This window comes from Apostichopus japonicus, chromosome 1 (assembly GCF_037975245.1).
Source record: "Apostichopus japonicus isolate 1M-3 chromosome 1, ASM3797524v1, whole genome shotgun sequence".
Lineage (NCBI taxonomy): Eukaryota > Metazoa > Echinodermata > Holothuroidea > Aspidochirotida > Stichopodidae > Apostichopus > Apostichopus japonicus.
Window position 1 is genome coordinate 6,650,885 of NC_092561.1, and position 288,358 is coordinate 6,939,242.

Here is a 288,358-nt window from a genome sequence, read left to right on the forward strand (position 1 = left end):
ATATCTGTCATACCACTTGCTACACATTCTTTTCATAAATGCAGCTTGGCTTGCCTCTTAAATTATGTAATGATGTTTGCAATGTCAGATTGTCAAGCACCAGACGTGAACTCAGTACAATCTTAACATTTGCGTACTACGTGGTGCGTAATACGCTCTCATTGACAGTTATAGGCCTACACATTCACACCAATAACATTATTGTGGCGTAGTGATGCGTACTTAGCACAGTGACACGAAGGTCTGGGGTTCGATTCATACCTTCGACTGAAGAGTCTTAGAAGGACGAAACCGGTCGTGAAGTGGAATTTCTTTGGTATTATATAATTATAATAATTTATATATCTGTAATACCACTTGCTGCACCTCCATCATATGCCTATATATATATATATATAAATATATATATATATATATATATATGTATATATATATATATATATATATATATATATATAAATATATATATATATATATATGTGTGTGTGTGTATATATATAAATATATATATATATAGGCCTATATATATATATATATATATATATATAATTGAAATTGTAGTGAGTTGGAAACTATATAGGTTAATTTATTGACCTATATGGTAACTTTGAACTTTTTTCGAAATAGAAAGAATATGCTAAATGTAACAGGTAGGCTACGTGACTCGAAACACGTGGCTAGAAGCCATAGTAAATAGCATAAGATTTATAGAAGAATCAGACTAGAAGAGAAAATAATACAAATTAACTGCTACACCATCCTTCCATAATATGCTAGAGAAATCAAAGACTAGTCACTTTTGTTAAGATCCTTAACTCATATATGCCATGCTGGATGGGAATATGTCTTTGAAGACCCTCCCGCGTCAACCACTGTGTACTTAGAAAAATTGTTACAATTTTATAAATCGTCTTCTTAAAAGACGAAAAACGTTACCGAGCAACGTGTATTATTGTAATTGTATGCGTGTTCCTATCTCGTTGAAATACTACACTACCGTGGTTTATAAGTGCCATGTACCGTCATTTAACACACACACACCCACCATGTGTAATTTCGTTACTGCACGAGTCACTGTCCCACTCCGCATTAGCTATTACCAGGTGTTTCTTTATAAGCTGTAAGTATCTACTTAACAGTCTTCCTCGCTCGTAAATCACTTTAAACATATTTTTTCCCTTATTTCTTTTTTTTTTTTCATTTCATTTCTTCTTCTGGTTAAACAAATTTTGTTGGCATTCATACAATACCTCTAAATTAGATTGACTAGTAAATAATTAAATACGATGAGTTATGTTGACTAATTGCTCTGGTTAGTTATCCGGCGTATGTGAAAACCAAAACGATTTCTCCCCTGAGCGATGCGAAAGAAAACGGCTTGAAGCACATGAAGAAAGGTAATTGAATATCGCAACGAAAGACTTTGCTAGCTTCAACTCGTGCCCAACATTAACAACGGTGGCGTTGGCCAACCATTAATTAAATAAGGCAGGCTTTTGTTATAATTTTTTTTTTCTTAATCAAATAGAAGGAGAGTAAGAAAACATAAACATGAGTAAGAAAAATGTTGTAGTTAACAGATATTTTTTCCTCTTTCGTTTCGTGTAATATAGAAGCTTAACGTAATTTTGAGAAAATTTGTTGTAATCAAATCAAATTTTAGACACTGTGTACGTTAATAATATACAAGAATGCAAAATGATCCTATACTTGAAGGATAAAATTTACAATCTCTCAAAACCAACTAACCTTTCGAAAATGGTGAAAAATACATCATTCACTTTATTTATAGTATTAATATGTTAATTGGGAATGAAATTTCCTGTAACCTTTTACACCAACGTGTTGCTAAGTTAATTTCCATTTTTGATTTCCATTTTGATTCCTTGTTTTTTTTTTTACTTTTTCGTTACTTTTGTCTTATTAAATAAACAGTGTCTGTTTAACTCTTCTGTGTTCGAAGATGACGTCATTAGCTCACAAAAAACGTAAATGAGGGCACTCTCTTCTTTTATTTACACCTTGAATATGACGAGCTAACATATAGATACTTTGTTCGGGACTTCCACGACCGAGAAAGTTTGAAACTTTATGATTATTATTCTATTTTTTTAAAGATTTTGAATTTAAGTAATTATCTACAAATTCAATTTTCTTTAATGTATGATTTAATACGTCTGAAACGACAACAATTCAAGGATTTCTTCTATAAATTTAAGTTTACAATAAGTGTAAAAAGTACACACAACATCGATATCGTAGTAAAAGTAAGGTTAACTTTATGCAGCTTAAACAAGCCTTTAGGACATGTGATTCTCTTTTCCATTAATCTCGTTCGATTAATTGTGCTGTTTATTAGAACAACTGTTATTTTGTTATGACGTTTATTTAATCTGAAGCATCTATAGTATGAAAATATGAAGTCTGTTAATTTGACTGAAGTTATCAATAAATGGAGGAAAAAAAAAAAGACAACAATTCAATTGCAATTGTAGTGAGTTGGAAAATCCAGAACAGTGTAAAAACTTCCAGCCTATACCAAGATTCGAACATATATATATATATATATATATATATATATATGTATATATATACATGTATATATTTGTCATTAAAGGTTAAGAAAATGAAATTTGCAAAAAGGAGGAATATTTTAATAAGTTTCTATCGAAGAACATTTTATTGCTTCAATCAATAAATTAGTTGAGTATAGTAAAAATAAACTAAAAAAGTACAAAAAATACGTTCAATTAATTCGATTCTCTTTGTTACTAAATTAAGGCATAAAGGTATGGTCCAATGGTTATAGGCAATGCAGGTTTTCGGTAATTTTAATAATTTAGCAAACTAAATTACAAATCAAAGTTAAGAGAAAAACACAACTTTCCTCTTTTTTCTTTTTTTCTTTAGATTTAAAGTTGTTTATCCAAGACTTCAGAAAACTCACAAATAAATGTTTCTTATTTGCTTAATTTGTATAACTTGCCATATTAATTACTTTTCCTTAGAAAGTTACGTATTGTGGAAGACTTTGTAATTACGTACAACAGCAGATACAAATTATCAGAAATACTGTTTACCTAATTTTATGAATTAATTATCTATTTCAGCTTTTTCGAATTTCGTTTGAACCTGTTATTCTCTATATGCATAAGTCCTGAATATATCTGTTCCAAGTTACAAATGTTTGGAAAACAAACATCCGTACAACATAGTAAACTCACACTCGGGATCATAAACATCCACGCATTATAAAATAGACCCATATCAACACACTTCAGCAGCAATACAGATCATGTTTTTTTAATATTTTATCATCATTCTTTATAATTGCTTTATGTTTTTTCAATTATTATTCGTTTCGTTTGTTTTATTCTACTTTTTTGTCACATCGTAATGGAACCAGCTTGTACATACCGTCTGCGATGGCTCCGTTGCTATGGATACCAATTCCAATAGATTTTTGGGTGTACAGCGTTACCAGCATTTTATTCAAAACTCTTCTGTTGCTTAAAAAACTGTCCACTCTCGTATCTCATAAGGCATATATACTAGCCCCTGTTCCACCACACGCGTTTTCTAAAAAATAATAATAATATAAAATAATAATTATAAAAAAAACGGTCCATTCTTACTACAATTAATAGATTAAAAAATCAATGTTTAAGTCATATCATCTGGGCTTTTCTTTTTTCGAAAATATTGAGTCACCATCAATATATCATAAGGCTCCTTACATTATTTACTACCTTCTATACCTTCGCAAATGCTTATAATTTATCTCACTTTTGAACATCGATACACGATTATGATCGATGGGGAATCGAGGAGGGAGAAAATGGGGGAGGGGAGGGGGAGACCAAAATTATTACCAAGAGAAAGCTTTCGCATCAATACTCCGCATAATGGATCATTCCAAAAAGTAAATTAACACTTTATTCGACAAAATGATCCTTTTAATATACTTATTGAAACATTACCTCACCACTCCCCCCCCCCCCCTCACCGTCTTAAAATTATACGTTTACCATGCCAGTGCCGAAGAAATAATGCGAACATGAATTTATGAAATGTTTCGCTTCGAAGGCTTTGAACAAAATGAGGAAGAAGATATGTCTGTATATCGTCATTGCACGTACACAGTGTACATTTTGACCTTTTGTGCTCAATGTGTGACCTTCTTGGGATGACGTCACACCTACACATCCCAGTCCTCTTATATCGGAACTGTGGTCACGTGTTAATTACGATGCCGTGTCTAGCACAATAGTAAATGTTTCCATTGAAAAAAAAACCAGATAGTTCGCACGATTTTAGTTCAATACACGAGACCCCTTCTTAAAGCTCTTCACCCAAGAGAGAGGCTGTGACTGTACGAAACCCAAACAACTTGACCCACTCTCAACCCCTATCGGTCCCCTTAACAGGTAAACCCGTATCATCATGACTATGTTATATGTGTGAGTGTCACGAATCCCTTGAAGATGTGTGCTACTCATTCACGATAACATTCGTATTGGAATGCCGTCGACTTCGTTCTCTTGGTGATCAAATAGAAATCTCAGATGCATTCTTGAAGAAAGAGGGCTCCAGACCTAAATGGTGTAGTGGTAGTGAGTTGAAAAGCTCGATGCTGCGTTGGTATGTGAGTCTGCAGGACGGTGAAAGAAAAAAGAAATGAAGTGAAATTGCGCCCTCTTTATGACTCCACGATTTTTAAGAACAGACGCAGCGGTGTAATTACTTATAACAGGTTTTAAAGGGGAAATACATTAATTTCAGCTTAAAACAAAAGACACATACAAAGGAAGTGCAAATAAAAATAATACTAGAATGTTACATTAAATGCTTACATCAAAAGTATCATACTTTCTTCGAAAATATGACAACAGCCAACACCGTATTTTAATAAGGTCACGTAAGGCAAATACCATCACTGACTTATGTTTTACTTTCATCATTAAAATTATTCTTTGACAGAAAGTTAATCAATCAGTAGCAATATAATTATGCAAACGCAAAACATAAAATATTTATGATCCATAAAACATTAGTATTTTTTCTATAAATATTTGATGTTTCTTTAATTTATTTTGGGCTGAACAAATTTAACATCAAACACTACACCGTTATTTTAAATAGATTTTATGATTTGTTCAGGAGAATAAATTGAATTATAAGTGAAATTGACTAATAATTAATTTTACATTTTGCAGCTTTCAGTGGTCAATCTATCCCTATGATGTAAAAAAATCTAAAGAATCTTGAATTCGTTGCATTTTTTTTATCATAAAATAAATTTTCTAAGATGTTGATTAGGGGAATAGTATTAAGGATATAATATTAAAAGGCACCTTACCTTAGTGTCTCCGTAATCATTAGCTTCAAATAGTTCATTTTTTACATAATATAGCTTTCATTACACTGTTGCAATGAACATGAGTTGTTTTGATAAGCTTTGCTGTTGTTACAGTATTTTTCCCTCCTCTCCTCCCCCCCCCCCCTCCCCCCATTTCAATTTGGGATATTGTTTAAATGGAACTATCCGTTTTCATATTTCCAAGAAACAAGTGAATACCGACAAAGTTATTAATATAATAATTAAATAATATTAATTTCTGTCAGGTTTTTGTTGCTTTTAAACTTAGAAATATAATTCGTCAACTTGTACCACGTGCTCAATATTGGCAGAGGATAGAAAAACAAGCCAACCATGAATTATACGTGGTTTTATCGGTAAACTCGTTATTCCAAATAAATATATTTCTAACTAGTAAAAAATGTGTTTTATTTGCTTATCCATAAGATGCAACTGTCGTTGAACACAGTACATGAATGGCATATATATAAACATGTTCTTCTCTTGACATTTTCTGGAATTATATCATTTTTTTTACATTTCAATTCTTCAAGGTTTATATATATTTTATATAAGTAATATCAGGTCGATGTTTGCTAAGGGCGTAAACGTTGCGTATGCGATACAATTATAAGTTTAGATCATTTACTTACACACTTTAACAATTCTTATGTGTTTTATATAGATGTAATGTATCGCTTGATTATTCATCAGTGAATTGGAAACAATTCCAGCATGCACCACTGCATCTTTAATGCTTGAATGTGAGATTAAATTAGTGATTCATACAGCACAGACGAGTTTAATTACTACTTGCTCATAACGTCTGTGTGTATAGACTTCGTCTATGCTCGTGTATAGTTACAGACTACCGTGCGTGTGTATCAGGCCTATATCCATTTCAGTTTACATATATATATATATATATATATATATATATATATATATATATATATATATATATATATATACAAACCTAAAACATTAAGTTAGCAGCGTTTTGTAGTTTCTTCTGAAGTATAGCTTTGAATTCTGATTCTAAACGTTTCTGTTTAATTAAACTCATGGGATCTTTAACCTGTTATGAATTAAATTGCACCGGATATGAGAAAAATGAGAAGGCAAAAACCAGACGATTTACTAAAACTTTAGTTAAAATTAGACGTACTCGTAATCTATAGCTGTTTTCCGAATTTGGAATTTCCTAACGCCTTTTCTAAATGATTAAATCATATTTCTTGAGACTTACCGTGTCAATATTTCGTGTAGTTTAATATGATGCAACAATTATTGTATGTTTTTTATTCTAACAGTTTGCTATCTGGCTTAAAAGGCGGTTAAATGAGTCAATTCCGATAAATTACCGTGCAGAGTGTCTCATTACAATAACACAGACAAATGACAGGTTTGGCGAAGTTATTAAACATAGGAATTAATGGTTATAAAATAATTTGCATTAATTTCTTTGTTAATAAGTTACTTTAATAAATTTCCTAAGACTAACCTTGTTAAACTCTTATGTGTTTGTAATAGTACAACAATCTATTTAGCTTTTGTTAAGACTTTAAACTGATTAGAGTTTCAATATACAACCATGCGGTGTTTATCGATACAAAATCAAAGGTAAAGTACCGGTTGCGCGAATTAACTCAAGGCAAAACTAGGCCTAATGGTATAACCATCCTGTAGTTTATGTCACTTTCTTTGCAAAAGGAGTTACTTTAAGTTGAAATCACATTAGGGATAAAACGAAAATTAAATTCATCTGACAAGGGGTCTGTATTCGTTCAACTTTTTAAATTTATTCTGACCTAATTTTGAGTTTCCTTCGTCTTATAAAACATGTTTTCTGATACGCTGTATAGTGTTCCTGTTTTCACCTGTTGATTAAAATTGACCAATCACATTTCATTTTCTAACGGCGTCAGATTATGATCCCTCGGGCTAGTCATAGGCAAAAACTTATTTTGACAATTTGTCTTCAAGGGGGTGTAAATATGTTCATGGAAATGTAAAACCCTTTATTTTTATACTCTTCGAAGATGTAATCGAGGTTTCAACAAGAGGCTAGAACTATAGCTCTTCTTTTTTTCAGAAGATAGGTCGATGACCCAAGTTGCTATGGTAGATACAGGCTTAGAAAATTCCAATAGATGATCTCATCTCATGCATATTCAGTTAAGCGGTTTTCTACTTATCTTTTCTTCGAAGATATCATTGTTTGATATAATTGTTATTATTTGTTATTGTTTGAATTGTTATTATCGCCTGACGTTAAACTTACCGTACTTTGTTTTAGGCGCATGTTATGTGATTTCAAACCTTTCTTTGTGTATTGTGTTTTGCTTCTTCTTTTATATACAATATCATAACTTATCAATTCAGACCCAATTACCTCATTAGTTTTGCATCAAAGATCTAACTAAATTAGAGCCCTTGACACAAATTTATGAAGTGGATCCTGGTAAAGAGAAACTCGGTTAAGTTTTAACCAAAGTAAAAAACAATTTCTTTCTTTCCTTTTAAGATCTTCCAATTTTCTGGCTAATTTGAGTAAAATTTTAATTTAAGCTGTGCCCAAATATTTGTTGATGTCGTTCTTTGATTTTCTTGCCTCATACATACATGATGGCTGAAAATTATCCATGTATATTAATATTATGAATATTATCTTATACTTATATCTATTGTTCCTTGTCCTTTTAATTTAGTACACACCAATAAACTTCTATCATCGACAACGAAACTTTAAATTTGAATAAAAGTAAGATTTGTACTTGAAGAATAACAGATCATGAAATACATGTTAGAAACAAAATGTATAAACCTTCTAAACAAATAAATTAGAAATAAGGAAGAAATTGAATTATTGAAAAACAATACTTAATCAGTTTATACCATTCCACATACCAGGCGACGGACTTAACTTGGTTTATTAGTATAATGTCACGGAAATTTTTGAATTAATTCTGGGTTTTCTACTAGTCAACGCGTGAGAATCTTTTCATTCAAACCACAGATATCGAATTTGGTTATTTATCTGGTGATTCTGACAATTTTAACCACTTTAACTACTTACCCACTAGGTTTTGTCTAATTTATGGAAAGTATATGTCTTCTGCTTCCAGTTCTAGAATGAACTTGAGCGAATGGATGAAAACAAAATTCGTGTGTTTAATTTTTCATTTTCAAATTTATATATATGTTGAATACGCTACTTGGTGTGAAACATCTATTTTTGTTAATACAATTGAAGTTGTCACATAGATTATAATGATAGTTTTATGATTAATTTCAATTTTTTTAGATGTTTTGATAAAGAAACGTCTGTCTTACGTTAGCATATTGAAAACAAATGATAATATATGACTGTTACTCTTATAGCGGAGCAAAAACTTGAAAGATTATGTCATTTGAATTGTAGTTAATTGTCTTGTTTTCCAAATTACCACTGAAAAGCAGGCTTTAAATGAGGTAAATACATAATTTTTTTCATATTTCAACAGAAGCTTTTATTTTTGCTCTTTTCTTTCTGTTGCATATTTATTCCATTCCAAAATTTACATAATTATATGACACATTTGTCTACCTCGATATATTCTTATTCATGTTCTGATTTTTTTCGTCTTTTGTTCCTTCTTCTATTTATTATATTTTAATTTACTTCATTCTTTTATATCGCAAATTTCCTTTCTTTATTTCACCTAACTTTAACTTTCTATTCATTTAAACCACTTGATTATCCACTCTGCTAAGAAAATTGAAGCTGTTTGAAGTAAAATAAAAAATAGCTTATATCAGTTTCTTTCAAGTTCTTTCTTTTCCCTCAGCAGATTAATTTTTTCGTTTGCTCATTTACATTCACCTAACATTTCCATAACTTTGTGACATATTTTTTTTCTCGCGATATGATTGCTTTCGTTATATTTTTATCATTTTTTTCTCCTTCCTCCTTGTTCCGTTTTCACTTTTATCAGTTATTTCATTTTTTTAAATTTATTGTTACAAAGGTCATTCTTCATGCCACCTAACTATCAACATGATAATATTTCAAACCACTCTATAATAACTTATATATTGTTCTTAAATATGACTGTTTGAAAATAAAAAAATGACTGACAATTGTATTAAACAGATGAATCTTTTGTTCATTGCAACGAGTCATCATTCGACAATTTTACATATCAATAAATAAACTCTGAATGTTGTTATTCGATATTTTATCAATCAATAAACAGCTGAAACTGCATGTCAAGGCAATGAGTGGGCTCTCAGATCCTACCGGGAATGGACGGCTTAGTTTTCAACCTCTCCAGGAGATCTCAGTTGTTTTTAGTTGATCCACAGCTGAAAGTAGGTTTGATTTTGTTATAGACTGTAAGTTGAGTTGAGGTCATGTCATAGAGACAATTGCTGTCTTCAACAATTTCTTTGAATCACTCGATGTTTGTGTTTTGGTTTACTCATCGAGTTTATTATGCCAATGCATGAAGACCACATCAGCATTCATTTTACTTGGGTAAAAACTTTAAGATTTACAGTAGTAACTGTGTCAGTCTCCGTGTGTACCGGATGCATAATCAAGTTTACACAAAGCATATTGCGTATATTGCACGGAAATCTTATAATAGTCATTTTGACAATTCTTAATTCATTTGATATCTGTGGATATAATTTATTCGGTCGTTAATTACATGTATACATTCATTCATTCGTTCATTCAATTAATTAATTCTTCCATCCATCAATAAGTTAGTCATCCATTAATCCACACTCGCTTATCCATTCAGCCATTATCTATTCATTTATTCATCCATTTATCCAGTCATCCATTCACTCACTCACTCAAACGTCTGCGTTAAACTATAATCAAAACTAAATAGTTGATTGACAATATTTGTTTAAAATATTTCATGGTTTTCTTTAAAGCGAGTAAATTTGAATTCGCCCGTATTAAACTGTATATTTAGTGTGTTTAAAATTGTGTTAAACCGAGGCATTTTAATATTTGATCATTCTAATTAAGCTTGTTTATACACTGTAACAAAAATGTCCAGTTTTACATTCATATTTAAGTATTGGCAAAATGTATACTATAAACTTAGAGATGGAAAGTTAATACGTGTTAGTTAAATAACCATATTTTACAGTCCAACAACGTATGTACTAAATATTACAAAATATGTATATAAGTCAGTATATTATATGTGAAACCTGCATTAAAATATTTATACAAAACCAAATATATGATTATTAGTTATCTATTTATTATTTTATTTCCATTAGTTATTATTACAGAGTTAAATTATTCTGATTTTTTGCATTCTCTATTTAGTCATATTTTATGAAAACTGTTAAACCTAACCAGAAGGTTTTGTTCCATTGAATTTTTTAAATTATTTTCTTCAAATATTATGTTTTCATCCTGTTTTGTTTTGAAGTTAAAACTGTTAGCCACAGCCGTGTATAAAGTCTGCACAGTATTTAACAAAAGAGGTAACTTCCCGTGTTTATTAAAAATTTGCTGCAATTTTGTTGGACTAAATATTAACTGGTTATATTTCCGGCTACTTTACCTCTCCTTGGACATTTGAATATACATATACCATCATATTTTGCCTAGTTTATAGCATAATGCATATTTGAAGAAAGTAAAATATTCCTGGGCAGCATTCGTATAGACATATCATACGCTTAATCTTGGTATTAATATTTCATTTTAAAAATAAACAGATTTGTTTTTTTACAAAATATAACGTCTATTGTGACTTGGAAAGCAACAAAATAATCACTCTATTTGACACTCAATTTAGGTTTTACTTCCAAAATTTTACGTTTTTAAAGTAGACTTCTGATATATTCCAGTTGCAGATATTGTTTGTTTCAGCGTTTACAACTTCTGTAAAATTTTCGTCGCATCTTTAATTGGTTAAAAAATGCATCCCGATATCCTTTTTTAATGGCGAAGGCATAACGGGATATTAGCCAAATATTATGAATGTTTACAGCTATATGCAGAAGAGGCTGTGACATCTTTATGACAAAGGAAGGGAAAAAGTGTCTTTGATTTTCTTAATAATTTTCAAATCATTTTATCTTCAGAGAAAGATATCCTTTCAAAAATACAAATGCAATTTAACGAAAGTCTTGACGTGGGGTGAAATTTGACAGTTTAGCGCAAACTTGAAATGTGTAATATTTTGCCAAGGAATCAACAATAATACTATAAAAGGAGAGTTAAGTTTCGGAAGAAATTGATTCATGATAACACGATAGAACACACAATGTGATTCACTTACTGAAATGATAAATAATTGGCTGGGGACAATAGGTTACAATAAAAGAGCAAGAGTTAAGAGCAAGTTATTGAAATGAGGAAATATAAATATCTTCCCTATAAAGGGACAAATTGTCTGCCAACGGAATATTATCAAACCTACTATAAACAATAAACCATATCTAAAAGTTAGAAACAATTATACCGAAGAACTATTTACAATTTGGAATAGAATTTTATTCCAAAATGATAATTGTAAACATTAGTTCAATATATTGCTGATATATTTTCAGATGTAGTTTTCCCTAGAATGAGACACATTGTATGTCACCAAAATATTCTTTTAGATAAGTTTGTGTCATTTATCAAACTTTCTAAAAACCTTATCTGAAGTTAAGAACAATATAATTTAAAATATATAATGTCTAATGTAATGTGTAAGGAATATTAATATATAACGTATAATGTATGATGTAAAATATCATATATAACGTATAATGTATAATATAATATATAAACTATCATGTATAGTGCATAATGTATCATATATAAATATTATAGTTATTCCAAACTGATAATTGTTTGCATTTATTTCCAAAATTTTGCCTTATAACTTCAGATATGGTCTTACTTAGAAAGATTCACTGTGTTTGTCCCCGGAAAATCCCTTTAAGATAGAACTCTCTCATTTATCAAACTGATCGTAAGAGGCATCGCAATCAATTTGCTTCAATGATTGAAATCATTACTCATATATCATATTTAACGTTTTATATATATATATATAAAACATCAAACATTCAAACATGACCTCTGTAATACAAACCACGTTTTCCGTACAATGCGTCATTAACTGTACTCCTAGGTGTTGACCTCATTTTTGTAACAAAAAAAATGAGAAAAAAAGTTCATGGAATGATTGTGTAATAAAGTTGTTGTCCTGTGACAGACATCATATCCAATAAACTAGAAGGGGTCTGTTTTTTTGCGAACGGTGTCATGATATGAACTCCACATTTAGACATTGTTACTTAACTACAAAATCACTTTTAATTTGTCAGTCCCAGTATCCCCTACCTGTGTCCAACAACTGCTTCTCATTCGTCAAACAGTTCGAACACCCCAAAGAATGCGTCAACTAAATTCCAAGAAGCATTAACAAAAAATCATGCACTATTTTCAACTGGTTAGTGACCGCCAGTTGGGGTTAAGGCACCATTTTATTTTCTGTAAACCCCATCAAAATGAGATATATAAAGTATACTGGTGATTATATAGTTGTAATTTCAATACAGTACCGCTTGGAGCAAATTAAATTAAAATGAACTTGTTTACCCCGCAGTGTTCATAAATTATCGCATATCTATAATACATACGCAAACATATCGATTAGATGCCGTTGGATATCCAGCCATCTTCAACATTAAAGAACAGTATGTTTTGTAATGATAAGGGTTTCATTTGACTATTATTGTCACTAATCTTTATCCTACTCGTTTATATACACCGAAAGAGTGTCAGTATACAAACAAAGATGTTTAATCTCCTTTTATAACTAATCCTAAAGGAAAAAATTAATTATAAGCATATTTTCTAATGACGTCACAGTCTGACCTTAGGACAAAAAAATATTCACAACAAAATTATCGCTTTTATAGTTGTCACTTTTTTTCTTTCTCTTAACCAAGGAGTGATCTTTCTCAATACAATAAATATCAACATAATCTTTTTTCCCGTTAATTTAATCGAAATCTGCTTTCTGTAACAGAATGACAATAGAACATAACGTAATTGTCCAGAACAAGTTTTTCCCCAGCATTTCTGTTATTAAGATAATTCAAATCTATTTATTAGGAAGATGGAACTCAATTTAAATACTTTAACCCAACAGGGGAGGGGAAACGGGGAGGGGAAGGGGAGGGTGACCCTTTGGTTGATCTTATTCTTGTTTGAAAAAGTTCTACATTATTTGCTGCTTTATTAGCGTTTTCTTTTCTTTTTTAATATCTTCACAGCATTCGATAGTTTTCGGGAATGAAAACAGTTTGGACTTAAAACAAACATTTCCTTTAATTACTGAACAAATATTTAAACAAACTAAAGGAATCACTTAAATTCTCAGATTGGAATTTACTTACTTCTAGCTAAATCATTTTTCGCCCTTCTATACAGTTTTAATACCATCCACGTTTTTAAGAAAAATTGTACAAATTATTTGTAGTTATTATAAGAGAGAAGTTAATCAAATATAGTATCATTTTATTGACAAATTAATTTTATTGAGGATCTTGTAATTAATATTCGAATGTATGATTATATATCCTACCTTGAAATACTATCGAAGTGACTGCCTATCACTCACCTGTCAATGATATCTTTGTAGGGTGATGTTCCTATACCTACTGTTCCTATAGCTCTAGGAACTTGGGCGTTATATTTGATTTCACAGTTGAATATGAATAAGCATTATTGCTAATGTTTGTAAATCTGTTTATGAGGGTATATTCGCTTAATCAGTAGAATTCATTATAACTCCTGTCACGGTCTGATACTGACAAATTAATGCATGCTTTTATTCCATCCCGTTTTGATTCTAGTAATTACTTGTTAATTGGTTTGCCAGATTCTACTTCTAAATCCTTTGAACGGGTTCAGAAGGTCACAGCAAGAATTGTCTCTAGGTGTAAAGTAAATTTGATTCAAACTCTCTGATCAACTTCAGAGCTTGCATTAGCTTCCTATTAAGCAGAGAGTTCAATATTATTTAGTACTATTAACTCTCAGATGTATGTATGGACTTGCCCCCATCATACATATCTGAGCTGGTTCGCTGGCAAACACTCCGGGCGTAATCTCCGTTCGGCAAATAACTTTGAAGCCGGATTCAGTATATTAATAATCTGTGTGACACTAAATCTATATTTGGCAAGACTGTATATTTTGATCAGTGCTTTCAATCCACCGCTCCAACACTTTGGAATAAATTGCCGGTTGGTGTTCGATCCTACACATCTTTTATTGGTTGTAAATCACATCTTAAGACACACCTTTCGGAGCAACCTTTTATTGTGTAACTTTACTGTTTTTATCATCTTAACTGATTCGTTCTTTTACTTTTTAGCATCTCTTCTAGCTACTTTAGTCCTGATTCTGGTCTTTGATTACCTTTAACTTTAACCTTTTTTATTTTGCTAGCTTTTGTTTTGATTAATTTACTGTGTTTTGATTTCTTTTTACTCCTGGGCGTTCTTTTTTTGTGGTCATTGTCCTTTTCAAGTCGTTTTTCTAGGCTGATTTCATATTTTTCTTTCCTTTTCTGTGACTTATTGGTTTGTATTATAACGCATGTGAACACTTTTATGTTGGTATTGTGCACTTTAAATTAATTTAATAATAATAATAATCAAAATAAAAAATATTAAAAAAATAAAATAATAATAGTAATAATAATTATAGTAATAATAATTATAGTAATAATAAAAATAATGATGATGATGATGGTGGTAATGGTGGTGATGGTGATGGTGATGATGATGATGATGATGATGATGATGATGATGATGATGATGATGATGATGATGATGATGATGATGATGATGATGATGATGATGATGATGATGATGATGATGATGATGATGATGATGATGATGATGATGATGATGATGATGATGATGATGATGATGATGATCATGATCATGATGATCATGATGATCATGATGATAAGAATATATGAAACGTGTTTTGTTAACATCAAGGAGGATGACATATTGTAAAACCATATTCCTAAAACTTACTTTATAATGTAAGCTTGTCGCGAGTTGAGCCTGTGCAATGTCTCCATAGGAAGGCATTGTTGGTATTCTATTGCAGTGGATAACATACGGAGCCTGACGCTGCAAGCCACGAACATCGAAAGACATAGACGAGATAGCGCCATCAGCCAGAGGTAACATGTATGGAAAGAGGGCAATCTTTGACTTCATACCTATAGAAAATAAAAACAGAGAGATGTGAGCCACAAATGAATTAGTTTTAATACTTAAAAGGAGATATATCTTATCAATAGATGACGTGACACACCGGTCAGCTATATGGCACTTATCATTCATGTCAATAAATTGAGATATGTTGAACATTTAAAAAGCCACATTTGATTCATAAAATGACACATTGTAATTTAACCATACAGTTTGGGTTGTCATTTCAATGTGGTGCCCGTTGGTCAAATCCGGAACGGCGACAGTTTTCAATCCGGGCCTGCGAACCGAAAAACATTGGTCCAAAATTGTCCTGGCACTAGTCGGGTATGCAGACCGTAAAGGCCGTAGCATTGTGCCCCCTACCACTCTATCCTTCCCCCTACCACTCTACCCTGCCCCTACCACCCTTCCCTGCCCCACTCTACCCTACCCCTACCACTCTACCCTACCACTCTTCCTTGCCCAATACCACTCTACCCTAACACATTGCTACATCTATATAGGCACAGTGGGATTTAGGTTCTCTGGCCCTCTCCCTCCAACCATTGTACGTCTCTAGTCCTCGTTCTAAAGTACTTTAGAAGCCCCGTTCTAAATTTATCCATCTTATGGATTTTTGTTACCGTATATGTTTCACAATTTTTAAGTAATTTCATTTTATATTCCACTTTATTTTTTCACACTTTGAAGTAAATATGTTTTATACTTTATTAAAAAAAAATCATCTCAATTTATTCAACAGTAGAATTAATCCGGAGTGTGACAAGTCAATTGTAGAAATGAAGACAAAGTGATTACAACAAATGCGTGAAGCTAATTCGATTGGAAAGAAAGTTACAGATTTTAAATCCCTTAGATAACATATCAAATGGAATTTTTCGACCCCTCTGATTATTTATACTTTTTTTTTCAATTTGAAGAATGGACTTAAATTTGTTTAAAAAATTCGTTTACAAGTGGAAGCTCATTGTTATAAGTTTTGCTAAAAACAAATATTTTAAGTGCGAAAATAAGAAAACTGTAATACTGTCTTTAAGAGTATTTTATAGCCAAAGAATTGACTTGCTTCGTCAAAACGAACTGCCTCCCCAGAATATATGTATTGTTCGATATTTAATCAAAAAATCTATTAAGCCATACTTTTAACTGTTTATTGTAACTCCGTTTTTCACGGCCTCCATTTATCATTTTAAGAACCATAGCTTCATATTTCTCTATGTAATTTGTCTTCATAATGTACAAAACATTATTATTTTATTTCATCAATGTATTTGTTAATTTTGGTATTGTTATTTTGGTTTTCAAAATAGCCTTTAAACCCATTTTGCCTTCATCGGGGATTTCTGTCAGGTAAGTATTAAAATTAACATGATTAGTTTTAATTCTTGATTTGTATTCTGGTCCTCCTGCTGATTCAAATTTAAACTTTAATCAATTGAGAAAACATTACTCGAGGTTATATATGACCCAATGGACATATGTTTATATCATAGAAAGTTACGTCACTTTAAAACTAACCTATACTTATTGTCATCTTGGTACCCATTAGGAACCCCCCTCTTGACCCCTGATGGGGTCATTAAGTTGACAAGGTAAGCCCCTTTCTCCAATAATTAACCAGTAGAGCCAAAAGTCACGAAATGGTTATTAATGGAGAATTGACCAAGGACAAAACTGATGATTAAGACCTCTTTGGAAAGCTGGAGTGGCACCAATGTATTTAAAAAGTAGGCGGGGAGTTGTCACCATGGCAACAAAGTTAAAGGTCAAATATACTACATTCAAAGTTTGCTTTAAGTAAAAGCTAACTCCTTGTTAAATCAAATTGCTCTTCTATTCAAAGTGAAGTCGCCGCCATGTTTAGGTTCGCCATAAACCACTGGAGGGTCGCCAGAAATTCGTAGAAAGAAATTGCCGAAAAGTTTCAGTCAACAAATGGTGGGAAAATCTGGAACATAATGGTTTACTTCAAAGTTGATAAAATGTGACACGATTTTGCAACCATAAGTAACCTAAATCATATTTTAAAAGAAAGATACTAACATCCCCCAAACGGGAGGCACAATGCCCACCCAGTACACCCAAAACCAAAGACCACAACATTCGTAACAAGTTTTGCAACAAGTTTTGCAACAAGTTTGAAACAAGTTTGTAACAAGTTGTAATAATTTGTAACAAGTTTCAATGTCCTCAAAGAAGTTTCTCCATGCACAAAAAGAGCAAATGTTTGGTTAATGTTCGAAATCATTAATATCCTTATTTTTATGAAGTATTTTCTTTACATTATTTTTCCACGACGCTTCCTTTATTTGCCTGTTTTTGTATCTTTTTTGTGACATTTTTGGGAATGAAACAACTCATTTTATTAAGCGGCGTTAAATCTTTCCCTGCTATGATTTGAAAATTCGTCATGAGTTTTGACTATATCCTTGAAGTTTTAAAATCTAATTAAGTTCGCTTCCAGATTTAGTAGATACTATAGATAATGTACTTTTCATTATGAAACTTTTCCTTTTTGACAGCTGCCTAAGAACTGGACATATCTCCGATCTCTTTATAAAACAAATTTTTAGCCTCGAAACCAATTAAATTGAAAGAAAGATTTAATCCATTTCATGTGATTTCCAAAGCAAACACACCCGCAAAATTCGTGATGTAGCTAAGACAACTGTACGATGTCTCGCCGTGAACTACGGGTGGGGGCGGCTAGTTGATCGCCAGAGGGATACGAACAACTTTCCAATGCGATACAATAGGTAGAAGTTCATAAAATCATGCCGTACACATCTCCGAAACATGACAAAACTGTTGTAAACCTGCAGTTGCGTTTGGAAGTTTACATAGAGCCCCTATAGCATTGTATTTCAAAAGTGTAGCCTATATAAGATACATAAGAGCAGAAAGTTTCTTCACCTGATAGTGCAAGAAAAAATTAGAAAATTATTATCATATTTTTTTTTTTTTTTAAAGTACACTTCCTGAAAGGACTTCTCACGACTTTTAGGAAAATGATTATTTACGGTGATAAAAAATATTTGATAGTCATAATTGGGACCTGGTGAGTGGTTTGTCAATATTTTCCGGAGTCGAAATTTATAGATTTATGAGGAATGACAAGTTTTGTGAACTTTTCTTGTCAAGTTCAGTAAAGGGCAAAAAATAGTCTGGTATTATGTCATAATTTTGTATGGTGAAGTTTTCCCGCCATTTTGGCTAAACTCATGTTTATATAGTATACCGTGATACTACACTATAGGACACGCGGGACTGGGTCGGAGAGAGTAAGTTCCATAGGCGGTGCCTGGGGCACAAGGGATAGTCACCCCCCTTCCCCCTTCAACACACACACCAAGTTGTTTGAATAAAAAGTAAGAAGTAAATTTATAGATAAGATTTGCACCTTCTTGAGTAAGTAACAGGTGACCATTTGTTGGAAAATTAAGAAAGGCTTGTTATTATAAAGTCCGCTGTTACAGTGATGTGACAGTTTTCTCTCAGATTTATACATTGAAAATTTCAATCTTATATTGATTATATATATGATTAATTATTTGAACGTCCATATTTCTGAAGTATAGGAACTATATCGAAAGTTTTAGCTAAAACATTAGTGCGTTTGTTTTACCTTCTAGAAAAGGAAACGGAGTACCGTTACGTTAAAAGTACAATTATCGTGAAATTTCCGCGGAGTACCCAAGAACTGACAATTCCTTTTTCACACTGAAAGTTTAATCCCTCAATCCCTCAGTCTGTTGTCAAACGAAATGTTCCTTCCAAGTTTGGGCAAAGTATTTAATGAAGCGACGGGCTAAAGAAAAGTGGTATTTTTTCCCGAATAATTTATAAATTTATCAAATATTTGGGCTTGTAAATGAGTTTACAATTCTGGACATTTCTCTCTATAACTCTCAACCCCTGACCGTCGAACCCACCCCCTCACCCCTCCCCCACCCCCCCCCGCACACATACAAACACGCACCCCTCTTCACTGTCGTTTCGGTTACACCATCTGATGTTTTGTCAAGATATCTATCAACAAAAGAATTAAGCAGAAATCCCGAAACTGAAACTTTTCTTCAATATTATAGAAATATTTGTGGTCTATTATGAATAAGACTATCATAGTGTGATGAAGTTTGTTCCCCCAAAAATTACTTTTAGTTTCCTCTTTTTAGCTTCAAATAAGTTCATACTTTGGAAGTGCGCATGCCCAAACTTAGTCGTGGATTAGATTAATCAAAATTTTGTCTTCATCTTTAATAAGCTGAATATATTTACTCCAAAAGGCTAAAATAGTCACAATTAATCAACAACTTATAAAATACCTAAAAAGGTGTTTTTGATGATCTGTTTTCGTCTTGTTTGGTTGTTTGTATGTTTGTTTTAGGTTGTTTTTATTTTTTTTCTTTAGTTGCATTTTATTTATGAACATTACAGTGGAAGCTAAGCCATTTTTAACCCATCGATAATGAAAATGGCTTGAAAATTCATTTATATATATATATATATATATATATATATTCTTGATGAACACTATACTCGAAGCATTCTTAATCTACAGTGTGATGCCATCGGAAAGATTGTAGTTTAAAGAAAAAAATATATGAGCATTCGTTCACAGCATTTATTCTTGGTGTAAAACTTTGCCTTCGTCTCAAGTGACCTTTGACATTTCCAACGTCACCATAATATTATTCCTTCATCATTACTCGTTGTTGAGTAAAAAAAATCTTCTGGGTCGGATTAACTATTGGGTCTAGATAGGCCCGGGCCCAGATCTACAGGCCCTCAAAAATTAGAAGACAAATGAGAGGTGTAAATAAAAATGGATAGTAGAAACAGTTCACCGAAAATCTTTTAATAGACGATTTCGTTTTGTCACCCCTTCGTATTACTTTAATAATTACAAATTAAAACAATATATACGCCCATCAATTGTTGTCACAGAAACCTATATACAAACGCAGATATTGTACATATACACACATCATGCACTTGGTAGCCCTATGACCAGTTAGGGGAAGGGGGTAAGCTTTATGTTTGGCCCTGGACCATTCAAAATTTGAAATCCGCTGGGCCCTACACGTCTCTCTTACTTGGATCAAATACAGTCATGTTTGGATGAAAACTCTGCAGTGCTTTACGCATGGCAGTGTGCAAGGTATATACTCTCATACTACAAGACAGAGACGTTACGAGTTATACTTTGTTTAAATCGGTTCCGAGTCGAGTCACTGCCAGTGACTTCATGACTCGAGGAGACTGGATCTTTGGCTCGAGTCACTGTCTTATATTTACGGATAAAAGCTTTACGAATTTGTTCTAAATTCACGTCACTTTTGAAATTAAACTGACACCGGCAGAACTGTATGTATTTTAGATCCTCCTGCAAGCAGGAACTCGCGAAGAAGCCAAAATTGGCTTATCTAAGCCGCAAGCTGACCGAAGTCAGTCTCTTAGATTCATATTTAACGTCCATGATTAGGAATTGTCAATTGTCAACAACTCTGTAACTGGACGACATACATTAATCTTGGAGTGACTCGAACTTGGGACCTTATAATTAAAAGGCACCGGCGTTAAACACTGAGCTAGGTAAAATTTAGGTAAAATTGCTGCAAATTAAAGACACGTACAGTTCCCTACAGTTCACCCAGCCATGGAAATAGTACAATATACTTCCATGGACTCCGCTGAACACATCATTACATATTATGACGTACCTCCTGAAAATAGTACTGAGAAAGGCCTTATATAAAAGTGTAAAAGTGACTGTACTATGTTGTTACCTTCGTCGACACCTGTATATGATGTTAAACGTGACATGCAGACAATTACCCAATGTATCCTCGGGATAAAATCGGTTACAACACCGGGAATGAAGGAGTTAGCGCTTGATAAAAATAATAATGTATGTATGTATGTATGCGTGTATGTATGTATGTATGTATGTATGTATGTATGTATGTATGTATGTATGTATGTATGTATGTATGTATGTATGTATGTATGTATGTATGTAGGTAGGTAGGTATGTATGTATGTATGTATGTATGTGTGTGTGTGTATGTATGTATGTATGTATGTATGTATGTATGTATGTATGTATGTATGTATGTATGTGTGTATGTATGTATGTATGTATGTATGTATGTATGTATGTATGTATGTATGTATGTATGTATGTATGTATGTATGTATATCTAAGGTATCTAAGGTATATATATATCTAAGGTATCATCTAAGCGTTTATATATATATATATATATATATATACATTCTGTTATAATAGGATATGGGGCTTAAAATTAGGGTAAGTTGGCGATTGTGAGGACCGTCAAGAGTGCTTACTCTTTGCGCTAAGGTACTTTCCTATGTAAACATATGACACTAAAAATTTTTCCTTCCATACAACTCATTTCCATACTTTCATGGGCTATACGGGCCTCGCTATAAAGAGTCTCTTCTATGTATTAAAGTCATGTTTCATTTGTACGGAAACCCTCATCGCGTCGTATCGCAAGTTCCATTTCCCAAATGTAGCTTTCCATATGATATTACATTGATAGTACATGGCATTAGCTCCCCCCCCCCCCCCCGCCCGTATGGAAAGCCATTTTAACAATTAATCGGGAATTTCAGATATCTTAAATTATTTCTTATTTTAGATATCTAAAATTCTATTTCAGATATCTAAAATTTTATTCGAGATATCTGAAATTGAATCTGAAATTGAATTCGAGATATCTAAAATAGATTTCGAGATATCTGAAATTCTAATTCAGATATCTGAAATTGAATTCGAGATATCTGAAATTGAATTCGAGATATCTGAAATTGAATTCGAGATATCTGAAATTCTATTTCAGATATCTGAAATTGAATTCGAGATATCTGAAATTGAATTCGAGATATCTGAAATTGAATTCGAGATATCTGAAAATGAATTCGAGATATCTCGAATTCAATTTCAGATATCTGAAATTCCCTGGTATTTCGAGATATCTAAAATTGATTTTAAGATATCTGCAATTATTTGTAGATATCTTAAATAAATTGGAGATATCTGTAATTTAATTTGAGATATCTGAAATTATTTCGAGATATCTGAAATTCCTTATTAAATGTTAAAACGGCTTTCCATACGCCCGCAAATGATCTTTAGTACACGACAATAACCCCCCCCCCCCCCCCACTCCATTCCTCAAAATAAATTGTCCTGTAAAAAACGGTATTCAAGAGCAGGCACGGATTTAATTTCAAAGATAAAACATGATATTTTTAACATGTACTTATATATATTTTGGGGTTTCCTCAAACCCATACCCACACACACACACACTTTGTGGCTATGGGAATGAATATGGGTATATTGGTGCATGGGTGTATATGGGGGTATATGGGTATGGGAATGATTATGGGTATATGTGTATGTGGGTATATGGCTACGTGGGTATATTGGTGCATTTGTATAAGGGTATAGGGAATCGGAATGGGTATATGGGTCTGCTGTTATACAGAGAATTTCGGTTACACGATAATCTTATCCCATTTTTAATGTTCAAAAGAAAGAAAAATAAACAGTTTCTGAATTCGAGGTCAAATTTAAAAAGATCACGGGACAAAATAATATAACTTTTCGTATTTTCTAAATATTTATCACTTCTGTGACGAGTCTTTGACATTAAGTTTGTAACAAGAAAATAATCTAGGAAGAAAAATGAACACGCAATAACAAATGTCGTGTATATAAAACGAAAAACATGTGAAATTACTTTATCGACTTTTTCAAAGATAAAATTGACAAAAAGTTTAATTTGTTACGTCAGAGGAAAAACAAAACATTCCTGAAAAAAAAAGACTTCGTCTTATAATCATAAAAATGAAGATAATATCTTCTTTTTTTTCAGACATATTTCCATGTTACTAAACCATAGGCCTATATTGACATCATCATAATAATGTACCGTGGTCAACTTCATAAATATTCATAATTTCCATACAATATACTTCACAAGATCTTCTGATCACAGAAAACGTTTAAAAATGATGCAAAATACAACTGCATGATTTGACGAAAACTCTTGTTTCATAAGACCAACAAAAAATCGCATTAAGATAGCCTAAATATACAACAACTAGTAAATTTAATTTCACGTTATATATAGGAAAAATGGAGTAAACATTTCTCAACGAAAACACAACAAATATATTCATTTTTAGTTTTTCCCGTCACATAGGGGATTGGGTGGGATGGGAAAGGGGGAGGGTGATCGCCCCCCCCCCCCATTGATGACGTTTAGCCTATTTACATACAGTACATCAAGCTATCCAACAATATATACCACTAAACTGACAGTGCCGTTTTCCCCATACTTTGAGTCATCTCAAAACTGTTCGCATAAATTATCTCAATTATGGATGTAATTATGTCGAACTTGAGTATTGCTTGGTCATTTTTGTCTTTTATATTCACAGTTGCCGACTCTCCCCCCTTCCCCCCCCCCCCATCCTATATATACGGGTCTAGATTTGGTTAACTGTTAGAACGATAACACGGAATTTTAAAATGTTCAAAATTTAAATGTTTCATTTTTTGCGCATCTTTACAATCTGTAATGATACCTCTGTTTATTTCAGAAGCCCAGATTTCTCAGGGTATAAGAAGTTTTCTTGTATTTTTCGTATCCACTTTATTAAGGAAATTTACTCGTTGGTATATAAATAAAACGGTTGATTTGAAAAATATGATAAATTCCTTTAGCCCTTTCTGCCTGATTTGGGTTTCTGTCGTTAAGAAAAAGTATAAATTTTTAATTTTTTTTTGAAGTATTGTAAGGTTAATTTTCAGAAAGGATATTTATATGCTGATAGTCAAAATCGTAGCATTTATTTGAAGAAAAAAAATCAGTAATTTTAATGACTTTATACTTCTTAAAAAGATGCGTCGAAGTTTTAAAAAAAAATGTTATCTCAAAATGATGAAATGAATCCCATGTATAGAATTTTTTTCCAGCAAACTTCAAAGCCGGTTTCACGGCCAAACATTAACAATATAACATGGCTGATAACTTCAATTGCTTGGCATTCTTTTTAACTTTAAAAACCTCATATGATTCATATACTAAAAGAAATTTGAAAATATTAGATGAAAAACTATTCCCTCTTATTCGTTCACTGAAAATCAATAACAACAATTTTTTGTTATATTTTTAATCAGGACCAAAATGACTGATAAATTGATGTGATTAATACTTGTTACATATATATCATATTGTTTTTTCATGTTAAATATTTACACTTGCAATGAAATGAAGCTTGAACTGAAAGACATAATTTTATATTATAAGAATAATCATGTATAAGGATTGACCGCAGACGATAATAGTTTAATAGTCACCAATGTCAGGGGCTTAGAAACTACAGAGCCAGTCATTTATCTCCCACTCAACCCACCCCCCCCCCCCTTCCTAACTCTTTCGCTTATCTCACACTATACTTAGCTAAAAATTACATTAGAGAGAAGTTTCCGAGTAAACCAATCTTTCTGAAATGTCATGTTTTCTGTAGCTTGGAAATCGCTACGACATCACGAGAAATTTTTTCAAAATGCAGCAAACTCAAGGAGCAACGTCTCTGTTCCCTTGGCGTCCCCTTCACCCCTCCCCTCCCCCGCCCGTTCAAAACAAAATTAAATATAGCATGACAATTGTGTTGAATTTTGTTTTAAGGATATTATAGAGCTGGGATTATTTTAGCAATTTTTTTCTATTTTATTTGCTACTTAAATCCCAACTTTTAGCAAGTGTAGTTCTTCAGCTTTACTGCTCAAGTTGTATTTCAAATATCAAAATAGAAATATTGACAATTTTGGAGATTCATATGTGTGATTTTATATGGGATTACACAAAGATATATCAAAGAAAGTGTCTAGAGAAAATATTTGGAATCGAATCATAATGTAAATTACTTTCATTTACCCGAAGTTAGTGATACCAAAATCTATGCAGGTGTCTTATGTTCATCAATTATTAAGCTATTTTGAGTAATAATTGGTGCAGGTTTGGTAAAATTGTCGTCCAAACACAAATTATGATGTAGATAAATGGGTTTCCATTTTGCTTTTGCAAGGAAGACAATGACCATAAAAACAAAAATGATTTTGCTACAGCGGGTTATAGGTTCAATGCATGCAGGTTGACTACCATGTAAAAGGTGATAAAGTACAGCCTAAGGTTATGAGCATGCATAGTTTCAAGGTTTTACATACCGGAATAGACGGGACGAAACGCAGTGACATCTTCGGTCTCTTCCAGTAATCTTTGCAGAAAATCAATATACGATATCGCTCCACGTAAAGTGTCTACCTTACTAACACGTCTACCAATTTTGGTGGACCATGGTAGAACTCTTCTGAGACAATCGAATCCATTATTGAGAAGGCTTACCCTTTCTCTTTCCCTAGCGTTCAGATCAACTCTATTTCGTCCCTGTGGATCCTCGCTAAGGTCGCCATTTTGAATACCATCATCGTCCAATTGGGAACTATCTTTCAATTCGTCTGATGAGGAAGGACATTTTACACTTTGTCTTCTTCTTGCTTTCTGTACGGCTGATTTTCTTCCTCTAATAAATCGAGTTCTAACAGCCGGAAAACGAGACTCTTGTGTGGGCAACCTAGAAGGAAGAAGGGGCACAGAAGGGGGTACGAAGCGGACTGGTGCTCTAAAGACCGATAGAGGTGGTAAAGACACGGATAAAGCCGGTTGTATCGGGTAGACGGTCGCTGTTCTACCGTTTGTCCCGAGGTTAGTACTGTTACTACCTGCACTGACTGATATATACTGACCGGCGAAGCCTAACACTGGTTTCGGACGAACTGGCATCGGTAAGTTTCTCTGTTTAGTTTCATCGTTTTTACTAGTTATGTTCACAATTGAATGCGAAATCACTTTCGAAGAAGAATCGGATAATGTTTGCAAAATTCTCGTACCAATATCGCTGACTTCTGTTTCCGTGACGGACGAACTCGATGGCGTTGCTGCAGTGCTCCCTATGGACGAAATGCTCTGTAAACAAGATAAGTTTATTCGTCGCGTCACTGACGGGGGCTCGCGAACTATTGGCGTTTTTGCGCCTGCACTGGTAGACATTAGTCTTATCTTGGAAAAATCTTCGTTTTCTCCCAACTCAATCTCTATTTTGTCTTGTTTTTCCTGCTCTTTGCTCAAAACTTCGGTCGAATTTCCCGAGCAGACAATTGAGTTATTGGTATAGTTAATCCCACTGTCTGTTCCCTCCGTCAAGTTTTCGACATCTGTATCAGTACACATAACAGATACCGGTATGTTGTTATTATTACCGTCTGACAAATGACAATTGGTCTGAATGAACGACTCTTGGATGATACCTTGTTCGTTGGCACAATTAGGGACCACCTCGGTATTTATAACCGCCGACGACGATGATGGGCCCCTTATCGTATCGGCTTGGTCCACGGCGAATCTAGCAAACTCTCGGAGATGGGTACCGTAATCCGACGCTGCAGTGATGTTGGGTTGTGTCGGTTGGTTAGTTGTGGTAGACAAATTTAAAGGCAACTCCTGAAAAGTTTGACTTTGATTCACCCCGATACCGTTAATGTTATAAGCTAAACTTCCACCGACCGTAGATTCACCTCCTTTCAAAATAGTTGCATTTGTATCAGCAGCTGATGTGACACACTGTATTGTATCTGTGTCACACACTGTGGCATACTGAACATTTTGAACAGTTGCCGCCTGCAGACCACTAGAGTTCAAGTTGGTATGAGTCTGCGCACTACCGACTAGATAAAAAGTATTCCCACCTTGGACTGGGTTCCATTGAATCACCGAAATGGGATATGCAGCTACAGTGATGCCCCCAGGATTTTCGTTCGCACAGGTTGGTACCGCTATAACTGTGACGTCATTGCTCGGTCCTTCCTGATTCAGAGCACCACCACTGGTAGGACAATGATCTTCGGGATAAACGTTGGAATCGGATAATCGAATGGTACGGTTATTATTTGAAGAGTCCCCAAGATAGGTAGCACTGCCAGCTGCACCCGATCCATTTGCCATGACGAAGAAATTATTGGTTTGACTTGAATCAGGCGCGTCTTCTGTAGTACCATCCATCCCTTCCATTACCGTAACTTTTACATTTACTAGTTCAAAACCATAAAATCAAGAAGTGCTCTTCGCCTTGTTTTATTGTTGTTGTCTGTGGCACTAATTATCGATCAGTGCAAGAGCGTCCAAATATGATGTGTTGTAGCATAGCCGCCGAACATACACCAAATGAAGTAAGATCGTATTAAAATGCAGTTTACTTGTATACTGACGAGAAGGATTCTGTTATTTTATGAAGACAGGGAAGTCATTTGGAAAATACGTTATATATCTTTCCCGCGTAACTATCATTCCATCGCATATTTTAACCCTTTGTCGGAACGTCACGTGACAATTGTTGCTGTTCAACAAGTTGAGGAATACAAAAGAGCTTGGGAAAAAATTTAAATCTAAATGCAGGTGGTGATTACGGATGCCTTGTACATACATTTTGCTTAAATTTTTCGCGTCACGCGTCAACGACCGTAACCGATTCGTAAAAAAAAGACGGAGCGCTCGCACTACAGAATAGTCAGAATGCATTTAACTACACCCTTCCCTCTGTCACTCATTCCTCCCCAATCATAAAAGCATTCTCCTGCCATTCTTATTTCATTCTTTCATTTCAATAATTTTAGTTATATTCGACTGTTGATCACAACACCGTTTTTTGAGGGTTTCAACCTACAATGTCCTGGTAGCATTTAGTTTATACTCTGATTTAAAAACCTATACCGTATGGTTATATATATATATATATATATATATATATATATATATATAGATGATGATGATGATGATGATGATGATGATGATGATGATGATGATGATGATGATGATGATGATGATGATGATGATGATGATGATGATGATGATGATGATGATGATGATGATGATGATGAAAGTGATGATGATATATCCCCTGGTGCAAATTTGCCTAAAACAGGTTCTTGACCAATCCCCCTTCCTCTCTCTTTCTTCCCCACCAAGCATTTTGTACTACATATTTGTAACTAAGTGATAAAAGATAACTACCACATATGTGTTGGGGAAATTTTACCCTTCCCCAAGCCCCCCCCCCCCACAACACCCTCATGATAGTGATATTCTCCTAGTGGATCTACTGAAACCACCCATCATACCACCCTTAACATTAGTACCCATCCAGTCCGTGAAACCATTCTTTGTGACACAAATTTAAAAAAGCCTCCAGCTTTCCACCCACATTTATTATTAATCACACCAAAGAATAAACTTAGAAAAGCATAACAAATATTATGTAGAATGACAAGGGTGAAAGTAGGGCAATATGTCGGTCGTTCATCTTTTACATATTTTTAGATCGATGAACTTCCTTTTGAAGTTTTTTTTATAGGCCAAATGGAATATTCCATATGGACATTAGTTCTCACCTCTTTTTTTTTTTCTTTTCCCCCGTTTCTTATTCTTTTTGGTCAAAAAAACAAATTTGCAAAAATTCGGAAATAGGACACTTAAATCTGTCACGCCCAATCCTTATTGACACGAGACAATTGCCTCTCGACGTACCCTAAAACAATGTCACTAATTTCTACGGGAAGCGGTTTCAATACCCGGACGGCTGTTTACCCCTAAAATCATTCGTTATATTGATTGAAGAAACATTTTAAGAAAGCAAAAAGTTGAAAAAGGCCCCCCTAAAATAAAAAATAAAAAATTTCCCAACAACCTTGAGGGGTTTTAGTACGAGAGACTAATAAGAAGGGACTATCATATGTAGACAATGAATAAGTTAACGGGCATATAATGAGTTCTTAATAATAAAGGGAAGTTAAATGCTATGGGGTTAAAATATTTTGACATAAATAGGTCTATAAAAGTTACGTATAATATGAAATAAATTAAGGCCAAACTAACAAAGTTTGTATTTCGCTTTAAAGTGACGTACCCCTTGAATTGGTCATATTCTCGTTACACATATACAAACCTAGAAGGAAATAAAATTCCTCTCCAGGAGCGGCGGGGAGTGGGGGGGGGGGTGGGCAGATGAGCACATCCATCCTAGCTATTGTGCTCCCCTTCATTAATTGGAAGTGTCTCTTTTGGGTAAAGAGTTCTAATTTTATTTCTTGTAATTCATTAATATACCGTTTATGTATTTAGAAAGTGTAATGAATTGTGATAAAAAATTGAATTGGTCATATTCTCCTGACACCATATACAAACCTACAAGGAAAGAAAATGCCTCTCGAGGGGCGGCGGAGAGTGTGGGGGAGGGGGTGAGCAGAGGGCACATCCATCCTAGCTATTGTGCTCCCCCTTCATTAATTGGAAGTATCTAATTTGGGTAAAGAGTACTAATTTGCTTTTTTATAATTCATTTTTGTATTTAGAAAGTGTAATGAATTGTAATACAAAATATTGTATTTTGTCGCAAAATTAAGAAATAATTTAATTTAAAAAGTGTCCATTTGTTGATCAAATACTAAAACTTGCGGTACGATTTTTAGGTGAATTCTTAGTGGTTTGCCTCTTATTATTATTACTTTTTTAAAATTATAACCATCTTTTTTTCGTGCTTGGATGTTAAAAGGTAGCATATCAGTTAAACTACTGGCGTTGTTAAAGTCAGGAGCATTGTAAAGGGTGATTTAAGGCATTTTAGAAATTCGTTGGAGATTCATCAGCGAGAGCTGTTACACAAACCTGACTAGATTAAATCGTTTTTATTCTGTTTTCCTTTGTTTCTCTTTTGGTACCAAATATCTTTTTTTAAATTTCATGTGCTTGTTATTCGTACAAATTTGATGTCACTAATGGAGAAAGTATTGATAAACAGCTTATTACAGACACATTTAAAGACGCTTTAAAGAATTAATGAGATCAGATTATAATGAGGTATACATGTTCGCCATCGACCTAGCATCTTGCATAACTTTGAAGAGATCTGAAGAAAACAAAACTTGCAACCTCTCCTTCAAAGCATCACTGGTTGTCTTCATGTCGACATGTGGAAACAAGAGAAACGGGGCCACACGGAAGGCAAGATATATCTTCCCTCTTATTATATGCTGCTAAGTTTAAAACAAAGGAATTTGATTGCGGTACACCAGCTTGCTAAGGGAGCTATTTCGGTACAGTTGCCTGGAAGGTTATTCCGGTCGTTGTCCTACTAACCGGTATTTTAGAGAGCCCTAGTTGTTAAAGTGTTCCTCGGTCTTTTGCTTGATTTGTTTTCTTTGGTCAGAGGTGGAGAAAGAGAGAGACGGTGATGGACAAGAGGCATAGGCGTAGAAGGCGGGGGCTGGGGGGGGGGGGGGGGGGGCTGCAGCCCCCAACCAAAAAAAAATGTGAAAAATTCGGCAATATGCTGAGAATTTTTCGGGCAGCTACTGAAAGAAAAATACTTTGCAATATGTTTTTCAATGGTTAAACTGATATTATTATTATTATAATTGTAACGACTTCCCCAATAATTTTAACCAATATGGAAGGGTAATAAGACGAAAAATGATTGTATGTTATTGGCATGTGTTGTAGTAACCGATGAATGCCTATATGATATGCTCATGGGCGCGCGAAAAATTTTGGTTATATTTATCGGGCAAGTCGTTACAGCCCCCCCCCCCCCCTCCCCCAAATGAAATTAGGCTCATACGCCTATGACAAAAGGTGCGCATTTACTTTAATGTATAGTTGTTGTTGTTGTTGTTGTTGTTGCGTGCAAATACATGCCATGACCAATCTGGAGTGATAATATCTCAACTGATATATCAGAAAGGAAAATTAATATGCATAGTAACTAGTTCTTTTTTCTCAAACAAATTTATCGTATTAAACGGTGGAGGGAAAAATTAATAACAATTTTATTGTTTATATTCCTCTGTATATTTTGAGGTTTCTTCTCCTATAACCATTTCACCTCTTTTCATCTCATTGTTCATTTTTTCGTCTAATTATACTCTGTGTTTAATAGGTCGTGGTTCCTAATTAACATGTCCTGTCCTATTTTGTTAATTTGACCTATTTTTCTATGCATTCATCTCAGTTTCTCTCAGATACGATTCTGCAATAGATTCAAATGCATCGGTCTCTCTATTTAACTTTGATATATTTTCCTGCTCATGTTTTTTCGTAATAGATTAACAATTTGTTGACATTTTTTCTGCCTCTCACAGTTTTCGTCTCTTTGAATTCAATCGCTGTCCATTAGTACAATGTAGAACGATAGGAAAGGCAATTTTTCTAAATTAAAAATGTTCTTCTGCTGGCCAACCTAAAAACATAAATATCGGACAGACTAAGCCCGAAAATTCTTGAACATAAAGTTACTTCACGTTGCAAAATATAGCACCAGATTGCATCTTAAGACCCTTAATTAATAACAAATGTTCTCAAAAGGGGGGAGGGAGGGCACCCCTAAGAACCCCTCCCACAGGACAGCATTCACAAATAAACCTAATTAAGTGTTGTGCCCCCCTCCCAAGATTGAAATGTCTGGCGAAGCCACAGGAGCAGCGAGGGATGTATGGTTACGTTTGCATAAAGGAGGCTTGGATTCCAGTGATTAAGAAAGCCAGGGCTTTGTTGTTGCTAAAAATCTACATAGTCATTGTATATACGGACAGTTACCTTGCAGATACGTTTGGCATTATATTATTGAGCTAATTGCATTTATAAATAAGAAAAACTGAAAAAATGTATTTAATTGTTAGCCTTGTTTTGGTTCGAAAACTACGGAGTCACTCTTACATACCTTGCAAAATTGCCAGGGGCACCGCGGATAGCAAAGTCTGTAATGAATATAACGCGGATCACAAAGTCAATAATTACTATTACGGTTAGATTCGTTCAACGCGGCAGCATACAGAAACGTTGTACTCAAAGCCGATGGCCAAAGTGAATAATTAATCAGGTCACACATCCGAAGTTTATGTATCCAAGTTCTTCAATACCGCCCTCGTCTCCTTTCGGGAGACATTTCATACTGTGGTATTGATTCATTAATACATCGTAAATACGTCATTCATCGACAATTTCGTTTATGGGGTCCACTTGCTGGAACTGTTCTGTATCTTTTTGTTAACTTCTGATATTTTTTCTTTTTCATTTCATCTATTTGTTATCAAATACTCGGTCTTAAAGAACTTTGGATTGGTTTGAATCTATCGCAGTCTTCCCCTTCCCACACCCATTCATCCCCCCGGCCCTCCCACACCCATTCACCCCCCGGCCCTTCCCCACCCAAGGAGCTTAATGATAGAAGAATTGTTCCTGTTTCCTTGTTTGTTGTCGGTTTGATATCTTTGTTTGTTTTATTCTTTTCTTTTTCTTTCAATTTTGTTCTGTACATCTTGGTACATCATTCTGTACAATTTACCCGAACTCATCAAAAATGCACAGTTCATAGAATTAACACATTACATAGGTTGTGGCCAAGATAAATATATATATATACACCAGATACATACTTCAGATAACCGGGGGGGGGGGGGCAAGACATGCTCATTTGGTGCTTAAATTGCGTGCTGTACCGTGCGAAAATCATTGCTGTGAAAATGATTACGGTAGTGAAAGAGGGCAGACTTTTGGGGAGAGAGGGGGGAAGGGACTGTAGTCTAGAGACGAAACGAGGACGGCAAGAAATGTGCACAATTTTTCAAGAAATCAACAACCCCCCCCCCCCCCCCCCACAATATTATTATTATCCGTAACAGAGGGTAGAACCTATATGGTGTCATGAAAAGTCATATCAATGTGCAGGCGCGGCGGAACGGAAAAATTATTGGGGGGGCTAATGTGTGGAGACTATCTTAGCGGAGCGCCACCATCGGTTGGCGCGGAGCGTACAAGAAAATTTTGGGTTTTTTCAAACCCCCAGATGGCCGGAAACGGCACTTCCCGAGTGTTTTATGCTGCGAATACCTGGCCCTAAAATATGGGTCTCAAGCCTGCAATTTCTCAGATTGCACGTAAAGTCTGTAAAAACATTGTAATTTGTATATTCGATGGTGTTTTAAGAGAGTAGCTATTACTCGTAGTGTACTCGCAACGACGTTTTTGAGTGTAGTAAGGGCAGTGGCGGGGCTAGGGGTATTGGTCGGGGGGCAAGAATGGTCTGTAGGGGCGCTTTCGACACTATCTAAGCGGAGCGCCACCACAGGTTGGCGCGGAGCGTACAGAAAATTTTTGAGTAAAGATACTCCCGAGATTGCAGGAAATGACCCTTTCCGGGGCTTTGCTAATCTACAGATAAACGGAGAATAAATAGGTGTCGTCGCCATTTTGTCGGAAAATACACCGACAGAATATGACAAATGTCAATAGGTATATGAGAGTGCAATAAAATAGTCAAAAATCGCGAATAAGTAAAAAGTAGTGAAAAGCTGAAAAAGGCGCCAGCAGTCCATTTGAGTCCGTCGGGGGGGGGGGGGGCATCCGCCCCTGACTGTATATATGGACGCTCGATCCGCCACTAAGTAAGGGGATGTTGGAGAACTGGCTGAAATAAGGCAAGTCATTGGCCTAAGACGAAGTTGTGTTACGCTTACCGGTACTCACACTCACTGCTTCCACTTTTCACGGGGCGTGAAGACGCGGTTGGGGTGACAATGTGGTCTATAGCCAAGGGACGGGCCGAGGGTCCCCCAGCAATTACTAAAAATATTACACCTATAGAGTATACGTGTGCATCGGACAGATCGACAAGTATGCATTGAAAAATGGGCAGATGTACGTTTCGGAGCCTTGGTAAATATTGGGGGGCTTATCATGCATTTGCCCCCTCAACTTTTTTATTGGGGGGGCTGAGCCCCCCCAAGCCCCCCCGGTTCCGCCGCCACTGTCAATGTGTCAAATCATATCAATGTGTACGGGTTAGCGAAACTTAAATTCTCTGTTCTCTGTTCCCTATACAATGGAGACAACAATTTGTTTTTCCTCTGAAACGACGACGGCTGCCAATACGCGCCTGTGTTTAGTCAGCCGCAATCTTTTGTGGGGTACTATTTCGGCACTCTCGGTAAAGTTGGAACAGGAACAAAAACTCTTTTCTATTTAACGGTATAAATAATCACAAGGAGGACAAAATGAAAACGAGTAAAAATGAGAAATCATTTTTAAAGCAAATATCGCCTTATATTTTAATTGTAATTTACCAATACAATTGTTTGTATTTATAATTTTTATTTTTTATATACGATAGGACTCTTCCATAACTTAAAGCTGTATAAATATGTACCATGTGAGAAAATAGTCTTTTTTATGACAGAAGAGAGAGAAAAAAACGTGATGATTTAAAGCATCATTTTTAAAAGAAACAATAAATTTAAGAATTAAATTTCAAATATCAATTTTTTTTTAATTTACAAAATACCTTATTGACTAGTACTGCTTACCAAGTAATAGTAACAAGGAAAACACAATCAAAAATTATAAGCAAGAGAGAGATGAGTTAAGGGAAGGCAACAATGTTGATCTAATTTCTGATTGGTTAACAAATATTAATGACTTAGACCTAGCCCCGCCCACTTTCACAAATTTGAATAATCAATTATGATGAATGAAACAAATCTGTTTCTTTCATGGACTTAAAGACTTGTCCAATTTCTCTCTGAAGTAAAGAAAATTAATTATATATCCTATCTCTGAACTGCTAATATAGCAAATATTATAGCCCTTGTTTAGCATACTTTCCAATTCAAAATACAAAAATTCATTGTCGATGAATGAAATAACCGTATCAATAGGTCAAGTCCATTTCCTTTTCTTGATTTTTAAAGAATTCCAAACCTCTCTTCCACAAGTATAAAGTTCACAAAGGCAAACTATTCATCCATTTTTCTGATTGGCTAATATTACAATAATATAGGCTGCACTCAGCCCAATATCACTTCAAACAATAAATAACAAATTTTGACGGATTTAATCACTCTGCCAAAACTGCCAACCACCTAGTTAAGCTCATTCCTATCACTGAACGACAAAATTTAACATTTTTAAAAATAAGGAAAGGTGATTATTTTTAACATATTCTCTGACCGGCTCTACCCCAGCTGGTAATTCTTTATATACTGTACGTTCATGACATGCTTCAGCACTCGTACTGCCAGTATGAGCAGTATGGATATTCATGTCTAGGTTAAGAACTGTTCATACTGTCAGTACGAGTGCTTTGAAGAATGAATAATGAGTACATAATAGAGTGGTATTAGCTAGCATTCGAAAATTTGTCACAACTGGCTGAAAACTCCCATTATTACATGTCCTCTAGATCCGCCCACTTTAATGTCTGTCAATACTAAACTTCAATGTACGATATGAAATGATTTTTGTCAATCGGCTAAAATTCGATACCAAATTGACTTTTAGTGATCAAACATAGTTCAGCTTTCCAAACTTTATCCAGTAATGTTTTCCTCCCATTTTGCTTTCCAAATTTTTATTTTGGGTCGATAACATTTTTCTATCCGTTTTTAAGCCCAACAAGAACTGTCAATGACACTACAAAACATTTCTACACATTTTTCATGTTAACAAAATGGAAGTCAGATGTTTGCAGAGTATTCTTCTTCTGTCTCCTTTCTGCATAAAATTAAAATAAATACATAAATTAAATAATCATGGATGTTAAATAGGAATCTAAGAGACTGACTTCCGTCAGCTTGCGGCTTTGATAAGCCAATGATGGCTTCTTCGCGAAATCCTGCTTGCAGGAGGATCTAAAATACATACATACATGAATATCCAGATGTTACATATGATGGTTCCAAATTTGGCAGTATGCATGTAGCATGAACTGCATGGTAAGCAATACTGCAGAATTTACTTGGAGTAGACATAAATGGGCAAGCTGTTGTAAATGCAATACGCCGTTGCTATGGTTCAACATACTCTAAGAATAGTAATAGTAATAGATATAATAATCATAATAAAAATAATAAGTACATTTCTAAAGTGTCAACATCCAGAACATCTTGGCATGGATCAATCAAGATTAAAGAGCTGAAAAGATGAGTCTACAAGTCGTAAGAAGAATTTCCATTACTATCGGTATTGATAGACGATGCTATGGTAAAGCATTCCAGAGAGTGGGACCTGCACATGCAAACATGCCCCCCGTCTCCAAAATATGATCTTGTGCCAGGGTGTGCACAATTTTTTGAGAATGACATAAGTAACATCAAGTGTTGTATCCTTTGATAATATTACAGAGATAATCTAGGAAAGCTTAAGCGAACTGAGGGATTTTGGCAAAATAAACGCATTGTTTAGTTTACAAGCCAACGCAGATCTTAAAGAATTGGTGTTATATGGCTCCCTACGCCTGGAATTAGCGATCGAGCCGGCTTCCCAATCCTCAATAATCTGAAGTTTGTGGACAAGGTATGAAGCACATTCATAGAGGAGTGCATTGCAAACTTGACATATGCATAGACAACCATTATATGAATATTCAGGGACCATTATATGCATATTCAGAGCAACCATTATATGCATATTCAGAGCCAACCAATTCATGAATATACAGATACAATCAATTCATGAATATACAGATACAACCAATACATGCATATTCAGAGACAACCACTACATGCGAGTACAGTTAACTTTATAACATGTTTACTGCAGTAAAAGTGAATCTTATATAAATATACCAATCAAAGACCAAAAGTTTAAATGTATTCGGGTACAGAAAAGTTTGGCATTAACTCGATGTTAAGAAACTTAAAACATGATCAAAGATTGCTGCGACAAAATCGTGACCGAACGGGACCTGTCATTTATGATACTGTCCGATTGTATCAAATTATAACAGAATATACAGTAATTGTACTTCTGATAACAAAAGGATGTGAGACATGTTTAAGATGTTTAAGAACATTATGAAACGGTAAAATCTGTCCATATGAACCAAAATAATCAAAAGAACAATAGACATTAAAGAGTGAGCTAGACTTTATGAGGCTACTTCATTTGATGGTGTTCAAAGATCTGGTTTCAAAATGCATTGTAACAAAAAATAATCCACACCAGCTTACTTTTAGCATAAAGTAATTAATTTAATTTTAACAGGGGTTAGTACCACATTATAAACACTGTTTCCAGCAAATATATTTTGTATAAACTCTCTTCAAAATATCACAAAGAAAAAAAAAGAAGTTGAAAGTTGGCAAAAAAAGATGACTTCAAAACAAAATTGATCCACTATTTCAATTAATAATATCACTTACTGTAACCTCCTTGGAGCAATCACTTCACATCTTGCCAGACCCACCCCCACACTCTCCCTACCCAAGCCCCACATAAAATTATGCATATAGTTATAAACAAAGGAGAATAAGGGGAAGGTTAAAAAATAACTTTGTGCTTGAAGTACAAATGGGAGGAAAAATATTTGTAGAAACTGAAAGAAAAAAGTATGCAAGGTGCTCTTATTAAAAAAGAAAAAAAGAAAAAGAAAAAAGGAAGGTTTTATGTATCCAAATGAGACAATATTATTTAACATGGAAGCCCCAGAAATCTCTGATACAAGACAAACATTCTTTCCATACCACAAACAAGTATTTTCCCCCAAAACAATTTTTAGTGATAACTTTGGGATGTTTCCAAGTTAGTGAGAGCTTGAGTACCCTTTGAGTACCCCTCTCCTTCCCCCCTCCCCAGCCCTGACCTCCTTCCCCTCACCACCTTCTATAGTACCTTTATACTTATTTGGTTCATCACATATTTGATGTCAAGTTCTTTGTTAACTGTGTTTTATACATTAATCAAACTCTACAGCTTGAAATATTCCAGCCTGAGCTGATCATCAATCACGCAAGATGAATGGGCTCTAAATGAACCAGCGTTGAACATCCTACCTTGAGGGTGCACTGAACTAAACGACCATCAGTAAAACCTGATCAGTCTGACAACATAAACAGGTCATACACAAATCCACCATGTTTGACACAGACTTACAGTACAACTTCTGTTCAAGGCTTTGACCAGACTTGAGTACAACAGGATGAGTACGAGTACAGCAGGATGAGTACGAGTACAACAGCATGAGTACGAGTACAACAACATGAGTACGAGTACAACAGCATAGTAACAATACAACAGCATAGTAACAGTACAACAGCATGAGTAGGAGTACACCAGCATGAGTACGAGTACATCAGCATGAGCACAAGTACAACAGCATGAGTACGAGTACAACAGCATGAGTACGAGTACAACAGCAGGAGTACGAGTACAACAGTATGAGTACGAGTACAACAGCATGAGTATGAGAACATCAGCATGAGTACGAGTACAACAGTATGAGTAACAGTACAACAGCATGAGTACGAGTACAACAGCATGAGTGAGTACGAGTAAAACAGCATGAGTAACAGTACAACAGCATGAGTATGAGTACAACAGCATGAGTACGAGTACAACAGCATGGGTACAAGAACACCAGTATGGGTTCATTACAACAGCATGAGTACTAGTACAACAGCTTGAGTACGAGTACAGGTAGAATGCCCCTGTGGTGTATGAGGGGTACCAGTACTAGGTTCTGAATACTAATACCAAGACTTAAATACAGAAAAGCTGTACTAGTTTCAGATCTGAATCAGGAAGATTTATGATAACATGACAGCAAAACGGCAAACAATTCCATATCACTTGTATGTGACCACATTCATCTTTGTTTTGTATATACCAACATCATTGTTTGACTTGTATTTATTTTCATATTTTGGAATTGTTATAGATTTCAAAATACCAAACCCTGTGCGTTTTTAAACAGTAAGAATGTCTTTTGAAAGAGAATTATCAATGGAAGAATGCAGGCAGCTACCAGGCAGTGCCAATGGAATTTTTACTGAGAAGTACCAAATGTACATCATCGAACTGTCCGTGACTTTGAAAAAGTCAATTTTGAAAATCATCGGAATAAATGAAATGATTTTTTTATACCCTGCTAATGAGAGGGAAGATATTAAAGTGAACCAGTTCCACCCACCAACTGCACAGTGCCAGTAATATATAATAAATATATAAATAAAAGGAGGCACAAACCAAAGGAGGCACCAACCCAAACCATCAAGTTTATCTATATAAATGACAGAGATCTTTGCGACTCCCCCCAAAAAACAGCTGATAACAATCTTGCTCCATTTGGGAGATATCCCTAGTTTAGAAAGTCGTTTCTGAGAGCAATAATTTTTTTAAATTTTTGCAAAGACATTGTGTCATCAGAATCTGAAACCATTAACTTCCTCTTTCTTTCTGTTCCGATTGCCAGATTAAATAATTAACAGTGTTGACATTAAATCCAAATGCCATCATGAAGTCATGTTAAGGGCCTTGACATTTTAGGTTCAGCATTTGCAAAACCAATTTCCATAAAATTACAGAAAATTTAATATTGCAAGAAATTAAGAAAAGCGTTTTGTAAGCATAATGAAGCGCATGTGACTCGATGATGTCATAATTAGACTTGATCAAGTCTCCAGCCTTGTGTGTGAAGGAATGTTAAATCTGCGATATCTCCCAAAATGAAATCAGTTGTTTCTAGTTGTTTGATTGAGGTTGTTCACAACATTTATTTCTATCACAAAGACCAATAATTGTGCGTTGGGTTTGAGTTCTCTTGAACACACAAGTTAATCAAACTAAGAGAATACCTTCTTTTATCAAAATTAAAATTTGTTAGAGATTGCTTGTATTCTTACACTGTTGTCCCCCCCTTTTCTCTGACACTTTCTTTTAAATTTCATGGGGAAAAAAATAGAAAATTCATTAAATTTTCCACTTTCTTTTCTCATTTGAAATGAAATTCAGCTGTGTATTCAACTATCAAAATCAACTACATTGCTTATGAGATTTCATTATTGAAGATTTATCGAAGATTTACTCAATTCAAAGCCAAAACACACTGCTCTCTGTTACAGCAATTGACCATAATTACTGTGACCATTTTTCAATTTGTGCTACTGCTAGAATATGAAACTGTACTTAAATATTACAATGCCCTTAGATATTCAAAATTTGATTTATGCCATTCTACCGCAGAATCATACTTAAACTATCATTTTTTAATTTGATTTTCTTCTTTTATGACTCAGTGATATTTAAGCAATATTTTAGACTCTATGAATATGAATGAATGATGCACAGGAAAATAATAATTTAATACCCTGAGCCCAGTAATAGGAAACAAAAGTCTGATTTTTTCCAGGAAGATACCAAACAGAGAGAGAGGCCCTTTAAGTTCAAGTCAACTGTTCAATATTATGTTTACAAGCCATCCCAGCAATTTGTTCCACTTATGTTAGGCTATGTATGATTCATCCAAAAATCAACCAATCACCTGCTTTCTTTAATTCCATCCACAAGACATGCTATAAAGCTTAGGAACAAGAGAGTGCAATTCTGCCTTTATCCAGGTAAAAATATTTGATTTTAACCTTTTTTCTTTCTATCTATCTCTCTCCTGAAGATATCCACACAATATTCTCATGATAACCAGGGGAAGAGATGGCCTTCCCTCACTCCATGAACGTCCATCCGAGAGACAGAAAACTGGAAGCTCTGGTATGTAAATACTAGATTGTCGCCCTCTACTCCCTTCTCATTGTACCGCTGTCAGGATACCTTTCTGTAACATCATACTCTCAATATCTTGGTCTTCGTTTTTCTCTCTGGGAAAAAAAAAAGGGGATGCAAGAAAAAGAAGAAGAAAAATATGAGTCAAATGATGTTATAACTTGTTCCTGTTTCTAAAGGCTACCTGGTCTTCTTTCTGGACGGTGAAAATACCTTTTTATGATATGTGCTGATATTTACAATGAAACCATATACTCAATATAACTGTCTATGATTGAACTATGGGATGATCGTTAGTAAGATTATCATTTTTCAATTATTTTATTCTTTTATATTTTTTTATTTATTTATTTAATTTATTTCCAGTATAAATATAAATATTTATAAACAGGACATCAAAAGTGAATATGTAACAAGAAAACAAAAATTTTAAAATGTTAGTGTACCAAAAAATATATATATATATATACAAAATGTACAAGTGCAGCTGTCTACAATAAATTATCCAGATAACCATTTTGTAAATAAATAGCAGCACGATAAATAAAACTATTTCTATACACATTAATTCTGAATTTTGGTGTTATTGCTTTATTTCTCAAATTATACCTAGTAGTTTCTCGAAGCAGAGCTCATGCTCATCCAAACTGGGGTTTGTTGACAGGAAAGGGGGGGGGGAGGGGGAGACCTACCACCTCAATCTGCAAATTGTTCAAATCAAAGTATTGTGATATTTTAGTTCTCTAGTACTAAGCTCAAACCAATGTTTCTCTCTGACTCTTAAAGATAAATTGAATTGAGAGTCCCTCGCTCTTAAACACTCTCTCACCAGAGGGAGGGGTGGGGGTGGTGGAGGGGGTGGGGTTGATCTATCAGAACTTGAATATACAAAATTTACAAATCTTGCTTCAGATCTGCTTTGAAAATGATCAACTCAATTATTAAAAAATATAAAAAAGAGAGGAATGAAACCAAAACTGAAAGAATACTTTTTTTTGTCTCATATCGCAGAGCTGTCTATTTAGAGGTGCAAAGAACACAGGAAGGCATACACTGTAACCATGAATTTGGTATATATAGGTGATTATAATGAAGAGGAGAATGTGAAAATTAAACACAACAATCACTTCCTTTAATAGCTTAAAGGCATTGAAGACTCGCCCAAAACCTTGTGCTGCCATCTCAAAAAGTTAACATTCTGTTGCTTGCAAGTGAAGGTTTATTCTTGTTATCTTTTATCTGGACCTGAGATGTCCATCGCTTCTATGTACACTGTGTTGTGGGTATTGACCGTAGCTGCATGTATTGACTGTACACTAGTGTCTAATTACCGACGGTAGCAAGCTGTGTGTGTATTTTCTGGGATCGATGGTGGTGTCTAACACCTGTTACACCTCATTCGAAACTAGGCCAGATTACCGGCATGAGACGTTTCTTTGTGTGCAAGTCTTCAACGCCTTTAAAACAAGAATGAGTTTTATGCCGAGGACTGATAGTTTTGATTGCTTATAGGTTAAAGAAATGTTTTTTTTATTGAATGGTGGCGGTGCGTTGCTTTTCATGCCAGTATTATAAATCAAGTATGGTGCAGTGAGGCCGCTTTAAATGTGTCACTGAATTTTCATGCAGACAACTTTCGTCTGCTAATACCACTCTATACTGTCCTCTCATATCATGCTTCATAGCACTCGTACTGACAGTACGAACAGTTCCTAACCTTACTCTGGTTCTAATGCTAATAGCACTCTATACTGTCCTCTCATATCATGCTACATAGCACTTGTACTGGCAGTATGAACAGTTCCTAACCTTTCTTCCATAGAAAAACAAGATACTCATACTCATACTGTCCGGACAACAGTTTTGAAGCATGGTATGAAAGAACCGTATGGTATTACATTGCCCCTACTTGGTGCTTTAGAACAACATCTGACTCATACGCAGGGGTGCAACCAAGTGTACTTCTGGTCGGATGAACGCCCTCCCCCCACCCCCCCCCCCCAGAATAAAGTCAGTAGGCTTTAGCCCTTGCACTCCGCACCACTGGCAGACATACTATTACAAAAATTTGAGGGTCCTAAGGCAACTTGACGAAACACGGACTTGAGTATGATAGGAAGGCATGAAGCCAGAAGTTTGTACTGTAGTGTAGGGGCCTAGGCCTACTGTAGCTAGGCCTAATTAAGCCTAAACGTTAGGACCTAACTTGCAGAAGTAGTGGAATCTTCTAAGGCAGCTTTTTTAGTTTTGCTCAGTTAATTTTCAAAATCCCCATGTAGACCTACATTTCAGATTGAATTTAACATCAAGTAAATTCAGTTGCCAGCTAGTCCAGCACACTATACTGTATATGGTGTGCCTGACAACAAGTGCAGTAACACGCATGCGCTGGTATATGAGGATGTATGAGAATGTGAACATGTGCCGTTCCCATAGGTTAGTGCCTTCCTGTTTGCACATGTCCGTTAGGAGAGTGCCGGCTTTCAAACGTCTTGCAAATGTACGTATCTGGTGATATCTCACAAGACCTCAAGTTTTTTCCATCTCTCAAGAAAAGTTATAATGTGGCAAGTTGCATTGCCTCAAGAAGTGCGGTACAGTATGATACTACATGTGATGCAGTATTTTTCGGGTTAGGGTTAACCCTAGGGGTTAACCCTAACCATAGGGTTTACCCGGTCCACAAGATACTTCATTCATTGGGCTGTATCATGCATGATGACATTGCTTGACATATTAAACTGTGTACAAAATGGTTCTCTTGAGAAATACTGTCACGTGACGATTGGCTGTGATATCTATATATATATATATATGAATATGAATGAATGAGCAGAAAGGAATAAATATAGTTTCTGTATATATATGGCATAGCAGGGATATAATTGCTATAGGTAGTTTTATATGTGTACCTTTGCGATCTGCAGCACAGTGATTATGAATAGATAAAATTCTATAAAGTGTACATAAGTCTAACATGAAATCGAAAAGAATCAAAGAAAAACAGATAAAGTATTCAATAAAATATGATTCTCAAAGGAAAAACTTGTAATATTTGGAGAAAAAGTCTGATGCTGTAAATGAAGAGAAATTATCATCTAAAAGGATCTGCATTCCCATAAACAAAATCATTCAAATATGAAATTAATGTGCAACAGAGCTTTCCAGATTTGCAGTTTTAGCAAGAATAGATGGCAATCTACTAGACTAGGCTCGTGATGAATGATGCATGACAAACTAATGTTTATTCATATTACCCTCTCATGCAAGAGAATCCCTTTTCTGAATTTGAAGGATATGTTCACTCTCATATGGACTGAAATTTAAAGAAGAATGGTACCTACTACTATGGTCTAAAGCAAAGAGTAGCATAAAAAATATTTGAAAAATTCAGCTGTAATTGTCCCCCTTTTTTACAGGGAATTATTTTGTCTTCAAATTTTTTGTAGCAGTTTGGAACATTCTAAACGATTGTCTCGTATACTTAATATGGTTCCTTTGTGCAAATTATTCCCCTGATTTCAGATTTCTTTAAAATAAAAACAACTACACACAGGGGCATGGAGAGCCATGTCAATCCAATTATGTCATCAAGACCCATTTCTCAAAACTTCCTTTTTCCTTAAAGGTCAAGGGACATATAGAGTTGGCTTTCAATAATGTAAAACTTAACAATTCTAATGTTAAGAAAAACCAAACTCTGCATCCATTTTCCATCTCCAAAGGGGTAGAAATTGTTTTTGTGACGTCACGGGGGGGAGGCGCAGAAGAGGGCGAACATGTAACTGTTCTGCGCAGTGTATTGAGAAAATCTTTAACTAGCGAAAATGACTTTTTTTCAAAAATTCCTCGCATTTTCCTCCTTTTCAAGCAACGAAAACTCTGCAAAAATCTGCTAAATTGACTCGGTTAGGAAAAGTAGAAAACAAATGACGTCATTTGTTTACCAAGTCGAAACTGTATGATATCGTTGCGGGGAACTGCTTACTGCTACCACATACAGTTGGTGTACATGCACTATTAATACGCATACACAGCATGTATAGCTAGCTCATACATATTGCAAAATGGCGGCCGGTGGCATTGACCGTAAATTTAATGATTGAAGCTTTCGGATTCAGATAGCGATAACGAAGAAGGCCAAGAAATGGAGGACATGTTTGACAATCGTGGGGAAGTTGTCCCCTATGTAGGAGGCCGGATCGGACATCGATGTCGAAACTGCTTGTCTTGACGGAACACAATAGTAATGTTTGGCCTAGTGTACTATATATAGGCTAGTAGTGTGACTAGTTATGCCTAGATCCGATTTTGTTACCTTACTTTCCCCATGATAGAAATAACTCGGAAATAAATCTTGGTCTTAGGCAGCTAGGCTAGCTGAGTGCAGTGTTACTGAGCTATGAGTGTTAGACAAACACGAAACTTGCGCAAATCTCGGTACTGTTGTGCACCCATTTTCAAATATACATGTGACATATTATTTACGTCTTGGATCTTGGTTAGCACATTTTGCCTATGTCGTTTTGGCCACCGTGGTAGGTCCCCCCATGACGTCTATCATATCTTACAGGATGAGCTTGGTAATTAACTTAATTAAAACAGCAAAGAAACAATCGTGGAACTCCAAATTTGGAGTATAGGGTTTTGATATATAGCTTCTCAATCTGTGCAAGTTTGAAGGGAATCTGCTACGTGTATCTTGACATTTAAGTACATCACGAAACTGAGAATCCATTATTCTTAAAATACTATTTTACGCCAGGCACTCTAAAATTACCACCCAGAGAGACAGCTAGGGATGTAGCTCGACTGACTCCACGACTACTTTAGTAGTTTCAAATGGATACGCCAGAAAACTTTCAATATTTCATATTCATGACTAGGTCAATCCAGATTTATGGTTTGGATATATCATTTTAAAGCAAATTTCGAGCCTAATTGCATATCAACAGATGTTGCCGACAAAGCTTTCAGTCGAACATTACGTTTACGATTTTGGAATTAAAATGATTTTACACTAGTCTGTTAGTCCTACTCCAACCCCCCACCCCCCCCCTCCCGCCAGGAGGTACAAACTACCATCGGAGTAAAACAAATCATAATCGGACTTACTTGAGTCTCTCGTCCTCCAACCAAGCCACAATTGCATCTCGTTGTTCCACCACCTCCAGCATCTCCTCCAGGAGGAGGGCTTCCACCTTCCTGTCCTCTTCACTCTTCTTGGAATCTGAATCAGAAGCAAGCAGAAAAGCAAAATATGTGATTTAATGAGAGGGTGTGGTGCAGGGATGGGCCTGGGGTAAAAAAAAAATCACGGAACTTTGCAAACATTGCGGTATAGGCTCCAGTTTGCGTATGCTACAGTGTGTTAGGATAATAGTTTTTGTCACGAGGTAGAAAAGAAATCACAGATATTCCGTGAACTCGTGGAAAAAGGTCATGCCTGGTGGTATCAAAGTCAAATAATTCATTGCTTTATTTGTGCAAAGAAAGAGAATTGATACTATTGGGGGAAACAAAATCTTGAAATTTCTCTAAGCTCTGAAACATTCTCATCCTCCTGGGTACACTTTCTCAAGTCATATTTTCATTTTTTTGGGGGGAGGAGGGGGTGTGGGGGGGGGAACCTATTCAAAAATTAATTTCAAAAGATGTGAGGAGCATGGTGTGCCAGAAAAAGCACCTAGTATAAATGGTTTATCATAGGCACAGATTTAAAAACAAAAATATGATTCAAAAAAATTGGGATGTAATTTAAATTTCTGCATCTTATCTTCTCCTCCACACTCATCTCTGATTCCATCGATTCTTTGATGCCTTAAAAGAAGTACAATCGGGTCAAAGTTGTGCAAGGGGGTGAAAATAAACTTATTTAATCCCGACATATTTGGCAACTGACAGAATCTGTAATTACAAAGAAACCTACAAAAAAAAACTTGAAATTATAAAAAAAAATTCTGCTTTTGTCCTGAGAAAACTCACCATCCACAGCCAGTCTTGTCCTGATTTCTTGTTCCAGATGACTATGCCTGTCTTCTAATTCAAGTTCCCAGGCCTGGGCCATCAATTCCGACTCGAACCTGACCAGAGCATTCTTTTCATTCACTAGACTAAACCACTGGGCCATCAAGTCTTGCTCAGGGACAGCCTCTTCACCTACAGAGTTGAAGAAGGAGAACACAAAGTTTTAAATAAACAGTTTTTTTAAGAAAATGGATGAAAAGAGTTAGAACTTTAGTTTCTCCAACGAAACTAATCTTAAAGAGATAACACCTGACAAGCAATTCATACATGCAAGCAATTCATACATGCAAGCAATTCATACAAGCAATTCATACAAGCATTCATACAAGCATTCATACAAGCAATTCATACAAGCAATTCATACCACAAAATGTCCTCAGATGAAATTCTGTTACCAACCTCTACGATTTAATTTTTTAATTTTTTTGCAATATAATTTTTTTTAATGATTTTAATTTTTGTTTTTTTAATGATTTAAATTTTTTTTTTGGGTGATCTAATTATTTTATTTGGCACTAATAGGTAGTAAACAATAAGAAAGAAGTACAAAGAGCTATTTACTAAACAGCTGCTGGATACATAACTAATCTAGACTGTGGTTTAACGAGCAATCTCATCATTCCTGTCTTTTTCTCATGTCTGAAGTTTTTTCTCTCACTTTAGACTTAATGCCTTGGTCACCTTCCAAATATTCTTCAATTTTGCCATCGGTGCCCTTTAAAAAGCTGAAAAACGTCTGTGATGCCACGTCCAGTTGCCATCTTCCATCAAAACCCAAAGAAATTTTGAACCTGTCCAAAATAACAATGCCTTGCACCTCCCAATTCTTAAATTGGGGCCTGATACCACATATGAGGTGGGGGGGGGGGAGACGAGTGGGTCATCAATAAACATGCCACACTCTGGACCGAGATGAACCCTTTGAACCTACCACCTTCTCGTCTGAGAGCCTTCTCGACCTCCACACCCCTCGCTTCCAGCTCCCTCTGTTTGACCTCAGCCTCTTGTAGTTGGCGCTGGATCTCCTGCGCCATGCGGTGCCTCTTGAGTTGTTGCTGCCTGTGCTGTTTCCTCGCCTCCCTCTGAACTCTTCTCGTCAACTTGGCGTTCAGTTCCTCTTCTTCCATCTTGCGTTTTTCCTGTTTTAATTTGGATCAAAATCAAAGAGAGATATTTGAATGACGAAGAGAAAGAAGAATGGTTTTGAAGCAACTATAATATATGTCTCTTTCATGTGACATCGGGTAGCTGGAGATACAAACAACGTGGATAGAATATTGAAGAACAGCCACAGAGATATTTCACTATGTATACCATTTCAAAACATTGAGGTAATCCATTTGGGCTTTGATCCTTATAAATTTGCTTAATCCACCTCAAAACTCAATTCTTACATATTTGTAACTTATAATACATAAATAATGAAAAGAAGAACTTAATATTAAATTTTACTTAATTGTAGATAATTCAGTCAAGAAAAGGCAAATACTCCATAAATTTAATGCCACCTTTGTAAAATAATTAAAATTAGAAAAAAATCCCATTTTTCCTTTTTACAGCATGCTCTTTTCGTCCTTTTAATAGTCCATGTTCTTTCAAAACGAGAAGTATAATTTGCTGTCTCTTACAAAACGTTCACACCTTATTTTAACTACGTAGGGTAGCTCTTTCTGGTATTCTAAACAGCCCATAAAATGTTCATTCAGGCTCAAATTTAATCCAGGCTATTCACACGAGCCAAAGTTGGCAACGGAAACAAAATATTAAAATGTGCAACAAAAGGAATTGACCATTGTTGGAAAAGGAAGGAAATATTCGGAATACAAGTGACCAGTTTTGGTGATTCTAGCAAATTTGGTTTGGAAACTTTTCAACTGCTGTGTGATTGTGTATCCTTAATCACAACAAAGAACGATTTCTTTCTTTTTTTGTGCAAAAAAAACAAATTTGAGAAAAAATTTACAATTTTTCAATGCACAAAATTGAGATGCCAGGACCAAACAGGATGCATTTGTGGTTATTATCAGAATAAACACTCAGTTTAAATCATCGCTAGAAGCTCTGACCATATGTCCCACATTAACAATTTATGAATGACAGGTGGGAGAAATAGATTGGGAATTTTGGTTGATTGTGAACTGGAAATACGGAACAATTATATTCCTCACCCACTTCATCCCACTTGTGCATAATTCCACATACATATGGGTCAGGTTGGGAGAAAGGGGAGGAGGTCAAGATTTCCATTGATTTCACATTAACTGATTACGAGAACAATTCCGCCACCCCGTCCACCACCTTTCTCACCCTCTACATGAGATTTTCATGCAGTCCACATTAATACATAAAAAAAATATCTCAATATTATAATCATAGAAGACACAGATACACATTTCCAGACACAGATTTTGTGCAATACAAATATTTGTGCATATATATATCGAAAATGAAATCAATATAAAAAAGACGGACATACATGCATGACATCCTCGAAAATAAATTTCTCAACTGAACACCTATGTTGTCTTTCATAGAGACCTTGGGTGCTAAACCTAACGCCCACCCGATACCTTTAAACAAACTTTTATATCCATTCACATTGTACAAAGCAAAATACCAAAAGACTAAGAAATCGTCACCATGGGATGATCGTCATGGAAACAATTTTTAAAGTACAACCCAAACTGCTGCAAGATATTTAAGTTTTCATCTCTAAGGCTTGTGTTACGTGACTTCGTAGTCGTATGTTAAGTAAGTCGTGAAGCTTTGGCCAGCCACAAGGAATTACAATATTCACTCATGTGCAATTCCTTGCTCCTCCCCTTCCCCCCCCCCCCCCCCGCCCACCCTCCTCCAAAAAAGACCTAAAACTGTTGTTAACTACATTGCAATTCAAATTTCTTTCCACAAATATTGGGGAAAAAGTTAAAAGGCCCATTCTGGTGATGCTACTACACACAGTCATTGTTTCCATTTAAATAATTCAACCAATGGTTTCTCATTATACAGATCACATGACCTAGATACATGGAAGCTGTACAGCTGGATGCAGACTTGTGCACACTACACAAGAGAGTAACCGTGGTAACAATTAAAACAAATCAATGCTCATTAAAAAAAAAAAAAAAAAAATCATTTTTCATTTTTTTTTTAAGCCTTTGAAGAAGATCCTGCTAGGATCGAACGTCAGGCCAAATTACTTTTAAACAGTATGTTTAATAACAGACAATATTTAATCCCTAAAAGGCTTTGTTAGTATAAAACAGCACGGGCATTCAACGATTAGTTTTTTTGCTTAAGAGCCTTCGTTTGTCACTATTGGGGCAAGACTTTTAGACCAGTCATATCTTGTTAGCTTGGCCCTGCACGAGAATCAATCAGCCAGGCTTTTAAGAAAGACCTCATTCAGAGCATCGGCAAAACTTGAAAGCAAGAAAAAGTAGTGCTACTACATCTTCTACATGTTGTATGGACTTGACTGATAGTTTCATGGGACATCACAAGAAAGTTGTGTGATGATCATGGAACAGGTACTGGGAAGGACAGCTGCCGAATGGCTTGGAAAAAGGGCGTCCGTGTGGATCTGGTAAGAGGGAGTGTGAGCTATCCATACCCTCCTCCCACCTCTTCTCTTAACCCCACCCCCTCCCCCACCCCCCAAGACTTGTGTGTTTTTAATTCAGTGATCTGAAATCATTTTGAAAGTTACAAGAGTTGCCAGCTAAGTAATCACAGCAATGGTTACTTTGCAATCTGATCATATCAAGTTTATTTTAAGTCTCCTGAACTTCCACCCAATTCCTCCCACCCCCCCAAATCATGCTTCCCCCCCCCTCCATCTCGGTTTTAATTACTGCAGACACCCTTGATCGTGAGCTAAAAGTGGATATCTATTTCATGCATGCATTTAATGGTTAAGTTGTTTTCTACTCTAGCTTTTACACATCTGTTGACACAAAACATGATCATCCCACCCAACCCCCCCCCCCTCCTCCACCCTTCAAAGGAGAAACAATTCTCACATATTGACTCATAAACAAAACACTGTTTAACACAAAGCTGAGCGAAGCAAAACGACACATCACAGGCAAAAACAAGAACTGTTAGTAGCGGTTAAAATTGCAGAACACAATCATGATTTCAGGAGCATATTTCTTCTTTTTTTTTTCTTTCTTTACGTCCAGACTAGAAACATAAGTAAGGGTAGGTAGGGTGTTACAGAGAAGCGTAAAAGAGGATAGTGTTAATAGCATTACAAACTAGTTCAGGCTTTTTAGGGGGGAGGGGGGAAGGGGGTTGGGGCAAGATCCAAAACTTTATAATGAACATTAGTGCGAAATCTTACTGATTATTTTCATCGACACTAAACATGCTTGTATCCATTAGTTACATAGCAACAGGTATCTTTATGCCCTGCCCTGTGTTAGGGGAATATTATTTTGGAATTTTGATATTTATTTTATCTGTATTAACAAACAAAGGACACTTCAGCATGGACATCAGAGACACCGTAGGTTTTCAAACATTTTGCAGAAGTAACTGAAGAAGAACATGGCAATTAATACTTCATCAGAATTGAGTCCAACTTTGTGGATTGCAAAATCACTAATCTTCTGCATAACCCTTCTTTTACATGACATTTCTGTTTGTAAGATATAGGAATTCTGTGGCTAGTACATAAGTATTTAAGCAATGAATCTATTTAATATATATTCTCTTTTTTTTGGAGGGAGGGGGGTGGGATGGGGTGTTCGGATGAGAGAGGGAGAAGGGAAGATTTGTGGAATTAAGACTACAAAAGACATGTTTTTTATTTTTGCTTATCAGGGAGTGTGTCGTCCTGTGTACTTGGCTGGACACATTTGCAAATGTGTGTGCCTTATTTTTAGATGTAATGGAATTAGCTCTAAATATTTCTTGATATGGAAGCATTCCATGGCATTGAGTTACTCTTTTAAGTTTATCATCCCTGCATGTATTTTATTTTGTCAGACTGAAGCTAAAGAAAATACTTCCATCTAACACTAAAATGTTTATACTACGCATTTCTTTTGATTAGATTAATAGTGAAACCAAATTTGACAGTAATTATGTGTTACTGTTATAAAGAAGAAAAAAACTAGCATTTTCATGTTTCCATTTTGCAAAATTGGCTCTTTTTAAAACGAACTCCAAACAAAAAGGTACTATTTTTTTAGTTTCTCTCACGGCAGAACACAGCAACTAACTACCGACCAATCGATCCATCCATCAATCAATCGATCAATCAAGCAAGGAATTTCACGCACCAAAACACAGTTTTGTTGAGAAAATGTATTTCAGTATTAAAGAAAGACACTTGAGGAAAACATATCTTTTCTTGCTCTTAAGAAAGGAAGGCATTGCAAAAACAAATAAAAAGGAAAGGAATAAAAACAAGGAAAACAATAGGTGTTCTACTACAGAGAAAAGGGGTAAATGAAAGACAACAGAACAAAGGCTGTTTGGTATTAAGAGTTGACTGCATTCTTCACAATTGTTGCATTGAGGTAGAGTGAGACCACTACACGACCTGTTAGCACAAAAAGGGTCGTTGTCACGACAAAACAAGTATTTGCATACGGAAAAGAATGGGATAGTACCTTTTCTTCACGAGCTGCTTTGGTATTAAAAGCCTGTAAAATTGAGGGAGGTATAGGTACAGAGTTGAAGGTATATAGACAACGATAGACCATAAAACATGTTGGTCGAGAGGTATCCTAGGAAACAGACTTAAGACAAAACCTATATCATATGTAAAATTTATTCAGATTATTAAGACAATTAGAGATCTCTCTTTCTCATCCTTGCTGCGTCGTTCCCGCAAATTCTCTGTCAATTTTTGGGGGGGAAACCGTTGTGAAGTTCCTTTCTGTACATCACACCGGTATTGGAACCTGTGACGTATTCAAATAGGGTATTCTTCTGTTTGTGTGCATGAATATACTTCCTCGGGTATCGGTGGAGTCGCTATTATGGACTAAAGCGATATACCCTCTCAGAGAAAATTTATCAGATGATTGTTGCCAGGTAGCAAACTTGACCAACACTTCAAATTATTCGGTTTAAGCTACCAATTAAAATTACATTTCATGAGATTCTTGCAACTTGGTGTAAGAGGAGAGAACTGCTTTTGAACTAAAGAATTTGAGACGAGGAACGATATTTATTCGTCCAGTCCATTCATCCTATTGTTACTAAGAATGAGTGAGTGTTTCTCCACTGGAGTGCTACAGTATATTGACAACAACCAGAGAACAACTATCCCATTTTAGCTGTATCTATGCCACATTCCATTCTAATTATCATAATTCATGCAACACTGTGCAATGCGCCACCTTTTCTTCCATTTGGTACGTTGTCTGCTGTTTAAACGAGGACCACAGTGAAATTGTGACCTTTTCTTACTGGTGTCCAAACACTGATCCACACACTGAATATGCATAGCCAGTAGAGTGGAACGTTCATATACAGAACATATGGGAAGGGTTCTTTGTTACAAAGATATATTTGATAGAAATGAGATAAATATTAAAGCAAGTTTATGGAAACTATAACTAATATGCATAATATGTTACTTTTATACTTTTTTCCATATAATTCATAACATAAATGGGTATAAGCAAGTTTACATTTGGTATTACATATAATAGGTATAAAGTTATATTTCAGAAATTGGACTTGTAAAACTCATCAAAATATACAAAACAACTTAAACAAGACACCAGAAAATATATATACAAAATTGTTTAAGTCTCTTCTGACAAAATAAAAACAGTCATGCTCAGATGGATGTTTCAAATTTAAATTATATAAGTAAAAATGTTGGTTGAAAACAAAAGGTGCTTTGTGCTTGAGATCGAAAGCAAAATTGGGGAGGTAGTACGTGTGCAGAATAATTAACAAAACAATTAAATTAAGTAAATTATTGTAAATATAGCTCACATCAGAAACATTATCATGAGCATTGTGGCATCAAGGTGATAACATCAAATGTTTTGTTTTTTTTTTGGCAAAAATCAGTTCATTTTACTGTGTAAATTATGTTTTTTATTTCCTTTTATAGAGTTCAAAGTAAGCAAGCTCACATAACAACAAAAAGCTGCAAACATAAGAACAAAATAACCTTGCATGATGTTCACAAAATCTCTCCTATTTAGCAATATTCAAAGGAATATTTTTAAATAGGTTTCACAAATATTCAAAATATTGAAATCTTGTGTTTAAATCATTTTTTATGAAAACTCATCTTGGTTTGTGGCACTTCCATAATGGTTGGAGGCCAAAAAAGGGGAGAAGGGAAAGAGGGGGTGTGGTCCTATACTGAATACAAAATTGGTGTGTAAGGCTTGTAACGATATTGATACAAAACTATTTGTTAGGATAAATTCAGGCTAGTAAGAAATTCAATGCGAAACTATGTTTTAGGCTCATTGGTTAATATTACACATGAACCGGATGCATATCTAGCATGCATATTCATCAATATTTAATATGCATGCATATTAATCACCATTTCATGATACGAAAATTTTAAATTGATAATAATCTCCAATAAACTATGAAACAAAAAAAAACAATACAAGAAAACGATACTAAGTCCTATTGGTGAACAAAATCGCATAAAAACTGGCAAAAATGATTCACAAGAACATGCTTTAAATTAGTCGTGGCTTCGGAATCGTAGTGGCGATGAAGGGGAGGAGTCTTGCAAGTTGTCTCTGGTGTCTCATTATGTGCCGGATGGATGCTTTCATCTTTTCATTGACTACACGAAAAATATTCTCTTATTTCGTTATTCAATAACCTTTGGTTTAGCTCAAATTTTATTCCCATAATTTCTATAAATATTATTTGATCTGTTTTGAAACTATTCTGATTTTATCGTTTCACACCATCCAGCAATCAGTTGGTGACGTCCAATACCCTGTTAACTATTTCTCTGTTGCAGGTGCACGAGTCAGGAACCATGAAGCCCTTACAAGCTGGGTAATTGAGGACCATTGTCTCAATTGACAGGGATTTAGATATTGATACTGTTCTTCGGGGCTGATCATGAGGATTATCCCCCAGTCCAAGATGGGTAACTTACAGTGCAGACAACCAAAAAGTTTTTCTAAGTTTTGCCGATGGGAGAATAAGTTGGACATCCAAATTTTCTCTTTTGAGGATATAAACAAAATGTCAAGATGGTCCAAAGGAAAACTACCAAAATGTTCTAAACATAGTACCTGATTTTTAATAGTTAAGCTAGTTATAAGGACAACTTTCATTAATATAACATCAAACAACAGTCATTCCTATCACCAACTTTTCATCCCATATTTTGCGTTTAGTATTAGTTTTCGACAAACCTATAACCATGAGAATTTGAAGGTAAATACCTTTTTTTAAATTTTATGTATATATGTATGTATGTATGTAAAAAAAAAAAAAAAATCCTTTCAAAGGTTTTTTTTTCGCTAAGAAGCCCCACAAAAAATGATTATGTCTAATATATATGGTTTGAACATTTAAATGCACTTTCTCCATGTATTGATTGTACTCTGTCCAAACACTGGTACTCTGAAGCATGCTATTTGGAACGGATGGTCATAAATATCAGTTCGTCAAAACTTAAAACATATCCAGCTCCATTTTCACGGTCCTAAGTCTTTCCATAAACATGAAGTTAGGAACCATGCATGCATGGGGTGGGGGGGGGGGGGACGAACACGTCATAAAGTAACAGAAAAACCGAAAAAGAAAAGTGAAATGAAAGGTGTTCTCTACCTTACTCAGCCGCTAACGAAACGTTGGAGGGTATGAGAAGTTGTCGGAAATGCATGAGTTAGAGAGATATGTGGAACATGGCCAAAAAAATCAATTAATTCATAATATTAATTAAAAATAAACAAATAATAAATATCATACAAAAATAACTTTTCTTTTGCACTGTTAGTAGATACCATTAAAAAAACAAAATTTATGGGGAAAAAATGGTAAAATAACAGTAAAAATAATATAGAAAACGACGAATGGAGGAACTATCTGCTTCATAATTTCCTCCTATTCAATTTTTTTTTTTTTTCCCCCATTTCAGTTGCAGTGTTTTCAATTCAGAATGGAATGTTTGTAAGTGATGGAAGCCGGCGCAATAATTTTCAAATTCTTCTAAAATTCTTATTAAACAATCAAATTCCCAAGACTAGAAGTAAAACAGCACCTTTTTTTTGGGCAATATGTATATTATCAGCCTCTACAGAAGAAAACAAAGGAAGAAAAATCTTGCAATATTATGGAAAGTGGAGACCGTACAGATCTTTCAAAAAATCCCTACAATCTACTAAAGTACTTGTTTTTCTAGTGAATGTGTTGATAAGGACACTATCAACAAAAACAACACTTGTTTAAGGAAAACAATTTGTCATAATGACTTGTTTATCAAAGCAATATTATAACAGAGGATTTGAATTTTGTTGGAAGAATTTTGTACTTTTTATCTCAAGGATGTCATTCACACTGCGTCCCTTCGTATCAATCTATCCTCTCTCTTTCTGCTCACCAAGAACGGTATATTAAAACTGTTCATTACTACATAGCCATAACATCAAATAACTTCAGCCCAGATTTTCGTATATGCAAATTAGGCTAGACCTAGGTACACCTAAATCCATTGTCAGCCTAGACTAGCATAAATATTTGTTTCCAAAATATTACTCTTTTCTGGTTTTGGCTTAAATTTGTTTCTCAGGTTCTAAACATATGTTCCTGCAGTTATGTAACCAACTGACAAATGATATTTTATGCTATGTACTTAAAGCAGACCTTTGAGTACTTTTCGGCAATCCCTCCACCCCCATTTCTAAGCTATTGACCAAAAAAAATTATCACCTTTATTTAAAATAATGAAGCAAAATTTGCAAATGTCATCTTTGACCTGAGATTGATACAAATATTACAAAATGTTTGGGTGTCAAAATCTTGAGGAATGAATGGAGTCACTTAGTACTTAACCCTTCCTTAATCTGGTGAAAAGATCTCAGGATATCGTAGTCTGAAATTAAATTAAATCTTATTTTTGATCAATACCCTATCATTTTGATAAAATTGCCAATCTAACGAACAAACAGCTGCCTTAATACATGGAGGGATAACTTCAAATAACTAAAATAATTATTTCAAAATAATGTCTCTTGTTGCTCTTACACCTGTCAACAGCACAGAGTAATGTGGCAAAAATATTGCTATTGGGTTTTTTGGGGCTTCTAAATTCCCTGATCAAATTTAATCAGCTGGCAAAATCTCCAATTTCTGACTAAAAAATCCAAAACTTTCTTTGTTTTTGAATGACTTAGATATTTGTGCTACCTATTTCTTTTCCACAATGCAAATGGATGAATATTTATCGAGCAACAAATACAAAAATAATTTGACTAATTTCACTCCTCGCACATGAGGAAGTTATGATTCCCATCGACTTCTGCGTCGACGAGGTCGTGACCTCTCACCTTAAACTTCTTGCCCCACATTCTTCGACCTTTGCCCTTTCTCTGTTTGAGTTCACCCTCCTCCTCTGCCTGTTGGAAGGCAGCATCTTCCTCATCTTCGTCTGAGCTGGATTCGTCCAGGTCAAATGTGGCCGTTAGGTCCGGGTCCACCGTAAGCTTGCGGACTATACAGCAAAAGAGAGTCGATCAAGTACATGTGGCACTGTGGTGTAATTTGCAAGTATTTGCACTGGCCCCAAAATTGTAACCTGCTTAACTCATTAGGGGGGATTATTAATACTTTCTAACTTGTCATTTACAGGTTTTCTCATTACCGATAGTGTTTTCAAAGTCAGTATCAGTAAAATATTTGATTTTTTTATCTTTCTTTTTCATTTTCATTTTTGAATTGAAAAGAGCAAAGAAGTTTGTTGGCAACATAAATTACTTTTTCACTTTTTCCGAGTGGAGTTTATAATTTCCCAGTCAGTTTTCTGTTGTTTATTTTTAACTTTTACAAATTTCTCTTCCTTTTTCATTGGCAGTCAATCTTGCTCAAAAGCTTTGCTTTTGTATTCTTCAAGCAATCCCTTCATGTATATCAAAATTAATTTTGCAACTATAACTCCTGTAAAAGTTTCCTTCCAGTAATTTGGAAAGACCACGCAAAAATCTGTTTCCAACAGCCCCAAAACCACCACTTGGTCCGATAGGTAATATCAGTAATTTTTTGCGATCACGATACCACAATCGACCCAAATTTCAATAATACTTTCACATTCTTTGATCGTCTCGTAAGTTTTACTCCATATCATGCAAAAAAAAGGCATCTGGCAGTTTGCCTTTCTCTTTATGAATCAATTTCAAATCAGGAAAAAAAACGGGCAATTTCAAAGTATCCAAAGGTAATTTTCAAGTGAGATTGCAACTTACTCATTCGAGGGAGTTGCTTCTCCGTGCCGTCGCTGTTTCCTTTGATGAGTTCGTCGATGTCCGGGACCTTTGACCTCCTCTTCTCTCTATCCTCCCTGGGCGTAGTACTTTTCTCTTCCTCCCTGTCCCCCACCTCTCCATCCAGGACAGCGTAATCGTTCACTCTATTCCTCTGCTTGCTCGTCTTCCTGTTCTTCTTCTTCTTGTTGCTCTTTTTCTTTTCGGACCCGGCGACCTCTCCACTCTGCAGGTTCGGACTTTCCTCGCCGTCCATGACCGAGTAACCTTTACTCTTCCGGACTCCTTTGCGGTTTTTCTTGTCCCTCCGGATGAGACTGATTCGAGACTTCTTCTCCTTCGAATGCGACTCCGACTTTGGAATGCCGTTCTCGTACTGGAATGTGGGAACCTCGCTGCTGGCCGAATGCCAGGCCTGGTCGCTGCCGTCGGGCGAGAAACAACCCTCGCTCAAGTTAGTACTGGCGTCGTGGAAGACCGGATCGGTACTCGATTCACTGAGAGGGGAGAGATACACCCCTGGTTTACCTACTAGACCACCCACTACCTCCCCTTCAAAGTTCTTCGGAATACCCTCTGCAGTATCCTCTGCTTCTTTGTCCGAGACTCTCCTAGGAGGCATTCCGTCAGTCAGTTCTCTCAGTTGATCCGTTCGAACCCTTGACGAAGGGACCTCTCGATCCTTCTGCAACGACGTTAGAGTATCGGCCTTCACAGAAGACGGCTGCAGGGTTTGAGAAGGAGCTATAAACTCGATTGGGGAGTCTGGGCGAACCTTGACAGGAGAAACATTGGGAGCATTGTTTGTGTTTTGATTCTGAAGCGGCGATGTCGCTTCTTCCATGCCAGGAATTTTACTGAAAGAAGATGAAAAATTGTTTCCCGCCGCGAGCATAGGAGAACGAACTCCTCGATTCTTCCTGGAGTAGCAGCTCTCGTAAGGTTTCTTCACCGGAAGCCCCCCGACCACCGGTGGCTCTTTCGATGTAAAATCAGCCCCACTCTGAGGTCTGGGAGAGGGTTTCGGGGAAGGACCCCTTGGCACCACCGGTTGGGGCAACTTTCTTCGGGGGGAGGGTAACGGGGAAGGACTTCTCGGAGACGGAACTGGAGGAGACTGGGGCGCCTCCTCAATGGCATCGTCTGGGGAAAACACGTCCGTGCTGGATTCGAATGCATTGCCACCATCTTCGGGCTCTAAATTTATCCCCAGTCGGGGTGGTGGACTGGGTTCTTCCGAGAGATTCTCTGCCCTTCTCGGTAGCGATAATTGCTTTGTGGGGGAAGAGGAATCGCGTCCATCGGACAGGGCATGCACGGACGATTTTGGAGAGGGGACGTCCGAGACGGAACCCTCGGGGGTGGATATCGTGAAACTTGAGTTGTTCGAGAGCTTGGAGTCTGTTCTGACTCTGTCCTTGGGGATTTCGATCTCTAATGTCTTGTCTTCTCCGGTTCCGCCGTCCCTACTCGACGGAGGAGACCTAGTTCCTCTTTTATCGCTTTCGACGTCGGCGGCATCGTCCTCCATCACCCCTCGGCCGTTCCTCTCGGCCTCCGAACTCGTCTGTCTCTTCATGTACGGGAGATCGTCTTCGAAGCTGGCGTAGTTCTGGGCCATTCTGCTCCGCCAGTGTTTGTTCTCTTCCTTCCTGGGGGTGGTGATGTTCCTCTCCAGAGTCGAGAGACCAAAGTTGCTATCGACGGAGATCTTCCTCAGGGCCGGTTTATCCCCTTCTTCCTCCTTCAGGGTCACCGCCGCAGTCGCGGGCTGGACCGGCTGGGGGGAGATGTCGTTCAACCACGCCATCTTCCGGTCTCCCATGCGGCTGATCCGGTCGTTGTGGTACGACACCTGTTTGCTCTCTCCCGTTTCTTCTTCTTCTTCATCCTCTTCCTCGCTCTCGTATTCGTCCGAATCGTAGCTCTCGTCCTCATCTGGGATGAATGAGAAATGCTATCTCATCACAACACCATTAAAACTAAAACATTTTTCAGGGATGAGCGTGGGGTAATAAAAAACTCAAAACTTTGCAAAAAATGTGGTAAAGGCTCCAGTTTGCGTATGCTACAGTGTGTTAGGATAATAGTTTTTGTCCCCGAGGTAGAAAAGAAATCACAGATATTCCCCAAATTTGCGAAAAAAGCTCATGCCTGATTTATATTAAACATGAAATATTAAACGAGCTCAAACAAACTTTCATCCAGTCAGCTTCTACTTCCAAAAAGAAAAAAGTTCACACCCAAAGAGGTGTGATATGATATATCGAAAAATAATCTGACTTGTCTAGTTTTAGCACCTTACCTAGATTATCTTAGAATTAAAACCTATTACAGCATCCCTTCTTTTCAGTTTAATTTACCTTTTTTTCGGTGGGGGGGGGCAGGGATGGGGGGAGTATGTACCACGACTGTAAAGTGACCATTGTAATGAGCATGTTGGACCAAATGCATGGGAGAGTTGGGGGAGGGGTGCAGAGAGGTAATATTACAAACATTGCTATCATAAATACTGCATTGATATCTGTAATTAACATAAAGCGACAATAGGGACCAATGTAAGATAGCTCTGTTTAGTTAGTGAATAACATTCCAAGGCTTTCAGAGTCAAAATTTTGACTTATGAGGCCAACAAAAATTCAACATTTTGAGATTTGGGGACACTAATTTTTTGTTCCCCTATATCCCTATAAAGCTTATTTTTTTTGTTTACCTATGTCCCTATAAAGCCACCGTAGATACACATTCTCTACTGAATGAAAGAAACAGGGCCACACAAAATGACCAAGGGCCCATTTACAAACACAAAGCATCTACCTAAATATTAAGAGGAAGGAAGGAAGGGGGAGGAGGAGGAGGAATTTGCATCATCAGGTCCTTAAAAATAGACACATATTTATCCCAGTTTCTACTTGCAAATTAATTATCAATGATTTATGAAGTTGTACACATAAAGCAGCCAGAGATTTCCATTAAGGGAAATAACGTCACTGGGGAATATTTTACCTGACTCCATCTCTTCGTCGGTCATCTCTTCTCCTTCTTCATTCAAGGTCAAACGCCTCTGAACTAGTCGAGCAACCTGCTGCCTCTCTTCCTCGTTGAATTCTTCGCTGTCTGTGGACCTACGTGAGAAACATGCTAGAGATTTTGATGTGCATTCGAATGTGACAGGTTTACAAATCGAAACCCTACATGCCCCCCCCCCCAAAAAAAAGCACCGCCGCAGGCTTGTTGCCATGGTATCAGCATGTCTCATTTTATACCTCAGAGAAAACTCCAGCTTACTTTTATTAGAAAGATCCCCCATATTGACCAAAACAAAATCTCAATGTTACTGGGATGAGCCTGGGGTAAAAAAAAAAAAAAAAGTTTTTTTGCAAAAATTGCAGTATAGGCTCCAGTTTGCATATGCTACAGTGTGTTAGGATAATAGTTATTGTCCCTTGGTAGAAAAGAAATCACAGGTATTCCACGAATTCGCGGAAAAAGCTGTTGTTACAACTCATTCAACAGAAATTCTTTGCGATAAATGATTCAAGAACGTGACAAGTATTATGGTTCAGGGCATTCACACAAAAAAAAGCACAGATCCAGTCACGTGAAAGTATAGCCTGTAAAAGATGTGAAGATCTTGGCAAGAAAAACTTGTAAAGTGATGGAGCGAGCTTCCACTCATCTCAATTCTACCAGAAAAATGAGAAATATTTGAGATGATATTTTGCTTACTCATCCTCTTCCTCCTCATACTCTTCTTCTTCATCTTCGCCGTCGCCTCCAAAATTGTACTTGGCTTGTTCTTCCTCCGTAAGCCGATGGATCTCGTCTTGCATGTTCTGGAGAACTATAAAAAAAGTGTAAATATATATAAATATATACATAATAAATAAATAAATACTTCATTTGTATCAAAGTATCAAAGAGCTTCACAAAAAAAAACAGGAAGTTAAAAGATTCACTCCATTATAATTATACTGGTGCTGTGGCCGAGTGGATAAAGGCGGTGGCAATTTGAAGCAATGAGGCTTAGCAATTGGGAGGTTCCGGGTTTCGATACCCATTCGGGTCAAATTAAGGTGGGTTTTTCATCCAAGAGCAATGTACCATTTTTCCCATCTGAAATGACTTTCTAAATTGAAAAGATTCCAAATTTGAGTTAAAATGTTGAACTGGAAGCCACCTGATGTTTAAGTTGTCCAGAAGCCCTTGCGGGTGACAAAGTCAGTGTTATTAAATTGCTACTTCCTGTTTTGTCTCGTCGTATCTTACCTATTCTTTCCGGGGTGGCCTTGTACCTCTTGTTCATGGGTACCGACAGATTATCCCCGCCGGACGGAGAGACGGGTGGGGGTGACCTGGGGGTGCTGATTGGTGTCAGGAGGTCCTCTGGAATGGTATGGATGACTTTCCTCTCTTCTTCTCGTTTCCTCTCCTCTTCCTCTCTCTGCCTCTCTTCTTCGGCTTTCTTCCGTTTCTCGTTCTCTTCTTTCCTCTGGGTCTCGGAGAAGTGCAGCCGACAGTAAAACTTGCCTGAGATTGCAGAGTAAAAACGGCACCGGTTGTTAAAACTTCAAATTTCAAAGTACAGGTTTGCTTTCATGCAAAAGATTAAAAAGGTCATCAGAAAACAGTGACAGTTTTACTGTCACCCTCAAATTACTTTCCCCAACCCTCAAATTACTTTTCCCCAACCCTCAAACTACTTTCCTCACCCGCAAATTACTTTCTCCCCACCCTCAAATTACTTTCCCCCACCCTTAAATTACTTTCCCCTACCCTCAAATTACTTTCCCCTACCCTCAAATTACTTTCCCCTACCCTCAAATTACTTTCCCCCTACCCTCAAATTACTTTCCCCCTACCCTCAAATTACTTTCCCCCTACCCTCAAATTACTTCCCCCCACCCTAAAATTACTTTCCCCCACCCTAAAATTACTTTCCCCCACCTCAAATTACTTTCCCCACTCACATATTACTTTCTCCCACACTCAAATTATTTGCCCACCCTCAAAATACTTTCCCCAACCCTCAAATTACTTTTCTCCACCCTCAAATTACATTGCCCCACCCTCAAATTCCTTTCCCCCTCAAATAACTCTCCCTCACCTCAAATTACTTTCCCTGACCCTCAAATTACTTTCCCCCACCCTCAAATTACATTCCCCCACCCTAAAATTACTTTTCCCCTCACTGACTTAGGCATGATATTGTCTTTCATAACCCATTCCTATGTCAATATGACAGGGAACGTACCTGCAGCTTTAGAAGGGTGTTCATAATAGTACTACGATATGCTACAATGGTGTCTGCCTCGAATAATTTGGTACCGTACACCGGCAAACTTTTCTTTAAACTATCTCACGACAGAACGTACCTGTTCCACCATCTCCTGTGTCCGGGGCGAAGCAGTAAGTCCCGACCTTGAGGTTTATGTCACAATGCTGGCAGCGGAAACAATCTCGGTGGAAGAAGAGCCCCTCTGCGCTAAGCCTTTCCATGACGTAGACGTGTTTGGCACAGAAGAAACAGGTATTGCTGCGATGGGAACCTACAGATCCATTCTGCTTCTAAAAAATGAAAAGGAAAGACCAAAAAACAGATAAAAGAAGAGAAATCCTACTGTTTAATCTGTAGAGGTTTTTAAACACATTCAAAACAACAGATTGTTGACTGATAGAGCATACTGTTTCTTGATTACATTTGGAATATATTTTCCCGATATGTGTAGAGGAATGACGTATCCTACACTTGTATGACAGGTCAGAAAAACATCTTTAATAGGTCAGAAAAAACATCTTCAATTATCTTTCTACTTTAAAAGCATCCATTGTTGGGGCTTTGTTCTTTCGGTGATGAGAATCAGGCGATCGGAGATATACCGAACATTGGCGGTATCGTACGAGAAAAACATTTGCATTTAAATCAGAGAAATCTTGTAACTTCAGTTAATATCATGTGTTATGATTTTATCATGGAGGGGAAAAACAAAATGTTAACAAACTGTGTACAAAAAAATGGGCTTGTATGTGTTAATGTATAAAATGTTACAGAAACTGACATGTCGTTCTTAGGCGACCATTCCTCTGAAGTTGATTCTGCTAGGTTTACAACATCAAGCTATCTATAACCTTTCACACAAGCATTTCACACAATTGATCATTCATTACAGACACCCCTCCCGACCCTCCCCCCAAAGAGGTCAACAGTCAAATGGCTTTTTTTTCTAAACATTTCTAATTAAAAAAAAACATTTCAAAAGAAATTAGAGACAAGAAGGATGTATTATTTTATTTTTGGAATATTTTCAGGATTGCAAAAACTACTGCCACATTTTTTTTTCTGAAAAGAAAAACCCAAATCCTGGGAACTACTTTCAAGTTTCAAAACATAATTGGATTAAGCCTCCTTTCACTCACATTGCCGACGGCATGACCGTCCATCTCAGTAAGTCCTGCGATGGTCCTGAACTGAGCGGTCAGCTGTTCTGCCAGTCCGCTGACCTTATTTTGACCTCTTATTCCAATCTCCGGCCGCTCTTTATCTAATTCGGAATTGCTCCCTTGAGAACCTTGCATTAGAATCTGTTTCTTTCTTTGGAAGTCGGCATCCTGGAAAAAAAAATATCAGAACGAGAAGGATAAGTTAGTGATCCTGCAGATTTTGACCAGACGCTCTTTTCTATCTCAGTTTTAATAACATACATAATATTTTTTTTTAAAAATTCAAAATTTTTTAATTTTCCATCACGCTTAGGAAACAAAAGCTCGATAGTAAAAAACTGTAAAAGGCTGATCAATACATTGTTATGAAATTTAAAGTGTCGATGTGGAATCAAAGAATTAGTTGATGTAAAGGGCGTGGGTGTGGTGGCCAATTGGCTAAGGCATCGGACTCGTGATCCAAGGATTGCTGGTTCGATTCCTGCCTAGTTCATTGCATTGTGTCCTTGGGCGAGATGCTTTATCTCACTTGCCTCTTTCCACCTAGGGGTTCAATGTGTACCTGTGAGGTTACTTGTCATTGGGCACAGTATATAACTGCTGCCGACTGGAGGGATTGTCTCTGGGACAGGTTATCATTGACCAGGGGTAATATAACGTCTGTAAAGCGCTTTGAGACCTATCGCTGGTATAAAGCGCTATATAAAAAGCAAAAAAATATTATATATTATTTATTTAGACCTACTTTTCTGTCCTGAGACTTCCTCTTCATAGCAATTGGACTGAGAGGGGGTCCTCTGTCCTTCTTCTCATTCTCTTCCAGTATTCTATCTGCATCCTGCGAGAGTTTGCGACCCGATTTCTTCATCCTCTTGGTTAACCTGGACAGGAACGAACGTTTGGAATTGGCAGAGGAGCTGGCCAGTTGTATATCTTCCTCGATGGCATTAGTGGCTGTGATCAGAAAATCAAAACAGGAATATGTGTATTCTGAGAATAAAAAACTGAAGGCTTTATTTTATTTCTGATGAACAAAACTTAAAATAGGCTATTTGAGGAGGGTACAGATTGGAGTTGAGAAAACTACTTCAATTTATGCATCCATGTCAAAAAGTCAGCCTCTGAAGGGACTGCAACAAACCTAGCAGCCAGGCTGTCGAGGACATTTTGTTTCTATTTTTCAGCAGTTATTTTGATGATGATTTAAGCGACCACAAATGTGGAAGAAACCAGAAAGGGCTTACGGATTACAACTTACATGTCGGGTGGCTTCCAATTTAACATTTTAACTCATATTTGGAATCAATTTAGAAAGTCATTTCATATGGGAAAACCGTACATTGCTCTCGGATGAAAAACCCACGTTACTATGACCCGGCCGGGTATCGAACCGGGAACCTACCGAATGCTAAGCCTCATTGCTTAGCTGCATTTTACAGAAAAAGCACTGTTGGTTTGGAGAGATTATCTCTACCGTTTTATATATCAATCCAGTCACGCTATAGAGGATTAAGCTGCTGTTTACCTTTTTGATATGGTGCCTTTTAAACCAACTATAAAACAAAAGTTTGGAGCGGGGAAAAATATCAGGACAAATACATTATACTTAACAAACACAAAGACATACAAAATGAGCAACCCCGTATGATGTGTAGGTGACTGATTGATAATTAAAAAAAAAAAAATTAAAAGGGCACAGAGTGAACTTACGAACAATGCTAGCTTCAGGGACTTCGTCTTTGAATAAATCGTATATTCTGGAGATATAAGCGACCATGGACAATTTATCGGGACCATCGAAGGATGCCATGTCCTTTGCAGTCATGGCTGGAGGGATCCCTAGATGCTGTTCAGCTGTTTCAAGTGCCAGCTGATTGTTTTCAATCATGTCTTTGGCTTTTAATGAATCAAAATCTCTGAAGGGACACAAAAACAAAAAACACATCATGGATGACAAAACTGTAAATTAACGTTACAAAAATAAGAAAGGAGTCTCTTGGGGAAGGGCAAAAAAGGTCAAAGGAAAGAAAGTTTGCTAGTTATAGCTGGATCATCAAAGCGATCTAAATGACTCTTGCTCGAAGTTTTACGACCATCAGATTTAAAATATGGAATTTGTGCCCAGGATTCCATTTTTCTGAGAGAAAAAATTCCTGTCAAAGAATGTTAGTCCAAAAAAAGGTTCAAGAATTAAGATTACACTTCAAAATTTGTTTGTTGTAATTATTTAGGATGTCGGTAAACATTTCATCGCCTCAACAGTTCTCATGGATATATTAAACACAATATAAAGCATAATTATATGAGTTTCAAAAATACATTCCTGTCCTATCACCGTAACTTCAAATGAACTTTGTGTAAAGTCAAGCTTACGATCAAAAGCACCACAATATTTTTCTTTTATCTTGTCAATTTATCAACTGGAGAAAACATAATCATAAAAAATAATAGAAAACATTCTAGAAATCTTTCAAAAACTCAGAGCACTGCATGAGACCATAATTCTGGAGGCCCCTACAATATGGTATAACTGATGACATGACCCTAGTATAGAACTGGTAAAATATCTTACATTAACTGAGGTCTGTATCTATGAATAATTGCACACATGGCTAGTCCATTCCTCCAAGATGAAGTCATGTTCTCTATCTTGACATCTTGGTAAGTTTCCGTCACTCTTTGGCACCAGAGTAGGAGTTTGCCACCCCTCGTTATGGACCCTAAGATGATAGAAGGAAAGGAGAGGAAAAAACTAAAATTCCTTGAGGATATAATCTGAATTTTAAACTTCAGAACGATAGATTTCAAAGGGAGAGGAAGTGGGCATTTGACTCTTAAGGAGGTCAGTGGTCACGTACAGTGCTAAAATGTAACCAACTTCTGTAGGCTAGGTAGGTAAGATGGGAGTGGAATAACTCTCACTAAATCAGAAAAAAAAATTCCTTTCTAATCAAAACTTTCCTACATTGTTTGTAATAAAAATCTTACTCAACTAAAAACATGCAGTGATGTTCTTTCACTTAATTCTTAAGAGGTAATTTTGATAAAAAAAATATGAAAACATAACTTTTTAATTTTTGCATGGGGTTGAATCCCCACCCCCACCCCTCCAACTTGGTAACCCTGGATTAGGGCCTAAACTATAAAACCATGAGGGCTATGAATGCTGAAATAGTAGTACAAGAACAGACACACTATAAGTCTGGTGACCCCTGAATTATTATATTTTTTTGATAATGTTGTTTCTTAAACTTGGTTCCAACCTTGATTTCTGGTCAAAAAATTCTACAGTATCAATTACTACCAATGTTCATTTTTTTTCCTTCAAGAAACAGATACTGACGCCATAGCAAGCGATAGAAACAAACTCTCGAGAAATACGGATCGAAATCTATTATTTTGTATAGAGTCAAATTTTATTCGGACCTGTTCTCTGGACCTTCGGAGTCGCCTTCCTCTCGAGGATTTCAAACTGCTTCTTGAGATCTTCGTCTTTGGTGTCGTACAGGTGGAGTACCTCCGTGGGTGCCACACCTTTCAGACGTAGGACGGGGTAACGGGACGAAGGATTGATACCGTATCCGTCATAATTCTTGTGTAGATTCTCTGGAGTTGTCTGAGCGAGTATTCTGTAGATGGCCTCACGCTCTGCTAGACACTGGAGGGGAGTGGAGTTCCCCGAGGCCCAAGACTTCACCATCCAGGCGGCGTCGAAAGCGGAAAGGAAACCTCTTGCGCATCCCGAACCGGTAGGCCAGAAAGGCTGTGGAAAAAATGTGAGCGATAAAACTGCATCTAATTCTCTTCGTCAAAGCTTGCGAAGCCGAAATGATGACAGACGACAGAATGTCTTAAAATGTTTGATCAAGAAACGCAAACAATAACAGTATATCTCCCACTTTTAAATGTTTAAGTTTAGGACACACCTGAACTTCCCCCACCTACCCCCACCCCCCCAAGAAAAAGACACACCTTTCTTTAATACATACTGCGATCTAAATACGAAGCGCTTTTACGTGCATACCTCTGTGATGCAATATCCCAGCTGAGTTCTGCACGGGCCAAGAAAAATTAACCCCAAAATGAACTATGTTTCTTTGACTTGACATGAGCATGGTTTGCTTCAAAATCCATTTAGTTCATGGTTAAAATAACTGCAATCCAGGCTGATTAAAATCCACAAAATTTCAAAGATAACTGTATTTATTAATAACAGACAAACCTTACCTGACTCAGCACAGCCGCAGTACTCTCGTTCTGCCACTTCTGATGACCATTTAGTAACTGATTCCCACCTCATCCCCCTTCCAAACCCTCTACTCACCCCTATACCTCAGGTTAACCAGTACCAATCATCTGATATCATATATCAACATATCCTATCGACATATTCACTGTAAGGAAAACCCTCCCCCGAATCCACTCCCTCCACCTAACCTCTTCTCCCCCCCCCCCTCCCTCCCCCAGTTCCAGTCTACTGATAACCTCACTACCTAGCTGCTGCAGGTCAAGAAAACAAATACAATTCCTCCCTTTCCCCATTATCCATCCCCTACACAACTGCCCTCCCCTCCCCCCTTCCTCCCCATGCAGGGCACAAATGACAGGACCATAAACCTTGTTACCCCTTACCTCTAACAGACTGTCCCCAACGAGGGATATGAGCAATTTGTGTCCGTGCCTTTCTCGGACACAGGCGGCGTGTTTGGCAGCGAAGATGGATGTGAAATCGAACATAGCAATATCTGGAAGTCCATAGTGGTTGAGGGCGAAGTCGAGGGTCGGTAATTGTCCGTTTGTGGAGAAATCGGCCGCCTGTCTGGCGTAGATTTGCAGTTTGTCATGGTTGACGTTTTCATGACCGAGAAGCCTTGCAGTCTCCGGCAAGTCCTAGAGCGAGACGAGAAGAAAAACGAACCGGAAGAATTGGTAAACACAGAGGTAAAAGAGGGGGGAAAGGAGTAGCCTAACAACAGCTTGACATTGCAAATTTTTGGTTGCTTAAGCGTCGTAAAAAATAATTGCTTCTTATATTATTATTATTATTATTATAATTATTATAACATTGCAAATTTCCTTTCATTTCTTTGTACTTTTATTAAAAATCTGGCAATTATTGGTTGTTTTTGGGGGTATTTTTTATTTTACAGAAGAAATGGGAAATTTTTTATTGCAGATTGGCATCATCTCTTCTTAAACCATTATTCCTTAGAAAAAAATAGGACTAACAATTTCCACAAAACACTGGTCAGAATTTACAGGAAGAATCAGTATAATTCTCGCTTTTATTCTTTATGAAAGAGACAAAGGAAAAGAACAATGGTACCAGTGGAGAAGAGACAATAGAAAGGAAACAACACAGAATTCCAACTACTCTACTTTGTTACTAAGACAATGGGTGAAGAAAACTTGAGGGAAGGGGAACAAAAGGTTTGGGACGAGATGTTTTGTCGTCTTACTTTAAATATGACTCCCGTTTGAACGGAGGATCAGATATGTGGCAAACAAGAGAATAAATTTTGGTTTGAAGAGAAATCAAGGAAGAAAAACAGACTTGATGATCGTGACATTTTGGTAAAACAAAAAGTTAAAGTTTAAAGGAGGCAGAATGGGTTGCAGAGGAGATGAAGAACAAAGGAGGAACAAATAAAATGGTTCAAATATTCTCGTAACTATGACAACTTTTGAAACAAATGTATTTGTATGTATGTATGTATTTTAAATCCTCCTGCAAGCAGGAATGCGCGAAGAAGCCACCATTGGCTTATCAAAGCTGCAAGCTGACCGAAGTCAGTCTCTTAGATTCATAATTAACGTCCATGATTAGGAATTGTCAACAACTTTGTAACTGGACGACAACATTTAAATTGGAGTGACTCAAACTCGGGACCTTATGATTGAAAGGAACCGTAGAAATGGATAAAGAACAGAGAATTCTGTAGACAAAGAAAACAAGTGAGCAGGGCAAACAATATTTCAAAATTCTTACTTCTAATATGACTCCCTTTTGAAGCAGACTCTGTTTCTTGGCGGTCATGACGAAATAATGGGTCTCGTCTTTGTAATATACAATGTTTTCCAGATCGATCCCTGTATCTTTTTTTAAATCCTGAAAGAACTGTTGGTTGAAGATGAAAGCGACTCCACTGATCTCCTCTACTCTCGCATCCTGCTGCGTGTGTCTGTTGATGAAGTTAGCCGTGATGGCTATGGCAAGTTTCCCCCGAAATTCTTTCCTCGCGAACCCTGTGAGACGAGATCGAGAAAAGAGAGAGAGACGTTTGTTGAAAGAGGAGACTCAGGTTCTCAGTTGTACCGTCAAAAATCATGATAGAAAATCATGAAAATCATAAAAAATCATGAAAATCATAAAAAATCATGAAAATCATAAAAAATCAAAAATCAAATTAATAAAATCAAAATCATAAAATCAAAAATCATAAAAATTATGATGAGGTCAGGTTCTTCTTGAAACGGCAGAGACAGAGTGTGGGAAATACGAAGAGACATGTAAGTCGGGAAGCGGAGATAATTTCAGGTTTAAATTCAGCTTTACAACACAGAATTAAAGAGCAGAAAAAAACTTGTTATACATTACAACAAAAACACTAATAATAGATTTGTGCAGGTGGCTGACATGCCAGGTGGGGATTTTGAATGCTAACATTGGTAGTCTGATTCAGTAAGAGGAGTATTTCGTGCCTTGACACACGGATCGGTACATTCATGGATGTGAAAAAGAAAAAAATGCCAGAATCATAAATACCAATTAAAACCATGTGGGAAAGAAGAGAAGGTATACTGAGGGCAGTATTTCAGTAGAGAAAATAAGGAAAGACAATGAGGGCAGAAATTTCTACTCAACCTGGTAAAGTGTTCCTTCTTCCGTCCGCTCCGATTATGACGTCGAATTCAAACTCCGACACGGGGTGGTCTAGAGGTTGCAGACGGGCCCGCCATCCAATCTCTGAAAAACGAAAGGAAGGAGTATTTAACCGTTATCTGAAAACAGCTGTCAAATTCTACTTTCTAGATGTAGTGTAACATTTCCTCAGATCAACATTTATCATTTCTCTCTGGTGAAAAGATTACTTGAAATCCCTTCCCAGCCGCTTTCTGGGAACTTGCATCGAATGAAATTGGGGGGTTTAATCCTCGGTGAATAAAAGTTTGCAATGTGCTGTCTCTTCTGACTTGCATCTCCCTACCCCCCCCCCCTCCCCCAGCAAAGGAATGGCTATTTACAGGGAACCACACCCAAATGAAGACTCAGGGTTCGCTGAGCTCAGGACTTGTAAATACTGAGGTATCCCGGTCTGAATCCCGTTTCTAGCCAAATTTTCTTTCCTCTATTCAAATCTGATTATTATTTCCTAGTTAGTATATGGTACAAGGCCATTTACTCATGGAAGAGATCCTTTACATCAACTATTCCTGTTTCTCTCTCTCTATTTCTCCATGACTACTTCACGGTCTTCTTTAAATCCACGACTACACATTTCTTTAAAATGAAATGAGTTACAAGCATCGATGTCAACACGATGACCGGATAGAGTGGAATGTTTAAAGTTCTAGATATAAACTTCAGGGTTTCAAATAGTGGACAAAGTTGGAAATTTAAATAAAAATTAGTCAATTTTTGAGAGTATGAAAGTGAACACCACTCACTCTCGGGACCCTCTTGTTGCTCCGGTGGTTCTTCCAAACCTTCAAACATGACGTCGTAGTGAATTTCGACACCGAGTAATAGGGCAACCTTCATGAGTATCACCTGAAGTTGTCTGATACCTGAAAAAAAAATTACATAATTACATTAATTAAATAAAATATTGCAAAAAAAAATGACATCTTCTGATGAGGTCAATTGAGAGATGATTTTACAAAGTTATTTTTCATCCGATATGAAGTAAATGCTTAAAACAAGCTGTTTCCTCCAGAATTGTAGATATCCTTGTTGAAAGTGGGTGGTAACCCAGATGAAGGATTGTGGAGTGGGAGGGGGAAGGGGCATGAAGTGCTAAAAAGTTACCACTTTTGTAGGTTAGGGTAGTTGGGAATGTGCATCAGTAGACCAGAGACAGGTGAGTTTGGAGCAAGAATAATCACATTTTACAGATACTTGAGCTGAGAGAGATAAATGGCTTAAAATCTGTAGATCAGGGAATTTGCAAATTATAGATAATTTAAAGGGGGAACAAACCTACGATTATCTTTAGCTAATATAACAACCATCATTACGTTTAGCTAATATGACAACCATCTTTGTGAAGAACGATCCCTTTATTTATTATTTCTAAGTTTCATGATAATTATTTCTTTTATCACACAGACTAAAAATTACAGTTGGGCTTGTGACCCAACCATCAAAACCGCAACCAAAGAACCATTCAGTAGTATGATCTCAGAACTGACAATATGTGGGTGTCATTCAATTCATCATTATTCCACACATTAGTGTGCAGTGTCCATGGAAACAGCCACAGTCATTCTTGTCTTTTCGTGAGTTTGCTTAATAAACAGTCCCCAATGAAGTTGATGATTTTTATGTCAAGCTTTTTCGTGTTGACTTTATCACGATCAGAATTAATAAATCCATGTCTGTAGATTCAACGGAGCCGTTTGTGTGCTTTGGAAGACATTAAATGTGCCTTCTCGAGTGCCTTGAATTGCTCTTGTTCCAATTAACAGTTGACTTTAGGAGTTCTAGTCAAATATAATTGACATCTTTCCGGCAATTCCATCTTTTTTATCTGTGGCTGTGCTTGTCAAAAACATTTTTAAAATTTGACTCGACTTCGGGCTTGTTGAACGTAGGGAAAAGTAGGCATGAACATAATTATGTTGATGATATAAATGTCTTTTATTACGATAGCTATCATGTCTGTGACCTTTGACATCTCGCAGCGTACTGCACGATGTACCATGCTCATGCTGCCATGGTTACCATTAAGGCCCGGTCACACTACAGCGATATTTTATCGGAATACAGTCTGATTTTTCCGATTTAAGGCCAAAGAGTGAGGTTTGTGGTAGTGAAAGTAATGAATGCAGTGGAATATTCGAATAACTACTCCAAATCTGAGGGGTTCTGGAACGGACTACATTCTAGAAGTGACGTCACATCGAAAAACGATAAAAATCGGAAGATAAATCGGATAACTATCCGATAAAAGGAAACGGAATCAATATCAAAAGTTAGGAGAGGGCTATTCCACATCGGAATGGCTCAACAGATAGCAAATCAGGTCCTTTATCACTGTGGCTAGAAGACCCGAACGAAAAACTGGCTGTTTCGATTCCTCCGGGAAAATCGGATAGTATTCCGATAAAAAATCGGTAAAGTGTGACCGGGCCTTAAGACCAAGGCTGCCAGGTGCAGGTGTTTGCCAGGTGTAGGAAGGTTTCCATGTAATCTCTTTGCCTAGCACCATTATGTAACGTCGGGCCAAGACCTCACTGACTCCCACTCTCTCAAATAATGTTTCCGTAGCAGAGTGAGCCGTTCGAAGGAAAGAATCAGCTAATACCCTCGAGTCATTAATTGCATTTACCCAGAGGCCGAGACATTTGCTCGCGTATCATCAAGTGCCAGATTCAAGTGTCGGTCCACAAAGTACGGATGTTTTTGTTTTTGAACTTTTCCATTTGATTGATCTCTACGCTAGGGCCAAAATTTTGGGAAGAAAAGTGGAGTTTGATCATTTACCTCACAACAGTACCCAAAAAACAAAAAGGTTGTTTATACCATCGAGATCGAATGTTAAACTTGGTATGACTATAACAAAGTTAGGTAACATTTGTAGCAACTTTTTGTAGCACATAGGTAACAACTTACAAAAGTTCATTGCACTGAATAAACAGAACTAATATCTCAAAACTTACTTGGTTTGGATATTTATGAATGACGAGCTTACCTGTCTCCCTACAACCTTAGCAGCCTCATTCTACCGTGCCTATAATGTCCTGGTAACCTTTCTAACACTGTGTGCCCTCTATGACCTGCCCCTCCGGTCTATGCCCTTCCTTCTCATTCTACCATCCAAAGTGCCTGTTCACATGTTTTTCGAGTGGAATTTTTTTCCTTCGGATTTCGTCCGTGACGGTAACCTAGGATTTGAGAGTTTTCCATCTTCTGGATTTTAGAGAGCTCAGAAGTCAAGAACTAATACAACTCACACCAGCTGCTTCTGGATCTTCTGGATTTTAGAGAGCTCAGAAGTCAAGAACTAATACAACTCACACCAGCTGCTTTGTACTATACCAGAGATACTTACGCCTTCTTAGAAAATTTCTAGACGGACAAAAACTTACTGATGTGATCGATGGCCCCGGCGCAAAACTTCCCAAAGAACTTTTTAGCTCCCAAGTTTCGGAGATCATTGATCAGGAATGGCCAGAGATGAAGGACATTGTTTCTGGAAAAACTGTTTCTCTTCTCGACGATGACTACCTTCGCACCGAGCATGGCAAGTTCTATGGCTGTTCGGAGGCCGCAGGGCCCGGCCCCTATGACGAGAACCTGAGGGCGGATATATATCGTTATCGTAATTCTGGAATGACCCAGTTAAAATACACGAAATGTGACAAACAGACGGGCTGACAAGAGCATTACAATAGGGATAAGGAAACACAGTTTACACAATAAATATTGTAAACTAACCAACAATTGTGCCTGTCAAAATTGTTAGCACCGAATGCCCGACACCTACCCATGTCAAGCATGAGAAAATTGTTAATCCAGTTCTGGGTCACTACTTGATTTCCTCACCCCTTGCGATTTCTACAGAAGCCATTCGGAAAACCTGCAAAACATTTTGTTTTTCTAGTTGAATGTATAAAAATTCCAAAGCTTTGACTAGTATTAATGAGAAGCTGTATCACAATGCTACAGTTATGTATGTTATGTATATGTATATGTGTGTATATATATATATATATATATATATATAAATATATATATATATATATAGATATATACACATATATATATATATATATAAATATATATATATATATATATTTTTTACTGTATAAAGCAGTTAGCAAAAATAATGTGGCACACTCAAATATAATTTTGTGAAACACTTATTTCAAAGGTCACAGATCCTCTTCCCTATCAACAACATTCAGGCTCAAATATGGATTTGTAGGCCAAAACAAAAATTGGAAAAAAATCTATCAATTGAATTGTCATTAAACTTCTCTGTGGGATGCCCTTTCCGACAAATTTAATTATCTTACATGCAGACTATCAAAACAGCAAAAATTGATCATCCCCCCCCCCCCTGAAAAATCAATGAATGATTTTTAATGCAAGTATATTGGTTATCCAAAGGGCAACCTCATGGTGTGGGATAGAGGTTTTCCTACCTCGGCTACTCAAAGAATCATCAAAGAGCTCTGTTTTTGAATAGCTGTAAAGAACATCGATTGCTTAAGAGGATACACCAGTGAAACATTATTTATTTTGGACTGTTGAAAGAAGACCGCATTTAACCTATAAAAGTATCCTGGTGAAATTTTCCTGTTTAAAATCATCTTTGAGATATTGGTGATTGCAAAATAAACTGCTTATAAATGTAAGTGAACTTGAAGCAAACAGGTGTGATGTCGTCGTTGCACATTGACAGCAAACTGTTTTATTTTGCTTTTTGCTAATTTGTTCCAATTTCTTCTTTTCGACTGTGGATCGGCTAGGGTCCCCAGTTTGGCTAAAGGGGATGTGAGGTTATCAATTCCTCAATGACTGTAGTGTATTCATATTCATAAATATGCCAATTTGAAAGAAGGAAAATTGGATCTATTATTTTGCAGAAAAATTTGAAAGTGTACCTCCATGACATCACACAGCTGTATGGAGGCATCAGTCCTATACTAAAGTATCAGCTTACATTTGTATGGAGGCATCAGTCCTAAACTACAGTAAAGTATCGGCTTACATTTGTATGAAGGCATCAGTCCTAAACTAAAGTATCAGCTTACATTTGTATGGGGACAAGCCTTCCCTTGAAGGTACTCCTTTCGGTTGGCCCTCTTGTCCAATTTGGTCCATAACGACTTGGCCTTCCACGAAATCACCTTGGACTTTAACGAGGTGTAAAACGTCTGGTGGTTGACGAAAGGTTTCACCTCGGTGTGCTCGCAGAGGGCCAGGAATGACGAGTAGATACCCTTGAAGGTCTTCGCAGCCACAAATTCGTCGAAGAGCTTTGAAGTGGCATCTTGGGAGCTTTTGTCTGGCATGTTGGAGAGATGCCTGTAAACTGGTCACCCTGCCATTACAAAATCTGCCAAGAAATCAGAGAAAAAAATTGTTACTCCACGAGTTTGTGACAGAAGGCTAGGGTGTTTGCATTGAGCTTTGTTTCAATGAACCACACAGTGCCCTGTAGAAAGGAAACAGTCCCATCTAGACAAAATTTCCAATAATGAAAAAAAAATGTGGATATTTTGTGTCAGTTTTTGTCTAATCTGAATGAGATTTATTAACAGTTCTAATGGAAGAAAGTCATTAGGCAACAAAGGTGTCAGAATGGGGTGAAAATTATAAATGTTACTGAATTTACCTATTACATTTGATGATCATGTTTGAATGCACAAAACCTTGGTGTGTCTTAGTCTAACACTATAAACTTAAATACCCTACAGTAGGTATGTTTGGTAAACTTCCTGCAAATTACAGTAACAATGAAACAAGTTATTGAGCATTTAGCCATTGCACTTTTTGCACATTATTTAAAATATAAGTACTGTTTCCAAGTGGGGGTAGGCCAAAATGGACTCTGTAACATTCAATTTATGTTAGAGAGTTTATTTGTGTACTTGAGACATATGCAGGGAATAATTTATCCGGTATTTGCATTGCAAAATTATATACAAAATGTTCAAAGTGATACACAAGTGCAACTTAGGTGCATAGCAGTTTTTCAATTGTACACAGAAACCATAATATTTTAAAAGAGATCAAATTTACAACTTTCAAAACTACGACACTAGAGTTTATTCTGTTATGTATTTTTGCTCCATCACCAGTAACTCTCCAACCCTGACCAAGTGACCTTCCCTTCTCCCCTCCCCCCCCCACAACAATCACATCCCATCCATCCACAACACCATCCCAAAAGGACAAAATCTCACAATAAAAAACTTCCACTTTACTTTGCATATACAGTAGCTACTGTGTACAGATACACCAAGTTGATTTAATGCAATTTCATAAAAGGCAAACACCTATGAAAAGAAGCAACTTTCAAAAAACTGCAATAAATTCCTTTCGCAAGGTAATAAAAGCATTAATCCAAACAACACCAGCTGTTATTGAATGTAAAATTGATTTGACTAGCTGCACTGTAAATATCACCCGATATAGATAGGGCTATGCAAATGCCTGCAATATAAAATATCAACTAACTGAACTGTTATGCACATGAACTTGACGATAAGGCCAACTACTGTACTGGTCTCGTACTACGTTCATTATATATAATAATCCTTTGACGAAAGAAAAAGAACAGTCACAGCTGATACACTGTATAATACACGTGTGCAGAAAGAAGAAAAAAAGTTAAAAAACCATAGAAAATACTATTAAACCGCATCTAGAGGGAAGAATCACTTGGATGTACACTACAGTAGTAATACTATGCATCGCTGCACATCTTTTATTGACAGTTCGGGTTTTACAGGCCTGTCACTGTCAGTTAGGTAAGGGGCTTAAAACAAGTCTCTGGAAATCCTTGCCACAGAATCCCATTAAAAACTCATTTACAACAATCTTTAAAAGCCGGCCGATTTGTAAGTTTGGCATGATCATACCATACACTCGTACAGCGAGTTGTAGGTAGGTTTTGGGAGTCATCGTTCGAGTGAATTTATTCCAACTGTGAACAGAGCATTTCGACAATTTACTGAAGCAGGCTTGGATAGAGTCGAGATTATGCTATGTTTACCGGCTAAAATTATGCTAACTGGATAGAGGCAATATCAGGCTATATTTACTGGCTAAATTATGCTAACTGGATAGAGGCAAGATCAGGCTATATTTATTGGCTAAATTATGCTCACTGGATAGAGTCCAAATTCGCTATATACTGGTTAATTAAGATATGCTAACTGGATAAGGGCAAGATCAGGTTATATTTACTGGCTAAATTATGCTAACTGGATTCCTCCATTTGCTAGTAGTAAAGAAAAGTCTGCCCTGTATATTTTCTGCCAGTGCAAAACAAATGTTCCTTTTATATTAATCCAACAGAAAAAAAATGCAAGTGGGACTTGATTTTAACCAATAAGATCTATTAAGCACGTGACATTTTTGAGCCAAGTGCAGGGCTAAAAATTCTAACTTCTAGGCCTGCTGAAGATAATATGCTACAAAGTGCTGCCGATAGTGGTTAAAAATGGTTATTAATTATTATTTTAGGTAACACAGCTTCATGGGGAGGGGACAATATGTTGGGGTTTGGTAATTAAGAATGTACAGTATATTAAATAGATATGTTGCTAGCAATCAAAGCCATCTCCTTTCTATTTCTCTATTCATTTTTTTTAAAAAGAAAACACAATCTTAACAAATTCTGCACTTTATGTATACACAACTGTTTTTTTTTTTCAGAATCGTTCTGTTTCAGACTGATTTACAGAGCTTAAGCTGTCATCTGTGTGAAATTTGGCAACTGAATCCCATAAAAAGTCATAAATGCCAATCCTTGAAAGGCCATCGTTAATTTGGCTTTATAGACCCTGTACTCTAGGAAGTTGCAAGCAGGAGTTGCCATTCAAATATAGATTATTTATAAGTACTGTGGAACAGACTACATAACTGGCAGTATACTGAAACTACAGTAGTACTGATACAATACAAAATACAGCGTAAGAGCTATCATGGTCAAAAATTATAATTTGTAATGATATTACTCATGTATGCAACACGGTCGAGGGAACGGGAAAAACCAAAAATTCAATGCAATTGTAAATATATGGGGGTGCAGGGGGTGACGTTCAGTACTATAAAGCATATATAAATTATGTAGCTAGCACCCTTTTCTTAGTACTTTTTTGTGTGTATAAAAGTGATAAAAGAAAGTACTACCAGTTAACAAATTTATGCTGCAAAGGAGTTTTCGAATCTTTCTGTTTCAAAACTACAGTAATTAACAGAGCCAGGTCTATTTTAACTTAACCCTAGAGTCTCAGATTTCACAGAATAGTTTACCCAAGATAGCATATAAAAGATACCAGCCAACTTGCTATATTACAAAGTTGCATATATACATATGTATGCATATATATATATATATATCCATACCAGTTTTTGTACACAGAAACCAAAAAGTATTTTATAAGAGGATAAAAAATGCAATGCATAATTTAAAACTTAAAACTATTCCAAGGAATTGTTGCCAAAATCTTTCTACAGAGTATAAATTTTACCAGCTTACCTTTAGTCTGAAGATGGAAAAAAAAGAGTTTAAAAAAAAATAGGTCTTCTTTAAGTTCAGCTGTGTACCTCTGTTAACGACATGTACAAACTGCCCGACTTGAATACAGAATGAAAAAGTCAAGATCTCGATGTTTCGTTAAAACCTTAAAAACGGTTGGCAATTTTCAACTTCTAGGATCAGAGTACTGTACTTTGAAAGCTTTCTTCACGTTGTCAACCGGTCTGCTGCTTCTGACAGGAGACTAATCTTGATTCTCTTTTTATATCAAAGATTTCTAAACTCTAACCAAAGATCATAAAATTAATACCATTCAATAGGTACTTTTTTTGTTTCACTTGCATGTACCTCATTTCCTGTAAAGGGTACTTTTGTGGTAGGACCCGGTTTCCTGGGAAAAGTCTGTGACATCATTCAGATTTCAGATCTGAGTCACTCCAGCAGTGCAGTAAGGATATTTGTATACACTATGAACCCTCCTAACAAACAGGAGACACACACTTGTTTACATAAATAATCTTGACCTTTGCCCTCAAATACAGTTTTTTTTTTTTTTAGCCTTCTATTTGAATCATTTTGTGAGTTGGTATGTACATATGTGTTTACAGTAATGAGCATGGACGATTACTTGTATTAATCTGGACACTGTTGCAAAGTTCAAACATCAGCCCAATAAAACTTGTCCAGAGTTTAAATATTTGATTTTCAAACGATGCCGCTACAATTTTCAAAGTGGTAAAACGACAATAAAAACAACTTGTTCGCATGTCAGTAAAGTGATAACGATTTTTTAAACTCATGATTCCAATTAGTAAAATTTTACCAGTGTTAAAATTAAGGGATTCCATCCTTTCAAAAGTGAAAGAATTAATTCAAAATGTTTCTCCATTTCACAACAGTTTCAAAATTTATGTGCAAGCAGTATGAAGGAGAAGTTGAGAGAATCCTGTTTAATTAACTAATACTCTATAATTAATATTGACGATAACAAACGTCTGCAAACATGTCACCTGTGAGTTTTAATGACTCAAAGTACGAAGATTGTTTAAGTTCCTCAGATAACGGAACACATGCTGCGGCGTTGACGTCAATGGTTTACATAGATCTGCGATTACAGCACGTAAGCTACACACTACACATTAAAAACATTAATGTTCACAGTTGAGCCTATTACCAACAGGCCTCGAAATTTGGAATATTTACTGGCTAAGTGCCAGTGAGTTTTGCCTTAATTTGCAAGTAGAAAAAAAGGTGCAGGCAGTTTTTGCCAGCTTAAAATTACTCTTGGTATTTATGTCAGGCAAATGAATGAGCATGATTTCATTGCCTAACATAAGCACTATATTGTTGCTTATCATTACTAAAATATTGTTACTGTTGAACTATTATTGGGCTGTTCTCAAAACTCAAGAGTCTGTACAGTAACCTGATGTGCTATAATTCAGGGTAATGTCAGGGAGCAGTGACATTTTTTTGTTTCCTGAAAGGGAAAATATGGAGTCACTCTTACCGATCTTGCAAACTTGTAAGGGAACCGCAGATTGCAAAGTCAGGTAATTACTATAACGCTGATCGCAAAGTGGGCAATTACAAAATCAATTAGATTCCTCCATCACCACATCATGCAGAAACGTTGTACTCAAAGCCGAAGCCAAATTAATCAGGTCACACATCAGGAGTCTATTCATGCTAAGTTCTTTAATCCCTATTTCCTTTCAGGAGACATTTCATAATGTAGGTTTGATTTAAGCAAGTGGTTAAAACCATGTAAAATTCTCTTCTAACAAAAAAATTAAACACCCATAATTGACATAAATTAATTAACATAACATAATAAGATAATTGAAAGGTGGTCAATTGATGTTCCAATCTTAGCAGGTTTTATGGGACTCAAAGGAATATTCTGGTAGCTGAAATCGATTGCATAACAAATTGGAGGAATTTTTCTCGGTCAACACCACACCCATATTGTATGTATTTGTATGTATGTATTTTAGATCCTCCTACCAGCAGGAACTCGCGAAGAAGCCTCATTGGCTTATCAAAGCCGCAAGTTGACCGAAGTCAGCCTCTTAGATTCATATTTAACGTCAATGATTATGAATTGTCAACAACTCTGTAACTGGACGACATACAATAATCTTCGAGTGACTCGAACTCGGGACCATATAATTGAAAGGCACCGGCGTTAACCACTGAGCTAACACTCCTGAGAGTGCATATAATGTAAGGCAAAGATATTTTCAAGACCTCACGATATTCTGCGAATGCGTCTGGCAACAGCTCGGTGTGACTGACGTCATCACAGCCATTAAGCAGAACTTTACAGAATTCTTTACTTTCTCTATAATATAATTAAATGAATTAAATGATAACTCAATTATCCACAGAGGAAAGTATCATTTTTGAGTGACAGTTCAATTACAGAGAACATTGACAGCTAGGCCAAAATTGTAAATTGTATCACATTACAAAGTTAACTTCAGAAGATGAATAGAATAAGGCGGGAAAACTATTAAAGAATATCTCTAAAATGACATCATCATCAAGCATATGCTATGATCCACTTTTTCAATTAACCATATCTTAGAGTTTAGGGACAAGAAATTAAGGATGGGCTTCCAACTACTGATTCGGAAAGAGGTGTAAGTGGGCAGTGCCCAGGGAGCGAGGGCGCAATGCTTAAACATTTCCAGTATGTACAGTAGTTAGGTACTTGGGAAAGCGCAGATGTGGAGTGGGAGACAGACTAGGTGCAAAGTAAATTACTCTGTAAACGTTATGAAATAAATCACTGTGTAAAGGTTTCTCTGTATGTAAGAAAAGTGTTACGTTGTCTGCCAATGGATTTATCGTTTTTTGGTGTTTTTTTTCCATTCATTTATTTATTTCCAATAATAACATATTGTACAGAATTATCATAGACCAAAGAACAGTGAGCATATATTAATACTGTACAAAAAATATTTACATGCGTGCGTACTGTGTTATCTTTAATTACAGTAGGTCTACACTATTGTAGGTTTTTTGTATGGGAAAAGGAGAAAAACAGCAAAAGTGCAATACTTAATAAGTTCTTCTCAAGAATATCTTCTGGAAAGAACTATAATTATACATACCTGTACACACATGTAAAGAAATTGTACACTGATAACAAATATTACAACATTTGAGGGTGGGATGAAAAAGAAAGGGCGGGGGGGGGGGGGAAGAAAAAGAGAAAGAATAAGGCAATTAAACACTTATAGTAAATATCAATAACTGTATAGTTTCTTAGGGAATGCAAAAAAAATTTGTTTGAAGTTTAATTTTTTTTTCAAAATAGGTATACAGTTATAATTTTTAATATAATCATCAAATGAATTCTATAGTTTGATACCTGAAGTATAGAACAGGAAATTTAGTTGTATTTTTGTCCTTGTTCTTACATATGTTTAGTATAATTTTTTTTATTATTATAATATAATTTGAATTACTAAAGAGAAAATATTTGCAAGGAAGGTTGAATTATTCCCTTTAATGGACTTCAAAAGAAGATATTATTTCACTTTTTTTCCCCCTTTTATACTTAAAACTAATCTTTTTTTTTACTTTCAGATTTTAACCCACACATTTTGTGCCGTTATATAAGATCTGGACGGTCACATCATGTGTGTGTAATAGGTACAGTTACAAACCAATATGCTATTGACTGGCAGTTTATATAATTTAACCAGACCCAGGATCTGGTGATTCATCTCTGAGTTCTAACTGAATAATTTACTCTGAGTGGCGAACAAACAAGTGTTGCTAATAAAATTATTAGAGCCTATATAAAGCTAGACTGCTACTTCACTTTCAATAAACCTCTAACATTTCAGTAAATTCTGTTTATGATATAACAATAAAATGAGTAATACTTTTACTGGCAGCCAGGTTTAATATGACCATGAGGTCACTGCTAAGTCTCCCAGGGATACAAGGGAGGGGTGTGTATGGGAGAGGGGTGTGTATGGGAGAGGGGTGTAAGGGGGAGGAAGTGAAGGAGGAATCAACAACTGCTATGTACTTTGTCAGTACTATATGTTTTCTCAGTTAGTGTTTTCTGCTCAATAAAAAAATTAAAAAACTGACAAGGGCTTTTAGGTGCAAGGCTTCCTCTCCTCCTCCCATGTACCCGGCCTGATTCACCTAAATTCAATTGCCAGGGCCAAGTGGCATTCAAACCACATCTAGATGCCAGTGCTACCCAAAAGACCCACCCACTCTACAACCAGTAACACCCACCACTTATAATGTAACATATATGCTTCGGATTGTCCTAAGGCTAAAAGCATTACTCAACAGTCTCCACCCTCCCCACCCATTGCCCCATCTCCCACCCATCCCCCTCCCCCACCACCATTCTTCTGAATGCTTAGACACTTGGTTTTAAACAAGCCAAGAGGTACTGTAGATTGAAGCAGTGACTGGTGAAAACTAACTCCCTCATGGATGACATATATATTTTGTACAGTAGCTGGATCACATTCTCGTAATGTGCTGTCGTAGGCGATACGAAACAGTGTACAAGACTGCATAAACAAAAAAATAATTCAGATGTTTCAAATGAATGATTGAGAATTATTGTTTACTATAAAATGGTCCAAAACTTGAGTCATCGAATGGTGACTAACTCTTCTAGAAACACTTCTTCTGAGAAGCTGCAACCAATGAAACTGTTTTTAATTCACAGTTGTCAGTGATCCAAAGTTTACTAAAAAATTCCTTGGAAGTTAATGTATACATGTTTTTGGGAGAATAACGGATATTTAATTAACGTCTTTTAAATACAATGTGGTCACAGGTTGTCAAAGCACGGGCTTCCCTAGAACTTCTATTCTTGTTTAATAATTTCTACAAAAAAAAAGAGTACACACATTTACTGTGTTACCTAGAACTCCCATGTATACATACACACTGTCCTACACAGGGCAAATGCTTTTAGGCTTTCCATCAAAGTTGGGAACTATACCCTATTCAGTATTGTGGCAAAAACCACACAGGTGTGGGTTTTCTTCTCAAAAAATCAATAAATTTCTCCATCATGATGAAAAGAGTCATAAAACAAACCAGAATCAACAAAAACACTAGTTTATCAAAACAATAACTTTTCCTGTTATTTGCAGGTTTCTTAAAAGTTTGTGGACCTGTGACTCATATTTTTTTTGCAGAATAATTCAAACCTACAGTATATGGGACATTACTCCTGTCCGTCCACGAAACATGTGACTAAAAATAAATAAAACCTTGGAGGAGAAAGAAGACAAGGGGGAGGGAAAGGGAAAGGGTAGAGGAAGGGGGGGTGATGGGAGGGGGTGATGTGAGTGAGGTAATGTGAGGTGAAGTAATGAAAGGTGAGATAATGTGAGGTGAGATGATGAGAGATATGTGAGGTAATGTGCAATAATGTGAGGTGAAGTAATGTGAGGTGAGGTTATGTGAGGTGATGTGAGATAATGTGAGGTAATGTAAGATAATGTGAAGTGAAGTAATTTTAGGTGAGGTTATGTGAGGTAATGTGAGATGATGTGAGGTGAGGTAATGTGAAGTAATGTGAGGTGATATGAGGTGAAGTAATGTTAGGTGAGGTAATGTGATGTGAGGTAATGTGAGATGATGTGATGTGAGGTGATGGGGGAGAGAGGCAGATGGGGGGTAGTACAGTAGGAAGTAGTTTAGGCAGGGTAGGTAGGAGGAGATATAAAGTCACTGTAGCAGATCTGTGAGTACAATGATGATTGTTAGGACTATAATGGACAGCGACCGGTCCCTGCTTGATGCAACATCGCAAATGAGGAACTATACAATACTTAAGGTATTGTTCCCTGATAGGACTGAACAATACATCAGCATGCATGCAGTGAATCTCCATTTCCTTACTGGCTTGGAAATGTACGTATTTGGAATATATATACCATGCTTGCTCAAGTCACTTCATGAAAATGTATTCTCTCAACACCATTGTAACTCCAAAAATCCACAAGAAAAAAGTAACTAGAAACCAGATACAGTAGCGTACCAAAAACTGGAAAACTTAAATAGTAATGGAGACATGTCCAAACTAATAGTCTGGTAAAGAAGGATTGAAGATCAATTGGTGGGGGAGGGGGGAGTGGGGAGTTCCCCCTGTGCCAGATTTGCCAGATAGTAATTACTGGCAATTAGGGAAATACATATGTAATTTTAATTGTTTGGTAATTCTGTAGTGCACCATCAGACACATATGACTCATATTTTGATGACTAACTAAATTTCATTGAATATATTTTGGACAACTTGATCTACTGAATATGTAATTATGATATATGTGCAGGTAAGAAAGAAAGCAAAGTAACATTCCCAATTATATGAACCTATTTATAAATCTGAAAACTTTGAATGATTTTACGTTTTCGAGGAATGTCTCCAAAAAGTATCACAAAAACACGGGCGTCATCCAGGAATTACACCATTCCTGCCTTTCTACTACTAACAATAAAGACTTCCTGAGGGCAATTAACCTGGGCTGACTGTCCGAAACTTCTAGTGAGGTCACTGAAATAGAGCTGTACCCTTGACCTACTATCTCTTTTGCTGACTTTAAGAGACATTTGTTTGGAGAGAAATTGTTATGTTTTTATTACTGGAAAAGTCATCAGAGTCATATTCCAAAGTTGAACTTTTTACAAAAAGTAAGATTGAATTGTGTGAAAATTCTGCCCGTTCCCATTGACCAATCATATATACTGGACATGCCAATGGAGGAAGCTTGAAGGACTATACATGCGCCTAAGTTACATTATGATGGAAATATCCTTAATATCCATGGTTAATTTTTCTGCAACATAATTATATGTGCACAGATTGAAAACGCTTTGTAACCTCGCTTGACATAATATTGTTTACGAAAGAAACTTGAAATACCTCTCAAACAAGTCATTCTATGTTTATTGTGCTTATGTGTGTTAATTGCTTTAAGAAAATTATCAACTGTTTTAGCATCATAGGCCTCCAATATTTTCACTATATGAATCTCATTTCAAGCTAATTAGCATATCTTTATTGTTATCATGATTTGAACTGATAAGGTCAGCTGATTGTGCACACAAAATATGGAGTACTGACACACTATAGCTACTATGGCATAAAAGAATAAAAATTAAACACACCGTGAAGTTCAATGTCTGGAGCTAGAGGATATTGAACTGTGACAGCTAGTACTGTCACATACTGCTGTCACAGCTGATGTCAAAATCTCCCAGAATAGACTTCTTATTAGCTTAAAAAGTTTTGACTGTAAGTTTATACTGTACTTCAATACAGCAAGCATTGTTTTAAGGGCAACATATATGCTAAAGGTTAGGTAAACCGAACAAACTATACAGACTGTTAGTGAATCTAATTAAATTCATTCACTCTCACTGTTCTGTAACAGAATACTTGCTTTGACTGATGTTATACATATGATGTCATCTAGACCTAGTTGATTTAGTCCACAGATATGCATCGGAAGAAAATAAGAAAAAATTCAAAATAACCTCAAAAGATTTACAATCTATAGTGATGTGCATCTGCATATCTACCAGTGATTACCTTCAAAATGCAATCCAGAGGTTCATAGGTCTGACGATGCAGGATCAACAGAAATTATATGCAAAAACAGAGTCTGTTTCTCTCTCCCAGTGTGTAATAAATCAGGGCTGATTGGAGAGAGAGAGAGACAGTGAAGTTTACACAGTATGCATGTACAGTATGTACTTAGTACTACCATGGAGCTATATATCTGTTTATAGCTCCATGGTACTACATATGCTGCAGTACCTTTGCCTGTATAATAGCCATGTACATACAGTACATGTATGCTGCCTCTACGGTTGGCTAAATGTGGCAAGAGTGGATGATGATCAGTGAATAAGATATTACAAACTCTGTACAGCTTGGAACGAATCACCAAAGAGGGGGAGGGTAAGGGGGGGGTAGGGAGAGCAAGGAAGGGAAGGAAAAGTGGGGCATAGATGGTCCTACTATTGAAATAAAGGCAGCTTTACTTTAAATACACACTAAAGATTATTTAAGATAGATACATTGAGCAGTGTATGTATATCTTACTCTGCATGAGCAGAAAAGAAGTACTCAAAAGCAAATGATGAGTACTGCATGGAATCGAAAAATCAAGTTAGTTAAGCTAATTTAGCCAGTATTTCTTAGCAAGGAGTAGGGCGAGGGTCAGGCAGGGCTGTAGAGGACAGAGGCAGGAACATTTAGGTATTAGGGATCAATAAGGGGGATAGGAGATATGATTGCAAGGGTAAAGAAGGACATTACCAAGTGTTTGCAAGATAAGTAGATTGGGATGCATATGCAAGAGACATTTAAGAGAGTAGTACCAATCCCCCTTCCACCCCCCACCCCCAACCACCTAGTTTGTCAAGTTAAATCAGCTTTTCCAGCAATATCACAATCTACTATATATAATATACATGGATATGAACTAAATATTGGTTACTCTTGCCATGACTGAGCAAATACAGTAAATTACTGAAACAATAGCCAGAAATAGAACCTTTCCCCAAGGTTTCAGTACAGTACAAACTGCCAGTCTTTTATAATTTCTCCTTTTACATCATCTGAAAAACAAATTTAGCTTTGTAAAAAACAAATTTTGTTCAATTCTACATCTAGATATAAAGCAAACTTGTGACAGTACAGCTTAAAATAAATATATCAATGGCTTAAAATAAATCATATAAACGTTGCAAAAATTAGTCTATTTATAAGACAAAGGTCAAGGTAAGATGTAAAAGAGAATACCTTTTGAAATGGGTATTCTACAAAATTCCTTTCTGTCAACAAACTAGTGGAATTTGGTTGTTTTCTTTCTCTGTGGGAGGAAAAAGGTAAGGGTGAGAATGGAAAAGGACAGGAGGAGGAAGAGAGGGAAAGGGAGGGATAGAAATAGAATGAAGGGGAGAGGATGAGATCAGCATAAGGGGGGGGGGTGTGGAGGGGGATGAGAAGGGTAATGAGAAAGGTGGAGGGGACAACCTGTTAGAATGTCATAAAGTATTGCACTAAGAACTCTGATAAATTAGCCTTAATCTTCAAACACTTTCAAACATAAACCATTTCTTACAATTTTTGCAAAAATGAAACATTCAGCAATTGGTTCCTAACTCGATAACGATTAAGGGGGCATCCGAATTGGGCTCTACCGCATGCATAACTTAGTCTTAGGGTATTATATTAAAAATGGCAAAGTTAAACCTTTATTGTTATTTTAATATTCATTAAATGTGTTTAAATATTAAATTTTCTATACTTACATTCATATTTTAATTTTATGTTTAAATGAACTTTTTACTAATTTATCTTCAATTTTCATATTAATGTACTTTTTGAATTTTTGATGTCCTTTTTATAAATATTTATATTTATACTGGAAATAGATAAATGAAACTGAAACTTATTGGAGATTACAATTCATAATATACATTTATAATATATGACAACTTATACATTTACCCTGCATACTGCATGCAGTGACACCATCCATTGATCACAAGATTACATATTCAAGGAGAACACCGTCATGGCGCGAGGGTTTACGGTAAAACAGACCGGTCTATTAATGGATTGAACAACTTGCATCGTGAAGTCAGAGCAAAGGAGCATTAATCATAAAATGTCCACTATAGTACAACAACCGACTCGGCCAATCTTAGGTTATTACAAACAACTCTTGACTATTTATATCTTATTGACACTACAGACAAAATGGCTGGTAGGTAGACTAATAATAACATGGAATAAACACTGGTGGTCACCTTATAGTCTAGATATTAAAGCAATATTCCTTTCTCTTTTTATAAAGTATTAATTATTTTCTCTCCTCAAAATAAGAGGAGGATTATTATTAAAAACGACATCTACTGTATCATAGCCTCTAAGACTATTTCCATCACATGATTAAATTATTACAATTCATGATTTAATGATTAAAGTTATTAGCAAACTTATTCATTAATAATTGGTTCTACTAAAAAGTGATGATGTCATATTGGTTATGTAATTACAATTTTACAGTATGTGCAACTTCCACAGGTTCCCTGAAGTTTAGTATAGCCATGAGCACCTTCGGGCGGCAACCGGCGATATACAAAATGTCTACTATTATTATTGTTGTTATTGTTATTATTGTTGTTGTTATTGTTGTTGTTATTATTATTATTACTATTATTATTATTATATATGATTGCTATGTATGTGTAATTATATCGCTGAGAATAATCCTTGATGAAACTGAGAATAATCCCGTAAAAAAAGTGATGTACCCATCAGAAGGGTGATTATAGATCAGCAAATATCTGTCACAACGTATACATACTAATAGCTAGGTCAACACTGGAGTCAAAATCAGGAAAAAAAAACAGTTTCTATTATCAGCAAGCTTTATATCACAAAATCAATAGGACGGTTATTTCTGATAAGATTTCACTCTACCTGTACCAATCAGCCTTTCACTGAACCAATTAAGATGAACAGTTACAGGAAGCTGTTTTGTTCGCAAGGACACAATGAGATGGCCAAAATAACTGTCTATAATTTCCTTCCAACTGACCTCCATTTAAGTAACACAAAGCATCTTTATTATTCAATCAAAAGCTACTGTTTCATCCATGGCCATTGTAGATTGGTTTTTTTTTAATAACCAGCGAGAATATGAAATAAGGTGATGATAAACTAGGTCATCAATATGCTAGAAAAGTCATATAAACTGGTCACACAAATTGAACCAAATTTGATCTTGATTTGATCTCTTTAATTTGTCATGACAAGGATGTGTATGATATACCGTGGCAGAGATTAATAAAGCCGGCTCGGCCAGCTACAGTATTTTCTACATTCTATGTTAATATTCTATGTTATTATTCTAAGTTATTCCATACATGTATATTCTGTGTTATTCTATATTATACTACATTATTCTATGTTAATTATCTATGTTATTTATTAAAATACATCCAAATAATTTCTTTTCCAAATTACTATACATACAGGCATATTGAATTTCATGTGACGCTGCACTCACTAAAAAAAAAACGGCCTGGATTAATTGTCCACAGCTGTTTGAAAATTTCTGCAAGGTCATGGTTTAGATGGAACGATGTATCTTCTTCCTCTGTCAGGCTTTTAATATCTAGGTCTTGATGTGGATTCAAACTTTACACAAAAATCAATTGTGTCACACACACACTCCATGACATCAGAATGTTGGGAGTTGCTATGGAAACATAAACCTACTTTTAACCAATACATGAGTAAACACACACTATACCTTCAGGGCAAGATGTAATCACCATATCATTATGAGCTCTATTTCTAATCACAATGTAGGGTTAAGACTACAAAATAGACTATCGTAGCCAGTGAAGTATTTCCAGAGACCATCGCTACCAGCAGTTTGGCAAATCTCTTTCTCATTCTTTTCATACAGTATCATGTGTTCTAAAACAGAGGGGGATAGTTTATAAACAAGTCCATGAACTAATTAATAAAACGCAATGACACGGTATACATAGTCCCTGACTGTTTATTAATTTTTTAAGTTCCTCTCTTATTGTTGGATTCTGACTGAAGTATTTTTTATAAGAAATGAGAATCCAACATCATGTTAAACAGAACTAGTTTCAACTGAATGATTGAAATGGTTGATTTTAGTGTGCCAGAAACAGGATGCTTCTTAATACAAAAGTGTACCAAAAATAGAAATTGCTGAAAAAAAATGAACAGTGAACATGAACAGTAGAGAAGCAAAAGACAAATGATATTAATAATAAACTTGTACACTCTTAAGTGCTGAGTACTCAGTAGTAACCTGAACTCTCAGCTACCAGTATGTCCTTACAGTATGTCAGTATAATTTTGTATGTAGAACCAGGGAGTTATTCCATAACAACTCCCTGGTAGAACTCATATTGTGTAATATACTCTAGCTTTAAATTACTTGATTCCATCAGCAGCAGAGACAACCTTGGATAGTGATGGGAGAGTGAGGCAACTAATTTTAGCTGAGGTGTGGAGAGAAATGTCAACAGGTTTAGGTACAAATAAATTTCACTGATGGTGAAGTGACAAATAACAGCAGGCAGAGAGGATCAGAGTTCTGGATCATATTGATATTCGAAATTGAGGACTGAAATGGACAAATTAATTTTCTGCTAAATTTTTATACACTATAGGTATACATTGTTGTATATCAAACATTTGATATCTATTTAGATGACGTTTATGAAGCCTGGACAGGGATAAGCATGCAATTAGGTGGGAGCGAGGAAGCACAGTGTGCTACAGTATAAATTTAGGAAACATAATCCTGGTATATTGCCCACCAAGTAGTCTCCAACTCAAAAGTAAAGTCAGCAGTAACCTACCGTCAATGAAAACGCCCCCCAAAATTTTGTAATTACTGCATTGGATATCATTTATGCGTGACGATACAGTATTTACCACAGGTCTCTATTCAACTTTTGTAAAGTTCTAATTTCCTATCTACCTTTAAAGCAAACAAATCGGTCACATTTCACAAGTGCGTCCCCTAATACCCACATATGTGACACCCTATCCACTTTTCCCCTCCTTCCAAATCTAACTTTTCAGAAGAACAGTCACTTTTCTTAATTCCCTGTAGATATAATCTATCACAGCCAGAGTGCACTTGTCTTGAGAAGACAGGTAAATGAGGAGTGATTTAAGTAGACTGTCAGGGTTAACCATGACTAGGTTAGGCCCTGTTTTAACAAAAGAAAAAAATGTTACTACAACCTCCCCCCTCCCCACCCCCAACCCCAAAAATTGTATTTTACATGCAACAGGTGCCAGTATGAAATACTGTCAATATTATGCAACTTATCTGACCAAACTTGTATTTCACTATGATGAAGGGCCAAGAGACATATTGGGATATCTACGTAGACTGAAAAAATGGTCACTATTACTGTTATTTTGTTTGTGTAATATATCCCGTTCAATCATTCAACGACTGCACTTAAACCAATTGAGAGGACAAGTTTTACCGTTGTTGTCACTATTGATCAATAGAGAACAGCATAGATCTGCCAAATTATTACCCAAAGGCTACAATCTCATTTTCAACTCTCTGTTGTGCTTCTAGAATCCCCAAACCTTAACCGGTTTGTGAATAAACGAGCGACGTTATATGAGGTGAGGGAGTACGCGCTGTGAATTAGAAGAATCCTGTTCAAAAGTACAAACTGATACATACAGTAGTAATCATATACATACGGAAGAATCCCAGTTTGCATGTTAGTTTGCCAAATCTAACTTCCTCTTAGTTTTGATATTCAAATTTCTAGCCTAGTGTATTAAAGTTACTTTCTTGAACTCCCCTACCCCTTCTTCTCTGTCTCAGCTAAATTTGCAGCAAAAATTTCTGGATGAAGTTTAATTGCACGTATTTATTTTTTCTCTGGCAGAAATGTTATCTGCTTCCTGACATAAAGTAGCCCTTAACCATAATTTGCGTAAATTTTTGATACCGGATTATTGAATTCCTAAGTCAAGCTCAAATCCAAAGCAGCAATTGATGTTAGGCTGCCCAATAAACTTAAAAGCAGCAACGATTTCACACGGCTTTATGCAACTGCAAGGTCTCTGTTTAGATCGCAGATAAAACCATCTCCATCAGTGTGGTTAAAATTTAAACCCCATCCCCAAGTGACGCTGGATCTTGAGATGAAAAAACCTCTTTGGGGGACACGGTGTTAAACGGAAATATCCGTTGGCTAGACTATTTGACACTTACATGGAAAAGAAAAATATTCCACAGTTTTGTTGAAAATGCGATCTCAATATCTTGTATTTAACTCAAGATATGGTTGACTGGATGGAATATATATTTTGACTCAGGGCTAAACCCTCAAATCTTTCCTGGAGTAGAACACAGGAAGTGGTCTGTGACGTCATAATGGCAAATGTTCTTCGAAAAGCTTTACTTATAGACCATGTTAACCTTTTTGTTGATTTATCTTTGAAACCTGAGACATTTGGAATGCTTGCTTCCCCTGTCAAGATCCTCTTTGTTTATAATTTATCAAAATGCGACTTTTGGTAGAATTTTTTTATATTTCTCTCTCTGTGAATTAGTTTAAATATTATAAAAGGAAGACCAAAAGACACTTTCAGCAGAATTGCAATGATGCCATCATTCACCCAGCTTGTTGCCAGAAGCATTAATAAAATACCACAATATCTGAAAAAAAAATTTAATTTCTTCAAACAAACTATTATGAGGATGTGGTTTGAACCCATAGATGCAGAAATGTTCCACCATTTTTATTATGCAATTAACTTTTGCTACCTGAACATCAACTGAAACAATATGATGACATCATTCACTCTGTTGTTGCCAGGTGAATTAACAAATTATCACAAAATCTGACAAATAAATCGCATATCTTCACCATACAAACTACTATGAGGATGTGGTTTGGACCCATAGATGCAAATATGTTCCAGCATTTTTATGATGTGATGACATCATTCACACTGCTGTTGCCAGGTGCATTAACAAAATACCACCAGATTTGAATCATTTATAACTTCAACGTACAAAATGCTACAAGAATGTGGTTTGGACAGGTCTAAAGATGCTGAAATGTTCTGACATTCTTATCAAGCAACCAACTTTACCCACCAAAATATCCCTTTAATGTTGTACTGTACTTGCTCCCCCCCCCCCCCCCCCCACCATAACCTAGTAAAGCTCCTGACAGCTCACTTTAGATTATTATAGCAGGTCTACACTTTGAAGTATGCAAGGCATTTATCATGTACTCCAGACAGCCTTGAATGATGCATGGAGAGGGAAACAGAGCGAGTGAGAGAGAAGAGGATGCTGAGGAGGATCAATTTAACCCTTGTACAGTTGGACAACTGTCAACAAGTTTGCCAAAAATAGACTGTATCATGACAGATCTGTGAAATGTGTGTAACCGTTGAAGTGTTAAGTATTTTCTCAACTTTGCTTAATTGTCGTAAACAACAGCGGCTGGTTGTTAATATTCTAGCGTCCGTCTACTCATCTAGCAGACCATGGTGATGAGTACAACTGAATGGGAGTAAAATTAGAATTCCCCTAGATATGAGTACAAGAAGTCTCTGAGTACATATGAGTACCCATAAGAGTACCTATGAGTACAAGGCCCTAAGCGTGAGTAAAAGTAGTCTCTGAGTGCGTACGAGTACCTGTAAGAGTACCTATGAGTACAAGGCCCTAAGTGTGATTAAAAGTTGTCTCTGAGTACATGTATACGAGTACCCATAAGAGTACCTATGAGTGCAAGGCCCTAAGTGTGATTAAAAGTTGTCTCTGAGTACATGTATACGAGTACCCATAAGAGTACCTATGAGTGCAAGGCCCTAAGCGTGAGTAAAAGTAGTCTCTGAGTGCGTACGAGTACCTGTAAGAGTACCTATGAGTACAAGGCCCTAAGTGTGATTAAAAGTTGTCTCTGAGTACATGTATACGAGTACCCATAAGAGTACAGGTCTACGAGTACAAGGCCCTAAGCGTGAGTACAAGTAGTCTCTGAGTGTGTACGAGTACCTGTAAGAAAACCTATGAGTACAAGGCCCTAAGCAAGAGTACAACTAGTCTCTGAGTGTGTACGAGTACCTGTAAGAGTACCTATGAGTAAACAGCTCTAAAAGTGAGTACAAGTACTGTAATTAATTAATTACACAATTACTGTACATTTTTATAAATTTGCCCTTTAGAATGACTGCCATTCATTTCTGGCCACTGCCCTCTTCTTCACCTTCAAGGAGGTGATTAGTCTGGAACGTTAGCCTGTGTGTTATATTTTTAAAACCAATTCACCAAGTCTAGCAAAGGAAAACGAGCGTGAAAAGTCACTGGCACGGCTTAAATTTCCCTCAATCTACCGCCAGAGCCTATTAAAATACCCTAGGCAGGTAAACTGTTATGGCATTGGTATTAGAGGGTGTATTTTCAAATGATCCATGCCAGATTTTCAAAATACCTCAGTGTTAGGGTGTGTAATATAGTACAACAGGAAACTATAGTACGAATATGATCATCTACCCAAGTCTGATGCACAGTGTCTGACCAATTGTACCTCTGTCGATCATAAACAAATCTATTTCGGTCACGACTGTTCTGCACTTGGTATTGGCAGAAAACACATCTACATACGTAAGGCAGATCTCAAAAGTGATTATCAAATTTGCTACATCGATCTGCTCTGAATGGTGATGTAAATGCTAAAATTAGAAATTGTTTGAAATAATGAAAATTGAGAATAAAAAATTATCTGCCTTCCTGGCAGTATCAACCATGAACCTCGTTGAAACAAATTATCCTCTAAACTTTCTGCAGATCTAGGGAAAGAATCTTACCTCAAAAAATAAAGAAATAAACAAAACACTTCAGACAAAGCTTACAATTTAAAGCATATATTAAATTGCAAAAGAAGTGACCACTGCTCCCTTTAAAATTAGCACCATAAGGATCTTCGTGAGGACTCTCTGGTTTAAAACAATGGTAACTACCCTTAAATTGGGTTATTAAAAAAAAAAAAAAAAAAAAAATTAAAAACACCAAGACAACAAGTTCAAGTGACAAGCCAACTGTCTTAACATCTCACTCATTTCGTCAGCTACAAACAGCTACCTCAAGTGATACCCTGGCCTATCAAACTATTTCTACTATGTACATGATCACCAAGGGGTACCATCAGTGAGTATATATATATACAGTATATTTAAACCTGTACAACCCAACAAGAAAGGGTAGAAAAACAATCACGCTGTAATGGAGAGCTACTTCCCTTGATGAGTTTTGGAGTCACATGATAACAGACTGCAAAAACTTGTTTGTAATTGATAAGAGTATTGTCATATTGTCATAATGGTCATAATAAGTCTGGAACAAATGCTGGTAACCATATCTTCGTTTTCAGATTTAAAAATGAAAATTGCTGGCAAATTGATTAGTATGTTGATTTGCACAGCAGAATGGTGAAATTAACTGTACAATTGAATGTATATAGTTGACTTGTCATAAATTTAGCCTTTTGGCATTTAGTCATTTAGCCAGATTTAGTCATTTAGCCATTGAAGAAGACCTGCTAGGATCGAAACATCAGGCCTACTTACTTTTACACATGCTCTTTCATAGGCTCTCTAGTGGATAAGCAGTTTGCTAACAGTTTTATTTTATTTTGAATGTATAGTTAGTTACAAGTAGTCTTTACACAGTTTGTAGCACGTACTGGTTCTGAGAAACTGTTTGATTGACTGCGGGCGTTCCACATGAGCGGCATTTCTTACAGGGTTCTCATTGAATGTGCAATGCCAACTACATATTTGGCAGGAACAATAGTACATATGGCAAAGATTTATGAAAACAGATTCTACTCAAAATTTGTGTCTTAGTTCCAAAAGACATCGACATATATGCCAATAGAACTGGGCAAGTTTAAATTGTCCAATTTCCTACGACCAAATGTTTTGACCAAAAAATGCCCAAAACTTACCAGTTGGTTTAATCGTATAGTGATTCAACACTCTGATCAGCCCTACCTTCAAAACTGCTAACATTCTTGCACTGCGCCCCAATAAACCCTCTGTGAGGTCACCACCATTTCTGAATCTACCATTCAAGAAGCTGGACAAAACAATACACAGTTTTGAACAAAAACCCAGTGACAATGAGCCTGACATAATTAACGCCCAATCAAGTTCGGCCTGTCCGTCTTTGTGGCTGCTAGCGTAACTCTGAGAAATAGTTACAACGGCCAGAGAGCTAAAGTCCTTTGGTAGAACAAAAGCTACACAAAACTGTCACAAGTTCCTCAGATTCCTGTTTTAACCGGTACTTACCAGCCTCTAGAAAAACCACAAACCAGTCACCTAAGATGAGATATTATTACTCGCACATGGACAATTGATCAGATACAGTCCTGTACAACAGGAGGGTGTTTGGGGAAAAGTTGTCCAAGCGAGGAAAAATTACGTCCATTTCTTGTTGTCACTGTACTATACACAAATCAACCCTGCATCTATGATACTTTTACACCCATCTTGAAAAATTACCAAACAGACCAAAAAAGTTAGGCGGCCTGCAAGCGTTATGATAATGATTTAATCATGGTCAGATGTGCACGTACTGATTATAAGCACATGTATATATTAATGAATCGACGACAATCATTAACTAACGACATGTTCCAGTATGTGCCCCAATTGACACAAGCATTCCATCACATCCTCCTGGCCAGACTGTTGATGATGGAGATGTGGTTGATACCTAAAACCTCTCTTTGCTGGTGTGACACTGAGTCATACTGCTAGCTTGATTACTTTACCTGTCATGTCAAATTGACCTCATTGCTAAGCCTTGACTCATCTACAGTATCATGCTATTCTGACTGAACCATAAACCTACAGTACTACCACGACTACTATACTAACGATACCACAGACCTATTAATATTCGATGGTTCTATGCAGATCAGAGTCTCTCCATCTTTAAGACAAAGGAAATGTACACTGGCAACATAACTTTATAATTAATTAACTAACCTCAATTTGTCTAGATGAATTAACGTCTTCTGAATACGTTTAGGTCAAGGGATACGAAAAAGCCAAATTTTTGTGCTTCTTGTGTTTTCAGTTTAGTATAAAGTCACTCTTTCCCTGTTCCTATTAAAGTTAGTTTCCTGTATCCCTGATCTGCATTACAGTTAGCAATAATGAAAGGCTATTCTTTCCTGCGCCACGTTATTTCAATGTGTTGAGCTGTTCTTAAGTTAATCAGTAACCTATGTTGTGGTTTGGATGTTCGAAAAAAACTCGAGGTCACATGCACTGTGGGTTTTCACACAACAATTCATCCAGTATATCACCGCAAAACGATATGCAAACCGGTCGAATTACTTCAAAAATCCAAAGATTTAGCAGTTTTCGCACACGGGAACCACAGTATTCCTTAACTTATAACTGAAAATCGGATCCTTCCAAACAGCTACACAATTTTATTAATTTATTTTTTATAATTATTATTTTTATTTATTTATCTTTTTTATCGAGTGGGGATTCCCCCCTTTCTGAAAGCATTACCCACACAACACTGTATATCTTTAGTGTTGTTGAGTGCAGTGTTTACAAATCTATGCATTCAAAACACAGACCACTGTCATTTACCTTTGTAGCCTTCCAAAGGAATCAGTCAATGAATGAAAATACAATGCATTTTAAGGAAGAAGGCACATGTTATAGCAACTTAGCAAGGAAGTGTACTCCTGATTTGAAAGGTTGCTAAGTGAGCCATGTTTGTTTTTCAAGAGCAGGAAAAGGGAAGTCAGTCTAAGGTCTTGACAAAATAGGGTTTGGTTATTTCCTGGCATCCATTTGTTGCTGTTCTGATCCATGTGCAGCTGCCAGCTAAGTACTGGTCATACGTGATGTGCTTTATTCACGAGCTAAATTACCTTGTTAGTTAGCTGTTTCTAAGTCACAAATCACACCATGGGACTTCCTCACTTTTACCTACAGTTAGTATGTAATTCCAGGCAGTGGCGGAGCGTCCATACAGTCCCTTCAGACCACTCGCCCCCCCCCTGACCAATACCCCTAGCTCCGCCACTGACTCCAGGCACGGTTAAAATTGCTACCCTCTTTCTAAAGTGTTTCGCTGATGCAATCTGTTTCTCGGTAGCTCCATGCGCTGATTGTCGGAATTATTCCCTGACAATAGTGTGAAATATAAATATTTTTGCACTATTAAAATTAAAAGTTTTCAGATAGTTTACATAGGAAAAATTTCCATTTTTGGGGAGAGGGGGCGGGGGGGGGGGGGGAATGGGGCTAGTATGTTGCACATGGGTGACCATTATCTGACTTCCTAGCATATCTGAGGAAAATACTAAGGTCACAGACATCATATGATCAGACTGGCTTTAGAAAACAAAAATTGTAAATATGGCAATGGGGGATAATTTACTCCTCAGTTTTTTTGTAGCACTTTGCAAGTTTATGAATTGTGGTTAATAGCCTACATAAAGATGTATATACATTGAAAATACACATTGTTTTGTGTATATACAATAGTTAGTTGCACCATAATATTTACAATCCATTAATGTAACAATTTTGCCCATTTATTCTTCAACATATATTTGGACTACTTAGTCTACTTGCAATACCCACTTAACTTTTCCATCTCACTGAGTAATACAATACTGTATTCTAGATTTATTACAATCATTACTTTGCACTAGTCATGAAAACATCACATGTATGAATGAATACTGTTCTACATCCATGACTGAGACTATACCACATGTCCACACTAAGAATACACAGTAGGTCTACCTTTCATTGTGTACACCATATAGTTACTATATATTCTACATCATAAATTTAAACTCAAAATCTAGCAACCAATCTGGCATATTTTCATTGTGTACACCATATAGTTACTACTGTACAGTATATACTACATCATAAATTTAAACTAAAAATCTAGCAACCAATCTGGCATATTTCAATGTGTACACCATACTACATCATAAATTTAAACTAAAAATCTAGCAACCAATCTGGCATATTTGAGCACTCTGAATTGAATCAACTGACATAGATTTAGTTAAAACTGTTGTGTAAATAAAGCACACAGCTGCATGGTCAGACTGTTCTGTTGTTACCCTTGGCAGTTGTCTGTGAATGTTGGAATAGGGAGCTGGTTTCTATTGTTACCGGAACAAAAGGTCATTATCTTCGAGAGCTTGCCTTTATTGAAACCTGCTCTAATTCAATTGTATTGAAGGAGAGATCTTTTATCTCGAGAGGAAGAGCTTTCATCCCTTTGTCTGCTTTAATGGTCACTTATTCGGTAGCTATCACTTTCGCTTCACGGTCGTTAAGTATGTGTCACCCAAAGAGACAATTAGTTATCTCAGGGAGTTCCATAACAACTCCCTGGTTATCTACAGTATGATATCTTCACATAGGTAACTTGGGTATGCCTACTGTGGAAGGAACAGTTTCACTGGTAAATTTTATAAACAAATTTATTTTCATGCCGCTTGTAAAACGGGAACTTAATCGAAAGATCCTGGAGAATATTTTCATACAGTTCCTCAGTCCCTACTTGCCTTTTCACAGACACGAATGACCCTGGCTATTATACTCATTGTGAGATCTTTTAACGAACAATCAGACTAAAAAAAGGACTAAACTTCCACCAGTTTTACCTAAACACAAGTATAGTGTCAAACGGAAGAAAAATGACCAAAATATCTTAATAAAATGCCCATTTTAATTTATAGGCTTACATAAAACTATCTAGACTTAACCCAATTTAAGTTGTCCCTAAAACAGCTGTCCTGAGAGGGACATTTTCAAACAGTCCAGTGAGTGCACAGGCCAATTACCACATAGTTCACAATTCCCCCCCCCCCCTTCTTTCTTATCCATTTTGAACACTATCGATGTACAAATTCATCACCAGACTATATTCCCTTTTCCATGATGTAAAAACAAAGACAGGCCGGTTGCTATGGCAAAGACCTCTATTACAAATATTCATATACTGTAAGAAAATGGTGTTAGTTTTAACTGCAGATATATATGTCAAATCGATTCGATACGACAAAAAAAAAACAATTACATGAAAATGGTAGCCTGGAGCTTTTATTATGTTTTGATTTATGGAGTTCTCCCTATACAGTAGGGACTACGATTTGTTACATTTAAGAGCACATACATGTTTGTATATTTTATCTGCACAGGGTCGATTATATCACAACACAGATCAATTTGAACTAAAAGCTCTGTTGGACGACGCAGCTATTTTTAGCATGTACTGTACATAGATTTGAGATAACAAAATGACAATTTATTTTTTCATTTCTAAAGTGAAATTGCAGTATGGATGGTGGGCACATTTTTTTTTCTTTTTTTTCTTTCTACCGTTTGGCTTCATTTGTGAGAAGAAAGAAATGGGTTGGGGAGGTGGAGGAAGGGGGGGAGACAGAACTTTGAGATAATGCAGATTGTAGGATGGTGGGAGAAAAAAAAGAATAGGTACAAATTATTTATCTATGAAAAGTCTCTCTGTTAAATAAATACTTCACAACACAGAGTTCTTTACACAAAACTTTTTAAATTACTTTTGTCATACTTCTAACACAAGTTTGATTTCCAAACTTAGTTGGCATAAATTGAAAATTTACACTTTCATATAAATCAAAACAATGTTGTATTACTAAACAGTTAAATCCAACTTCATTTAAAATTGCAAGCCATTAACCGACACTTATTAGAAATATAGTTAAAAAGTATTTGATTTGATCAATTTGGCTCCGTAATATCAGGGGAGCCAGCCTAATGAGCCTATATTAATTTGCATCGTTAGTTCGTTACCCTACTTCATATACTCCACATCAGAAGTTCAATTAGTTTAATATTTTATTCAAATCCCATAATTACATTTTCAGAGGGAGACTGAACGCCATGAACGGCATTAAATATCCAATTTGTAACGATTTCCTTTCCTGATTTCTCACAGACGTCTGCCCCAAATCTTTTATTGGGTGCCGTTTAACGGCCAGTACTTTTCAGAACAAAGTGTCACCCCTATCATGTTAGCCGTAACTACCAACCGTCCTTTGTGTACATAATACTTCCCGTTGTGAGACAGTCATCAGTCCAACTATCCACTTCTGCAGTTTAAGATATCTACTTCAATCGGCTCAAAATTTTCACTGGAACAAAGAACTTTCCTGGCAGTTCTGACCATAACCAATTTATTTTCCAACACATTTGGACAGTGGCTGGGGGAGATGAGGGCAGGAAGAAGAGGGCAGGGGAAAGAGGGCAGGGGGAGAATAGGGCCAGGGAAGAGAGTGGGGTGAGGTGAGATGAGGGCAGGGGAAGATGAGGTCAGGGGGGGAAGAGGGCAGCGATATATGTTGTACAACGAAGGCAATCTTTCAATGCTCAATATTGACAACAATCACTTCATAAATTTAGCAGAACGTTGGATTGAAACAATTGGAAATATATCTTATTGTTCTTATCATCATTAATTATACTACGCTACGTTAATCATGAAATCAGACTTACAGAATACAGATTCAGAGTCGTATTTCTGATATTACAATATAGATTACAGAGAGTTACCTCACAGACGGTTTTAACGAATTATCAACCCAGAAATGAATCGAGGCATAAATATCTCAGTCTGGCAGGAAGTTATACATTAATACCACCGGATACTACTTGGCTTTGCTTTAACATTAAAAAACCTGAACAAATTAAGCTTTTCCTCTTTGGTAAATTAACTACATGGTAGCTCATCTAACTAACAACCAATTGAGCAATTTCCTGGTGCCATTTTTTTTCATGACCGTCCAGGTATAAAGTGTTTTGAAAAGGTACAGTATATCATGAGACAATTATTATTGTATATCCTACAGATACAGACCTAAATATTAATTAATGTAACACATAAATATTCATGTTGCCTAGGTTCCTGTATACTGTAGATGTGAAAAAGTTGCCTGTAAAAATTCTTCTAATAACTAAAACTATCACCGTAAAAGCCCTGTCAAATTACTAATATCGTATTATAGTGCATGACTACATGTTTTTTAAGCAAAACTTATTTCTCCCCTCCCCCCCCCCAACTTACTAGTTTTGTTAAGTTTACGAGAGATGATGCTTACTGTAGGTACTTTGTACCTGTCTCTAAAATCTACATCATTACTTTCGCACCTGCCTAAATACAGTCGATGTTTTTAGCACCGAACACCTTTACCCCTTTCTCTCCCTTTATACCATGTTCAGGCCACCACCCACTTTCTCCTCTTTCTGGATCTACGGCTAAATTTATATGCACTGAGCTAGCTTCAACTTCATGTAGCTCTATAGTGTACATGTCATGTATATGCTGCATGTAACCCCATTCTGAAAGTACACAAGTTTGTTTTTTTTTGTATAAATAACCTATTTATGACATTTATTGATGAAGTGAATTATCCCTTCAAAATTGGGTGAGAAACTGAGAACTCCCTGTTCAATTAAAACTTACCTTAGCACACACACACACATATTCACGAGATCAATGTAATCATTATGTACAATGCCATTTGTGTTAGGTCAAACAGTCCTTGAACTGTACTCTGAATGTATATGTCTGCAGTGTACATATTGATCACGTAACACCTACTCTCCATACAAATGAGCTATCAATTGGGTGAGGATATTCCGAGGAGTGAAATTTTCATAGTTCTGATCACAACAATCTGGAATATTATAGTCTAAAGTTCAAAGTTGAAGGTTTACAGTCTTGTTCAAGGTCAAGGCCATCTCACACTACTTTACAATGTCACTAAAACCCTGGTCATTGGTAACGTGTCACACCCACACACCAAAGTTTGCACAATCCAAACAATCCCTCCTGGGGCACCACAGTGCACCCCATCTACGTGTCTCCTGGGGGACTTCCCATAGGGTGCAGCCACAAACCGTTTGATAGTTGTTACCCTGGCAAGTCCCCATTCATACACCTGGGTGAAGAGAGGCAATGGAGATTAACTGCCTTACCCAAGGAAACATGGTAATGCTCTGGCCAGGAATTGAACCTGCAAACCTTAGATCACAAGTTCACTTAACCACTTGAGCCTTAACCACTTGAAGGAAATGCTGTCTAGTCTAAGGGTTTATAGACTGTTGGCTTCATGCCATAGTATCCCATGGTCTGATGCAGGTATTGATGGGGATGAAAGCAAGTTCATTGTGTATTTAAACTGTAGTTTGACAATGGAATGAAAGTTTTAAAAATCGCTCCAAAAGTAAAATTCTTCCTGATCAAAATCATACTAGTGTATACAATGAGCTGTCAAATGTGGAACAACAAATGAAAGATTTCTAAAAAAAAATATGCATATTCACACTCTTTTGGCAATTAATTCTGATGCAGGGTTAGATATTTTTTTGGTAAGTAGCTGGGTCAATCCATGCCAAATCAACAGTGGCCTCCACGTCGACCCTCTCAGAATCGCCTGAAATTGATATGGTGTCTTGCCATATGTCTCAAAGGATGAAATTGGGCAAAAAAAAAATTTTTTAAATTTTCGTTGCTAGGATACGGCCCCGCCTAGCAACCAAATCCAGATTGCATTTTAAGAGCCCTTAATTTGTGTCAAGTTTGGAGGCATTTTTTGCATAAATGTTAAGTATTTTATGTCTAATATTGCAGATATTGTGGAAGACATGTGGCCAGTCTTCGAATTTAGCTAAGTTTGAGGAAAATTTACGGTCTCAATTTTTCGTAACAAGTAATTAAAATGGCAGAAAATGAGATAGGGGTCTTTTCTGGCCCTACTTTGAGTGTGCTCTATATTCACAAGCAGAGGCATGTTTGAGTTTTAATTTCCATAGGATCCTTGTCCAGTGGTAGTTGTACGGGAAAAGTGCAATAAAAGTCAAGCGGGTCGTACGTTTTACGAACAGCGCCCTCAAACTTAAGAAATCTCACTTCTGGCCCTAATTGGGGGTCCATTTTGGGCCTGTGGGTATTTTTTATTTTTTTTTTAAATAGCATTTTTCAGGAGCGTATTGACCCTATTTTTAAAAACTCAAGTCAAAAAGTTGTGTATTTTGTGTTATCTACTCAAATTTACGACTCAAAAATTGCGAAAATCACTTCATTCATATGTATGAAAATGCTTGCACAAGCCGATTTGAGTAATTCAAATGACAACAACTTCTTAGCATTAGCATACAGGTGCTTAACAATTAGGAAGGTGGTCCACTAGCATAAGGACTACAAATAAACTGCATTTTCAGGGTCATATGCCCAACGATGCCTGTGAACAGCGCCCTCAAACATTACATTTTACCAATATTTTGGGCTATTTTGGGCATTTCAAGGTCAAATTTGGTCACAATTAAAAGTTTTATTTTCGGTTTTTAATACAAAATTAGTAAGATATGTATAGTTATGATGCACAGAATGAGCTAAAACAACTTTTATATTAGTTATTAATGCTCTGATGAGCAGCTTAAAGTGGCGTATATGAGAGTTACATCAGCTCTACAGAAACATGCTTGCGAGGGCAAACAGTGGTAACATTGTATCTTCATTCAAGGAGATGTTAAACAACATTAGAAACTTTTGAAATGTATTTATTAAAAGTGTTCTGTCTAATACTCTTGGACTCCCTCTCACCCCCACCCCCCCCAGCACCCTCCCCATAGTGCACTATGCAGATTTGTATACACACAGTATGTGACTGACTTTTACTGCATAGAGACTGCATAAACATATATACTGAATGTTTTGGTATGGTAATCTTCTGCTTAAAATTGTCTGTATGCATGTAACCCACCCCTCCCACCCACATCCTCAACCCAAACCTATATCAGAATAGAAAATGAATGTGAACCAGTGCGTACAGTGTGCACTATATATGTGTGTACATGTTCTGTACAGTGTTATTTTACACCAAGTACTATTTAAATACACACTGTCCAAAATCATGTACAGTATACACACTGTACATGTATGTACTGGTTAAACATTCCTTTTGAAATATTAAAAGTCTTTTAATTTAGTGAATCAGCGGACAGTGTGTATTTATTTGCTTGATGTAAAATAACACTGTACTGAACATGTACACACTTATATAGTGCACACTGTATGCACTGGTTCACAATTTTCTATTCTGATATAGGGTTGGGTTGAGGATGTGGGTGGGAGGGGTGGGTTACATGCATACAGACAATTTGAAGCAGAAGATTACCATAACAAATAATTCAGTATACCTTGAATGCATGTTTATGCAGTCTCTATGCAGTAAAAGTCAGTCACATACTGTGTGTATACGAATCTGCATAGTGCACTATGGGGAGGGTGCTGGGGGGGGGTGGGGGTGAGAGGGAGTCAAAGAGTATTAGACAGAACACTTTTAATAAATACATTTCAATAGTTTCTAATGTTGTTTAACATCTCCTTGAATGAAGATACAATGTTACCACTGTTTGCCCTCGCAAGCATGTTTCTGTAGAGCTGATGTAACTCTCATACGCCACTTTAAGCTGCTCATCAGAGCATTAATAACTAATATAAAAGATGTTTTAGCTCATTCTTTGCATCATAACTATACATATCTTACTAGTTTTGTATTAAAAACCGAAAAAAAAACTTTCAATTGTGACCAAATTTGACCTTGAAATGCCCAAAATAGCCCAAAATATTGGTAAAATGTAATGTTTGAGGGCGCTGTTCACAGGCATCGTTGGGCATATGACCCTGAAAATGCAGTTTATTTGTAGTCCTTATGCTAGTGGACCACCTTCCTAATTGTTAAGCACCTGTATGCTAATGCTAAGAAGTTGTTGTCATTTGAATTACTCAAATCGGCTTGTGCAAGCATTTTCATACATATGAATGAAGTGATTTTCGCAATTTTTGAGTCGTAAATTTGAGTAGATAACACAAAATACACAACTTTTTGACTTGAGTTTTTAAAAATAGGGTCAATACGCTCCTGAAAAATGCTATTTAAAAAAAAAATAAAAAATACCCACAGGCCCAAAATGGACCCCCAATTAGGGCCAGAAGTGAGATTTCTTAAGTTTGAGGGCGCTGTTCGTAAAACGTACGACCCGCTTGACTTTTTTTTTGCACTTTTCCCGTACAACTACCACTGGACAAGGATCCTATGGAAATTAAAACTCAAACATGCCTCTGCTTGTGAATATAGAGCACACTCAAAGTAGGGCCAGAAAAGACCCCTATCTCATTTTCTGCCATTTTAATTACTTGTTACGAAAAATTGAGACCGTAAATTTTCCTCACACTTAGCTAAATTCGAAGACTGACCACATGTCTTCCACAATATCTGCAATATCAGACATAAAATACTTTACATTTATGCAAAAAATGCCTCCAAACTTGACACAAATTAAGTGCTCTTAAAATGCAATCTGGATTTGGTTGCTAGGCGGGGCCGTATCCTAGCAACGAAAATTTAAAAAAAAAATTTTTTGCCCAATTTCATCCTTTGAGACATATGGCAAGACACCATATCAATTTCAGGCGATTCTGAGAGGGTCGACGTGGAATCGCCCCAAAAATCTGTTGATTTGGCATGGATTGACCCAGCTATATATATAAAAGGAATATTGCGAACAAGGCAGGGGTCATCAGGTAGTGATGTTATTTTTCTAGCAGTTACTTTTACGACCCTTTAGCGACCACAGACGTGAGAGAAGCCCACAAAGGCTTATGCATTACAACTTTACATGTCAGCTGGCTTCCAATTCAACAATTAAAGATCTTTTCAATTTAGAAAGTCATTCCAGATGGGAAACCAATAGATTGCTCTTGGATGAAAAACCCACCTTATTATGACCCGGCCGGGGATCGAACCCCAAACCTCCAGATCGCTAAGCCTCATTGCCTCAAATGCCAATGCCTTTACCCACTCAGCCACAGACCGGTATATATAGTTAACTGTACTGTAGGTGCATAGCACATAAGACCTGTCCAAAACTTAATACAAAGTTAAACAGCATGAGATATTTAACACAAGAAACAAAAAAGGCTACATATTTGATTACTTTTCATGGGTGTAACGTTTCTTCTGTTAGGAAAGACTAAAAGAGCCTAGGTCTATTTAAACTGATCTGAAAAAAATTTGAGCATTTACCACTCTGTGTGGTTAAACTACAGTAAACAAGAAACAATGCCATCATTATAACCTGATTAACAGTAAATCTCTGTGTAAATATAACTTGCGATTGACCAAATACACTTTCTCTAAATCAATACTGTAGAAAGTAATTTACTTTTAAGAACAATGCCTTTCAAACAAACTTAAGTCCAATTTCTATGACCTCAATTCTAAAAGAGGGTTTGATTGTGTAACCACCATGCATGGTTTGGTGTTATCTGTTTTTTTTTTTTTTTTTTTTTTTATAATATCCGAATTTTAACACTAAGATCGAATGGAATAATTTAGTGTTAACATCTTGCTGAGAGGCTCATGAATTTTTTTTCCGCATAAAATACCGTACTGCAGATTGATAATGTTAAATGATTCCCGGTGTCAACAGTAACGATAGATAATGTTCAGTAGGATGTTTGGTCATTTTATGCTTCATGTGAGGACACTATGACACTTATGCACAATACTGTATGTGCACATATTATACAGTATGAGGACACTCTGTGCACACTGCATTGGGACACGATATGACACTGTGCACAAGTAGCTACAGAATATGCACATTATGCACATTATTATGAGGACACTATGACACTCTCTGCACATTATATGAGGACACTTTGCACATTGTACAGTAGGAGGACGCAATATGATACTCTATGCACAAGAATGCACATTATATGAGGACCCTATGACACTCTATGCACAATATATGAGGACACTATGCACACTATATGAGGACACTATGCACATTGTACAGTAGGAGGAGACAATATGATACTATATGCACAAGTACTGTAGCTACAGAATAGATGCACATTACATGAGGACACTATGACACTCTATGCACACTATATGAGGACATGATATGACACTCTATGCACAAGTGCTACAGTATATATGCACATTACGTATATGAGGACACTATAAGCACACTACACTATATATGAGGTTCATAGCAAGTCAGTTCACAATGTCACTGATCAAAAGGGAGGACGACAGCAGGTATTATTGTACAAACAGACGTTTCCATTCAACCAGACAGACAGTCTGGAAGAGAATCAAGTTTTTTCTAGCACTTACAAGTCTAACTGGAAAAATGAAAGAGCTGCACCCCCCCCCCCCCACCCATAATGTAGCTCAAGCACAGTATGTGGTGTGATACATGTATCGAATGCTATGAAATTCACAAGACCGAAAAAATATTAAACTCGGTGAAGACAAAATTGAAAGTTCTAGTGCTAAAGCTGACAAAATAACAGGGGATAACCCACTGAGTGATATCCCCCTGAACATGCAGGAAAACAAATTCCTGACAGTTACAGAAGAGTACATGTGCATAAGACCCCTAGCATGAGCTCTGGAGAGAATAACCACGGCGACGATGACAATGGATTGTTAAATAGAGACAGGGAAGTGATCACTATTGTGAGTCACCATCTGCGTCTCATGTTGCACTCGTTCAGACAGGACTGAGGAACGACGTCCAAGTGTGTTCACAGTACGGTATCACAAGAATCGCCGTAGTGACAGTTAAAGCTAAGATACTGAGAACTGTTTTCAAGGTAGTAGTACACATACAGACTTATAGACCATAGGTCTATGAGTAATTATTCTATTTCAGAAAATAAATTAGTGTTCAAATTTTTGTTACAGCAGTACTATTGAAGGCTACGAATTTTGTCTGTTACAAAAATACTATGGTGTGTGTTTTAAAAATAAAAAAAATAAAGAAATTGCTTTTTACATGTTTGGACATGTTAAACAATTTCTGGATAATTTTATTCCCTTTACTAACCTGTACACTGTACATGGAAATTTGACAGCTGCAGTAAGCCTACTGACTGATGTTCTCAAAAAGTTAACGCAATATGTATTTTTTCATTCTTCATCTATGGCTTGCACAGCGCCTAGAGCAGATTTTTTTTCTGGATCAGGCGCTATATAAATCATCATTATTATATATTAAATATCCAATACGAATATGTAGGAGCTGGCATTTAATCTTAGTAGCATTTCGTTTTGAGTTTGGTCAATTAAAGCCTAGAAGTAGAAATTTAAAATTTGAACACCTTGCTAAAAAATTTACATGCAGCTGCCCAGCCCACAAAAAAATCTACTGGCAACAATCAAATAACCTACTGTATATAGCCGGATTTCCTTGAATGAAATAAACATGAAAGTAACATTTCATTTGCACTGGCCGAAAAATATCAACTACATTTGTTTTCTACTTAAGCCAAAACGATATATTCTGACTGGCATTTAGCCAGTAAATATCCTGAATTTCGAAGCTTGCAATTGTCTGTATTTGACTATGTACACTAAAATCAATATAAGCAAAGAATGCAGTTAACTACTGTAGTTTGACAAACAATTGAATTTTAATTAGTGAAGGGAAAAACCCTAAATTTTTGAAAAATTACTGTATGGTGAATGCTATATTTAAATGTGAGTCATATCAATTAATATGCAAAAACAAGATCCTGTAGAAACAGAGTACTTAATAGAGCCATATTAAGTAACGTTTGTTTAATGAACTCACAGTTCAGTGTCTATAGACATACCCTGTATTTGTGGGACACATAGCTTAATTAAAAAAATTAGCGATTAATCAACGATTATCTCTAGAGCTTCCTGAAAATTGTTCAGCTTATGACCTGCAAAGTTTCTGGTTTTGTTTAATTAAATCTCAGTTAATCGTGAGTTTTCTTATCATTTTCTGTGATGCGTGTGTCTTTTTTCCGCTAGCAACGATGCATTAAAGGTACTGTGTCAAAAGTAGAAAGCTGAGGGGCTGCAGCATTCTGCAGCCAGGCTGCACAGCACATAATCTGAATTGTTGCTATGCAGTTTTACAAAATAGGCACTGTTGGTCTGCCAAGATAATCCCCCTTAAGTTAGCTGTTGATTCAGCCTTGCTGCAGGGGATCTTGCAGCTACTGCAGCCTTTCAGTTCTACACAGTGCCTAAGTAGTAAAGTGTTTCAAATACCGTATCAAGATTTTAAACTGTATGGTACAGTTCAAAATCTTGATACAGTATTTGAAACACACCTTAATTAGCTGGTGAACATTGATGGGAAAAATATTTACCTTAGCTCTGTGCTAGAGAAATAATTTGCATATATTTACTAAACTCATGATTCCCCATTACTAGTGTACAATATTGATGAAAGGAACAGCCTAATTGGCCTTGTATTACATATGGGTCAGATCCAAAACCTGTCAACCTCAGGGCTAAAATTTAGATGATCATAGTTATCAATTTTGATAGTTTTGTCCAAAAGAAGAACAATTTAAGCTTGCTTGGCAAAAAAATTAAATTTGTATGTTTCTTTGTTAACGAGTACTGCTTAATTATATCAACAATGCACTTAAACCAGCGTTATGGACGGAAACAGCAATTTGTGCCACTGAACTGCAAGGAATGATGGAATTCACAGGAATCTGCACCTGAATAATTGTTTATGGTACTGATCTCTCCAAAATAGTTTTTGAAAAAATTAAGTAGGGCATCCCTAATTAAGATGCTAATCGAGAAGAAAATCATTAATTCCGTCCATAACGCTACCTGATGTCATTAATCTCCTGGCAATTTTAAAGTTCACTTCAGTGATAAAATTTGCATGTAATCTTCTGAAGGTTATCAATGCCATTAAGGATGAAGTGAAAAATTACCAGATTCCTGCATATTGATAAGCTGGGGTTCAATGAAACATCTGTGTTATGGATGGAATTAGGAAAACGTTATGGACGGAATGTGAATGTTATGGATGGAAATTACTTTCTTTGGAAAAACTATGCAGAATGTTTTTTATTAAGTTAAATCAAAGCAATCAAATGTGAATGAATGTTATTTAGGATGGAAAACCTTTTTTTACATGTACATTACAGTATTTTTCTAGGCTTTCAGGTGATGTTTTCCCCAATTTAAAAAAAAAAAAGAAAAGAAGAAATTTCTGTAAAAATCCCAAACTTTGAGGATTTTTCATTTCAAAATAAGGCAAAACACCCTCCTGAAATTTTTTGTACAAACAGGGTGGTACTATATCTCTTCCAGAAAAAATTATCAGATTTTTTCAACATTACGCATTTTGAGTTATTGGCCGTCAAAGATGACCTCTTTTGTACATCGGAGCAGCTTAACAACTTCTTAAATTATTATTGAGAACAGCTAGAACCCTGAAATTTGTTTAGGGGTAAGAACTTTATACTTATAGTTGAAGTATAAAACCCTGACAGCTCTAACATGGTTACTTTGGTAAAAAATTGGCATCAAAACTCCTACCTCATGCTGAATCGCAGCATGAAATAGCAACTTTGGAGTTGCACAACTTGCAAACATATCATAGGAAAGCATTGTAATCATTATTTTGTAATGTTTGTACCAGACATAATAACCTCTGAAAGAATCAAGTACCCTGAAGCAATGGTTTAGGAGCAATTCATCACTAAAAATAGCACATTTTTTAGTGAAAAGTACAAAAATCGTATATTTTGACACTTTTAAGTGGACCTAGCTCCACAAGACAATATTTTTGTAGCCTAATTTTTTATTTTCCTATTCTATGGGATAGACTCTATAGGCGTCTGTAATAGAAAGGTAGTAGAATGGTTAATTGCTGAGAAATGAGACCTCAAAAGTCAAGAAAATGCCATGGTGGCGACAAATTGCGGAATTTCAAAGTGTGATAAATCGGCTGGAAAGCAATGCAACTGAAATTTTCAGAATATGCTTATTTCATGATGGTCCAATCATACAAAAAATTTGGGAATTTTTGGAGAGGGTGCAGCAACAGCCATTCTTGATTTGACACGGAATGACCCTTATAAATCCAAGTTGTCATCCTTATGCAACGTGGTTTTTGTGTATGAAGGAGACTGGTGGTTGGAAAAGGTGGACCAAATATCAGTTGACAGTAATGATGTCTATGTCTCCTTCCTACACCCTAAGGGCACTACCAATACTTTCTTCTGGCCATCACCTGAGACAAATATCCCACTAGGAATGATCATGGGGAAACTAGAACAGCCTGTCCTCCTAATTTCAAGTAGCAAAGTGGGAATTGCAACAAAGGTGGTTGAATATATTAGGGACAAGTTTCAAAGAGATTGTGAGCCGTGATGGTGACGAAAAATTTTGACAAATATGAATCGATGTATTTTGTTGAGATTGAAAAGTCTATTTCAAATTTTCATGACTGTTCAACCATACAGGCCTCCCATGTCCACAGTTTTATTTGCATGTGTTGTTTTCTTTCATACAAGCTTTGCAGACTGGTGAAACTTTGATTGCATTGGCATTGTTTGAAGGAGGTGAAGCCACAAAAGTGAAAAAAACAAATGGGAAAAGTACTGACAGCCTCTGCTTATAGTGCTGAAAGCCACCTGATGAGTACCTTCAGCAAGAGTGAAACTTTTCATGTGCTGTAGCAATTCATTTCAGGCTAATTCAATACTTTCCGTCCATAACATTCCGTCCATAACAATTCCTATTTCAGGACTAGCTCTTTCCCTTCTTATAATAAATTCAATTTTATTTGATATTATTACACATATTGGCCATAAGTATTAACTTATAACACACACTTCACAATTCAAGAGTTGATCCTAAATCAGGACAAAACCTTCCGTCCATAACGTTGTACATTCCGTCCATAACACAGAATTTTGGTTTGGGGTAGTGGGTTAATAGAGGTACAGTACATTGAAGATTATGAGTGGGAGTATGATAAAGCTAAGGTACCAGGCCTGTGATGAAAAGTACCTGATACTTTGAAATCCTGAACACTTCACAGAGTTTTGACCCACTATGAAGGTTGGTGGATATCGATCATTTTTCTGATTCCGTCCATAACGAACACCTAATTTGCATATTCAGACTAATATTGCACTACCCAATTAATTTTTTTCCGTTATATGGTAGAGGTATCCCAACTTAGATCAATCATGCATACCTTACCAAATACTAACTCTCACACTATTTTTGATGGGACTTTATCTCTGTGAATTCCGTCCATAACATTGGCAGAGGTTTTGGATCTGACCCATATATATTTATATATATAGGCCTATTTTATTAATTAATATCATGCATTCCTCAATCCTAATTCCCATAACTACTCTAAAATATGTTGAAAACAAAAGAAAAAAGAATAACAACTGATTTCTGATTCCCCATTACTAGTGTACAATATGTTAAAACTTAATATATATATACTGTAGGAACAGCCAAATTGGTCATAATATATTCAAATATAGGCCTATTTTATTCATATCATGCTTTTCTCAAATCCTAATTCCCCATTACTAGTGTACAATATGCTGAAAACAAAAGAAATGAGAATAATAACTGGTCTCACTCTCAGATACCAATAAATACCACACATAACATATCAACAAGAACAGCTTTCCTAATTGGCCTCAAATTTTGAAAAAGTCAGTTGCTAAGGTACAGGTATAGGTGGACAAAGTCTGCACCCTACCGGCATGTTTTTGTGCTGCCGGTTCTGCATGGCTACTCAAACACTAAATGCCTCACCTCTGAGGGGGTGAAATATATATTGACACATAAACCACATGACTGTTCATATTCCTTAGAGTATGAAAAATTTTAAGAATGTCTGACACTGAACCCTAATGGACATCTATATACTGATAAGTACTTAATCAACAACAGTCTTCATTGTTTAAATAGTACTACTGGTGAACAGTAATAACAACAAATTTATCTCAGAACCGAAAGAGGAGAAAGTTAATGACTGGTGCAAATTTATCATTGATCAGCACTCTCAGATCACTGTGTAATTTACTTAAATTTAAGAAAAATTTATAAATTTTGTAAAAGTTTGAAAATCTTGAAGTACGGTACGACCAGAGCTGAAGGCTAAACAGATAGGAATCTGTTTCTTTTAAAACAGAAAATACTAAAAGCAACTTGTAAATTCATATGATGGGTATTAGTACTGTATCATGCAACAGCTTTCACTACCTCTGTGCATTTTTTTCTTTTTGTTTTCAAATTCAGGTGACTACATATCTGTACTGGCTGAATGCCAGAGGATATTACATTTTGCCAGTAAAAAGACAAAAAGAGGCACTTGGAATCTTTCACCAGCAGACATTAAAAACAATTAAGTAACACATGACAAGTTGGTAAACAAGTTCTGTAAGTCAATATTCAGGTCTAAAATTAGCCATGCAATTACTGCTTGTTACCAGCAAGTATTATTGCCAGACTGCTTCCAAAAGCCTGTATACATGTGTACAGTGACAAGCTGTATTGCAAATCAGCAAATCAGATTTGTTATGCACACGTTTGCATTAGACTTAAATGATTGGATAGAACTGTAAAATGTTTCTAGGCCTACAAATCACAGTTTTCTATAAATAACAGAGATGATAAATTATAAACTGAACACTGAATGCTATACAGTAGTATATATTTTCAGTATTTTATGGCCGACAAAATTCACAAATTTGCTAAAACTTGAGGCAAAAATCCAAATACTGAACACTTTTCTGTACACTTCTGAACTCTATGGACTAATATTACAACAACAAGTGCACAGTCTTTAATTAAAATGTTTCTAACCAATTCTTAGGTTCTTCCCTTGACTTACAATTTATTATATCCATGGCAAGTATCAAAAGCATCCTTGGATGTTGCCTGTGAAACAAGTTTCCTTTTCCCTCCAGAGTATTACCTTTTAGTATATAAATTTATCCTTGAGATCTTCCAATAATCTGCTACTGTAATTAGATTCCCTAATGTTCCATCTAACATATATATATTGCAAAGATCATACTTTAAATAACCTTGAGAAAGTAACAAGGTCAACAGAATGGAGATAATGAAAAGACTGCATCCCGCCACCTGCTTTTTCACTTGATAGAAATCTTCAGACTGTCTTTCTGGATAATGGTATTACATGATCTATTGCATTTAATACTTCTAAAAGTTTAGAGACTGTCAACTTTGTCGAGAGAGGTGCCCCCTTATCATTAATAAGAGCATATAAACTAGCGTTACATTGACTGGTTGGATAAATGGATCTTCAGGCAGAAACCAAAATTAGAGGGAAAATTGATGTATATAATTTTTTTTTAAATTTCTAATCGTGACATACCATTGATCTATTCCACGATGTATAAGTCGTTTCTTTGAAGTAACATAATTTTTAACTTTCTCATTATTAATCACTTTGATTGCTGCTTTCATTGTCTAACATTTCCAAAGGCTAAACTAGGATTTTTATAAGGCTGAACATTCAGTGTAGAGTGATATGCTTTGCATACTTGATACTAAATGGTCAATTAAAGGTGCTCTTAGGATCTTAATACATAGACCCTACAACTATCTGTCCGAGGGACCACGGCCCTGACAAAGTTAACCATTTACGGTAATTAACTTTCTTGAAACCAACAGGGTTTGAAGAATACAGTAGTTCATGTGAAATCCTGCAAATGTGAGGGTCGTGGATGAGAACATGCCAAGTAATATTAAGCCTACCCTTTAACAATCCAATGCAAACAAGTAATGATTTGGGACATCATAATATATATGCATTGCCAACTTAACTTGGCTATCTTTTATAGCTTTTGCCAAAATATACCAAACAGTACTCACATCACTGGTGTGCACTAGTTTATTTAAAAAGAATAATTTCAACTTAATGTTTACAACAATTGTGGAAAATGAAGTAAGCCTTATAATCATGGGCATATGATAAAGGCTAGGCCTACAGTAGTACTAGTAGTATTACCATTAGCAGACAAGTTGAATTACACAACTGTAGCGTAAGTTCCAATGGCTTATGTTTGTGCCACTTAACACCAGCATTTTTTAACTTGAATATCAAGGAGGCCCTAACATTTAGACTAGAGTTAACTTGCACTGTGATGTGAGTGCAGACTATGTTCGTTCCTGGCCCATACCAGTAATAATTAAAATGCCAAGGAGAAAACCTACAGCCTATCAAAGGTTATAAATATTTAGGTTCCCAAAAATTTATTAATTCTTATTTTTTAAATTAAATTGCAGCATAGCTATTAAAGTTAGACCTAAATTAAGCTACGGACTACGCTATATAATCAGAATAAAATTGGCCAAAATTTAGGCTATTGATCACATTCTTACTTAATAATATGGCCACTGCAGTATACAGTTTTATCCGTCTATCTTGTGAAACCCTTAATCTCCAATTCAATATTCCACTGTTCTACTTAACTCGGTCAATGTTAAGGGTAATGTCAGGGTCTACTTTGATTATGTCATACTCAAACTTTGTCATAGGCAAACGTTAGGGGCAACAGGCGTTAAAGTTTAGCCTACATCAGTTCGAAACCGGCTAGACCTAAATCGAATGGAGAGGATGATGCCTGTTTTATATCATTAACAGCAATCCCACACACATGTTAGACAAACGCATGACAACTTACCAGCGGTCTTCGAAGTTGAAATAAGTGGCTTTAATATAATCCAAACTTTGTTCCAAACCAAAGTCGTTGATCACTGAATTAGGGTTCGTAACATGGACGATCGGTATATATGGTATATTACAGATCGAGTGAAGAAACCTAACGGTAGGCTATATTTGTACACACTACACAGCATGCAACTGGCATACACAAATGTACACTACCAGACACCAACAGATGTTGATATTGTGCAACCAATTTCAAAAGAGATGGTCTTGTGTAAAACCGCAGAATTGGTAACCGTTATACAAAAAGGAGGGCGTTTTTTAGAATTCGTCTTGCAACAAAAGCTTTACTCAGCCCCTTCGTCATTTACGTTACCATGTTTGTCCGGATGTTCCTCGCATGACGTGTCATGCGTTCGGTTGAATTTAGAGACTTAAAAGGGTGTGAAGACTCGCGCAAAAAGAAACGTCTAATGCCGGTAATTTGACCTAGTTTCGAATGAGGTGTAACAGAAGTGTTAAACACCACCATCGATCCCAGAAAATACACACAGCTTACTACCGTCGGTATTTAGACCAGGGAGTTGTTAACTCCCCGATAAGACACTAGTGTACAGTCAGTACATACTGCTGCGGTCAATACCCACAGCACAGTATACAAATGCGATACAAAATACAAAATACGATGGACATCTCAGGTCCAGCTAAAGATAACAATTAAGGTATCACGTTTCATTACTGTCTGCATTTTGTAGCGACATGAACAAAACGCCACTTGCAAGCAACAGAAACAGGCCTTTCTTCAGATAATTGTAGTAACCCCACCCAATGTGCAAGATGGGGTCAAAAGTATATTACAACTGAGGAGTATCATAGAAAATAAATGTTTGCAAACTGCTTATCTACTGCAAACAGCATGTATGGGTTAAAGCTAAGAGGGCCTGCAGCCTTTCTCATTTTGCTATCCACAGTCATAGGTTTACCTTCCTAATCCCCTTTTCTTCTTTTTCACCTCTTTTGTTACACCCCTCAGAGATAATCTTCACAGTCCTTAATCCTCTTATCACTCTTCCCATCTATAATACCTCTACTTTGTTGTGTCCAGCTATTTTTGCTCTATTAAATTGCTCATTTGTCCTATTTAACTGTCTTTCCATCAGTCTCTTAACGTGTCCTTAGTTTTTTTTTTCGTTTCAGTTAGCCTCCCAATGAAGATCCTGCTAGGACTGAAACATCAGGCAGTGCATTAAAAATATTACATGATTACACACACAACAGCTAGGTTAATAGGGATGTGGCATTCACTTTAACGGGTACCCTTATATTTCTTTACATTCCTTTGCCATTAATTGTGCATGATCATGGTCACAGTAACTCTACAGGTCCAACGTAAAATGGTCATTCAATTTCTTGTAAAGAAATGGGGCTTTTGACAGTTGTTTTCTTTAGGCTTGTTGATTATTATATTGACAATGCTGGATTTGCATTGTCTTTATTTAGTTCTACTGCTATACATGTGACCAAGCTGGCTAATGAAGCTCATACCCATGAGTGTGGGTGGGGAGAGGAGGGGAGAGGAGAGGAGTGAAGGGGAGAGGAATATTTCAGATTACTGACTGGTGGCCTCCACCCACTTTCTAATAGCAAGTGTAATTATACATACAACCATCATAAGTAACTCATTGATCAGAGAAGATGTCAAAAAAAAAAAAAAAAAATGTGAGCAAGGTTTTTTTATATAATGGCAATTTATTAATTCATCTCTTTACTAATTTCTTAATATTCTTAAACTTCATCTTAAAAGTCAAAATCCTTTAAAACTGAAAGAAATGAGAGGAACAAACAACACATGCATTTATTTACACCAAAGGACACACAACCATTCTCCGACAAAGATTTCACGGTCCCCGAGAACTTCTACCAGTGGAAACCATTAGCTATTTCTTTAGTTTATACCTATAAGCTATTTTTTAGAGAAAGAAATTTTTTGTCAAAGCACTGTTTTACAGAGAAAAAAAAAGAAAAAAGAACAAAATGAAACCTACCAACAATTTTGACTCCATCCAGCAAAAGGTTTATAAGATTAGTTTAAAAATTTACTGGCCCTTGTCAAAAATAGTAACATTTCATTCATTGAATTAAAAATAAAAACCATTTTCCCTCCAAGTATCATCAACTCCGGAGTGTAGGAAAGAAACTATTCCCATGACAGTGTAACAATACAGGTAGCAAATTTACTCCGATATACGAATGCTTGGGAAAATAGTTTTGCCTCTCAGAAGACCAGAAAAAACATGAGGTCAAACTGGATAAGATGAAGTTTACACTGTTCATCGTTCTCTTTATATCATAAAATATTTTAATTTCACTCTAAGATACTTTCCTACCTCTGCAAGACTACTTTCATGGGAAATTAATTTTGTTCTTGTTTGGTATTCTCCAAATGTGATGTGTTATACCAATTAGTCCAAGGCCTTATTAGCTATTTATGAAAAACTTGGATGATGTTGTAAGGAAGCTTAGTATAAGCATTCCTGCTTGACATGATCAATGCTGTGTATTCCATTTCACATGATCACTGAACTTAAGTTAAAAACATGAATGCCACACAAAGAATACCTTACCAGACCACGAATAGAGGGAAAACTTTTCAAAAGTGATAAGAAAAAAATTGGTTCCACTATATTGAAGATGAGGATAAAATATCTCTCTCTCCTAAACCTCCATATTCATTTCGATTCTTGATGCTGTGAAGGTCACTTTAAAAACCTGCATCATTTGCAACCCAATTCCATCAATACAGGACCATACCTTGTGTTCTTATGGTTTTTTAATTCTAAACATATAACAAAAACATAGTTATTTTTCTGATAGATACTACAAAGTATTCACCTTATAAGATGAAGCAATAATGTCACAGACTAATTAATTTATGTTCTAATTCCATTTTTCACAAGGAAGGTTCACAAAGGATTTCAAGGGAGCAAGAAACCCTTTCATATGCTTTTTTGGGATCAAATTTTGAAAACTTGTTATGATGAAACTTTACTAGCCTCTGATACATTCAATTTTCTATAACCGATTCAAAGATTAATAGGTAGTGCATTATACAATGATGTACAGTAAGGTAGGATACATTACAGTGCAGAATGACATACTTTACTATATACTACGGTACAGTATGGTAAAGTATGGTACTTACTGTAATATACCGTACGATATAGTACAGTACTGTGCAGTACTTAAAGTACAATACAATATCATGCAGCACAGTACAGTAGGATACATTACAGTGCATTATGACATACTTTACTATACACTACGGTACAGTATGGTAAAGTATGGTACTTACTGTAACATACTGCATGATATACATACTGTACTAGTACTACACACTACAATACAATACACAGTACAGTATGGTAGAGTATGGTACTTAACGTAACATACTGCACAATATACATACTATACTACTCACTACAATACACACTATGGTAAAGTATGGTACTTACTGTAATATACCGTACAATATAGTACAGTACTGTGCAGACTTAGATAAAGTACAATACAATATAATGCAGTACAATGCAGTACAGTACAGCATAGTAGAGTACACTACAGTACAATACAGCAGAGTGAGTGTACTGTCCTATACAGAACAGTATAGGACAGTACAGTATAGGACAGTACATGGAAGTATAGTATCATACAGCACAGTAGAGTATAGAAAAGTACAATACAACATAATATAGTATAACTGTAGCAGAAAACAGTAAAGAACAGGATAGTAGAGTGCACTACAGCACAGAACAATACAATACCATACGGTACAGTGCAGTACAATACAATACAATACAGTACAAACCAATAGTGCAGTACAATTCAATATACTACCATACAGTACAGTAAAGTGCTGGTATTCAAACTATTTTGCTTGGTGACCCCAAGTTTCACCTTGATCGTATTGGAGGACCCTCCAGTGGCCGATGTTATGGCCTGTAGAAGGGGTCTACGGGGGGAGGCGCGGTATCGCCCTCCCCTTTTTGAGAATCTTTATATCATTAAGGGTGAGTACTTGTATAATGGTGTAATAATTTGCAACTTTTGAAAGTAATTTATATTCCAAGATTTTTCCACATTTCTTTGTGTCACCAATTTCTTTTTACCTGAATATTTTTGGACACCCGAAAAAAGGGTCGTTACCCACACCTTGAATACCAGGGCAGTAAAAGTACACTATGGTACCATATACTTTAGGATACAGTTACCCTACAGTATAGAAGACTAGGCCTACAGAACATTAAGAGTTCTGTACCATATCCTACCATGCAATTTAACATACCTTTCCATACCATGGACTGTAAAGTTACAGAGGATTAAAGCATACTATACGGTCTACACTGCCAGAATTCTTTGATATTCTCTGTATTGGAACTACAGTTAAACTGAACATATCACCAGGCTAATATTCATATGTAAAGATGGAATGTGTTGGTAAAGTAATCCTACATCTTAAAAAAAAATAACATGCTGATATAGGTCAAATTTTAATTTGCCAGTCCCTTTTTCAAATTTTAGATTTATTAACATGCAAAACCTGTTACCGGACACTATACAAACAAAAGCAACCTCATTAAAACCACCATTTTGATTTTTAAGCTTGAACTAATTTTTTTTAGCTTCTTATTAATGTCAATACTAATACATAACTTAAACAAATCCTTCTTCAATATCAATTTTAAGGTTTTGAACTAGAATTGTTTCATACATTCATAATTCAGGTTAATATGGAATATATTAGATAAAGGATTATTTCACAAAGAAAATATTCTCTCATAACTGATGGAGGAGTAAAACATCTTTCAAAAAGACCCAAATTTTAATACATCATTTGTTTCGTCAAGTTATCACTTTTACCTATACCTGGGTGTGTGTGTTAACTGAGGTCTCCATTTCGAAATTCTTACTCAGAATTTGCCTCAAAGTCTAACAAATGTAATTATTATTTTCCTTCTTTTCTAGGGCAAGGTAAGGGGGTAAGGTGGGGGGGGGGAGTTGGCTTTGCTTTCTTTGTTATGTCTAGATTTTTATGGGCTTTTTTGTTCTAGTTAATACTTTAAACAGATACTGGAATATGTGGGAAAAAGAAGGCTTATGTGAAGTTTTTAATTTTGAGTAAAATCATTGACATGCCTAGTATTTGATGCAGGTAATAAACAAATTCATTACATTTTTGTGTTAATATACTGAGCTCTCTACCCCTAATGACATACCTGGTCATCTTCAGACTACCATTTTTTCAGGGGTTTTTTGCCAGCGGCACACGAGACATTTGTAACGAATCGACGACTTAAATATCCTTTACTTTAATTCAATCCACAACATCTAAACCAACTACATCCTCTATGTTACAGCTTCCATTCGTCACCATAGCGACAAGGCACATGGCTCAAGGCTGACGACAGATCTGATTACAATTGAGAGGAAATTTAAACTAATTAAAATTGTCTGAGCTGTCGGAGAATTTAATGAGAGCGAGGAGAACGATATGTGAAGGTTCACGAAACTAAATTCTAAGCAAAAATGGTGGAGATCCGTAAGAGGCCGATCACAGATAATTTTTCCTTAACCCATCTTGAAAAAAAAAAAAAATTGGTTGGAAATTTTTATGCAAGGTTATTGTCCATGTTTACTTTCAAAATTAAGGTGACTATGTACAAAGACAAAAATCCAAGTCGACTTAAAATGTTCCCTTTTTCTTCATTTTGCATCGAAGCAATTCATAAGTCACTTAATAGTTTGTCAAGGCAGTGTGGAGAGTTGTTTGGATTGAGTAATTGAGCCCAACTGATCTGGGCAAGAAATTGTGGATACAATTTTGGATCAACATTTTCAACAGATCAATACATCCACAGATTTAGCCACAACAATCTACTGTAATTCTGATTAAACCACGAGTTTAATGTTGACCAGTGAGGAAAATACTTCCACCTCGGAGAACGACCGAAAGAAAAATGCAGAATCTGAACCTAATTAAATATACGATTCATAATGTAAGGACACTTCTTATGAAAAGTTTTAAATTTGACAGTGCCAGTCAGTAGATAAATCCAAATCCAAAACAGAGTTTATGAACTACCCTGTCTCCCACTATATTGAACCCCCCCCCTCCACTCACTGCCCCATCATCCATTTTTTCACAAACCACCAGTCTTATTTTCACAGATATGACTGGCTCTATTTGCCATTAAAACTATATTTAGTGTTTGTGTCAGGTGGAAGTGTCAGTTTTTTGTTGTTGCCATATTCCCCCAAATTTTAGATACCAAAATTGGTGACAGGCCCTAGAAGAAATCTCCTCCAATTTGTTTCCAGACATCAAGGGGAAGGAAACCAAGTTAATTTCTTGACTATAGACTTTTAGATAAGTAATACAAAAGAAAGTTAAAAGATTGACAAATAGTGACATGTAATAGATCTGTAGTCCTAAAGCACCACATTAGGTTTAAATGATTACATTTGGTAGTTGGTTGTTGAGGATATAGGCAGATATTCTACTCAATCAAGATTAAAAAATTAGATAAACAATGCTGTTTCGGAGCAACAATACTACATTGTGAAGTGTTCAGAAAAACAATGATGTATTGTGAAGATGTCAGAAAACAATGATGTATTGTAGTTACTGTCAGTCACATAATGATGTATTGTAGTAGCCATAAGTAAAAACCCTGCTGTATTGTTATAAATGCCAGTAGAACAATGCTGTATTGTAATAAGCTGAACAAACAAACAATAAAGAATTGTAATATACTGCCAGGACAGAGACAATGCTGTATTGTAATATGCTGTCTGGACAAAAAGAACAATGCTGTATTGTAATATGTCTGGACAAAAACAATGCTGTATTGTGATATGCTGTCAGAAAGACAAATGCTGTAGTGTCGTATCTGCTGGTACTCCACTAGAGCAGATGTAGTGATTAACAAAACCGGTGATAAACTTGGCCACAAATTTTACAAACAAGTTTACGGGCAAGAACAGAAAGATGACACCTCTTTCTTGCTGCTAAGTAAGCAACAGTGTGCACAATTTCTTCATCTGAGTCAACTTTCACAAATATAATATCTGGAAATATGATCGTGACACTTTTGAAGATTGTCAAATATGTTTGGTTGAAAGAACTGAAACATTATGGAACCGTATCAATAAAGAAAACAGGCTGCAGAAGCAGCAAAATCCCCTGCAGCAAGGCTGAATCAATATCAAACAATAGAGATTACATCCCCCAGACCAGTAGTGCCTATTGTGTCAAAACAAAGGCAGTGCCTATTGCGTGAAACTGCACAGTACAAACATCTTTCATCCTATGCAGCCTAGCTGCAGGAGGCTGCAGCCCCCACAGCATTCTTTTTACGACACAATGCCTCGGAAGAGATAACGAATCATCCGTGAGAAGTAATTCCCATTAGATGAAATAGATGGAACCAAACCAAGGAGTAGGTGATCATATCGTGAGATCAATAATTCCGATGACAGGATCCCACGGGTGGATCAAATAATCAGATGGGATCATAAAAACAAAAAGACGTCGTCGTCCAATCCGGGAATAACACCATCAGAATGTTGAAATGTTGGAAAATATTTTCTCTGCTGAGGAGGGCGGTTTAATATCCACTGTAACGATCCTGAAAGATAAAAGGATGATAATATGAGTCGGGAAGAAGATGATGAGTCATCTCGGAAGAGAACCACACTTGATAAACTTCCGATGCCAGAGCAAGAAGTTTGGTGATAGCACCAGGGGGTAGGAGCCGGTGGGGACACGAGCCCCCCCCCCACTTTTCCCCAAAATAGCAAATGTGCCCAACTGGCGAATAAAATGTGCCCCTTTGATGAAGAACCGTCTTTTGGATATCTTAAGCCTTTGTTAATTTAAATATCATATTTTCATTATTTATTTTTAGTCTGTACATGCTATTCTTAAAATGGCATCCCATATCTTTTTGTAGCATGGTTACATGATGATAAACAATCTCAATAATTAGTATTGATAGCATACTAACACATCATATATATTCAAGTGATATGGCCGGTGTGTATCAGTTTATAGCATAACAAGTGGTGGTTGTGGAATGAGAAAATGCCCCTCTAAAGTTGTGCCCCCCCCCACTTTTGGAAGCTTCCCACCCCCCTGGATAGACCAGTTAGGATTTCTTATCATAAGCAGACATATAGCAGCAGACCTTACACTTTGAGCTATTTAATAGTGTTAAATGTCACATCACTGGTTACTAAGAGCTAACGTTTTTGAGCTGCTCTCAAGAGCAAAGGACAGTAGCCGCTGATGCACATTATCTGGCAATACAGGAATATGCCAGTGAAGGCTTGATTTAGCTGGTAGATTTAAAAAAAAAAGGAATTGCCATTTTGAACAGGTGGCTAAAATTGTGAAATTCTTGGCTTGTAGAAGGTGCTTTGTGTTAACAACATAATTACACCTCACCTACACAAATCAGTGACCGGTCACTGAATAAACTCATTGGACTTAAACAAGTTTGTGAATTTGTTTCTGATGTAAGAACCTACAGTTTGATCTAGACACACACAAAAAGTATGATCTTTTATCGCCAAAAGATTATAAATCTTCCCACAGAAATATTCTTGTTCTTTCTTGAAGAGAAGACTGACAACCGAATTCATGAGCGAAAAGAGTGGAAAGTTGCTCCTACGACTTCTTCCTCTACTCGATAATGGCTTAGTTCTTTCACAATTTAGAAACAGGCATGAGCTTTTCCCGCGAATTCCCATGATTTCTTTTCTACCTTCGAGATTGACACCTCTCAATTTCTGTTAATTTCTAACAGCATTGTATCGTTTAATCCGTCATTCACATGTTTTTCATTACCTATGGATATCCAACCTGCAGGGGGACAAAAACTATTATCCTAACACACGGTAGCATACACAAACTGGAGCCTATACCGCAAGTTTTGCGAAGTTCCGCAATAGTTTTTTTACCCCAGGCTCATCCCTGTAGAAATGTCCTGTCACGTCACTAATTTCACTTGTATTGTTTTTTTTGTTGGTTTTCATCCGTCCTAAAAACAACGACAGCTTTAACTACAGATTTACGACAAACAACGTACCTGTATAGAGCTCATGATGCCAGACACTTTGCCTGCCACTGCAGAGACTCCCTCTCGCATCCCATCGCGGATCGCAGAATAATCGGATCCGCCATAATTCTGACTTTTGGATGAGTCATCGCCGAACAGATCCGCACTTGATATACTGCCGCTGCCAGAGAAATTCTCCAATTTACTTTTAGTTTCATACTGTCCAAGAAAAAGGGGAAAAAAAGAAATCAAATGTTTTATGACAAACACAAATCTTTCCAAGTTTTTCTCAAAAGATTGAACAGGAAGTGATGGTAGAGCAAAGAAAAAAGACCCTCTGGAAGGAGTAATCTAAAGTTATTTCTTAATTATCTAAAGTTACTACTTTAATGACCAAAAAAGGAATATATCACATCCGATACTTTTATATGCGAAAACATGGCTAGACCTTACAGTGTATTTGCTGTAGCAGTGCTGAAACGGACTGGGTAGCAGTGTTCGATTTAAACGGTGAAAAGAAACTGGTTTTGGGGAATCTTGGTCATCTCATGGAACAGCTGACTCGATTCCCTTATTTCACTTTACAGGGGTGTGGGGTATGGAAGGGGCCGGGGTTGGGGGACTAACGGATATCTAAACATGTGTGAACTACACATGTCATGATCAGAATGAACCAAGGTGGCATTCCAGATGCAAAAAGACAAGCTTGCTGATTTTTTATATTGTTTTAAAACCAAAAACATAGATAGGAAACTCTTTATTGCTGACATTGGAACTTACATCCAGACTCTCGTTTCCAAAAAACTGGGCAGAAGATATGGACTTGGCGCCGCTGAACCGCTTGGAGGCTTCATCGGACGGCTGAGAGTTCTCTGTGCTCTTCTTACTACGAGAGCTGCCCGGATGAAAGATTAATAAAATAAAATATAAATTAAAAACAAACGGTGACGGACATTGGATACATTGAAGAGAATCATAGGCTTAAACAAACAAGATTACTAGATTTACAGGTCAACACACTGTCCTTAGGCCCTCAATTTCTAATCTCACAGAAAAGAAAAAAGAAAGAGAAAAGTGGGTTGAAGTGTCATTTCTTTCCTGGAGATTTAAAAAAACTATGAGTTTTGATTCATTTTATTTGCAAAAAGCATACTTTGAAATGATCTGTTGGTATATTCCCAAACTTCTCTCTGTTGCCTTTTGTTTTGTTTTGTTTCTGGTTAATTACGGAACAGGGTTTTTACGTAAAAATGTTTAACCTAAAAGCGAAAGTGAAGGGAGTCAGTCAGTATTGTAATATGCTGTCTGGACAAAAAAAAATCCTATATTGTAATATGCTGTCAGAAAAACAATACTATATTGTGATATGCTCTCTGGACAACAAAACAATGCTGTATTATAATATGTTGTCAGGACAACAAAACATTGCTGTATTGTAATGTGCTATCAGAAAAACAATACTGCATTGTAATATGCTGTCAGGACAACAAAACATTGCTGTATTGTAATATGCTGTCTGGACAAAAACAATGCTGTATTGTAATATTCTGTCGAGACATACAAACAATGCTGTATTGTAATATGCTGTCAGGATAACAAAACAATGCTGTATTTTAATATGCTGTCAGGACAACAAAACAATGCTGTATTGTAATATGCTTTCAGGAAAACAAAAAAATGCTGTATTGTAATATACTGTCTGAAAAACAATACTGCATTGTGATATGCTATCAGGACAACAAAATATTGCTGTATTGTGATATGCTATTAGGACAACAAAATATTGCTGTATTGTAATATGCTATCAGAAAAAAACAATACTGTCTTGTGATATGCTGTCAGGACAACAAAACATTGCTGTATTGTGATATGCTGTCAGAAAAACAATACTGTATTGTGATATGCTGTCTGGACAACAAAACAATGCTGTATTGTAATATGCTCTCAGGACAACAAAACAATGCTGTATTGTTATATGCTGTCTGTACAAAAGAAACAATGCTGTATTGTAAAATGCTGTCTGTGAAAAAAACAATGCTGTATTGTAATATGTTGTCTGGACAAAAGAAACAAGGCTGTATTGTAATATGCTGTCTGTCCAAAAAAAAACAACAAACTGTATTGTAATATGCTGTCAGGATAAGGGAACAGGGTTTTTACGGAAATAATTTTAACTTAAATATGGGAGTACAGGGAGCAAGTAAGTGTTACCGTGAGTCACCGCCCATGGGCTTGATACTGTCATAGCTGCTCTGTCTTGATGATTGGCTAGGTTTGTCCAGGAACTCCCAATCGTTGGAGGTATTCTTGTAGCCGTCATCTTCATCATCATCGTTAGCATCTTCGATTATAAAACTATCCTTATACCTTGTAGAAGAAATGACGGGGGAAAAAAAAGAGAACAATAATCATAAAATAGAAAGATAAAAGAAGAATGATATAAACAGAGGTGTAAAAAGATTTAAGTAATCTTCTGAATTTGGTCATCAATATCCAAAGCCTCAGAATAAAATAACCCTTGATAGATAATTCTCTAGATTTTTAAATTTTTATATAGATGATGGTTTAATTTCTAATTCAAGACATACACCATATTGTATTTGTAAAAATTTTCTTAAGGGTTAGCGCCTTATTTGTTGTGCTCAAACAACACACGTTTTTGCCTTTTTACTCTGTAAATAAATGGAATGTTAACAAAGTGTTTCTCTATTGCACGAAGCCTGTGTCAGTAAATATATAACAGTTACAGGACATGATATTCTTATCCAAACAGGATCTTCATCAGTACCCCACCCCCAATCCCACAACCCAACACCTGAATGCTTAATTATTCCCTGCCCCCTACAAGATCCTGCTGGTAATCAGAAAGTCAGACCCATGAGACAAATGGCAATATAATCACACACACGCGTCTTGTTTTAATTAACTGTGTAACAGGGACACCAACCAGTTCACACATTGTACACTGAAAGTACATGCAAAGACCTCCATGTCAAACTCAAAAGATGCTCACCCCCCCACCCCCCTCCCCCAACCCTCCACCAGCCAGCCCCTCCTAGCCCTCATATCTTCAAGCTACTATATACACAATACCATTAGATCCAAAAGTCGACGTAGAACATTTATTTTACCTCGATGAACTTCTGCTGGAATATTTTGGTTCGTAGTCATCAAAGAAATCCTGATTTCTTGCTTTCCTTCCCTTGGACTTCACCGGATTGACTTGTTCGATGGTCTGCATGTCGCTGATGGCAGAGTGTGATATTCCCCTGTAGGGGATGGGGCCAAAAAACAAAACAAACAGAGTTTAATGACCATAATTTAATTAAGTGCGAACTATAAAAACTGGGAAATATTGATAAATAATAATTCTGAAATTTTGCAGCTAACTGCTGAAATGCTTAAAACAAGTAACAAATTCATCAATATTTTTGAAAACATTTTATAAGAACAACAAATTGATCAATTTTGAGGAAAGTTTCTCACTGTTGAACAGACAGATGTTAACATTTTAACAGCACCCTAAACCATTTCCATCCCCCTGTAGAAATAATGCAATTAATATCCTGAGCAATACTCTTTATATCTCCATGGTGACGGAATTCTTACCCTCTTGATCCAAAACCCATTCCTAGTCTCTCCATCTGTTTGGCTTTGTTTGGATCTTCCTTCTTCAGTGTTTCCTCCCTCTTCTTCATTTCAATATCCATGTCCTTATATGCCAGCCTCATAGATGCTCTTTGGTACAATAAGAGAGGGAGTAAGTTAAGTCAGTATAAGTACTTCAAGTCATTTGGGTTTAAAATTTGACCTGGCTGCTCTTTACTCTTCTTCGACGAATAACCTACTACAACTAATGACCTGACCAATGCAAGCTTTAAGGCACAGGATTATTTTATGGTTAGAAACAGAAAAAAAAGAAGGAAAGACCCTTAAGACCCACACAGGAAGCAACTCCCCCCCCCCCCCATTAACCAATTAAGGAAGAGCTGTGCATTGTAAGAGAGAAGAGGAGAAGTATCATTTTATACATGACAGAAATCACTATTCTTTGTTCCTTCCTCAACTCACCTCCAACCACACTCATCCCTCCCCTTTGCCCCTCCCCCCTGCTTCTCCACCTCCCACTCTGCATTTTCAAAGGACATCACAATACGTTTCCTTGGATGACCTTATCCCACAATAATTCTCCAGACTAAAGCATATTTTAATATTATTTTCTTGGTTGACAAACTATGGAGGGAGTAAACCATTCAAATCCAGAGCGAGTTTTTAACCGGGAGCTCGGATTCGTCCGTAAATCCGATCTTCCTTGGACGTCCTTTAAATAAACCCGTTTTTATTCAGGCGAACGTTACCCACAGGTTTATTTGCTCTCTCTGGCTTATCTTCGACAGATGCAGCCCACGACGAGGGTGTCACTCGTCCGATTGATTTTATAACAGAGAGCTTGACGGGGGTGTTTTTTGTCGGTTTAAGTTAGATTACGGAGAGAGAGAGTCTTTCGTATAACTTACAATTTTGCTTCCTCTTCCTCCTTAGACTGCACCTTCTGCTTCTGCTCGTGAAACACTTTTTCTTCTCGCATCTTGTCTGCTTGCTGAGCTGCTGATTCTATCTCATCAAAGTTTGTCTTCACCTTTTGAGCCTTCAGGCCTTTCTTGACCCCAAGCTTTAAGATAAGTAGGGAGGGGGTAAAAAAAGTGTTGTTACTATCATCATCATAGCTGCTGAAAGTAATACTATTAATCACTCAGGTCCCTTTCAGAGTGTGTGTTTGTGAGTGGGTGGGGGGGGGGGGGTTGGGGGTGCAAAGTAGTGTAAACGCACACTTTGAATTCACTTTCATATTATGTCTCATTATAAAAGTTTACCAAACGAGATTCTTCACTCTTAATAGTTGAATTGCGACAGAAAACATGAAATCCACATCTCTGCTTCCATTTTAGTACTTTGGAAATCTACAGCAACAAAAACACAGAAATCTACAGGATTTGACACATTTTTAATCTGGAACCAGATAAATATATTTTCGTTTCAAAATTTTAGCATCGAGTACTTTGATTCCACTAAACATGTTCTTTTCATGGATGCTCCTTAGGCAGGGAATAAATTTAACGAAGAAATTCTGTGTTAGTAAGCTTTTGTCTCTTATAATGTACTACGATTCCTGTGTAAACCAATAAACAAAAAAAGAGAGCAATTTCGACCATTTTGCATTGCATTTTCACTTTATATTGGCTCCCCATTGAGCAACGCATTACATTCAAGGTTCTTTGTTTGATTTATAAATGTATTCATAAACAGGCCCCTGATTATTTGTGTAAGATGTTTACTAGGCGTGTTACGTCACACCGCATAAGAAGCATATCTGCTACTACTTTAAACGTTCCCACCACCAGCACAAAACAGTTTGGCAACCATGTATTTTCTGTAACTGGGGCCAGGCTGTGGAACGACTTGCCGTCTTCCGTTGCTAATCAATCCACATTTCTCTCTTTCAAAAAAGCTCTGAAGACAGTTCTCTTTAATAAGGCCTTTAAGTAATCCTCTTTTTTCTGTCTTGTTGCTATGTTTGTTCAATTGTATGTTTTGTTTTTTCCTTGTAAAGCGCCATAGAATATTGTTTTAGTTATGGCGCTATATAAATGCCTTTATATATATATATATATAGATATATATTTATTCTTTGCATAGCAGTTAACATAGCATTTTGCATAGTATTTTGCGATGCGACAATTGATAAATGATTCCCTGTTTATGGGTTGCTCACCCCTTTCTTAGCACTCTGTGGCTTTCTCTGTCCTATAGTAGACTTTCTCGGTGTCTGTTTGGCCACCACCTGAGTTGGAGAGACGCTCAAAGCTGGTTCCACATTTGGGGCACCCTCTGCTTCAGGTGCTGTGACAGAAAAAAGCAGAAAGGAAAAGATGGATATCGCACAAACAGGAAACTTTGGTCGAACGAAGAAGTATTTTATGCCCATTTTGCATTCCTTTCACATTTCAAAAACTTTTGTAGTAGGAAAAAAAAAAGTCTTAACGGCTCAAAATAGACATGGGGCATGGGTAAATGATCATTGATAAGGAGAGTGGGGTCTGAAAAAGGGGACTCAAATTTTGCTTAGGGTGTTTGACAAGGTCCTCCCATCTCCTCGTTAATATTTGCTTCTGTTTTGTTGTGAAGGCAGGGTTGGAGGGGGAGGGCATCGAAAAAGCCCAAAACTATTATCAGCTTAGGCTATCATTCTGATGGGCATTGTGTGAAATACTCACCTTTGTTCTTTTCAATAGGGAGGGGTTTACTAGAGTTCACCTTCGAAGAATCTACCGTCGACCGAGGGGCGGCGGTGCTGGGACCCTGAAATAACGACTGTCGCTCTGTGACTTCTTCGTGCTCTTCGAAAAAGTCCACCACTTTCTCTTTCGGAGACTGGACAGCTCCGTACAACTCTAATTTCAACTGGTGAAAAAGATCAAATATGTTTACATGAGTTTGTGGATTAGTCTTCAATCATGTTTGTGGTTGGATTCTCTAATACGTATACTTGAAGTTAGAAACCACAGCTTATTAGTGGTGATGTTGTCATTGAAAGGCATTGAAGACTCGCCCCAAACCACGTGCCACCCTCTGAAAAAGTCAACTTTCTGTTGCTTGCAAGTGAAGTTTTTTTCTTGTCGCTACAAAATGCAGATGTCCAGTAATGAAATGTGATACCTTGTTATATATTATCTAGACCTGAGATGTCCATCGCTGCAATGTACACTGTGTTGTGGGTATTGACCGTAGCTGCATGTATTGACTGTACACTAGTGTCTAATTACCAATGGTAGCAAGCTGTGTGTGTATTTTCTGGGATCGATGGTGGTGTCTAACACTTCTGTTACACCTCATTCGAAACTAGCTCAGATAACCGGCATGATTTGTGCGTGAGAATTCACAATCTTTAAAGGAGCATCATTATTCCCATAAATGGCAAAAAACCTGGTGAGCTTTCTAAACTACTCCTTTGTTTTATCTTTACCTCTGTGCCGTAGGTCCTCATGGCCTGAGCTGCCAGGGATTTGATCTTGTCCTTGTACGTAGACGCTGCCCTACTGTGGTATTTGGCATTGGCGTCCTTTGTCGAGGCACCGTGTTGTCTGAAGAATGCCGTCTGTAAGACAATTCATTTGAAAAGACTAAGCATGTTGATAGCTAGGCTACCTAACCTTCCATAAAGGCTTAAGGGTAATTTGATCAAAGGGATACAAATGGCTCGTTTGGACAAAAAGGTCAACATTTTCTATCGATATATACCAACCAGTCCTACGGTATGTAAGAATTTTATGCTTAATGAGCAGAGCATTACATTACAGATATGTGGGCCTTTGTCGACATTTCAGAGACGGGTTACTTCCATGTTAACATTGTGATGTTGAAACTGTCCTTACTAAAGGACGTTAGAGGGAGGCTGGTGTTGAACATCTTACAGAGATCAAAGGTTCATACTTTAAGTTCAGAAGACTTGAAAACAACTGTTGACAACTTAATGGATATTAAAAGCATTCAAATTGAATTACAGTTGGCTGATCAGATAATTGGAGAGAATAACCATGGTAACATTCATATTAAGGTACAAAGATACCCCCTGGGAAAGCACTACATTTGCGGACAAGCTTACAAAGTTTTGTGACCAGTGTCTCGAGCGATCAGAAGGAAAATGATTAACACTTAAAACCTTATCTACGATCAGGCTCAGTGACATTACACCTGCTGACCCCTTCCCCATCCATTACCCCTCCTGGTATCCCATCCCCTGCCCCTCCTTTCCTCCAAAGAGAGAAGGCATAAAATAGGCTATTCAGAATACTTACGGCATTCGCATTCCCACCCACTTGCATTGCCCGTAATTGAGGCCATGTCCAGGATGTATCAAGTTCAGTTGACCTGCATAAAAAACACAAAAAAATTCTTAGATGACATTTTATTAAAATAAAAATAAAAATAAAATATAACTGTTAGCAAACTGCTTATCTACTAGAGAGCCTGTGTAGGAAAATGTGTAAAAGTAAGTTGGCCTGACGTTTTGATCCTAGCAGGATCTTCATCAAAGGCTAAATGACAAGTAACAGTAACAGAAGGGACAAAAACACGCACAGAATACAGACAGGTTAATGAGCATGGTGAACACAAAGAGATAGATGTAAGGGGATTAGTAGACAAGGGATGGAGAGAAGAAAGAGACCAACAGGGGAAGAGGAGAGGTAGGAGATAAACATTTTACAAGCATTTTATTAGCAATAACAACATGGAAAATTGGAAAGTCATTCATGGGATAACTATCGGATGCGCTTGAATCGTAAAACCATGAGAAGATAAAAAAAAAAAAATCTCACACAGAAAATAACAAACCAGTTGGGTTTGCCTTCCACAAAAACATTCCACTCTTCATCACATTTCACTCAAAGTTTTAAGGATGTTCGAATCATGGATGCAAAATTATCAAGTAGCTTGGACTTCAACAGTTAGCTTAAGCCCTGATGACAACATGCAAAGTAAGCTATTTATCTGAACTATGCAAGAGCAAAGGAATACTTAATGTTCACATTTGGTGTACATAGTAGTAGATATTGAGTTTTGACAATCTTGTTGAAATAAAATAAAAATCTTGTCCATTTTACTTACCTTATAAATGTTAGATGAACTCCAAGAGATCTGTGAACAGCAGAACAGTCTATACACAAAAATACTCCATACGTTACACTAGCCCAGGTAGGGTTCTTGGTATTACAATCAAAACATGTCTGTGGGAAAACAAAAAGCAAACAAATATTTAGCATGGGGTTCTTTTTTTCACATTATGCTAGACCCTTGACACCTAACTAACTGACACAAGGACTACAATTTGATCTATAAATTGCTCTATTTATGTTGTCATAAATTACTAAAATTCTAAATTCTAATTTACAGCAAACAATTACTGATTGAATACATTACTGGCCCAAAGCGGTCCAATTCTGTGTAAAGTTGAGGCAACAAAGGGAGTAACTATAGAATACCTCCCTCTCCCCCGACCCCTCTCAAACCCCCGAATATGCACCTGTGGGAACACACATATCCTAAAACAAGGAGGGTCAGTTGCAGTGAACCAAATAATCTTTGCTTAATTTAAATTATTAGCTATATCAAAATTTTCAGAAAGTTGACCCAGTCGAATGGATCTCTCTTCTTGATTGGAGGCACAATCAAAGTGGGATATCCAACCTTCATAATGATGATCAGTTAATGGTGAAGTGTACAGATATTATCGGATTTTATTATCGGATCGGATATTATCGGATCGGATATTGGCGGAGTGTATAGCCTAGTGGTTAACGCCAGCGTCTCCCAGTCATGAGATCCCCGGTTCGATTCCCCGCCGACAGCAATGTGTGTCGTCTGGCAAGGGTGTTGTTCAATAACAACTTCCCGACATGGACGTTAAATGGATGTGTGCCGAGAGATTGGCTTCGGTCAGCTTGCGAGTCTACAAGCCTCCATGGCTTCTTTCGCGAGTTCTTGCTTGCGGGAAGATCACATATACATACATTATTTTAGACGTAAGGCATAGTCATAATAAAAGCCTACATCGAAGCCTACATTTATGGAGATTATTTCATAAAAAAATGTTTAAGTCTACTGAGCCTGAATTCTGGGTTGGGGGTGAATTCACAATCAATATTGTGATTGATTGCAGGTAGGCCCTGTCCTATGGAGATTATTTCATGAAAAATGTTTACGTAGACTGAGCCGCCATCCTGGTGTGGAGGCTCAGTCATAATGCTGATAGAGCATGTTTTTTTTTGATAAATGTGGTTTCAAATCAGCACGTAATATCACTAGTAAGAGAGGGGGTGTTTTGCATTTGTGTAGAATCTGAAACAGTCGTTGTACTAAACATTGTCGTCAGGTGGTAAGAACAACATTAAACCATAACACGTGGAATAAAGGTAATAGTATGGTAATGGTAGTAGTTCCTTACTTTTTTTCCTTCTCTTTTTAGACTAATATAAGAAATAGTAATTTCTCTCTTTCTTTTCTTTCCTCATTTTGGCTTCGGACATAAGAGTATTGGGACTATTGGTTTCGTCATGGTAATTTGGGTGGGGGGGGGAAGGGGTATGGACATGGAATTGACTACTTAGTTGCAGCACATTATTTGCCCTGGCAAGCAATCCTCTCCCCCCTCCCAACCCCCTTAACATGGATTTATAATATGTTGATGGTTTACCATATTGATAAATGTTTGCTTCAACACATACAACATGAAAGAAGGAAAAGGACCAGGCTCATGCTTTTTTATCAAATTTTTAATGGCCTAGTTGCAGTCCCAAACGAGACTAATCCCTTCTTGAAACCAGGGAGATGTGGCCGCTGTACTCAAATTCCACATAATCATGGTGCTTTTCAGTATAGTTTCTATCCTAGGATTATAAAAGACTGGAATACGCAATCCTTGGCCGTTAAGGAGAGCCCCAGTCTTCAGGTGTTTAAAATTTGCCCACGCATTGTTACTAGCACTGCTGCGCTTCATAGTACCAACATCCTCGTTGTGATACCCGAGAGGGGTTTTTAACGAGTATATACCAAGCAGAAACATATATAGTTTGTCTAAATGTAAATCACAAATACTAAGCTTTAATGAATATCATGTCGGTACTTCACAAACTAATTACTATGCCTAGTCTTTGTGTACGTTGGAATTCTTGTTAAAACACAGCCTAGGCTATGCCTAGCCTAGTACTAATAAGTAATATTATTAGTTACAGTTGGCTACGCTTGGTAGCAAAGTTACAGCTGGCACGTACAACCATAACATAACGTGTCGTTACTGTAACGTTAGGCTTCGTCATTACAATGTCGTTCTTAAAAACGTAAAGCAAATCACTATAAAACAAACTGAAGATTAAAAAACACGAACTTATGTCATAACTGAATATAACACGCTTCAATTTGACTCACTTTATTAGTTTGAACAGAACGTAGCCTTTTGAAGATAGTCTTGATGTCTTGTGCGCCGGGCGCAGCCATCTTGTTAGATACGAATAAATATACTGATGTGTCACATATGATGTCATGTGGTGGCGCTAGGTCATAATCTACTACGACATGAGCTGTAGTTTTGACAGTTCATACACTTATGACACGATTATGTCTTTTTAATTATGTAGGTGTCAATGTGAGCTGGATCGTACCTTATATTAGTCCGGGGAGAGAAATAGGGAAGGGGGTCTGTGGGGTTGGGGAGGGGGTGTCAGAGGAGGGGGAATGAAGAAGGAAGGACGCATGTATTAATAACACGCTAAAATGGAAACTGGTAGCATAGACTAAACATTGTTTTGCTCAAAATATGGTATACAACATTTGACCAAGAAATTCTGGGATCCCTGGCGTACGTAGCCTGCAACGACCTCAATACCACACACCCTGTCTTTTTTATATCCTGGATTGACCCATGATTGGCTATATGGGCGTATACTACTGAAACGAAATAAACAAAATCAAACTGATTTCACATGTGTGCAATCAGGATCTGGCTTCTTTGCTTCCTTTCTTTTTGCTTGGATGTTAATGAGCACGTATGGAAGTACAAGTGGTGCAAAAACTGGTCTAGTTGAGGCAAGTTTAGACCTCCCAGGAGCAGCGTACGAAAGTTGTTTACTACAGAGTAAAGAGATTTGTTTACAACTATAAACGTCACTTAGTCACGAAAACTTCAAATCTCATAGTAAAAATGTTCACGGTCATGATACGGAAAATTGAGGGTGTCATGCATGTCAAACTTGTAAGCTATCCAGCAATAGGTAACATTTAACTAGTGAGAACTTGTGTATAGATTTAGGGACCACATTACTTTTTTACGATTTAGTGTGTAAGTCAATGGGTGTATGCTACAATTGCACATGTCTGCAACTGCAGTGTTACCCTCAACTAAAGACAAGCACGTAGGATGGGTCAGGGTGACACATGTCAACTTCAGAATCTGTGGCTGTTTTCAAGGTCTTCGCTAACCAAAGCCATTCTGAAATACGTGGTTGGAAAAATGTAGGAAAAGGAAGGAAATAATATATATCCTATTAGGGGTTTGCAAGAGACTGGGGGGTGTCAATTTCAATCATATTTCTTGATCTTTCATATTCATGGAGTCAACTCGCGACCCCAATTGGAATAAAAATTCAGTTACAGACTTCATTGAAAAGAAAACAATTAAGGCAAAACCATTGTAGTAAGGACATCTTTATTTATTTTAACCTCAAAATTAACAACAGATTTTTTATTTTATTTTATTAAATACTTAGTATTTTGAACTTCAAAAGTCTGGTAAATTCCCTATAGGAAGCACAAACTTTCAGTACCTTTGAAATAATTTCTATAGATAAGGTATTAAAGATCAATTGATTCCTGAAATGAGTATTAAGTAAGGCACTGGGTAATACAAATTATGAATGTTCATAAAGAACTAATAAATAAATTAAATTTGAATTGTAATAGCAAGAAAATTAGCAATTGATCTAGCTCATAATTTTAACCTATAAATGGTTACATGGAAGACAGTCAGTACACACACGCACACAAAGAAAAAAGGGGGAACACGATGAGAAATTGAGAAGTAATAGAAAAGTCAATTATGAAAATAAAGTCATCATTGTGATTTTCTTTTAAACTTTTTAGGGAAAAACAATCGGACCGGCGATGCTTTGTGACATTTCTTTCAATACAAACTTTTAAGTACACAATTATGACAACAGGAATCAAACCAGTTTAATGCTCAATTCATCCTAAAAAATGGACACCTAGCCCCCCCCCCCCCACACCAAAAAACCCGAAACAAACCAGGTACAGGTAGATGACTTACGTCTTGTGTTATACCCTTTCTGGTAGGTTTACAGTTGAGTTCGACAAAAAAGTTTCATAGTCTGTAAATTCATTATCCACTGCATCATTGAGAGACTTTGGAGTAAGTAACAATCACAGGAAGATTTGTAGATATGAAAATATTACTTTTAGATAATAAAATGTCTGCTTGAAGATATACTGTACATGAAAACACCATATGGCATAAACAAAATAAATATATAATTTAAGTAAAACCATTAATTATACTTCACAAATAATAGAAGCCAACATAAAGAACATACCACAGAGTTGAACATTAGTAGCAGTATCCCAAATCATAAATAAATACCACCATTTTTAATAAAGGAATTTTATTTTAAGTATTTCCACAGATAATCTCTTGCAGTGCTTAAGAAGTTAAATAATATAAAAAGTAATTTTTAGCTAATAGATTCTTCTCATATTTAGTGTAATGAATAAAAAGCGTTTGCTTACAAAATGTTGTGACCATTATTATGTGACCAAATATTGATTACTTTAACATACATAAATACAATACAACTTCCATACTCGACAGAAGAGAGTCCAGAGAAATGTGCCCATGCAAGCCTCAACACCCTTTTGAACCTTTTTTGGGTAATAAAGATTTAGTTCCAGCATAGTTTTATTTTTCAAACCAAAATGGAAAAATGGAAAAGTTCAGCAACCAGTTGGTGCGGGCGTGGGTGCAGCCCATTCTGTACATTTGTAGCGACTCTCTCTTCGCACTACCATTTCGGTAGAAAACTGCTGTACTTATCTACTGGTACCAGCTTGCAGGCCCATTCTATTGAGTAAATTCCTAAATTCAAAACTGCCCAAATACTTAAGACAAAATGGCTCTATCAAAAGTACACCCTGCCAATTTGATACGAGAGGGGGGGAGGGGGTGATATTGGGGGGCCAAAGAATCCACCAAAGTTGACAAAATTCAGTGACGATTTTGTACAGTTATTTTGCTGACCCCCTTCCCCACTTCATACCATTATCATATCATGATATACAGTTTTTTTTATAAACTTTCAAGGATTCAACTCTTTGCGGTTTACAATTTGATATCTTCCCTTTCTAGTATCTGCTTACCTCTAATAATTCTCCCAAAAAATGTCAAAGCTAATTGTTACGATAGTCTTTCTCAACTTTGGGGTCTCACTTTTCATTCCTTTTAAGTGTAAAAAATACTATCAGTGTAAAAATACTGCCAGGTCGTAAAATTATAGCTCTAAAAAAAAAAAAAAAAAAAAAAAAAAATAGCAATGTAAATGTAAATGGTGCCAAATGCTATGAAACAAGATGACCAATGTAAAGCAAGGAAAAAAAATGAAATATTTAAAAGTGACGACAGAGTTGAAAAAGAATGGACTGAAATTCAGATGAAGAAGAATGGTACAATGCTCATCTATTATCTGTGATAATGTTCTTTGTCTAGCAAACTGTGGACTAAAATACTACTTAATGAATATTCATGTTTCACAAGCATTATTGCACTACTACTTTTATAAACGATTAGATTTTGAGATTCTTTTTTATTTATTACTTGATCAATTTTCATATTAATAGGATATTTACAAATCTTATAATTTAATTCTGATATTATTGCCAATTATTGCACGATATTATTACGAAAATTTTTGTAAATTAACTTGAATTTAAATGATCGAATTTTTAATTATTGAATTATCGGAAGCCCATAAAACAAATGGCCGACTGTGGTAGAGCCTTTGTTTCAATGTCTCTATTCTTCTCACTGTGCCTTCCTCTCCCCTTCCAAACCCCAAGACCCCCTCCTGAGACCTTTAAATGCATCTGACATATGGGGCCAGTCCCGAGGTCACAACAAAAATAATGGATTTTTGCTCTTAATTTTGACACTTTCGGTTTTATTATATAATAGGGATCACTGCTCACCAATTGCTACCAACACACCAAGTTTAAAGTTCAAGCAACTTTTACTTCTTGAGATATCGTGTTTACAAGCTTTTCAGCCTTTGACCTCTGGTGACCTCAAATGACCTTTGACCTCAATGAAAAGAGATACAGAACAATATTTAACCGAAACAATATTACTGAAGTATATCACTTTCTTGAATGGGAGAAAAATAAAAGGATGAAATTGAAAACTTTCAGTGCAAAAGCAAAGTAGCGGAAAGGAACTTTGGTACATGCTCTTAAAAATTAAGTAAATTCAGAGGGCAGTATCCTACCATTAATGTTTAATTACAAAATTGATTATAAAAAGAAACAAATTTGGCAACTGACAAAAACAAATTTGAACTGTGTCAAGTTTTGGCTCGGTGTGACCTTGGGTTACTGATACACTTGTTACTAAAATTTTGGTATTTTCGTTTTGGAAGAAAGACTCATGAAAATATCAGATTAGCAATTCAAAAAATATGCAACATTTTAGTAATCACACTGAAGAAGTGATATTATGAAATGCTGTTTAACTTAAGGCAGGGAATTACTTTTCACATTTCTAAATGTTTGAAGTACAAATGCAGATATTTTGGCAGGGAGTATGTAAGTTGCAGGTCTTGTTTTTCAACGGATGAATAACTTCAAAGAAAAAAAAAATTGAATTCCCAAAATATTTTATCATCTAAGAAGAGACAAAAATGAGATGAAAAATTCAGAAAAACCCAGGCTGTGAAAGTGTGAAAGGCAGGAAGAAGGATCTAAAGAGAAAAATAACAACTGATGCTGTTAAAGAATAGAATAAATTATTGCCAAATGGCACTTTTAGACAGAATACCATGTTCGTTTACCATTGTCTTTCTGCAGTTCGAATTTGTTTTCAAGATATCAATCTCTACTTTTTCTTTTTTGTGGAGTCATTTTCAATTTCAGGATTACATCATCTCCTATATCCTGCCCTGTTTCATGTTAATCCATTTAACTTTGAAGTTTCAGGTCATAACACTTTGAAGTTTGAAAGGTTTTTTTCCTGAAAAATTTTACAAAAAAAAAAAAAACACTAACAAGAAAAATGTCTAAATTAATGCTATAAAAGAAATCACCATCACCAAGAAAAAGTTGAGAAATATTTGAGTTTCATGACGTTAGTTTCTTTAAAATTCAACTGATTTCAACCATACAAACTTCTAGTTAATTCAACTAACAATTAAGAAATAATTTTTCTTTTTTAATAATCTACCTTCTTTTTTAGATGTCAATGGTTCAATTGTGACCATTAATCAGGGGACCTACGTTCTTCAGCCTCAGAATTTGAAGATCAGAATCAGATTTTGAGATCAGAAAAGAAAAACACATGAAATTAATGTGTTTGGTAAACAAATGCTGGAAGAAATAATCCAAGCTGAAATGAAGAGATTTAATTTCCCTTGAAGTGATACAAAAAGAAAAGTTGTTCATGCTCAAAACCATTTTTTTTTTGTGGGGGGGGGGGGTGGGGTAGCTCACCGCACTTTTTAATGGAGATGGCGATCTGCAAAATAAATTGTAAAATTCTGTCAATGACATTTTTATTTCAAAAATAAATGATTCTGTAGATGAAAATTTCCCAAACCAGAGATGAAAAATTTGTACTTTGATGAGTTTTAATGAGAGTTGTCCACAAGCTTTTAAATTTTGATAAATTAGACCTATACATCGATCCTACATTTGTCTAAGCCCCTGTCAAAGTTGGGTTCAGAATTTTAAAGAATATTTCTTGCAGTTGTTTTTTTATTTATTTTCATATGACTGAAATATGATAAACCAAACTACTTGTGTGAGAGAGAGAGAGGGGGAGAAAAAAGTGATATGTTTGAGACTTGTGTAGTTATGAGGAAATGATGTCAGTGAATTGTGTGATCCATTCATCATATGACACTTTAAAGAATGTAAAAGCTAAAGGAAATTTAAAAAAAAAACAGGATTTTTTACTTCTTTGATTGTAAACCAAAAAAAATAGATTCAACCAATCTTGTTCTTTCTTGTACCATCTCTTATGATCCTGTAACGAGAAAAAACAACAGGAACGAAACGTTACACGGCTAACGAGATGGAGCCAAGTTGGGGTATTCATGTGCTAAGACTGACTATATCTTCAACCGATGTCTGTTAATAGGAAGCATCAGCCTAAATTTTTGTGTCTGGATTTATGGCCAAGATGTGATTTTGACCTTAATATTCAACAAATGCCTGTTCTTACTTTTTTGGTAGCCTACTGCACTTTTTATACCAGGTTGGAATCTCCAAGTTTGTAAGATAACCTCAGCACTTTTTTTTCCAAAAAAATTCTGGTTATTATTAATAGTCTCATAATGGTAAATCGTACCAAGCCTAAGGCAGATGCGTTTTCACCTTCTAAGTTCAAATATTGATGTAACCATAGAAATTTCTTCCACTACGAACAAAAACATTCAAACTTAACACCTGCACCATTATATCAAACAAAGGTGTGCTGATTGCACATTTAAACGACATTTTTGAGAATATAAAATTTTGCAAAAGTCTAATGCTCTTGTCAAACTTACTATTCCAGGAACAATTTCAGTTGAATTCAGAGAGAGAAAAAAGACACTATTTTCAGAAATAAGGTGGATCTCCCTTTCCTGCATCTGAAATTTACGTCTTGGACGACATTTCACATCAAGAGACACGTTTATATTAACAAAACTTTTTGGTGATTTCCCAATTACAAGTTATCAGAAGGAGCACTGCCAGCATCCCAATTCTAATAATAACAGCAGAGAAATTGTGTACTTTGCTCTGTAAGGTTTGGCAGATTTAGCCGCTGGCTACGAAAGATCCAGACACAGGTACATTCTGGTAACCATGGCAACGTATCTAAATTTATTTCTCTGAATGAAATCCTATTGGGAGGTTTCAGTATCCTAACATGCTGCTATAAGGTAACCAATGCAAGGTTTTTACATTCTGTTAACCTAGCTTTGTTCAGCTTTAACATACCGTTAGGTAGGCAGGACCCACCTATTATTTACACCCTTCATTTCAAGTAGCTTAAAGTTGTTATAACCTGGCATTGGTTATTGTTAATAACTACTGTCGTGTCAAAGAACTTTCCAGAAAATCAGCTCACAGTTTCAAGTGTCAAGCTGCAGAAATGTTGGTTGAGCCAAAATCCGATAAAAAGTAGTGATCAATTTATCAAACCTAGTTGATTAATCGACGAGGATACAGTTTTAGCATCCTGACGTTTTGTGACATACACTACCACACTACAGATAATCGCTGCTCCAATTTTGCGTGCTTCACTTCACGACCTGAGCGAAGCGGTTCGTAAAACCATCGTAAACCGATAAGAAAAATGAAATGATTATCATGAATACATGCCATTAATTAGATAATCCACTTTGTTGTAATGTCTTCTCTGGTAGGCTTCGTACCATCTTCTACTGAGGACAACCATCACTATGACGACCAGAACGATTCCAAGGGCCAGGGAAAGTATCAGGATGACTGCAGAAAATAACGAAAAGAGATCATTAAATGTCAGCGTGTTGAGGATCAGCCCACAAATCAGGCCAGTCGTACATTGTTCATTGACACGCTAGTAGTCGCCACTATAGGATTCCATATGCAACTGAAAGTAACATGTACATTTCTTGAAGTCATCACTCTGGGATCTTTGGTTACAACTGCTAGAAACTCACATGTTCTTTTAGTTCATTTTCTAGCAGTACTCACTGTAGGATTCCAGATGTAGTAACTGAAAGTGACTCAAACTTTCTTCAAGTGACCACTACAGGATTCAAGTTGCATACGAAAAATATCTCAATCTTTATTGTAGTCATCACTACAGGATTCCAGTTACAACTGAAAGTGACTCAAACTTTCTTCAAGTGACCAATTATAGGATTCTATCTGCACCTGAAAGTTAACTTGTACAATCTTTTAGTCCTTACTCTGGGCTCTTCAGTTGCAATTCCAAGTGACTCACACGTTCTTGTAGTTGTCACTGCTGGAGTTCCAGTTACAACTGAAAAGTAGCTCATTTTCTCATTTTATGATTCCAATTACAAAGTGACCACTATAGGATTCCAGTTGCAAATGCAAGTAACTTTAACTGTCTTGTAGTCACTACTCTAAGAGTTCCAGTTGTTTGAAAAATAACTCAAAATTACTTGAAGTCATCACTGTAGGATGTCCTGAAGTAAATTAGCATCTTTTTCCATGATATCTCAATCTTAATCACTTTAAGATATCCCTCTTTTATCACTCTTTTATGTGAACAGATTCATACACACCCAATTTAGATGTTACATAAAAAAACTCTGGCAATAGCCAGTTTCTGTAAAAAAAAACTTACAATTATTTGTCTGAAAGGCAAAGATCTTGTGGGCGTTGGCCGGAATATCTGACGTTGTGAAAGTCTCCTGAAGAGAAGAAGAATCTTTTTTATTAAAAGTGTAACAAGAAGTTGTGTCAATGGTTCTGATTGGGCACAGGGTGGCTCTATCACTATGAATATGTCAAGTGATGTATACACAAAGCATATGTATCACTACTTTTATACATAGTAACAGTGGACCCTATCTATAAATATAACAGCTCCGGGTTTGGTTGCTAAGTACTACAAACACATTCATGTTACACTCACTAATTTGAGATGACACACTCTCTAACTTGAGATATCACACTCACTAATACGAGATGTCATACTCACTAACACGAGATGTCACACTCACTAACACGAGATGTCACACTCACTAACTTGAGATGTCACACTCACTAACACGAGATGTCACACTCACTAACACGCAAGGTCACACTCACAAACACGAGATGTCACACTCACTAACTTGAGATGTCACTCAATAAAACGAGAGGTCACACTCAATAACTTGAGATGTCTCACTCACTAACTTGAGATGTCACACTAACTTGATATGTCACACTCACTATGTGATGTCACATTACTTATATCATGTTACATTAGCTGACAATAACAATCCTGCCCCTTCAATTCAGTTCAAAAATCTGCTTTTTTGTTATCCTGTTAATGTATTTTATGTAACAGGATCCTTCTACTGTGACTCACATTTGCTTTTTCCTCTGTTGTTTCCGTCGCATATGCCTCCTCTGTTTTATGCGATTCGTCGCCTCCACCCTCCTCCGTGGAAGACTCTTGACTCTTCTTCGTACTCTCTGTCCCCTTGGGTGTCGCTGAAGTTACCTCTGTCTCTTTCTTTGGTGTTGTGGACTCTGCTTTTGTCGATGTCGCCGTACCCGTCGTCGAGACCGTTTTGGTCGATTCTGCCTTTGTTGTGGTTTCAGCTTTCTGAGTCGTGGTTTCAGGTTTGGTCGTGGATTCTTCCGTCGGTGTTGTGGGTGTGGTCGATGGCTCCGCGGCTGGCGTTGAGCCAGCTTTGGTAGTGGTCTCCTCGCTTGTAACCGATTGCGACGGAGTTTCTGCTTTCGGCGTCGTCTGTTTCGTAGCCGTCTCGACGGTTGTCGTCTTTCTTTCTGTACTTGCAGTGGTCGCGGACTGTCTTGCTGTGCTTTGAATCTCTGCTACCGTGGTGGCTTTAACCGTCGTCGCGGTTGTGACTTTTGTGGTCGATTCTTTCTCAGCAGTTGACGGTGACTTGTCTTGGGGGAGGGTAACGCTGGTGTCTACGATGACGAGATTATCCCTCTTGGGTGTAGTTGGACTTTCTGTCGGTTTGGCGGTTGTCGGCTGCGTTGGTTCGACCGCTTTGGTGGACGGCTTTTCCGTAGGCTGCTGTTCTGGTTTGTTTGAAGATTGGTTTTCGGATGGAGGTGTTGGACTCGTCTCTCCATTCTCATTGCCAGGTAGTTCTTTCACATCAAGGTTGGTTTTGGGTGCTGAATGAAGAGCATAGAATGTTATCAAGGTAAAATGAGATTGGGCCAGCATGCGACGTTGACTATACGTAGGCGAACCCTGGCACACATTTCTTTTGGGATATTCCTCCACCAACTTACCTGACTTACACGGAATTTATAGGACATTTTTAGTATGCCGTATACAGTGGCGGAACTAGGGGTATTGGTCAGGGGGGGCGAGAATGGTCTGTAGGGGCGCTTTCGATACTATCTAAGCGGAGCGCCACCATAGGTTGGCGCGGAGCGTACAGAAACATTTTGAGTAAAGATACTCCCTAGATCGCCGGATATGACCCGGGCCTTACTAATATGCATATAAACGAAGAATAAATAGGTGTCATCGCCATTTTGTCAGAAAATTACACCAACAAAATGTGACAAATGTCAATAGGTATTTGGGAGCGCAATAAAAAAGTTAATAATCGCAAATATGCCAAAAGTGGTAAATAGCTGAAAAGGGCGCTGGCAGTCCATTTGAGTCCATCAGGGGGGGCATCCGCCCCCCCTGACTGTATGGACTCTCCGCCACTGGCCATATATATATATATATATAGTAGAGTCTGGTCCTTGTTGGCCAAGCAAATACAAGACAGCTTCATAAACAAACTGGTGTATGAATTTTAACTTGCTTCTTGGACCGGTTTCTTAAACACGCCGGAGCATGAACGATACGTTTCTTGGACCGCACTGACTTTAGAGACCCTACTACAGGATTGTGGGGGTGGGGGTACCGGGGTCAAAGCAATGTTCAAATGTGTAGAAAGAACCAACTATGGCAGCATCATGCCAACATGGCCATCAATGCTATCAAGAGTCCTGGACTCCTAGTGTTACTCGTTGCATAATTTTGGGATTTACGATTCTAACCAACACTGAAGGTTTTCTAAGTTATTTGTGATTTACTAGAGTTTTCTGCCTCCAAACCCTCAGTAACATCCCCATCATAAAAGCAACTAGTCCATCCGTCTAGAAACAGGAAGCTAGTATATGTACATACTACATACTGTATATCCTGCAGGTCTGTTTGGCTGGTGGAACTAGTTTCACTTGACAAGCAAGCATTCATGAGCAGGTGCTCTTTTGAGGTGTGACTAGCCTTGCAAATTCTCAGAGATCTTGGACTGACATGATTCTCGTGTCAGGACAGGAAACCGTTGACAATTGGTAAAACTGCATTAAATTCCAAATATGCATAGCAGAGCAAAGAATTAACTATGCTGCGAAATGACCCCTCCTTCCAGACTCCCCTCATTCCTCCTCCCCGCCCCCCCCATATTGCTACTTTCTTTGGAGATTAGCTAGGTCACCCAAATGGGACTGAAAAGAAGCCCAAATTATGAACAACTGAACTACAGCCAAAAATGATTAGCAGAACAATAGATTGAAGTAACATTTAGAATACTACTGTACCATTCTCCTTTACCTCTCTACCTCACAAAGAAGAATAGCGCATAAGAGATTTTTAACTGCCATCCCCCAACTATCCCCCCCCTCCAGCCCCCCTCCAGTACCATTTATGTTCTTTTAAAGATTTGATGATGGGTAAAAAACCCTTTCAGCAATTAGATCTCTATGAGACGTTGTCTCAGTATACGTTCTGTTGCCTGTATTAGTCTAGTGAACGTGGAAGTTACCTTTGACCTTTCAGCTATCATCAATCCTAAAGCACGTCCTAAACACCTTCTTCCTTCTCGACAACGACCTCTTAACATTTACATTACTAGACTGCTATTTGCTCTATAGAACTGACAGCAAATACCCAATTATACGCCCTGCACATTATGTGTGTGGGAGTATTGGTTACAAGTACTTTTTGTTTAAACATTACAAATATCAACGTGGTAAATTTTTGAGTCACTTTATATTGCAGTGGTGTAATCTAATAGCATATATGCTATCAGTTTACAGTCACAAGTGGTACCTGTTGTACAATATAGAAATAACCCAAAGATACCGTACTGTAACACTTAGTGATGACTAAATGGACATTTTAAGATTCCTTGCCTTGTTAGTTAATAGCTCACAAGGCTATATACTGGTAATGCATTAGTATTTATTTAGCTTAGGCACTTTGTGAATGGTAGTATGCTGAGGGATCTGCCTGATCCTGCAGCCAAGCTGCATAGGATGCAGCTTTTTGTGCTGTGCAGTTTCACACAATAAGCACTGCTGGTCTGCAGAACGTAATCTCTTATCTTTGATATTTCATTCAGCTTTGCTGCAGGGGAGTTTGCAGCAGCTGCAGCTTAATTGACAGGGTGCCTGAAATACAGTTTTAGGACTAGTGACCACTCAGGACTAGAACCTCGGGGCAAATGCTTTCGCCGAATTGATGTACACGCTCATCCCCCTTATCCCTTTTAGATCAAGACTGTCACCATATGATTGTGTCTAACTGCAATCTTGAAATTCTACTGAAATTCTACTATAGAAATGATACAGATGACAGATAAATGCTATACATATCATGTCCTCTCACTGCAGGACTAAACATATGCACAAAGTGGAAGGGTATATTATGCTAATGACATGTGACATGTTTCATTCATGAATATTCATAAATATACAGTATATGTGTTCACTCATGAGTTCACTTCACCTTCATCCTGATTGGACTGTCTCTTCCTCCTCTGAAGGACTGACGATGGCTGACGACTCTGCTGGATCCATGAAAACGCACTTTTAAGTAGTTGCCATGGCGACAAATGAGAGTCTAACTTTGGTGGTGGCAAGAATGATGACTGGCTTTGTTGAGATGGCAAGTCTTGTGAAAATGGCAAGATATAATGATTGGCAGGTATGGCACTTGGATTACTGATGAAGGTATCATGGCTAAGCTGATTATTTGCAGCTGTGAAATGAAAAATTACACACAATTATGGTTGAAATATCACCTATTTTTATAAATCTGGAGAACAATGGATGTGCATATCTACTTTGCACGGCCACCCAGATTAAGTAGTTACATTACTAGATCTGGTAAGGTAAGCAAAATATCCCTCAAGGATGTTCGATGGCTTTTGATACCATAAAGGAAAAAGCTATTGAATGGCTATACTTGGATGGGTTTCCATAAATTGTGCAAGTTCACCTCACATAAAGCCTCTAAATACACCTTCCTAAACAACTCCTGAGAATAACTAACCGTATCTGATACCATCCCTTTCACCCCCCCTCCCCCTCCATCCCCATCCATCCCCTGGACCACACGCCGACATGAATTTGCCTTATTTGCATTTACCTGCAGGTTACTCTCATTTTGCATTGTCCCTCCCTTCCCCCCCCCCCCCTCATCTCCTTCTCCCCATTTCACCAACACCACTGCCTAAAGATATACTTCCTTTCACTTGAAACTCCCCTTTCACAAAAAGAATGCATGTCATAAGTAGTATCGAGATAAGTATTTAAGAGTAGTTATAAGTGGCTACAAGTATGATAAGTGGCTATAAATAGTTATAAGTGGCTATATGAAAGTATAAGAAGAACTATAAGTGGCTATAAATAGTTATGAGTAGCTATATGAAGTTATAAGAAGTTAGGAGACAGGTATAAAGTGAAAATGCGAATATGTTTTGTCTAATACACAAGAAGAAGGACAAAAAATGCTCTCAGACCACTCTTTTTAAATTTCAAAATGGTAGGTGATGATATAAAAGCTAATGGTTTGGCACAGTGCTTCTCAACTAGGGTCCATGTGGATCCCCAGGGGAGAATTGAACAGCCTTGGGGAGAATTGAATAGTCTTGGGGGAGAATTGAATAGTCTTGGGGTGGATAAAGAATGAGGGAATCCGCTCTGAGGAGCAGACTCGATCTTCTGTAGTGCTAGCAAGGGTCCCATTAATCAATGATCTGAACACTCGTAGCCTACTCTTATTATTCAATATCCAATGATTATAGATAATGATGAACGTTCTATTTTGTGTATTGATGAGTGAATCGTAACAGGTAACATGAACATTGATTGATTGAATCGTAATGCTTGGTCGTTACAGTATATGGAAAAAAGTGATCGATAGAAATACAAGACCTGTACATTTTTGTAGGAAAAATTATTTGTTGGGGGGGGGGAGGGAAAGAGAGGTTGAGAAGCACCTGTTTGGATGAAGCTTACTTAAACCAGCAAAGTAATCAATCAGCAGGGTTAAACATGAAAATGTTTACATGACTTTTTTTGAACTGATAGGAAATTGGAAATGGACATTTACTTACGAGCATGCACCCAGGCAAAATGGAAGCCCTCCGACCTTTCAAAGGAGCAGGTACGACACATTACCAGGAAGCAGTTGATTTCAGCAGAGACGTCACTGTCGTAATAGGTGACCAGATTGCAACGACCTTGCAAAAGAAAAAGAAGGGAATAAAAATAAGCAATACATATTATAATTCTAGATTGTCAACTGTAAGTACTGTATACCAACAACCATATGCAAAAGTCCTTGGAAAATATCATTTCACAGACATATTTGGAATAAAAAATAAAAAATAAAAAAAGTTAAAGAAAAAGTAAGAAAAAGAAAAGTACCCAAATACCCTGGTACTGTACGGGTGGGGGGGGGTTGCAACCTTTTTCAGGTTCGTCAAAAAAATGTATTGCTGTAGGCAGCCTAAATATTACACCACAATTAATTATTGGTAATTTTCCTCCAGACCGTTGGAGAAGGTAACTAATTAATTAAAGGTAAATATTACACCACAGTCCGAGTCAGGAGCTTTGAGAGCAAGGCCGTCAGGTCCTGGGAACAATTATGTTACTGTAATTAATCTTCGCATATTTGAAGTCCTCATATTTTCTTCTCAATGTATTATGAAAATGGAAATATATTGTTCTTCATCCCATATTAGTATATCCCTGGCTGCCCAAATTGACCACGGACTCTGACCACATTGTCTCCCCCTCTCCCTTCCCCACCACTCATCAGGCCTGAAAATGGTCATTGTAGCCATTTTAGTTTATTTCAGGTCAGTGCTTTAAATATGTTATTTTACTACAATACTGACTAGTAAACACTACAGTAGTTTGTTTCTTTAAACTTAAAAGAGTGCTAATATATTATTAATTGACTCTCTCAAGATTAAATACATATCTATGATACTCTGGCAAAATAATATCAAATACTAGAAACCTGAACTAAGTGCCAGTATTCACATTGAACATTCTATACATCTGCTTTGAATTCATGAGTTTTGTTTTCTTACAAAACATATGCTTCTGTGTACTACTGCAACAGCTACAATAAACATCATTACAATAAATTAACTATGTAGGAATTTGACCATTTTTTTTCTTGGGGGGGAGGGGGATGATGATGGGGGCAGGGAATTTTCTTGCAGAGCAATCCAATTTGCTATATATACTTAATCCCCCAAGTATATACCATAAATTAAAAATTGGCAAATTCCTGGCATCTCCCTGACAAATATTTTTTAACACAATGCAGCATTGCATTGTACTAATTAGTATATATGTCACTGTATCCATGAACTGAAGGTTTTGATCTCACACAACTGTATTGGTAACTTGTACATGTACAGAGGTGTAAATTCCTTATTACATTCCAGTTCAATGATAGCCATGAATCATTTGTACAAAAATCACCCAATCAATACTTATATTGTAACAGCTGTTCACCTACTGTTTCCTCAGTAAATCCACAGTGCAGGTTTTTTGCGTCACAGAGTATAGCAAATAAAATTGTGGGGCACCTGCATGTACTATCATGTCTCTATGTTTAATACATAGCAGATGTAGAACTTTATAAACATGACACATTCAGATGGCTCGTTAACACAGCATTTAGGGTCTTTTCATTCAGTTCTTAAGAATTATTCTTTGTCATCAGACAACTGGACAGTTGTCTGATGATCGCCGCGGCACACTGCAGGCATGAAACTCGAGTAACAACATGCTGTAGGTTACCGTATAGGTAGACTATATTATGTACCTGCTCTACTTCTATGTATTGAGCACTTTTGCAGCTCAGGAAGTGAACATCTGAATCTTTGTTATATACAGTATATATATCTCCACAAAGTACAAAAACAATGATTGAGCTGTGGGTTTGCTTCTCTGTTAATGAAAAACCCACATTTGCATAACACCCCTAATTTTGAAACCCACATCTGCATAACACCCCTACAGTAGTACATGTTTAAAACCCACATCTGCATCACATCCCTAATACATGTTTAAACCCACATCTGCATAACACCCCTAGTACATGTTTAAAACCCACATCTGCATCACATCCCTAATACATGTTTAAACCCACATCTGCATAACACCCCTAATACATGTTTAAACCCACATCTGCATAACACCCCTAATACATGTTTAAACCCACATCTGCATAACACCCCTAACACATGTTTAAAACCCACATCTGCATCACATCCCTAATACATTTTGAAAACCCACATCTGCATAACACCCTAGTATATATACTGTACATGTTTAAAACCCACATCTGCATCACATCCCTAATACATGTTTAAACCCACATTTGCATACAACACCCCTAACATATTTTTAAAACCCACATCTGCATTATACCACCCCATATATGTTTAAAACCCACATCTGCATAACACCCCTTGGAATACATGTTTAAAATCCACATCTGCAGAGCACCCCTAATACATATTTAAAACCCACATCTGCATCACATCCCTAATACATGTTTAAACCCACATCTGCATAACACCCCTAACATATTTTTAAAACCCACATCTGCATTATACCACCCCATATATGTTTAAAACCCACATCTGCATAACACCCCTTGGAATAAATGTTTAAAATCCACATCTGCAGAGCACCCCTAATACATATTTAACACCCACATCTGCATCACATCCCTAATACATGTTTAAACCCCACATCTGCATAACACCCCTAATACATTTTAAAAACCCATATCTGCAATTACATGTTTAAAACCCACATCTGTATTTACACCCCTAATACATGTTTTCTCTCTCTTTGCAAACATACAAGTCTCAGGCCGATCATTAAACAGATAACAGACCGAGTGATCAAACAAAACTATATTGCTAGGATTCAGTAATGAACACTTAAATGTCAACAACTGTGAATCAAAATGAATGCCCTGCCTTTTGTACAAACTGTATTGGACTGAACTTAAAGGTCACCTGTTTGCCTACTGTAAATTATACAAAATCATCTGCGATACTACTATATGGTTGTTTGCTGCATATTTTACTTCTGACATGTACGTGACGAAAGGTCTGGAAGGGGAAAACTTGGGCAGTGGTATTTCATTCCCTTGCTGATGAGGTACGGTACCATCGACAAATGTATAGAAACCGGAAGAAAGTGGTTGTCACTGGCAATTGTCAGGCACCTGGCCATCTATAGTTACACAGTAGAGCACACAGTGCAATGTTATTTCATTTCATGACATGTCGCTATCAAGAAGGATATTCTGAACCAATAGAGAATGCATACTTTGGACATAATATGAAGTTTCTGGGCCAACATACATGAGATTCCACCCTAGCTCCTCTCTACTCACCTCTCCTTTTTTTCAGTGAGCTGCCACAGGTATATCAATGAATAGATTCAACATTTCTTTCCCAACTTCTTGAAAACTTATGAAGACTGAGAATATCATATGAACCACCTCAGACCGGGGGGGGGGGGGGAAGGAAGGAAGCTTCCAAAAAGTGAGGGGCACAACATCAGAGGGGCACTTTCTTATTCCACAACCACCACTCGTTATGCTATAAACCGATACACACCGGCCATATCACTTAAATATATATGATGTGTTAGTACTGTATGCTATCAATACTATTATGATGCGCTGCAACATTGATTGTTTATTTATTTATTGAGATTGTTTATTTTTAATCATGCTACAAAAAGATATGGGATGCCATTTTATAAATAGAATGTACAGACTAAAAATAAATAATTAAAATAAAATATTAAAATTAACAAAGCCTTATGATATCCAAAAGACAGTTCTTCATCAAAGGGGCACATTTTAATACCGTAGGGCACATTTGCTTTTTTGGAAAAAAGTGGGGGCACGTGCCCCCCGGCTCCTCTTCCCCTGCCCTCAGAAGAAAGTGAGATCCCCACCACAACCCCCCTCCCAAATTGAAAAAAAAAAATCTAAACAAATGTTAAAGCAGAAAGACCAATATAAAAGGCCCTGTCAGACTATACCTTGCCTAGTTCCTTCTTCCATATCTATAATATCCCTCCAGTCCTGATTACAACAGGACAATATGCATTCATCCATGCTATCTTTGTGGAAACCACCTAACATGACCATCTCCGAATTGGCTATATCTAACACTCTGTTGCTGCCTTCATTAGCATGGCAAGAATCTTCCGAGATGGGTTCAGTTTCCACATGCGATGCTTGGCTTGTCAGACAAGCCAGCATGAGGTAGAGAAAAGATACTTTGAACTTCATTTTTCTTCTTTTTATTCTGAAAAACTAGAAAGAAATAATATAGTTGTCAATAAGTTACAGCTGATATGTACACGTGAGAAAATATGAAATATTAAAACCATTTATTACTTGAAAGTCAGTTGGTTAAATTAATGCCCTGTTTACAACGAATCCAACTTCATCCAAGGAATCATTTTTATAGTTTAGTATTACATAGCAAAATGCTATGCTATGCAAACTCAGGTGTGTGTTGTAAACAAATGTAAATATGTATCAATACCTATTTGTACAGTAGTGCATCTTAATATCTTTTGTACTACACAATTTCCTTCATTACTTTACGATAAACACAAGTTTAATTTACCTCAAAATGATACTACTGTAGTTATTGGGTTCAGGAGTATTTATTCCAAATAAGTAGTTTATCTTAGTTTCATCTTATAAGCTTTTATTTTTTTTATCCTTAAACTTGCTCTAGTTTTATTAACAAGTACTTGGCAATCTTTTATTGCATTGAAATCCTAATGCACTACATAGCTAATGTCACACACATGATTCTGTACCTAAGCTGCCTGAAGGTTGCAAGTTAGTCTTTTGTATGCAAGAGGCCAATAAACATTTGTCAATTAAAACACCTTATGTATATTCTACAATGTGGTCTAACATTAGGCTTTATGACTGCATCATACTTTCATTCAAACAAAAAAAAGCCTATGTTAGGTCAACTGATTTTAAAAATAAGATCATCTTAAATGGATCACCACACTCCACAGCCATTCCTTGCCTTCATTGACTGGAAGAGGCAACTTAAGTACCTAGGCGACTCCCTATGATTATGAAAACATTTACAGTATACAGGTAGCTCAAGTGTTTGAAATAGTATTAAATATTAAAGCCACAACAACAGATAGAAGAAACATTAACTATATTAGGACAAGACCAATTGCTAACAGTCAGAAATAGGCCCTATTGTTGCAACAACTCGATGACTGATGACGGAGTTTTCCAAACTGCTGATTTGAAACCAAACCATGCCAAGCATTTACTACTTAGCCTAACTGTCTATATACAATATATGCCTACTGCAAATATTTTTCACGACATGTAATTTAAACGCCGTTTATACCTATATTTTACTGACCTCTTTATCCAGCAAATATTTCCGAAATTAATATGTCTGACTACAATGGCGTCCTTATACATAAATAACTAATTTGCGTTACTTTGTACCTCGCGCGCGATCACTGAAGGGTGAAGTTTGTTCAGCGACGTGGACATTGAACTGTACTCGACTTCTTGACATTTACATAGTATAGAACTCAGCCTGGTGCCCAGAGCGACGATAGCTAGGTAGACTGAAGCCTCTAGTTTGCATTGGTCTCCTAGGTCTATATCAGATATGTTATATTGTAATATCAACTGTTATTCGTTAATTAGCTAAGTTATTTGATTGCTATTTGATTCCCTCCTTCAATTTTTTCTTTAATTTTAATTATGGTTTAATGAAACATTAAGTTCTCCATCTAGAGAAACAGTTAGAAACGTTCATTCATCGAAACGTATTGGATATGATCCATCGCTTCGGTCATTATCTCGTCGCGTAACTACTACTAATGTTGTTCGCTTGCGTACGTTCGGAGCAGAATACAAAACTTCTTTTGAGATCTTGAGCTTAAATAACATCATATCAATCTGCTGTTTGTTTGTCATCGGGATGGCTCACTTGAGAATAAGACAATGTTTAAAACTAGCAAATAATACCACATTATCCAGGGTGGGAAGTTTATGCCAACTCTGTAACCGCACATGTGAGTCAACTTCAGGCTTCGACAAGGCCTAACGTTACTTAAGTTGTAGCCTAGCCTTAATTAGCCAAAATTTAGGAAACAAATATTATTTTATCTACAACTCTATTAATACTTTATACATTCTCGTGAAGGTAAAACCTAACTAGGGGCATTCCCAACCCTCAGTGAAAAACTTAGTAGGTTCTGTGCGACAAGTTTTCAATTCAGTAGCCAAATGTTTGGTTAAACTTAGGCCTAGTCCTACTCCTAGTCCTTTCCAATCCTAGGTAAGTTAGGTGCATGAGAATTGTGCATAAGTAGGCTACAATTCACCCAATTTGTCGGATGAATTCTAGCCTAGGCATATGTCCGTTACTAGGATAAGCCTGTCAGCAATGATATCCACTCAGCAGCAGAGTGAATGATGAATAGGCCTACTGCCTGCTCTCAATGTTCATTTGGCTTCTGTATGAAAATGTGTCAGTCAGCTTGTTCACCAGGAGATAAACTTGGCATGTTTTCCTATTCATTGAAAAGGCAAGGCAAATTGCCCAAATTAAATGGCATTCATACTATTTGCTCAGCTGCTAGGCAAATATGAACATAGGCTAGACTAGGCCTACTGTTATAAACATGGGAACCAAGGTATAGAGATACATCATCTACTGACTATATTGCGACAGAGTTTGATTATCTACAGTAAGAGATGTTGGGTGGGCTGGTAGTGTCGCTATCATTTCTTGTGTTGTTCATGAACACTGCAAATGGGAAATCCTATGAAGTGAAATAGTAGTGGCAGTGAGCTTTCAGTACATTTGAATGATGCACTCTGCTGATTTTTATAAAGATTTTCATTACTGTAGCCTTGAGAACACTGCTATTTAAGATTTTTCATTTGTTGTCAGATTCATTTGCAAGCGTAGTCCCAACACACATTGCATCCCAAGTCAAATGCAAAAGGATACAATTGTCCAGCAGGTAAAATATAAATCCTTTATTTGTGAGATTACTTTAGATTAAGATTACTTTCAAGATAGCTTTACTGATGATTTGTATAATAATAAGTAGTAACAAATTTCAAATTTTTCCAGATATGCTATTATGCTACCTAGTTTAATTTGCTACAGATATCATTTCATACAGAAAGACTGGCATTCTAAGATGTGTTGTAATGGTATGGTTGATTACAACATATGATAGTGGATAAAATCAGGTGACCAGACATCCCCTATTTCTGGAGACAGTCCCCAGATTTTATGGATCATCCACGGATTAAAATGTCCCTGAAATTGTACATGGCTTTCATGTTCTGGCAGTCATTACTGATCGTTCTTAAATTTGTAAAAAGGCCCAGAATAATATAAATTTGAAAGAAAAGCCTGTTCCTGAAGAATGTATATAGAAATGTGGTTATTAGACCATGGATCGTTCTTGAAACAAAACATGATCATTCCTGTTTACAGATCTCAAAAGATTTTTTATAGCCCAGTATTATATCTCAATATATGTGTCAGTTGTGAAGATATTTTTAATAATACCTTGTGTCCAAAATTTAGAATGACACAATGACAAGAAAATGTTTTAAGTTGCCAAATGAATGGTGGGCAACATTTCGTAGCTAAACTGTGAGTGGTAAATCACCATTGCGTAGTTCCAAGTGTCTGTCAGAGTTTCTTCAAAGGAAATCTCAGTGATTTCAGAGACTGCAGCTTGTCATTTGCAGAACTAGGAAAAAATACCAATATGACAGCGCCCTCTATTGGTTTAGGGCATGTCTGGAAATCCCCATTTTGTACGCTGTTACAGTATGTACTTTTGTGTGGGTATCTAAATTTGTAAAATTCTTGTTTTACAACACAAAAACTTTTAAGCATATGTGCAGACATTGAGTATTTCAAATTGTTATACAGTGTAAAGGTGGACCTAAATTGCTAGTGTTCTTGCCATTGATATCAAAACCTCTTTTCACATTATGTGCTCATTTGAAAACAAGAACATGTCACAAATATATTATTCATTTTAATTTTCTTACAGAAATTTGCTTAGAAGTTATAGCTCTGAGGTTCTAGTTCCCTTTGCACATCGTCATGGTAAATTAGCTTGTATCTTTGATTCTTTTTAGGTGCTCTACTTTTTCTGTTTTTGATTTCCTTCTGTATGTCTCTCATTTTCAACACAAGGTCTTTGTTGCCCTTCTTTAAAGCATTTGGTCATCACCATGTTTGCAACAGTATTCACAAGTCTTTACAGTACTCATCTCGTTGGATAAGGGGTTGTGAGAGTGGGGGGGGGGGACGGCATTAGGTTGTTGGATACATGATCTGGAGAACAGTCAGAATAGCTAAAAGCAATAATATATTAACCAAAGAAGAATTTGAAGTTTTGACAGAGCAAGATGTTATGCATTAAATGGGTCTTAACAATCATCTTTGTAGGAAGTCTAGACAGAGATCAAATCTTATAATAGTTTGAAAGAAATTAATAAGTAGATAATCTTACCTTAGATTTTGAATTCAAGATGATCTTTGGAGTGAATAAAGATTGATTTTTTTGTTTCCCCTTCCCTACTGAAGAAGTAATCAAAGATGTAAATGAGGAGATCAAGATGGACATAGGTCGAGTCTTTGCTGTTGTACTGATTGGTGGATCACAATTCAAAGTCACAGCTGAGGATTTAATTCAATTTGTTGGACACGTAGAAGCAGACGTTGGAGAGAGGATACGATTAGAAAAGGTAAATCACCGTACCGTAATGATAATAATGTTGTTCAGTCAATTGTCAGATCACCGACAGTACAGCACAGATGCAGATTTAGATTCAGAATACTTCAAGCGGAAAAGCCCAGTCTGTTTTCTCACAATTCATTTAACATTCACTGCAGGTAGTTTTGAAGTTAAGGGCTTTCTTACCATTATTAAACAAGTCTTCTGCTCAGATTTGACTTTTACGAAAGTTTAGCTGGTTGTCTCTCAGAAACCGAAAAGCTTCTGGAGGGACGTTTGACCAGGAAGGTTGTTTTTCCAATGAGAATATATTATCTAATTAGAGTAAATAGAATATATTGGTAACTTCTTTTCCTGTGAAAACGAATATACTGTATATATACAAAATACAAATATGTTGTCTTCTGCCTGGAGACATTTTGTGATTGTTGTACTGTCGTTGTCCAACAAGAAATTCAGTTATGAAAGTACACACCAGATGACCATGCAATGTCACTTGTGTTGCTGTTAATAATGAGAGAGTATAAAATCATGAAAGGGGTGAGACCTACCTTGATGACATTTTTTTTTCATTTATGCTCAAAGTTTTTTGGTAATGTTTCTTGTACAATAAAATGCGTTTCTTATGTTTGGTATATTTTTTTTCTATATTTGCAGGTTTTACTTGTAGGTGGGGATAACTTTTCTGTAATTGGAAAACCTCTTCTCAGGTGAGTTTAAGCTTAATTCAACATACATAATATACACTGATTTATTCTGCAAAATATTTTGTGAATTGATATCTCAAGTAATTGTTACTTAAATTGAAGTGGTTGTAACTACTGATATTGTCAGAGTCTATTTATTTGAAATTTTCTTTTTTAACAGAACAATTCCAATCTTTTGGAAGGGTTAAGAATGTTACTCAAACTCTTGACCCCCTGCAATACAAAGTCCTGATCAATTCTAGATTAACTGAACAATTGTCTGTCCTTCTATCAAAATTTATTCAATCTTTTCTCTATTATTTGTTCGGTGCAAAAGTTGTGTTGGATTTGGGTTTGAAATGAGAGCAATTTACACTAAATTTTGAGTATTCAAGCAAGTCAATGCATAGCCTCGCCACTCAATGCTCGACTGATCACGACCAAACTCAACTCAACTTTTACTGCTTGGATAGTTGGGCAGTCTGCATTTGCTGAAGACTTCAATTGATGTCAAGACCTTTGCCTGTTCTAAATTTTCATGTGACCTTAGCTAGCTCCAGTTTGTCAACAGCAAAAAGTCCTTGTGTGCAGGGATCAGTCAGTCTGTGTGTGTGAGGTCAGTTAGTTTAAGGTACATCGGTCTTCATGACAATGGAAAACTAGGTCACCACGGTCTGGTTGGGTCATGTTCATTAGGGCAGTGTGCAGCGGGCTTAAGAATGGACTTGCGCTGAATAAGAAAAACAGAATTGTTAAAAAGGGGAAACATAAACATTCTCAAAATTCATTCTTCCACAGTTCCGACATGGTGAGAATAGAAGCCACCGTGGTAGAAAAGACGCTCTCAGAGAAGAAGATTTTATTCAGATTCAAGAGGCGGATGAATTACAAAAGATACAAAGGTGATGAGATTCTCTAGATTGATCGTTGACATCTGCAAGCTGTCTCCTTGCTTCCCCTGCCTATCTTGTTACATTGAAAAGGAATACTCTGGTTCTGAACTCCATTGCTCGACCAAGATGTCAGAATTTTTTGCTTGTATCTTTATGTTGTTAAATGTGTTGAACAGGTCCGTGTTTCTTTGGCATGGGATAACTAATCATGGTATTATCACAAAAAATTTCTGGGCAAAGAAATTTGTCGAAATCAAAAGTAAAATTCTTCTGTGGAAGGTGGTGGGTGAAGCAATGTTTTGAATATAAAGAATAACAGCAGCTTAACTCCCTTTTAACATTGTTCCATGGTGTAACAATGGGTGATTGAAGACACAGCAAGACTTCAACAGTCTCACCAAGATAAAAGAATACGTCTTTTCTTGATAAATTTGTTTTATAGTATTTTTTTCCAGTTTTATAGACACAAAGACACAGCAAGACACAATTTTGTTTTGATGGGTTTGGAATGTAACAATGTGTGATTGAATTAATGTGCGCATCAACTGTACGTGTGTAAAGGTGTTAAGATTGTTTATGCTTGTGTCGGTTGTGAGTGTTGCTTGGGATGCGTGATTTGTTTGAATGGCGCTTGTTTTCTTTAAATAGGGTTTGGAACGGATTGGGAGGCTGTTATTACTTAGCGTTTATAAAGACGTGTTCTGTTATCTTGGTGTTACTTAGAGTTTGTAAAGAGGAGACGCGTTCTGTTATCTTGGTAAAACTCCGTTGATGGTTTGCAATTAATACACTTCGACGTAGTGACAACTATAACCCCCCGTGACTGGACTCTTTATTTTTTGTTGCACATGGCAAGAAATAATGTATATTTTAAGGAATTTAAAGATTTATATTGACTTGTAATTTATTGATTGGTTCAGTTCTGTCAGTAAATCTAAACATGTGGCATCTTACATGATTCCATGGTAGCTGATTTTCGTTCAAAGTTTTGACTCGCTTTGTTTTTGCTTTTTCGTTCCAACAGAAATGTGGGCTCCTCTGACAGTTCTACGCATTAATACCATTGAAGTAAACGCTGTCCTTTCGTAGCAAACGGCCTTCCGGAGAAAACAAATGTGATGGTCTTTACTCCGACCAGAGCCAGGAGCCATTCGTCGGCTGAGCGTGTCCAATGCCCCCATTGAGTAACGATTCCTTTAGCCGTAAACCACGAATCAATCAAGAGACTTATACAGTCCAAGGACAATGTTACCTGATATCCATCTTGCTCGTCAAGATATGTATGTATTTTATATCCTCCTGCAAGCAGGAACCTGCAAAGAAGCCTCATTGGCTTATCAAAGCCGCAAGCTGACCGAAGTCAGTCTCTTAGATTCATATTTAACGTCCATGATTATGAATTGTCAACAACTTTGTAACTGGACGACATACATTAATCTTGGAGTGACTCAAACCAGGGACCTTATGATTGAAACGCACCGGCGTTAACCAATGAGCTAACACTCCACAACACTGTACAGTTAACACTGTACAGTTAGGTATGTCTCAAATGTTCCTTTCATAAAGGCAGTCGGTCACGGTTCCTTTTATAAAGGCAACCACTGAGCTAACACTCAACAACACTGTAGAGCTAACACTGTACAGTTAGGTATGTCTTGAATGTTCCTTTTATAAAGGCAATCGGTCACGGTCTCATAATTAAGAATTCTCTGTAGAAGTCTACAGTACTTTCTACGGTATCCGCTGGTTCTGACCCCTCAAGAGTTAGGAAGGATAACTGTACTAGTCTCGGTGAAGAAAAGTGCCATGAAAGTAAAATAGTCAAGTGCTTGCTGAACTGAAGTTTAATCGTGGGTGACCAGTATTGAATTTATAGCATATTTGGGGGTAAGACAGGAGGACACCCTAGTTGATGATCAAATAGTGCTTGAGAAGTTGAATATCTGTCAAATATATCACAAAATACAATTAAACAAATATATTCTTAGAGTTTTCGAAATGAATGTTCAAGGTTCTAAGGACTTTATTTCAACGCTTTTGCCATCTGTTAAGTTTGAAATATACATTGTCAAACAATTGAGATCACAAACTTATTTGTGTTATGATTTTGATTTTGTGTTACAAGTCTCTGAAGAAGAAACAAGTTTGTTTAATTTATGTGTAAGCTTGGCAATTCAGTCACTTTGACTGATGAGCCATCATTACTTACAGTATTTTCTGAGATTGAAAGGAGTGAAAACTTACCTCCCTGCCCGTCCTCAAGTTTTCTTAAATTTGATTTTTTGTGGTTGTTTAAATTTTGCCTAACGTTATCTTTTAATGTTTAGTTTAAACATTAACATTCCCTTAAAACACATGACTGCAGTATTGGAGAATCCCAAGACTTGTGGGTGGGAGGTATAGTGGGGTAAGTAACAAAGGGGGGAAATAATGAAGTTACATTGTAAGATTAGAAAACAGCAAAATTTCAAAAACAGAGCATTGCCAACAAGAATTATTTGCAGAAAAGAATAAAGATAATACAAACTGTTTTGGACCCAATTATTTATTACAGATAATACTCTTTAATTCAATATCTAATTCTGACTCACATAATAAACTATTTATAAACTATTAATATATCTCATTGGAACGGTTTGAAAAGAAATCACATGAAATACCCATGGCAACTCCAAATAAAATTTTGTTAACATGTTTTATACCCAAAGGTTGAAGATAGAAGCAATACCAATCAAATTGCATGCAGAAAAGATGACACATTTAAAAAACGGAAAAATCATTTAATAATTTAATAAACCCCATCTCCTCCCCCCCCCCCCCCCACAAACCCAACAAGATGAAAGTGAGAAAGGCCACCTAATGCATAATATCTTTAAGGGAGAAGCAATGCAAATTACATCTGTGCATATTGAAAATATAACAAGTTTCTGCAGAGAAATGAGAACATTAATGTTAACTGTGCCCAGACATTTCTTATACATAATAAGGTTTTCTTCCAAGTTCTATTTTTGTGCAAGGTTTTGAAATATTGCTCTCAAATGATGTTAGATCACTGCAGAAAAACCTGATAGGTTTTTGTTTACTCAATAATTTGCTTCACTTGCATATAGTGATTACAAGCCAAGGCATCACACACATACAAACACAGTGCCATCACTATCATATAAAAGATTCCTTTTGCCCCCAAAAAGAAATCACAATGTTATTCCATTTCCTCAGAAAACTGATGAAATAATATACTTTAAGTGGTTCATTTTTCCTAGACAGAGAAATTTACTTTTTTCTGAGCCATCTACTTTCAAGAAATTACAAAAAAAGAATCGTTTTGGGAAAGACAGTGAAATTTAAGTACTTCTACAAAAATGGCATTTTTCTTATTATAAAATTGTATGCAAAACTTACAACTAATATCTCAGTCAATCACTTCACATAAATGCATGATTCACATAAATGCTGCTATACATCACTTTAAGTACTGTCTTAATAAAATACACTTGACCGTCCTGAAATTTCTGTTTTTATTGAACGTGAAAAATAAACAAAAGCACCATATGATGGTACCCGAGGGTTGGTGATAGATTGCCTTGAACAGTGTATGTGTGAGGGAACCCTATTAGATCTACTTTAGGTTTTGGGTTGATAAGGGTGTAAAGAGGGGCCTAACTGGCCTAGTCGTTGCACTGTACACCATAGGTGTGGCGATTCCACCTGTCATTTCGCATTCCGCCTGCACTTACAGTCTTGCCGAAATACTTATAATTTATCCCAGAAATCCTTTCTGAAGAGAATCCATGTAGTTGCCAGTTGAAGTAGTTTCGTCGGTCAGCTGGGAAGGAGCCCTCTTAGTTTACCTAATAAGTTGTCTGTAAAATACAGAATAGCCACGAACCACAAAGTGGAGCATTGACAAACCTGTATACTGTGTGATTTGTATTGTTTCTATAAGTTGTACGCCACTACCCTTACATATGTATATGCCATGTCTAGAGTTTTGGCCTATTTATAGCTTACTATTTCCACCACCTTCTGTTGCACAGCTCATGATTGGTTACTTTATCTCTTTTGTAAACATAGTGTCAGTTTGTTTATGTGAATCTGCAAGACTTTGATTTGTCCATTTCAGTTTATTTAAACATGGAACTACCATCACCCCTTCTGTGCCCAGAAAGTACTATGTTATAACATAAGGTCTATAAACACGACCAAGTGCAAGAAACGAGAGATCATCGATTTGGTCGATCAACGCACGGCCCAGACGCTGGGTCAATGGCTGCATTTTTGTGACTAATGGTCACTTTTTTGGCATGGTCACCCTACAAATTCTTGTGAGTGTTACAAATTTATGACTAAAACATTCAAAAATATATTCCAAAAGTGTCAATAAAATACCTTAAAATTGTATTCCTTTACTTTTTGACACTTTGTGCATGGCCATTTTAACATATCTAGCAATTTTTGGTGTACCTAAATATTCCCTTTTAACATCAATTCTCCATGTCTCTTACTCCAGTTTAGTGAAACTTAGCTGGGATTGGGTTTTTTAAGGCAACTGTGTCAAAAATAGGGCATGGAGGAAGCTGCAACCAAGCTGCATAGGGTGAAATCTGTACAGTTACAATAGGTCTGCTGAGACAATAGGTGAGACAATAGGTGAGACAATAGGTGAGACAATAGGCTGAGACAATAGGTCTGCTGAGTTACAATAGGTCTGCTGAGATAATCTCTATTCTTTGGTGTAGATGCAGCCTTGCTGCAGAGTAATTTGCAGCTGCTGCAGCATTTCTTTTTCACACTGGTTCTGTAATTTAACTGGACTGTCAATCACCATTCTAAGCAAGCAAAGACAGTTGAGAGAGTAACCATAATCAGGTTAAACAGCTCTGTTAATCAACATTTCCTGGTTCCTCCCTCTGGTAAATTGTTTCACACGATGGGGTAACACATCCTTTTAAACCCCTCAATCATTTTCAGGACCACATTCATGTTCAGAAAGGCTCTGAACACTGCCAATATATTTGAGAAATTTGCATGGTTAAACTTTCTTTTTGATTAATATTTTCACAATTGCAATTTGGCAAGACATTCCTCAAGTATCTAATTCAATACTTAACTTCTTTTTCATTCATAAACTTAGATCATGATTAGCCAATGATACAGAGGACGGGTAGGTTGATGTAAGTTTTATAGCAAGCAGACAGAAAATGAGCTTCTCACACCAAGAACGGTTGCTAAGGACTTGCTCTATCGCCCTCAATCACGTATCCAAGGGAATTCCGAACCGTCTCCACGATAGTTGCCAAATTCTTACTCGCTTCGTGGCTCATGAGTGGATGTTCCTTTTTACCTGGCAGACCAAAAAAAGAGGAAAAACACTTTGAAGAAAAGAATTTCTAAAATGGTGACCCATGAATGACCACTTCAGATTAACAAAAGTTTATAAGAAGTGTAATCTGCTTATCACATGCAGCATTATAGGTGGTGTATTGTTTCTTTGTAATAAAAATAGGTGTGGAAATTGGCACTCTGACTGTTATAGGCAACTGGAGAACAGCAAATTAATACTCTGTTGTTAAGATAAGGTTTGAGAAACTGCCTCACAAGAGTTCAACCTGTAAAAGTAAGTTGGCCTGACGTTTCGATCCTAGCAGGATCTTCTTCAAAGGCTAAATGACAAGTAACAGTAGGGACAACAACAAAGAGTTCTACCTGTCATCATAATAGCAAACATCTTACAAGGTCAAGAGAATGAAAAAATTCACACAAATGCATAGTACATAGTATTAAAACTTAGTACTCTCAGTAAGTCTTACCATCGTTAATGGCCTGTCTCACAGCCTCTGCTTCGTAACGTAAACCAGTGGAATTATCATAGAATGGCTTCACCTTGGAGTTTGGTACAGGAAACTGAAATTGATCTGTCCTGCCTGTTGTGGTCTTTGTCACTTCCATGCCGGTGGGACACCAGAAAGGGTTGTAAATCTATAAATAAGGATGATGGATATACATTCTGTGAGATGATTTACAATTTTACAATATAAAACCATAATTTAGAAAATGAAAATCAATTGGTTCATCAAGTGAAAAACGTTTGAAAACTGTTTACCTGTAAACAATACTGACAATTTTAAGCTGTTTGCTTTTATAGAAACCTATGTGCAAGTTAATAAAGAACAGTAAACAAAACAAAAATCCAAAAGACGAAAGTTGTCATGGAACCCCTTTTGGGGTTTCCAATTAGTAAACGGCTGGTCTTTGAATTACATCCATGAAAAGGTTGCTAGTCTGCACATAGTGATTATTAATTTAGGCAGTTCACATTCATGCAAAGATCAGGGCTGGAAAGCATTGCTAAAATTAACTTCACAGGAATTTGTTTTCTAGTTTTTCTAGTACAGGTGATTTTCTCTTATATATATATATATATATATATATATATATATATGTGTGTGTGTGTGTGTCTGTATGGTTTGCAAGGTATTCCAACTGATGATGCTAAACATGGCAAAACAAGCTTTCAGCCAAAGCATTCCCATATGGTAGTACTGGTATTGTGTGTGTATATGTCTCCAAATTAAAGGGTGTGAAGACTCGCGCAAAAAGAAACGTCTAATGCCGGCAATCTGACCTAGTTTCGAATGAGGTGTAACAGAAGAGTTAGACACCACCATCGATCCGAGAAAATACACACACACAGCTTGCTACCTTTGGTAATTAGACACTAGTGTACAGTCAGTACATACAGCTGCGGCCAATACCCAAAGCAGTGTACAAACAATACAGCGATGGATATCTCAGGTCCAGCTAAAGATAACAAGGTATCACGTTTCATTTCTGTACTGTCTGCATTTTGTAGTGACACAAACAAAACGTCACTTGCAAGCAACGGAAAGTTAACTTTTTCAGATGGCCGCACACGGTTTGGGGCGAGTCTTCAATGCTTTTAAGGCCGTTATAAAAGCTGTGACATTTGCTACCTTATTACTTACCTTTATCTTCCCTTCTGTGCAGCCTACTTCTGCTTCATTGGACATCCCACAGACTCCAGAGTACACCAAGGTAGCCATTTTGTTGTTAGGGTAGAGTAATGTGATGTTTGCACCAGCATCAACACCTTAATACACAGACAAGGACAAATGTTGAATAATGTACAAATATTGTTCACCATGTTCCGTCAAAATATCACCTTTTTTGCTCACAAACAATTAGCATGCATGATTTTGCTAATTTCCAAGACAATTTTCTTAAAAGAGTTATTTCAATGGCTGAATTTGATTGCTTAATATGTTTAAAATTATTTTAAAAAAATGGAAACTTTCAGCTGAAAGGTTTTTTCTTCCTTCTTCTTAACATTGATTTAACTAACTCATGGAGCAAAATAATATTTGTACAAAAAATTTCATTCTGAGGAAATTCTACTTTCAATAGAATCAATAGTGTAGTGAATTCTTTGACATTTTCATGACTACTTATTTTTATGTTAATTTGGTCATTAGAATATTCATGAGCTAAAACTTACTACTTTCTGTATTTTGTTATATATCCTTAGTACTGGAGAAGTTTTCGATCCTGCTGTTGGAAGGATGCCACTATGTAGATTGCCAAGGTGTGCTGGTACCCTTATCATTTAAGCCAGTCAAAAATAGGTTGTATTCAATGAACCGTACCTTGTGATAGGGACAAGGTATTTTACGGTGGCTTAATAGGGACATGGGGGGAGAAAAATAAGTGTCCCCAAATCGCAAAATTTTGACTTTTTAAAGTCAAAATTTTGACTTTTTTTTTTTACCTCATAAGTCATAAAATTTGACTTCTAAAGTCAAAGTTTGGACCTTTTCTTGTGACCTCATAAGTAAAAATATTTGGCATTGTATCTCAAAATTTTTTCTTTCCTATGTCCCTATTATGCCACCGTAGTATTTAGATGGGGTTTGTAACAACCAGCATATTTTTCTTTGCCATATAAGAGTCACATTACATGTCTAGCTGCACCCATGATCATTTGTACTGATTGATACAGTGGGCCAACATGACAAATGAATGTTGTTCCACCAAGTGATGTCTATCCATTTAACCCTCATTCAAATTTAACCTGAGACATGTCCAAACCTTCAGATGTGAGATGTCCAGAGACAGAAACAGATGTAGGTGCTTCATCACCAAAGACCATCATAGCAAACTGGGCTGTATACAAGCCGATATCATACATCGCTCCTCCTCCGAGTGCTGAAAGAAAAATAATATAGAACAAGAAATTCAGTATCATTACATATGTATTATATACATATACATCTAATTTGAATTGTAGTGAGTTGGACTATCCAGAACAGTGAAAAAACTTCCAGCCTCCATCGGGATTCGAACCCGGGGCCTCCCGCTTTGTACGCGGACACCCTTACCACTATAGGCTATGGACGATGACTGTATGTCCAGTGGTTCGAAACCGGTAAGGAAGGTCGTAATTACACTATAGGCGTGTGTCACCTGTATCGAACAATACTAGTTCTGTTTTTGGTGACATATTTTGCCTTACTCTAGAGATCAAACATGATGCTAACCAACTCGAAATCATCTGTGATTCCTAAAGCCAGATCCCAAAAGAGATACTTTGAACAGACTGCTAAATGAAATGGAGGTAAACGACAAAGGCATATATATATAAACATATCATATATAATTGTAAGTTGTTCGATAGAAGTCTGTATAAACTTGATAGTCAAACAAACATACGGGTACTTTAAAATGTAAAAAATAATTTTAAGTCTCTGACACAGTTATGACCATGTGACTATGAAGCATCTACAATATTCACCTCTTGCTATGTTGGGTTGTATTTGTACAGGTTCTAGAGGAAGTATCACAGCATGTGTTTAGTTTCAGAAGAGTTGGTGTAATACGTACATTACATTTCAAAAGGACCACACATACTTCTTTCATCATTTCAATCTTATTATTACTTGAGTGTTACTCCTCAGCCAACAACTACAAAATATTTCATCCACCTCTCCTGCCCCTCTCGACCTCCCTTATTCTATGTCTGACCAAGAAATAAATAGACCTCATCACTGACCTTTCATTGCAACACGCTCTTTGGTTATAAGTGGAAGGCAAAATGTTGCTTGGACGATTTGAGCCTCTCCTATTTCTTTGCTAGCAATAATGTCTCTTATTTTCTGATAGACGGGGAAAAATCGACTCCAAACAGCCTGTAGGGATGACAAAGGAAAATATAATTTCATGTCAGAAAGTCATTAAATTCCTTCAGAGATTGACAACGATTAGGTCAACTCCCTCACGTGAGACATTTAAATTAATATAATAATTTGAAAATGCTTCTACATCTGAATATAATATGGAGGATTAGAGCTTGTAATATAGAATTTTTTATGAAAAACTTTCAGCGATTATTTTCAAAATTGCTAAAGTTTGGAGCCAAAGATTTTGCACTACAGAATAGATTTGTACAACATACAATAGTGAGAATCATAACAAATTTTAGAAAGTGTAAAGATTAAAACACTTTCTGATAAACCAGCTGTCAAACCTCAAGAATGTGTTATTTTCTTCTTGTCATTCCTCAATGCTCCTTTAACCTCATCCAGGACTTACCTCCATACAGAAGAGATTCTTCTCTTTTGCCAAGGACTGTATCTCTGTCAACTGCTTCACATTCAATGCCATTGGCTTTTCACACACGACATTCTTGTTGTGATTCAAAAACAGCTTGCATAGAGGCAAATGTTCTGTGTTAATTGAACCAATGTAAACAATATCTGCAGAAAGATACAAATTGGAAACAAGTAGAGTACATTTTTTTCTCATTGCAGGTTAGGGAGCAGGTTGGGTTGGGGGGGGGGCAAAGGAAGATGGAGCAGTGAAGCAGTGGGGGTGAGGAGGGGAATGGGAGGGAAGCAATGGGGGTGACGAGGGGGTGGGAGACATTAATTAGCTAATGTCACTTTGCCCACATATTGAGTGAACTAGCCTTCAGTACCAACACCAAAACAGAACTATTCAAATAAATGTAAAGAAAACGAGAAAAATACCAATGCTGTCATCAGAAGCCAGTTCTTCATAGCTAGCATATGACTTAGGGATCTGGTGTAATTCAGCAAATGTTTGAGATCGTTCTGCTGATCTGGCAGCCACAGCCATGACTGAGTGTAGTGTTGGATCCAGGGTGCTGAGACCACACACAAAGTCGTGAGAGATCTTTCCTGCACTGCATATTCCCCAATGAAGTGCCATTTTAAATCCTAGAAAAAAAAAAAAAAAGGTTTTCAATGAACACAATTCTTGTTCGGAATGTATACTCTCGTAATACCACAATTGAGGCAATTATCATCTTCCTAGTGCATCTATAAATGTCTTAAAGTTTGTCAATCATATACCACCTTAAAGGCATTGAAGACTCGCCCCAAACAGCGTGCGGCCATCTGAAAAAGTTAACTTTCCGTTGCTTGCAAGTGACGTTTTGTTTGTGTCGCTACAAAATGCAGACAGTACAGTAATGAAAGGTGATTGATACCTTGTTATCTTTAGCTGGACCTGAGATGTCCATTGCTGCATCGTTTGTACACTGTGCTGTGGGTATTGACCGCAGCTGTATGTACTGACTGTACACTAGTGTCTAAGTACCGATGGTAACAAGATGTGTGTGTGTATTTTCTGGGATCAATGGTGGTGTCCAACACTTCTGTTACACCTCATTCGAAACTAGGTCAGATTACCGGCATTAGACGTTTCTTTTTGCGCGAGTCTTCACACCCTTTAAATACATCTATGCTTATCTTCAAGGGTACCCCCAACATAGTGAAGGAAGTAAGCAAAGGAAATTAGAATCAGTTTCCAAGGTTAGCACTGACCACAGAGCTATGCACAGACCCTGCTAAACTGTGACAATGATACTGCCAACTTAAAAGTGACTGTCACATTCTTACCCTATTCCCTTCTCCCCCCCCACCCTCTTCCGGGCTTCCCCAACCCCTCCCTTTTTTCCAAGTAAAGATTTCCTGGGTGTCGATAACCTGCAGCTGTACATGTTTACACACATTGATAATCCTTCGCTTATGTCGATAAAAAAAAAAACCTTCTTGCCTGAGAAGTATACCAGCAAATTTGTGTGATGACAGCTCCAATCAAATTCATTTGAAGAGAAAATATTACTTCTACATATTTACTGGTATGTGTGTGTGTGTGGTAACGTATATACAAATTATAAACGTGCATTGTAATTCGGGAATTTAGTTGGGAATTTGATTATATAGCCAGTAGACTTTTAATCACTTGCATGTTTAGCTCAATTAGTGGCTTAAATTATGAAATTCTACCAGGGCTAGAACCACTGATCTCTACAAAGTAAACTTAATATAAGAACAACAACAAAAAAAACCATAAATTATGCTGCATAGGACCCAATGAGTCGTTTCTAGGAACTGTAGAACAGAATCACAAACTTTGCATCAATCTTTGAAACAGATTTAAAGTGATAATTTTCAATACATTGTTGTAACAATTTAAACCAGTCATGCATTATTTACAGAAACAAAACATGACTTGGCAAAATTGACATGACGTTTAATAAATAATTAATTTGAAAAAAAGTTCCATAAGAATTGATGAACTTTGATACACTCGAAGGAGTATTGCATAAAGCGATTCAAGTAAACATACTGATAAGACCTAGATTGTGATCAAAGTTATAATTCATGGCACGTTTTGGTCTAGCCCTAGTAGTTATAGGCTAGTTATGATATTAGTGCAAATAAGAATGACATCAATGTTAAAACAGACCTGATTCATGTAGATTCATCCTCCTCCCCCCCCCCCCCTCACCCTTCACCTGCCCAACCAAATTTAAAAAGTGGAAATTGCTGCCCGAAACCTTTCACAAACCATTCTGTATGTACAGTATTCCACTATTCCATCTATTAATGCACCTGCTTAACTTCATTGTAAGGTTCAAAGCTTTTTGTACAGGAGACTTGGAGATCCCAATGTTAGACGAGACATAAAACAATGAGCCTTACAGTACTAAAATGGTAAGAGTTGACAGGTATATGTTAAGAGGTCTAACAAATTAGCTCCAAGCTCATGCCATACTATGAGTAGAATTGTCTTACAAAATATATCTTGCTTCAGTTCCTGGTTAGGACCACAGAGCATGCCTATGGCCAGAGTTCAAATTACTGTTTTAATGTCGTGGGAAGGGGGATAAAAATGGTAGCTAATGTCTGCCCTGGAGAGGGATCTAAATTTGAAGGAAAAAATTGATTCAATTTAAAGGGTGTGAAGACTCGCGAAAAAAGAAACGTCTAATGCCGGTAATTTAACCTAGTTTTGAATGAGGTGTAACAGAAGTGTTAGACACCACCATCAATCCCAGAAAATACACACACAGCTTGCTACCGTCGGTAATTAGACGCTAGTGTACAGTCAGTTCAAACAGCTGAGGTCAATACCCATGCACAGCACAGTGTACAAACGATACAGCCATGGACATCTCAGGTCCAGCTTAAAATAACAAGGTATCACGTTTCTTTATTCTTTTTAGCTAATGACTGCCCTGGAGAGGGATCTAAATTTGAAGGAAAAAATTGATTCAATTTAAAGGGTGTGAAGAATCGCGCAAAAAGCTAAAAATAACAAGGTATCACGTTTCTTTACTGTCTGCATTTTGTAGCGACAAGAGAAAAACTTCACTTGCAAGCAACTGAAAGTTAACTTTTTAAAGGTGGTGGCACGGCGTGCCACCACCGGTCACACTAATTAGCGTCAACTCACGACAACTCAAGACAACTCAAGACAACAGGTTTAAAATAACATCAAATACAATTGATGTTATCAGAGTATATCTGGAAACACGTTTAAAAGTGACTGGAACCAGCGTGCATACAGATCTTTCACGGGAAAAAATGTTTTTGTCGTAAAAATCGCCAACTTTTTCCTAACGTTGAATTAGACGACGTGATGCTATTGCGCTTGCGCAATGCCATCGGACCGACCATTATAATATGGGTGGGTTTGTGCTAGGTTTGGAAAGTACCTTGTGTACAGTGTCGGTAAGGTGGGTTGTCGTAGTAATAAAGCACCAAAGTATGGTGAATGAACTCCAAATCAAATTATTTAATGTTTTAAAATAATGAATACTTCTTATTATTTTTCCATTTTAATTTACATATGTTATTATTAATTTTACAGAGTCTTGCTTACTATCATCTTGCCCGGTTTTATTATTCTCTCCGTCAAATCATTGAATGTTCTTAAAATAATGAATACTTATTGTTTTTCCATTGTAATTTACATATGTTATTGAAAAATTACACTTACCTGTAGTGTAATGGTTCGGTCCAATGTCATTGCGCAAGCGCAATGGCATCACGTCGTCCAATTCAACGTTAGAAAAAAGTTGGCGATTTTTACGACAAAAACATTTTTTCCCGTGAAAGATCTGTATGCACGCTGGTTCCAGTCACTTTTAAACGTGTTTCCAGATATACTCTGATAACATCAATTGTATTTGATGGTATTTGATGGTATTTTAAACCTGTTGTCTTGAGTTGTCGTGAGTTGACGCTAATTAGTGTGACCCGGTTTGGGGCGAGTCTTCAATGCCTTTAATGCTGCATATACCGTAGGTCCCATGTTCCCAGCCTCAGGCACTGTGTCCCCAAAACATTACCTGTTAGCATTTGAGACAATGACTGTAGGTATATGGTTATCCTAGGTTAAGGATAGAATTGGATCCCTCGAATGAACCCTCGAAAGTACAAACAGGTGCCTGTACTTGATTCCATGGCTTTATCATGCACATCATATATAATATAATCTGAATTTAACTGTAACCTATAGTTTACGTTGAAAGCGTGTACATGCAGTGAACTGTGAAATGAAGCTGACTCAAGCTAGGAATCTACCGAACAGCCTTCCAGGCGTGAAGTTACAAACTTATGCAAGTAGCCTAACTGAAGCCTAAATTAACTAGGCTACCATTACCAAGTACTAAGTAGTAATATAACCGTTATTATAACCTACCTGTGAAAACTCGAATCGTGGTATACGAGGACTTACCTAGACACGGTCTGCTTTCCTAATACTTGTTTATTCAGTGATTGCAACTAAACGTGAATGCGAGCAATATTCAGACATGGCATGCAGCGTTTACTCATGGAAGTGTTATCTTGGTACGTTGAATGCATTAACATTATCAACGTTAAGCATGCAGTGATATAATCAGTTACAGACATGCCTCGCATGATATTGTTCAAACACACATATGCCCTGGCCAATGTCTAGGTCAATGCAGCGCGTACTCTATTGAATAACGTAAGTTGTCGCACCACAATTGATTGCTCTCATTGACTTACACACTAAACTCGCCACTTTCCAATTGGTATAGCATATAGATTGAAGTTTTCAACTGACCAGTGGCGGAGCGTCCATACAGTCAGGGGGGGCGAATGCCCCCCTGACGGACTCAAATGGACTGCTGGAGCCCTTTTCAGCTTTTTACCACTTTTTACTTATTCGCGATTATTGACTTTATTATTGCGCTCTCATCTACTTATTGACATTTGTTACATTTTGTTGGTGTAATTTTCTGACAAAATGCTTTAACGGCGGTCTTGTGATGAAGCGCATGTACTTTCAACACCCATATAAACTTCAGAGCTGTCACAAATGGCGATGACATCTATTTATTCTTCGTTTATCTGCAAATTAGCAAGGCCCGGAAAGGGTCATTTCCGGCGGTCTAGGGAGTAACTTGACTCAAAAAATGTCTGTACGCTCCGCGCCAACCTGTGGTGGCGCTCCGCTTGGATAGTGTCAAAAGCGCCCCTACAGACCATTCTCGCCCCCTCTGACCAATACCCCTAGCTCCGCCACTGCAACTGACATCACATATCCTACCCCACCACATGAAAACTGATGGTTTTGGTTATCACAACACATTCAACTTTTGCCACCATGACCGTTAATTAAAGGGTGGGAAGACTCGCGCAAAAAGAAACGCCGGTAATCTGACCTAGTTTCGATTGAGGTGTCAAATAAGTCTTCAATGCCTTTGTATTTTCTGAGATCGACGGTGGTGTCTAACACTTACATGAAGAATGTTTCGCCTTTATAGGATAAGCAGAAATAGAGTAAAGGGTTGAATTGTCATATAACAGATTACACCAATCACATTAGTACAATATTACAAAATATCTTGCAATATGGTAAATCGCTACACTACACGTATATTCTGTATTATATATATTTGTACATTTTTCTTTTCTTTTCTCCCAGCGAGTCTGCTACCTTGTTAAGTCTTTTTAAGACTTTATAGGAGACTTCCTTTCCCATAAAACAAATAAATGAATTCAACTAAAGAAAAGATGCATGCAGCAGTTTTAATTTTGTTTGGACAGTGTCTCAGTAATTTATCCATTTCATGATGCAAAAAAATGACAAATCTAACGGAATTGCTAATGTTCAAAGAATCACTTTTATAACCACTTTAAAGTCAGAACTCGACGTACGGTTGTGTATTTTAATCACGGTTGGCAGCCGTCTAAGAGTTTTAATGATAAATGTCTAGCCAAGGGGACTTAGGGGAGCGACGGCTCCCCCCCCCCTTTCAGTGTCGAAAAATTGTTTAAAAACTCTCTCTTTTGTTAGCATGGTATTTTGTCATTGCTCTTTTGATCTTGAAAAACTCGTCAGCTTCGTTAACTCGATTATAATCGTAGTTACATTCAGGCCTACTGATTCAACTACTTACTTAGTTTGGCAGATGCAATTAGCTGAATTTAGCCTATAGCCTATAACAAGCCTACAGTTGGCCACTGCGTAATAAAATAAATATTGCCTATACCTAACCGCACTCGATGGAATGTCACGAACCGTATGCACAACGACGTCGACAACGTGCGTTCTCATACTTCTTATGATTCGTCCTAAGTTGTTGCACGAACAGCATGTTATGAAGCTAAGCTAGCAATCGTACGTGATACGCACTTCCTATAAAAAAAAATTATTACACTGATAATACACTGCGATAACGATATTTGTTTTTAGGCCACTGCACATCTGGCTGTCTTACAAAATATGAAAGTTTATATTGTCCATCAGTAAAGTTCGTCAAATGTAATCAAGTCCAGACATTGGACAATAAACAAGAATCTTCCTACTGGAAAACTTGTAAAAGAGCACTATATATGTCTGTCTGATACTAAAAGAACATGTAAAAGAATTCAAACAGGAAACAAAATCTGCTGATAATATGATATCATATGATAATGATGAAACTGGCAAAACATTGCACCAGATCGCATCTAAGGACCTTCAATTGTTCAAAAATTTCTCAACCTCCCCACATCAAACGCAAAATGTGCCCCCCTCTCCCCCCCCCCCGTGCAAATTCCTGGCTGCGTCGCTGGTATGTATATATATATTGTCTCTATGGTATACATTTAAAACACTCAATACTAGTCAGTGGTAGTTGTAACCGAATTTGTCCATACCGAATTTATATATAGGTCTGATGATGATGAAACTGCTGGCAAAACATTGCACCAGATCGCATCTAAGGACCTTCAATTGTTCAAAAATATCTCCTCCCCTTAGACCCCTCCCCTTAGACCCCTCCCCCATATCAATCGCAAAAAGTGCTCCCCCTTTCAAATTCTGGGTACGTCGCTGTCTTGTAGATAGCTGTTTCCGCCGAATGGCGCTTCAGCGAGCCAGGGGCAAAAGCCCCTGACTGGTAAATATAAGACTCCTAAAATGAGAGATCGGAAATGTTGAGATTTATTTCAATTTGAACTTTGTGGGCCGTGTCGAAGAACGTGGCTGGGAAGGTGACAGGAAGGTAGCAGTTTGGAGGTTTGGAGGAGGCGATGAGTGGTGGATATGGTGGTGAGTGGTGGTGAGTGGTGGCTGGCTTCAACGGTTGGTTCTGGTTCATTTTCTTTTCTTTTCAAATGTCTGTGTGTTTGCGATGGATAGGATTCCGATTCCGATTCGGAGGCTAGACGGACATGTTTTCCCTATGACGGTGTAGCTGTTTTTGGTAAAAGTTGGTTGGAGGGTTTCTGTACTGGAATAACGTATCTTCTGGTAGATAAACGGTCTCCAAATTTCCATATCAAGGCCGGTGATGGGGGGTCTTATCCAGGACAAAGGGTGTTAGTTTTAGTTGACTCTTGGTGAACTGGTGTAGGTGATGAGAAGGAACGGCGACTTTGTCGAGGAAGTTGTCTCTCAGTTGACTTAAGTCTCTCGTTCATTGGTGCAATGTTGGCAATGGTTGTTACTGTTTAACACTTTGTATATATCCTGTGGCAGATGGTAGGAGATTCTGCATGCTCTGCGTTGTGTGGCTGTAAGTTTTTCTGTGTTGTAGGTGGTAATGTGGGCTAAGGCTGGTGCCGCATATTCGTAGAGTTGTCTGATCATCATCTTGTAAATCTTCATAGTGGTGTTAGGTGATGCTAGCGGGTGCTCTTCAGTTCCGGCAATTCCGAAAAGTAGTCTGACACGTTATTTTACTTTTCTTTGATTAAGACGATGTTGGTACCCAAGTGTGAGCCGGTTGTCGATGTGTATTCCTAAGAATCGTACTTGGTTGGTGACTGGGATGTTGATGTTGTTGAGTGTGAGATTAGTTGTCTTCCTTTAATTCTGTTTCGTTTGGCGATGTAGAGAATCTGTGATTTCTTCGGGTTTAACTCTATTCTCCAGTTATTGCACTATTCGTGGATTCTGTTGATGTATTGTTGTAGGTATTCTTCTGCTCTGAACGGGTGAATGTGATTGGTCCAGATGGCGACATCGTCTGCATATTGTGAGATTTTTGTACAGTCATTGTCTGGTTGTGGGATGTCTCCTACGTAGAGGATGTTAAGAATAGGGCTGATGGTGCTACCTTGAGGTGCACCAGTGGTGATTTTCAGTGGTGAAGAGAACGATGACCCGATTTTGAAGCTGGTAGAGTTGTGTGACTGGAAGCTGGAGATCCATCTTGTTAGTTTGATTGGAATGTTGTATTTTCTGAGTTTCAGTAAGAGACCTTCGTGCCACATCCCGTCGAAGGCTTTTTCTGCATCGAAGAAAGCTGCGATGGTGTGGTGACCTTTGATTCTGTGGGTTGATGTGTCTTGTAGAAAGTGGAAGAGTTGGTCAGTTGTGCTTCTGTTGCGGCGAAAACCTGCCTGGCTGTCAGGGATAATGTTGTGTTCTTCAATGAACTTGAAAAGACGACTGGCAATGATTTTCTCTCGATTAGGCATTTTTCGAGGACTGGTAGGAGGCTGATAGTTCTGTAGCTGCCTGGGTGTTTGTTATCCTTGCCAGGTTTTGGAATTACTATGGTGGTGGTTGATTTCTAGATGTTTGGAATGTGCCCAATCTTGAAAGAAGCTGTGTATAACATATTGAGTGCGTCGAGGAGTATTGTTGGAGCTGCTTTTAAGTGTATAGGTACTGGATACCATCTCTGTCTGGTGATGTGTTGGATGCATGTTTTAGTATTATGCGGATGTCTTCTGATGTATTTTCTCTTATATTGCTGCTGAAAGTGTCGAACCACAATTAATCTTTCCATTGACTTACGTCACTTTCAAGACCCGCCGTTGAAAGCATAGATAAAAGTATTCAACTGGCATCATCCTAACCCGTGAACACATGATAGTTGAGAGCTTGGCCTGCCATGGCACCTGCATATTTCCATATCATCACCATTTAAGTTTTGAGCTAGAATTAAGAGGATTTAGTTTAGCATTCTGAACTCTATTCTACATCTAGACGGTTCAGTGTTATTCCGATAGCCGTATAAAACGGCCGACGCCTTCACTTTACCAATTAAAGGCGCCATTCATTTTTATTCCATAGACCCTGCATGCTCTGAACAGACAGCCAAAAGAGATGTAAATAGAGGGCGTGCTAGTAGATATTCGAGATCGCGAGCATATACTAAAGAGAGATACCCACGATCTTGAACAAGACTAGCTGAACACAAACCTTCTGTCTGCTCGCCCGGACTAATATCCACATTTAACCTAAGAATTTCGAAACTGCCTTTTAGTTAAATATAGCACTTCGCCATAAAATAAGTTTAAGATTCCTTCAGAATTGACTTCCGTTGAGAGTTCTTGTACCGTACCGATTGGGCTCTCCTACTTAGGTACAGCTACTTGAACTGGGACAATAAGCGATCGTCAGCCTAATGACAGTATGAATTGTTCCAACATTGATCTAATAGAAACATGATATCCACACTGTTTATACTGTCTCTATAATTGCCTCAAAGCGTTGTCATGATAGTATTTATACGCTGAAACTTCATCTGAAGCGAGGTGCTCCCTGAGGTATTCGTGTTATGATTTCAAAGGGATTGAAGACTCACGCACAAAGAAACGTATGTTGCCGGTAATCTGACCTAGATCGAACGAGGTGTAATAGAAGTGTTAGACACCACCATCAATCCCAGAAAATACATACACAGCTTGCTACCGTTGGTCATTAGACATTAGTGTACAGTCAATACATGCAGCTACGGTCAATACCCACAACACATTGTACATAGCAGCGATGGAGATTTCAGGTCCAGCTAAAGATAATAAGGTGTCACGTTTCATTACTGTCTGCATTTTGTAGAGACAAAAAAGTTCACTTGTTTCCATAACAACTCCCTGTTTGTAGGCAACGAAAAGTTAACTTTTTCAAACGGCGGCACGCGGTTTGGGGCGAGTCTTCAATGCCTTTAATTGTTTTTTACAAGTCTCTGAAGAAATAAAAAAAAAATTAACTTTTGCGTAAGCTTGGCAAATGAGTCACTTTGTCTTATGAGCCATCAGTACTTATCTTCTGAGATTGAAAGGAGTGAGACATACCTCCCAACCCGGCCTGGATTCTTTCCTATTTAAATTGACTGGTGTGGTTACTGTTTGAAGTTTGCCTAATGTTATCCTTTAATGTTTGGTGTAGACATTAACATTCCCTTAAAACACATGACTCCAGTATGGGAGAATCCTAAGACTTATGGGAGGGAGGTATAGTGGGGTAAGTAACAAAGGGGGAAAATAATGAAGTTACATTGTAAGATTAGATAACAGCAAAATTTCAAAAACAGAGCATTCCCAGCATAAATTATTTGCAGGAAAGATAATACAAACTGTTTTTTACCCAATAATTTATTGCAGATAATACTATTTCATTCTACCAACACTGGCCCGCATAATAAACTGTTAAAATATATCATCGGAACTGTTTGAAAATAAATCACGTGAAATACTCCAAATAAAAATTTGTTAACATGCTTTTAACCCAAAGATGGAAGATAGAAGCAAAACCAGTCAAACTGCATGACAGAAAAAAATATAAACAGAGGGAGAAATTATTTAAGGTTCGATTGTTAAATTAAACCCCATCCCCTCCCCCACTCCCACAAACCCAACAAGACGAACGTAAGAAGGCCACCTATTGCATGATATCTTTAAGGGAGAAGCAACGCAAATTACACCTGTGCATATTGAAAATATAACAATTTTCTGCAAATAAATGAGAACATTTAATGTTAACCGTGCACAGACATTTCTTATACTTAATAAGGTGTTCTTCCAAGTTCTATGTTTTTTAACAAGGATTTGAGATTATGCTCTCAAATGATGTTGGAACACTGCAGAAAAACCTGATAGGGTTTTTATTTACTCAATAATGTGCACCCATACAGTGATTACAAGCCAAGGCAACACACACACACACATACATACACAGTGCCATCACTATCACATACAGATACCTTCTGCCCCCGGCAAGAAACCACAAGGTTATCCCGTTGCCTCTACTACACAACTACCAATAGAAAACTGATAAAATCAAAAGCATGTACCTGTCATACTATAAGTTTTTCATTTTCCTTGACTGAGATTTTACCTTTTCTGAGTTGTCTACTTTCAAGAATTTAAAAAAGTTAAGAAAGGAATTGTTTGAAAAGACACTGAAATTGAAGTTCTTCTACAAATATGGCACTTTTTTTCTGTATAAAATGCATACAGAACTTGCAACTAATATCTTAGTCAATCACTTCATAAAAATGCATAATTCACATTTAAATATTACTTTATAGTACTGTCTTTATTTAGTACAATTGCACTTTATATAATTTAATTTCTATTGAAATGTGAAACATTTCCTGATTCCTCCCTCTGGTAAATTGTTTCACACGATGGGGTAACACTCCCTTTGAAAACCCTTCAATCATTTTCATGACCACATTCATGTTCAGAGAGGCTTTGAACACTGCCAACATATTTGTGGAATTTGCATGGTTAAACTTTCTTTTGGATTAATGCTTTTACAAGTTGCAATTTGGCAAGATCATTCTTCAAGTATCTAATTCAATATTTCACCTCTTCATTCATCAACTTATAGATCCATGATTAGCCAATGATACAGAGGTTGAGTAGCCGACATATCATAATTTAGATATTGATAATTGACTTGCTATATCGCCCTCAATCACGTATCCAAGAGAATTCCGAACTAACTCCACAAAAGTTGCCAACTTCTTACTCGCTTCGTGGCTCATGAGTGGATGTTCCTTTTTCCCTGGTAGACAAGAGCAAAAGAATACACATTGAAGAAAAGAATTTCCCACCAAAAAAGGGTGAAACATAAATGACCACTTTGGGATTAACAAAACTTTCAAAAGAAGTGTAACCTAGTTATCATATGTAACGCCTGAGGGATGTTGGGTGGTGACATTCTTGGGGAATAGGGGTTGATGGGAGCTCGGTCCTTTACCATTGACAACAAGGATGGAATGGACCAGTTAGTGTTGTTCCTCCAGTTCCATATATTACTCTTCACTAGCGAGTTCTCTTACGCTGTATTATAGCATGCTCTCGTAGAGCTATTAAAAATACAACTTCATCTGCAGCTGCAACACAGAGACCCAAAATGTTGTTAAGAATAATTATGTTTATCCTCTGAAGGATGTTCATCCTATGAATTGAGATCCTGCTAGGGCCACTCAATACTTTTACACAATAATTATGTTGGTTGAAAGTTCTGTAGCTGGTACTATACATCAACAGTTGAAAGTAATGATGTGAGAGCACAATTTATTGGGAGGCTACCCCACGCCTTGAGAGGTTTCTAAATCTAAATGAAAGGGTTCGACAAGCTTCCTTCAGGGTTACATGTCTATTAAAGGCGGTCCAGTCATGCCAAAATGGCATGGCCATACACATATAAAGAAGCTCACTTTTGCTTTTCCATTTTTTCGGCCAGTGAAAATGAGTCATCCTAGATGTATTGTTTCTTTGCAATTCAAATAGTTGTGGAAATTGGCATTCTGACTATGATAGGCAATTGGAGAACAGCAAAATTAATTCTTTGTTTTGGGATTTTTAAATAAAGTTTGAGAAACTGCCTCACAATCAAACCTGTCATCATAAATAGCAAACATCTTACGAGGTCAAGAGAATGAAAAATTCACACAAATGAATGAGTTGGTATAAAAACTGAGTACTCTTGGTATTAAAGTTTTACCATCGTTAATGGCCTGTCTCACAGCTTCTGCTTCGTGACGTAAACCAGTGGCATTATCATAGAATGGCTTCACCTTGGAGTCCGGTAGAGGAAACTGAAATTGATCTGTCCTGCCCGTTTTGGTATGTGTCACTTCCATGTGGGTGGGACACCAGAAAGGGTAAATCTATAAACAAGGATAATGAAAATACATTCTGTGACATGTATTACAACTTTACAATATAAAACACCAATTTAGAAAATGAAAATCAATTGTTCTTCAAGTGAAACACGTTAGAAAACTGTTTACTTGTAAACAATACTGACAAATTTTTGTCTGCTTTTATAGCAAGCATGTGCAAGTTATTGACGATCAGTAAACAAGATAAAGATGCAAAAGACAACAGTTTTTATAGAAACCCCATTTATTTATATGGCAAATCAAGCTTCCAGCCAAAGCATTCCCATATGGTAGTACTGCTATCGTGTGTATATATATCTCCAAATTAAGGTCGTTATAAAAGCTGTGATATTTGCTACCTTGTTACTTACCTTTATCTTCCCTTCTGTGCAGCCTACTTCTGCTACATTTGACATCCTACAGATTCCAGAGTACACCAAGGTAGCCATTTTGTTGTTAGGGTAGAGTAATGTGATGTTTGCACCAGAATCAACCCCTTTACACAGACAAGGAAAAATTTGTTCATAGAGGAAAATAATATTTGTACAAAATGGTTGCATTTTGAGGAAATTCTCATTAATACGGAGAACCTTGACAGCCAAGCATGCATTCCCCAAACGTGCAAGGTTTCAAGTATAAACCAACAAGAAGATTATAAAAGCAAATGTAAAAACATTTGAAGAATCAATGGCATAGTGAATTCTTTGACATTTTCATGACTACTTATTTTGATGCTAATTTGGTCATTTGATAATTCATGAGGTGAAACTTCCTACTGTATTTTGTTATATATGCTTAGTACTGGAGGAGTTTTTCGATCCTGCTGTTGGAAGGATGCTACTACGTAGATTGCCAAGGTGTGCTGGTACCCTTATCATTTAAGCTTGTAAAATAGGTTGCATTCAATGAACCATACCTTGTGATAAGGACAAGGTATTTAGATGGGTTTGTAACGATCACAGCATGGAATATTTTTCTCTTATAGCATTCAAATTTAACTTGAGACATGTCCAAACCTTCAGGTGTGAGATGTCCAGAGACAGAAACAGATTTAGGTGTTTCATCACCAAAGACCATCATGGCAAACTGGGCTGTATACATGCCAAGAGAATACATAACTCCTCCTCCAAGTTCTGAAAGAAAAAGAATTTCGAACAAGAAATTAGCTATCATTGTTAAATATATATATATGTATATACATAAATATGAATATACGTATATATGTATATGTATATATATATATATATATATATATATATATATATATATATATATATATATATAAAGCCTCCCGCTTTATATGCGGACGCCCTAACCGTCTAGGCTATGGACGCTTATTGTATATGTCCAGAGGTTCGGAACCGGCAAGGAAGGTCGTAATTCCACTGTAGGCGTTTGTCACCTGTATCGAACAATACTAGTTCTGTTTTGGTGACATATTTGCCTTACTCTAGAGATCAAACATGATGCTAACCAACTCGGAATCATTTGTGATTCCTAGAGCCGGATCTCGAAAGATGAGAATTGAAAGTTCTTCAACCCGATCCAGCTTAATCATATACTTTTGTAGAACCAACAACCGATGTAAAGCTCGGCTAGAAGAGCACACAGGCCTTAATCCAAATACTTCTACCTTATTCCTTTCGTTCATAGCTCACTACAGGAATGCACAGGAGAAATGGGAAAGAGGGGGAATGGAGAGGCGGGATTTTGGGGAGGTAGAAAATATGGGAGAGTGGGAGGGATTAAATTGAGTTCTGGGGCTGATACTCATTAATTTAACAGTAATTTCAAAGCTGTTTGAAAGTGTGTTGCATTCTGGGATATCGGCAAATATTTCATCCACCTCTCCCGCCCCTCCCTTATGTTATGACCGACAAAAAGAGAAATAATCCTCATCACTGACCTTTCATGGCAACATGATCTTTAGTTAAAATTGGAAGACAAAATGTAGCTTGGGCGATTTGAACCTCTCCTATTTCTCTGCTTGCAATGATTTCTCTTATTTTCTGATAGATGGGGAAAAATTGACTCCAAACAGCCTGTAGGAATGACAAAGGAAAATACCATTTCATGTCAGAAAGTCATTAAAATCTTTCAGAGATTGACAATGCTTAGGTCAACTCCCTCATATGAGACATTTAAATTAATATAATATTTGGAATATGCTTCTACATCTAAATATTTAATTATATTCAAGTATATTCAACTGAAAACTTTCAGCAACTCTTTAAAAATTGCTAAAATTTGGAGCCAATGATTTCCACTGCAGAATAAATGTGTACAGTAAGCAATTGTGAAAATCATAACAAATTTAACCAGAATGCAAACATGCATTTTGGTTTCGATGATGTAACATGAGCAGTTAGCTTTAGGAATCTGACGTAATGTATGGTGAGGATGTACAACATACTTGACCCAAGTAATACAGTAAAAAGCAGTGTGATGTGACAAACGATAAATTTAAATGACACAGGCTGTCCTGAAATGACCATTGACCTCAACAACTGGCTTCTTGTACCAAATGTGATAGATACATCAACATTCTAGATAAGACATCTGTCCTTGTTGAAATATTGTGTAAAACATGGTGAACTCAGACGACCATTGACCTCCGCCCACAACATTAGGCTTCTTGTACTCAATGTGGTACAATTACACACCAAATATGCGATTCGTCCAAGCTTCCCTTGCGATATGCTTAGGAAAGAGCGTTAGTGTAGAGAGACAGGTAAGATGGGAGCAAAGTAAATATTTGGGATTTGTTGACTTCATATGACCTATGACCGCCACCAAAAGCAATAATATGCTCCTTAAATTTGATATGGTACATCTACACACCAAATATGAGATCTGTCAAAGGTTCCCTTCTTGCAATGTCATGTTGACAAGGCTTTCACAATTAAACCTGTTGTCCCCAAATGACCTTTGACCTCCACAAAAATCAATAGGCTTCTTGTACTTAATGTTATACACCTTCCTACCAAGTATGAGATCTGCCCAAGCTTCAAACATTGAGATATCATGTTTACAAAGTTTTCACAATTTGACCCCTGATGACCCCAAATAAACTTTGACCTCAAATCAAAAACGAAAGGCTTCTGATACTCAATGTGGTACTTCTACATACCAAAATATGAGATCTTCCCATGCTTACCTTCTTGAGATATCGTGTTTACAAGGTTCACAATTTGACCACTGGTGACCCCAAAGCACCTTTGACCTCCATCAAAAACGGTAGGCTTCTTGTACTGAATGTGGTACTCTAACACATCAAATATGAAATTGGTCTGATTTTCCCTTCTTGAGATATCGTGTTTACAACCTTGGCGTCACAAACGCACCCACAGACACACACCCACGAACGCGCATACATACACTATCATGAATGGAAAGGTTACGATTATCATCGAAACCAAAAAGTGTAAAGGGTAAACACTTCTGATAAACTAGCTGTCAAACCTCAAAAATGTGTAAGTTTTCTTCTTTTCAATCCTCAATGCTCCTTTTTCCTCATCCAGGACTTACCTCCATACAGAAGAGATTCTTTTCTTTGGCCAAGGACTGTATCTCTGTCAACTGCTTCACATTCAATGCCATTGGCTTTTCACACAAGATATTCTTGTTGTGATTCAAAAACAATTTGCTTAGAGACAAATGTTCTGTGTTAATTGAACCAATGTAAACAATATCTGAAGAAAGATAACACAAATGGAAACAATTACAAAGTTTTACTATTTCTCATGTACAGAAGTCCAAACTTTCCTTTAAGTTGACGGTCTGATCATCACATGCAGCAATGTTGAATTTCTTTGCAGGAAAAATATGCCTTATTAAACAAAATGTCAGTTTTGCCCCCAATTTTTATATAAAGGCATTGAAGACCCGCCCCAAACCGCGTGCGGCCATCTGAAAAAGTTAACTTTCAGTTGCTTGCAAGTGACGTTTTGTTTGTTTCGCTACAAAATGCAGACAGCAATGAAACGTGATACCTTGATATCTTTAGCGGGACCTGAGATGTCCATCGCTGTATCGTTTATATACTGTGATCTGGGTATATTGACCGCAGCTGTATGTACTGACTGTACACTAGTGTCTAATTACCGACGGTAGCAAGCTGTGTGTGTGTTTTCTGGGATAGATGGTTGTGTCTATTACACTTATGTTACACCTCATTCGAAACTAGGTCAGATTACCAGCATTAGACGTTTCTTTTTGCGCGAGTCTTCACACCCTTTAATGATGCATTCAGCGCAGTATTTAAAGTAGATCAGTTTCTGACCTAATTAGCAAAATTAATTTATTATTTATTAGCTAATTAGCTTATGCACACACATGCACACTGGGTTGGCCACCTGAAAAACTTCAAGGATAGCTGAGATTGTTCAAGAAGATTATGTCATTTCTGACTCACCACTTTTTGTTTTTTTAATTTATTTTTTATTATTGTCATCTTTGTCTCTGCTTTCCAGATGAGCCCTCAAAAACTGGTCATCATCATTCAGCACGACATTTAAAGTAGATAAGTTTCTGAACTAATAAGCAATATTATAAATTATTATATTATTAATTAGCTAATGTCACTTTGCCCACATTATTGAGTGAAATATAGCTATAGGCTTCAGTACCAAAACTAAAACAGAACTAGTCAAATAAACATGGTAAAGAAATTGAGAAAATACCAATGCTGTCATCAGAAGCCAGTTCTTCATAGCTAGCATATGACTTAGGGATCTGGTGTAATTCGGCAAACTTTCGAGACCGTTCTGCTGATCTGGCAGCCACAGCCATGACTGAGTGTAGTGTTGGATCCAGGGTGCTGAGAGCACACACAAAGTCGTGAGAGATCTTCCCTGCACTGCATATTCCCCAATGAAGTGCCATTTTAAATCCTTGAAGGATCGAAATGAAAAAAAGAAAAATCAGATTTCAATGAATACATTTCTTGTTCGGTATACTCTCGTAATGTCACAATTTGGGCAATTATCAACTTTGTAGTTGGTCAATCATATACCACCTTAATATGCTGATCTTCAAGGTTACCCCCAACATAGTGAAAGAAGTATTAAAAAGGGTGTAAAGACTCGCGCAAAAAGAAACGTTTCATGCCGGTAATCTGACCTAGTTTCAAATGAGGTGTAACAGAAGTGTTAAACACCACCATCGATCCCAGAAAATACACACGCAGCTTGCTACCGTCGGTAATTAGACACTAGTGTACAGTCAGTACATACAGCTCCGGTCAATACCCACAGCACAGTGTATAAACGATACAGCGATGGACATCTCAGGTCCAGCTAAAGATAACAAGGTACCACGTTTCATTACTGTCTGCATTTTGTAGCGACACGAACAAAACGTCACTTGCAAGCAACAGAAAGTTAATTTCAGATGGCCGCACGCAGTTTGGAGCGAGTCTTCAATGCCTTTAACCAGCCTGTTTTTATATACCTTTCCACAGGCTGCATAATACACTATAGGTTTTCAGGGCAATTCTTGTCATAGACAACAAAATTCAAGTTTCTCACACCTAGAATCTACTTTCTTTGGGTCGTGCTTATCGGCATAACATTCTAATCCAAATAACCCCATTTCAGATGGATGCAGTATAGCCTAATTATACTAGTCTTGTTAGGACCCTATAGTATGTACAGCCTAGTGTACCTTTCCGTATCTATATGCTGTACTGCCCAGAGAATACCCGCGACAACGCTTTAGGTTGATACTAGGGTCTTGCACATTCCTCCCAAGCTATCTTATGTTTTCCTTTGATTTTGGCGGATTTGCTTCGGAAAAGCGAAGAAGCCAATCAGGTTTGCCTATTGGGCCCACTTTCCCCAAAATGTTTCTTCAAGCCCTGCCTCCCGCAGTGAACAATCACTTGGGCCTTTGATTGGTTTGTACACTGCGAGTCGGTCGCTAATTGCTGTAGAAGAAACATGATCTCACATGACACGCAATTTCGTAACAATAATATGAATAAAGATTTTGTGGTTTGCATAAGTTCACGCCCTCTTTAAAGAAATCTCCAAGACGTCAGTGTATACAGGACAGATCCTCGGGCATGTAAAATACAGAGGTCAAGCACATTTTTGGTAGGCAAAAACCGACTCTGACGCATGTACAGTTTGACCGCGAGAAAAAAGTATTACAAACGACATGGCCAAGACTACCTAACTACAGGTACTTAAAAATCATGGATGTAACTGTTTTTACCTCCATGATCAAATCAACTAGGCCACCAATTATAACTACTAGTAATATAACCTAATTATAACCTTTATATGCCTACCTGTGAATACTCGAAGGATGTGGTACTGGTAGGCCTATGCGAGGACTTACCTATAGAAACGGTCTGCTTTCCTAAACTTGTTCTTTCAGTGATTTCAAGTGATATCAAGAAAACGTGAATGGGAGCAATATCATCAGTTACAGACATGCCCTCGCATAATCGTTGTTCAAACACACAGCTCCCGGACTGGTCAATGTCTAATTTGGCTGCTTCAATTTCTATGGTCTAAGGGCTTTGCAGCGCGTACTCCATTGAATTACGTAATTCTCCCACAAACTGCACTGATTGGTTTTACGGTGGAGTGCAAAGTCATTAGTGCCGCCCGATAGAACAACTTACTCAGATTTACATCGAGTATTGGATATTTTTCGTTTGATAAAATGAAGCATCGTTGAGTTTTATTTTACATGAGAACTTTTTCATGTTTCACCCATCAGTCACCATGTTTTCTTACAAAATCTGCAGGTTTATATTTCTCGGGGTGAGGGAATGGAAAGTAAACATTTCGTTTTCCAAAAAAAAAAAATGGAGCTGGTTCTATTTCTTCTAAATATTTTTTCTTATGTTGGGACGCGATGGGGCGGATACGGTGACAATGCGGGAGAGTACGTTGCAGTGGCGCCCCTATCAGGAGATAGATAGATAGAGATTTATTTCGTCCATAAGATATGGAAATTTGTCGCCCTGCAGCAAAACACATAAAAAATCAAAGTTTTAAAGTTACATACAGAATACAGTTAAATATTAGTATAAACAAAACACAGAGAAGTTGAATGAAAAGGTAAGAATATCAACAGCAACAATATCCATATACATGTGAGAAAAATAAAAAAATAAATCTCATGTCTTAGGATTTTGACTATCAATAATTTCAGTAATGCATTATGGGTCCGTATGCAATGAACATAACAAGAGGACTGTTGGTTGGGTGAAATCATTGAAACGTCAATTTTTGAGTTTCAAGCGGGAGGGGACAAGTGCCCCCCCCCCCTTGCCCCCCTCGGACGCCCATGGGTCCAAGGTCTAAGGATTTATGCAGGATCAATGCAGGGGTCTTGGTTTAGAACATTTGAATGGCCATTTAGCATTAACACATTGTTTACAGCTGACAAATATGTTTTAATGCTAAAATACATCAAGAGAAATAACAGAACAATACTATCAACATAGATATACCAATTATTTGTAATTATATACCATGGAATAAGGATTGAGGAATTCGGCTTCTGGATACATACAAGTTGTATGAGTGAGAAACAACATTCAGTCTTGCATGAGTTTTTCTTTCCCAGTAAAAATGGGCCCTCCCTATCCAAAGAGGTACCCTTTTTTCTGTGCATCAATATAGAGAGGGGCACTTTTGGTCGGGGCCCCGGCTCAGCACGGTCCGAGCCCATTGGAGTTACGCTACTGTTACGTTGAGAGCAGGGACGTAGCTAAGGCCTGATGATGGAGGGGGGGGGGGGTTGTAGTGGCTGAAATTCCAACTGGATGGGTTTTGAAGCCAGAAAATTACGACTACTGCCCCCCCCCCACGCCGCGCTACTCGTCAACGATACGGTAAGTGTCAGTCAGACACCCCACGACATAGTGAATTACCAAAAAATACATTGCTTATTCCTAGCGCGCTTAATATTATTATTATTATTTATGGGGGGGGCTATTTATCACTTACATGAACAATCTGCCTATCATGTTCGTCAAGGACCAATAGAGATCTTAGAAATAAGTATACAAACATACTGTAAAAACATATAGTTTTCAGTGGTTGCGGTTCTCACGTAGGCCTATATATAAATTCGATAAGGACAAATTCGGTTACTACTACTACTGACTATCATTGAGTGTTTTATTTGTATACCATAGAGACAATATATATACCAGCGACGCAGCCATGGATTTGCACGGGGGGGGGGGGGGGAGGGGGCACATTTTGCGATTGATATGTTGAGGGGTATACGGAGAGTGGGTGTCCCCTCCCTTTTGGGCAATTTTTGAATAATTGAAGGTCCATAGATGCGATCTGGTGCAATGTTTTGCCAGTTTCATAATTGTCATATGATATCATATTATCAGCGATTTTGTTTCCGGAGTTCGAATTATTCTTTTACGTGTTCTTTTACATATTATATCAGAAAGACAAACATTGTGCTCTTTTACAATTTTCCAGTAGGATGATTCTTGTTTATTGTCCAATGTCTGGACTTAAATACATTTGACGAACTTAACTGATGGACAATATTAACTTTCATATTTAGCAGTGTAATACTTATTTATAGGAAGCGCGTATCACGTACGATTGCTAGCTTAGCTTCATAACATGCTGTTCGTGCAACAACTTATGACGAATCAAAGAAAGGATGAGAACGCATGTTGTCGTCGTCGTTGTACATCCGGTTCGTGACACTCCATCGAGTGCGGTTAGGTAGGCTATGTGTATTTTATTACGCAGTGGCCAACTGTAGGCTGGTAATAGGCTATAGGCTAAATTTAGCTAATTGCATCTGCCAAACTAAGTAAGTAGCTGCATCATTAGGCCTGAATGTTACTACGATTATAATCGAGTTAACGGAGCTGACGAGTATCAAGATCAAAAGAACACTGACAAAATACCATGCTAAAAACCCAACAGTTTTTAACATATTTACGACACTGAAAGTGGGGACCAGTTGCTCCCCTGGCTACGCCCCTAAGATATACTGAGCTTACTTCAAGCTAGCGAACAGGGTCAACCCACCCAATAGCAAAATTGGTACATAAATAAACCAAATTGAAACTGGCGAACGTTGTTCGGTAGTTCTACTAGGCATGTTGTTTAGAGTATTCAAAATCATACGAAGTTTTGTATGGTGGAGTATAAGGATCGCGAGATACATTAGTTCCACATTACATGGTACACAAACTGCAGAAGGGAACGTATTCACGTATACCCGCTATCATTTTAGCGCTCCCGTTTGTAACAGAAGTCATATAGTATCCCAAACCAGCAAAAGTTGCAAGACCTTCAACTGTCCCAAACGGGCGAAGCGGCACTCAACCGAAACGCTTATCGGGAGTGTTAGAATATACTGTGCCTCTGGGCCAAGGTCCTTGTAACGCGACTAGATGTTATGATGTCATCTTTATGTTGGGAATGCCCTTCTGGGAGCCGCAGGCATCCGTTTTCGGGGGCCGTCTCCTGTTTTTTTCGGGCCGTTTCGGAAGCCTTCGTTTTAGCTTGTAAGGAGTAATATACATAGGTATCCATGAAAGTATACTTGTTAAAGTATATATAGGCCTAGGTACTTTACTTTACTTTAAATTAGGTATTATACTACTTATAGCAGGCTTTACCAGACAATAAGTAAAGCAATGTTACTCAGAAAAGAAAAACAGATAAGAAGGAATGAACGACAAGTGAATACTAACAATGAATTAGATAGGAAAATAAGATTCTACTAATGTATATAAATGACATCAAAGATATAAAAAAAAACACCGTGAGCAAACCTATGAGCACGCGAGCACAAAATGAGTGACTCAAAGAACAAAAGAGCACACCGTGAGCAAAATGATGAGCACGCGAGCACAAAATGAGTGACTCAAAGAACAAAAGAGCACACCGTGAGCAAAAGAGAGCAGTCATGTGATCACGCAAGCACAAAATGAGTGACTCATAGAGCAAAAGAACACACCGTGAGCAAAATGATGAGCACGCAAGCACAAAATGAGTGACTCAAAGAGCAAAAGAGCACACCGTGAGCAAAATGATGAGCACGCAAGCACAAAATGAGTGACTCAAAGAGCAAAAGAGCGTGTGCTCATCATAATATATTCAAAAAGTATATCATTCACTGAATGTTTGTTTAAAAGCTCTCATTTCATCGAATGTCACAAAGAAGTATGCATTCCTTCTCAAGGTGAGATATCGTTGTAAAATATGTAACAAAGGATTTAATCGTCATTTCAACCTTCTTCGACACGAATCCGTCATTCAATCGGGCCAGAAGTGGGCTAACAGTATTTTAATGAAGGACTCACGTCGATTAGACTGGGTTGTAAAAATGATATAGTTGTCTGCTTTTCGGGACCGTTTCGGGAGCTTTTGCTTTTGATCTGTTTGGGAGTCTTATCGAATCCCACAACCTTTGTTTGATATTCCAAGACAGAACATTATAGTTCCACATGACATGGTACACAAACTGTAGAAGGGAATGTATACACGTACAAGCTATCATCCTAACGCTCCCGTTTGTAACAGAAGTCATATATTACCAAACCTGCAATAGTTGCAAGACCTGCAAATGTCCCAAACAACTTACGTGACTGCGGTCAAGCGGCACTAAACTAAACGCTTATCGGTATGCAACGCGAAAAGGACCACAACATATGATGATGTTAATGATGATCTAATTTTATACGATCATGTACTGAAAACTTACGATCATGTACTAGAAATACACGATCATGTACTAAAAATTTACGATCATGTACCAAACATATACGATCATGTACTGAAAGTATACGATCATGTTCTAAACATATACGATCATGTACTACAAACGTACGATGTATATCAAAACAAATACGATCATGTACTAATAATGTTATGTTCAAAAAAGTGGCGTCTGCATACGCGTATGTATGTGGCGTATGCATACGAGTATGAATATTCAGTGTAAACTCATTAAGAATGGATATTCATACGCCACTTTTTTGTAACTTGCGCTTTATCATCATCATCACAAGTTTTCAGTACATGATCGTATATGTTTTGATGTACATCTTACGTTTTTAGTACATCATCGCATGTTTTGATGTACATCTTAGTTTTTTAGTACATCATCCTATATGTTTTGATGTACATCTTAGTTTTTTTAGTACATGAACGTATAAAATTAGATCATCATTAACATCATCATATGTTGTGGTCCATTTCGCGTTCCATATACCGGGAGTGTTAGATGTATAGAAGAAACCGTGCATCGAGGCCGAGGTCCCTTCAAGGTGAAAGAGATTGAAGCAAAACAAGTTGTAACGCGACTAGATGCTATGATGTCATCTTTATGTTGGGAATGCCCTTCTGGGAGCCGCAGGCATCCGTTTTTCGGGGGCCGTCTCCTGCTTTTTCGGGCCGTTTCGGAAGCCTTCGTTTTAGCTTGTAAGAGTAATATATATAGGTATTCATAAAAGTATACTTGTTAAAGTAAATATAGGCCTAGGTACTTATATATTTATAAAATTAGGTATTATACAACTTATAGCAGGCTTTACCAGACAATAAGTAAAACAATGTTACTCAAAAAAACAAAAAAAAAGAGCACACCGTGAGCAAAATGATGAGCACGCGAGCTCTACGGCCAGTACCGTCTGACGTTCCTCTTGGCTCATCCGGACTACTATGTTCGCTCCTCCTATTAGTATCCACCAGGTCATCGTCCTCTTCACTGAGCTCATCAATCGAATCACTTTCACGATGTTGGTATTTCACGCCGACACGAAGCGTATATCACATTACACTCTTCACCATTCACACTGTCCCAGTAGAGTCTCCCAGTAGAGGCTACCCAGGGGGGGGGGGGGGTGAAGTAGCAGATTTTGAGCTAGAATTAAGAGTTGGTTTAGCATTCTGAACTCTAGTCTAGATTTAGACGGTGAGTCAGTGTTATTCCGATAGCTGTTTAAAACGGCCGACGCCTTCACTTTACCAATTGGTGGCGCCCTTTATTTTTTATACCGTTGACGCTGCATGCTCCGAACAGACAGCCAAAAGAGATGTAAATAGAGGGCGGGCTGGTGGATATTTGCGAGTATATACTGAAAAGAGATACCCACGATCTTGAACAAGATTAGCTGAGCCCAAACCCTCTGTCTGCTCGCTCCGACTAATATCCACATTTAACATAAGAATCTTTAAACTGCTTTATATCAACTTCAATCCTCCTTATTTCCGAACCATTTGTACTTTGATTTATGCTCTTTCAAATAAAGGGTAGAAAAGACAATGATGGTGACTGGAAATATACCAAAACAAGCACTGCATTGGGCCATTTTACATCTTTTTGGCGGTTAATGCCGATGTACATTACTGCAATTGCGGCATGGTACCACAGAACTACAATACATAGAAACCCCTTCCGGCTCATCGTTTTGCAGCAATTTGAAGAGCACCAGCTCACCGAAAAGGATCAACCCACATCACAACGTTAGGCAATGAATTGCCCAATTAATTTGCCAAATTCTTAAACTTAAAAAACAAAATAATTACACACATATGTGAGGGACTTGCAAGGATATGTGTACACGGGATGGAAAATGAAGAGGAATCTTGAACATATTTTTGAAGTGAAGGTGGCTGGTATTATTTTCAGATAATGGTTGGGTCATATGTCAGCTGGCGCGGATCCAACGTCATACACACACATACAAAAGAATAGATATTAGCACATCCTTCCGTTTAGACAAAATTATGGAACTCCTTACAAAAGAAATGGCTTCAACGAATCCAGGGCCACACTCTAATTTAGTATATCCCGGATCCGTCATTGCAGAGGGGATGATCGTGGTGCTGGCGGGAGGGGAGGGGGGGGGGGGTCACAATCGCCACTACTGCATAAATATATATATATATATATATATATAAATATATATATATATTCCCAATGTAAATTGGTGTTTCACAGTATGAAGAATTATTGTTTTTGTTAAATCTAGTTCTTCGCCATGAAATAAGTTTAAGAATTCTTTGGAAATTGACTTCCGTTGAAAGTTCTTGTACCGTACCGTACGTTAAGCAAACGGGCTCTCCTACTCAGGTACACAGCCACTTGAACTGGGACAATAACCGATCGTCAGCCTAATGACAGTATGTATTGTTCCAACCTTGTTCTAATAGAAACAGGCTATCCACACTGTTTATACTGTCTCTATAATTGCTTCAAAGCTTTGTCTTGATAGTATTATAGGCTACAGTAGGTATCAAAATTCGTCTGAAGCGAGGTGCACCTTCAGGTATGGAAATTGTCAAAGGCATAAAAACTTTTGTAGGTCATGACCTTTCGGCAGAAACTTTGGAGAGGTCACATGCGATGACGTAAATTATGAACGTCTGTAAGTACAAGTGTGGTACGCCAGACATGTAACTGCACTGCAATACTGGTGCACACTGTACATGTACACTCAGTACGTAAAGTAGGCCAACACTACGAGACCACTAGATGACAGTCGCAAAGATTGTCGGCGAAACCGCAACGGACGGATAATACTTTGTTATTACACTTTTCAGTCGGAATTACGGACTATCGTATAAGTTAAGTGTTAACACGACACTAGAGCTAAGTAACCATTTTTCAGAAGGTTAATTTACAGCTAAACAACTTCGGAGAAAGATGTGGATAATTCGTTCAATTTATTTGTTGCTCTTAGGCCTCCTTGTTTTTACGATCAAAGAAAGTGATGCCGTTTCTTGTAATCGGGATCTTGGAGGTGGGAGTTTACCGAGAATACAGGGGGATAATGGCTATCGAGTTCGCATAACTGGACAACCAGAGTTTTATAATCCGGGTGATACTTATCAAGGTAACAAAAATATCGAAATAGATCTAAATTCCTTTCATGTTCTAACTCTTAAGTAAGTTTTTGAATTAGCAAAATAGTATGGTCATAAAGTAAAGTTGGCGGCTAGCTTTTCATCACATGGATTTAAAAAACGTGTTACTGCAGTGTTAGGCCTAGCCTACAGCAATGAAGACCTAGCCTAGTATTGTTTTAATGGATTTTAAAGCAATATATATTTCAAATTGATGGCAGCTTCTTGTTGCTTGTGAACGTTCTTCTCCGCCCACCAGTACTGGAACTAGGGTAAAACTGACTGTAAAAATGTAACCTTGTTTTGCTTTGAGCCGATATTAATAGGCATCTGACTTAAATTAGTTAATAAATTGTGTGATATGATGATCAGCAAATGTCATGTCATTTCTTAATGCAGAACATTGCATCACAGCATTGTTTGTTTTCCTTCTTACTTCTTAGTGTATAAATATTTGTTGTAAATTGAGGGTATTAACCATAGGCATACGAAACAGGTCATTAAGTTATTTTGTTGTTTTGATTTGAAGCTTTGAAAATAAATTGGGTTTTAATGATTTAATTAACCACAGTTCCTACTATATGTATTCATCAAAAATTGCCAAAAGTACTTTCCTGTTTTGCCCTTGAATAAATGAATCCTGAACCATCTACAGTAAGTCATTGCGGGCGCTCTTTTTGGTGAGATTTTAGAAAACAAGGGATAATGTGTCAAATTGAGGGTGTTTTTTGAAATTTGAGCATGAATGGCCATTATTTTAACTTTTAGCATATTTGGGAGCAAGTTGTGGGCCAAGTTACTGATCATGTGTGACTCAGAACTTCTTTTAGCAATCAAGTGTTTCATACTTATCAATTGGCAAATTTGAAGTGGAGACTGTTTTTCACATGTAGATTTTTATGAAAAATAGAAAACATAATAGTTCTGTTCTGGCCCCCTTGGAATTTGGTTTGTAAGTTGGCACCATTCCTTCATTGCACAACTCCCAAGTGTGCCCATTAGTTTATACTTACTGTACATATCCTCACCATTACCAATTATCCCCTTCACTTTGATTAAAGGTCTGCTGTTTAGACCCCAACTATAGCAAACTGTCTTGGAAAAGTTTCTTCAGATTACAGAACCGACCTGCCTTGGTCGTAAAATGACCTGTTTTTACCAATTAGTCTGCAACGCCTGCCACAGATTCTTTCTTGTATGAGGGTCTCTGTGTGAACGCTGTATGATTAACTACTCTGTAGACATGAACATATTTCCACACAGTGTTTACACAAAGAGCCAAATGTTGTTAAGAAGCTATGCAGGCCAATTGTAGAACATGAGGTCGATTTACGACCGTGGCAGGTCGATTACGTAAGATTCACAAAACTTCTAGCTATAGCCGTGCTATAATTGGAGCCAATAAAGCAGATCTTGAAGCTGGAAACATTGTAAGGTACACTACAGACAAAACAATCAACTTCACCGCCATGAAGTAAACAAGCACAGTTTGATCTGACTAGTTTTTATCTGATGTTCGAGCAGATGGACAAATTTAGTCAGCATTAGTGGCTTAACAAATCACCTATTGAAGAACTAAAGTTGTTTTTCAAATGGACTATCTTGAGATTAAGCATTGGAGTTTTTAAACGAAATCACTTGCAAATGGATACCCTAATTGTATTTATAAAACTGTAACTAAGTTTTCACATGTTTGTAAAAAGGAACAAGTGAGGGATGGAGTGTGACAGAGGGAAGGAGGGAGGAGGGGAGGAGGGGAGGAGGATTACTAGGGTAGGGGATTGATTACCAGAGCTGCAACATACTTGGATCATGTACAAACAATGTTTTCATTAAAAGTTTGGGTCATCCCTGAATACAGTATGTGTTAATTATTACTATATAATACAGTACAGATTTAGCTCAAACAATGGCCTTTTGGGGTGTGAATCATCTTCAAAGTGGCATCATCCTGTTTGGTCTCTTCCTCTTCCTCCCTTTACCCCCATTACATGATTACCCCCATGGTCCCCTCCTTCTTAAATGGACCTTTGATGTGCTTAGATAATGTTGTTTATAATAGAGCTCATATACACTGCAGACCTGGCAGAGAATTCAGTGTTTAAGTCATTGTTTAGAAAGAGTTACAGTACGCTATAATTATCTGTCCAGAGATAATAAACTTGGATGTAAATAGTAAACACTGGATCTGGTGTTTGTGGGCAATTAGATAGACAGTAACTCTCTGGTATATATACACTGGTAAATTTAATCTGTCCTGATATCACCAAAAGCAGAGAAAAACAAGCTTAGTTGATTCTTTGGGGACATGATAAATATTTGCAATGCAAATGTGATAAATATTGTGTAAATTTCCTATATTTAAGTTACAGACATTGGTTCAAACTGCTCGTGGTTCCATTCATACATTTTATCAGTGATACCAGTTAGAACTTATAGTAGGACATGGCCTAGGCGTAGATATGAGCCTTTTAACCACATGATAGACCTAGAGTACATTAAGTTCTGCTGTATATACTGTAGGCAGGATAGGCCTATAGTAGCTTCCGAAAGTTTTCAATCACAACTCACAATGCAGACGTACTGCAAAGTTAATTTTGTTTGTCATAATGACTGCTTTCTTGTTATCTGAGGTAATTCAATCTGAATGTACTTTTCAGTAGGGTATGCACTATGCAGTAACTTTGAACCACTTTGTAACCTTGTCCAAGCCACAATTAATATTTGACATTTAATTGGATTGGTTATCCTCAATATCAATATACTGTGCAGTGTTGTAATAAAACCGTTCAATCACAGTATAAAAATAAAATCTTGTGACAATTAAAGCCATTGAAGAGTCGCCCCAAACCGCGTGCCGTGTGCTCTGAAAAAGTTAACTTTTTGTTGCTTGCAAGTGAAGTTTTCTGCTTGTCGCTACAAAATGCAGACAGTAATGAAACATGATACCTTGTTATCTTTAGCTGGACCTGAGATGTCCATCGCTTTATCGTTTGTACACTGTGCTGTGGGTATTGACCCCAGCTGTATGTTCTGACTGTACACTACTGTCTATTTACCGACGGTAGCTAGCTGTCTGCGTAATTTCTGGGATCGATGGTGGTGTTTAACACTTCTGTTACACCTCATTGGAAACTAGGTCAGATTACCGGCAGTAGACGTTTTTTTTGCGCGAGTCTTCACACCCTTTAAAGCAAATTGAATGTTTGATTTTTGTCATTAGCAAGCTTTCCAAGTGTTTGCCAGGTACTTATAGCATCAAGGCAATCACATTGAAATTTTAGCATGTGAACATGTGGACTATAGAGCTACTATTATTGTACTGCTAATGTAGGTGAGGTTTGGATTTGAACTTTGAATAATTATATTAACCAAGCTATATATGTATGTACATTTAATATTCACATATTTCATTGGAAATATCCCTCAATGTAAACAAAAAGAGATGTACATATACTGTAGGGTAGATGCCATGACAGTGGTTCGAGAGCTATTTCCAACAGTTTCTGAGACTTAATTAATTTATACAAATTTAGTCCACTATGTTAAAACTTTGTCAACTGACAAATTCTATTCACTGTTTGAATTTTTTATTGGCCAATATTTGAAGTGTTTGCCAAGGCTATCACATTCAAGTTTACAAGCAAGATTTTTGTCAAACAGAAGAAATGTCAGAATCACGTTTTCCTCGCTAGCGTTCAGTTCAGAAAATTGACAGAAATAGAGATATTTATACTCTGATTTATGAAGCAGACAATACATGCCATCGCAACAACACGACACTCAATGTATCAATCGCTCTTCGAAAATAATATTTCGCCCGGAAGTGAAAATGATGGGAGTGGATTTTCGACCCTTGGGCTGTTAGGAAGTGAGGAGGAAGGACTAGTTACCCCCCTTCCCTCCTCCTCCTCCTTCCCTCCTCCTCTCCCTCCATCTATATTTGCGGAGTGGTCTGCCTGATCAAGTGACAAATTTGATGAGAGCGTTTATACAGTACATGGTAGGGTAAACACTAGCAAAATAATGAGAAAGTGTCATGCCCTCCGTGGTTTTTCTGCCTTCTTCTTTTTTTTTCTGATCTGGGTAAACATCCCCTTCAGCAGCAATCAACATACCAACTGGACTGGAAGGTGTATTGGTATCTCAGGTTCAGATTTCAAGTTTTATTCTGATATTTAGTGACTGAAATACTGTATGGTGAATGCTGGAGGGGGCTTTATTGTAATCTATAGAAAATCAAAATAGATCAGGCCGGCTTAGCAGTGCAGTAGCCGAGCAAGGGTTTATATTGGAGACTCAGTGTTGATGTCATTCAGTCATAATGTTGTTATTAAATTTGTAGACCTGTAAATGCTTGACAGAAAAGGATCTAGCTTTCAGTCTTGATATTCATTAAATGTCAGAGAATTTTATTGATTCAGAGAATTTAAGGGGGGGGGGGGGAAGACTCGCGCAAAAAGAAATGTCTGATGCCGGTAAATCTGACCTGGTTTCCAATCAGGTGTAACGGAAGTGTAAGACACCACCATCGATCCCAGAAAATACACACAGTTTGCTACCGTCTGTAATTAGACACTAGTGTACAGTCAATACACGCAGCTACGGTCAATACCCACAACACAGTGTACATAGCAGCGATGGACAATCTCAGGTCCAGATAAAAAGATAACAAGGTATCACGTTTTATTACTGTCTGCATTTTGTAGTGACAAGAAAAAAACTTCACTTGCAAGCAATGGAAAGTTAACTTTTTTCAGAGGGTGGAGTGCGGTTTGGGGGGAGCCTTCAATGCCTTTAATACTCTATTGTTGAACTGTATGTATAATACATGTAGCCGACTATTTTTGTGTGTGTTTCTAGTGACTCATATTTGCTGATAAAGCAGCTAAGTGTACTATAAAAGTCTGTTTATTACATTGTATTTTAAGTCAGGCGTCTGATGTAAATTGATTTATCAAAGTCTGCAGTTTTATCGGTGACAATCTCTCCTAGCTGCTCTTGCAGTTGTATAAAAGGCAACTGCAAACATGAAGAAATCAGGTTTTCATTCTTTTTGCCGAAGGCAAAAGGAATCCGTTTGATGATGTCGGTGTGTTCTGTTTATGTGTGTTTACAGTACGTGACACATCACTGGAAAAGTGCCTGATGGATGGACTTTGCACTTGGTATATGGATCCACCTCATTCAGTATGTAGGAGCCCTGTTGTTTTTCTGTAGAGATCAAAGGTCATGTGAGGTCAACAGGTCAAAAATGTCTGAAACTTTGTAGACATAACTTTAAAAGCAAAGCTTCGATGGACTTTATAGACTTGTAATGTGGATCCAACTTAGTACATGAACTCTAAGTGGTTTCTAAGGAGGTCAGAGGTCATTTAAGATCAACAGAGCTCTTAAAGTCTGCAAACTCTGTAAACAGCATAATTCCAAAAGTAAAACTTGTATGAACAAAATTAGATCCACCTCACTTTAAAGCACTAGAAAATTAAAGGGATTTTTCAGTGGTAGACAGTGTGAGACAGTTTATAGTACAGTGTTTGGAAAAGAAAAATATTCCACATAATAATAATAATAGTAATAAAACTATGTTTATAAAGCGCAGCAATATCCATCATTACAATGTTCACAGCCACTATTACAAAAATTTCAAACCATTTAAAGTTTTTACTTTTGAAATTTGAAACCTTTCAAAGTGACAAAACTTACCAAAAATAAGAGATTACAAGCAGTTTTGAAGAAATGTGTTTTGAGGTGACTTTTAAAAACATGAAGTGATTGATTAGAATGACCATGTGGAGGGAGAGCTTTGAAACGTCTTGGACTTACTTTTTTGGTTGACTAAACAGTTCAATTCTTTCTTGGAGTCTATCACAGTAGGTGTTCTGTGATGTGAACTTCCTATACAAACATGAAAATATTATGCAACTGGATTTCAGTTTACAACTCGGATGAATCGATCCTTTTACTTGTTGTACCTCAAAGTAATTTGCCACCGAGGTAAATTTAGTACCAGTAACTTGTGACAGTATTGGGTCATGATTTGGGCTGTACTGTAAATACATCTCATCTAGACCAGGATGAAACTGATACTAATAACTCTGCCCTAATAACTCATGACGTCCTGATTAACGAAACAGCCGGAACGATTTGGAGGGGGGGGGGGGGAGGGTAGCAGTATAGGATTGTAACTACAGTAATGTACAGTTACCCTTTAAGTAGGCTAACTGTTCCTTCGTGCTTAACTTTAAAATGCCATACTGTACTGTAGTGTTTATTTGAGGTGTAGATTTTCTTAAGGTATTTTGGGGAAGTTTTTCATAACCAAACTCATTTATCATACTTATTTCAAAGCTAAAGACATCTGGTGGTTGAGTATACTCCTGTTTATAAAGTTAACATTTGTTGATAAAAGTTTATTTTGTGCTGAGACCTTGAAAGACCAACACCTATATATACATTGCAAGACATACTTGAGCTCTGGTGATTAGATTCTGAGACATCCAGTTTTCAATTCAATCCAACTTTGTTCAAATGATTTACGGTGATGTGTTCATACAATACACTCAAATATGCTTATATGACAAAGAAATTTAATTGCAAAGTAGGATTATATAAATATGACTTTCCTCTTAAAGTTAATTTCTTTCATCGGATATATATCTGCTTGGATATATAATCCTGTACGGACATCAACCAGTCTATATATGCTTTACAGAATACGTCCTCCGGAATTCATTCCAGGCGTATTCAATCAAATTTTCTCTGTGGATTTAATTTAAATGCATGACTATGAAACGTAGCAGCGTGTCATGTATTCGAGCAATTAAGTGGACAAATATTATCCGAATAATCGTCCGTCGAAGTGAACTTGAAAGGGTAATCAGATCCCCGACAGATCGTTACCATGGCAAACCCGTGTCCCAGATGTATTTCGAAATTGGACGAAGCAGATCCATTAACTGCAAGAAACAAATTCCTCCGAGAATTCCACTCAAATAATCAAGTTTCGGGGATATAGTGCACAGGGGTTCACTTGAAGGGAAGGAAAAAAAAAAACACATCCACCTTGGAGACAGCTGGTTTTATTGGAGAGGATTGAATTCAAAAGCTCCTAATTAAGTTACAAATATTGATTTATCGCCCAACATTGGATCGGTTTGAGTTTCGAGGAATAGGCTAAACTGCTGATAGCCTACAGTATAACCACGATGAATTAAATCGGTGTAGGTTTCATTGTGAGGGGTTGTGTTCGGTAAAGCATTAAAACTGATGTAAGGAAGGGATAAGGGCTGTGATAGTTGTTGTGTTTTTGCCGCTCTTTTCGTAATAAAATTTAACGACCTGCTGTTTCATATATTCTAACACATTTTCGTTTTGTATAATTCGTCCTTTCTGTTGACAAGTGCAGTACAGTTAATTAGCTTCTACTGTACATCATATTGATATTTATGAACATGTGACGATGACCGGCTGAAATCTGGCGTGTAAATAAGCCGATTCTTTAAAAATAAAAATAGTCCATGAAATTACAGCACAGGTTTGTCTCTTGTCTTTAAAACCAATCAAAAGAACTGAAAGCGAATCCCAATTACATTTTTGCTAGTTCACAAGCCAGTGCTGAGTCGTGTAAGTTAGGAGGGCTTATTTAGAATTATTCGTAGGCTAAAGGCATGCCAAATTTTTAGCAGACAATTCCTTGTGTTATTAGAACTTTGTGACAAATCAGGAATACTATCAAAAGAAGAAAGGACAGAGTTGAAATAAAAACATGGATGCCTTTTCCTCAAAAAGTTTTGTTTCTTACACAGTCTGATCATTCACCCCCCCCTCCACCCCACCATGCAGTTTCTCATAAATGTTGAATGTCTTCTGAAAATTCTGTAGCATGGAGATTAAATGAGAAAACCATTAGTCAAGTGAAGATAGCATCCTGTAATAAGTCTACCTGCGTGTATAATTGACGCAGTTTTACTGTACCGTACAATGATTTTCACCGTTGAAATGTGTAGTTTTAAATAGGGAATTTTTTTTTTATATATTTCATGTAATCACCAGCTGTGCCATCTGCTAAGATATTTTCAATAGAAGTATTTCAGGAATTTACAATGTGTGTGGTTTATTACATGGGAATTCATATGGTTGAGAGTTTATACCATTATTTATAAATCAAAAATCAAATTCTATGTAATTTATGGTTTTTTCTGTTCCTTTGACTGGGAATTGAAGTTTGTTGGAAAAAATAGATCAAGTGAGACACTGGGGGGGGGGGGGGAATTCTGAGATTCAAGAAGGAGAGAGGAGGGAGGAGAGAGAAGAAGGGACAAGAGGAGAGAGAAGAAAGGGACAAGAGGAGGAAAGGAGAGGGTAGGAAGGGGGAGGAAGGAGGATACATGTCCCACAGTTAATAATTTAGTGTCCTCTTGAGATCTGATGTTATTAATTTACAGGGGAAAAAATGGAATTGACCAGCAGTTGTTCCCTTGAAAGAGTACAGTATGTATAATCAAGCAAAATTTTACATTGTAGTTTAAAAGATTTTTTCTTGAAGCCTGGAGGTAGGGTAATACTTCCATACTAAAGAGTGTGGAACACTTCAACTAAGTACTGTATGTATGCTCAGTTTTCTCTGTGTCACCTTACTACAAATTATGAGGTTGTATTTGCATTGCTTCAGATATGAACAAACATATGCAGTGATTAGTATATATACATACACTATTATGTAAAGAATACAGTTACTTTGTCTTGATGCCATAGTTTGATATATATAAGGTTTGGTCTTTCAAATCATGTGAATTTAAAAATAATTTCACTGCCTTACTTTTATTTTTTTTTATTTTTCTTTAGGGGGAGGGGGCTTTTGTTCTTGACCATTACTGTTATTGTAGGTGATATTATCAAACATAACAGTCTGCTCAACTATTGGATTTAATGCTAATATACTTGAATGGTATTATGTATGTATGTACTACACTGAGCAAGTATTGATAATACAGTAGTTATGTTTACAGCTGTTCAGGGATTCAGGAAAAGAGATCAGGTGAAGCATATCCTGTAATAGAATCTAAAACAATTGCCTAGAAAGATCTAGGTAAACCACCAAAGCCACATCAAAGGGTCATACAGTTCTAGACACCTGAAGATCATCTGTATTGCTTCAACATACATCGTGCTGTGAATAATATTGTATTAAAACAAGCAGTTTCGAAGGTTCTGAACTTTTGTCTCGTTATCAATTACTATGGTTCCTGTTTACAGAATGTGCTATGCATCCTTGTACTGGTATCCGCAATTTGTGCATTTTGCAAAGTATTTTGCATAGCAGTTTGCATAGCATTTTGCAGTGTGATACGGAATAAAACTATTCCCTGAAATATATGCTACTGAAGACTTGTTTAAATCCATTATCATAGCAGACCACACTATAGTGTAAGAAAATAATAATAAAATATTATACTATGTTTCCTGTGTACAGAATGTGCTATGCATCCTTGTATCTGCAATTTGTGCATTTTACATAGCATTTTATATAGCATTTTGCAATGTGGTACCGAATAAAATTATTCCCTGAAATATATGCTAAGTACTGTAGACTTGTTTAATCCATTATCATACTGGTCAGACCAGAAAATAGTATAAGAAAATAATAAATAATCATAATTAAATAACATTCTATGGTTCCTGTGTACAGAATGTGCTATGCATCCTTGCACTTGTATCTGCAATTTTGCATTTTACATAGCATTTTATATAGCATTTTGCAATGTGATACCGGATAAAAACATTCCCTGAAATATATGCTACTGTAGACTTGTTTAATCCATTATCATAGCAGACCACACTATAGTTTAAAGAAAATGAATTACACAAATTGATTTTTGATATCTGGACAAGTTTCTGGCTGAATAATGTTTAATTTCTCAAGGCATATTGGTGATAAATACCAGTATTTACCCTGGAAAGTTAAGTGTAATAATGAGAAGATTACTGTTCCTCTTTTCTTCCACAGTTCTGGTACAGAGCACGCCACCTTTGTCCTTCAAACAGTTTGTCCTTGTAGCCGAGAATGACGCTGGTGAGCCATTCGGAGAACTGTCGGTAAGATTCTGATTTATATGATGGCGGAAAACAGTAAGGGGAAGGGGAGCGGGATGGGGGGGTTTCCCAGACATTTCTGTTAAGGAGCAGAATTCTACATACTGAAGTCTAGAGCTTTTCACAAGTAACAACCTTAAAATCTTAAATTTGAGTAAACAGACCTGAAGAATAATCTCTAAAGAATTGTTAAATGAATGACATACTTGTATCCAAATGTGACTGAAAGTTCACACCTCTGTGCAAATTAGTTTTTACACCGTTTGAAGTTTCATTCTTAAACCTTTGAATAAAGAAACCTTTTGAAAAATGTATACTATGAGACAGAAGTGACTGATGACAAAACAAGTTCAATATTCTTAAATTGAACAGCTGCTAAAATGTGTCAGCAACGTAATAACGTACTGTAATAAACGTAATAATTTAATTAATTGCCATATTTTGGACATAATTTAAAAATTTTCAAATTACTTTCAATTTGTGTTGCTGTGATTCTAATTCTATTTGTAATCACTGTGTGGTAAAAAAAAAGAAAAAGAAAAAGGGAAAGAAACGAGAAAAAATCACTCCAAGGGTTCGTTTGCTTAAATAATTGCAAACAAACAGATGAAAACTCTGTATAAAGCCACATTAAAGCTTTATGTAGTGTTACACGAGTTTCTCGCAGCTTGGCACGTTTGCAGAAGTGTTGACACTATTTTTTTATTTCTTTTTTCTGTTTGGTGAATCTAATGAAGTCAAGGCCTATCAACCGTGCGTATTAGCGTGACTAATTTCGTGCCGAGGGAGGGTAGCCTTGCCAAGTGTGCGACCGTATGGTCTTGACATTAGCAATGGTAATATCTAAGCATGTTTATGGCTGCACCACGGTCTTGAGATTAGCAATGGTAATTCTAAGCATGTTTATGGCGGCATGCGACCAGGAGGAATATAAACACAGTTCTAAAGCAGCACACCTTTGCGGATTGTCGTATCGTCGCGGGACACGACATCCAAAAGGTGGCATTCAAAGATATGATGGAGTAAGCTCAGTTTTGAGAGTTTGTTAGATAAAATTAATCATCATCGTTAGAGAGTCATAACTTTCAGACATCCATTTTCTGAAGTGACGTAGGAGGAAGGAGAAGTCATTTTGTTATGGGAACATGTAGAAATTTCTAATCATCACTAATTACATGAGCAACTAATTAAGAGATGGAACGCAGCAAGCTGCTTCGGTGAGCAACAACTGCTTGGATAAAAAATATCTAGCTCTTGATTAACGGTCTGCCCCCCTGATTCTACTGTTCAGTAACTCAAAACCTTACCCCTTAACAACCTTGGCTTCTTAGTGGAGTGAGTGAGACCATTTAATTCCCTCCCAAGGTAACCAAGTCCTGGTAACCTCTGGTAACCATTATTTTTATTTTGTTATAACTGCTGTATTTACCCTGTATTACTTTACTTTATTGTGACTAATATCTAAGGAAAACCTTGTTGAGAATAATGGAGGTCAAAGGTCATTTGAGGTCAACAGTGGTTAAAAGCTTGAGAAACTTAAAACAAGATAATTCAAAGAGGTAAAAAGTAATAAGAATTTTATACCTAGTAGTGTATATGGATCCACCGTATTGATTATTAGAATTCTATTGAAATTGGTGGGTTCAAAGATCATTTGACATCAAACATACAGTATATGTCAAAGGCTGAAAATCTTGTCAGCATAACGCAAAATGTAAAGGCGAGGTGAGTATAAATTCTTATAATTTGCTTGGTTCCTCGCTTACCTGTCTCCCCACAACCTTAGCACCCTCATTCTACCATGCCTAGAATGTGCCGTGCCTAGAATATAACCTTGCCTAGAACATAACTCAAAATGTTACTTAGGCGAGGTGAGTATATATTCTTATATTCTCTTAATTGCTAACATTACTCATCATTTCTGGACGATTTCTAAATAGACTATGCAGAAGCTAATGCGGTTTCAGAATATCAGATGTCACATGTTTATGCGAACTGCGAGTTGGTCCTCTCTGTGGTAATTGTTGGCTTTTTCTGGTAATCACCATCGTCTGTAACTCCACTGAAAGATCCTCCTGGAAACGAGAGCTGGAAATGAATGTCATACCTCTGTTTTGCTAGCTGTAACAGAATCCAACTGAAAATACAGCTTTGAAATAAGTGCAAGTTTGCTATTACCTCCATGTTCAATGTTGCTTTGTAACATGTTATTAATTATGTTAATTATTAATCAAATACATATACTCTCTACCTGTTGGTTGTTCATGCGATGGAAAAGAAGTGGTGCACAATTCCTGAGATTATGGGTGAACTTTAAATTTTCCGGAATTACTTGTGAAAATTCAAACCAACTTTATCATGTACAGTAGCTGTTTTACAGTCACTTGTGCAGCTGATGGGTTGAAGTATAATACTTATAGATATTTATACAAATGGAAATCTCCTTCTGTTCGCAGATATTGGATACTCGTCAATCGCAGATGGCCGAAGACTGCCCTCACGGGGTAACGCATACCAGCCACATTGCATCAAAGACGTCGGTTACATTCCAGTGGCTGGCCCCGTCCGAAACCGGAGCAGGATGTGTTACCTTCAAGTGAGTTGATTCTTACAGAACAATGGTTTATAGACCTAATGGTCCAAATCGTCTCTCAAAATATCCATAAGAAATGTTAAATTACATAACACGCACTTACTTCCCTCATATACATTAATATTCATTATCTTCTAATAGGGGTGGGCAACCTACGGCCTGCGGGCCACATGCTGCCGGCCAGTGATTTTTTTGCGACCCGTGAGATGTCTCACGAAAAAGAAAAAAATCAATCTATTTTACATCATTTTACAAAAAACGATCTAGCTGCTTAGAGTTTATCGGCACTAATGATGCTGTCAGGTAGGTCTATTATCACCATTAATTATCAACTGTAATGTATTGACATTATGTTTTTGTGAATACAGATTAAGTACACACACCTATTGCTTGAAAGTCCTCGGAATCAAAGGTTTGAAATCAACAGCAGGTCGTTGGTTAGGTGCGGACCAGTCAATTTTTCACCCCTTATATCTGGCCCATTTATTCAAAAAGGTTGCCCACCCCTGCTCTACATGCACGGTACATGAATGCTTACCTGTGAACGTTGATTTCTTAGTCCCATGGCCCATTCATTCAAAAGGTTGCCCACCCCTGCTCTAATACTATAATGCTCAAATTGGTCAAGTCTTTAAACAGGGCGTATGGCTACCATCCATCCAGGCCCTGACTCCTTCCCAAAAATTGACCATTCGTATGGAAAGATCGCGCAAAATCAGTCCAATTTTGATCGTTAGTGTTAAATTTACTGCACTCCACCCTTACCTGTCCCAGTTCTACTATCGCACTTTCCCATCTACCTAACCCATTAACCATTGACCCTCTTCTGGGGTCAACGCCCATGAACACTTCCTTCCGTAATCTATTCTGATATCAATTTGTGAAGAATAATATACAAATGGAGTGGATTGTGTTGTTGATGAAAATTTGCATAATTTGGCTTCACATAAACCCATAAATATATTCCCAACTGTGATTAGTAAGATAAGTTATACAGGGAAATAATAAAGTGTTTGTGTAGCAAGTTTGAAGGAAATCTGGAATTCATGTCATTATGTATATACATGTGTATGTATATTAGATCCTCCTGCAAGCAGGAACTTGCGAAGAAGCCTCATTGGCTTATCAAAGCCGCAAGCTGACCGAAGTCAGTCTCTTAGATTCATATTTAATGTCCATACATATATAGAACTATTGTTCCTGTGAATTGCTATACAGTATGTACATGGTATACATTGTAAAGCAATCATGTCAGTTTGAATGCAATTCCCTGTTATTTCATGAAAACATGAATGTTCAATCATGTGCAAATTCTATGAGTGGATGATCTCTGCAATCTGAGTTTGGTAGGAGAGGGGGAGAGGGTGCCGTTAGGAAATTGGAGATGGGTCTTTCAAAGCTCAGTGTGATAATTAAGATCTGTGGCAACTTAAAAGCATACATAAAAGTCAAACGATTAGATTTCAATATTGTTTAATTTCAGGAGGGACAGGGGTACACGAGGGGGGAGAAATGTGCTTGGAGGGGGCAAGGAAAGAGGAGTAGGAACTATATGATACCAGAATGAACAAACTGTACCCATTTGTGCTTCCTTTGTTGGAAATTATAATCAGTTTAAATTCAAATGTTCAAAATGATGCAAGTCCGTTGCATATAACAAGGACAACATCGATATTCTACTTGTTTTTTGGTTCCTTGCTTTAGCAAAAGGAACCTATGCAGTCAGGTTGGCGTGTGTGTGTATGTATGTATGTATGTATGTGTGTGTGTGTGTCTGTGACACTTGCTTGGGTACGCTCTATCTCAATAAGGGAATGTTGGATTGAGGCCAAACTTGGACTATAGATCCGCCATATGGAGAAGGTGTGCCCTATTGTTTTTGGTGCCCACAAAGGTCACCAAAGGTCAGTTATGGTCCAAAAACCGAAAATATTAGAACTACAATAACTCCCAGTGCCAATGTGCGACAAGATTGATATTTTGGGACAAGTTGTGAACTGGTTAGGGGAGCATTTTCAAACTTAACGGTCATGTGATCCGAGGTCACCGAAGGTCAATTAATGATAAAAAACTAGTATTTTTGCAATAACTTGAGAACGAAATGTCTGTTAGGGTTGGGAGTTGCCTCAATGTAATCCAATTGTCGACCTGCATCTGGGTGACCCTTGACCTCAATTTGACCTCTTGTGACCTTTTCATGTTTTTGGGATTTTTACAGTTTCGATGCTATTTTCAGATGTCAAAGGTACCTTCTGATCATAAATGTCAATAGGTTGACCCCGTGTGACCTTTATGTGCGAAGTTATATGGGGTCAAAGTTTTTCGGTCGGAGTTAGGATGGTTGTACAGACTTTTCGTTTTGTTTTTTGGAATCAGGAGATTAAACTACATCTGAAACCAAGGTCAAAAGGTCAAAGGTCACATTAGAAAAAATGTGCTTATTTTGGGAGGAAACGAGCAAAAAAGAAAATGTTTGGTTTTGATGCTAGATTTGGATATCAAAGGTACCTTCCGATCAAAAATGTCAATTGGTTGACACCCGTGTGACCTTCGTGTGCGAAGTTATACGAGGTCAAAGTTAATTTTCAGACATTTAATGCAACAACTCCCAGTTCCAAGGTGTGACATGGTTGATATTTTTGGACAAGTTGCAAATGGTATAGGGGAATATTTTCAAACTTAGCGGTCATGTGATCCGAGGTCACCAAAGGTCAATTAATGTCAAAAACCTAGTATTTTGGGGGTAGAAAATGGGCAAAGAAAAAAATGTTTGAATTTTTATAGTTTGATGCTCTAATTTAGGTCTCATCAATCAAAAATGTCAATAAGTTGACCCAAAGTGACCTTTGTATGTTAAGTTATATGAGGTCAAAGTTAATTTTCAGACATTTAGTGTAATAACTCCCAGTGCCAAGGTGTTACACAGTTGATATTTTGAGACAAGTTGCAAATGGTATAGAGGAATATTTTCAAACTTTTCAAACTGACCTAGTACGTATCAGCAGAGAGAGGCTCTGGATGCAACGCCTTCGTACCATTCAACCTCATGGGCTGAACATTCAGGAAGGACATGACTAACTTTCCTCTGTTCCCTACTCCTTCTCCCCTTTCTCCCTCCCCCCCCCCTTTCACTCTTCCTCTCACAGCTCTCTTCCCCTCCATTCTTCTTCACACCTTTCTGTCTTTGTCCCTCTCCAGTTTATTCCTTACCCTGTGCCTTTAATCCTCTCTTTGTCCCTCCACAGTTTATCTCCTTCCTCTCCTCTTCTCCTGTTGCGTTCTACTTATAATCCCCTTTCATCCATCTCATTGTGTTCACCGTGCTCTTTAACCTGTCTGTATTCTGTGCGTGTTTTTGTCCCCTCTGTTACTGTAACTTGTCATTTAGCCTCTGAAGAAGATCCTGCTAGGATCGAAACGTCAGGCCAACTTACTTTTACACATTCTATTACACAGGCTCTCTAGTGGATAAGCAGTTTGCTAACAGTTTTATTTTATTTTCTATTTTCAAACTTAACGGTCATGTGATACAAGGTCACCAAAGGTCAATTAATGATAAAAAGATAGTATTTTTGCGATAACTTGAGAACAAATTGTCCGTTAGAGTTGGGAGTTGCTTCAATGAAGTCCAATTGTCGACCCGCATCTGGGTGACCCTTGACCTCAATTTGACCTCTGGTGACCTTTTCGTGTTTTGTGGATTTTTTACAGTTTCGATGCTATTTTCAGATGTCAAAGGTACCTTCTGATCATAAATGTCAATAGGTTGACCCCTGTGTGACCTTCGTGTGCGAAGTTATATGAGGTCAAAGTTAATTTTCAGACATTTAATGCAATAACTCCCAGTTCCAAGGTGTGACAAGGTTGATATTTTTGGAGTAGTTGCAAATGGTATAGGGGAATATTTTCAAACTTAACGGTCATGTGATACAAGGTCACCAAAGGTCAATTAATGATAAAAAACTACTATTTTTGCGACAACTTAAGAACAAATTGTCCGTTAGGGTTGGGAGTTGCTCCAATGTAATCCAATTGTCGACCCGCATCTGGGTGACCCTTGACCTCAATTTGACCTCTGGTGACCTTTTCGTGTTTTGTGGATTTTTACAGTTTCGATGCTATTTTCAGATGTTAAAGGTACCTTCTGATCATAAATGTTAATGGGTTGACCCCCATTTGACCTTCGTGTGCGAAGGTATTTGAGGTCAAAGTTAATTTTCAGACATTTAATGCAATAACTCCCAGTGCCAAGGTGTGACAAGGTTGATTTTTTTGGACAAGTTGCAAATGGTATAGGGGAATATTTTCAAACTTAACGGTCATGTGATCCAAGGTCACCAAAGGTCAGCTAATGTTAAAAAAGTAGTATTATGGGGGGAGAAAATGGGCAAAGAAAAAATGTTTGAATTTTTACAGTCATGCTCTATTTAGGTCTCACCGATCAAAAATGTCAATTGGTTGACCTCCGGGTGACCTTTGCGTGTGAAGTTACATACAAGTTCAAAAGTTAATTTTTTGACATTTAATTGCACAATTAAATCTCAATGCCAAGGTGTGACATGGTTGATATTTTGGGACAAGTTGTGAATGGGGTGGTGGAACGTTTTGAAACTTCAAGGTCATGTCATCTGAGGTTACCATTGTTATCATATCTGTTGACACGCTTGTAGGTCTCTTATATTTCTTACATTTTCGACGCCATATTAGATCTCAATAGTGCCTTTTGATAAAAACTCCGATCACATTTTGTGATCACAAAAGTGTTGGCTATAGTGTTGGTTACTTTATGGGAACATGTAGGACAATTACTTGGACTATTTCAGTTCAATCTTGCTTGATAATATGATGTGTATTGTCATATACCCCAAGCAAGGAACCACAGTGCCCTTGGGCTCTTGTTAAAAGTAGGAACAAACTTCGGTTAATTAAAAAAAGATAAAAATTATCCTCTATCAGCGGTTTTTGCATTCCTGCAAATTATTATCCAGTAACAAGCAAGCTATGAATACCATTTAACAACTGGTATGTAGGTTGCAGAGCTTGTTGCCGTCCGTCCGTGTACATGCGTACACAGAGCATGATTACTGTGCACACAACTGGTCCAAGATAAAATAGAAATTTAATAAAGCTGTCATCGTTTCCTTTAGAAAAGCGGTTCATTCCCTTCTGAGAACCCAGCTCTGATCTCCAAGGTAAACATCAGCCTCACCATGCCTTGATTGAAATCTCACCATCTATGAGTAAGGATTACAGAAGGCCTGTTTATGTAAGACCTCCTAATCTCTCCCTCGTAGCTGTTAGCTACTCGATGATGATCTTATAAAGTTAACAGAATTCAATTACTTTACAAACCGACTAAGGGAGGCCGCCGAGCGGAAAAGATAACTCCCCCAGCTGCTGCTAGGAGGGAACTTTTGATGGAAACGTGATACCGTGTAATGAAACTTTGATTGTAAAGTCAAACACGCTCTCTCTGTGACGACCATGAACGACTTCTGGCGGCGGCCTGTGTTTACCACATCGGTACGATCTTTAAGTTCAAGCTGATGAAAGGTTGCAGCTGAAGAGTAGCGGTCGTGCGATTCTGCCGAAATTTTGCCACCGTATTTCAGTGACTGCCACTCTGTCATTTCTCATTCAATTTGGCTGAAAGTTCGTCAGTGGTCTGTGTGAATGTAGTTTTCATACATGCGATCATATTTATAAATTTGAAGGTCATTTGAGGTCACCAGAGGTCATTTTCTGAAAACGTAAAGAATGCTAGTCCTCCTAGTGTGTTTGTCCAAATCTGCTGTAATTTTGTCGAAGTAGATAATGTTTGAATGCTGGTGAACCAAAAAATATTTTTGTCGTAGTGTAAGGGCCCAAAACAGAGCCTTCTGTTGAGTTTTCAGTTATGAAGGTATGTAGGCGACAGATAACATTCATGACCAGTGTGAGTTTTGGTGTGAGTAGCAAAATGTCTGCCATCGTATAAATTTTCCTGTCATTTTGGGAAATGATTCCACCGGTAGGAGACTTGATCAAGTCCAATATTTTACTTGTTATTCTGGCTTCCTATCTAGTTCGATGTCATTCTCTGTAAATGGCGTTATCTGTAGATATGCTAAAAAGACCTAAAACTGGTCCTGATTATTTCAACTTTTATTTTGTGTTAATTTGATTCATTGAGTAAGAATTAAAGAGAAAATAATATACTCCCTTCCCATGAAAGAATTACACAGATATTAAATTCAAAGAGAGAAATTTTTTTTGTACTAAAATTGCTGATTTACTGCAAAAAGCCTACAGTATGAAATGTTTAAAAGTTATGGTGTGGCCTTACATCTGGATCCCAGTAAATCTGATCAAATCTACCGGAAAGTTCTCTCATCAGTTGTGAAATCTGTTACATTCAACACTGTGTACAACCCACTTGATCAAGTGTGCTTTCTTGCCCAGGGATGCTCGTGTGAAACTACTGTAGTCTATCCTTGGATGGTGCAAGTTGCTGGTTTTAGATATTAAAGCAAAGAATACTTTTTTTTCATATTTTCTGTTTTGTTTTGTTTTTTTTCTTCATCTTTTTTTTCCATATTGTTTGTCATATCACAACTTTATGTCACATCATACAACTACTATTAAACTAGGGTGAAAAAATTCTCTCCGATCAAGTAATCAGACCTTGTAAGTCGATGAATTGCCGCGGTTGTCTGCAGACTTCAATCTACTGACTGTTGCGGTTTTGATGAGCTCATAACCTTGTAAAAATTGATCTCATTATAAATTCATGACATGCAAATGAACCATCGTTTTTACTATAAGCCTACAACAAGATAATGAGGACACAGACCAGCGGGGCTGCATGTAAACAAATATTTACAATTAAAATCAAGGACTACTTGTCCTGATTCATACTGTACTGTACATGTGATCTAGATTCTTGTACAAGGGCAGAATTTCAAATTGAAATTGATTTAGCTTACTCTCAATTAATGAGTCTTGAATTTGTTGTAATGCTGTGCGAGTTCCTCGTGACTGATCTATGAAGGCTGTGACATTAAATGCTTGATGAAAAATACCAAAAGCAGCATCTTAATTTCTCTGTTGATGTTGATGAAAAGTTGTTTGGGTGCTTTGTGATATTTGAACCCTCCCTCGCCCCCCCCCCCCTCTCCAAAAAAAAGAGAGAAACTCAAATTCTGTGCTTTTACAGAGCAGAGAAGTGTCAATCATGCAACCATGTTCACAGACTGGCCTAGAATTTCAGAATTATTGCATTGATCTGCTTTAAAAAATCTACTTCATTAAAATTAAGTTTGCACTTAATTTAAACCTATCAGTTTATGTTCTTAATGTCTACAGGCAGAAAATGCAAGTGTCTTCTTTTTTTGTTACTACTGGCAAGCAAAACCATTCCACTCGAATATATAGCGAGTAAAATAGTTTGAGTTTTGAGGTTTTGTACGAAAAAATGTAACCAAAATAACAATTACCAATATGTACATTGTAGGAGAGATGTGTGTAGGTATGTTGTATAGAGCACTACAGTAGCTTCGAGAATGAAATTTATCATGTTTTATTGTTATTTTACCAATTTATCTATTTGGAGGTATTATTAAAGTGCTGAAGTTAGATATATAAATAACTAGTTGTTGGTAGGACCACCTCAAAGTTGAGTTTGGTTGTCCAAACAGAAATTTTGTCGTCTCGGACGACCATTTAAAACTTATCATGGTGATTGTTCCATTTTCAGTAGAGTGAACAGTAGCGGCATCAGCTTAGGCAATCGGGGGGAGGGGGAGGGCGGGCAAATCATATAACCCTGATATTGGGGAGGGGTTTAAGGGAGGGGATATCCCTCTCCACATTGGAAACTTTTCTACAAGTAAAATGACTTAGACGCAAAATGGTGCTATCATTTGACAATTTTTCTCATATCTAACCTTCCTAAACTATTGCAAGTCCGTGGCGAGCAAGAACTGTTTTTGAAGTTTGACAAACTGAGTGCCAGCGGCTTTGAGCCAGTTAAAAAATGTTTTAGCGGTCGACTTTGGTAGGCATTGGAAGCTGTTTCTAATACAAACGATTAGCCTAGCGATATATATTTTGGACAAGTACCAGATTTGGTTTAGGGACAACTGGGGAGGGGGACAAGGGAAAAATATAGGATTGGGGGTATAATGCTAGCTCATGCCCCCACCCCCATAGCATCCCCACTGAGAATGCAATTTACTTTTTACATCGACTTACAATGAACACACTTAGAGACACTGTTGGATAAATTCCTGATAATTTATAAATTCCTATCTTTAATGTAACTGTAACTTAATCAAAGGCAAACCAACAGAAATGAAAATTTGAAAGCTTTCATCAGACTTATTTCTCTGAAGGTCTTACTTAATTATTCTTGTGTGCCTATGCAATTGGACTCTGCCCATAGATTCCATTTTAGATACTTTCGACTTTATGAAATTGCGGTGTGCGTTTTAATCAAGTTATACCCTGTAGAAATGGAGATATAAATTATAAGCCATTCTTATTTTGCTGAATTGAAGCTCATAAGATAGATGTATCTCTTTCTTGGAGAGCTTTTACTGTACGTTAATCCGTTTCATGCCACAAGCAATTTTGTTTTCATCTCTTCCCTTCAAGTTTTTTTTTTTTTTTTTTGAAGTACGTTTACCTAGACTGGAGTGGAAAGCACTTATCCAAAATTCATTTGCATAATTGAGAAAAATTTGGAGTTCACCATTGATCGAGGCAATGTGATTTTGTACTGGGTTAGGAGAGAGAGAGATTACATTGCTCACTAACATGTTTAGCATTTAGCGAATTATCGTGACATATGTAAAACTTTATTGACTTCAACGTGAATGTAGCGTGCGAATTGCAAGCGTTAAAAACAAAAGAAAATTGAGGAAAAAAGAGGACTACATTTTGAAAGAAAACCCAAAGGCAAAAGTAGCAGAAGATGATGGGATCAATTTTTTCGAGTGTGATGAATGTTAACCAGGAAGCTTGAAGTATTCGCTGTTCTTTATCGTAGAAATGTTCTTTTCTGTTTCTGTTGTGTATAAATGATTGAAATACTATAAAGAAGGGCTCAAGTGGCCTGAAGACATCATCCATTCGACTGTTGCCAGATGCATAAACAAAATACCACAAAAAAATTAATTAATAAATAAATAGAATGAATAAATAGAAATAACACAAATCTCACAACACAAATGCTATGAGGATGTGTTCTTTTTTGTAGACTTTACTAACAGATTCCGAAAAATTTCGGCAATTTTGCTAAAAAGTAATCAACTTTCCGCCTGTGAATCCTTTTTAAGAGACTTTGTGGATTGCCTAGCTTGGTTGCCTTGATAATGTGCCACAATTAATCAAATAATGTCAGCTTTTATCAATTCCCTTAAGAGAGGGTTATGTACAGTATATATCCCTCTGCTTTGGCATCATAAAAGGTGAAATTGATAGCCTGTAACGCTCCATAAAATATTGGAATTTCGACCAGAATGCTGATCTGTTTTCAGTAAGTAAATCAAGGCATCAATTTTGACAGATGCCTCAATCGAAAATATTACTAGGTGCTGTAAACAATGAGGAAGATGTCCTAGCCTTGGAAGCCGAAAGGGGTACATCGATAGTGAACTGATGTATCCAACAAATAATTGTAAACAAGAATTGTAAACAAGAATGATTACAGATAGAGAGGAAATGGAAATTAGTCAGGCCGTGTGGGCCGGGATGGGTAAGGAAGGTATTTATGAGATCAAACTCTGCTGTACATTTTTGTTCTGAAAAGAGTTTGGAGTGACACTTTATGAGTTAGGCCATGTACTCAGAATGAATTGAAACGTGGAAGGGCGTGGGGCGGAGGGGGGGGATGGAGAATTGGAAGGGGTTGGAAGGGGAACAGTGCTTTTGTAATGTTGCTCATAAGTGTAGAAGAGGTTCATTGATGCAGGAAAAGTGGAAAAGAAGTGAGATTCGAAGTGAGATTTCAACTGGACTACATTTCAGGAGTACAATCATTTCAAAATTGAAAACTTTCGAAGGTCTATAAAGTGTGGCATATGGAACCAATTAATAAACCATGTTTTTCAATGCAGTAAAAATAATCTCAGCATGAGTTTCTCATAAATTAAGGTCTGCTGTGAACATTATAATTGAATCCGTCCACAACCATCTATCTAGGTATTCCTCTTTATAAGAGATGTTCATTAAATATTGTTGTTGTTATGGAAGCTAACTACTGTAATGAATTAATATCTGAATGCAGCAAGCAGTCACCCACATTGTGGTTAGATGTTGTTGTTCGCCTGGAGGTAATTAATCAGGGTCTTAACCTAATTTATGCCTCTTAATTACCAGGAATCCATTATGGACTTAACTATTTGGCATCCCATATTGTACATCCTGCTGAGATAATGCAAGAAATGTCGGAGGGGTTTAAAAATGGGAAGCAGATATAATGATTGATTTACAGACTCTGTTTATACCTAACGTAGTAGTTGTCGTCACATTAACTGTGCAACCCCCGTATTTCATTAAAAAAATATTGCAAGGTTACCCTCCAGTGGGAAGGGAGGCATAAAAGGGGAGGGGATGGGGGAGATGGTTGTCCATCGTTATTGCAAATGTTAATAATGAAGATGATTAATGAAGGTAATTCATCTTTAATTGCTCATAGTATTTCTGTCTCTTCTGTAGAGCTTCAGTAATGCACAGGAAAGTGTGGTTCATGGACGAAGGAAATCTCTCCACTCGTCTCTGTGAAGGAGGTAAGTGGTAGTTATGGAATGCTCAACTTACTTCCCCATTTTCATCATTACATGTAGTTTAATGTCAAACAAGTAAACCGCATTGTTTTTGGATTTCAAGTCTCTGTAAAATGTTAAATATTAATCCAAATGTACACGAAAGTGCCACTTTATAGGATTTCATAATAAGTACAATGGCATGAGTATTAGTGAAGAGCATGAGTATGAGTACATTAGCATGAGTATGAGTACAACAGCATGAGTACAAGTAAAACAGCATGAATATGAGTACAATGTCATTGGGTATGAGTGCACATCATGAGTATGAGTACAGCAGCATGAGTACAACTGCATGAGTATGAGTACAATGGCATGAGTATGAGTAGAACGGCATGAGTATGATTTCACAGTATGAGTACAGCAGCTTCAGAACAAGCACAACACCATGAGTACGAGTACATCAGCATAAGCATATAGCGTGAGTACAACAGCAGGAGTATGAGTACAATGTCATTGGGTATGAGTGCACATCATGGGTATGCAGCATGAGTATGAGTACAACCACATGAGTATGAGTACAATGACATGTTCATGAGTATGAGTACAATGGCATGAGTAGGAGTACAGCGGCATGAGTATGATTGCACAGCATGAGTATGAGTACAGCAGCTTCAGAACAAGCACAACAGCATGAGTAGGAGTACAACAGCATGAGTAGAACAGCATCAGTACAAGTACTATAGCATGAGTGTGAGTACAATCAGTATGAGTACAACAGCATGAGTATGAGTACAACAGCATGAGTACGAGTACACAAAGAATTCCCACTGGCATAAGTATGAGTACCCTTGCTCTGACTTCTATACTACATTTCCAAAATGTACAAATACGAGTACCATTGTAAATCTGTGAGAGAGATTATGAGTACCAGCCAGTATGTACTGGCATATGAGTACATGATGAAGGAGTCCCTTACGACTCTTGCCTTTAGGCATTGAATTCTTTGTGCTTTCTCTGTAGAACCTGTCACAGAGGAAGAAGTCACGCCTGCATTTGAATGCTGTGCTTGTAGTGTTGCAGAATACGATTTCTCCTTCTATGGACAGTGGACAGTCCAAACACATCCCAAGGACTACCCCTCAGGTAAGATTTTAGGCAGAGTTAAATGTGCAAGTACTACTTGTAACTTATCAACAAAAGACTACAAAAATACTTGTAACGGAAATTTAAAATTTCTAAGGATATTCTGAAAACACTTTTAAGTGGTGCTGGCCTTTTAAGATCTATGGTTATATGGACTTTCAAGTTTGGTTTTGATCTGATTTGACAGTGATGTGGAATTAACACCTTTTAAAGAAAAGGAAATGTGATTCTTCAGTTTATAGAGAGAGATTCCACTTACAGAACACTTTCCCCAGACATAAACCTTTATTTCAAAAACAGCTCTTTATTTTTCAAAAATACCCTTTAAAACCTTATTTTTATGTTAAGTTAATAAAAAAAAAATATTTTAAAGATTTAGTTTAGGAATAGTAGAAATATTGTATTCAGTCATGCTAACCATTTGCCATTATTAAAGTTTTTGTGGACAGCCAGGCTTGATTCATGCAGTGATACAAAACACTCACAAATAACAGTTGTAAGTCAGGTATTTTATATAAGGGCCACAGATGATGTAAAAATGGGCAAAGATGGTGAGTATGCTACAAATTAACTTCATTTTGGACCTTTAAAATCCTTTATTTTCATGTATGAAGCCTTTTAAAACCTTTATTTCTTCATTTACAACCTTAAAAAACAACCTTTATATTGTTGAAGAGCCACTGGGAGGTCTGTTCCCACTATTTGCTTACAAGTTGTTGGATGCTTACTAACTTATTAGATTGAACATGTTATTAATTCAGTTCAAGTTTATTTTCTCACATCTCCTGTACACAGTATAGTCAATTTTTGTGTCTGAAGGTATATACAAAATTAAAATTAATACATATATGATGGACACCGGCAATAAACAATGGTTGTTTATCAAAGATAGCAACCAAAAGAAAAACACAGGGAGCAACAACAACAACAAAAACAAATAAAAAATGAAAAAAGTTAGACAAACAAAGGAATGTGAAGACAAAATGAACGAGACGTTATGTCTCTATAACTATATTACAAGATGATAATTCACAATTTTGATATAGGCAGCGCTAAATTTCAAATCATATTCTCTCGTCCTACCTCTTGACAGGGAGGGGTAATCATTGGTCGGATCTGATAGGTGCCACACACTCATCCGGTTATACCATGTGGGAAGATGGCAGCTATGCCTCGGATGGCGTCAAACAGCTGGCCCAGTATGGATCGCCCGTGTCCCTCCAGAAGGAAATGAGATTGCAGGTAAAAATGCCCGGATGTAGCGTTGTGGACATATGGTGCCCGGCAAAGTTTTGACGTTAAAGGTGTGAAGACCGCGTGCCGCGCTCTGAAAAAGTTAACTTTCCGTTGCTTGCAAATGACGTTTTCTTCTTGTCGCTACAAAATGCAGACAGTAATGAAACATGATACCTTGTTATCTTTAACTGGACATGAGATGTCCACTCTGCTATGTACATTTTGTTGTGGGTATTGACCGTAGCTGTATGTACTGACTGTACACTAGTGTCTAATTACCGATGGTAGCAAGCTTCTGGGATAGATGGTGGTGTCTAACACTTCTGTTACACCTCATTCGAAACTAGGTCAGATAACCGGCATGAGACGTTTCTTTTTGCGCGAGTCTTCACACCCTTTAATAAAAAAATAATGTGGGAATGATCGATATCACGGTGTCGTAAACCCACGGCTTGTAAAAGCAATGTTCAGGCAGCGATGGAGTGTTATGTCAGTGCAGTAGATACAGCCTCTAATACCAAGGCTGTATATGCAGTAATGGTCTGTGGGGGTAGGTGAGGGAGGGGAAGAAAACTGAGGACCAGTTCAAATATACATTTATTTTTATTCCCAGGCTGTTGTTCATTTCCAGTTATGCGATTTTTCTCGATTGGAGTACTCTGTAGACACAGTGGAAATGGTTACAGCATCTAATGCTTTACCTAGAATGATTGCATGCTAAACTGGGAGTGGTACATGGTTAGTGGGGATGGACAAGGGCCAATTCAAATAAATCTTAAGATGTTTACCCTAGTCTGTTATTTAACCCAGTCAGTCCAGTTAAGACATCTCCAAGATGAATGATTTAATCTGTTCGTCAAATTTGCATCTGCATGATTTGAATTTCTGTCTGACTGTCTGCGTAATTTGTCATCGACCGATCACCACCTACGGTATGTGGTTCGTATTCTAGCTTTTTGTCCGTATTCCGTTGCAAACCAACCTCAGCAAGTGATGACAATAAAAAATGTACGAAGATGAATGTGGACCCATGAGTTTTTCTGATTTACTTCACACCTCTCTTACCTGTCTCCCACTCCACAATTGCACTATCCTATCTACCTGACTACACATTTGGAAAACATTTTAGCACTGCGCCCTCGCTCCATGGGCCACGCCCACTTATTCCTCCTTCCGTATCTACCACCCGGAAGTTACTACACGTAGTTTTCCGCAAAATTATCGCTTGTGATTATACGACTATTTTTTGCAATTCATCTTTGGATAATTCGGTTGCTGAGACCTTCTTTCGTCGCTGTACCAAGAAGAACTCATAAGTCTCCTTTTATTTACGTATGGGGATTTTAAGTTTCTGTTAAATTAAGTTAAGTACTCTGAAACAGTTTAATCCTGTAGTTGATACTTAAGTATTATGAGATTCATGCCAGCTCCTGAAACCTCTGTCTCCTCATGACCACAGGGAAGCACCATTCGGTCCGTCTTCAAGCACAGGGGACTGTGGCCCGCAGTCGGTAACATGACCAACATGTTGATGGAGGTGGACCGACGTCGCCACATGGTGTCCGCGTTGACCATGATCGGACCCAGCCCCGACTGGTTGGTCGGCATCTCGAACGAGAATCTCTGCACCGCGGATTGCGGCTGGGTTGAATCCGCCGAGTTTGACTTGCTGCCGTGGGATGCAGGTACAGACAGTGGGATCTCATACATGGTAAGTCCGATCCCGTCATGTTATTTACATGTACTGATATATAGGATCCGTAGTGACGGATCGTGCCGTGATGGACGGAGATCCACATTCGCCTCCAGTGCGGGTTTATTTCCTTTCTGCGCATCATTTCCTTAAATGTCGTGATAAATTTAAATGATGTTAGATCCATTAAACCAATTTGATATTTTCTCTCTTTGAGTGCCCAAGGGGAAGAAGTTGGGGGGAAGGAGAGAAAAGTTCACGAAACAAAAAAATGGCACCTCATTTGTTCTTCTCGTTATTTGAAACGGTTCACGATCCCTCCTTTTTTGTCACGGCAGTCTAGAAATGCACCCACCAATCCCCAGGAGAAGATGCACCGTCTGACAGCCACCTTCCCCGACAACGTCATGAGCCCTTTCTTCAATACCACCGATGGGGAATTGCAACCCATGGGCAAGATAGTAGTCAGGAGGCTGTCGGTGATGGAAGCTCCCTGCAATGCGACTTACGGTGAAACCGGCGCACACGACACGGGCGATTCGGGTAAAATGCTTTCATCCTGATCACCTGATTTTGAGTTTAGTCATCTTTGTTACTGCAGCATCACGTTGCTAGTGGTGCATTTATGATTTGAAAATCACTGTTCAACTGTTTAAAAGACAGAATCTCAAATTCCAAGTTTCTTTTTATTCATAAACTTTCTAATTCTAATCATGTTTTGAAGTGTTTTGTTTCTAGGTGACCAGACATCTTTCCATAAACAGCAACAAATCCAAATCTGTCTCATTATAGTTGTCTTATCTACAATGTAGATTGTACCGGTCTTCTCTCCCACCACATCTTAACATTGCTTGTTGTATTTCACTCACTTACTTCCTACCTGTGTGTTGGGGGAGGAGGAAGGTGGGGAGGGGGGGGGGTGGACAAGCCTGATCGAACCGGTTTGCAGGTTAGCAAAAGAATGTTTTTTTAAATAAACAGACTAGTAATTTAAAATAAATACAGTTAGGGTAAAGAATACAAGCAAGTTATTTTCAGAATGGAATCGTGTACCAAATTATAAAAACTAAGAGATGGGGATGATGACTTTACTGGCAGGCTGTCCCAGCCCTGGCAATACCTCTCTCCCGGGAGGAGAACTCAGCTAAGAAAAATAGAAAAAAATTACTGGTGGCTCAGATGTTCCCCGGAAGAAAACCTATTTCCGGAGGTTGACTCACAAGTCCTCTAGCCACGGGTTTCCTAAACTAGGGACCCCCCCGCCCTCTTCCAGAACCGAAGTGTCCTCCCAGTTTACCAAAAAAAATTAAAAATTGGGCTCGTACCACCCCACTGGGTATCACTTCATTTTATAGTCTTTCTGTAGACACTTGGGCAGTGCATACGACAACTAACAAAATATGTTATTAACTGGTAGTAGTTCAACTTTGCCAGACAATAATAACTTCTGTCCCGTTAGCTATATGTAAAGTAGGTTGGGTTGGGTTGGGTTGAGTGCCAGTGTCATTCTAGAAATTAAGGTTCCAAACTTTTGACAGTTGTGGTGTTTCTGTCAAAAAATGAGTCAGAAAGACATTTTTTTCTGAGCACAAGAATACCAATAAATTGGTTACTTGCCTTAGGCAGGTAAGTGACCTACACAGTCAAGATGGTGTACATGTGTGTGTGTGTGTGTGTCTGTGTTGATAATTGCTACAAACTTTTAACTCAAATTTTTCCTTGAGGCATAACCCCCTTTAAATACTTTCCAGATGTTGGTGATAGTTAGGGTATTAAGTAAACTAGTCTCAGTGGTGAGATAGCCTGAGGTACTTCAGTCACAACAAACTTTTATATTTTGGTCTTTCTAACCTATTTTTTGTTGACAAGTGCTAATTCACATGTCAAGTGCTATTAATTAATTAATTAATTTAATTAATTAATTAATATCAAGTGATATTAATTTAACCGTAGAGCCAGACAGATGCAGACAAGCATAACGTAAATATTTCTGGAACATTTCAAATTTCATTAAAAAATCACATCTTTTTTATAACTAACTTGTGCTTTGTCCTGTGGTTTGTAATGCCTGTGGTTTTGGTTTTTCAAATCTAGATGAGGGAATTTCAAACCACAGTCTTGTTTATTATTCATATATTTTCCATACCAGAAGGATGGTAGTTATTTATTTATATATCATTTTGGGGGGGGGGGTGGGTAGGGGAGGGCTCAGCATGTTCTCATTAAAGGTACCCTGGGAAGAAAATTTGTTTTCATCAATGAGTTTTTAATTTTGTCCCCTTCAAGGTGAAACGATGGTTAAGCCTGGCATGGATAAACATATGGATACCACAGATATGCCACCAAAGAAGAATATGGGTGAGTGTTTGTCTTATGAGAACGGAATCTGGGGGGGGGGTGGGGGCGATTAGGGGACTCAGGAAAATATATATCTTCCTTGTATGTATTTTAGATCCTCCTGCAAGCAGGAACTCGCGAAGAAGCCTCATTGGCTTATCAAGCCGCAAGCTGACCGAAGTCAGTCTCTTAGATTCATATGAAACGTCCATGATTATAAATTGTCAATTGTCAACAACTCTGTAACTGGAGGACATACATTAATCTTGGAGTGACTCGAACCGGGGACCTTATGATTGGAAGGCACCGGCGTTAACCACTGAGATAACACTCCTTGTTTGTTTCTTCTTCACAAAGGGAAGATTACAGAGGGATTAAGTAGTGAAGTGAAGTTGATGTGAATCAGATCCAATATTTTAACATTTTGATACCAAGAATCTATTCTCCTATTAGTATTAATCACCTACACAACAACGAAATTTGGAAATTTCAAAGTTTCATGTTTGATGTCATTATTTAATATCAAAATTGTCTAGTCATGCTAATAAACACATTTGTAGTAGGTTTAGTGTCAAATAGCCTCAGAAAATTTATTTAAAAAAATTGGGGTCAAAAAGTATTGATAAAAATCGTCAACTATGACATCCGAAATGCTGCCTTTGTTGAGGGCACTGTTCAAATGCCACAAGAGTCATTAACTTTGTTATTAATTAGTTGTGTTGTTGTTTGTGATAAGCTTATTAGGTAACTTAGACGAGGTAGTGTCTGTTTCATTCTCCTCTAAAATCAGACTCTTTCATCGTCATCAAAAAACCTCCTTAAATAAAGATCGCTTTAATATTTTGTCATGATAATTTTGCAGTGTCATGTGTTATTAATCCACATTTAATTTTCCTTGACGTGTAATTAAACCAAAACGTATGAATTGCAAGCTATGCCCCCAAAATAAAACTCCATACAATCTTCCTTCTTATACTCAATGTAATTTAAATGAGTGCTCAAGCATTTATAGACACCCTTGTAATAGTGAATCTTCAATGCCATCTTCCCAACAGTGCTGTCACCGTTACAGACCTCCCAGCAAAACCTTTAAAAAAAACTTTATTTCAAAACGACTCTTTATTTCTCAAAAATACTCTTTAAAACCTCTAAAAATCTTATTTTCATTTTAGGTTAAAGAAAAAAAATTATTAAGATTTAGCGTAGCCTTAAAAAACCTTTCTTTCTTCTAAAAATTTACTACCTTTTAAAAACCGATATTTTGTTGAAGAGCCGCTGGGAGGTCTGATCTTACAACAAACAAATCTTTTAAATCAATTTTAACGTTTGTAAAATCCAAGACACGGACGTAACCGACGAATATCTTCGCTGTTCGATTATCACGGCGAAGGCCGAAATTTACCGAATTCCGTTCTTCATATTTCAGTGACGGGCCGCTACGTAGTGGACTGCATGATGTCCGAGTGGAGCGACTGGGGCGAATGTTCAAAGTCGTGCGGCAAGGGACGTATGGTCCGGACCAGGATGGTCAAAGTCAGGGCCAAGAACGGAGGCGAGAGCTGCGGACCTCGCAAGGAGAGTAAAAAATGCATGATGGAAGTCTGTCGTGAGTAAAATTGGAATTTGGGTCCTCTTCTCAATCTCTCCTTTTGTTTGATAGCCTGTCTTTGGGTTTTTGGATTTTACCTTCCACGTTTCACTCTGCGACTCGATCAGTTGGTGATGTCATGTCTGTTATTAGGGAAGTATTGTTACACAGTATGCAAGTTACTGTGATTTCTGACTGCCTCCCCCCCTCCCCCTCCCCGGTAGAGAAATGTTTTCTAGGGATAGCCATCGGCAGTGTTAATCACAACAGAGAGCAACTTGGAAAACATTAAAAAGCTTTCCCTTTAAAATTTGTTAACAAATTTGACCAATCAAGCTGCTGACCTACTTTGTTATGGGGTTATGGGGCTGACCTATTTTGTTATGGGGTTATGGGGCTGACCTATTTTGTTATGGGGTTATGGGGCTTACCTACTTTGTCATGGGGCTGACCTACTTTGTTATGGGTTTATGGGGCTGACCAACGGGGTTATGGGGCTGACCTACTTTGTTTTGGGGTTTGGGGCTGACCTACTTTGTTATGGGGTTATGGGACTGACCAACGGGGTTATGGGGCTGACCTATTTTGTTATGGGGTTATGGGGCTGATCTACTTTGTTATGGGGTTATGGGGCTGACCAACGGGGTTTTGGGGCAGACCTACTTTGTTATGGGGTTTTTACTAGTGTAAAACAACATCTAAACAAAATGTCTTATCAAAATCAAGCCACACACCACAAAGTCTAACGTTGGATTAATTTCTTTAATTTATTTACTTCTAGCTCGAGACTGTATGATGATGCCGTGGTCCGATTGGTCGGAATGCTCGGTGAGCTGCGGCGAGGGCGTACAGATCCGTACCAGGACCATGAAGAGGAGATCAAAGGGCTCGGGAGAACCCTGCGGGGATCGAAAGGAGATGAGAGTTTGCGAGGCGACAGCTTGTTAACACCAGACATAGAGAGAGAGAGAGTATCCAGGATAAAATGTTTTCATGAGATGATGTGGTGTAGATGTGGAAATGTGTCCATTCCCGTCCTTGCCGCTAACTCAGAAGATTTGAATAAAGTCGTGAAGTGCTATTTTTTTTTTATTTTTCTCTTCTCCGGTTGGAGATAATATAGTGATTTATATAACTGGTTCAACTCTTACGTCAGGAAAAGATCTGGTGATGACTCGAAGGGTGGACAGGGACGTAAGTTGCAACCGATGCCGTGATCAAACCGGCGACACTGGGGCCCTTCAAACAAGCGGTGCATTTCGGCACCTCCAAGAAAAACTAGCACCTTTTGCAAGAAAGAGAAAGTCAGCATCTTTGGCCCCCCTGCATCCTGGCAAACACTTTAGGCACCTTGGACCCTGTGGCACAACCAGTAATAAAATCCAGAGGAAATCTTTAAATTTACCATGAAAAGGTCATCGAACTTTACCCAAACTGAGAAGAGGGAGATTACTTGATTAAAGGAAAAGTCTTTTGAAATGTTTGACGTCTTTTGTTGGCATCGAAGGAAAAAGAACCTTGATGTATCTTTTTTTGAAATGCTTTTTTATCTATGTGTATTGATTCCAAGAAGAAGCCAAATTCAACTAGCTTCCTTGCAACAGGCATTCACAGGAAGTCTCTCAGAGGCAATGGAAAAATTATTTAGATTAATTAAATTAAAAGAAAACTTCAAAGAAAACTGATCTAGAGTTTATCAATGAAACTAGAAATTCATTATAGTTGCATCAGTTATCATGTTCTCACTTCTAACCAATAAATCTTGCGATTTAACAAGTTTTAGGCTTTTTTGATAAAACTGTAGGCCAGTATAGTGGCAGAGCGATTTATTTATGCCAATGAAATATTTAAATTGTCTGACTTATGTAATGTTGTTGGATATTTTCGCCACTTCTAAATTGTAATCTTAATTTCCAAAATAACTCTCCGTTTTAGCTGTATTCACTTCACCTTTTAATCATTAATAGGTTATCTCTTAATTGAATCAAGTACACTGTATGAAACCAATGATTTTGTACTATTTTGTGTAATTCTGAATAAACTACATGAAACTGCACAGCACAAAGATGTCATCCTATGAACCCTGGCTGCAGCCACCCATCCTTCCCCCCCATCCCTCGCATCATGCTTTGGAAACAATGCCTATGAAATCAAACACAAAAACCAAATTTGTTGGTATTCTCATGTATTAAGAACATATAGATATATACAACCAGTCGTACATAGCACTGTGTATATAAATGCTATGATGGAAGCACTGTTGGTTGGTAATAGACACTTAGATATTAATATAACAACAGGTTCGGTAGGAAAACAAAGAATAAAAGGGAAAAAAAAACCAATCAATTCAAATTCCTTTCAACTATTTAGCTATAATTGAAAGCGAAAGAATACAGCATTGATTTCCTAGCATTTTAAACTGTACTAAAATCTTTTATTTTAATTTAAAAACAAAAAAAAATCAAACTTTGTTTGAAATTTGAAGTTTCACACTTTGAAAGAAGCAGTTGGCTAGGGAAAAAAATGAAAAAGAGTAGCCTAAGAAATGCAAGTCCAGTCTCAAGCTATGATTGGCTCTTTTCAGAGTATCATGCAGCCAAACACATGGTATATAGGGAAGGGAATGTGGCCTGAATTTGCTGGAGATCTCGTTTGATGGGAAACAGGAATTGGTGGGGCACTGATTTGAACCCTTCTCTAACCTGTCATTTGGTAAACTATTCACCATCACTTTTCCTTAAGTCCTTGCTTAAGACATATTTATATATTTTGTTCGTGCATATCAGAGGGATGTTTCGCACGGGGTATGTGTATTCTAGTCTTAACGACTGAAATTGACCAAAAAAGCCAAGAATAATTAAAATACATTATAAACAAAACCAGAGAAATGTCTTGCAATCGTCATGAAAATATTAAACGCAAATTACTTACACCATCATAAAATTTCAAATCAAATTTGTTTTAGGCATATAAAGTAATATATTTGTTAAACTAGAGCAAAAGGGAAGCATTAACTTCTTTTTGATATGTGAAGTACGGGGAGACGATACAACATTATTAATATGCTAGGATTCAACAGCTCCGGTCTCTTTACACAGGTAACAACCGTACAAGGACAAGACTATTTCAAAAAGAAAACAAGGGGAAAATGGTTGCAATAGCCAACTGTGCAGTCCTTAAACTTTAAAAAGCATAAAAGATTAAAATAAAACATGGGATTAAAAAACAAATTCCTGTTGATTTGCAGGACTCACTTTGTTATATGTATTTGGGTTTGGATCAAACAGTATAGAAGTTGCAGTATTCAAAAGTAAGTTAATAATTGAATTCTTGCTGAAGTGCAAGATATTCCTAGGATTATTGAATGAGGAGTATTGTACCCAACTCTAAATCTTAAATTTACAACTTATGGAGTATCTCAAAGTAGTTTTGATTGGTCTGGAGACTACAACTAGACTGGACACTTTACAACTTCTGGAGTATCGAAAGCAGCAAATTGGCTACAAAGTGAATCATTTTACTAGAAAAGGTGAAAACCTGTAAAAAGGTGAATTATTTTGGGATAGTACAGTATCTCATAAATAATTGAGCTGAAAGAGAAAAAAGTTACTTTCAGCTGATTAGAAAAAGGTTGATTTTGATATGAATTTTCATTTTTGGAAAATTGCTTCAATACTCCACAATACTTCAAAACATTTGGCAAGTTTAAAATCCTAAATACCAATTTTGAATCTTTTCCCTTGACCAAATGTGGAGAGGATTTTAACCTTAAAAATGTATTACTTACCCACAAACCCAACACTAAGAAAATTTTAACATTCTTTAAAGTGAGTACAAATATCCGCCCCCCCCCTTACCTTCGTAGGGTAATCTAGGGTGGATGTGAAAGATTCTTAAACTGAATGATTGTTAAATAATAATTATTATTATTGTTTTATGAGAACCTGACAGTGCCAAAAAAAAAACAGAAATATTCATATTTTGATCAAATGAAACAATGTTGCTCTTACATTGAAAATGTCTCAACCAGGTAAAATTTGTTTCATTTTATTTATACAAAACTATTTACAACTAAGACACTTTCATTTATTAAAAACCAAGGAGAAAAGAAAGCAAATTATTTTTTCAACCCATTGCCGTCGATGAATATTGTTAATTGGAAAATGAGAACATCAAGGTAAAAAAAAATTACAATATTGAATTATGGAATGAATTGTATTGATCGTAAATTGTTCGACCGATCACAGGGTGTAAGATTAGATTGTCCCAGAAGATTTGATACTTGACCTTGGTCTTACACGGTACAATTGGTCGTTCAGTTTCTCATGTAGCGAGATATAAACCAAAGATTAGTGAACAACAAACAGACAGATGCATGATTTAATCTCTTACATACCGTTAAAACAATTATATCGACAGTGTCATCTCACGAAATTTGGAAGGTTTCACGTTTGTGGCACAATTTGGAAAGCAGTCGTGTGAAGACTGTCAGCCTCACCCCCGTTGCCTATGGCGTTATTCGTCACGGGTGAAGGGAGGCTCATCCTAGAATCCGGATCTCGAAGGAGTCCCGTCAGAACCGTGTCCGGTCTTACCGAGATGGGCACGGAGAGGGATACCAGGGGCATGTATGAGGTCAGTTGTGGTACAGACAAGGACGGGACCATGGTCAGGTTGATGGAGGTGGTGACGGTAGTCTGTGGTGTGAGGGGCGTAGGGGAGGGTAGCACCGTCAGTTGGCCGGACTGTGCATGATTGGTGAAAGTAGGGAGGCTGCAGGGTGAGGGATTCAGTGGAGTGGTGTCTTGCGAGTGGCAGTGGAGGAACGAAATGAGAGGTGACCCGACGTTATTGCGTAACATCTGATCAAACTCCTGACTACCGAAAGAGCTCTTGAGGCTGGATGCTGGGGTGGGCGTGTCTCTGGGCGGCGACCGAGGAGGGGAGTTGTCCGAGAGCTCGCTCGGGGAGAGAGAAGGTAGCCGTCTCTTCTTCTTGGTCTTCGATTGCGATGTCTTTCTGTGTTTGTGAGCTTGAAATAACTGTCTCCTCTGCTTGTTGCTCAAGTCATTTTCTTGCTTGGATGAGGATGGTGTTTTCTCCCTTGGACACTCTAGATTCGATGCCATCCAGCTACCGGTTAGTCTAGGAGTAACCGCTTTTGGTCTTACGTGCTCCACAAAGTTGTTCTCATCTTGTTCCTTGATGTCAGTGCTGCCATTCTGTTCCAGAAATAGTAGAAAACATGAAATATTTAAGACTATAAAATATGATATAACTGTTAAAACAGAAATATTAAGCAGGATGAATTTAGAGGTTAGTTTTTAGGTTATTTCAATCGGAGGGGACTTCATGATTAAAGCCAAAACAAAATGGCAGGACTCGGTGGTGGGGGTTGTCTTTAATTTTCAATGCCATTTTGGTAATCTGTATATATATAAATATTTTTTTGGATGATACACCAGACTAAATAATATGATGTCCTTTGTTTTCAGGACAATCCCTTTTTTTCATATCTTGCCAATAAGGAGCATCAAGATATGTGTGAATATAAACAAAATTGTCACATAAATGAACTACTGTTACAATCTAATGCAAACTGCAGTTTTCAAGGAAGCATTCAAGACATTTCACTTATTCTGCAAACAGTTGTTTGTATCAATCAGCAACATAGGGACAGTAAACAATTGGGAAGAGAGAGGGGTAGAGAGGAGAAAACAACAAGAAAGAACGAATAAAGCAAAACAAAACTTTGCAACAGAAAAAAATGAGGGAAGGGTATAATTGATGTTAATCTTAATACCGTTTGCAGTGAAACTTTAGACGTTGTTTTCGGCTAAGGTATAATATTAAATGTCATGGGTAGATATATGATTATAAAAATGGAGGAGGTGCGATGTTGGAGACAGTGAAACTGATGCCGTGAGGGGTGAGGGGGGGGCAGAGGGTCTTTGGGTCCTCCCCACCAAAAACAAAATTAGACATGAAAGGGTGTATTCTGGAGCATTTCTTAGGCTATCAATTAGATATATATTTAGGTTTACTAACTTCAATTTTTTTAGTTGAAAAGTGTGGGTGGGGGATGGAGGATCTATGCCCCCTGGATCAGTGTCTGGTTTTTGTATAAATTAATTTACTGCATCTCACAATTTGCCTTGCACAAGAACTGACAGGCTAAATTACTGCTTATACCAAAACTTCATGACATTCTGTTGGAACCATTCAACTTAGGAGTAAAAATGATTTATTGTGGTCAAAAGTGGAAATAAAGTTAATTTAGTAGCTAAAAACGGACCAGTCAGTGAACTGTGATGTTACTGATCAACCTGACAACCATCATACTAAATGCTAAATTTAACAAAGATAGGTTCAACAACCACCCCTGTCCCTCCATTTCCCCAACTCAGTATAAATCCGCTATTCCTTAAACAGTATCAGCCATTAATTTGTTAGTAAGAAGGGGAATGAAGTCAACAATGCAATATTGATCAATGAACCAATCAATCAATCAATCAATCAAATAATTAATTGAATCAACAAAGCAACAAAAAGGCCCAATTATAAAATTGGTAGCAACAAACATGTTAACAAACTTAACATGTTAGCAATAAACTTGTTTAAACTGCAGCATCGTAATACTTCCAGCGAGGCAAGAAACTACAAAAAAAAGACCCACAAAGAGGTCAACGTTTTTAACTGTAAGAGGATTTTGCAAACGAATCCTTTTTTTTTTTAATCAACAACGGTCTACCTTCGGTGACGTTCCTTTGCTTCTAATTTTCCGTTCCCTAGTTCTATGTATTTGTTTACGGCTGCGTTTATTTCTCTTCTTAGTCATGTGACTGGGTGGAGTTTCAGAGATAGGATCATACCAACCGTTTGATTTCTCCACCCATGGTAGATGCCCTGCGTTTGAGGCTTGAATGGTCGACGTCTGGAGGTTATTTTGCAGAGGGCTCCCTGACGACGGTGGGGTGTACCCGAGGCTCGACTCTCCGCTGGGAGTACTCTGCGTTGATATCAGGCTCCCGGGCTGGTGAGACACCTTCAGCTGTTTCATGACGGCCTGGTATTCGTTGTCCGTGGAAATGTCTACGTCTAGCGACCGTTTTTGGCCATGAGTTATGGCCATAATGGGACTGGCCACACACGACGAAGGGTACAGGGTGGTCCCGACTATGGATTCCCCACAGGTTGTTTGGGTGATAATTGGTAGATCACTCACTGGTAAACCGTTACTGGATGCCGCAATGCTCACACTGGATAGGTGGTTCCCCGCAGTGGTTATGGTTCCACATGGTGGGCTCATCTGAGCCTGCACTTGTAACAGTGTATTCGGCGTCAGAACCGGGACGAACCGTTGTACAAAGATGGTCTTCGACCCTCTCGTCCCAGCGGCCGTGCCATCCAAGATCGGTAGCGTCTGATGACCTTCCACAAAGCCTCCGTTGGGTGGCATCAACGAAGGGGCGGAGGAGGGCGAGGGTGACACCTCTTGCCCACATGGTTGAGATGGTGATGGCGACGGTAGCAGGAGCTTTCTGGCAGTCGACGGTGAGGAGATAGATCCCGCTGGGGGTGTGGTAAGGAATTGGTGCATTTGTCCAGGGTACCTGGAGTAAAGAGCTGCTAACTCAAGCTGAAATTCACTGGAATCTGAAACACAAGAATGAAAAAGAAAACCTGATGTTAGTTATATGGGGATTCTCAGTTTGATATTCAGTCACTATACCAAGGGCGAAGGGAGGAGTACCTGGTTGTTTTGCTTCATGACCTATGATCCATTTATCCAAAGAAGAAGCTTCCCAAAAACCCAGCTGCCATGAATTCAGATTTATTTGTCACCTGAGTGGAACAGACTAATGTGGATTAAAGAGATTGGTTTTAAATTGGCAGCACACTGTCCAACTCAACTCGCCCAGAATCAACTCGGTCAGCTGCAGTTTTATGGACTCAACATTTTGCGCTTCCAATTGGCGGTTGTGTGGGGGGGGGAAGGGGGGGCAATTCCTGACTACCACAGCGGCAAGGTATTCACTAATGTCATGGGTAGAATTTTGTTTTTTGCTTGTGACCTAACCAGCACCAGTCTTTATAGGAAAACGGTCTTTTGTTTGGGCTCATCGGTTTTCTACTGCTCGGTAGGTGAGTTGGAAGACTACGGATCCGGAGGACTATTGGAAACTAGGTCAGGACAGTCGAGTCTGAGATGGGTAGCATCCAGTGCAGGTAGTTTATGACATCGTTATCTTGGTCTCACCTGTAACGGGTGTTGGAGGTTGTTTCTCTGGGCTGTTGGGCAATGATAGGGGAGCCTTGGGCTCCATCGTAGCCCTCTGATTGAGGACATTGCAGGAATGATGACGAACCCATCCCGATTTCTGATTTCTTCTCTTGTTTTTCCTTCTGCCACCCTCACCTGGTAAAAGACAATTTTCTTGTAAATTATAAAAAATGGCATGTATTAAAGGGAAAGTCTTGCTCATTTTGGAAGTAAACAAGCTGTTTACTTTTAACAATTCTTTTGTTGGACTAATTATCAGCTAGCTCAGCAAGCTATACGAGAAATAATCACAAGTGCTAACATAAACGACTAAGATAGCTAAATGAGGAAGGAGTGTATCTATTGACAAGAACCACAAGTCTTATTATAATTTATGAATAATTCATAGATATATATATAATGAGTACTAAATATGTATGAATATAAATTAATGCTGAATATATTTGAAATTTAAAGTCTAGAAACCAAGTCAGAGCTCATAATAATAGATATTCGATATAAAGGTGACTGTCCATCGACCCATGCAAGTTTGATTTAAGTTGAAATCATAAAAAACAGGAGTCATAAAATGTTCATGCGGTATTGCTCTCAATTTTTGTTTTATAGATTTTTGAGATGGCTTCACCTCAGAGTTGTTCCATAAGTTTCACAAACAGGAGCTTCCACATATGATTACTACAAAGACACTTACCTTCACTAAACCCAGATGATTTTTTCTCCTGGCTGTTGAGAAGGCAATGTAGGTTGGCTGTAAAAGTGGAAACAAAGAATACAGTCTGAGGAATCTGTTGTGTCACTGGAAATCTAACGGATAGATTACTCTAACAGTAAACACATAGAATTCTTTAAAGTATCACAAGAAAACAACACTGCATGCATTTTGCATGAGAACCCACAGTTAATTACTTAAGGCAAAGGAATATTTATTAAAGGCCAGGCAAAACTACAAAAAAAGCTGTTGCGTTCCTTTTGTAGAATTTCTCAAAAAATAAGGACCAAAAATGTTGATACTATTATTTAACATTTTTACGTAGACAATGGCAAATTGTTGAAAATTCAAAGCATGAACCGAGATACATACATATTAATAAAGTGTTAAATCCAGGCTGTTGAGAGGAGGGGAAGGGGTCCATGAGGCTACAGGGGGGCAAGGGGATCAATTAAAGGGAACAGATAAGATATGGGATTAAGAATAAACGTATTTTCATTTAATTATGTGGCCAGGGGCATGACTCGGCTCTCTTCGCTCCCGCTTAAATCTGAAACCTTCGACTTACTTGGTTCGAAGCCTTGTATATCAGGGTCCGGACCGATCCATTCAAACGCTGGTTTCCTCCCTCGGACTTCCTGCACGTAAACCTTGCGTATTAACTTCAGACTACCCAGGATGTTAGCTATATCGTACAGTCGGCGCACTTTGGCTACATCGACGAAAGAATAGACAGAGTGTGAATATCGAACAAGAGACGAGAAATGGAGATCATTTTTGTTACTTCAATGCAAGCTTTGCCTCAGATTTTGTTTTATTACGATAGAACTTAAATAAATTCCTTACATTCATACCAATGCAATAAATGCATGCAGTCATATGTACAGAAACAAGCTAGCCTAGGTATATTAGACCCTTTATATCCAGGATGGAGGGCTGCATGCGGCCCAAACATAAACTTCCTACAACAAATACGGATTTTGAACCATATTAATGCAGCCAATGGCCCCTTGTACTGTAGGAAGTTGGGAAGTGTTTTTTTACTTCAATCATAAATCAACTAAATTACTGAATGACCAATGGTATACCTTGGAGAACTTGTGATAGGATATTTCAGCTGTCATTTTAGTATAACAGATGGAAAAACACATGTGCAGAATTTCACTTATAGGAGTGTTAGCTCAGTGGTTAACGTGGGTGCCTTTCAATCATAAGGTCCCGAGTTTGAGTCACTCCAAGATTAATGTGTGTCGTCCAGTTACAGAGTTGTTGACAATTGACAATTGATAATCATAGACGTTAAATATGAATCTAAGAGACTGACTTCAGTTAGCTTGCGGCTTTGATAAGCCAATGATGGCTTCTTCGCGAGTTCCTGCTTGCAGGAGGATCTGAAATACATACATACTTCCCACATGTGATATTTCCAATTTTGCCATGGGGTTAGAAACATCCTCTAAGCGTTGGTATTTATTTTCAAAGTGGCCCGCAAGATTCATTTCATGCTCACCCTTGCATTTGAAATGATCTTAATTTCAGTCTACATATCCAATGCCACTTTGTATCCTAGACAGATGAAAAAGTTTTCTTTCCCAACCCCAGCCTTATCATCAAATGACTTACTTTTAAATTTTGGGTTGTCTGTGATGTCCTCCGAGAGTTCCCCATATAATACTCTGGCTGCAGTTTCAAGGCTTATGATTTTATTTTGCTAGTGAAGTGGAATAAGACAAAACAAAACAGAAATTTAGTCAAATCGCAATTACATTTAAATTTCCCTTATTCTTCCACTTCTAAGTCAGTTTTCTGAACAAAGTAATCAAAAACAGGAAACTGTGAACCTGTGATACAAGTTATCATCTACACAAAGCAATGCGAAATGTCTCTTCAAGGGCTGAGACGCTGTGTATTAACAAACTGATTTCCATGAGGTTGTCCCCATGGAAAAGTAGAATTTCCAATGTGTTGGATACATTATAAAAGTTTTTGAGTTTATTCACTGTATGTGGTTTCTTTTGCCAGTGAGTTGTTGAGGAAATTTGACTTTTTTACCTTTTATTTTATCCATTTTCATCTAATTTGATCATAAACAAAAAGCCACTTTCCAAAATTTGGTAGGCAAAATATAAACCCTTATTATTCTCTGCCGTTGCCTGAATAGTTTACCAAGCGGAGCACAATTTTGAAGCTATCATGTGAGTTTTAAAAAGAAAGGGTTTTATATCATTCAGACTCCTGCTCATGCCCTGGGTTATCGTACATTAAATGCCTTTCAAACATGTGATTTCAGCTTACGTACTTTAGGGGGCATTGGATTAGATGAATAAAACTAGAAAAGCTCTCTTATGAGAAAGAAAAAAATTGAAAAAAATTGTTTGTTTTGCTTACCAAAGGTTGTAAAAATAACATAATAAACTTCTGGCTCATGACGCCAAGAGATTTCTCTTTTTTACCTTTATGACAGAAAAAGAGAAAAAAAGAAACAATTTATTTATGTTCCGTAACTGAGATGAAAAGACATGGATGATGGAAACGTCTTACTTTACATTATTACTTTTAACGAGCGATGACCTCTAGGGTATAATTTATCCGGTACGGCATCACAGCATGGGCAAATTGCTAAACAAGTCCAAACTTGTACAGCATTTTGTTGTACTCGGGGAGCAATAGCATTACCCAAGGGAATGTTCAGAGCCTTCAAAACTGAAATACCAAATTCAAATACTAAATCATATTCAGAGAGGGCATGCATTAACAAACTGTACCTTACATAAGAGAAACACGTTCCAACTTAAGACAACAATCATCCCTGGATAATTGTGTTCGATATGACCATGGAGGTCACGTTCATGGTAGACATACATACAAACAGCCTATTCTCACTTATAGTTCTACATAACGTGTCAGAGAGAAGCATCGGTTGAAGCAAAGGGCTAGAGAGGACTAAAATTTCACTATTAAACTAGACTGAGCAATGTGCAGCAGAGTAGACTAGCGGGAGGGACTGGGCTTGCTGGTACACCCTTTATATACATGATCATCTACACATACCAATGCAAAAGGTCTGTTCATGAGCAGAACGTTAAAGAAAATCTTTCCCTTGAGGTTGTCTGCATGGCGAAGTTGGCTTTCCAGAAAGGTAGATGGTACATAATAAAGATAATAATACATATATATTTATATATATATTTATATAGCACTTTTCATGAAGGAAGTGAGTTTCTGTGTAGATTTATTGTATAAGTTTTCAAGTATTTTTCAAGTCTTTCAAGTATTTTTACAGGGTAACTTTGAATTTCTGTTTTATTTTCTTGTGTTAACCAGTTGCAGATTATCTGAAAAACCTTCAGACAACAGTTGTGGATACTGAGCAGTTTGCTTGGCATCTGGCCAAAAATGAAAAGCTGCAGCAGCTGTACCATGGTCTTCAGCAAGGCTGAACCAAAATATCAAACAATAGTGATTATCTCTGGAGACCGGCACTGCCTATAGTGCGTGAAACTGTGGAGCACAGACTATTGCATCCTGGGTAACAGCCTGGCTGCAGTGATGCTGCAGCCCCCTCAGCATCTATCTTGATTTTATCTACTCACCTTCCTCTTCACTGTTGAATTGTTTAGGTAGAGTCTCTGATGCAACGGGAACGTTAGAGCAAGTACCTTTCTGTCCAACCACTCGGGTCTTCTCCAATCCTTTCAGCTTCACCAGCTGGTCACCGTAATTATACTTAGCGCCCAGAAACTTGATCGGGTAAGGAAGAGGACAGGAGTTATGGAAAAAGCAAATGGTGCAAGCTGAAGTTGGGAGGGGGAGGGGTGGGAGGGTCAATTGATACTTCATCTTGACCCTGTCTTTTATCAATATCTTTCATCAAACATTTCCCAGCCCCATCAGTTTCCAGGAGACGTACAGTAAGTCCTCCATCGTCTCAAGCTGGTACGATAGACATATTGGAGATGGACAACTCTCCCATATATCTTAGGAATAATTCTGCTCTGTATGGGGGGGGGGCGGGGGCAGTTAAGCATCAAAATCAGAAAGAAACAGTTTAAACATGATCTTTTGTGTCTTGTCACAAATTTATAGCAAATTCTTATCAAACCTATTACGTATGATTTTAAAATGATATTACAATTTAACACAACTTAGATTCCCTCTTAGATAATTTAAATATTAGTGTATAAAGTGGAAATTTCTTTAGAATTAGTTAAAGGCATTGAAGACTCGCCCCAAACCATGTGACACGCTCTGAAAAAGTTAACTTTCCGTTGCTTGCAAATGACGTTTTCTTCTTGTCGCTACAAAATGCAGACAGTAATGAAACGTGATACCTTGTTATCTTTTATCTAGACCTGAGATGTCCATCGCTGCTATGTACACTCTGTTGTGGGTATTGACCTTAGCTGTATGTATTGGCTGTACATTAGTGTCTAATTACCGACGGTAGCAAGCTGTGTGTGTATTTTCTGGGATCGATGATCGTGTCTAACACTTTTTTTACACCTCATTTGAAACTAGGACAGATTACCGGCATGAGACGTTTCTTTGTGCGCGGGTCTTCAAACCCTTTAATGAGATTAATTAATTAGAAATGAATAATCTACAAATGGTACTACATCATCACCAGGTCACCACTTCCTGTACTTGTACTTGTATGATACTCACCTTCAATTTCTTGAGAGTTTCTGTCAGGTTACATTGTCCGTGCCAAATGTATCGATTCTTGGCTTTCCTGCTAACCATTTCAACGCTCTCGAGGACGTTGATGATGTCGTAGATTCTCCGCCTCTCCACACCTGAGGATGATACAAATTTATCACAACTATTTGAATTGATATTCAGGGTGTGGTTAAAATGCAAGAGCCTATGCACGGTCGAACTGAAGGGCACATACTCTCATATTTTTGAAGAATAAAATTATAAAACAAGTGGAAGCGAGACTCACTTCAGGGCATCCATACTAGCACTCTATATCCTCCAGGGTTCTCATGAAAGATTAACGTATAAACGAAAAACATGCTCGCAACTTTCGACAATCAGGAGTATTAAAAAGTTGAGAACCATTAACATCTCAAATGATTTAAAGTTACACAGACAAACAGGAAAAAAAAAATAAAATACATCAAAATATAGCAGCATTATGCATTCCATGGTATTAAAAACCCGGAAAAAATTACAGTCTAAACCTTTTCAATCAAGCTTCTTGAGAATAATTTAGTGATTGAACTTTGTGTAGCCACATTGAAAGCTCTGAATCATCTTTAACAAAGTAATGTTTCCTACGCACAAAAACTGCTATGTACACATCTTCGAACTTGTACGGCAGTTTGACCTTTTTCAATGGAAATTTTAGCGATGCGATACCGGATCAATCATTCCGCTGGTAAAGAGTCGCATGATTATGGCGAGTAACTCTTCCCTATATTTTGGACTCCATCGCAGATAAGCATCGATGCTTTTGCAGAACAATTTGCAACTGAAACAGTGTAAACAGGAGCAGGACTCGGTTCTGAAGTTCTGCTGCTTTGTGGATTTTTCAATACTTCAAAGAAATGGGGGGGGGGGGAAGAAGTCACTTCAATAGATGTAGCTAGAACACAATAGGAAGATATACGTACTTAGATCTTTGGCGATGACATCGAGTGACATTTCACAAGGCTCCTGGTTACTTCCACCAGAATCCTGATACATTTCAAGAAACCTACAAGGATGGAAGATAAAACAGAAAAAAGGTTAATAAGGTAAAAACAAAAAATTGACATATATCTCACATTTTTGTTTAACTGTACCACAACTGTACTTCTCCTATAGTTAATGGAACAGTGAAGTTATTCCTGCAGTATTTTAGGCACCTAGCTGTGGTCTTAACAGTGACAATAAAACTATAAAGCTGTCACAATCGTTGATGATTCGTCAGATCGCTCACCTCTCGCAGAGAAGTCCCAGACTCTTGGCTTTCCTGGAATTCTCTTTCACGTTTTCTTGCTCGTTACCTTCGGAGGCTACCGTAGAGGCAGTGGGCCTGGACTTGGTCGTCTTCATCTCTACCTGATGGGTTAGGAGGTCATCTGATGTCACCGCCAACATGGCATGAAAAAGTCTCTCCTTTTTCTCACATTGTTGTCTCTTTTCCAAGTTACGGATTTCAGGGCTGGCCGCACTGATGAGCATCTTGAGGTTCGTGGTGGGGGTCAGAGGATCCAGATGATCGCCTCCTGGTTTGGTTGGCGTCACAGGGGGTAGATGAACACTCGCTCTCGAGATAGCCTTTGATCGAGGCGATAAAAAGTTGACCGTTTCGGTTTGATTTGTCTCCGAGTGTTCTTTCAAGGAGACCACTTCTTCGTGACACTCTATGATATGGCTCACGTCCGTTTGTGAGGGAGGCTTTACCTTTCCTATTTCGCAGGTCTTCATGGATCCTAACTTTTCCTCGGTGAGTTTGGTAAAAATTTCAAAAGGCTTTCGAACTCCAGAGTTTTCCGTTTTCGAGATGCCAGAAGACATGTTTGTTACGTCTGAGAATGGAGTTCTTCGAGAGGAAGCCACTTCCTCACAATCTGTATCGTCGTAATCCAGAGGTTGGAAATCACCAGGTAAGCCAGGAACATTTATCATGTCCTGTAATCCAAGTTCTGACATCGTCCTGGAGAAGAACAGACATGGTAACCATTTTAACTTGTCAAAAGTTTTAAGAATATGCAAGAAAAAGTCGAGTTGCCGAACATTGAAACTGTGAATGAAAACGTTGGGACCTACCGTAGGGGGATGAATTTATGTAAAGGACTAGTAAATATAAACACATTGAATACAGTTTGTTCTAAATTCTAGTGAATTGCACAAAAACTTGCTCTGAGGGAAGGATACTGAAGTAAGTCTGTATTAAAGATAGGCCTAGATTCTGTGTATAGACAATGAAAACTACCTCTGATGATCTAAAGGCTAAAACAATTCACAACCTTTCTGATCTCACTTATGAACCAAAAACACTTGTGCCAAACTCATTCTTGTAGTTAAAATGATACTATAGGGTCTGTGACATTTCAAATTCAACCTTCAGTTATCACTTTCTGTATGTGTAGAAACTAGAACAAGTATCAAAGTAAATAATTCTGAAAACAATAACCGAATCGCAATGCAAAAAAGGCTAAGCTTACATTACAGGCCTACTTCTAGAAGTTCTACTAAAGTAAGACTAGCTAAGGCCTACAGTTAGCAGGGACAAAAATGACGCCAGCCTAACTTTGTTAATGTGTTATGTCGTGGCCTATGTTAAGGAATGACTAAGGCTAACGTAGGCCTAACTTTACCATAGGCCTAACTGTATCTATAGCCTTTCAATTTAGCAGTCGAATGAACGCTTGATTAAAGCTTTACTGGTGAGAGTCATACAAGACCTAACTACTAGGTCGAAGCTACTTTAATGTAAGAACTGTATCAGATATTACTTGCATTTGATCCTCATGAATGCCCTCTTATTTCCTCAATCGTCAAACTGCCTGTACTGTCCGGACTCTGTAGATTATGTCAATGATCAAATGGATATTGGTTTGTGTACGTGTATACGTATATGATGTATATAGGCTATGTGGTTAGGCCGGTACGGTAAATCACTCAAAAGTCAGTAACGCCTCTAGTCGCTTGTTTTCGTTTTCAATGTTCCTATTTGGCGCGTAACGTCATCACACAGCTGACGGCGCCATCGACCAACGAGATCTCGCGGGAGTCTTTATGAATAAAGATGAGATGCATATGTTAAACAAAATAGTTTCCTTCCAAATTAAATTCTTATTAATTTAAATAATACAAAACTAGAGAAATCAAATTTAAATACATCATTTCTATAACAATAAAATATTATTAATAAGGAAATTGCACAAATAGTATTTTTTATACCCTAAAACATGTACCTGGTACATCATGATATGCATATATTTTCTCCGTGATATCTCTCTCGGCATCAACTACTTGACCAACCCTCGACAATGGCGAACAAAGAACCTCTAATGCTTTGAAACTGCTAGAAAAATGTTCGCAATTACGCCAAGGTTGCTTCGTCTCAAGTATTGCTAGCTGTTTCGTTTCATTATGTAAGAATTAAGTGTTATCATACACAGCATGATCTCATTTTTAGTCATAAACTCTCCCACTTCCTTTTGGAAGGTTGGATTCGAACGCCTTTGCTCGCGTGGCCTTAGGCCTAACCTAGGCTAGACTGTTATTGTTAAACCAAAGGCCAAAAAGTAATAACCTTATCACACGTTAGGATATATACGGTTGTTCTAATTTACGGTGTGCATGCTGTTATCAATTTATTTCGAATAGGAATACAGGAACACATGTAGTAATAGTTTACGCTGAACTGTGTATCTCCATGAACGGAATGTGAATCGTTATGCTTACATAATGTGAGGAACTGAGTCTGCAAATACTGTAATCCTAACCGTAACAAATGAAATGTAGGCCTATGTATAACCTTTAAGATTTCCTGAAATTTCATCCAAAGACTGGCCGCAGGACTTCGCAATTTATTGGAAACAAAAATCCACTTCAGCGTCGACATATCATGGGAACTGAGTTTCTTTGACACAGGCCTAACTCGGTTTTTGCACTCTTCATTATTCATATATCCCATATTTTCTTTGCCCTCTCCATACTTCCTGCTGCCACAAATTGACCCTTATATGTGCTGTACATATATCTCTCATCTGGCCTGTCAGTTAATTAGGTAGCTATCAAAGGGAACCATTTAAAATGAAAAGCTCCTTGGCCTTAGGTCTAAATCAGGTTTGAAGTATGTTTTACTGTAAAAGAATTTTATTCGCATGTAGACCTACTGTATGGAGTATGGGGATTTAGTGTTACGAGAACTGTACGGAAATATTTCTAAGCAGATAGATATTTATTCAGCCAATCATATAAAATACAATGGAAATTGGTTGATAACAAGAGCTCAAAACATTAAAGATTGTAAACAACAAATAAGACGTTAAGCATAAATATGAAGTAATATTGTTCTGAATAATTCCATGATCATGTATTGTAACCCATTTCTTTTGATGAAAGAATTATAAAGTAAGAAGTTATTGTAATAACTTAAATACTTCCAGGGATTTTCATATTTTGAAGAATTGGAATTAAGACCACACTATAGGAGCTGTGAATGAGCACTATACTGTATTACACCTGGGCTAGGCCTATATACTAAATGGCTTTCTGTAGGCTGTGGCCAAGGGTCTTGCCTCAACATACTGTATATGCAGTAGGGCCTACTTAAACAACTTTGAACTATTCAGTACTTTCTTTCTCTGTTATTGTTCAACGCAGTGTCATGTATGTATATTCAGTTCAATAAATGGGTCATTCCATATTAAATCACCAAATTATAGAGTATGTTTTAGTTTGACGACCTTTAAAGCTACCAAATTTATTGTTTGCTTGGAACATCATAAAATAAGCATATGCTCACAATTTTTGTTGCATTCCTTCAAAATTGGCCGATTTATCATTTCCTTGATATTTGAGGTCTGATTTCTCAGCAATTAAACATCCTACTACCTTTCTATTACCAAAGCCCATAGATTCTATCCCATAAAAGTGGAAAATAAATTATTAGGCTACAAAAGTATTGCCTTGTGGTGTTCAGTCAAATTAAAAGTGTCAAAATATTCAACAAATCCCTCAACCCTGATGGCTTTCTGGATCCAATCATTGGTCCTGAATATGAGTAAAAGAACTAGCCTGTGTATATACCTGTCTTATGTTGCTTGTATGTTTACCATTTCTTCTCTTGTTTCATTTGCAGTACTTTAGAGAGGTAATTTCCAGATCTTATGAAGATGATTTGGGGTATGTACTATAAACAATGTTTCCTTTTATTGCCAATTTTTACATTTATAGTTTAAAGTTTAATTGATAGGGTAGCATTTTGAGTTGATATTGATAAATTTTGCAAAGTTCTAGTTAGACACTTGAAAACTTTCTATGGAGTAAAATGTCTTGATGGTTGGAGAGAAGAACTTTTGGGTTAGTATTTCAACTTCTCTAGTAATGATAAAATATGAGTACAAGTGAATTCAGGAGATGTAATTAATGAATTTACTAGCAAGTTAATATTTTCCCATTGGTCCCACTTCCTCTTTCGTACCAAGTAAGGAAGAAAATGTATGCTGGTTGCAAGGAATTCCCAGAAGATCATATTTGCTGTTCCTTTCTATAATACAACTTATTGTTTGTACTGTCACTCCTCCAAGTTTCAACCGGAGAGGATGGGATGCCCCATGTCTTCCCTCTTGGGACCACCTCTGTTTTGGAGTACCTGGATGTGGTTGATCTTCCTTGCTGTGGTTGGTGCTGACCATTGAATTTGAAAGAAACTTATAAAATAACTCATCTTTGTTTTCCCCTTGTGCTTACAGGAATGACATTAGAGCCTGGGAAGCTCTACACCGAGATCATGGGAGAGGAAGTACAGCTCTCCATGGCTGCAATAGACAGCAGAAAAGACCTCGGTAAGTGATGGCTGTAATGGCTATATACATATATGACGAACACATGACTGCTACCGTGTAGGTATATGATGGAACAGGCATTCCTTGCATATACGAGTGAAAATGATAATAAATGTAAATATGAAAGAAGTTTCTAAATTCAACTTTTGTCTCTTGCCCTTTATTTTATCCCATTTAAGACTAACATCCTGTAACCAAGCACTACATTAGCATTATTCAAGTATCACCTGTGTAAAACAAGGAAAGAAAAATAACAAATTGATACTGTCCGATTTGCTTGTTTGTCTCTATGTTAGTAATAGTGCGAAAGGAACATTTTACATATGATAGACACATGACTGCTACCATATATATTTACTTTTTGGACAAAAAAAAAAAAAAAATGAAGACCAGTTTGTCCGAAGGACAACCAGACAAACTACTTACGAATTTGCCCTGATGTGGCGTACCCTGGGAGCGGCTGTGGATTAACAGTCGTCAATATCATTAAATCATATCAAGATTTTTGAGTTGAAATATTTCTCCTTTTTGTTGTTTCACCAGGTGAGACATCCAATAGCAATAGTTTCTGCCAGATTGTGATGAAGACGAGCAAAGGTGAATACGTCCTCTGCACTCTCATTCACGGAGTCATGTTCCAACAAAGCCTTGATCTGAAGCTGATGCCCAGAGAAAAAGTGACTTTCAGTGTCCAGGGTCCAAGTAAGTGAAAAGAAATTGACTTCCCCCCTTACCCCACATCGTTCTGTTGACTGCCTGTGACATCAATTAATTTTATAACCTTGGTAGTGAGTACTGTGCTGTCATGATGGTATATGAAGTGTGGAAAGGCACATAGTTTTAAATTATAGAGGTATTTGACCTCATTCATGTTTCAAGTCAAGTTTCAATTGTATCTTTTGATCTGAACCATACATGACAAGAGACCGGCCAATGGATCATTTATTTGTTTACTCTGTTTTCTCATTTGCTGCTTTAGGTGTTGTTTACCTAGTGGGCTACACCGCCTCTTACCCGGAAGATGAAGAACTCGAACTAGACTTGCAGGCAGAGGAGGATCTCGAAGAGGGAGAAGACTCCTCAGCGTGGGAAGCATTTGATGCAGGTAGAACCAGAAATATGATCTCTGGAGAATGATTTTATCTAGCATCCTTTCAAAGCAGGGGGGCGTTGTGGTTAAAGCAGTGGACTGGTGATCTAAGGATTACAGGTTCGAGCCCTGGCCAGATCATTGCGTTGTGTCCTTGGGCAAGGCACTTTATCTCCATTGCCTCTCTTCACCCAGGTGTATAAATGGGGACTTGCGAGGTAACTTGTAAATATAGTTGCGTGCGCCGGTTTGTGGCTGCACTCTATGGGAAGTCCCCCGGGGGACACGTGGTTGTGGTGCCCCAGGAGAGATCGATTGAATTGCGCACACTTTGGTGTGTAGGTGTGACAAGTTACCAATGACCAAGGCTAAGTTGTCAAAGCGCTACAATCTCGATGTAGCAGCGCTATATAAGTGTCCAATATGTATGTTATGTCTCACACAAAAAGTCTTTATTTATACCGTTTACAAACGAGGGTTTTTAATCTTGCACTTATCGGGTATTCAACTTATTAAGGTCTTCGGCTTGAGCAACCTACCGTCCTACCATATGACCCGACTTAAATAACATCAGTATTACCAGTATTAAATTAATCCATTGTACATAGAAATACAGGGCAGAAATATTAATTTCTGCTGCTATAGTCTGGACAGCAATACTGTTCTTAGGATTGCCACTGTACCATTTCCATCTAACAAATGGAAATTTGTTTTCCACAGAATACCCACACCCTCCTAAATAGCTACTATAAGTTAGATTTTACAGTAGGGTTCACCCACAGCCTTTGAGAGATTTTGATTCCAACAGTCCTCCAAATATTGGGACTTTATTCTACAATCAGCTCAAACTATAAAAGCCTCGCAGTCTATCAGGCACATTACTCAGTCTAGGTACTGCAAGATGTTGGGTATCTCTAGCCCTTCGCTTCAAAGCGATGCTCCTGGTATCAAATTAAGAACCTCGGGGGGGGGGGGGGGGTGTTGGGCCTGGTATTCACACGTATTTACAGGCTTAGAATTCCACAATTTTAAGCCACTTGTGAAAAAAGGTGCCAGTGCTTAAAACCATTCTACTGGCTTAGGCCAATTTCTCACTGTTATTTCTCTGAACTTCAATATATATTAGTTACTGTAGAGGCCTTTGAGAGCAATCAAATAATAAATATTTGCAGAAAATAAGTAGTAATCAGAGCTTATGTTAGGATCATGATGCCAATCGTTTGTCTGATGGTTGTTGACAGAATTACCTTGTGTTTCAGTTCTTAATGTCTACTAGCAGAAAATATGCCAGTGCTGATTTTTTATTCTCTACTGTCAAGTGGCAATATCCACTGGCATTTAGCCAGTAGATAGCCCAAATTTTAATTCTTGATTTTGAAAGAGATCATCTTGAAAGGCGTGCGAGCACTTGGGGAGGCCAAGACCCAGTTTTAAGATTCAAATCACATCCTACATAAGACTTCAAGGTCTTGCGTTAAATCAAGTATACTACAACACATTCTAAATCAAATAACTATGACTCTGCCCAAACCTACACTGCTAGAAATGTTTGATAGAAAGCAGAATGGTTGGTGTTTAACAAGGTGTGTTTAACAGTACTTTTCAGTAGCGATGTATTCAGGACATTGCCTTAACATCAATGAAGATAGCAGGATCAAGTTGCTTCTGGGGGATATCCATTTTAAATTATATTTTAACATCTGTCCTGCTTTCAGAAGATCAGCTCGCGGAAGATCAGCTCGCGGAAGATCAGCTCGCAGAAGATCAGCTCGCAGAGCAAGTAAAGCAAGAGGCTGTGGAGATTCCAGATGACGACGATGTCGATTCTACCGCTACGGAGGAATACACGGAAGTAAGAGAGGCGGGTGTGATCGAGCACGACCTCGAACAACCCCAAGAAATTGAGGATGAGCCTCCGAAAGAGACAGAGGAAGAAATGATCTTTTCTGTGGCTGGTAATGTGAAATCATTCAATTGTCTAGTTTGTTGACCACGTTAGTTTAAAACTGTTCCCCCCTCTCCCCCCCCCCCCACCGTTGAAAACGACAGAATAATCAGTCCATGTCTTCTATGCAAAGCAGGCTAGGCTTATTACATCTGCTGTTTCATCGAGATGTTTAGGGATATTCAGGTAGCAGAAGTAGATTGCTGACCAAACAAGTTGGCAATTTTCTGCATGTTTGGGTCCAAACCACATCGTCATAGCATTTTTTATATTGAAACTATGAATTTATCAAATCTGGTGGTATTTTGGTAATTAATGCATCTGGCAACAAGCAGTGTCAATAATGTCATCACATTGGTTCAGCTGAATTTGGTTTAAATTCTTGTTTTGTGGATTAATAGTTTACTCACACACTGAGGAAATAATTTTTTTCTTACCAAAAACAGCAAAAAGTGGCATTAAATTCTAAATGCAGAGAACATAGACAGCTAATGAACAATGTCGTATGTATGTATTTCAAGGGGGCATCGACCAGACTTCTATAGTAGGAAAAAGCAAAGCTATTGAAGAACAGTTGCCATGGTGACAACACAAATCACCTACTGTGAACGACTGCCTGGAGGACTGGAGCATTTAGCACGTCAAAATGGGTTAAACATTAACAAACACATCTCGAGTTAGGAACCAGATATTGAGATCGGAGTTTCAGCTATGACAGGGTGGAATGTTTTCCTCTTAAAGATCATTGCTACAATGTCTGCCAGTGGCATATGTATCCCTCTAAAACATATGCTGTGGTGTAATTACAAGAAGTCTACATAAAAGACACAGTTCAGTTGCATTTGATAGATAATATATTTCAAAGGCTCTTGAAGCTTCAAAGGCTCTTGTCATAAAGCCTTTGAAGAAGATCCTGTTAGGATCGAAACGTCAGGCCAACTTACTTTTACACACAGATAATACATTTGATAAAGAATTTTACCGCACAGAGCGTCTGGCAGCTTTAACAGGAAATATCTAAAAGATACTCAGAATGGTGATGTTTGTCATCAAAATTGTGATTTTCATAGTTATTGCATTATTCATTACTTTCCCTGCCTATTTTCGTATCCAGAGCTAGAACCTACCGAGATTAAATCCGAGGCTGCAACACCCAGACCGGAATCGCCGTCAGCTGGCTCACAGCATCAGCAGCAGCAGCAGGCCATGGTCCCTCAAGTGTCTCCACAGGAAGACCTGTTCAACATTCACAGGACAGACGAAGGACTCCCCTTACCCGAGACTGGAGCCAACCCAGGTTAGTGCAGCAGGGTTTGCTTTTGTGGAAATTCTGAAGAGGGTTTCCAAGAATTATCTTGACGAACCTGTAGGGCTGAGTAACAAGGTTCCCCTTAGGAATTGTCGTAAAATTTGTTTTGCTGAACGGAATGTGTTTTCATTTGAAAAGTTTGTGTTAATGTTTAAAGTAAGTCTCACTATGGATTCTAACATAGATAAAACAAAAGATTATTAATTAGAAGTGTTGGCTGATTTGATAACTAACAGTAAAATGCAAACACGTTTTGAGATGGAGCAAAGGGGAAAAAATAGTGTCCCTAAACCAGATAAAATCAGAAGTTTTTGCAAGCCTTGTGATAGTTTGGCTAGAATTTGAGATATGAGTTGCGTTCTGAAACAAATATTTCGGTCCTTTGTCATATTGTTTTATTTTCCTTTCTCTCTTTTCGTTACTTTTCTGTCAAAGACTTCTTTTACCCAGAGACTCAACAACAGCCCGACGTACCTGTCACGCCCGTTTCTTTCCAACCTACAACCACATCTTCGGATTTTCATAACCCCCAAGGGGTATTACCTCCGGGATCGTTTATGCCTCCCCAAAAGACTTTTGTACAGAGAGCGCAGCCCAGCCCTCAGAGGCGGGGCAATGTGCAACATATAAACACTCAAAGAACATATCCACCTCAGAGGAGACAATATGGAACCAACAGAAATCAACCGGCCGGCAAAACGAGAACGGCACCGCAACAGATTAACATACAGCAGCAGCAGCAAGTTAGAAATATTAGTAACATCCCACCGCAATCCATACCAGGTACTAGTCAGCAAGATGTGCCGGGCCCATCAACAAGTGGTGAGTAATCCCTCGTGCATATTCGTAACCTAAGTCACCCGTAACCGCTTGGAAGTCGGCAGTATATAGAGAGCGTACGGCATTTTCATTCTTCTCTTCCACCTCACATCCACGAATTAATCGTAACCGGTTCACAAAAGTGGGAGGAATCTGCTGCCTTAAGAAATGAAATTTTTTGCCCATTTGCGAGATTGTCAATGATATCACATTGATTTTGGCAACGAGGCATACACAAATTCGGATAGATTTTGATAGGCCGCTTAAATTCTGAAGGGTTTCAAAAGTCTTCCCATTTGGTGGAGAAGTGGTCAGTCCATGTGGATGAAGTAGGGTTGAGTTGAATGGGAATGCCCTTTTGCTTAAAAGTTCACGATATACTCTTGCACCAAAAAGAAGAATAATCAAGTGGTTTGTACGTCACTTGGGAAGTACATACGAGGAGGACCAGACCAGAAGCAGGAGGAGAATTGAGGACACAAAACGATGCAGAAGGAATTGTCGTTAGATTTCTGGATTTTGTCACAGCTAGCTGTGGCCTGTTTCTTGTAGCATTTTCGTAGGTTTCCCTGGTTGAGAGTTTCTTTGTTAACCTAGAAAGGACAGATTGGTGTGGTACAACTGTAGGTACATGCAAATATGTTCTTGTACTAAGTAGGTTTGTGTGAGTGTGGTTAAATTGTAGGTATCTGTCAGTGTAGGATACTGTAGTACATGTTTGTGTGGTTCTGCGTAGGTTTGTGTCTGTGTGGTACTGCTGTGTGGGTACATGTGTGTATGTGTGGTACCATTGCGGGGACATGCATGTAAGCATGTGAGGTGCTACTGTAGTTTCAGTAGTGTGGTTATGTGGATACATGTGTGTGTGGTACTGTGCAGGTGTGTGCCTGTGTGGTCTTTTACCTAGCAAGTCACACTTTTTCGAAAGACTTGTGAGACGTTTGTATGAGGTTACAACTTCTTAGAATTGCTCGAAAGATTGAGTGCCGGCTTTAAAAGCTATTTACTGGTAATTGTGGTTTGTAGGTTTCCATGAAGACATATGTGCTTACTAGTTATGATACTTGTTCATAATCTTAGGCTTCCTAGGTATGTTGTTGGTTGAGATTCTGCTAGTTCTATATGATTTATTCCTGGATGTATTCACAGGTTATCCAATCCTTTAAGAGTAGATTCCAATTTCTTCTGGTGACAAAGTTTCTTTTCTGTATTTTATTGCTTCTTCCCTGTTGTATGCAAACTATGCATATCTTAGGCACATCTTAGGCTTCCTAGGTACGTTGTTGGTTGACATTCTGCTAGTGCAAATGACTAATTTCTGGATGTATTCACAGTTTATCCAATCCTTTCAGAGTAGATTCCAATTTCTTCTGGTGACAAAGTTTCTTTTCTATATTTTATCGGCTCTTCCCTGTTGTATGCAAAATATGCATGCATATACATAAATGCATACATTATGTTGGATGGACTGTGTCCGCTCTTGCAGTTTTGGTTTTCATTGTCCGTGTCCATTGTTTACATTGATTATCTAAAGGAAAGACTATGGAGTGTTGGTTTGTGTAGTTTCACCCAGGTAGACATTGAAATAACTTGTCAATAGTTTAAAATAGCTCTTGCTCGTTTCCTCTCTTGTGTCAGGTTCTGTGTGTATAAATACAGTGTGAATAGTGTCAGTGTATGTTTGTAAGATGGGAATCATAGTCTGTTATAGCATCGGCATTTCTATGGTTTTGTATTCTTCTGAAGTTTTATCTTTGTCGTGAATCAGTATCTCCAAATCAAAGAGGGTCATCTGTTGAGGTAAGTGGTAATTTGGTGCGAGAGTGTTTAACAAACGTTAAAATATTTAGGATATTATATGACAAGCAGCAAACATGCTCTTCACCCCTATTTTCATTCATCTTTTGGGAAATTGGGAGAAAGAGGGAGGGAGGGGGGGGGGCCAGGAGGATGATCAGTAGGTTTAATTGGTTATTATTAAAACAGATTAGAGACAAAAAGGGTGAAAATGACAATTTTCTTGATGTAGCAATTACCTCAGAAGCAAATTGATTGATTTGACACATTTTAATGTCACATTTTGTATGAGTTTTCGGATAAGATGGAAATTTTTCATCGTTTTATGGAAATATCTATCAGATTTGTAATTTCGATACAGCAGTGAGAACTCAAAATAAGTTAAACCGGTCAGGTGGGCGCATTCGCGTACTGTGACGAAAACTTACCCGCAAAGAATACTTTTCCAAATTGTCAAACTTGCAACAATTCTTTGACTTTACGGGTAAACAATGTTTAAAATCTGGAAACTAAAGAGGGAGAGAGTCTCAAGCTGAGATGGATCTTCAAAATAGATTAGCTCACCAATGTATGGTGTGAAATTTGATGTTTTAAAAAATGGGCTTTTAGTTCATGAAATGTTTGGTTTTGGTGTAGGGATCCTTTTTGGGGGTGTGATTAATATTATATCAGACTGAAATTAAGTTGCTGGTTGGTTCCTATTCAGTAGGATGTTAGCAGGCTTCATGCTTTGTCACTTCTAAAGGCCACCCTCTTCTATATTAGAGATATCACTGCGTGTTTGCTGCTTGTTGAAACAATTACAGACATAACAATTGAGACCCTGGAATTGCCTCATTCTAGAGTCTTTATCTGATGTGTTCTTCTAGAAGAATTAATGTATGAAATCCTTGAAATTACCATAAATATTTACTTGAGAATCTGTTGTACGAAAGAGAAAAATTAAAAACATAAATCATTCTTTGGGGTAAAAATGTAGTTTTGGTCTCAATTTCTTGTCTGTGATTGTTATTTGCTGACTTCCAAGTGTTGTATTGATGTCAAAAATATGAGATCATTTTTCATTCCACCAGAAATATACAAATAAGGACTGAATGTGTAGAGGGAGGATATGGTGATCATTCTACAAATTCTAGCCATTCCCTGGGGATGAAATTTGGGGGGGGGGGCTAATCGTCTTTCAATAAACGTTCATGCGGTTTGACAATTATTGCCCTTAATTTTGAGCTACAAAAATTGGCCATCCTTTTGAAAATAATTCTCGAGTATCTTCTGAACTGAATTCATGTGGGTCAAAAGAAGACAAAGTAGCAGTGTGAAATTATAGGAAAACTGTTCGAGAGTTTGCAAGTAAAATGGTTGCTATGCTTGATGCACTAGTCTCAACTTCCTGGTGGGGAGAGGGGCAGGGAAGGTTCCTTAAGAGTGGTGATAGTTTATGTTCCATTTTTAAGAGGGGTGGGGGTGGCGGGAAGAGGAAAGAAGATTAAGGTTGTAGCCTGAAGCTGTGATCACGAGCCAAACCAGAGCAGTATTTGAAAAATTTCTGTGCTTTATGATCTCATATTTTTGACCACGTTTATTTTCTTGCATTTCATGTTCTTCGGCTTTCACTAATATTCTTTGAGGTACGATATTCATCAAATCAATAATTACATGTCTCAAATGTTTGTTACAATTGGACCAATTTTTATTTGTGCCCTCTTTATACCATGAAAATATGACCTTGCCTCCTATGTGTTTCTCTTGGCTGGCTGTCAGTCCAGGGAAAAGACTACCCACAAGGACAGAAAGTTACAGTGAAAACCGAAGTGAAAACAAACTTCAGACTCATGATAATGATTTCAGATTAACAAATTAACGTAATTAATTATCAATTTATTGCGATGAAGAGGTCCCTCTCTTGTCGTCTCCTACCCCAAAAATTGAATATTTTTCATTCCTCTGTTTTCTGAAGAAAACAAATTTGACAGAATATTTGGATTACAAAAGCTTAAAGTTGGAACAGAAAAGCGAAGGTTGACAAATTGGCTGTCATGTTATCATGGTATGATGTGTGGCAAATGAATTTTTGTGGGCTGTGTATCTTACCTTTCTCCTCAAGCAATACAGACAAATTATTTACCAGCTTTGACAGGGTTGGGGAGGGGGAGGGAGGGGATTGGAGGACCTGTTAACTATGTGCCTGTAATGCAATTTTTGGAAACTTCTCACCTTTTAATGCCTGAAGCCCTTTCTACTGAAACTACTAATTTTTCGTTTGTTACAATTTTTGGCTAACCATGGTTCAAGTGTGAAGGGGAAATGCAAGGGGCTAATTCTGGGTCTAAATTGGTTCAAACTTACTCCTCTCATCTCATAACAACAAGGTGGCATTGTTTTTGGTTACAGCATTTTAGAAGAGAAACAGTCCATGTTGATGTTGTCTCTCCGTCGTTACCTGTTGCTTGATGGGAAAAAGGAAATATACACAGCCTTTTATATTTGATACCTGCTGTATTGCAAATGTTGTTGAAACTCCTTGAGGGAAGGAATAAACTCTGCAGTCACGATATCCGATCTCTGCAACATTTGTTATTTTGTGGACAATTTTTCCGGTGCCTTCACACGGCAGAGTTGAACGACTCTTTCTTTTAGACACGGGGACGGGGTGAAATAAAGAACACGCATCAACAGTATTAGTCGTAAAAAATACAATACCGCTGAGGTTACTCATTCTGTGCAAGTTTTTTTTTTTTTTTTTATACTTTCGCGTTTTGTAGATCAGCTGCTTGACAGAGAAGTAGGACTTTTGAAAGTGTCTCATTGGCCTCTTAAGTCCTTTGAAATACAATTGGGACCTTTTACCTTTGAATTAATTGGAAATAGGAGACATATTGTCCTTAGACTTGGTAGAAGTCAGTTCAATGATTGGATCAACAGGTGAAGAAGTTTTTGGGGGAGGCCTTAATCCCCTTTTATGTAGTTACAGGTGGCAGGAAGGGGACTGTGGTCAACCCCAGAACTTGGCAAAAAAATGGTGAAGTGCTAGAATACTGCTGTTAAATTGGGCAACAAATCAATTGTAATGTGACCATCTAGTAGTTACTGCAGTGGAGCAACTTACTGCACTATAGGTCTTGTGCAGTGTGTATGTAGGATAGGTTGCAGGGCATTTGGCCACTTCATTTCATTTGGTGAACAAGTTTGTTTTCAGGTGGTGGGTGGTGGGGGGGGGTTAGGAGAGGGAGGAAAATAAAGAAGAGCGGCCTTGTATGACATGACTTGAAGGAACTCTTAATTATTTGACTTAATTTGCATATTTGCACAAATCTTTTACCCTCAAAAGTGACACGGTCATCGTAAAATAAAACGAACAAAGTCCAAAATAACTTCTGTTGCACTTTCAAAGGTACCTTCTTCTCTCGCTGTCATACATTGTAATATTTTGATATGTACTGAAGTAAGCATTTTGCCTACTTTTCAGACATATCTACTCAAGTTATTAAATTTGTATACTCTCGTATTCTGCACAACTTCATGTTTGATCTCTGTAGTCTGTACAACTTATATCAGACATTAAAAAAAAATGCTGGGAGAAACATATACAGCCCCTTAATCATCAAATTATACACAGTAAAGCTAGAGAACTTTATATCTATTATTCTACTGTACAGTAACCTTAGGTAACTTCTCATTCGACAACAAGTACCGTCTGTAACGCAAGCCCAGTTTGTCTACCAGCGAACTTGTCAGCAAAATGTCTTAAGCATTTATCTCTGAAAGATAGTCCCAGCTAAAGATGTCAACGCATCAGGACAAAGCTGTTTAAACTTTTTGCATGAACAGAGTTTTTGGAGGTACAGTTACTGAAGCATTTCTTGATGTAATGTTTAACATCCTTTTTACATAGGCATAGACTTCCATCAGCACTATTTCATTCTGTAGATCGTTAAACGTCTTTTCCTGTAATTAATACGGTAATTGATACAGTAACAGTAATCACAGAATAATAGTGGTGGCATCTCTTTGAAAAATGATGTTAGCGAAAACTTACAAGTTTAATGTCTAATCTATGACAAGAAAGAAAAAAACTTGAAGAGTAATGCGACCAATCCTCTGACATTAGCATGTCGATTGTAAGTAATTATTACAAAAATTTGCTGGTGTTCACTTTGGTGTAGTCACAATGTTCGCTGTGCCCTTCCTCTCTGCTTTTATCTTACCAAATAACCCTCCTCGTTGTGTCATGCAGATGCATGTGTCAAGATCTCTAATATTCTTGTAAATACAAACTGTACGTCTACACATCGCTTGCCTTCTGTTACATATATCCTCGCTGCCACCGTCTAACTCTCTCTGTTTGTCATGGATGCACATAAAGGCAGACAGGGTTTCGTTTTCATCCCGGATCAGTTCCCAGTTGGTGCTCTTTGAAAGATAGTTTTGCCCTGCTTCAATGCTCTGCTTTGATTGAATTATTTCAGTAGCTTTCACAACCTCCATAAGTAACTTATCTCCCTTTCCACTGAGTGATATCTACCGTTTTGCACTGACGACATCTGATCTTTTCCACGAAACACACCATGACATGATCATCGTTGGTAAACAAGCTGCCTGCCTCTCAATCAATTATAAGGTGCTTTAATAGTATACTACAACATTCAACTGTTAAACTGTTTTGTTTTTTTTGTATACGGTACATCGAAATTTCTCTTGCTGTTGGAACTTTGCTCAGATAGTATACATCTGTGTGTTACTGTTTACTCAAAGAAATACATGAAACTACCTTTGCAGTTTTTAAGTCCTGTTATTAAAGTACACTGGGTGAAAAGCTTCCACCGACTTTTCGAGAATCTTTCAAAGAAAATTGTACTCGACTCTACAAACTACACTCAGCAAATTTTACATGATGCATATTTAGTAACAATGTAAACGCCTTGCTTTTTCGATACCGTTCTACACGTCTCGTCCGCATACAACCTCCTATCGAGATTCTGAGCTCTATTCTCTTCTCTTCCGTGTAGGACCCTATGCTATGATGCACATTCAAACACAGAGGGGCCAGGAGTGTCCCATCTGCGAGCAAATATTAGAGGGCCCCGAATTCTCATATCACACTTGTACGCATACCAGCCCTCATCCCCCAAAGTCACAGGACAGGTTTACAGGCCTGGGACATTTCAAGTGCAAATACTGTGACAGAACTTTCAAGGCCCGGCCTTCGTGCCATAGGCACGAGAAGGTCCACTTGGCACCGAGGGCCCACGTCTGTGACGTATGCGACGCAGGGTTCCACAGGAGAGATATGCTGCTGAGGCATATGCGCATACATCTTAAAAGTGACGCCCAAACCACGCAGAGCAACTGCTTTCACAAGTGTTTCATGTGCCATAAAACGTTTTACCGTAAGGATATGTACCAGAACCATCTGCGCGTTCATCAGAAGAGACTAGCCGCAAAGTAGTTACCGTCCGACACGGATAACTTTTTAACAAAACTACTTTTTGATGAGTGCATTCAGACATTCCTTACTACACTTTTGTAACTTTTGCCTTGAGAAGAATTATCCCTGATTAAGGCTATTGGTGGACTAGAAACAAAATTGATAAGACTCTGGTCTCCTGTATGTAAATATAGCAAACATCCTTTTAATAACCTGTGAGTGAAAAGTTGTGTTCTAATTTTACTCATTGATTACTGTAATTAAGTAAAGGTAATTTGTAATACTTGTACTGCACAGTAGCAAATATGTGGTCAAGCTGTTTAATAATAAGGCAGTGGACTTGCGATGTATTGCCTCTCTTCACCCAGGTGTATAAATGGGGACCTGTGAAATAAACTGTCAGTTTGGCGCTGTTTAGCTGCTGCCATGTGGAGGGATTTGTCTCTATGTTTGACAGGTTATCGTTGACCAGGGTAATATTGTTATGCGCCTTGAGCACCGTTATCTATGGATATGCCTGCGCTTAATCAATCCTCGATATTATATCAATATATAATGTGATGCAACATAACTCATTACCTTTCTATTCTTTTGAACAATTAACTGATATTTCTTCTTCTTCTTGGGAAGAAATTTGTGCTCAGTATTTTTAGTACCTTACTTTATCATATAATAAAATCGTTTGGTGGGATTTTTTTTTCTCTGCTGTACACAACATAAGGCCGAAGTCATGGTTTTGTCATAATTTTTTTTTATGCATTTTTGTTTTGTTTTTTAATTGTCAACTGTTAGGTATTTATTTTGGAGAGGCACTGAATACTATTTTAGACGGACCAAAGTTATGGCCTAACAGGCCTTTATATTAAGCCTGTCCTGTCACCTTGTAGCTTTTTCTACCCCCCTCTTGGCCGGTGCTATCACTTACACATCTCTGTAAACTGTACAAAAACCACACATCCTGATGATAAAGACCTGTGCTCTTACATTCCTTGTAAAATAAGAGGGGAAAAAAATAATGGCATTTAGACATCTCTAGAATAAGAACCGGAGTGCCATTCAAATTAGCATTTTTTTCTCTCTTTGTTTAGAATTGTATCTTCCTGTGCCCAAGATTACTACTACCCAAGAGAGGATATGTCACTATGGCAACCAAAATGTCGGAGACCGAGACATTTCAAACGTGTTTAGTTCGGTTCTTTTAGGGCAGGTACCCTCCCAGAAAAGACCACGCACCAAGCGCAGTGCACGGAAAGGACACTTCCAGTGCAAATACTGCGATAAAGTTTTCAATTTTCAGCCCAACTGTTACAGGCACCAAAAGACCCATCTGACTCCCAAATCCCATATCTGTTTCGTCTGTAATAAGGGTTTCCACAGGAAGGACCATCTTCTGTCGCACATGCAGGTGCATAGATTTAAGCCCCCCAAATGAAAAAAGAGACAATGGGTGTGTGGTAGGGGGGGGAGATAGTTGGTTTTGCTTGTGCCATCAGGCGGTATGGTAACGCAGGGATTATTTTATCCGGCATCGCAAAATACTAGGCAAAATGGTAAAATTGCTACACGATTCCAACGTTGTGTAGCAGTTTAAAACTGCAGCACAAAATTCGAACACTTTAAATTATTCCCCCTGTAAGGCTGTAACTACAGATGCTCCCCTTTGTGTGTTTATTAACTGTATCTGAGGCTGTAAATACAAACAGTTTTATGAGTGTTTAAATAACCAACGAGTATACTGTATTTTAGTTTTTAAACCTATTTAAAAAAAATTGTGTTTCAGTGGTTTCATGATTGAAATATAGAAAATGAAAGAGACCAAAAAATATAGAGAATAATATTTAATAAAAAAAAAGTGCAGAGACAAACGAAAGCTGTTTCCTTTCTTTCTTTAGGACAACATCTGATTTCTACGGTGATAGCAGCCGAGGGGAAACAGTGTACCTTTGAATTATTAGGAAACTTGAACGAGGCCAATCATGATTGCGCTGAAAGACATAACTTACCCAGCTTAAGTAGTGGACCGTTTGTGTCCCTTCCTTCGAATGATTCAGAGAACAGCAAAAAGGAGTACATGTGCTCCTACTGTAATAAAATGTTTAGGTCGCAATATAACTGTGCCAGGCACCAAAAGGTTCACACGGCACCCGAGATCCATGCCTGTAGAGTCTGCAAGAAAGAATATAATCGTAAAGATAACCTGCTTAGACACGAACGGAGTCACGATCAGCCCGACGAAACCGTGCCCGGTCTGCCCTCGGCTCACAACATTCCCTAAATTTTAAACCACATAGACAAGATTTGCAGTTGAATATCAAAACAAAGACATAATTTGTACCCTTTTTTTTTTTTTTTTTTTTTTTTTTTACACGATATGCTCACATATACCAATTTTTTTAATATAGATTGCAACCAAAAAGCACTTGAGGGTTAATTTTTCTTTTTTTGGGGGGGGGGGGTTTTTTGTGGTTTCATTGTTTGAAAGGGGCCGACAATTTTTTTTAATTTTTTTTTTTAACACGATATGTTCACATATACCAATTTTTTTTTAATATAGATTGCAACCAAAAAGCACTTGGTGGTTAATTATTTAATTATTTTTTTATTTTATATTTTTTTGGTTTCATTGTTTGAAAGGGACCGACAATTCCAGCTGGTCAACTGCATTAGTATGGGAGTTAAGTATTAAAACAGTCAGATACCTGTACAGAAATATGCTTTAAATTTACATACGCACAGTAACATTATGTAATCTAAACTGAAAATTTACATGGGGATTCACCTTTCTAATGTTATGCAAGACAACGTATGAAATTTCTGCTATGTGCATGAGCAGTCTTTGAAAGGAGTTGGCATTAATAAAAAATTTTAAAAAGAAGCAAATCAAAACTTTTTAAGGTCAGTATTAACAAATATCTCCTTACAATAGCTGATAAAATAATAATTTTAGATTAATTAGTAAAATCATGTATTCCCAGGTATTGACTAACTTCTAGGTGTGATCCCCGTAAGACCACTGCTACTTTTGTGGTTATGTACAGTATGTGTTTGGTGAATAAAGATAGCACATGGAATTACTGTGTAGGCTACACTTGTATGTAAACTCTGTTGCATTAAAGTGACATGTAATACAATCTACATAATTTATGTACAGTGGTGTTACGTCGAGGTTGACAATATCGTCTGAGCATTATAGTCGGTTATCGTCTTTATAGTCGGATCGTCGAGCAACACTTTTATCGTCGGGAAGCTCAGGCAGCACTATTATAGTGGGGCAGCGCGAGTATCGTCAGCTTAAAATACACTATAAAAGTTGGTTATCATCGGTTTAGCTGCAGTATCGTCGGCAAGGCAGAGAGCTTAGAGGAAACGAACAATAGGTTGTGGTTTTTGCTTCCAGGAGCAACAGCCACGAGGAAGAATGGCTATAACAATAGATCAGACAGTAAACTAATTGCAAGATAATTCCTTGCAAGAGGACTGAGGCCATGACCAAACACTACTGTACTGTATATTATCAATGTCAACAATACTGTACAAATCTGAATATAGGCCTACAGAAAATATTTCGATTTTGAATGCCTTAGTAAATCATAATTGATTTTGTAATGAAGCCTCGCTGATTTTAACGGATATATAATACATAACACTATATGAACATCAGAAATACAATCATACTTCCCAGTATCAATCACGCTGATTCATTCCGTACCGCTGAAATACACCCTATCCGTTGACCGGTCTGACCCGCACATAGAGCTTTAACCCTTGGGCCTACAGTATCTGTAGACTAGAATCAACAATTCAACAACAATTTCTTTCAATTTTTCACCCGAGAAAGCCCGAGGAACATTATAACTACAAATATTCTTCTTGGTTGTCTCGTTCTCAAAATCCTCTTTTTTTTTTTTTTGTCGTTCAACGTATCGACGTTAAAAAATATCCTTCCAGACTTATGGCAAAAGCAGAATCGAAAGCAAATGGCAAAACGTCTGGTTGCACAATATTTTACGGCAGAAGAGCGAGTACATGGGAACATATCAGGGAAGCGGGGCAAGACCCAACTAGATCAACAGCGCCTCCAGGAAATAAGACGATCCATATTTGACTTGGCACCGCTACCGACACATCAGGCAGAGGAAGCTGAGTGGGCACGTGTGAAGACAGCCATCGATCTGTTCAACAGGCACTACAGACAGCAACTGCGAGAAAAGGCTGATCGCGACAGTAGATAACCTTATCTAGTTGTACAGAAGAATATTCATTATGTTGTAATGTAACAATTTATCAGTGAGTTACAACTGAACTTGATAGATAGAAGATAGATAGGTAGAAAACTTTATTGTCCATTTCAGAAAAACAAAAAACGGAAATTATTTCCCATCGACAGTAAACAAAGTAAAACAGTAGTGAATACAAACAAAACCATACAATAAACAAACTATTAGTGAACAACAGATACGATAATAAAACTAAATTAGCAGAACCAGAACAGTAACAGAAGCAGCACAGAGAGCTGCAAGTGACAGATCACACACTGTGGCCAAATCGCTTTGCACGCGAGTTAAACAAGTGTATTGCCTCAGGTAAGAAAGAATTGCGGAACCTGGACGTTTTAGTATGGGGCACCAAATAATATCTCTTTAGTTGTCTCCTACAGTAGTTGTAAGTAACACAAAACAAGATCCATTTTATTTTCATTCTGTATTTATAAGATGTTGAACAATTTACTGTAGATGCTTCTAAACACATTCCTCACCACGTAAAATAAATAAAATAATATACGAGTTATGAGTGATTTAAAGTTTACAAAATATAAAAGGTGTTGCCTCAGTAATGTTTTTTTTTCACTTAAGAATAACATGAGTGTGATTTTTTGTGTGCTATTTCGTATACGCTATTTCGTCAAACTTATACATTTTTGTCCTAACTCAGTCAGATCATATTGGACAAGCTCCAAAATTGTACTGATAGATAGAGCTTATTTTAAACGCATTTTAGGATTCCTCCTACTGCCGACAAAAGTCTGTATCTCCTTCTGTTTTCGAGTTATGAGTGATTTAAAGTTTACAAAGTATAAAAGGTGTTGCCTCAAATAATTTTTTTCAATTTACGAATAACATGAGTGTGATTTTATATAGTAGATCATATTGGACAAGCTCCGAAATTGTACTGATAGATAGAGTGTATTTACAATGCATTTTAAAATTCCACTTTAAGTTAATCTAAAGTCGCGTAATGTGCTCTGATGTCCGTCTATTTGGTTCAAATTAAATCTTCTTGCAACACTTTTCACAGTGTCTGTATTAAAATCAGTTCATATGAAAATAACGATGGACGCTTAGGTCTTTGTTTAAGCACGTAACCTCCCCCCACCCCCACCCCTCCACTTTCCCTCTCAAGCTTTGAAGTCGACCCTTGCATAACGTGCGTGGGAATTGCTGCGGGTGTGTTTGATGTTCCGACCATTCAACTATGGTACATTCAAATGGCGCCGCGGCGGCTGCATTGCAGTGCCAGGTCGTAACAACAAAACTAAATGGGAGTTTTAAATCTATTAATTCACTATTAATATTCTGGATAACATCCACTAAATTTGTGTTCGGTCTGCAGATGTTTTATTCTTCACCTTATGGTGCATTTATATTGTAAGATATTGCCGGTAAAGAAACAAATCTTGCACCAATACTATATTATTGTTAGTGGATTGTAAACATTAAACACCGTTGCACTCGGAAAGGTACACAAGGTAATTTTTTTGTTACAGGGAAAGTAGTAAAACATTAGGCTATATATGTGAGGTGTTACATTGTTTTGCATCGAAGTTCGTGCATGTTGCGATAATACTGTAGACAACTTAGGCTAGGCCGCCTAGCAATGTACAGTAAGTTCAGAAGCGCATTGTATAGTTCAGTAGTTCTCTTCAGTTCATCAACAGACTGTAGGCCTGGTATCGTCTGGATTAACCGACGCTACGGACTATAATTTTAACAGTAGGGATCGATTTAATCCTTTCATGAAGGGTCGGTCCGCAACTTGGGCTAGGCCGTTTAGCAATGTCAGTTCAGTACAGTAGTTCTCTTTAGTGTTTATCAACAGACTAGGCCTGGTATCGTCGGGATTAACCAATGCTACCGACAATAAATTTAACAATAGCAATCGATTTAATCCTTTCATGGATGGTTGGTCCGCATCTTGAATTATCGTCGGGCTAATACACCTGTACTTTTGCAGTTTATCGTCGGGTAGAATTTTTATAGTCGGATCGTCGAAATTGAAATTTATCGTCCGGTAAAGTCGGGTGGTGTCAATTTAGACGTAACACCACTGTAGGAGATAATGTGAAGTGAGAATTTTTTTTAAAACTTTTTTTATGAGACTTATATTCACATATTTCCAACTCAAAGCATTCGGTCATAGAAAAGTATTGGGTAATGTGGAAGCAACCCCATCCAGCTTATGTAATTTAAACCCCCCCCCCCCTGGTTAATATGTACAGTAAGAGTGCTTCATGATTAACTTTTTTTTTAAACAACATAGTGGAACAAAGAAAAGATGCTTAACTGTGTTAAAGGGTGAAATTTAGTTTTTCTTCATAATTTGCTAAATTATACATAAAAGTTTATTTGGAATATATAGAGAGTTAAAGAAGAAAACATTGTGTTGGTTTCATGTTGGTTCAATGGTTCTTTGTTTCCTTTAATAAACTAGCGTTTTCTGATGTAAAATAACAATTTAGTTATCTGGGTTGGTCCTCTATTCCACATAAACCGTTCATGAAACAAGCACCAGCCAATGGGCCCCTGCCCTCCACCATCCTTACAGACCTTCCTTATGTAGCCACAATTTTTTCATGATATATACATGTACCATACTGTTACTCATGTCATCAAAACCTGTGTTACAACAAACATTGGAGATGAGTCTTTGAGGTAGGAGATACACAAGCCATCAAGTACACACTTATCTGCACCGTGAAGGGCTACTTATTGTATTTCAACATTCCCCCTCCAACCTGTGTCCCCCAATATATATAGGTCTGCTTAAAGAAGCCCACAGAAATTGATACAGTGACATTAAAATCCATGCTCTTCCTCCCACCCTCACCCCTCCCCTCCCATCTTCCCCTCCACCCTCCCTCCTCTTCCCTGCTCACTATCTCATCATTACTGTGGGTGCAGTGAATTTCAATCTTTATGAAAATACCAAGACATACATACTGTACTGTAGCGTTATCAATCAACACAGTCTACACAGATAACTCCCTCCCATTAGAACATGTACTAAACTTATCCTTATGTAGCACACTGGGTATTTGAACATACACTATATTTTGTAACCTCTGTTCAGCCAGCAAGGCGAACAGTTATAGAGGCCCTTCGCCTGTCGCTTTTGACAAAGACAAGTCATAACAAAGCTGTCCTTCGTGCATGGAAATTGTCCTTTTTTACATGGACAATATCTTAGTCAATACAAGGGCATGATGAAAATAAACCATGGCTCCTTCTTCAACACCTGTTGATGTCTCATGAAAAAGCCTGGGACATTCAACTTGTTCAGATTCTTTCTTTGTTTATTTTATGGTGACAGTCATGGGCTACCAGAAAAAGTATCATGGAGAAAACAAGTCCCCAAATATCAACTTCCTTCTTCGTCTTGTCATGTCCAAAATTCTATAACCAAGCTTGGACTTTCCTACAGTAGCAGAGCCGATTTCTAGTAGCAATTGGTTCACAATTATATCATTCCCCTCTGCTCCCAGTAGTAGACCAAATTCTGTTGAATATTATTAGGAGTAAAAGCAGACTTTTTTTTCTCTCTCTTTTTGTCTGTTCTATAGGGCCATCTGCCAGGTATCCTGCTCAAATGATGAATTTCACTCCTCCGGGACCGTCTCCCAGAGCAATTCATGATAGGCAACCACCCCCATCTCCTACCACTAGCACAGTGTCACGTCGCCGAAACGCCGACAGACTGTCTCGTTTAAATATCTTGTACCAATGCTCATTCTGTAGCAAGACTTTCAATTCCATCCCAAAGTTAACGAATCACGAAGGGTTTCACAAAAGGGTCGAAAGCGGCAGCTTCATGTGTAAGATCTGTTCGAGGCGGTTCGCCGGCGATAGAGACCTGAAACGCCACGAACGCGTCCACACTGGAGAGAAACCCTTCCAGTGTAGCGTCTGTTTCAAGGCGTTCGCTAGGAGCTCTTCACTAAGGAATCATCAGACACTCCACACGGGCGAAAAACCCTTCAAATGCGAAATGTGCAACGTAGGCTTCGAGAGGAAGAACTTGTTGCAACTGCACATCAATACGGGCTGTGGAAGCATGCCCCCAAATCAATGAAGCGATGTGTTACCTCGGTTACAAAACTTGTATTTTGGGGGAGGGGGGTAGGGACGGACATGGGATCACAAAATTCACCACTGTCTTGTTGTTTTGAATAGAATAACAGTAGGGTGAAATGCAGGCTTGGCTTATGAGGCATGCAAGTGCGAACAAATGCCTGAAATGGCTTCCGAGATTCACGATTTATCACACACAGTAAAAAAGCTTGAAAATGTGTTCTTTTAAAGAAGTTTCTTCAACGGAAATAACTTTCTTTTGCATTCATCAACTCACCCCTTGCTTTAATTGGTCTTACATGAGTTTCATTTACTCCTCAAAGTGCCAGTAACCGGAATTCATAGAAACTGTTGGAACATTGTGAAGTATATATCTAGTGACAGTACCCTACAGCAGGAGGGCATTGACAATCACACACAAAATGTAGATATCATGAAGTAAGTACCTATCTTTAGGAGTCCACACTTATAAAGCACCCCTAAAATTTCTTGACTGTGATTATAGCACACCTTGAATTGATAAAAGACAAGGTCCTCTAAATGTGTGAGTTGCAATGCATTTAGTAAAGGGTGTCCAATGTTACAAGAACTGATTGGAGAGGATGTCACAGCTATTTCCATGTTGGAACAAAAGAGTTTTGAACCCTCAAATATTCAATTCAATTCAATTCATAAGACTTTATTTCAATCTCTCGCATTAAAGTATGCAATTATGACAATAGACGTGGGTAAATGTATAAGAGAACAAGAGATTGAGGAGTACCAACAAGAAGCTCTGCAGAGCTTGTTTACGTTGACACCCCTTTACAAATAAAACATAGAAAGAAAGCTTAAGTATACAGAGAAAACAGAACAAAGATGGCAAAGAAAGGAAAATACAAAATCAATGATAGTTTGATATAAGATACTCTTTAAGACGTTTTTTGAAGGTGTTCAAAGTTTTACAACCAGTGATAGCAGTAGGGAGGGATATCTTCATGGAATTCTCTGTGTGTGAACATACAGAATTTGGTTATCACCCTGTACAGTAATGTTACATGACAGAGTCACCCATGAGCCGTGTTAAAATCAAAGTGTTGTGGGGGGGGGGGGGGGTTTCGGTGGAAAGCCAAGTTTATTTTTTTTAGTGGCATTGAGGTTCCCATTTTTCATACCCATATTTTTATTAAAACCAAAATCCTCTGAATTTAAGGAACAAAGCAGACACCTGAACAGCAACTTTTTTTTTTCTCTTTTCGTCTGTTCTTTAGAGACATCTGCCAGATATCCTGCTCAGGTGATGAATTCCTCTCGAGGACCGCCTCCCAAAGCAGTCCTCGGTAGATATCCACCCCCAACGTCCCGCATACCACCTCCTCCCCCCAGCACAAAGTCACTTCGCACAAACGCCGAAAGACTCTCTCGTTTAAATATCCTGTACCAGTGCTCATTCTGTAGCAAGACTTTCAATTCCATTCCAAAGTTAACGAATCACGAAAGATTTCACAGAAGGCTCGAAAGCGGCAGTTTCATGTGCAGGTTCTGTGCGAGGAGGTTCGCGGGCGCCAGAGACCTGAAACGCCACGAGCTCGTCCACACTGGAGAGAAACCCTACCAGTGTGACGTCTGCTCTAAGTCGTTCACGAGGGTAGCTTCGCTAAGGGATCATCAGATTCTTCACACTGGGGAAAAACCCTTCCGATGCGACATATGCAACGCAGGTTTCGTGAGGAAGAGCTTGTTGAGAATTCACATCAGAGACAGATGTAAAAATACATGCCTCAATAGAAGCAATAAAATGGCACCGGTTTAAAGTTCCATCCGTTCTGACTAGTTTTTGGCATACCCTTTATACGTATGCAAAGAGGTTCATTTCAAGGCAAGAAAAGTCTCCCCTGTGTGACCGTATTCCTTCAGCATAAAGTAGTATGTTGGATTGACGTTAGAAAGGTCCTCATACTTTGAAAGTAAAGGACCATCAGAGGTGGCGTTGAAATGCAGAAAATGAACAATGTTGAGATTCACAAGAAAAACAGCAAATCTAATATCATACCAAGGACAAGTCCAGAAACTTTTTGAATCAGTAGAAATAGTAAAAAAGAATCTAGCCTTTAAAACAGAATCTAGTCTTTAGTAATAACCTAAGTAACATTAAAAGTAAAAACAGAATCAGTAGTAAAATTTGTCAACTACTGTACGTACTGTAACTAGTTTTATGAAAACATTCCAGGCGACCTGGCCAAAGTTACTGTTCAAGATACTTTTGAGATTTTGAACGTAGATTGTATATATTTACTTTTTAAATTTGTGATATGATTTTGTTCGGAAAGTTTGTGTTTGAAACCATATTCATGGCACGTCGAAAGAAACTCTCGGGAGTAGTCTTTTATCCTTTCTCTTTCCCCCTTTTTTCTGTTTTCGTTGTTGTTTTGTTTGTTTTGTTCCTTTGAAATTTCTTTTAGGGCTTCTGTAACTGTACCAAACCCAAATGGGTGGAATTTGATAGAATGTTCAATGGGAACTTGAAAGCTATAGGCATGTGCGTATGATTGGTGATAGATAAGTAAAAAAGGGGGTGTGCAAGTCATTTCAAACGTATACAAGGAAACAAACAAACTGCAGATTTTTTAATCCTAACTGGCCACATTTAAATACTAACCAGGAAAAGGCTCTGGTCATTACTAGTGGACCCGACTTTGGCCAGTCCAGCAAGAATGGAATTTGCAACTGGCTCTCTGTGTTTTGTGTTATTATTTTACCAAATTTTATAATTTTACCAAATTTATATAGCGATCTTTTCATGCTTAAGCATGTTCAAGAGCGCTTTACAATGACAACAAAATGACAAAACCCCTAAAATATGAATATGAAGAAAAAAATTGACACAGCTTAAATATTAATATAAAAAAATATATATAGAGTGTTGATGTAAGCTGCTGGGCACATCCGTCCTTTGTTGTTGGTTATTCCAAGTTCAGTGAACATTACAGTAGGTGCTTGAGTTCCTCTGGCAATATATTCCAAACATAGTGATAGTTATTGAAAATGGGATTGCTGTAGAATCTGTATATCCCCCTCCTCCCCCTCCAGTTTCAACAAGATCCCCTCATGGGGACATTCAAAAGACCCCTCAGATGGGCAGGGAGATCCCAACGTTTTCTAACAGACTGTCCCACAAGTCATGGACCCAATATTACTGACACCCCTACAGTAGTTCATCTTACCAAATTTTTTTTAACTATTGTACGTTGTTTATCAAGTACTGTTGAACAAATTAAAAGCAATGTTAGTCCAAATCAAAGAGTAACAGCAAATTCAAACGTTTGGAAATGAACAAGCGAAAGTCAACATTGGGCAAGTTTTCGATTTCTTCTTTATGATACGAAAATTGAAATGAAGCGAGAAATTTGTCACACCACATTCGCAAACTTGACAGTAGTGTTTTTCTTACTACATTGCTTATTTTTTGACATACATACCTGTAACATTAAATACGCAGTGCCATATTTAACATTAAATAACATTAAAACATATTTGACTAAGTTATTTCATCTCTTTGTTTAGGGCCCATCGAACTTATTCCGCTTGGGCAACATCAGACCAGTGGTGGACCCAACAGAAGGGACCTTCAAAAGACCCCCCAGATGGGCAATGAATCCCAACATTTTCTACCAGAGTCTCCCAAAAATCTTGGACCCAATATTACTAACAACCCTAGTTCGTCTTTAACGACGACAAATTTTCTCAAACGTCCAAGTTTCAAGTCGAGTTCCGCCGCTCTTCTGGCGGGAAAGAAATCCGTAGAAATCAGAAACATGCCACCCATGTCCCAGACTGGCAATTTGGCACAATTGCCACCAGTGTTCTGTAAATATTGTGGCAAAAAATTCACAGACCATACCAAGTACAGAGCGCACGAGGCATACCACGGCCGAGCCGGTCGGTTTCCGTGTCATTTCTGCGATAAAGCTTTCCATTGCAAGGAACACGTGGTTAGACACGAGAGGGTCCACACAGGGGAACGGCCCTACAGATGTCAAATCTGCGGAAAGACTTTCACACAGAAGAGAGCCTGCAGTTCGCATGAATTTACCCATTTTAAATAGTAGAATCTAACTTGTCGGTCTGATCCTTTGCGAGTGGTACAATTTACAGTGCTGGGATTTGCAAAATTTTAATTTATGGCAAAATGCTACGCAAAACTACACAAAAACTGCAAGTTATACGTTCCCCCAGTGTTTTATCCGCAGGACAATAGTTTAGTCAGTATGTCATGGGAAGCAAGCTTCGTTAACCTCAAAAACTGCTGTTCAGTATGTGAAGACTGAATTATAATTCCTTGGTTTAATTCCTTGCGAAGTTGCAAGAGGCATGTCGTACAGTATTTGAAGTAGTTATGACTTGGAAAGCATTTGCACACTGTATGGACAGGCTGCCTCTTTATTGTCCATCTATAATAACTAGTTTGGGGAGGTTGTTAACTAAACCTTTGTTTCATGGTGCTTAAGACAATCGTATGAGTCCATACCCATCTATTTCCAGATTAGTCCCATAAAGAAAGAAGGGAAGGGGGGGGGGGGGCCTGTGCTTGCCATATTGAAATAAGTCTTTTAAAATATTGTAAATCAGTTTTAAGAAGAGAAACATTTTTCTCTTTGTTTTTTTGATGAGATGAGATGAAATGTTTAAAAGATTTATGATTATCGTGAAATCAGTGACTTGTTTTATTTTTAATGTTAGCTGGTGATTATATAGCTACACTAAAGGAAATATATTATGTAAATTACCAATTGACATTTGAACTGTGCTTTTAAGTTTTTGTTGTCTTTTGTGGATTAAAAAATGAAGAAGAGTTTCTTACGCTCTGAATAATTGAGTCCTCCTACTGTACAGTACGTCGAATGGACAGGTTCATTGTTGCTACCATTTTGCTTCCCCAACACCTATCCCTAGTCCTTTTCTTCCCTCTTCTCTTCCCTGCCTCCTCCCTTCCACTCATAAGTGAGAAGAAGGGAAATATTGATACCCCAACTATTTTTTGTAGTCTAGTAATTACAGAATCCTTGATCTCCCATTAGGACTAATTGATGACAGGGCATCAGATCCCCAAAACTCAGTATCGATGCTAAATACTCATGAAAACTTTGGCTCACACTTTGGGCCTCACGGATGGTAAAAATCAATAACCGAATCTCATCTTCACCAGCAAGCACCGAAAACTGTAGATGAATTTTCCCACCTGGAGAATCCTGCTTGTTACCTGCTGATTTTTTTTTCAAAACCCACAGTTTGCAGACAGTTAAATAGCTCAGGTATACTGAAACAGGTTTTAAATAGGGGAAGGGGGTCTGGATTCAAACCAATGTTAAATGGTGCTGACAATTCCTCCTCTGATGCTACTGTACAGCCTTCATGAAAGTCATGGAAAATCATCAGGTGCCTGGGGAGGGGGGGTGGGTGGGTCAGGGAGGCCTTTACACTTGGTCATTAATGTACTGTACATTCATGGACTATTTTACAGTAAGCGGTTAAACCTTGTGGCAATGAGGAATAACTTTCTCAAACATATATACCAACAATTACTGTATTTTCAAGTTTGTTGTCAACTCTGATGGCCCGATGTAAATTTTTCAAAGACAAGTCGTTTGAGTAAATCTATCCCTTGTGACCTTACTAAATGACAGTATTGACAACGGGTGTTTTGTTTCTTTGTTTAGGACAATGGGAGCCGATGCTTGCACCAGTCCCGGCCCCTCCCCAACTTCCAGCAATGGCTGATCAGAGCTCAATCCCCAGAGGTGCCTCTCAAACAAACCCACAAGTGACCCATTATACCCCTCCCCATTCGTTGATAGAATCTGAGGCACCCTCGACCAGGACGTTGAATTATTCTAGTTCCACGTTGCCCTTGGCTCTAAATGAAGCAACTTCGCAAAAAACTAGCACGAGAAGCCCTCAAAGATCCTCCCTCCGCGGTAGTTCCCGTAAAATAGTTCACAAAGGTGTCCCGGGTGGTGCAGTCCAGAGCTCAGGTCCTCTGCCCGTGTTCTGTAAGTATTGTGGGAAAATGTTCATGGACCATCACAAGTACAAGGCCCACGAGTCTTACCATGCCAGAGCTGGCCGATTTCCGTGTACCTTCTGCGATAAGGCTTTCCATTGTAAGGAGGATGTTGTGCGCCATGAAAGGATACACACCGGGGAGCGTCCCTTTCAGTGTAAAGTCTGCTCGAAGGCTTTCGCACAGAAAAGAGCTTGCCAGATGCATGAACTGACCCATTTAAAGTAACTGTGTGTGGGGTGTGTACAGTAGGTAATTGTAATGTTCATGTAGTTACGATTTCTGTTAAAACTTAAGAAGAATACACTGTAATATATATTGGAGTTGGTTAGCATCATGTTTGATCTCTAGAGTAAGGCAAATATGTCACCAAAACAGAACTAGTATTGTTCGATACAGGTGACAAACGCCTTCAGTGGAATAACGACCTTCCTCACCGGTTTCGAACCTCTTGACATACAATCAGCGTCCATAGCCTAGTGGTTAGGGTGTCCGCATGTAAAGCGGGAGGCCGGCATTTGAATCCCTGTGGAGGCTGGAAGTTTTCTCAGTTCTGGATTTTCCTTCTCATTACATTTTCAATTATATATGGGTTATTCCATAAATGCAGGGGGCCAATGGTAAAATTCCATTATTTTCTTATTTACAGGAATGATATACTTTTATGGGCATTTGTGGTGCTACTACAGTATGATCAACATGTAAATTTCTATGTAAAAGGTGATTCATAGAGTTTGTGGCTAATATGTGCTTAATCACAACATTAGCCCCCTTATTTATGGAATGGTCCATATATACAAAGAAAATGGTGTATCAACATAATAGCAAATATACTGTTAATGAATCTACCAAAGAACTAGAGAAGAAAAGTGTTACCCATACATGTATGTTGATAGTTGCTGTATTCATTACATTTTTCTCTGCAATAATAATTGCTATTGATAAATGCCATTTTATGAAGCTTCTGTAAAGTGTTTGTTTAGAATTAGGTCATGAAATCATACTTGATCATGCCAGTGCTACAGAGGAACAATGAGATGCAACTTCACAAGCTTTCTCTGTCCTCAAACAAACCAACTCATATTGTCCCCCCTCCCTCCTTCCCTCCCTCCAAGGCAGACCACTAGTACATCCTCATTGTCTGTCCTTCAACAAAACCAACTCATATTGTCCCCCTCACTCCCACCCTCACTCCCTCCCTACCAGGGCAGACCCTTGTACATCCTCATTGGCTTTCCACCAACAAAACCAACTCATATTGTCCCCCTCATGCCCACCCTCACTCCCTGCCTCCCAAGGCAGACCCTTATACATCCTCATTGTCTTTCCACCAACAAAACCAACTCATATTGTCCCCCTCACTCCCACCCTCATTCCCTCCCAGGGCCGACCCTTGTGTACATCCTTATTGGCTTTCCACCAACAAAACCAGCTCATGTTGTCCCCCTCACTCCCACCCTCACTCCCTCCCAGGGCAGACCCTTATACATCCTCATTGTGTTTCCACCAACAAAACCAACTCATGTTGTCCCCCCTCACTCCCACCCTCATTCTCTCCCTCCCAGGGCAGACCACTAGTACATCCTCATTGTCTGTCCCTCAACAAATCCAACTCATGTTGTGCCCCTCACTCCCACCCTCATTCCCTTCCTGCAAGGCAGACCCCTCACTCAATGATAGAAAATGTAATCTCTCATGTAGCAGGGAATAATAAACAGGAGTTTTCAAAGTTTGTGTAAATACAGTTTTGAAGTCTCTGGTCTCAGAAGTAAACTAAACTTCATATGCTGTGGCTTGTTTAAGAAACTAAGCCTAAAACGCCATGTTTGGTCAATTAGGACCAAACCAAATGTCAGTTAAAACCTGGCGTACTCAAAAAAAAATCTCATTCCTGTCGTAAAAGTCACACATCATGACTTTCATGATAGTGGCACCCCCTCCGTTAACTTCACGTAGTTCTCTTTAAACCATTAATGTTTACTGTGTTCTACTTAGATACACTTGTATAGCATATTTGACAATTTTTGTGTAGTTTCTTTGCAGTGAGATACCAAATTGATTATTCCCCTGGGTATAGTTGTTCATTTTAGACAAACAACATACGGTACAACAAAAGAGGAGTGACAATCACAATATTGTACCAACAAACTTACCGTACTTTGTGCATGCTTTGTGCATGCTTGTTTTCCTCCTCGGATGTATACTGAGGGGTGGTGGAGGTGGGGGGGGGTTGGGAAGGGTGTGTGTACAACGGGACACAATACTTGAAAATATTTTTTGCAAATAAAAATATTCCTTGATTCTATCCCAGAGACTGACTGAGAACTGTATTCTGTTTCTTTGTGTAGAGCGTTGGCAGCGTACATCAGTTCCCAAGCCACAGTCATCTTCGACCAACAGACGCCCCGTCATTTACCTGCTACAGCCAAAAGTTGGTCTGGATAGGAAATTACCTCAGAATCACCTTGTCCCCAGCGCACAGCAAAGCCTCAAATCCTCCCACACATCACCAAGCAAAGATAGGAGAACGCAAAATACGCAGCACTTGACCGGTCCGCAGGGAGCGGGAGCGTCCGATGCCGAATTCAAGCCGACATTTTGCAAGTTTTGTGGCAAAAAGTTTACAAATCCTGTGAAGTACAAATCCCACGAGGCCTACCATCGTTGGGCCGGCCGATTTCCCTGTAGCCTCTGCGATAAAGCGTTCCATTGCAGGGAAAATTTAGTGCGGCACGAGAGAATCCACACCGGGGAGCGTCCTTTTGCCTGCACGATCTGCGGGAAAACTTTTACCCAGAAAAAAGCTTGTCAGTCTCATGAGAGCATACACTTTAAGTAGCATCCTAATGGTACAGCAATCAGAGACATTGACCAGACGCATATCCAGCCTCCATGGTATAAGGCGGAAACGCTAAATTTTATCCTCGTTTTAAGAGTCAGAGATTTTAATTGTAATTGATGCCTAACATTGATTTGTACAACTGTTCATGCCACAGTAGGCTATACTCGATATTACAAATTCAAGTTGTAGATGGTTCCACCAAAATTTGTCTGATACCCTTGTTGGGGAGGAGCTTAATGGAAGGGGAGACTCCTCCATTTTGAGAAAGGTTTTGGTGGGGGGGGGGGGGCTCAAATGCAAAATGGTGTTATCCTTTCCATCATTTTATGTACATTTGCCAGTGTATACAAATTTGCAGGCGTGTGCAATTTTTTTTTTTTTTGGGCAGTTTCATTCCTGAAAATTTCTGGAGCACCTTGCGCTCCACTGCCCACCCCCCCCCCCCTCGCCCACCCCCTCTCCCTCTGGCCATGGCACTGGCAAGGACATTAAGAAAACTTACAAATTTGTGTGTTTTGTTGTAAATCACAGAACATTGTCTAAGACACTTGTAGTTATTTTCACCAAATCATACAGTATGTAAATGATAATCAGGGGAGCGAGTGGACAATGATTTGTTTCGATTCCAGATATTCTGTCACCCAATTTTTTGTATCACCATTCATCACTTATATATAAAAAACAAAAAACTGCAAGTTCGGTAAAGATTCAGAAAGTACTTCCTTATAAAATTTGTTATCATTTGAAAATCAAACCCTGTTGGTTGTTTACCTGTGTTTGCAATGTAATGTGTACTGCAGTATGGGGAGCATCTATTAACATTGGTTTCATTTGAGAGGAGGAGGGGGGTTGGTGGAGGGGTTGGGAAGCATGATGGTACTGAAATTGTCACCTGTGGTGGTGCCATTTGGCCCTTCACACACAGCAATGGGATCTCTGCAGTACTGTATATTGTTGGTTTTATCATTGCGCAGCATCACAAGACATTTTCATGGACAGCAGAGCAACTAATTAACCGTAGTAATTAACCGTAGTGAGAGACGACTAAGACGACTCGTAATCAAGTTCAGTAGCGATAAACTCAATGGTAACAGTCACTTTTATGACCAGACCATTTATTATGATTGGATATATTTAAATCTAGCTAAGTGATCTATGTGGTTGAAACCATATTTGGATGCTCATAAAAACTTTAGGAAATTACAAATTATTTTACTATAAAACTTAAACATGCATCATAATTGGATACCCATTAAATCTTGCTCTATTGATCTAAAGATATGGTTGCCACTAAATTGGTTTCCTCCCAAAACGTTTTAGAAAGTTAAAACGTGTTTTGCTTATCACTCCAACAAAATGTTGCACAAATTCAATGTACAGTAATTGGTTTTACTGTTTCGTTTCCCTAACTTTACATTAATCATTAATCCCAAGTTTCATAAATTCTGGTGTTTATTTTGATCGAGAGTAAGTCAAAACAGAATGAATGGAAAGTAAATTTTTACTAATTAAGGCGCCTTTAATGATGGAGTATGGTAGCCTTCAATCACCAGATTGTGACCAATTCACCACAAAGTGGCAGTTTTATTGCACATCCGACATTCCAGCAATCACGTTTTAACTTGATTGCACTCAGCAGTAAAGCTACACGTTAATCTTAGAGGCAAAGTCTGGCATAGATGTATAAACCAGGGGTGGGCAACATTTTTGAATGAATAACCAACGACCTGCTGTTGATTTCAAATATTTGATTCCGAGGACTTTCAAGCAGTTGGTGTGCATACTTAATCCGTATTCACAAAAACATACTGTCAATACAGTACAGTTGATCATTAATGGGGATAATAGGCCTACTGTACCTGACATCATCATAAGTGCCGATAAATTCTGAGCAGGTAGCTCGTTTTTTGTGATGATGTCAAATAGATTGATTTTTTTCTTTTTCTTGAGACATCTCTTGGGCCGCAAAAAGATCACTGGCGGGCCACATGTGGCCCGCGGGCCGTATGTTGCCCACCCCTGGTTTAAACTCTAAACTCTTGCATATTCTTGGATTCTTCCTGGATTTTGATTTTCCTTCATGTACAAGACCGAAGACTTGATCAAGTCTAAACAGTGACATCATTGAGCTGCTGCTGTAAATTTGCATATTCAGTTTGCCGGTGTTGTCAGCTATGTGGGCAGTACTGCTTGTACTCTGGGAGTACTAACCGCAAAAGTCTACAAAAGAATAATTTAAAAGGTTTTACTTCATAGTGGCAGTTATGACAATAAAGTTGTTCATCCGACCAAACTGATATCCATCCCTCTTTTCTTCGACGTATCTTCCACATTAAACAAGACTTGTTTTGCCTTTTGAGGGGTTGGGGGGTGGGTTATTCAGCTAGTAAGCAACTCTATCCGTAAGGACGTTGGCTGGATTCTATATAATATCTGCATTAACGTCTCCTTCGGTGAGCACCTCTTCTGACAAATGCACATTTTGTTTCTTTGTTTAGGACCGTGGGAACTGTTTCCTTCTCCGCAACACCCGCCTCTACTTATGCAGCCGTCTTCTGCCACGCCCGTCCGAGCGGACCCACTAAACAGTCCCAAAAGAGGAGGCGGCTCTCGTACACGAGGCAGTGCACGGGGCCGCAAAAGAGGGTCCCCTCTCCCAAGTACCCCTCCGAAAGCCGGCCGCAATGCTGGAGGAGGAGGAGGGCCCCGTGATACCAATACCCAGACTATCTTTTGCAAGTTTTGCGGGAAAGAGTTCACAGACGACATAAAATACAAGGCCCACGAGGCCTACCACCGCCGTGTGGGCCGCTACCCATGCGGGTCGTGCGACAAGGCCTTCCACTCCAAAGAGAATCTGGCCCGGCATGAACGAATACACACGGGCGAGAGGCCTTTCAAATGTCGGATCTGCGGGAAATCATTCGCCCAAAAGAGCAGTTGTCAGTCGCACACCGAGACGCATTACAAATTTTAAGGTTAATGTACAGTATACTGTACATGTACACAGAAGTGCCTTATGATGATACATTGTTTTGTCACAATTTTAATCCCTCAGCCCGAAACCTATACATATATTGATTATTGAAAGGTCGTCGATCTATCGTATAAATATGAACCTCTGGAGAGAGGGAGAGAGTAATGGCAGAGAGTAATGGCAGAAGTTTTGCGTGATTTTGATGGGCCCAGGTACTGTAGAGAAAGAGAATAATTGTATGAGCATACCATGAATCAAAGATGTACTTTTTCTAACATTGTGGTCAGGATTTTGTAAGTGATTCTTAGCCAATACTGAAAGTTTTGTAGTTGAAAGTAAATTTGATTGGAATACCCTAATAACGACTGCTTGTTTTCAGTCAGATTCATCTCAGATGAGTCTTAAAGTTGAGGCATTTCCAGACAGATACTGTACTTAATCCCCTTTTATATACTTATTAATTGATGACAAATGGCTTTTTTTCTTCAACAAAAAAAAAAAAGTTTTTCCTGTAGTATATATGGATCATGAAATTCCTTTAAAAAAAAAACTTTTAACGAGAAAGGCATGACTCAGAGGTAAAAACCCTGTTTTTTTCCTTACAGTAGGTTGTCATGATAACAAAACCATAAAATTAAATGTGAGACGTTTTCTACTTTCTTATATTCGGTAAAAGAAAGAAGAAAACTCAGGGAAATAGAAAGGGGATTGGAAGGAGTAAATTCCAACTATAACATTTCATCCTTGAGGTATGGATGGGAAAAGTTTCATTAATTTTTATCCCAGTTGTTCTCAAAGTACCTAATTATCTTTTCCCAGCAACCCCCCTTCCCTTCCTTGCCCCACACAACACAGTCCCCGGGTCCATTTCAAGATTAATCAAAGCTTACACTAGTGTACAAATACTGCAGAATGTATTACTCTTTAAAACCTTACAGCATCTTCAAAATGGTGGGAATTCTCATCTACAGGACTTTTTTTATCTTGAAACGGAAAAAGAATTAATCCATGCAGAGTTGTCCTTCTTCAACAATATCCTCTTACTATTTTTAGACAAATTTTGCAAAAACAAACTTCCGATACGTTACATGCTGACAGAAGTTATTTTGTTTTCTCACCTAGGATCGGAGGCGCAATTTACCCTTGATCGTCAACCAGGTGTTGGAAGAATTGTACCTCAGAATACCCCTCACACATTCCTTGACCCCTCAGTTCCTGCTATGGATAGTGAATTTGGAGAAATTGGACATGTAGACTACCCAGAAATTTCAGTTCTGAACAGAACTGAAGTTAAAGCTCCTCCTTACATAGGCTTGAATTCGCCAGTTAGCAGTGGTAGTAGTAGAAGTAAAACATACCCTGTTGAAACCCCCAGTGGTAGAAAACTTTCTCTGTCTTTGAGTTCATCCCATGAGATGAACCTCAAAACATCACACGGCAGCATCCCACTTCACATATTTTGCCAGTCTTGCGGAAAACACTTCACAGAGCTCACAAAGTACAGGGCGCACGAAGCCTATCACGCGAGGGCAGGGAGATACCCCTGCAGCTATTGCAGCAAAGCGTTTCATTGCAAAGAGCATGTGGCCAGGCATGAGAGAATTCACACGGGGGAAAGGCCCTTTAAGTGCCAGTACTGCGAAAAGTCTTACACCCGTAAGAACATCTGTCGCATGCACGAAGACACTCATTTCAAAAACTTAGCATCATAAGAAGTCAACGAAGCTGTCTGCATTTGGTGGCCTGTTTCTATCAACCAAAAAAAAACTTGTGGAAATATTGCTAAAAATGTTAAAGTTACAGTGTGATTAGTCTAGGCCAAACATCAATGCATTAAGCTGCTTTTTAATGTTGTGTTCAGCTTTATGTGCTTCACTCGGCTGAACAGTACATGACTTTAATTTATCCTTTGTCTCATGTAGAACAACAACTGTTTTCTCTCTACAGAACAAATGCTCTCTTAGATGTAATGCCTCCACCCAGCCTGTACCCCCCACCCACCTCCCCACTCCAGTTGGCCCCCCCTTCATTACAATCTAGAAGCAATTTATTGTGAATAACAGTTAAAACGTGTCTTGGTTACTTTGCTAAATTGATAGTGCAAAGCTGTCATAGAATTTTATTACATGGAAACAGCTCAATAACTTTATCTGCTGTGCAGCTGTTGGAATTACGGTCTCATAACAAATGACTTTTGCATCCCCTCTACTCTGATGTCCCCCCATCTCCTCCTCAGCCTGCCCTCCCCTGTGTTCTTAAAACCCTTTACTGTTAAATTTTTCTGTGGTGACTGAGAAATGAGAGAAAGTTGGAATTAACTTTTTTCATGAAATAATGAGATTCATTCCTTCTGTGAGCTACACAATGGATATAGAAAGATTGGATAGAACAATGGAACTTGTAACATCTGTTAAACGATTGTTATTTTCTTCTTTGTTTAGGGCCCTGGGAACAGCCTCCATCAATCGCTCAGATGACCTCTTTTCCTAAAACCACCACGTTTGCACAAAAAAGGTGCAACTCGGGCCAACAATCCAACTCCCCCAGATCACATATAGCTCCCCCTAAGAGTAACTGCAGTAGTTTTAATCGTCTCTCCTATACCTCAGCTGCTAGCGTCCTTCAAAATATGCGCATGGACCGAGTTGGAATGGTCGCCGGCCGAATGTCCCAGTCCTCGGGTAATAGCCCGTCCGGCGTAGACGCTGCGTCAATGAGTTGCCCGACTTGCGGGAAAACCTTCACGACCCTCTCGAAATACCGCGCACATAAAACTTACCACAAAAAAGCCTGTAGTTTAGCTTGCAGTTACTGTGACAAACAATTCCGTTTGAAAGGAGATTTAATCAGGCACGAACGGGTTCACACAGGAGAACGTCCTTACAAGTGTCGGTACTGCGACAAACGGTACAAACGAACTAGCACTCGCCGCATTCACGAGACCAGCCATATGAAACACCTTCCACCCCTATGATAAAAAATACCCCCCCCCCCCCAAAAAAAGGTTATTATTTTTGTACCCCTAATTCCCCAATAGTCTCAAGAAATTGAAGCACTTGGAGGTTGTCAACAATGAGTATAAGGGGGCTAGAAATGGACAATTTTCAGAGCCAGAGATAATTGATATCCGCAAAACCAATAACAGATAATGTTTATCAATGGGTCGACCTCGATCATTCCGTTAACCTTCTGAACAACGACTCTATGAAATTTGTGGTAATTGTTAAGTACTGCTCTGACTTGGTAATATTATTTGATAATTTATATTTACCCCAGACAGAAATTTTTTTCTGAGGCAATTAGTCTCAGATTCTGCTGTCCTGGTGGAAATAAATTCCATCTTTGACAAAAAGTTATTTTGTTTCTTTGTCTTAGGACCCTGGGGGCAATTATCTCCACTGCAACAACCACCAGTTGCCGAGCTAACCTCGTCAGTTCTCAGGAGGGACCCTCAAAAGCGTCCCCGATGTTTCCCAATTGAGCCCAGTGCATCTGGAGCCCACATTCCTCCCCATGGTCTTGATTCCAGCACAATGGGCCGCGTCCCTACCACATCACAGACGAGACGCATTCAAAATTACCCGGGTGGTCTAACAAATATTGCTTCTAGTGCAACTAGGAAGGTCCCCTTGGCTGACCCCAGTAACTTCTCCCACCAACAGATCCCTGGGAACCCTGTTACACCCTCCTCCTCCTCATCCAGCTCCTCCTCCTCCCCAGGAAATATTTCTAGAAAACAAGTGTTCTGCAAGTTCTGCGGTAAAAAGTTTATAGATCTGACCAAATATAGAGCCCACGAATCGTACCACAGCAGGGAGGGTCGGTTTCCTTGCAGTTTCTGCGACAAAGCTTTTCACTGTAAAGAAAACGTCGTAAGACACGAGAGAACTCATACAGGTGAGAGGCCTTTCAAATGTCAGTTTTGCCCCTCAGAGTTTTCTAGGAAAAAAACATGTCAGATTCATGAAGCCACTCATTTCAAGTGACAAATTGATTTGTGCTCCCTGAGGACATGAAAAAACCTTGATCTTGCCCAAATTTCTTCTTCTTTTTTTTTCCACTGTTTCGTTTTTTAATTATTGCAAGTCAAAGATTATTTTGTACCAAGGGTTTTTACTGTTAAGTTGTTGTATATCTAATCCTTTAAGAGAGGCATTAGTTACTTCATTTGTGTTCACTGTATTTATATAGTAAATATTACACATTCTCCCTATTTTTTTTTTTTAATTTTAAATCTTTTGGGCAGTAAATTTCCTTTAACAGTCATTAATATCAATCTACAAATGACATCTTGATAAGAAATTGATTTTATCCCAGATGATTGCAAAACTGTTGCGCCGTCTACTTTAAGTGGGTTAATGATAGTGCTTCAAACAAGCTTTTGTAGAATTCATATTCATGTACTCAGTACAGCATACTGTATGTGTTGTGTGTGTTTGTATTGTGTGCTATACAGTATGTAGGGGAAATGACAGATACAGGACAACACTATGCTGACGAACTGAGGGAAAGAGATAAGAAAAAACAAGAGCCCAATGGGCACTCTGGTTCCTACCTTATTGGAATATGAAAGTGTTGTATGTCATCACCCAATATCATAGTTGATGAAATGAATGCATAGTATCAACTTCACACAAATGGGCAGATTCCAAAGTTGTCACTCCATAGTTGCTATGTCCAACTTGAGCTGGCAGAAGTGTTGGCTGAAAACTATTTGGTCGCCCAATATGTCATGGTTTACACAGTACACATTCATGCATGGTTTACACTGCATGCATTTGAGGATCCATAATTGCCTGACTTTTCCATGACTTTCAAGGATCTAACTGTAAAATTCCATGACCTTTCACCGTTAAGGCTTGTTGCTTTGAATATTAACATTCCTTGCGATCTATATTTCCATTAATATGCATCAGTTTAATCAGACTGTAGGCTACAGGCATTATTATTATTTGGCTTATCCTAGGCATACCCGTATTAAATGAAACCTCACAAGATGCGCGCATTCTAGCTTATGGTTCTTATGCTGCAGGCCGCTGGAATCTACGGAGTCAAGTTGGGGTGTTTGTG

General features: G+C 37.5%; 10 protein-coding genes across 23 annotated transcripts in view; 3 read left to right on the forward strand and 7 right to left on the reverse strand.

Annotated features, from left to right (window-relative positions):
- Positions 1–4,055: 4,055 nt before the first annotated feature.
- LOC139965546 (uncharacterized) lies at positions 4,056–27,990 on the reverse strand. The gene is made up of 3 exons (XM_071968035.1): positions 25,887–27,990; positions 15,431–15,621; positions 4,056–4,651 (listed from the first exon to the last, which is right to left on the reverse strand). Exons 1-3 carry the CDS (start codon positions 27,784–27,786, stop codon positions 4,562–4,564), a joined length of 2,181 nt encoding a protein of 726 aa, XP_071824136.1. The 5' UTR covers positions 27,787–27,990; the 3' UTR covers positions 4,056–4,561.
- A 6,851-nt stretch (positions 27,991–34,841) lies between these two features.
- Positions 34,842–119,122, reverse strand: LOC139965555 (F-actin-monooxygenase MICAL3-like). Of its 8 annotated transcripts, none has more exons than XM_071968082.1 (25): positions 118,884–119,122; positions 77,202–77,506; positions 75,531–75,738; positions 72,888–73,007; positions 72,085–72,186; positions 71,209–71,465; positions 69,852–70,109; positions 68,646–68,982; positions 67,792–67,939; positions 66,930–67,135; positions 65,965–66,173; positions 65,196–65,387; positions 64,154–64,346; positions 63,048–63,308; positions 62,508–62,622; positions 61,785–61,903; positions 58,761–60,716; positions 57,849–58,012; positions 56,564–56,596; positions 52,962–52,994; positions 48,272–48,479; positions 47,299–47,472; positions 46,429–46,543; positions 44,571–44,629; positions 34,842–41,408 (listed from the first exon to the last, which is right to left on the reverse strand). In XM_071968082.1, the coding sequence occupies exons 2-24, from the start codon at positions 77,460–77,462 to the stop codon at positions 44,575–44,577; spliced, it is 5,724 nt and encodes a 1,907-aa protein (XP_071824183.1). In that variant the 5' UTR covers positions 77,463–77,506; positions 118,884–119,122; the 3' UTR covers positions 34,842–41,408; positions 44,571–44,574. The 8 variants fall into 8 exon arrangements, with proteins under 8 accessions (XP_071824183.1, XP_071824156.1, XP_071824191.1 ...); XM_071968055.1 differs by lacking the exon at positions 44,571–44,629 and adding an exon at positions 88,253–88,359; XM_071968090.1 differs by lacking the exons at positions 44,571–44,629; positions 56,564–56,596 and adding an exon at positions 56,131–56,142.
- A 1,474-nt stretch (positions 119,123–120,596) lies between these two features.
- On the reverse strand, positions 120,597–139,090 carry LOC139965588 (ADP-ribosylation factor GTPase-activating protein 2-like). Its single transcript, XM_071968118.1, has 13 exons — positions 138,967–139,090; positions 136,651–136,769; positions 135,840–135,912; positions 135,008–135,139; positions 134,259–134,445; positions 133,757–133,884; positions 132,501–132,655; positions 131,593–131,721; positions 131,115–131,252; positions 130,195–130,350; positions 128,764–128,878; positions 128,014–128,202; positions 120,597–126,552 (listed from the first exon to the last, which is right to left on the reverse strand). Exons 1-13 carry the CDS (start codon positions 139,033–139,035, stop codon positions 126,532–126,534), a joined length of 1,611 nt encoding a protein of 536 aa, XP_071824219.1. The 5' UTR covers positions 139,036–139,090; the 3' UTR covers positions 120,597–126,531.
- A 1,135-nt stretch (positions 139,091–140,225) lies between these two features.
- LOC139965590 (uncharacterized) lies at positions 140,226–158,488 on the reverse strand. Its single transcript, XM_071968119.1, has 8 exons — positions 158,351–158,488; positions 156,889–157,165; positions 152,907–153,032; positions 151,295–151,546; positions 147,887–148,674; positions 147,155–147,221; positions 146,179–146,304; positions 140,226–144,835 (listed from the first exon to the last, which is right to left on the reverse strand). Exons 1-8 carry the CDS (start codon positions 158,396–158,398, stop codon positions 144,828–144,830), a joined length of 1,692 nt encoding a protein of 563 aa, XP_071824220.1. The 5' UTR covers positions 158,399–158,488; the 3' UTR covers positions 140,226–144,827.
- A 16-nt stretch (positions 158,489–158,504) lies between these two features.
- On the forward strand, positions 158,505–165,290 carry LOC139965608 (large ribosomal subunit protein bL21m-like). Of its 2 annotated transcripts, none has more exons than XM_071968152.1 (7): positions 158,505–158,529; positions 159,813–159,885; positions 160,942–160,997; positions 161,481–161,641; positions 162,289–162,341; positions 163,116–163,219; positions 164,235–165,290. In XM_071968152.1, exons 1-7 carry the CDS (start codon positions 158,520–158,522, stop codon positions 164,297–164,299), a joined length of 522 nt encoding a protein of 173 aa, XP_071824253.1. In that variant the 5' UTR covers positions 158,505–158,519; the 3' UTR covers positions 164,300–165,290. The 2 variants fall into 2 exon arrangements, with proteins under 2 accessions (XP_071824253.1, XP_071824261.1); XM_071968160.1 differs by lacking the exon at positions 158,505–158,529 and adding an exon at positions 158,708–158,928.
- Positions 165,291–165,739: 449 nt separating this feature from the next.
- On the reverse strand, positions 165,740–177,476 carry LOC139965593 (trans-1,2-dihydrobenzene-1,2-diol dehydrogenase-like). Of its 3 annotated transcripts, none has more exons than XM_071968143.1 (8): positions 177,242–177,476; positions 173,254–173,463; positions 172,817–172,980; positions 172,278–172,413; positions 171,317–171,433; positions 170,197–170,321; positions 169,021–169,189; positions 165,740–168,554 (listed from the first exon to the last, which is right to left on the reverse strand). In XM_071968143.1, exons 2-8 carry the CDS (start codon positions 173,453–173,455, stop codon positions 168,439–168,441), a joined length of 1,029 nt encoding a protein of 342 aa, XP_071824244.1. In that variant the 5' UTR covers positions 173,456–173,463; positions 177,242–177,476; the 3' UTR covers positions 165,740–168,438. The 3 variants fall into 3 exon arrangements, with proteins under 3 accessions (XP_071824244.1, XP_071824235.1, XP_071824227.1); XM_071968134.1 differs by having other exon boundaries at positions 177,278–177,474; XM_071968126.1 differs by lacking the exon at positions 177,242–177,476 and adding an exon at positions 176,537–176,800.
- A 5,896-nt stretch (positions 177,477–183,372) lies between these two features.
- On the reverse strand, positions 183,373–192,479 carry LOC139977884 (trans-1,2-dihydrobenzene-1,2-diol dehydrogenase-like). Of its 2 annotated transcripts, none has more exons than XM_071987971.1 (8): positions 192,246–192,479; positions 190,586–190,795; positions 189,432–189,595; positions 187,810–187,945; positions 186,920–187,036; positions 186,275–186,399; positions 185,744–185,909; positions 183,373–184,798 (listed from the first exon to the last, which is right to left on the reverse strand). In XM_071987971.1, the coding sequence occupies exons 1-8, from the start codon at positions 192,340–192,342 to the stop codon at positions 184,665–184,667; spliced, it is 1,149 nt and encodes a 382-aa protein (XP_071844072.1). In that variant the 5' UTR covers positions 192,343–192,479; the 3' UTR covers positions 183,373–184,664. The 2 variants fall into 2 exon arrangements, with proteins under 2 accessions (XP_071844072.1, XP_071844872.1); XM_071988771.1 differs by having other exon boundaries at positions 192,196–192,325.
- Positions 192,480–199,305: 6,826 nt separating this feature from the next.
- LOC139965631 (spondin-1-like) lies at positions 199,306–233,251 on the forward strand. The gene is made up of 11 exons (XM_071968206.1): positions 199,306–199,752; positions 209,772–209,860; positions 212,314–212,453; positions 223,149–223,219; positions 224,219–224,341; positions 225,435–225,583; positions 227,037–227,288; positions 227,609–227,813; positions 229,557–229,628; positions 231,034–231,213; positions 231,977–233,251. The coding sequence occupies exons 1-11, from the start codon at positions 199,563–199,565 to the stop codon at positions 232,141–232,143; spliced, it is 1,638 nt and encodes a 545-aa protein (XP_071824307.1). The 5' UTR covers positions 199,306–199,562; the 3' UTR covers positions 232,144–233,251.
- Positions 233,252–233,363: 112 nt separating this feature from the next.
- Positions 233,364–247,846, reverse strand: LOC139965619 (uncharacterized). 3 transcript variants are annotated; one of them, XM_071968173.1, is made up of 12 exons: positions 247,637–247,846; positions 246,115–246,834; positions 245,807–245,889; positions 244,854–244,984; positions 243,782–243,929; positions 242,577–242,641; positions 241,812–241,899; positions 240,757–240,900; positions 240,171–240,227; positions 239,456–239,614; positions 237,947–238,851; positions 233,364–236,417 (listed from the first exon to the last, which is right to left on the reverse strand). In XM_071968173.1, exons 1-12 carry the CDS (start codon positions 247,651–247,653, stop codon positions 235,641–235,643), a joined length of 3,294 nt encoding a protein of 1,097 aa, XP_071824274.1. In that variant the 5' UTR covers positions 247,654–247,846; the 3' UTR covers positions 233,364–235,640. The 3 variants fall into 3 exon arrangements, with proteins under 3 accessions (XP_071824274.1, XP_071824285.1, XP_071824295.1); XM_071968184.1 differs by lacking the exon at positions 247,637–247,846 and adding an exon at positions 247,432–247,445; XM_071968194.1 differs by having other exon boundaries at positions 236,263–236,417; positions 238,072–238,851; positions 247,637–247,844.
- Positions 247,847–248,119: 273 nt separating this feature from the next.
- Positions 248,120–288,358, forward strand: part of LOC139971885 (uncharacterized) — a 50,113-nt gene continuing 9,874 nt past the window's right edge. Inside the window, exons 1-18 of the mRNA XM_071978702.1 lie at positions 248,120–248,278; positions 249,994–250,037; positions 250,607–250,699; positions 251,243–251,401; positions 251,679–251,804; positions 253,505–253,744; positions 254,849–255,031; positions 255,479–255,865; positions 270,922–271,427; positions 272,682–273,215; positions 273,871–273,943; positions 274,973–275,485; positions 279,818–280,307; positions 281,286–281,314; positions 282,810–283,274; positions 284,411–284,944; positions 285,730–285,969; positions 286,664–287,185. Coding sequence (XP_071834803.1) covers positions 250,022–250,037; positions 250,607–250,699; positions 251,243–251,401; positions 251,679–251,804; positions 253,505–253,744; positions 254,849–255,031; positions 255,479–255,865; positions 270,922–271,427; positions 272,682–273,215; positions 273,871–273,943; positions 274,973–275,485; positions 279,818–280,307; positions 281,286–281,314; positions 282,810–283,274; positions 284,411–284,944; positions 285,730–285,969; positions 286,664–287,185 — 5,110 coding nt within the window. The 5' untranslated portion in view covers positions 248,120–248,278; positions 249,994–250,021. The remainder of the gene's footprint in view (positions 248,279–249,993; positions 250,038–250,606; positions 250,700–251,242; positions 251,402–251,678; positions 251,805–253,504; positions 253,745–254,848; positions 255,032–255,478; positions 255,866–270,921; positions 271,428–272,681; positions 273,216–273,870; positions 273,944–274,972; positions 275,486–279,817; positions 280,308–281,285; positions 281,315–282,809; positions 283,275–284,410; positions 284,945–285,729; positions 285,970–286,663; positions 287,186–288,358) is intronic.

Coding starts and splice junctions, on each gene's coding strand:
- LOC139965555 (XM_071968047.1), bottom strand. CDS start 77,462: ATGCCAGACAAAAGCTCCCAAGATGCCACTTCAAAGCTCTTCGACGAA. Junction 61,904..62,507: donor TATGAGGAGGAAGAGGATGA/GTAAGCAAAATA, acceptor TTTCTCACGTAG/GTCCACAGACAGCGAAGAAT. Junction 41,409..46,428: donor TTGGAGGACGAGAGACTCAA/GTAAGTCCGATT, acceptor TTTTTTTCCCAG/AGAGAAAAACGAAGACCAAG.
- LOC139965593 (XM_071968126.1), bottom strand. CDS start 176,585: ATGCCATTGCGCTTGCGCAATGACATTGGACCGAACCATTACACTACA. Junction 172,981..173,253: donor GGCTTCTGATGACAGCATTG/GTATTTTTCTCG, acceptor ATCTTTCTGCAG/ATATTGTTTACATTGGTTCA. Junction 168,555..169,020: donor GAGACAGGCCATTAACGATG/GTAAGACTTACT, acceptor TTGGTCTGCCAG/GTAAAAAGGAACATCCACTC.
- LOC139965546 (XM_071968035.1), bottom strand. CDS start 27,786: ATGGAAGGGATGGATGGTACTACAGAAGACGCGCCTGATTCAAGTCAA. Junction 15,622..25,886: donor GTTTCGTCCCGTCTATTCCG/GTATGTAAAACC, acceptor TATTTTCTATAG/GTATGAAGTCAAAGATTGCC. Junction 4,652..15,430: donor CGACAAGCTTACATTATAAA/GTAAGTTTTAGG, acceptor ACCGTCCTGCAG/ACTCACATACCAACGCAGCA.
- LOC139965619 (XM_071968173.1), bottom strand. Junction 240,901..241,811: donor AGACAACCCAAAATTTAAAA/GTAAGTCATTTG, acceptor TCGTCGATGTAG/CCAAAGTGCGCCGACTGTAC. Junction 238,852..239,455: donor ACCTCCAACACCCGTTACAG/GTGAGACCAAGA, acceptor CTTGTGTTTCAG/ATTCCAGTGAATTTCAGCTT.
- LOC139965631 (XM_071968206.1), top strand. CDS start 199,563: ATGTGGATAATTCGTTCAATTTATTTGTTGCTCTTAGGCCTCCTTGTT. Junction 225,584..227,036: donor AGAAGGAAATGAGATTGCAG/GTAAAAATGCCC, acceptor TCATGACCACAG/GGAAGCACCATTCGGTCCGT. Junction 229,629..231,033: donor GCCACCAAAGAAGAATATGG/GTGAGTGTTTGT, acceptor TTCATATTTCAG/TGACGGGCCGCTACGTAGTG.
- LOC139977884 (XM_071987971.1), bottom strand. CDS start 192,342: ATGTCTGTAACTGATGATATTGCTCCCATTCACGTTTTCTTGATATCA. Junction 189,596..190,585: donor GGCTTCTGATGACAGCATTG/GTATTTTCTCAA, acceptor ATCTTTCTTCAG/ATATTGTTTACATTGGTTCA. Junction 187,946..189,431: donor AGAATCTCTTCTGTATGGAG/GTAAGTCCTGGA, acceptor TCATTCCTACAG/GCTGTTTGGAGTCAATTTTT.
- LOC139965608 (XM_071968160.1), top strand. CDS start 158,835: ATGGCTCACTTGAGAATAAGACAATGTTTAAAACTAGCAAATAATACC. Junction 160,998..161,480: donor TCCCTTTGCACATCGTCATG/GTAAATTAGCTT, acceptor TCCCTACTGAAG/AAGTAATCAAAGATGTAAAT. Junction 162,342..163,115: donor ATTGGAAAACCTCTTCTCAG/GTGAGTTTAAGC, acceptor ATTCTTCCACAG/TTCCGACATGGTGAGAATAG.
- LOC139965590 (XM_071968119.1), bottom strand. CDS start 158,398: ATGTCCACGTCGCTGAACAAACTTCACCCTTCAGTGATCGCGCGCGAG. Junction 151,547..152,906: donor TTTTGCCTGGGTGCATGCTC/GTAAGTAAATGT, acceptor TTCATTTCACAG/CTGCAAATAATCAGCTTAGC. Junction 148,675..151,294: donor ACAGTCCAATCAGGATGAAG/GTGAAGTGAACT, acceptor CTCTTCATTCAG/CACCCAAAACCAACCTTGAT.
- LOC139965588 (XM_071968118.1), bottom strand. CDS start 139,035: ATGGCTGCGCCCGGCGCACAAGACATCAAGACTATCTTCAAAAGGCTA. Junction 136,770..138,966: donor GTTCTGTTCAAACTAATAAA/GTGAGTCAAATT, acceptor GTTTTCCCACAG/ACATGTTTTGATTGTAATAC. Junction 131,253..131,592: donor ATGGGTTTTGGATCAAGAGG/GTAAGAATTCCG, acceptor CATCCCCTACAG/GGGAATATCACACTCTGCCA.